The 288,358-nt window shown below is 43.1% G+C and overlaps 3 protein-coding genes and 2 long non-coding RNA genes across 6 annotated transcripts; 1 reads left to right on the top strand and 4 right to left on the bottom strand.

Moving 5' to 3' along the window:
* The first annotated feature begins 57,465 nt into the window (after nt 1-57,465).
* On the top strand, nt 57,466-158,770 carry PDZD8 (PDZ domain containing 8). The gene is made up of 5 exons (XM_017963198.5): nt 57,466-58,542; nt 100,318-100,440; nt 122,218-122,320; nt 152,849-153,011; nt 154,118-158,770. Exons 1-5 carry the CDS (start codon nt 57,674-57,676, stop codon nt 156,319-156,321), a joined length of 3,462 nt encoding a protein of 1,153 aa, XP_017818687.1. The 5' UTR covers nt 57,466-57,673; the 3' UTR covers nt 156,322-158,770.
* LOC128929343 (uncharacterized) lies at nt 86,816-92,670 on the bottom strand. Its single transcript, XR_008475696.2, has 3 exons — nt 92,538-92,670; nt 89,971-90,076; nt 86,816-86,939 (listed from the first exon to the last, which is right to left on the bottom strand). It is a non-coding gene; the product is annotated as an uncharacterized LOC128929343 (long non-coding RNA).
* A 1,068-nt stretch (nt 158,771-159,838) lies between the features above and the next one.
* SLC18A2 (solute carrier family 18 member A2) lies at nt 159,839-199,746 on the bottom strand. Its single transcript, XM_002807467.7, has 16 exons — nt 199,698-199,746; nt 199,134-199,269; nt 196,401-196,752; nt 187,096-187,154; nt 186,440-186,523; nt 186,073-186,165; nt 185,205-185,294; nt 185,048-185,091; nt 184,915-184,975; nt 182,704-182,799; nt 171,933-172,011; nt 171,710-171,761; nt 171,012-171,075; nt 168,956-169,075; nt 168,685-168,818; nt 159,839-162,042 (listed from the first exon to the last, which is right to left on the bottom strand). Exons 2-16 carry the CDS (start codon nt 199,252-199,254, stop codon nt 161,938-161,940), a joined length of 1,554 nt encoding a protein of 517 aa, XP_002807513.5. The 5' UTR covers nt 199,255-199,269; nt 199,698-199,746; the 3' UTR covers nt 159,839-161,937.
* Nucleotides 199,747-232,214: 32,468 nt separating this feature from the next.
* Nucleotides 232,215-247,601, bottom strand: KCNK18 (potassium two pore domain channel subfamily K member 18). 2 transcript variants are annotated; one of them, XM_002807466.6, is made up of 3 exons: nt 247,293-247,601; nt 243,734-243,862; nt 232,215-235,484 (listed from the first exon to the last, which is right to left on the bottom strand). In XM_002807466.6, the coding sequence occupies exons 1-3, from the start codon at nt 247,564-247,566 to the stop codon at nt 234,685-234,687; spliced, it is 1,203 nt and encodes a 400-aa protein (XP_002807512.5). In that variant the 5' UTR covers nt 247,567-247,601; the 3' UTR covers nt 232,215-234,684. The 2 variants fall into 2 exon arrangements, with proteins under 2 accessions (XP_002807512.5, XP_035125122.2); XM_035269231.3 differs by lacking the exon at nt 243,734-243,862.
* A 19,941-nt stretch (nt 247,602-267,542) lies between these two features.
* On the bottom strand, nt 267,543-277,428 carry LOC128929342 (uncharacterized). Its single transcript, XR_008475695.2, has 2 exons — nt 277,271-277,428; nt 267,543-271,699 (listed from the first exon to the last, which is right to left on the bottom strand). It is a non-coding gene; the product is annotated as an uncharacterized LOC128929342 (long non-coding RNA).
* Nucleotides 277,429-288,358: the final 10,930 nt, after the last annotated feature.

Below are 288,358 nucleotides of genomic sequence, written 5' to 3'. Positions count from 1 at the left end.
TGAGATATTGCTGATACCAGCATCTTCCTTGAAGCCATAAACACCTTTGGGATTAGGTAAGACCTTAAAATTGTTTCAATCATAAATAGCAACCTGTGGGTTAATTAGTTCACCAAGGTTCTGGAGGAGATTCCTGATTTCAAACAATAGAAATCATCTCTGGCCAACTAAAGAGAAAAAGAAAACACCGAGTTGCTTACAAAATTTAACAAGAAGCAGACAAAAGAGGCAAGACGGTCGAAATTAACAGTGAGAACAGTCACATTCACAACACAAGAAAAGCGTGATTGAGGCAACACTACTGGCATGGCTCCCCATCCCGGTCACTGCATTGGCACGTCAGCTGCCGCCCTGAATAGCCTCTACCTGAGAGCTCACCTTTTTGGGTCACGCTCAGGATTCAAAGCCCCAGGAGAAAGTGTCAGGTGCCTGAGCATAGGTTAGGTGCTTCCCCCTGGTGGCCAAGAGCAGAGAGACCGCCTCTGTCCCAATCTACTCCCACTTCCTTGAGCAGCTGGGGGGGCCCATTTCCCACCCTAACCCACTCTGTGAAAGAATGCATCCTCGTACCAAGTGGTTTCACGTGCTAGGTCCCTTAAAAGAATCGAAGGTTCCCTGCACTCAGTTAATTTACTATGGAATGTTCCTTCTAGAAAAGACTTGAAACCTACTAGTTCAACACTCCTGATCCAGAAGCACAGAGGGGCTGGTTAGTGTTGGCGACGAGGCTGCACCCAGGCTTCCCAGCTTCCCCTCCAGTGGTCTCCCTTCCCCGAGTCACTGTCCTCCCGCCTGCGACTGGCCTACGACAGCACAGGACCCAGAGGTGGAGGACGTGGCATTGCCATGGTGACCAGAAGTCACAGCTTTTCCAAGACTGGATGAATTTCTTGAGCTTTCACATTTTTCTAAGAAGGGATAAGTAGTAGCTCTATGTGATTTAGTCCTTATACCTTGGTAAACAGAGCTTTCCAATGAATATATTTACAGTTCAGCAAAGCAAGCCTTTGCCAGGTTGTTTTCCTGGATGTTCTTTCTGAGAATGTGATTGCCACAGTGATAGGTTCCTGGGGGGGCAGTTCTGTTTGAACATCACAGCCAGGGTCTCTGGGCAGTGGAGCAGCAGGGGGACACAGCGTCTGGGATGAGAGGAAGAAGAGGAAACAGGAGGGAAGTTGGGCAGACAGGGATTGAGCTGGAACTTCTAGTGACTTCATTATTTGTCAGCAGGCTGGCACAGCAGCACTGGATCTTGGCTGGACAGGGCAATTAACAGCTCCCCAAGCTCCTAATGAGTCGTTTTCTTGAGGTTTCAGCTGCCGGCAGAGTTTCCCAAGGGAATTTATTCCTGGAAGCTCATTCCTGAGAAGTGGCCTCCCGTGGGTGCACCTTGTCCAGGGCTACTGGATTTGACCAGTTGGTCAGAAACTGGGAATTCTGGGTCAGAGTCACAGCTTGTAATTTGCAAGGGAGACTGAGAGCACTTAACCATAACTCAGGCACACAGGATGGTGCCTGCCAAGGATATTTCACTTGCTAGGGCAGCTGAGAGGTCTTGCTTCCTTAAAACCCTGTTCTGAGACTCTCCGCAAAGGGCCTGCCAGGCTTTGTATCTGGTTCAACCAAGGGTGGACACAGCCCCAGTGGCAGTGGTTTATAGTTGGCCAGGAGCCAAACTTTGTCCTAGATCAGGGCTGAAACCGGCCAGACTTTCTCCTGGAGAACTCTAACTTGAGACTTGCATAAAATCTATTACCAGGTAGTAAGTAGCAAGAGCGGTGGAAACCAAAGCTGAGGAGCCGAGTTTCCAGAGGAGAGGACGAGCTGGTTGTGGCGTGGCTGCTTGCAGGAATGAGGGGCACCTCATAATGTGCCCTGTAGCTGGAAATCATCTGAATTTGTCTCCAATCCTGGAGATCCAAAATACCCCTGTCACATCCAGACACGTTCACACATAGCCAAGGAGACAGTGGGACACTAACCTGACTGACTCAAGCCTAAAGGACACCACTTTTGCCTCACACTGAGGAGATATGGGAGCTCCCGTGTAATTTGACTTAATGTCTTCCATTACTCACTTTGGTTTGTCTATAAAACGTGAACAGGGATAAAATCTAAGGGCAGTTGGGCATGGTGGCTTGCACCTGCAATCCCAGCACTTTGGGAGGCCAAAGTAGGAGGATCACTTGAGGTTAGGAGTTCAAAACCAGCCTGGCCAACATGGTGAAACCCCATCTCTACTAAAAATTAAAAAAAAAATTAGCTGAGTATAGTGGCAGGTACCTGTAGTCCCAACTACTCGGGAGACTGAGGCAGGAGAATCGCTTGAACCCGGGAGGCAGAGGTTGCAGTGACCCAAGATCACACCACTATACTCCAGCCTGAGTGACGAAGTGAGACTCCATCTCCAAAAATAAAATGTAATCTAAAAGCAATTGATTCTTCATCAAGGAGAAGTATTATGGGTAGAATATCATCCTCTAGATCTCAAAACTCTAGAAGGCTAGCCATTTAAGAACCTTCCTGCCAGATGCAGTGGCTCACACCTATAATTGCAACATTTGGGAGGACAAGGCAGGAGGAGGCTTGAGTCCAGGAATTCAAGAGCAGCTTGGGCAACATAGAAAGACCCCTCTGCCTCTAAATATATATATATATATAATGTATATTATATATATATTATATATATATATATAATGTATATTATATATATATTATATATATAATGTATATTATATATATATTAAATATATATAATGTATATTATATATATATTATATATATATAATGTATATTATATATATATTATATATATATTATATATATATATATATATGCCAGTATTAGCCAGGCATGGTGGTGCACCCCTGTAGTCCCAGCTATTCCAGAGGCTGAGGCAGGAGGATTGCTCAACCCCAGGAGTCTGAGGTTGCAGTGATCCATGATTGTGCCACTACACTCCAGCTAGGGGGGCAGAGCAAGATCCTATGTCAAAAAATTTTAAATTGAAGAAGAAGGACCTTCCTTCTGCTTGAGACAATGGGAGATGGTGGGAGGCCTTTGATTCTATGGAAAGCACAGACTTGGGTACATTATAGCGGCCCCCAGAGTGTGGTCTGTCAAGCATGGACTGGCCCTTGAGCCCCTCCAGCCCTCCAGCCACACCCAGCAGTATCATACTGCTGTTTCCTGCTCCCTACAAACAGTTCCTACTCCCCTAGATGCCCTTTCAGGCCCCAACTGGTTGCATATATAGAAACTGGCTCTGAATGATTAGAAGGCTCTGGGATGCCTCATGGGTACAAGAGTTGAATTGTCATAGCCCAGTGAGGGCAGAGATAGGACAGCTCATGCATTTTGGAGCTGTCACTCTAGAGAAGTGGTTCTCAACTGGGGGTGATTTTGTCCTGCAGGGGACATTCAGCAATGTCTGGAAATGTGACTGGGAGTGGGATAATACGGGCATCTGCTGGGTGGAGGCCAGGGGTGCTGCTAAACATTCTGCAGTACACCGGACAGTGCCCTCCACCCCAGCAAAGAATTAGCCAGCCCAAATGTCAGTAGTGCCAAGGTTAGGAAACCCTTCCCTAGAGAGCTGCTATCACCACGATTTAGTTCCAGTGATGCCCAGCCTCTGAAACTCTCCATTCCAGATTTTAATTTACTGGGAGAGAAAACTTGGTTGGCCCACCCTGAGTACTCATCCACCCCTGGATCTATCAGCTATGGCCAGGAAAACAGAGTTACCTAATACAAACTTGGCCACTGGGGACCCTTCTCTCACGTTGTGGATGCCCGCAGAAAAAGAAAAAATGACTTTCTGTGGGCCATGTATCCCAAGAACAATGAGGCCAGGGACCAGGTAGAGCCATAACCTTCAGGAAGCCTTTCCTGCTCCATCTGCTCTTCGGGCTATCATTTTTTCCTTGCACATGTTTGGTTTCACTGCATTGTGATTTGTTTGTTCATCTGTCCGTCTCTCCCAGGAAACTTGGAGTTCTCTATGGAGTGAAACTGGGTCTTACTCATCCCTGAAAGCCCAGTGTCAATGTTCTGGTTACATAACACAGTATTGCTACATACCATGCTGCCCAGCAAACCATCCCAAAGCTTAGTCACTTCAAGTAACAATCTTTTCACCTCTTGATTTTGTGAATCCAGAATTTCAGCAGGACTCGGCTTCGTGATTCTTCTGTTCTACACAGCCTCCGCGGGGGTGACTCAGTGGTATTCATCTGGCAGCTGGGCTTGGCTGAGAGGTCCAACATACCTGGAGCCTTAGTGAGCAGCTGGAAGGCCAAGCCCAGCCGGGCCCCTGTCTCTAGACTCACAGCCTCTCCACCTGATCTTTTCAACATGCAGTCATGTTTCGAATGTGGTAGATCAGGGCCCCAAAAGCAAATGTTTAATGAAGACCTAGGCTAAATTGCAAAGCATTCTTAAGACCTTACACTGGAAGTCCCAGAACTTTGTTTCAGTTGCATCCCATTGGCCAGAGAAAGTCACTAAAAACAACCCAACTTTAAGAGGAAGGGGGCTGGGCACACAGCGGCTCATGCTTGTAATCCCAGCACTTTGGGAGGCTGAGGCAGGAGGATCACTTGAGCCCAGGAGTTGGAGACCAGCCCAGGCAACATGGCAAAACCCTATCTCTACAAAAACAAAAACAAAAGTTAGCCAGGCATGGTGGCATGAGCCTGTAGTCTCAGCTCCACAAAAGGCTAAGGCAGGAGGGTTTGCTTGAGCCCAGGAGGTCAAGGTTGCAATGAGTTGGATCCCACCACTGCACTCCAGCCTTGGCAGCAGAGCGAGACCCCATCTCAATAAAGATGAATAAACAAAAAGGAAGGGAATTAGACTCCACTTCTGAATGAGAGAGGTGGCATGCACCAACAGGAAGGGAAGAAATTGGTGGCAGTCATTCTTCGAGATTGTCGCGCACAGCCTACTACAGTAATTGTTCAATAAGCATTGAATAGATAAATTAATATGAAGACAGATTAGCCCTACTGAGTTCACCCAGCTGATGCAATGGTTAAATGAAAATAAAGCACATGAAGAATGCTTTCGAAACTATCCAACGCTAGTTTGGATATAAAGAGGTAAGGAGCTGCTACTACGGGGAGATTGAATATGCTTCCTCTAGTTTACAGACGACGGTTTGCAGGGTTCTCTCCACTACTCTCCACTCCCACACGCAGATTCATGACAGGCATCGCTCGTCAGCTCTTTTGCACTGATGATGGTTATGGCCTCGGAGTCCTTCTCAGCACAACACTCCAGTCACCCACTACTAATTGATCAAAGTCCACAAGGATACCTATTTGTTATCCTTATTCCTGCCTAAATTCCTGTTGCTAAATCATCCTCCAAAAGCCCAACCTTTTAGTTTCTTTAAACGTGCATACAACTGCTTCATTTAAATAAGAAAGAGAGAGAGAAAATATAAAGCTGAAACCTTGAGCAAGATGAAATGGCAGACACCATCACCCCTCAAAATTGGATTTATAATGGAAACAGAAACGGATTATGGTGGTGAGCTCTGCTATTATGATTAGTTTAAAAGAAAATAACTGCATGCAAGAATGGTCATATGACATCTCATAAAGGAGAGGATCTGTCTACCTTGACATATTTTCCTCCGTGAAAACTCCAGCTCATAGTGAGGCAAGCCGAAACTCACATATCTGGATGAATGGAGGTCACCTGGGCTGACCACCATCCGCCGCCACAATCACCACTCACCCACAGATGCCCCTGACACCCACCCTGCTTGCCATTCCACTTGTTAGGAATTTAGAAGGTACATTCTAGCCACTCAGCTAAAGTGTTCAAGGAAAGACAGAGAAAAAGAGCACGTATAAAACCCCATTTGGTTCTAAACGGGCTCTTTGCCATCTGATCACTGGGGACGCAAGGCCAACAGCAAATCATACTTGTGACAGGTTGAGTGGCCCTGAACAGTACTTCTCTTTCTTTCTGAGCCCCAGGGTCCTGTTCCTGCCCTCAAGCAAGGAAACAGCAGGCTGAAAACCAGGAGTAGTTGGATAGGCCCACTCTACGGCTAAAGGCCCCGAGATTGGGAGTGAGCAGACTTGGTTCTATTGTTGGCAGGTCACCTCACATCTGTGAGCCCATTTACTCATCTGTGTGATGGGAACAGTAATAAAGACAGCATTGAGGGAGCTGCGAAGATCAAAGGTAGTGACGGATGAGAAACTGGGAGCCCTCTCTTCATGGCTCTGCCAGAAGCTGCTGGCAAAATATCAAACAGAACAGCTGAATAATCAGCTTTCCCAGTGTCAGCTTCCCAGCTTTCTCAAATGCAGAGAATCCCAGGTTGTGTAGCTGCCTGTCCCTGCGAGGCAGGGATCAGGCCCTGGTGATTGGGACCACACTTCATGGAGCCTGTTCCATATCATCACAACCCAAGTAAAAGAGTAACAGCTAACCTTGCCAATACCGCACTACAAACCAGCAACTACACCAAGTGGCTTACAGACAACCCTATGAAGTAGGTAGAAAGCATTCTGGTTTTTGTGTTACAGACAAGGAAACTGAGGCACAGAGAGGTTAAGTAACTTACCCAAGGTTTCCCAGCCAGCCAGTGGCAGATTTGGGACTAAAACCCACAGAACCGAGTTCCAGAGTCTTTCGCCATTAGGCTACATTGCCTCTCCAGAAGATGAGGATGGCTGCAAAGAAGTAGGGTCAAGCAGTTCAGTCACAAAGAGTCTCTCTCCCTCCACTTCTTACATTATGAGAGGAGGATCTTCAGCTTTATACTGCAGGGAGATAAATGAACTTGAGTTGCAGGTAAAAACACATGCAAATCTCACATTTGATGTCAAATATTGTGTTTAGTGAAAAAGCCCATACACTAAATACACTAAAAGATACATTATGATGTTATTTACACGCCGAAAAAAAACTTTTTGAGACAGGGTCTTGCTCTGTCATCTAGGCTGGAGTGCTGTGGCACTCACAGCTCACTGCAGCCTCAACTTCCCAGGCTGAAGTGATCCTCCCACCCAAGCCTCCCAAGTAGCTGGAACTACAGGCATGTATTACCACAGGCAGCAAATTTTTTTGTTTTTGTAGAGACAGGGTCTCACTATATTGCTCAGGCTAGTCCTAGCAATATATTGCTAACCCCTGGGCTTAAGCAATCCTCCTGCCTCAGCCTCCCGAAGTGCGAGGATTACAGGCATAAGTCATCTTTCCCAGCCCACAGTTTTAAAACAGATAAAAGATGATGTATTATCTAGAGATTCATACACAAACAGTAACAGCAACAAGACAGTCCTGTGAATGACGAACATCACCTTCATTCTTCACCTCAGAAGCAGGGGAGGGATGCACAAAAGTTTTCTGATATATATGTATTTTTAAAAATCAAGTTGGGGCCAGGCGTGGTGGCTCATGCCTGTAATCCCAGCACTTTGGGAGGCTGAGGCGGGCAGATCATGAAGTTAGGAGTTCAAGACCAGCCTGGCCAACATGGTAAAATCCCATCTCTACTAAAAATACAAAAATGAGCTAGGCATGGGGGCATGTGCCTGTAATGCCAGTTACTCAGAGGCTGAGGCAGGAGAATTGCTTGAACTGGGATCCAAAAGGTGGACGCTGCAGTGAGCCAAGATCACACCACTGCACTCCAGCCTGGGCTACAGAGCAAGACTCTGTCTCCGGAAAAAAAAAAAAAAAAAAAATCAAGCTGGGTGGTAGGAACATGGATGTGCCATAAATCACTCTTTATATTTTTCTCTATGCCTGAAATATTTATTGTTTGAAAAATAATTTTCCAGTGCTAACAACTCAACGTTGACATCTGGTTCACTTTTTGACCCTTAGTTTATATTAGCTTCCACCTCTTTTAATAAGTCAATTATCAGACGGCCTTGAGAATCCACTAATAATAACAAAAGCTAATCTTTGCTGAGAGCTTAGTATGTGTTGGACACTGATAAATGCATCACATACATTGACTCCCCCATATTCACAGTAACTATATAAGGCGAGGACTATTACTACCTCCATTTAACAGATGAGGAAACTAAGGTAAGAGATATGGTGCATTGCTGTTGTTGAGACAGTCTCACTCTAGCACCCAGACTGGAGAGCAGTGGCATGATCTCAGCTCACTGCAACCTCTGCCTCCCCAGTTCAAACAATTCTCATGCCTCAGCCTCACCAGTAGCTGGGATTACCGGTGCCTGCCACTGTGCCCAGCTAATTTTATATTTTTAGTAGAGAAAGGGTTTCATCATGTTGGACAGGTTAGTCTCGAACTCCTGACCTCAGATGATCCACTCACCTCAGCCTCCCAAAGTGCTGGGATTACAGGTGTGAGCCACAAGATATGGTAACACTCTGTGGTTCCTTAGCTAATATGTGGCAGAGCTAGGATTTGAATTCACATTTGTTTAACCTCAAGGCCTGAATTCAAGCAAAATTCAGGTGCTAGGGAAGGGGAGAGGCAAGCAGGAGGGATGACCTGGTCCCCATGCTCAAGAGTCTTCTAGTCCACAGTAAATGCCATGGTTTCTTCACTCTCTGGCTGCTGGGAGTGCCACTAGGACCTGTCCTTGGCTGCAGTGAGACGACAAACCCAAGGACACAATCTTCCTGAAGCAGCTGCATCCAGTGCCTGTTGACTGTTGATACAGGTGTATTAAGACCCAGCCCTCGCTCAGCTCTGAGGCCATCCCAGCCCCAGGTCACTTGGAAGGTGGCTGAGACCTTTGTTGAGACCGCATTGCAGCTCAGCTTCTCCTCTGCCCCCTCCCGCATCAGTCACTCCCCCACGATGTGGGCCCCAAGCGTCCTCCTCAAGAAACTTCTTGAACACAGATCTTCTTCTCAGAACCTGCTTCCTAGGGAATGTCCTGAAACAGTCTAGTGGGGAAGAAAGGTTTTCACAGAGGACACAAAGACAACCCCATACCACACTGCAAATATCCCTGGGGGAGCCATCGAGAGGGCCCAAAGAGTTAACAAAGGCATCCTGGAGGACGTGAGGATTAAGCTGAAACTTGAAAGATAGGGGAAATTAGAATATTTGCCATAAAAAGGAATGAAGTATTGATAGAGCTACGACATGGTGAACTTTGAAACCATTACACTAACCAAAAGAAGCCAGACACAAAAGACTCCATGTATGGTTCTGTGCATATGAAATGTCCAGAACATGGAAATCTGTAGAGACCGACAGTAGGTTAGTACTTGCCTGGACACCAGCATGGGGCTGGGGGACCTGGGAGGTGATAGCTAAAGGGTATAGTGTTAATTTTTGAGAAGATGAGAATATTCTAAAATTGACTATGGTGAAGAATGAACATATCTGTAAATATACGAAAAACCATTGAATCGTACATTTTAAATAGATGAATTATATGGCATGTAAATTATGTCTCAATAAAGCTTTTTTTTTCCAAGACAGAGTTTTACTCTTGTCACCCAGGCTGGAGTGCAATGGCGTGATCTTGGCTCACCACAACCTCCACCTCCTAGGTTCAAGCGATTCTCCTGCCTCAGCCTCCTGAGTAGCTGGGATTACAGACATGCGTCACCACACCCAGCTAATTTTGTGTTTTTAGTAGAGATGGGATTTTTTCATGCGGGTCAGGCTGGTCTTGAACTCCCAACCTCAGGTAATCCACCCACCTCGCCCTCCCAAAGTGCTGGGATTACAGGCATAAGCCACTGCACCTGGCTATTTTTATAAGGGGAGAATTGGATAGGTTCACAGGCAAGAATGTGGAGAGAATTGCAGCTGAGTGAAAACGTGAGTATGAGATTCTTGTGAGTGTGAACCTGTGGTGGTGGGTAGGCTGCTGTTGGGAAGCAGAAAAGAACAAAGGTGGCTGGGAGGCTGCAGCCAAGGATGGGAGGCCTGAAGTCGAAGCAGGTAGGAAGCTTGTCCCCGAGGACCTGAGAGCAATGAGATGAAAACGGGGCCTTGGGCTGTTAGGTCTGTGCAGAAAAACAAAGACAGCTATAGTGGGGCAGCTGAGAGACCAGCTGGGGTCCTGAAACATAAAAGGACTTTTAACACCACAGCGTGCATGTGTGCATGTGTGTGTGTGTGTGTGTGTGTTTTCAACCAGGATCTATAATAGTTAAAACACATGCACACGTCTGCACACTGTAGTGTTAAATGTCCTTTTACGTCTTTCTCAACACATTGGGCTTATTCCTACATCTCTCCCACAAGACCATCCGTTTCACAAACTTAACACTCAGCCACATCTGTTTACACCATAATGAGGTTCCTATCAAGTCCTCCTTGCCAGGTCCTAAGAGTCTCCCTTGAGACAGCAGTAAATTTAGAAGGGTGCCCAACCTCCCTGTGAATCTCATCATCACCTCAAGGGTGCCTTCTCACCTCCTAAACAAAAGCCATCATGTGGGTAGGAACTTTATTTGGTTAAAGATAAAAATCACCTTTCTACTCCCCAGACTTCACCCATCTGCCATATGAGACCAGCAGAATCGCTCTCACCCACTGTTGAGGGTGAGCTGAGACTCTACCCACCTCTGTCATCGTGAATGACATCAGCCCAGTGAGACTGCTTGGGCCATGCCCCCAACTCAACTTACTTTGGAAACACAGAACTTTAGAGCTGGATGGCCCTGGAAGGTCCCCCAGCTCTGACCTGCCATTTGAAAACAAGAGGCTAGGGCTTCTGCCTATCACTAACTGGGGGAAGTGGCTTCTCTTCCCTTTGAGTCCCGCAACTTAAAGCACTAAGCAGTCTGAGGAAATCTTCCAGGGTCAGTCTGGAAACTTCCAGTGCCTAAGGGTGACTAGAACAGAAGGCACTTAGCTGCCAGTCACCAGGGTACACATTGGATGTGCAGACTCTCTCGCTAGGAGTCAGTCTATAAGAAAAAGGCCTCTGACAATGTGTGAACACTGAGTGGAGATTAGAGGCCTGGAAAGCTGCCTTGAACTAAAATCAGCTCCCAGGGGCAGAGGTGGAGGAATGGGGCTGACGGAAATATTGTAAGTCCAGGGGCTGGGGTTTGGGCAGGCTCTACAAGGAAAGACAGGAGGGTCCCAGGAATTGTGAGTTACCCACTGGGCTTCTGAGCTGTGCTTGGTGGGTGCAGAGTGGCAGGGGCAGTTGTTCAGCCTGACTTCCCTATCTGAAATGGCTGCCACGGTCATCTGGTCTCTTCCCAAGACTCAGTCAGGAAGCAGGGTCCTTGGTCTCACCTTACCTCTTTTCCAACGCAGACATTTGGACACTGTCCAGTGAGGCCATGGGAAGAACATTTGAGACCGTCAGGAAACCCCAATGTTTAGTCTCTGCTCCACTCCGCTTCCTGTATCCCCAACATTGTGTGATGTTAGACAAGTCACCAAGACCACGTGGGTGAGGATGAAGGGAAACAGGATAACTGCAGTTAGGAGCATGAGTTCTGGAATCACAGAGGCCTGGGTTTGAAGCCCAGTCTCACATTCACTGGCTCCTTGGACTTAACCTCCTTGAACCTCAATTTCTCATCTAGTAGCACCTCACGGGCTTGCTATGGGGCTAAAGGAGGAATGGGTGCATTAATGCAACAAGAGCATTAGAAAATCCAGGGTCTCCAAAACCCTAACACCCAATGCCACTGTGTCCAATCCATTAGCCTGTCCTTCCTTCCCTTCCTTTTCCTTCCTTCCCCATTTAGTAGCTGCTTTATCACACATTCCCACAGTGTCATGAATCACATAGTTCTACAAGGCTCCCCCCTCCAATTTTCCCCATCTCAGAGGACCACTTAGGCTCTCTGCTCTTTAATACCTTTGATACACTTAAAGTTGTGCCATACAAGGGAAGGGAATTAATCAGGCAACAGAGATGATTTAAGCTTGTGTCTGCAAAGCTGTTTCTTCCCTCACTCTCGTGAGATTGGGTCCAGAGCAACTCAATCAAGCAATTTAGAGGAGGAATCCAAGAACAGTAGCCTGTCAGAGAGGGAGCAGGAGGAGCCCAGCTGTTTAATTAAAATATGCAGTCACTGTACATTTGGGGTTTGGTCAATGTACAGCGCCTACTTCATCATAAACCCAACTGCTGGTGGCTCCGCCTGGCCTGAGAAGATCACTTATCAAGCATAGATCAGTACTGACATCCAGTGGTCACAGAGAATTATCTGCCTGAAGCTCTTCATTTTTCTCTTCCCAAAAATGAATGGGCATTCACACAGAGAAAGGAGGGATGGCAAAAAAAAAAAAAAAAAAAATGACAGCTACCAATGCTGTTAACTTTGGAAAACTGTGCGACTTGCAGCCAGATACCAAGAAATGCAAGTCAAGGCCTTGCCAGTTTGCAAGAGATGTGTAGTTATTTGAATGCTGACCCAAGGGCCATCCTCATAAGGGAGTAAGACCATACAAAATAAAACACACCAGGCATGGTGGCTCACACCTGTAATCCCAGTGCTTTGGGAAGCCAAGTCAGGGAAATCACTTAAGACCAGGAACTCAAGACCAGGCTGGGCAACATAGTGAGACCTCATCTCTACAAAAAATTAAAATTAAAAAATTAGCTGTGCATGGTGATGTGCACCTGTAGTCCTAGCTACTCAGGAGGCTGAGGCAGGAAGATCCCTTGAGCCCAGGAGTTCCAGGCTGCAGTGAGCAGTGATCATGGCACTGCACTCCAGCCTGGATGACAGTATGAGATCATGTCTCTAAAAATATAAAAAATAAAAATAAATTTCAAAAAAGGAATAAAACACAAGTGGCCCTATGGCCTTCTAGAAAACTTAGTGGGTTTTGGGTTAGAAACCTTGATTCAAGACCTGTGGTTGCTTCTGTGTCACCTGCAGCAAGTCCCTCAAGCTCTCTGCACTGTAGCTTCTTCCTCTTTGAAGTGAGGCTAATACGAGCTGCTCTGCAAGCCTCATAGGGTTGCGATGATGCCAAATGGGAATGCGTATACAAGAGAGTTTTGTAAACTGTAGAGCGCTGCACAGCTGGGGCTGCCAGGGTGCAGGTGTTGATGGATAGCATAGGGCAAAGTAGAACTGGTGAGGAGGTACTTAGAGGTAATGTGCCCAGTTGGAGGCATGGCAGATGACACATTATACTTCTGGTTTCCAATTTATCTCAAGTCTCAGAGACTCTGCCTTGGACTGTTAGGATGACATCATCAGAGAAGGCATTCCTCATTTTTCTCTGGACTCAAACTTCTGACAGAAACATTGGTAAGTAACTTCAAAGGTCACTTTACTTCAAAAATTACATATCAAGCAGGTTTTTAAAAATAGAATCCTCAGGCATGATGGTGTGTGCCTGTAATCCCAGCTACTTGGGAGGCTGAAGCAGGAGAATTGCTTGCACGTGGGAGGCGGGTATTACAATGAGCCAATATAGTGCCACTGCACTCCAGCCTGGGCGACAGAGCAAGACTCTGTCGCAAACAAACAAAAAGAATAGAATCCTGTCCCAGAGGAAAAATGTGGGTCATCATTCATTATATGTTAAAAGAAGCTATTGTTAATATCAGACTAGTAGACTACGTACTTTTTACTCCCTTATATTTTTTTCTTGTGTTTCTATTTGTATTTGGTCTAGCATCTGGTATAGGAAAACTAGTTTTGCAAAGTGGTTCTAAATAAAATTATGGGATGACCAGAGGTAGAGAAATGTTGTGTGCACACAGAGGAAATGTAGAGGGATGATTTTGAAGGCTCAGAAACCACACTTCTGACTCTTTCCATTTGTGCCAACAGATTTTATAAACTACTGGAGGTCGGGAGGAGTTTTAAGAAGTTTAGTCTTCCTAGTTGAGCTTAATTTAAAGGAAACAAAAAAGCAATTCTCTCAGGTTTTTTTTTTTTTTTTTTTTTTTTTTGAGACGGAGTTTCGCTCTCGTTACCCAGGCTGGAGTGCAATGGCGCAATCTCGGCTCACCGCTACCTCCGCCTCCTGGGTTCAGGCAATTCTCCTGCCTCGGCCTCCCGAGTAGCTGGGATTACAGGCGCGTGCCACAACGCCCAGCTAATTTTCTGTATTTTTAGTAGAGACGGGGTTTCACCATGTTGACCAGGATGGTCTCGATCACTCGACCTCGCGATCCACCGGCCTCGGCTTCCCAAAGTGCTGGGATTACAGGCTTGAGCCACCGCGCCCGGCCTCTCGTGTTTTTTAAGGGATCAGACCGCTTTGAACACAAAGAAATATGCTGCTTTTTCCAGATTTCTGTATCACTGTGTCTGTCAAGAAAAAAAAATACACTCTAGCTAGTTTAAACAAAAGAGGTTTATCACAAATAGTTCATAGAATTATAGGAAGGGCTGGAAAAAAAGTACCATTTCCAGTCATAGAACCGAGCAGCAGAATCAGGCTGCAAGCGAGTAGCTGGCTCTTTAACCACCCAGAAAGCAGAACCACATCACAGCTGCTCTAATGCAAACTAGAAAATGGTGCTCTGCAACCTCCCCACAAAGTCAGTAATCAGGCACGGAGACCTCTGCTAACACAATCCCAATAAAGCCCAATCCCTCCAAGCTGCGCTTGTCAGCTTACACCTTCCAAATCTCACCTAAGGATGCCTGACTGCCTAAACCTAAATCACACTCAGAACCCTAGCTGCAAGGGAGCCTGGGAAATGTAGTTTTTCAATTTCTAATTTTTGAGATCTGGAAGGGACAGCAGCAGATGGGTAGAATGGATGGTGAGCATAGATCCTCCATGATCACTATAGTGGCTTGTTTTTAATTTGAGAGTTACTGTAATTTAAATTATTTTATTTGATTGATTGATTGATTTTGAGACAGGATCTTGTTCTGTCACCCAGGCTGGAATGATCCACTGGATCGTTCAAGCAGCCTCAACTTCCAGGGCTCAAGGGATCATCTCACCTCAGCCTCCCAAGTAGCTGGTACTGCAGAAACATGCCACCACGCCCAGCAATTTTTTTTATTTTTTGTAGAGGTGGGGTCTCACCATGTTGCCCAGGCCGGACTCAAACTCCTGGGCTCAAGCAATCCTCTCACCTTGGCCTCCCAATGTGCTGGGATTGCAGGTGTAAACTACTGCACCTGGCCCCTTAATCTTTTCTAAATTATAAAAATAATACATGCCAACTGTAAAAGATAAAATAGAAAATGAAGTGAAACACGAATGTTTTACTACCTCAATTCCATTCTCCAATGAGAATCACTATTAACAATATGGAGTGTAGCCTCTCCGTGATTTTTGTACATTGTTTGCCAGGGAAGGGAGGTGGTTGGACTACATGTTGTTCTGTAATTTGTTTTGTCACTTGAATACATATCCTGGACATCTCTCCATGGGAGGACATGTGACTAGCTCATTTTTTTTAAAAAAAAAAAAAAAAGCTGCTAAGTGTCCTATCAGAGAGATGCCCTACCTGATGGACATTGAGGTCGTCTCTAATTATTCCCTATTATGCATAACGAAAAAGGAACAGCTGTTCAGGCATTTGGAAAGGTCAGATTTCTAGAAGTGAAAAATCTGCACCACATTTTGAAGCAGTATCTTTCTAATTAGCACGCAGTCAGGATAATCCATTTAGCCAGCTTTTTAAGACCAAAAAAAAAAAAAAGTAGCCTAAGCCCTAAAGATGTTCATGCAGCAGACACTGATGGAGCCTCAGTTGTCAGCATGAGAGTTTCAAAAACTGGCCCCCCCCACCCCAATTTCTTTCCCCAAGGGGCCTGCCCTTTGCAAAATAACAGTGTCTTGTTCTGCTAGTCCACAGCTAGTTAGCATCTGGGCCAAGGAGGTGAAGCAAAAAGGGCCAGGAGAGCAGGAGAGAGGACAGGGCTTTGACCTGGGAGTCTGGGGGTGTCAGACAGCTAGGGTTAAGAATCCCACTCTGCCACATGGGGGAGGCAGCAGGAAGACTGTGTCACACATCACCTGTATGTCCCCAGATGAGGGGAGCTGTTTGACAAAGTGTGCACCAGGTGTTGCAGATCACCCCGAAGTGCGTTTCATTTGCAGCTAGTGTGTGTTTGTATGTCTTTTTGTTTGTTTGGAGACAGTCTCACTCTTTCACCCCGGCTGGAGTGCAGTGGCATGATCTCCGCTCACTGCAACCTCCACCTCCTGAGTTCAAACAGTTCATGTCTCAGCCTCCCGAGTAGCTGGGATTACAGGGGTGAGCCACCATGCCGGGCCCTACATTAGCTTTTAAACTTGCTTTATTGTCTAAACCAGTTTAAGCTGGGATTTTCTGTTATTTGCATCATAAAGAGGCCTGGCACAGAGATAGATACCTTTCTGCATATCATCCACAGAGGCTTTCCTCTTCGATAGCCTCTAAAAACAACCCGTGTGCAACTGCTGCCCCTGGTTGCTGCCTCAGAAACTACTTCCTGCTGGCCCCTCAGTGAGAGTTCTTTGAATGCATGTCCTAGAAATCGAACTCAAACTGGAGGACAGGAGGAATCAAAACAAGGGCCTTCAACACTTCAGGATTCTACGTTCTCTCCTAGGGCTCTGGCTTCATTCTCCCAAACTGGCTTTCTGTGCAAAACTAGAACACAGCTACCCTCAGGTTCACATATGCAGTGACTGCCCAGGAAGAAAAGTATACTTCCCCTAACTCAAAGTATAAGAACCCCAAGAACGACTCTGATTGGTCCTGTGTGGGCCACCAAATACATTGTTGGGCCAATCACTGCAGCCAGAGGAGCAAGATACCACCATAGCCCTCGAACCAATTCACTGAAGGCTATATAAAGGACAGCAGAGCAGAAGCAGCAATGAGGAAGCTCTGGGAACAGAAGCGGTTGGGGAAAGCCATATGTTATACTTATTTAGTTGTAAAACTCTTCCTGTGAGTCTAATGTAACTTCGATTCAGACACTTTGAAGTTCCCCCACTCTCTCATGACATCTTCTCCCATAGAAGCAATAGTCTTTCTTAAGATCCAGGTGTGGGGTTTTAAGGACAAAGAGCTCCTGGCATGTCAAATGCTTGATATGGTTTGGCTTCTGCGAGTTGGGACACTTTGGTCACAAGTAACAGAAATGCATCTCAAACTAGCTCAAACCAAAAAGGAGAGAGCTGCAGCTGAGCCATAGGAACAATCAAACCAGGGACTCAAAAGCCGACTTCCTCTGCCTGTGGATTTTACACTCTCTCACTGCAGCTCAGTTTTCTCTGCATGATTGAGAGTGAGCCAGTTCACATCTTCTGTCTCACATCCTAATGCCTCCTATCTCCAAATGCTTCCAATCTGGAAAATTCCCTGGGACAAACTCTGATTGGTCCAGCTTGGGTCAGGTGCCCACCACTGAACCACTCAAGTGCATGGGTGTGGCACAGGGGTGGGGTCACATAGCTCAGACTCAGTCCTGCTCTTATGTATCTCTGAGCCTCCTCCTGAGAAGAGGCAGTTGGGAGGTAGGCATTCACCCCATCAGTATCACTGCTGTTTGGTTCCTGATAATTTTCATAGCCATGTTGCCTCTTCAATTACTTCCGTAGCACTAAGAGGTTCCTGCTCTTCATAAATTAAAACAATACAAACTCCTGCAACCTCTCAGAATTATTAAGTGGTGAAACAGAAGTGGGCAGATTGACTTCTCAAGTGCCTCCAATTCCTACCCATCCAGAGTTTCTGGATGGCGATTTCTCTACAAATCCCAATGTTCTTCCCAAACCTGGGCATTCCTTTGCTCTCTCCTCATGCAACCAGAAAGGTAGGTGTCCAGAGGGCATAATGGGTCTGGAGAATAAATGTGGCTGGAGAGGATGAATTTGGTTGCATTGTGACCAGAAGGAGGAAACGATTGGACTACAAATGCAGCTGTGAAAGCCAAACATGCAAAAGGTTCCAAGTCCCGCCCCTCGCTCAGAGGAATGGAGACAGTGAAAATTAAGGAAGTACTTGATGCTTCCCATCAACAGGGGTCAATACTTTTAGCAGTGACTGCTGGGTCTTAAAATGAAGATAAATAAATGAAATCAAGTGTTTCTAATGATGGTCTCAAGGCTCAGGGAGACCTTTAAAATAACTAAAGAAAATTGAAACACAGTCTGGCACCTCTGTAGCAGGATTTGAGACTTGATATGGATCCAGTGTTTGCTACCCCTAAGATTTGCCTGTATTCCCCTAAGGGATACCAAAATGCCGGTATCAGGCCTTTCTTTCTTTGGTGTATGGCACTGAGCTGGGTTTAAAAGTATATAGCAGTAACCTGTAATCCCAGCACTTTGGGAGGCCAAGGTGGGTGAGATCACCTGAGGTCAGGAGATGACCAGCCTGGTCAACATGGTGAAACCCCATCTCTACTAAAAATACAAAAATATTAACTGGGTGTGGTAGTGCATGCCTGTAATCCCAGTTACTTGCGAGGCTGAGACACGGAAATCTCAGCCAAGAGGCGGTTCAACCGAGGTGAGATCGTGCCACTGTACTACAGCCTGGCAACAGAGCAAGACTCCATCTCAAAAAAAAAAAAAAGTATATAGCAGTAGGTGGATGACAGTTACCTGATATTTATAGGAACAACGGAGCAAGATGTGCGGATTATACCAGGGAAGGCCTCCCAAGAGCCAGGGAGGAGGCAATATGACCTAGGACTTGAGGGAGGAGTGGGTAATTAGACACATAAATGGCTGAGGTGGAGAGAAGGGTGTTGACAGAAAGCAAAAGAGAAGTTGAGGTCAAGAGCAAGTTCACGACAGCCCTGAATGTCATCCGTGAGCTTAGACGACACCTGTAAGAATTGAGCAACCACAGATCACTTTCCAGGGAGGCACTTGTGACCTGCAAGAGGAGGGGCTGTGAACTACTCAGGCGCCAGGGCACAGCCAGGTCTGCACCTGTTTGCCTTCGCTAGGGCCGCTGCTTTTCCCATCAGACCCCAGCCTGCTCTCTGGCCAACTCTCTTAAGAGCAGAAAGCTGCCTGGCAGAGGTGAGCAATAAGACCCAGGAAGGGTACAAGGTGGAGAGCCCAGCTAGGGAGATGGCAGGTAGCAGTTTCAAGCCATAAACCCAAGTTAGAGCTGCTGGTGCCAGGCCAAGATTAGAAAGGTGGGGCCCCTTTTGGCTAAGAAGGCACTGAGCCTTTCTCATGAGGCCAGTGGGGTAGGGGACAGGACCAGGTTTATTACACCTGGAGCAGAGGCCAGTGGGGTAGAGGACAAGAGCAGGTTTATTACACCTGGACCAGTGCAGCTGCCCATAGGGGAAGAGAGGCTGGTGTCCTCAGAGCTGTGTGCCGTCGGGCAACCCAGAGAACCACTTGGCTGCTAACTTTGCTCCTGGGAGCCATGGAGGTCCCAGGGGAACCAGCACAAAATTTACAGGAGTTGGTTGTAATGGCTGCGCCCTGGCACACACTCTATTTCTCCACCCGCTGCCTTGAGTATAAGGCAATGCTCCTGATTAGTTTCTGGTTGCCAGTCATTGTTCCTGACTTGTAATCAATCTCAAGGTGTGCCAGGATGCTTTCTATTTACTTGGAATTGCTTGCCTAGGCCTGCTGAGTTGGCAATCCTATTAGCAGGATTTTTTTCATTGTGTTTGTGAAATGAAATAAAATAAAAAGGCCCTGTCTCCAGGGGCTTCTTTCTGCCCCATTTTTCTGAAAACCATCAGGCTCTGGGAAGATTGCAAGGCCTTTTTGTGGGGCAAAGGGTGCCTCTCAGTCTTTGGTGCTAAGAAGGGTTGGGAGAAGGCATGCTGGCTTCTCCAGCCAGAGGCAGGCAGAGAAAAGCCCTTCGTTCCTTTGATGGAGACAGCAGCCAAGTGAGAATGGAGGAAGAGATCCCCGAGTGGCCAAAGCAGAAAAACAGTCATGCAACCAAAACCATGACCACAAGGCTAGGTGACGGGACAAGGGATTCAAGGCAGGGAGATGGGTTTCAATCCCGGTTCTGTCCCTGCCATCTGGTGGCCTTGAGCAAGTGATTCAAGCTTTCTGTGAGTCAGTCTCACTTTTCCTCCTTTGCAAAGTAGAGAGAACGTTTCCTGCCTCATGAGGTGGCCATGAGGAGGAAATGAAATCTCAGATGTATAATTCCTTGGCACAATGACTGGTGCAAAGGCAACACCAGGCAAATATTTTGGTGGTTCCTTTTTGGACATTACATTCTATAGTGCTAGATCGTAGAGCCTGACTTCTGATGGTGGAGGGAAGATAACGGTCTTTTTTTTTTTTTTTTTTTTGAGACAGAGATTCACTCTGTCACCCAGGCTGGAGTGCAATGATAAAATCTCACCTCACTGCAACCTCTGCCTCCTGGGTTCAAGCAATTCTCCTGCCTCAGCCTCCCAAGTAGCTGGGACTACAGGTGTATGTACCCTGGCTAATTTTTGTATTTTTAGTACAGACGGGGTTTCACCATGTCGGCCAGGCTGGTCTCGAACTCCTGACCTCAAATGATCCATTTGCCTTGGCCTTCCAAAGTGCTCAGATTACAAGGGTGAACCACCGTGCCTGGTCTTTTCTGGGTTTGGGAAAGACTTCAGGGACCTGAAGCACACTCAATACATGAGAAGAGAGGCTGTAAACTTTCCTGAAACCACTCCAAGGACGTGATTTGCTACAGGAGTACAGAAAAGCTCGTACATTACTAACAGGGAGAATTCCAGGGCACTCTTCTGGGTCACGGACCTCATCATTCTCCACACTGAGCTCCATGCAGTGTCTTTGCGTTAGAATCAATGTGAAGCCCATTCTTAGCTGGCAGTGTTGGTGGCTGACTTCTCTATCACCCACAGGACAGGCTTTGTGCACAAATAACAACTCCTTACTTCATGCCATAGAGAGAGGGAAGAGTGAGCTCCCCGGTGAGAGGTCAGGAGAAATTTAAAGCAAATGTCATAGAACAGAAATAAGTAAAGAATAAAATTCCTCTTGCGAACTCACACTTGGATGGAAATCTTATAGCCATCCCCCAGTGAGATATTAAACACTAAGTCAAATGCTTGTGTTGAAAAGGGTCTGTGACAAAAAGCAGGGTAAGAAGTTGTGCCTACTGTCTGATCTGTGTTGCTAAAATGCACCTAAAAACACTTAAGACAGAAATATACCTTCTTGTCTCTAGGAAATTGATGATAAAGGGTTTTTTGTTTGTTGTTTTACTTCTCCCTACTCTTCTGTACTTTATTTATTTTTCAGTGAACATGTAGCTTTACATAAGCTGAGTATCCCTTAATCAAATTCTTGAGACCAGAGTGTTTCAGATTCTAGCCTTCGTCATGAGAATGTTTGCATATACACAATGAGATGTTTTAGGGATGGGACACAAGTCTAAACATGAAATTTGTTTATGTTTTATATACACCTTATGCGTAGCCTGAAGGTATATTTATACAATATTTTTTAAAATTTTGTGCATGAAACAAAGTTTTGACTGCATTTTGACTGTGAGACATCCCATGAGGTCAGGTGTAGAAGTTTCCCCTTGTGGTGTCATGTGGGCACTCAAAATGTTGCATATTTTGGGGTTAGGGAGGCTCAACCCGTGATAATAACAATAATAGTAGGGAGGAGAAAGAAGAGGAGAAAAAGAACTTCTAAAGTCCTCTCAGGCCACTGTTCCCATTTAAAATCATGCTTTTCCTCGGTAGATACCAAGAAGTCAGTGGAGACGGGGGAGGAGGAACAGCAGTGACAAATCCACAGGCATCAGACCAGAAGCGACAATTGTAGGACCAAGGCCACTTTGTAGGCCCTCAGGTGCTGACAGTGTAGGAATTACACACCTTCCTGTTACCTTTCTTAGTGTCTCACATGCTAGAGAAAGAAGAGATAAATGAAGCCGGTGGTTTTCCAAAGGTGATCTTATACAGAAGTTTAGTCCATGAAACAGATGAAAAAGAAGCCAGACAGCTTATTGGGAGGGAGGGAGGGAAGGAAGGAGGAAGGGATGCTATAGTCCCAACCATTCCCCTTCACCCCCTAGTCCAGAAGGTCCTTCTTTTGATCCCTGTGCCAAGAAAGAAAACACTTGAAAACCTTTTAGTGGTCAACAGGCCTGTCATGTGGAGAGCAGAGAAGCTATTTCTAAGTAATTGGGACATGTATTTTTGCTCAAAATCCATTTCCATTCAAACAGCTTCATCCAGCTCTGTTTTAGAAACAAGCATTAAGGATGCTTTTATCAAACAAATACATCCTCTGGGAAGTGTGTAAGGTTTGATTTGTGAATACATTTAAGTCTTTGACTTATCTAGTTGCTACGTGGACCTTACAATATATAAGATGGAATAAAATTGTTATTATTGGCAGTTGATTCAGGCTCACAATAATTTAGTTGTTCCTGGTGTGTTCTGTGCTGGGCTTCCAAGGGAGGAGAAAAATACTCTTGTGGGCTTGTTTCTACCTAACTGTCTCCTGGAAAAACAGATTGCTGTCAATTTTACTTTCATGTTTTTGTACAAACGGGGATTTGTGTATTATTAGAACTCATTTGCAACTATGATCTAAAATATTAAAGGCGTGTGTCTTTCTGCATTTTGATGGCTTAACTTGTCTCAGCACCATTCTGAAGTCTAGATAGTGAGAATGAGAAGCTCTCAGCAGTCTTCAAACACATTCACTAGGTCTCCATCTGTTTGGCCACTGGGGGGCTGTTTCCTTTCTTTGGTCTTTAGAGAGGCAGCGGCAGCAACCCTAAAAATAGTGGCATAAGTGAATGTGCCTGTGGGCTGAGGGTTGGGGGCTCAAAGAGCCACTATGAGTGCATTTATGAATTGTCATGTGTTATGGGGGCCCAGCTGAGAGGGACCACATGAGGCACAAGAAAGGGTCCTCACAGATGTCAGCCTCTCTTTGGTCCCCCAGGCAGCCAAAACCTCCTCCAGGGATCTGCACTGAGGATAGCAGCAGAGACTAAGCATGTCAAGTAAGACTCCGCAGGGAGATTGCCTGCTTTCGCAGTCACTTCCTGGGTGACGTTGGGCACCTTTTTTCCACCTCCTTGAGCTCGTGTACTCATCTGTAAAATGGAAATAATCGGCAGGGCACCAGGGCTTATGCCTGTAATCCCATCACTTTGGGAGGCTGAGACAGGCAGATTACCTGAGATCAGGAGTTCAATACCAGGCTGGCCAATGTGGTGAAACCCCAGCTCTACTAAAAATACAAAAATTAGCTGGGCATGCTGGCACACGCCTGTAATCCCAGCAACTCTGGAGGCAGAAGAATCGCTTGAGCCCAGGAGGCGGAGGTTGCAGTGAACTGAGATGGCGCCACTGCACCCCAACCTGGGAAAAGAGGGAGAATCTGTCTGAAAAAATAAAATTTGAAAAAATCAGAGGGGCTTGTTAGGAAGACTTTTTATATAACCACAATGGCATCATGATTATGCAAGAACATGCCTATCACTTCTAGAAATATTTACTGAGTATGTAGAGATGAAATAACATGAGACCTAGGATTGGCTTTAAAGTAATTCAGCAAAAATAAAGTCAGGAATGATTCCATTTACATTAAGGTCAGGAAGAGGCAGAACTAGTCTACGGCAATAAAAACAAAATAAGAGCATTGATTGCCTTTGGAAAAGGACATCAGAGAACTTTCTGGAGTACTGGAGTACTCTACAACTTGATTTGAGTGCTGATAGCATAGACATAAACATTTGTCAAAACTCATTGACCTGCAAATGGTTCAGAAAAATAATAATAGCATGTTGACAAAGATTCTTTCCTTAGCCAAACTTTTTCTGGCTTCTGATCTCCTCCTAGGCCCATCTGTGTGCTTCCTACAAGGTTCAGTTTCAGCAAAGAACCCTACTAAGTCAGTCTATCAAGAAACCCCTATCCTTGAAATCTGACCAACCTCCAGCATTCCCCAGGTGATGTCCAATCAGATTGGTCTATCTTTAGAAAGAATAGTGTTAGATTAGTTTAGCTAGAATCTCCCTTACCCTTGATGTTTCCTCTTAGTAACTTTCCATCCATTGATCCCCACGGAGCTTCTTGGCTACAAAGTCCCATCTGCCCATGTTGTATTCGGAATCAAGTCCAAACTCTCTCCTGCACTGCAAGATCCTGTTACAGTGGCCCATATACCTATTGCAACGATCCTGAATAAAGTGTTCCTTAGTATGTTTTGACAAGTACCATTGAATAATTGTTTCTTTTCCTTTTCCTTTCTTTTTTTTTTAGACAAGGTCTCACTCTGTCATCCAGGCTAGAGTGAAGTGGCACAATCATAGCTTACTGCAGCCTCCATCACCCAAGCTCAAGTGATCCTTCCACTTCAGCCTCCTAAGTAGCTGGGACTACAGGTGCACAGCACCACACCTGGCTAATTTTTCTTTTTCAGTAGAGACAAGGTCTCACTATGTTGCCTAGGCTGGTCTTGAACTCCTGTGCTCAAGCGATCCTCCCACCTTAGCCTCCCAAAGTATTGGGATAACGGGCACAAGCCACCGCACCTGTCAGAATAATTGTTTCTTTAACAGTGTATTCAGAAAAATATTAACAATTGTGTATGTGGGTAAAGTTTGATAAGTAATGATAAAAACAAGTGTGATAAAATGTTAACACTTGGGAAGTCTTAGTGAAGGGTATATGGAAATTCTTTGTATTATTTTTATAACTTTCTGTAAGTATGAAATTATTTCAAAATAATGGAAGTTTTAAAACTCATCAAACAATACACTTTAAACTGGTTGACGAATTTGACTGTGTATAAATTATACATCAAAGTAAAAGTTAAAAATGAGACTAGAAAGCAAAGGTAGCAAAATCTTGATAAATGCTGAATCTGGGTAACAAATGTGTGGAAGTTCATTTTACCATCCTTCCTACTTTTGTGTGTGCTTGGCTATTTTCTAATGCAAGAGAATTTTTTAAAAATTAAAACAGTTGAAAATATCTGCTAAGCTCCTGGCCCAGTCCCCAGTGCAGTATGGCATCCCCTTCTGCAGATAGCTCATGGCTTCCACCCTGCACCTTCTCTCTGGGACAGTCAGGGGATTACACATATGTCAAGCTGTTCGTGATGGTATTATCTGTGACCATGCTTGACAAAAAAATGCACCCCAAGCTGTTTTTCCCTGACCTTGAGCTAAAAGACTTAAAACAAAAAATAGCCAGCCAACATTGAAGATAAGTGTCCTTTTTGAACTCCCACTTAGGTGAATGACTTTGTGCAGGCATCTCTTAAAACAGCTGCAACCACAGCAAGGCCATGAGGAAAAGTCACAGAGGACAAAGACAGAGACATTTAAATACCATGTAAGCCAAGCAGGCACCACTCTGGATCTAATTTCACTTTGGCAACGTAAATATTTGCTTGGCTGAGACAGGAGAAAAAGGTAAGGGCTGATGACCTTTGAGGTGAATCAAACACATCTCTTAAGAAGCTATCAATTTTTAGGAGGACAATGATGGCCACTTGTTCCCAAGGGCTGAGCAGGAGCACTAATCCAGGAGGGTGAAGATCTGGGTTCTTTTCCCACCCACATTACTGGCGATCCACATGACCTTGGGTAAGTCACCTCCTTCTCCTTAGGCCTCTTTTCTCCACTGATAAATGAGGGTTTGAACCTGCAAGGATGTTCCAGTGTTGTGATTCTTTAAAACAAACATTAATTGGGAAAGACTCCAGGGCAAGGAAGGAGCAGGAACTGTGCCACACACAGTCACCCAAGAGACAACGCCTGGCGAGTTTCCAGAGTCTAGGCAGGAGATAAACAAGGAAAGACATGTGATGTGGCCAAATCCCCAAATTTTCTTGAGAAATGAAAAATCTAGGTGTTTATATCAACCTCATGGTTTTCAAATGATACTAATTAATTCAAATTTTTAAAATAAATGCTTGTGAGTCTAATAAAAATAGTCTGAACAGAATTAGGTCCCCAGGCTGCCGGATCGTGTTTTTTGTGTGAGGTCACATCATCTCCTAAATGGGAGTAAATGAGGATCTCTGATCTTTTCAACATTGATCTTTCAACTTCGAAGCTGAAGACAACATTTAATGATAAATGCCTAAACCATGTAGCTCTTAGAGAAAGGTTTTTCGAACTTTTTTTAAACTGTAACTCACAGCAAACAGTCTATTTTACATTGCTGGTAGTCACACACACATGCACATACATGTACAAAATCAGAAGAAAAGATTCACAAAATATATGCCTACTACATGTAATATACTGTGATATTTTCTATTCTATTTTCCTTCATGTTAATGCAGGTAGCAACCCATCAAACTGACTTCATGGGTCATATTTGCAAAACATTACTTTAGAGTTTATATTTACTGAATTCTTATTTAATACCCTCTCTCACCTTATGAGATAGGAATTATTATCATCCCCATTTTACAGAACAGAAAAATGAATCTCAAGCTTCATACTCCAGATCCAGCTTTTTTTCTCATATTCTTTTAATCAAGAAAGGCATGGATGAGAAGAATTAAAAGACCTCAGAGGGCCAGGTCAGAAAGGAAGAGTTCCAGAGGCAAACCAATCAAGGAGGACCTTGGGGAGAATTTTTAAAAATCAAACAAGGGAATTACGGCTGTGTGCTGTGGAGCATGCAACTTACAAACTCCTCTTTGTCTTCCCTTTGAAATCTGCAGCATAATCTACATGGCTCATCATGCTGATGGGTGAGTGGCTGCTTCAAGGAGGAGCCAGATTTGCTCTCCAAGTGGCCCAAGCAGACTGAGAGAGAACACGGGTTATGCCGGAGGCTGGGAGGGTGCTACTCTTTAGATGACATTCACGAACTTGAAACCAGCTCCAGACTTGTAGGAATCGGGGGCTGGTGGTAGCTGGGTGAGGAGAGCATGGGTAGGCTTTGAAGCCAGAGCCATTTGACTGCCAAGTGTGGCCTGGGAATCCTTACCCCTGGTTTCTATTAATGAACAGACGAAAGTTTCATGTCTTCAGCACAGACAATAATCATCAGAGAAGAGAAGAAGAGGCAGAATCCCAGCCCCTGATGTCAGTGAAAGACTGACATAGGGGAGATTTGATTTGTTAAGAGTGCTTCTAATTGGACCCGTCAGCTGAATCTAATGGTATCCTTTCTAACCAATCTTGTTGCAACCATTTGGGATGGGGCAGGTGCCTAGCAACCCTTGGCACCTTCTAGCACAGCACAGCACAGCACAGCCCGACCCAGCCCAGTCCAGCACAGCACAACACAGCACAGACACTGACTGCACAAGGACTCCAGGGCAGGAACTTGTAACATATCTAGGCTGTATTCTAGCATGGCTGAGTCTATTCCCCTCTCCTAGTCTCTTTTCTGTCTTCTACCTCCAGATGCCTAAAGAGAACAAATGGAGATAAATATCTGTTTACAAAGCCGAGCAGCAATGATTTCAAGTATCTGCTTTGGGTAACTTTCTGCATTCTCCAAAGTTGATCCTTCCAGTGTGGTATGAACACAGTTGTTGGGCAATGTTTAAAGTCAATGAGTCTTAGATTACCATCGCAAAAGTCAATTAACAAGGCAATTTCTTCCCTTGATTTGTATTTGTATATTATTAATGAACTACAAGACCTCCTAGTGAGGTAAATTAGCCTAGGTAACTGGGGAGCAGAGTACAAACAAGTTTTTTTTCTTTAATGGCCCCAAACATTTATCTCATACAGAGAAAACGATCTACAAGCCCAGGGAGGGCTCCCTGTTCCTGCAGCCAAGGAAGCACACCGGAGCAGCGCTGATAAATATTGATGTCTGTTTATCGAAATGCCACAGGCCGTCCTGGCTAGCTGCCACCTCCTCCCACCCTTGTGCTGTCCTAACTGGCAGAACTCATTATGTAAGGAGGAGATACAGAAACCTCAACTGCCATTGCTGAAGGACTTTTAGACTTTGCTTCCTGAGTACAAAAAATAAAAATAAAAAATTGGGGAACCAGTTGTCCTGACCTACAAGGGTTGGTGCCTACCAAAGAACCTACGTCCTCTCTTTAATGAGGGGGCAGAAATATATACTCTTATGTACAAAGAGAATGGTAATTGAAAAGATCTCTGACTCACTGAAATAACTAGCTTAGGGATGTATGAATCCTCCCCGAAAATGCCACCTTGTTACAAAATCAATGCCATTAAGAAATAAATTGTGCTACACATAAGTTCCAGAGGATTAACACAGAGACATTGATAACCACCCATTTGATATGTCATGATTGAGCTATGTGCAAAGCCATGTGAAGAATACCATTAATTTAATCCCATTTATCTGTTTCTAAGCAATACCGTTCAGCCCCGAAATGCTAGTGGACTGACAGCAGAGTAAAAATTAATAATGAATGTGTTCGTGCCTTTAAGAAATATTGATTGAATGCTGATCATGCAGATGCCAGATGGTAGGCATGGAACAGAAACTGAAAAAGACACAGTCCCGCAAGGAACCCAGCAGCTAGTTGGGGAGACAGACAGGTAGGTAAAGAATTATACAGCAGGCTGTGATAGAGAGGTGCACCCTGGCTCCTGAGACACACAGGAAGGAGCAGTTCATTAGAAACGGCCAAGAAGGTGTCCTGGGGAGAAGCCAGGTGATCTCCGTTCTTGTCCTCCGTTTTACCCCACGTTGACTCCTGCTCCTGGGATGATAAACTTATTCTTCCAGGTGGCCTTCTCAGAAGGACTGGCAGACCTCAGCTGGGTGGATTTCAGATAAGCAGATCTTGATGGGCAACTTTCAGCTGGGCTGGCAGATAGGTAGAACTCCATGGGCAGCTCTTAGGCAGATCTCAATGCGCAGAGCTTGTATGTGCAGGCCTCAGTGAGCAGACCTCAATGGGCAGAGCTCAGATGAGAAGATCCCAGGTGGATGTCTCCTTATGCCCAAAGAATCCCATCTTCTCCCTTTAGAGACTAGGTAAAAGAAAACTAAAGATAGTTCCAAATTAATTTTCTTTCTGATAAAGTGTCCTGTTTTCTGTTTGGGTAGGCTTTTTTGAGAGCTCCTTGATACACTGTAATTGAGGCTGAAACAGAGAGAGCCACTCCGCAGGACCACGGATTTCAGGATCCTCTTAAAATGCTCTGGGGAGAACCACACGGGGGCAGAGACCTGGCAGAAAGCCTCAAGCAGCCTCTTCTACCTACAGATGGCAAAAAAGCAGAGAACAACTGCCTGATGGCTCATTCCTCCGTGATTCTGTGGATCTGCATGTGTGTGTGCGTGTGTGTGTGCGTGTGTGTTTGTAGATTTACATTTTATGGGTTTCTACCTGGATGGCATAATGAATATCTATACTCAAAGTTCCCTTTGTCTGGAAGATGCCCCACTTCCCAACCTCTACCTCTCCACTTCACCCACTTAAATACCTACTCACCCTTCAGATCGCAAGGAAATAGCCTTCCTCAGGGAAGCCTTCCCTACCCCCTCAGGCTGGTTACCCGAGTTGCTCATACTCGCTGTTGTCATGTCAAGGCGCTGTTCCTCCACGGCCTTTGTTACAGCTTGCAAACAGGCATTCATTTGCATCATTTTCTTTTCTCTCTGCCTGCCTCTTTTTCGGCTATAAGCAACATATGGGAAATACAAGTCTGACTTTTTAACCTCTGTAATCCTAACTTTAGCTTAATACCCAGAACTTGGGTATGCACTCGACAAACTCTCACTGATTTTTTGAATGAACATAAAGAAATGAGACTCTCCCCAGAACCTATTTCTCCTGTTGTGCCCACATGCCTGCCTGGTTTGGCTTTCTGTTTGGTTTCAGGCTTTGCTTTGTTGATCAAAAGCGTTATGGTCAAATATTAAGTCTTTCAACTTAAAAATATCTCACGTGCCACTTGGTCTAAAGGAGCCATGCAAAGGCAATATGAAAATATAATGAACCATAATTTTTATTAGGGTCTGCATCCAAAACAGGCCAAATATTATGCCAATCGTAGTACACATGTGTTGTTTCAGGGAGGAGACTATAATAGGTAAAAGTCAATAATGTTTTTGTTCCGGTAGATTAACTTCATGCTTAGAACAGGAAGAGTGTCTAAATGGATGGCTTTTCTGCATTTTCCTTCTCCGTAATACGATGCGGTTACCCTAGAGAGAAGAGTTGGCAGAGACAGAAAGTCAGAAGGCTACGGACATTTTCTAAAGCAGCAGGAAGGTTTGAAAAGCAGGTTAGACTCCTTCTGACCTGTCAAGTTGGTGAGTGAATGGAACTTAGCTGGTTGGTTGTCTGTCCTTCACAATTATCCTTGGCCTTTAAGTAGGAATTTCCAAGGGTATCTGACAGCAACAGATACCCCTGGACAAAGGCCGCCAGACACAAAAGCTCATCCCTTAGCAAGAGTTGATTGGACCGAGGTTGAGTGAGTTTCTCTCCCTGGAATTTGGACCACAGAGTCATGTATCTTTCTCTTAGGCACTTGAAATGGGATGTAAAGACAGGTCAGGTTCAAGGTGCCTGGACTGGCCCCATGTGTGAAGAAGCAGAGAAGCCAGACTGCAGGCAGAGAGAGAGAAATGTCAAACGAGGCGCGGTCGTGTCCACGAACAAGAGAGCCACCCCATTCCCAACTGTGTAGGTTCTGAGCTTCGTCCATTATGAGGCCAGCCTGAATGTCCTGTCCATGAAATTCATAATATTCCCTTGAGTTCTCCTAGAACATGCCCTTCCTCCCCCATTTTGGTTGTCAAAGTTAGTTTAAGTGTGTTTCTGTTCCTAGTAAATTAGCTAACTGTGGCTTTCGTAACAAACCGCCACAGACTGGGGGCTTAGAACAACAGGAACTTATTCTCTCACAGTTCGGGAGGCTGGAAGCCTGAAATCAAGGCGTTGGCAGGCCATGCTCCACCTAAGCCTCTGTGGGTAGATTAGTCTTTGCTTCCTCCAGCTGCTGGTGGCTCCAGACATTCCTTGGCTAGTGGCTGCATAATTCCAGTCCTGCCTCCATCTTCATTTGACTATCTCCTCTTGCCCCTGTGTCTCCCCCTCTCCTCTCTCTTGTCACTTGTCAGTGGATTTAGGGTACACCTATTTAATCCAGGATGATCTAGGTCCTTAACTATATCTGCAAAGACCCTTTTCCCAAATAAGGTCACATTTATAGGGACCAGAAGTTAGGAGTTGGACGTATCTTCTCAGAGGCCACTATTCAATTCACTATACCACACAGCCCACTGAGCCCTAAAATGAGTTTACCAAATATTCCTGAGTAGCCTTGCAAAGTGTGAGTGACCAGCGGATGCACAGCCCACAACACAAACTGTTTATAGATTCTAACGGATGATATGTGAATGTGGCAGTTGGAAGTTTTTATATGGGAAAAGTGTTTTGTGGCATTTGGTTTTGAATATTCTGGGATGAAGTCAAGCCTTGGTCTATTACATCTGAAGTCACATCTTCTCCAGTCTCTTTTGGATTGATGAGAATAATTATAGTGTAATGGCCACTGTGATGTACTGCTAGGTGCCAGCTGATGTACTTGGCTCTTTTTTCTGAGTCAGTCTCGCGCTGTCCCCCAGGCTGCAGTGTAGTGGCAGGATCTTGGCTCACTGCAACCTCTGCCTCCAGGATTCAAGCAATTATCCTGCGTCAGCCACCTGAGTAGCTGTGACTACAGACATGTGCCACCACACCCAGCTAATTTTTGTATGTTTAGTGGAGACAGGGTGTCACCATGTTGGCCAGGCTGGTCTCAAACTCCTGACCTCAGGTGATTTGCCCACTTTGGCCTCCCAAAGTGCTGGAATTATAAGCATGAGCCATCATTCCTGGCCTGTATTTGGCTTTTTCCTTTTTTTTTCTGGAGACAGAGTCTCCCTCTGTTGCCCAGGCTGGAGTGCAATAGTGTGATCTTGGGTCACTGCAACCTCTGCTCCCTGGATTCCAACGATTCTCCTGCCTCTTCCTCCTGAGTAGCTGAGATTACAGGTGCCTGCCACCACACCCAGCTATTTTTTTGTATTTTTAGTAGAGACAGGGTTTCACCATGTTGGCCAGGCTGGTGTCGAACTCCTGACCTCAGATGATCCACCTGCCTCAGCCTCCGAAAGTGCTGGAATTACAGATGTGAGCCACTGGGCCCAGCCTGTACTTGGCTCTTTATATGGCATCTCACTTCAAATCTACCCCGTGATCTTCCGATGGTGGAATTATTATCCCCAGTTATCACACCCAAGTAGGTCAGTGCTATAAGCCACCAGGATGGCCTTTTTTAGATCTGGCACTTTGTGGGCTATGGATATGAAAAGAAGATCTAATGTGGGCAGTACCTGCCAAGTGCCAGTCGTTACATTTCGTGCACCATGTTTGTTATCTCATGTGATCTTTACAGCCCCTCCTTGAGGGAGACGGTGCAGAAATTAAAGGAAGGCTGATCCCACTAACCAAGGCTTCTCGTAGACATGACCTGCTGAAGTCAGTGAGACATTCCAGCTCCGGGGGGCCAGGGGATCAGCCCCTGTAGGTCTGCTCTCAATGCAAAGAAACATGACACAGGTAGACAACAGAATGGCAGTTGGAAACTTAAGGTGACAAAGTACCCCTTGAATTGGAATGCTCTTCTTACTTGAGTAGCTGCCAATTTCACCTCCCAAGTTGTGAGTCTGGAAGGGAACTGAAGTAAAGCAGCCCCCAAGGGCGAGCCCTAGAGAGAAAGCTTAAAGTTTCCCTAGGCAAGCTTTTCATCTTAGTAACTTTCCACCCCAACCCCAAGAGAAGATTTCCTTTCAAAAGCTTCACGCTGTTCTCATAATTTCCTTCTTCCTTCTAATTGCCAATAGTACTGTTTCCCCTCCTCCTTTATCCCTAAAAGTTGAGGACATGGAGTTCAGATGAAGATCACAACCTTCCTTCCCCCTCCATTCCTCCTCATGTAGCTCCATCCACACAATCATCCAAGTCAGCCACCTGGATGTCTTTCTTAGCTCCCTTCTGCCCTCTGCCTGAGAGCCATCGGGCATCTAGTCCTGCCTACCCATCTGCCTCTCAGTGACTTCCTCTCTCCCTAACCCTGATTGGCCTGGATTAGTTCCCCAGCATCTCTCTCCTGGACTTGGTCAGGTATCCCTGCCTCCAACGGTTCTTTATTTTCATTTTTGTTTTTTTGAGACAGTGTCTTGCTCTGTCGCCCAGGCTGGAGTGCAATGGTGCAATCTCTGCTTGCTGCAACCTCTACCTCCCGGTTGCTGCAATCTTGTGCCTCGGCCTCCTGAGTAGCTAGGATTCCAAGCACATGCTACCACACCTGGCTAATATTTGTATTTTTGGTAGAGACAAGGTTTCACCATGTTGGCCAGGCTGATCTTGAATGCCTGCCTCAACCTTCCAAAGTGCTGGAATTACAGGTATAAGCCACGGCACCCAGTCCTCCATCAGTTCTTAATTTGATCTTGTTCCTTTGCTTTCGTTTGCATTATTTTCTTTTATCTCCTCCGGGGTCAGAGACCTGGTGGGAAGCTTCAAGCAGCCTCTTCTACCTGAAATAGCAAAAAAAAAAAAAACCTCCATTCTGGCAATGCATTAGCCTACAGCAGCGGTTTTCAAAATGTGCCCAGAGGAACCCCAGCTTAATGGTTCCTATTAGAAATTTCTTTTCATTTCCTTTTTTTTGTTTGTTTTAGATGGAGTCTCACTCTGTCGCCCAGGCTAGAGTGCATGGCGTGAACTTTGTTCAACTAAAACCTCCACTCCTGGGTTCAGGAGATTCTCTTGCCTCAGCCTCCTGAGTAGCTGGGATTACAGGCATGCCACCACACCCAGCTAATTTTTGTAATTTTAGTAGAGAAGGGGTTTTACCATGTTGGCCAGGTTGGTCTCATACTCCTGACCTCAAGTGATCTGCCCTCCTCGGCCTCTCAAAGTGCTGGGATTACAGAGCCACCACGTCTGGTCCCTGTTGGAATTTTGATGGGTTGATGGGCCCAGAAAAGAAATTCTGCCTGAGTTTCGAACAAAGTGAGGACACAGGATTTAGACAAATGGAAATAAAAATATCATCTTTATTACTGAAAATGCTACATTAGAGGATGTGGCTTAGCTTTGGCCAAATAGCATGGCAACACTTCCCTGAATTAAACCACAGAAGCCCTACACAGCACAAATGTTCCTCCTTCTTGAAAGTGACTGTGCTTAGAAATGCAGGTTCCCTGGTGTGGGTAGAGAAATGTGAATTAACATGCAAACCCGGAAACCCAGGGCTTAAGCTTTTGTAAAAGTTGTCAGGCAGCATTTCTCAAAGCGTGTGCCTTGGAACACTAACCTGGAGGAGAGTTGATCTTGGAAGAAAATGCATTTACAGAAAACCACACACTATGTTCTCCCTCAAGAATCATAATGCACATAAGCAAACTAGAGTCTCCCTGGCCTGCAATGAGGAAATCAGACTGACTTTGCTTATTGAATCTTGGCCCACTGTTTCCCAAAATTATCTCACTAAAAGTACTGTGGGGAGTGGGGAGTCTTTGTATGTTTCTATGGGAAATAAACTATAGCAGAGTAAGGCTGCTGGCCTCCCTGTCCCCATGGCAAGAGAAAGAAGAATGACTTACGTGATTGTGGAGTGGAGTAGGGGGCTCAGGCCCTTCCTCCCCTTCTCTTCGACTAGGGTTTTCCTAAGCAGATCTTCTTTGGTTTTCATTTTTTTGCTGTTTCTTACAGGCTGTAGCTCTAAATTCTCTTCTGAAATTTTTCTGTTTTGACCCTGCATCGATTATGACAGTAGAATGAGCAGTTAGGGATGCTTAATACAAACAGTATAGGACTAAAATAAGACCAGTGTGGTGACTCACACCTGTAATCTCAGCACTTTGGGAGGCCAAGGCGGGTGGATCAACTGAGGTCAGAATTTGAGACCAGCCTGACCAACATGGTGAAACCCCTTCTTTACTAAAAGCACAAAAATTAGCCCAGCATGGTGGCAGGCACCTATAATCCCAGCTACTCAGAAGGCTAAGGCAGGGGAATCGCTTGAACCTGTGAAGCAAAGGTTGCAATAAGCCAAGATTGCACCACTTCACTCCATCCTGAGCAACAGAGAGAGACTCTGTCTCAAAAAAAAAAAAAAAACGTTTGTGACTAAAGTAGAGGGAAAGAGAATTCTTGATTTGGCAAACAAAATGCTTTACGTATGACCTCTGGACTCTGAAACAAGGATGCGGGGGTAGGGGAGGGATGGAGGCCTTCTGCAGTGGCTTTGTGGTTAGAGGTGATATGAAGGATCCTTTGCAAAAAAGAGACTTGTGAAACAGTTTCAAGTAGATGATTCCTAACCTTCATATTACATTGGGAATATGTGTCAGTTTTGTTCATTAGAATCAGTGAATTGCATATTAAATGTTGTAGTGAGAAATCATCCTTGGTCACAAAGACGATTTTGCTCCTCTTAAGAAAGGGATCCACCCCCACCCCCACCCCACTCCCATAAACTTTTGAGGCAGTTGAAGAACATGGAAGAAAAAAGGTCTGCCCAGCTAGGCAATTTTGTGGAAAGAACAAAACACTCCTCAGCCTAGGGATGCTCTTAATTACTCTCATGCTGATGGATGACTATAAAAAGCCATGTGGTCTAAAAATGGTCAGGATCAATGTTCATAGGCCAGCCCTTGGTCTGTCTTCAGTTCAAAAATATTTTGTTCTGAGCCAAGAAGTGAGACAATAAGGGTAAAAACATCTGAAACACACGAGCATCTTCCACTTATTGATCTAAAAGTATCAGAGAACGTAAAGAGTCCAAGTGTGGTTGGAGAAAAGTGGCTTTTGTGCAAATGAGAACAAAATTTGCTGGGGGTTGAATGAGAGTCTAGGTCAATTTCTATAGAGTTCCAGGAAAAGAGGAATTTTGACAGTCATGGGTTTATTTAATCAATGCTTTCAAGCATTTGAGAAACTTCAGGTCCTGAAATAAATTTATTTTAAATAGGTATGTACAAAGCCCAACAAACTGTTAACAAACCAATACTTATCAACAAATCCAATCATGATCAAAGATCCTCCTCAGTTTGTAAAAGAAAAACATGCCTGCAGATGTGCTGTACAGGGTTAACGGTTGTAAAATTGGAGTGTGCTCTCCTTTTTCTTGTCTTGTTTTGTTTGGTTCTGTTTTGTGAAGAGTTTTGCTCTGTCACTCAGGCTAAAGTGCCATGGTACATCTCAGCTCACTGTAACCTCTGCCTCCCGGGTTAAAGAAGCAATCCTCCTGCCTCAGCCTCCCCAGGGTGTGCCTTTCTATCCACAGGAGTTCATATATACCAAATATATCTAAATCAATCTCTCAACACACTTTGAATTCCTGGGCCAGGAGTTATAAAGACAGGTAAGATTATAGTCCCTGCCCTCTAGGAGCACAATCTAGTTGGAGAGACGGGCATATTAGAAAATTTAAGGACCCTGTGGAGTGACAGAGGCAAGGGTAGGAATATGTACTGGGAACAGTGAGGTCCAAAGGAAGGACAGTCAAAATGCCTGGGGAGAGGACAGAATATCTTCAAAAATAAAGAGGGGGACACTGGGTGCGGTGGCTCACTCCTGTAATCCTAGCACTTTGGGAGGCTGAGGCTGGTGGACCACCTGAGTCAGGAGTTCAAGACCAATTTGACCAATATGGTGAAACCCCATCTCTACTAAAAAAATACAAAAATTAGTCAGATGTGATGGCACTTGCCAGTAACTCAGGAGGCTGAGACAGGAGAATTGCTTGAACCCGGGAGGTGAAGGTTGCAGTAAACCAAGACCGCACCACTGCACTCCAGCCTGGGCAACAGAGACATACTGTCACACACAATAAAGCATGATACTGCTAGAAGTATGGGTGTAGATGTCAACAGAATAGAATTGAAAGTTCAGAAACAAATCCTCACATATATGGCCAATCAATCTTTGCAATGATACCAAGACAATTCAATTAAAAAAAAGAGTTTTTTCAACAAATGGTTCTGGGACAACTGAATACCCACATGCAAAAAATAAAGTTGAACCCCTCTCTCACACCGTACACAAAAATTCAAAGTGTTTCATAGATCTAAATGTATGAGCTAAAACTATAAAATTCTGAGAAAAAAAACAGGAGTAAATCTTTGTCACCTTGGGTTAGGCAATGGTTTGTTAGTTATGACACCAAAAGCACAAGCAACACAAGAAAAAAAAAAAACAGATAAATTTGACTTTAAATTAAAAACACTGGCCAGATGCAGTGGTTCACACCTGTAATCCCAGTCTTTGGGAGGCCAAGGTGGGCAGATCACTTGAGCCCAGGAGTTTAAGGTCAGCCTAGGCAACATGGTGAAACCTCATCTCTACAAAAATACAAAACATTAGCCAGGTGGCACACACCTGTAGTCCCAGCTAGTTGGGAGGCTGAGGTGGGAGGATCACTTGAACCTGTGAGGTCAAGGCTGCAGGGAGCTATGATCATCCCCCTGCACTCCAGCCTGGGCAATAGAGTGAGACCCTATCTCATAAAAAAAAAAAAATTATGCTTCAGAGAACACCATCAACGTAAGAAATGACAATATACAAAATTGGAGAAAATATTTACAAAGCATATATCTGAGAAAGAAATTGCACCCAGAATTTATAAAGAACCCATGCAACTTAGTAATAAGAAGATAAATAGCCCAATTTAAAACTGGGCAAAAGATTCGAATACACCTTTCTCCAAAGAAGAGCATCATTAGACTTTAAGGAAATACACATCAAAACCATAATAGGATACTACCTCATATCCATTCGGATGGTTAAAATGAAGACAAGTGATGGCAAACAAGCGGAGAAATTGGAATCCTCATACTCTTCTGGTGGGAACGTAAAGTGATACAGCTACTTTGAAAAACAGTCTAGCAGTTTCTCAAAAGGTTAAACATAGAACTACCATATGATCCAGGGACTGCACTCCTTGGTACATATGCAAGAGAAATGAAAACCTACGTCCACACAAAAACTTGTACACAAATGTTCATACCAGTGTTATTCATTATAGACAAAAAAGTGGAAACAACTTAAACATTTAACAGATGAAAACATAAACAAATTTAATATCCATGTGTTGGAATATCATTTGACCATAAGAAAAATCAAGTACTGATAACTGTTACAACCAGATGAACCTTGAAACATTATGCAAAGTGCAAGAAGCCAGTAACAAAAGGCCATATATTGTTTGAATCCTTTTACATGAAATATACATATTAAGTAAATCCATAGCGACAGAAAGTGATTTGTGGTTGCTGGGTTGGGAAGAAATAGGGTGTGATTGCTGATGGATATGGGTTTCTCTTTAGGGTGTCAAAAATGTTCTAAAGTTAGATTGTGGTAATAGTGACACAACTCTGAATATATTAAAAACTAATGAACTGTATACTAATGAACTGTATACTTTAAATGGGTGCATTTTATGGTATGTGAAAAACATCTTAATAAAGCTATTTAAAATCTCATTAATGTTGTTCTCAATAAACTTTTTTTTTTTTTTTTTTTTTTTTGTAGACAGAATCTTGCTTTGTTGCCCAGGCTGGAGTGCAGTGGTGTGATCTCAGCTCACTGCAACCTCCACCTCCTGGGTTCAAGCAATTCTCATGCCTCAGCCTCCCTAGCAGCTGGGACTACAGACACACATCATCACGCTCATCTAATTTTTTTTTTTTTTTTGTATTGTAGTAGAGGCAGGGTTTCACCATGTTGCCCAGGCTGGTCTCAAATTCCTGAGCTCAGGCAATTCGCCCACCTTGGCCTCTCAAAGTACTAGGATTACAGGTGTGAGCCACCCTGTCCATCCCTAAATTCTCATTAATCATAAAGATACTGACAAATCGTAGAGATTCTGTCAATATTTTTGTAGCACTACAACATGTTTTCCCATCTTATGACTCAAGGCCCTGGAGGCACTTTTTTTTTTTTTTTTAACATACAAGAACCTTGCAAAGATCATTGGTCTTCAAAAAATGAAGTAAGTCAACATTTTGCAATTAGAGGGAAGAGGCAGTCCAAGGTTCAGTGGTCAGGTTTTTACTCAACAGGAAAGATAGGTTTGCAAATGTTGCTATACATTTTGTAATTGAAAATTTAACACATGCTCATTAAATGTTTACACGGTGTTAAAAAGACTTATTTGTCTTTTGGGGGAACCTGAAGAGTGCACAGAAGAAAGATGGTCATCTAGGGGTCCCACTGAATTTTTCTTTGCTAATGTTGATTATCCTTTTCTTTTTAGTTGTTTCATTCTGATATGTTTATTATTAAGTTGTTTGTCAAAGTACTCTCTTGAAACTCTATTAGTCAGATAATTAAGAATTAAGACACTTAAGCCAAGTATGGTAGCTCACACTTATCCCAGCATTTTGGGAGGCCAAGGTGGGCAGATCATGAGGTTGGGAGGTCAAGACCAGCCTAACCAACATGGCGAAAACTTGTCTCTATTAAAAATACAAAATTAGCCTGGCATGGTGGCTCATGCCTGTAATCCCAGCTACTCAGGAGGCTGAGGCAGGAGAATCACTTGAACCTGGGAGGCAGAGGTTGCAGTGAGCCGAGATCATGCCATTGCACTTCAGTCTGGGCAAGAAGAGCAAACCTCCATCTCAAAAAAAAGAAAAAAAAGAATTAAGACACTTGATTGCTACATATTTTCTTAGCAAATGTGACTACCATTCCTTAGCAAAAGTGTACAGAGTGCAGGCTCAGAATCAGATGCCCAGCTGCTGAACCCCATTCTTCTGCTGTGTGGTGGGCAGAAAGGGCCAGTGTAGGCAAGAAGTGTCTCAGTTCAAAACCACCTTCCAAGGCCCCCTTCATCCCCGGGCTTCTTTGGGGACTAAGCAGAAGTGCTTGTTTGCCAATGCAAATACCCCAAATGACCTATCAATCAGTCAGTCAGTCCAGGGAATTCCTTTCCATATTGCCCTTAGACCTGGGAAAGAGAAGGGTGGCCTCATAATTTCACACACACACTGATATGGTTTGGCTCTGTGTCCGCACCCAAATTGCAGGTCAAAATTATAATCCCTACATGTTGGAGGAGGGGCCTGGTGGATGTCTTTGGATCACGGGGGCAGACTTCCCTCTTGCTGTTCTCAAGATAGTAAATGAATTCTCATGAGATCTTGTTTTAAAAGTGTGTAGTGCTTCCCCCTTCCTTCTTTCTCTCTCCTGCTATGCCATGGTAACAGATGCTTGTTTCCTCTTCACCTTCCGCCATGATTATAAGTTCCTGAGGCCTCCCTGTACAGCCTACAGAACTGTGAGTCAATTAGACCTCTTTGTTTCATAAATTAACCAGTCTCAGGTAGTTTCTTATAGAATCCTGAGAACAGACTAATACACACACATACACACTTCTTAAAGAACATGTGTGTCCCTTTGTCACATGGAACCTGGTGCTCAGCCCTGGCATATCAGTACCCCTAACCCTAAACATCTGCTCCTGGCACCAATGCTGCTCAGGCCCTAAGGAACACTTTTCCATGTTTCTCACCTTTTATCCTTAAAACAAAGGTTACCTGTCTTGAAGGTCATAAAGGTTTATGGGTTTCTGCTGCTGACATCAGAAATGAACACAGCTTCAGAGGGGAGAGAACATTTAAATGGTAGGAACCATTATAAGAAGAGGAAAATTAACTTGTCAATTCCTTCCTCCCAGAAAGCACGAATAAAATAGATTTTTGTTTAGCAGAGTATCATTCCCTGTAATGCTGAGCTTTTCTTTTCCTTTTATTTCTTTCATTCATGGTTCCTAAAGTCTTCATGAATTAGCGCAATCACCAAAATATGCACATGGGTAGCTGAGAGACATACTGTAATAGTAAACCATTCATGTTACTCTTAAATATATTTGTAATTTTAGGCATTAAATGAGTGGCATGTAATACTGATTATTTGCATTAGCAACTAAGTTAAAAGGGTGAATGCTAGAATACTGAATAGTTTATTTTTGTAAAAGTACTTATTATGATTTAACACCACCTTTAAAATTTTAAACAAAAACTGTAGCTTTATTGAAATAATTTTAATTATAATTTCTATATTCATTAATTGTAATTTCTACTTTGCTTTTTAATGTTAATATTTTTAATGCTTTGACAAATTTTTGAAAATATTCAATTTTAACTTTTACATTTACTTTCATTTTACATTTGGATGCAAATACATTCAAACTTGATACTTTTTGAATATAATTACATTTTAATCCTTTAGATCATATCAATGGAATGTAAATTATTTGTATACTTCGATTACAATTGTACTATGTACTAAGTACTCTGCTAGGTAATGAACAAAAAAGACAGTGCCTCATCATTATGCGGGCTCCCCACATAGTGGGAAGACAGCAAACCATCATGAAAATCCTAAAAAGGTGGAACGATCCAAGATGACTGATCGCTAACATCTCGGGATTGCAGCTCCCAGTGAAAGCACAGAGAACGAGAGGACGCCACACTTTCAGACAAACTTTGGTCGCTCATGGAGCAGAAGATTCCCAGTGGAGGAGCCACACGGATCGCCAGTGCGACTCTTGTGTCCAGCGCAGCAGTTTTGCCGGCACCTTGGCGCAGCAACTCTTGGTGCAGAGTAAACAGGACTGGCTCCCCTTCTGACCGAGGTTTGGAGCTCCGGGAAGGCAGAGTCACCTACTACGGACTCAACAAGGAAGCCAGACTGGAGATTCCTGGAAAGAAAAGCACCATCAGTCTTAACGCCGCTGTTTTGGCCAGCACAGAGGGTTGCTCATATTTCAGCCCTGGGAATTAACAACTTGAACGTCCACTCAGAGACCTAATTTGAAAGTTGGTAATTACAAAGACGACAGGTGGATAAATTTACAATAATGGGAAGAAACCAGCGTAAAAAGGCTGAGAATACTCAAAATCAGAATGCCTCTCCCTCTACAGAGGATCACAGTTCCTCATCAACAAGGGAACAAGACTTGATGGAGAACGAGCGCATCCCATTAACAGAATCAGGCTTCAGAAGATGGATAATAAGAAACTTCTGTGAGTTAAAAGAACATGTTGTAGCCCAAAGTAAAGAAACTAAGAACTTTGAAAAAAGGTTTGACAAAATCCTAATGAGAATAGATAACTTAGAGAGGAATATAAGTGAATTAATGGAACTGAAGAATACAATACTGGAACTCCAAGAAGTATGCACAGGTTTAAACACTCAAATAATTCAAGAAGAAGAAAGGATATCAGAGGTCAAAGTCCAACTTAATGAAATAAAATGAGAAGACAAGATTAGAGAAAAAGGATAAAAAGGAATGAGCAAAGTCTCCAAGAAATGTGGGACTATGTGAAAAGACCAAATTTACGTTTGATAGGTGTACCTGAATGCAACAGAGAGAATTAATCCAAGCTAGAAAATATTCTTCAGGATATTATTCAGGAAAATTTCCCTAAACTAGCAAAGCAGGACAATATTCAACCCCAGGTAATACAGAGAACACCACAAAGATATTTCTCAAGAAAAGCAACCCCAAGGCACATAATTGTTAGATTCACCAGGGTTGAAATGAAGGAGAAAATACTAAGGGCAGCCAGAGAGAAAGGTCAGATTATCCACAAAGGGAAGCCTATCAGACTTTCAGCAGATCTCTCAGGAGAAACTCTATAAGCCAGAAGAGAGTGGGGGCCAATATTCAACATCCTTAAAGAACAGAACTTTCAGCCCAGAATTTCATATCCAGCCAAACTAAGCTTCACAACTGAAGGAAAAATAAAATCTTTTATAAACAAGCAAGTACTCAGAGATTTTATTACCACCAGGCCTTTTTTACAAGAGCTTCTGAAAGAAGCATTACACATAGAAAGAAACAACCAGTATTAGCCTTTCTGAAAATATACCAAAACGTAAAGAGCACCAACATAAAGAAGAATTTACACCAACGAATGGATAAAACAGCCAGTTAATATCAAATGGCAGTAATCCTAAATTTAAATTGACTAAATCCCCCAATCAAAAGATACAGCCAAAACCCAACAGTATGCTACGTCTAGACCCACTTCACATGCAAGGATACACAAAGACTCAAAACAAAGGGACGGTGAAAGATTTACCAACCAAATGGAGAGCAAAAATAAACAAATAAATAAAAAGCAGGCGTTGCAATTCTCGTATCTAATAAAATAGATTTTAAAGCAACAAAGATATAGTGGTAAAAGGATCAATGCAACAACAAGAGCTAACAATACTAACACCCAGATACCTAGAGACTTAGACTCAATGAGACAGAAAACTAATAAGGATATCAAGGACTCAAACTCAGATCCGGAACAAGTAAACTTAATAAATATTTATAGAGCTCTCCACTTCAAATACACAAAATACATTCTTGTCAATACCACATCACACCTACTTAGAGGTTTAAATGAAATATTCATTGGCCATTATTAATATCCATTTTTTTTTTAGAATAAAGCAACATTTCTGTTCTCTCTTCGTCTTCTTCTTCCTCTTTTTTCCTCTCCTTCACTTTTTTTTTTTTCTTTCCTTCTCTCAAAAAAAGAAAAAAAAAGAAATCAACTTGTAGACCTCTAGATCCAGGTCGGCAATGTCTCTCTCATTGCCTGATTTCCTTCCTTCCCTTCTCTCCCTCCCTCCCTGCCTCCCTCCCTCCCTTCCTCCTTTCCTCCCTTCCTCCCTTCCTCCAAAAAAAAAAAAAGGAAATCCTAAAAAGTACAACTATGGTAAACACCGTGAAGGAGAGATAGAGAATGCTAGGAAGGTGTGTATGTTTTAGGGGAAACTGGCCAAGTCTCAGAGTGTCAGGAAAGACTTCCCTGGAAACCTGTCATTGGATCCAGGTGATAATTAAGGTTAACCATGCACAGGTGTGGGAGAATAGCGAAGCTGAAGAGAGGGAGCCTATGGGTGGGAACATGAAGATTCTGAAAGGAGGTCAGTGAGGCTGGATGTGTTTTTGGAGGAAAGGATCCAACCATTCTGGACCAGGGGTCAACAAATTATGACCCATGGGCTGAATTCAGCTATAATGGTAGAGCTGAGTAGTTGCAGCAGAGGCATTATGACCTATAATGCCTAAAATATTTACTCTCTACCTTTTATAGAAAAAGTTTGCAGTCAGGGATGGTATTTCACACCTGCAATTCCAGCACTTTGGGAGGCCAAGGTGGGGAGATCACTTGAGCTCAGGAGTTCGAGACCAGCCTGGGCAACAAAGACAGACCTCATCGCTACTAAAAAATTAAAAATAAAAAAATTAGCTGGGCTTGGTGGCACGAGCCTATAGTCCCAGCTGCTAAGGAGGCTGAGATGGGAGGATCACTTGAGCCACTGCACTCCAAACCTCAGTAACAGAGTGCGACCCTGTCTCAAAAAAAAAAAAAAAAAAAATCAAAAAGAAAAAAGAAATAAAATATTAAAAAATAAAAAGTTTGCAGACCCCCAATCCAGACAGTGGAGGTCACACCTTGTAGGCCCATTGATAATTGTGACCTTTATCTTAACAGCTCTGGGAAACCATCAGAGTGTTTTAAGACTGAAGGGGACAAGGAATAACAGGATCTGATCTCATGAGGAACATTTAGGAGTCAAATATATACTTACATTGTCAGGATGTGCCAGGCCAGGACTTCCAAGGATCCCCATAAGGGAACTGTGGCATTTATCTCCTCATAAATCGATTCTAAGTGTTTCTTGTCTGTGGCACATGGCCCCCGTCATTTTCTTCCTACCCAAGCCCCCATAATGGTCAAAATCCTTTGGAAGCAAATATAAAGCACAATATAAACTGGCTATGTACCAGGATGAAAATGTGTTGGTTCACATAGCTGGGAAGGGCAGTAGGTGAATCAGAGAAGCCAAGTAAGAGCCACAGAAAAGAGTCTATAGCCCTTGGCCCAGGAACTCACTGTATGGGGAACCATCTCTCCATTTGTCTCTCATCTTTGCTTTATCCTGCTTAGCTTACTGCACAAACAGACATGCTCCACTGAGAGCCCCCTGGTTCATATTCTCCCAGTTTAGGCACCCCAGCAGAAAGAGAGTGTCTCCTTCCCCCAGTCTGTAAATTCATCTTGGGGATAGATTGTGAGTGGCCTTGCTCAGGTCACATGCCCACCCTCTGTAGAACAATCATTGTTGTCAGAGGGATTAGGTGCTATAAATTGGCCAGACCTGGGTCATTTGCCTATCCTTAAGGCCAAGGTGTGGGCCTGGAATTGAGAACTTCAGAACAGCCTAGAAAGGGAGAGGGGAGTTTTCAAAAGAAAGGAATGTTGGCCCAGCATGGTGGCTCACGCCTCTAATCTCAGCACTTAGGGAGGTCGAGGCAGGCAGATCTCTTGAAGTCAGGAGTTTGAGAGCAGCCTGGCCAACATGGTGAAACCCCATCTCTACCAAAAAATACAAATATTGGTGGTGGGCACCTATAGTACCAGCTACTTGGGAGACTGAGGCAAGAGAATTGCTTGAACCCAGGAGGTGGAAGCTGGAGTGGGCCAAGATCATGCCACGCCAACCTGGGTGACAGAGTGAGACTCTGTCTCAAAAAAAAAAAAAAAAGAAGAAAGGAATGTTAGGCAGACAAAATAATCTAAGCAACACATGGCTGCAGTATCTGCCAGGCCAGTATCCACAAGCTTTACAGGAGAAGCCAACTCCAGTGTCCTGGCCACAGCTGACCAGACCAGGAATCAGTCTCGAGAAGAGCTTACAACACACATGTGCTGGACACGAGTGTGGCTAATCTGCTCTGAGGTGATGCCACTCAAAAGCCCAGCAGGGGGCCCTCCCTTGAGTGGAAGCAAGTTAACCAATCAAAACTTCTCACTTGTAAATACAAATGATAAGTCAGCAAAAGTGGGGCTTGATATTGCCAGCAGTACTCAGAAATTCATCAAGATTTCCATGTAGCTCACTCTCCATCCTGTCCCTGTACAAACGAGAACCCACCCAGTAAACCTCTTTGGCTGAAGAAAAGCCAGGCCTGTCTTTTCCTCCTAAAGAATTTGCCTGTATTTATCAGTACAATCTGATGCACTGGGAATTTCTTCCTCTGCCATTTACAGGGAAAATGTTTTCATGCTGAATTTCATACAGTAGGAAATGGGCTGCTCTTACGGTAAGGAATGATATGGTCACCACAGGGATTTCCTCACTGGGAGGGCATTCAAGTACTTCTATAGGTGGCAGGCGAGATTTAACCACAGACTTTTGGGGCAGGAGGCTGAAGTGAAAGCTAAGCACAATAAACATGGTAACCAACTGTGGCAGGGCTGGAGTCCTGGCTCCAAGTCCCTGCTGGGGGACCCTGAGCGAGTCACCTCTCTCTGTCCTCTGGAAGTGAAGTTTTAAAATCATTCATTCATTCATTCTACAAAGATGTTGTGGTGCAGAGTGAATGTAGCAGAAAGCAGGAGATACAATTGCAGACAGAGGTAACAGGGACCGAGACATTCGGAGCCTCGGACTTTCCTGTAAAGAGTTTGGTTTTTACGTCACATGAGATAGGAAACTGTTAGTTTCTTTCAGCTGCTATAACTAATGACCATAAACTTAGTGGCTTAAAACAAACAAGTTTATTATCTCCCAGTTCTGGAGGTCTAAATTCAGACCTCTAGCAGATCTAACTGGACTGAATTCAAAGTGTTGGCAGAGCTGCCCCCCTTTCTGTAAGTTCGAGGGGATAATCCATTTTCTTGCCTTTCTATCCCTTAAGCTGCCTGTGTTCCTTACTCTTAGTTCCTGTCTATCGTCAAAGCTAGCAGTGGCAGGTTCAATCATTCTCCCATCACATCAGTCTGACTTTCCCTTTTGTCTCCCTCTTCTACATTTAAGGAATTTTCTGATTATATTGGGTCCAACTAGATAATCAAAATCTCTTTATCTGAAGACCAGGTGATTAGCGACCTTAATTCCTCCTGCACCAGTAACTCCCCTTTTCCATATACCATAATACAGTCACAGGTTTTGGGGGTTAGGATGTGGACACCTTTGGGGGACCATTATTCTGTCCCCCACAGAAACCACTGGTAGGTTTTGAACAGATGAGTGGCATGATCCAACTTGTGCTTTAACACGGTCACTGCTGTTTCTATGTTGAAACAGATATTAGGGTAGCAAAGGCCAAAGAGGCCTTTAAGCAGAGAGGCCAATTATGAGACCACTCCAGTAATCAGGCCAAAGATGGTGCTTGAACCATGATAGTGAATGCGGTAAGAAGTGGTGAAACTCTGAATGTATTTTGAGGGTAGAACCAATAGGATGTGTTGAAAGTGTGAATGCAGATAAGAGAGAAAGGAGTCAAGGATAGCACAAGGCTTTTGTCCTGAGCAACTGGAATGACAGAGGTAGCACTGACAAAGATGGCAGGAAATGCCCAAGGAACTCTCATGGGATGAGTATTAGCTCAGTCTTGTACATAGTAAGTCATTTCACACCAAGGTGGAGATGGCTGGTGGTCTGTTGGATACATGGGTTTCCTAGAGGAGTTCAGACTGAATAAATGCATTTGGAAGCATACACATATGAATAGTATTTAAAGACAGGAGACTGGATGCGATCACCTAAGGACTGAATTAAAGTAGAGAAGAGGTGAATATGCTCTTGGGCCCCACCAGTTACACTGACCTCCACACGGCAGATTTAGATCCACTGGCAGTCTCAAGGACTTGCCATCTCCAAGCCTGTTGCTCCCGCTGCATGTTATTTTCTTCTACAGTTACCTTCCCTAGCTTTGCCAGACGAGTACAGCCAACAGTGATGCCTCCTCTCCCAGCCTGATAGGACATTCTGGTGTTGATGTTGGCTCTCCCTCTACCCAAGCCTCTTCCCTCAAACAAGTGGTCTCAGGGCTTCGGGAGAAGGTGCCTCTTTCTCGCCAAAGTGGAGAGTAAGTCGTGTAAATTCAATTCACTTAATAAATACCAGTTCAGTACTTACTCTGGGCCAGGCCCTGTGCTGAGGTGCTAGGAAACTGTGGTTTACAAGACACACACTGTACAAGTGATGACAGTGAAGTGTGATAAATACTGTCAGGGGTTGATTTGGCTGCTAGTAACAGAGACCTGTAATAGTAGTTTGACAGCTTAAGGGGCATTTTTTTTTATGTAAAAAAAGTTCCAAGGTTGGGATTTCAAAGTTGAGTGCAGCTTCAGTGTCATCAGTGTTCCGAGCTTATTCTGTCTTTCTGCTTAACCATCTTCAGTGTGTGGCATCTATCCTCAAAGTTACCACATGATTATAAAGTGGCCACTGAAGGTCCAGCCATCACGTCTGAATTCCAGGCACAGGGAAGGGAGAGGGAAGTACAAAAGAGAAATGGAGATAATAAATCAAATTTTTCATTGAGCTCCCTCCCTGAAACTTTTGCTTATATCTCATTGGCCACTCTTATCTGCAAGGCTGGTTGGGAAATGTCATTTTAAAAATCTGAACAATTTGCTGTTCTCAAATTCTTCTTTGAAATGGGTGAATGGATATGGAAGAAGCAAGTAGCAGTCTCTGCCAAGATTCTCCCCATTCTCTGGGTTAGTGTCCATGTGCAGGTAATAGGCCTGCAGTCTGCTCCTCCCACATTGACTGTCTTTGGTAAAGGAACCCTCATCTTCCTACTCAGTTGCAACATCTCAGTTACCTTTGAATTCTTCTTCTCCATCCACTTTATTCCCAGTCAAATTCTACTGATTCTTGCTCTAAAATATCTCTTATATCCAACCTACTACCACTGCCTTAGGCTGGGCTCTGTGAAAATAAGTAATTTGAAATCTGAGCTGTTGGAACTTTCAATTATTTTGAGCCTTAAAGGAATGCGTTTAATGAGTCATGTGACAGGCAGCTAGCTGTCAGGTAGGCAGCTGTAACCTTCATTTCTCTAATTATAGATTAGCCTTCTTCCCTACCTATGTTGTTTCATAAAATGTTGCAAATGATTAAAGAGTTCCAGGGAAGACCACTTCCCTCTTCTCTGTTGATTATCATTATAGATTAACTTCCTTCTTCCCTCTCAAAGATTTCATGACTATCACATGTCATAAGATGGAATGTTAAATATACTCTTTTAATTGGAGAGGAAATGAAAACAAGCCATATAGAAAATTTAAAAAATGGTAAGTAATCAAATTATTGCAATTCATAAACCAACCTTATGTACAAAAATGTTGTAATCCTACTAATTTATTTGTTTTCTACCTGTATAAGCAAGACTTTAATTTGTAACTTTGGAGCACTGAGCCCATTCCTTTGGAGTCTGTGTTACCTGAATGGCTATTCTCAGCTTCATGCTTGAATAAACTCTTTAAAACTGGATTCAGATCCTTCCTGTTATTTCAGGTTGATAGCCCTGATTAACTCTTACTTGGGGTTCTTGCAAAGATTCCACATGAGTCTCATTCCCCATCAGTCTACTACCAGTTATATCATAAAACAAATATTACTTTTCTATCCACTCACCCATCCATCCACCCATACATACAGTTTTTTTTTTAATTTCTTTTTTTTTTTCTTTTACAGACATGAGAGCTGTATACATATATACATTTATCCACCTATCCTATGAGTATACTCCCTAGAAGGTACTGAGGCTGGAGTATGGAGATGAGAAACCCATGGACTTTGCTCTCAAGGAGCTTACAAATAGACTTGTCATTCATAGAAACCATCAGGGAACCTCAGAACATGGTAAAGACAGTTATTTCCTAAGTGCATTCAGGGTGCACTGAGCACAGTGGAGAAGCTCATTATCCACACTTAGAGGAAGTCAGCATGGAAGGGGGCCTGGGCAATCAGGGAAAGTTTCCTGGTGGAGGTGACACTCAAATTCAGTTTTGAAAAAGGCCAAGTAAGTGTTGTTTGGGCAATAGGCGGGGGGATGGGTGGCAAAATGGTGTTCTGGTAGGAAGAAATAGCATTCATTCATGTAGCCACAAATACCTATGAAGTACCCACTATGGGCTAGGTAAGAATGGCAAGAATAAGGTAGATAAGACAGATCATTGTGTGTTGGAGGGACTGCAAATGAGTCCTTATGGCCAATAAGCAAGACCAGGATTAGGGTGAGGAGAGTGAGGCACTCACCTTGGGCACAAAACTTAAGAGGGCTCCAAAAAACTCAGTCATCAAGATAAAAAGTATTTAATGCAACGTCTTAAATACTTAAATAAAAATAAGAAATCTATGATAAATAAAAATAAATCCATGATAAAGACAGAATCTGATAGTGCCATGCCAGGAAATATTGGAGCCTGAGACAAAAGGAAAACTGTGCGCTCCTTTATGCATTTTAATGGTTTATTTTTTCACAACATTAAAGTAGTTGACAATATATTGAAAATTTTAAAGTTGATATATTCACATTATTTTAAAGTTAAATATTTTATTTGTACCAAAACCCGAGTTTATTATAATTTCACTTTCCTAGATTTAGTGGAAGCAAATTCATCAATAACAGCTTTAAAATCTGCTTCTGGAGTAGTGAGAAAGAAAGCAGAAGGGAAAGCAGAGACCAGATTGCAAAGGGTCTATTTTACCATGCTAATGAGTTTGCACTACATCCTCAAGAATATGGCCCTAAAATGAGAAGCTCTGGGGTTACGCAGAGCTATTCGAATCTCTGCTCCTCCACTTACTACCTTAGTGATCTTTGGCAGGCTTTTTGTCCACATAAGGACATGTTTCCTCATCCATAAAATAGAGATGATAATACTCACCCAAAAGGGCAATTATGAAAATATAAAGGCTTCTAATGTGCTTAGCACAGTATTTCCCATTCACTGTGCTCTTGTGTGATAGTCATGATTGTTGGAGGACTTACACTTCCTGATCTCAAAACCTACTCCAAAGCTATAGTGTAATTAAGACTGTGTAGTACTGGCAGAGGCTGGACATACAGGTCAATGGAACAGAATTTAGAGTACAGGAAAAAGCCTTCACACTTACAGTCCATTGATTTTTAGACAAAGCTGCCAAGATATTTAAATGGGGAAAAATAGTCTTCAACAAGTGTGCAAGACAACTTGACACCTACATGCAAAAGATAGAATTGGAGCTTACCTCATACCAGACACAAAAATTAACTTAAAATAGGTCAAAGATGGCAATGTAAGAGCTAAAATGATAAAGTTCTTGGAAAAAAACACCCACATGAATCCTCATGACCTTAAGTTAGACAACAGTTTCTTAGATACAACACCAAAAGTGCAGGCAAAAAATAATAATAATGAATTGGTCATCAAAATAAAAAATCCACATGTTTTATTGGTCCTCACAATTAAAAACCTCTGCTTCAAAGGACACCATTGAGGAAGTACAAAACACACAGAAAGGGACAAAATTTTACACATCATATATCTAATAAGGGATTTGTATTTAAAACATATAAAGAACTCTTATGACTCTATAATGAAGAAGATAAATAACCCAATTAAAAAATAGGCAAAGTAGGTACAGTTGGTATGCACCTGTAGTCCCAGCTACTCAAGAGGCTGAGATGGGAGAATTGTTTGAGCCCAGGAGGCAGAGGCTGCAGTAAGTCAAGATCATGCCACTGCATTCCAGCCTGGGCAACAGAGCAAGACCCTGCCTCAAAAAAATATATAGGCAACGGATTTAAATAAACATTTATCCAAAGAAATGCAAACAGCCAATAAACACGTGAAAAGATGCTCAACATCATTAGCCATCAGGGAAATGCAAATATTGACCATAATGGGATACCACTTCATGCCTACTAGGCTGGCTATTATAAAAAAAGACAGATACCAACAAGTGTTGGTAAGGATGTGGACAAATCAAAACCCACATAAACTCATGGTAGGAAGGTAAAATGGTACAGCCACTTTGGAAAATAGTTTAATAGTTCAACAGTAATTCTTAAAACTGCCAGCATTTAATCCCTAGGTACATATCCAAGAGAAATGAACATATGTCCACACAAAAATTTGTAAGCAAATGTTCATAGCAACATTATTCATAATAGCCAAAAAGTGAGACATGTCCACCAACTAATGAATAAACAAATTGTGTAATATTCATACAATTTAATATTATTCAGTCATAAAAATCAATGAAGTACAAATACATGCTACAACATAGATGAATCTTGAAAACATTATGCTAAGTGAAAGAACAGTCACAAAATATCATATATTGTATGATTCCATTTATGTGGAATATGAGAATAGGCAATAGAACATAGATTTAGCTGCTTAGGGCTGAAGGGGTTTAGAGGGAGGAAAAAGGCATGACTCTAATGAATATGAGGTTTATTTCTGAGGTGGGGAAAATGTTCTAAAACTGATTGTAGCAATGGACGCACAACCCTGTAAATGTACTAAAAACCACTGAACTGTACTTTACATGGGTATATATATGAATTATGTATCAATTAAGCTGTTATTTAAAAAGCAGAAAGATAGGAGTGAGGGTCTTGATCTCTTTAATCCCAGGAGGTCTCTTGGCTCTTATACATATGAGGGTATGGACCAGCATGGCCTACTTTCTTTCCCCAAAAGGATAAGAACCAACTTGCCTATTATTTTCACTCCTAAAGGTACCACCCAGGCAGGGTGGCCAACTTGTCCTAGTTTCCCAGGACTTTTCTAATTTTAGCATTGAAAGTCTTGCTCCCAGAAACCCTCTCATTCTGGGGCAAACTGGAACGTTGGTCACTCTATACCCAGAGGTTTCTTCACAGATTTTCTCCAAGGCAACTTCACATCCCTAGCTCTAAACACAGAAGTGGCAGGCAACTTTAGAGTGACAGTTTCTCTTGCTAACAACCAAAAAGGGGAGAATGTGTTTAAAGTTTGACCTGAAAGGATACTCTTCATGGCATCAAGGGGTAGAAGGATTTCTAGAAACAAGGAATAGCTCATATTGTCAGACATTCCTCAGAAATCTGATAAGAACAAAAAGTCTGTTGGTTATGGCCACACAGAAGTCATTGGCCTTTGGCAAGATGGGGAGGTGTTCAGCCGGAAGTCAGATTACAGCGGGTTCAGGAATAAATGGAAGGGAAGTAAGCAATCAGACTGAATTGGCTACTCTTTTTAAACAGCTTGACTTTGTGGGCAAGAGAGAGAAAAGGTAGAAGTTGAAAGGCTTAAGTGAAAATGGTCTTTGGATTTGTTTTTTATTTTTTTCATTTTTTAAGATGGAGAGTGAATCTGGTTTATATGCTGAGGGAGAGGAGATTGACTCTGGAGGGAACTGGAATCCACAGCACAAGTAGGGGGACTACCAGGATTACCCTTGGACAAAGAAGTTTTTGCTTTGTTTTTTGGTTATTTTTTTGCCACAGAATAGAAGCATGAAAACATGGGCGTGTCATGCAGGTGAGTTTGGACCAGGAAAGCAAGCAGAAGAAAGGCCAGTCTAAGGGCCTCTTTTTTTCCCCTGAAGTGGGAGGAGGGTCCTCCTCTGAGCATGATGAAAGAGCTGAGCCTGGTCAAGGTTTGATGGCATTACTATGGAAAATGGAAGATGCTGGTACTGGAGAAAAAATGGATAAAGGTGGTAGGGGAGAAAAATGTTTGGGTTGCCTTAAGGACCTTAATAAAATTGAAGACCACAAATTTATAGTTGTAGAGGAGAGGAGGTTGATAGTTGCATTGATCTAGGGTTGAGATTTTGCAGGTAGAGATGAAAGGAAAAGTGTTAATGTCATGCTCTAGCTTAAAGACCTTTGAGACTTGAGAAAAACTGAAAACTAGAATAATAACTTGACCTGACATTTAATCCCTCCATAATTTGGTTTGTGTCTACTTTATTGTGCTGTCTCACTTCTCTCCTTGCTGCACCAAGCTATTCATACTACCTGCTTTCAGTAATTCTGGTCTCAATTTCCCTAAACTGTTGGGTTTCCAACTTCTAAATTTGTCTCCTTCTAATTAGAATGCCCTTCTAATCATTAAAGGCCAGTGCAAATTCCATTTGTCTCAAAAGCCTCCCACCTTCCCCAGCAAGAATTAATCTCTCATCCCCTATTCAGCTAGCATTGCCCATCATATCTTTTCAATCCTTTCCCACTCCTTGAAGAAGGTGCCCCACCCACCAGCAGCCCAGAAGAGGCAAGCTCCTTGAGCATAAATTATTGGCATAGCACAGCTAATTGGAGATTTCTCTCTAAGCATCTGAGATTGAGCTATCAGGCTACATTAGTCATCAAAGACATAGGACCCTCTAGATCTGGATAGAGAGCTGGTGCCTTCCAAAGCTCCTGCGTGCTGAGGGTAATGGGAGAGTAGAAACCAACAGCCTTCTAGAGTAAAATGGCACAGACTTGGAGGGAGATGCAGAGATAAGATACTGGGTCGGGGTGAGGGCAGATGAAATGAGAGTGAGAGACAGCTTTCTCACTCGGATTTCTATGAACATCTTGCAGCTGAGTTCCTAGAGATATTCCAGCATCCTTAACATGAATCCAATTTTAATTACGTTAGCCGGAGGTAGTTGCTGTTCCTTACAATAAATTGTCACTGCCCTGAACCAGAAGGCTCTGCTCCCATAGTACTTTGCATGTGCCTCTACTAGAGCATTATCTCCTGTCATCAGAGTTATGCAGACGTCTGTCTGCTTCCACCTGGGCCTGGCACGCCTGTTCATTCAGTATCCCTGGAGCCTGGTGCTTGTTGGATGCTCAAAAAATAGTTGTTCAATTTGAGTTCTCCCAGTGCACAAAACGGTTTGATGATGTATCATTTGTTAGGGAAACCTTATAAACTCTATGTTTCACTCCATATTTTGCAATATTTGGATTATTTTACATCTTTCGAAAAATCAAATTTGCTTTCCTGCTACTCACAAACTTTCTCATTATTTTTTGTGGTCATCAAGAATGACTTATAGTTAAGCAGGGGTCCATGCATCCCTCTAGTTGGTGAGGGATGCAGCCCATCTTCCAGTATTCAACTGACTTTAACCTTGAAATGGATACTTCCCATGAAGCTGTTGGGGCAGCTTAATTTCAATGACGTCATTTAAAACACATTAAAAAGTCAGCAGGCAGGCTAAGCACAACTGCTTCCTTTAAATCCCTATTCAGAATCATTGATCTTCAGAGCTGGGGCCAGAGGTTCTCAGGCTTTGAGTTTCTATGAACCACCAGCATTAATACAAGAAAAAAAGGGAGGGATTGCTGGATTTATCCTCTTTCAATAAATAGCATTAAAACATTAAATAAGTTTTTATCAATATAGTACCATTTCATAAAATAAAGGGCATGTTAACACCAATATTATCAAGAGCATTATCTCCCAATTTAAGTATCAGATGCAGTCAAGTGTGGCTTAACAACAGAAAAAAGTAGTCAATCTTCAGGCAGTTTCATCATTGTGCAAACATCATAGAGTATCCTTACACAAACTTCGATGGGCAACCCAACTACCCACCTAGGCCATGTGGAATGCAATGACTCTGTAAAACAAACAGAAGATTTGAGATTCTCACAGGTATTCTGAGTAGAGAAGTGAGAGGAGGAGAGAAAAGAAAGGAGTCTGCAAGATGAAGAGACTGAGGACTCATTCCCATGAAGACCACAAACTTTTCTTGTTGGGGAGGGAGGTGGGTGAAGAATATTTTGTAACTTGGGATGGATCAATATATAGTTTGTGGGCTTTATATCTCAGGAATGTGAATAACTTCTCTTTCATACCACCCTACCTCCAGCCTCTGTAACATTTACAATGTGCAATAGTCCATGAATGTTATGAATAGGTTTACGGTGGAATTCATAAAAGGGTCTACATTTCTCATGAAACCATGTAGAACCCAGAGAGCCGCCCAGAAGCGGAGGCCAGGAGCCAGAGGTGACCAAAGAAAAGCTGCCAAGAGCTCCGAAAACTCTAAGCCGTGGTTTGAGCATGGTTCCTTAGCAGACACCTGTCTGTATGTCTTGGTAGTAATGGAAACCATTTTGGTTTCACACCTGGGCATGAATAATTAAGGCATGATAGGCCTGGTTCCAAAGTTCTGTACCTGTCCCAGCTGGGTCAGGGCTGCTTTTGTGGTACAATCACCTACAGTTAAGAGAATCCTTGGCTTGGAGGTTTTCTTTTCTCTTTTCTTTTTTTTCTTTTTGAGACAGGGTCTTGCTCTGTCGCCCAGGCTGAAGTGCAATGGCACAATCTTGGCTCACTGCAACCTCCACCTCCTAGGTTCAAGTGATTCTCCTGCCTCACCCACCAGAGTAGGTGGGCATACAGGCGCGCGCCATCACACCCAGCTAATTTTTGAATTTTTAGTAAAGACCGGGTTTCACCATGTTGGCCAGGCTGGTCTCTAACTCCTGACCTTATGTTATCGGCCTGCTTCCGCCTCCCATAAGTGCTGGGATTACAGGCGTGAACCACCACGACCCGCCGGCTTGGAGGTTTTCAAGGGGTAGAGAGGAGCCCTACTTAGGTACAGCCAGAATTGGCCTTGAGGTATAGGATATCTGACTCCTGCAGGACTGGAATGCCAAGTGCTTGGAGGGATAAGCTTTTATGATGTAACCTCTAGGTATCCAGAGGGCATGAGGAGTATCGCTGTTGCTGGGCAACGTGGCTTAACTCCGTGGCTTTGGTTAAGGTGCTATTCTATGCAGAATTCCTTGACGCCTTCCCTAATCCGCCTCCCCAGTTCTCCCTTCAACACCAGGAAACCCATCAGCCTCCTTACAACTGAAGCAGTTTCTGTGTTACGGTAGTGAGTAGTGATCAAAAGCTTAGGGTTTAGTGTTAGATAAACCAGGCTCCACTCTGCGACCCCACGCAACCTCCCCACGCAACAATAGTGGCTCTCTGCACCAGTATTGGCATCTGTCAAATGAGTGGGGGCTAACAGTGAATAACTGCCTCACAGATGGACTACAGGCTTAACCAGAGACTGACGGCAAGTCGCATATTCATCTTCCAATCACTTAGCAAACTCGTTTCACTCTGCGTCTCTTCTCCCGGCTGTCCTTTCAACTTCCTCCACCCTGAAATTTTGAAGATCCACCTCGGTGGGAAAGTCAGTCCGCGTGGCGCGCCCTTTCCCTGCGTCCCTCCTTCCCAGGGCCCACCCTCCGCGGACGCAGAGCGTCTGCCGGGGGGACGGCCGGTCTGCGATGGCGGCCTCTGAGGCAGTCGGTCCCCTCTCGCCGTGGGATCGAGAAGCGTGTGAAAGGCCCGCTTGGATCCTCTGCGGCGCTGCCCGCAGGGAAAGCGCCGCTGCCAGCCGGACTGTCAGGGGCGCGAGGGGGAGAAGCACACCGCAAGATAAGCGAGCCGCCGCGGAGGTAACCGCGGGGACGGCGGGCAGGGACGGGGGATGGGACCAGCCGAGGGTAACGGGAGGACTGCTATCCGGAACGCTTCAGGCCCGCTCCGCCGGACCTCCCCATCCTCCAGCCCGCGTCCCCTGCCGTCCTCCCAGATCCGGACCGTAGCTCCAGAAGTGACGGCCACGTGGGCGACGCCGCGCGCCGCGGGGGCTGGAATGCTGGCGTAGTGGGGGGAGCGAGGTTAGAAGGGCAGCAAAGAGGTGAAGGAGGACCCGCGTCCGCGCGCCCGGGCTCCGACTGCTGGGCGACGCCGCCGGGAGCGAGCACGCCTCCGACGTCACGCGCCGCTCGTCCAATGAGCGGAGGCCTGAGGGAGGCGCAGTCCGGGTCCCGCCGCCGCCCCCGCCGCCACACCGGCCCTTCAGGAGCGTCTGAAGAGGCGCGGGCCGCTGCGGGCTCCGGCGCCGCACCGCGCCGGCCCGAGCCTCTGGACGAGGCTCACGGAGCCGTTCGCCCGGACCCCGCCGCCTGATGTCCTCAAGATGGAGGCAGCGGGGGCGGCGGCGTGAAGAAAGCGGCGCTGTGGGCGCGGGAGCGCGAGCCCGGGCGGAGGCGGTGGCGGGATGGGGCTGCTGCTCATGATCCTGGCGTCGGCCGTGCTGGGTTCCTTTCTCACGCTCCTCGCCCAGTTCCTCCTGCTGTACCGTAGACAGCCCGAGCCGCCGCCGGACGAGGTCGCCCGCGCGGACGAGGGCTTCCGCTATATCAAGCCGGTGCCGGGCCTGCCCCTGAAGGAGTACCTTTATGGCGGCGGCCGGGATGAGGAGCCCTCCGGGGCGGCCCCTGAGGGCGGCGCGACCACCGCGGCCCCCGAAGCCCCCGCCCCGCCGACGCGGGAGACTTGCTACTTCCTCAACGCCACCATCCTATTCCTGTTCCGGGAGTTGCGGGACACCGCGCTGACCCGCCGCTGGGTCACCAAAAAGATCAAGGTGGAGTTCGAGGAGCTGCTGCAGACCAAGACGGCCGGGCGCCTGCTGGAGGGGCTGAGCCTGCGGGACGTGTTCCTGGGCGAGACGGTGCCCTTCATCAAGACTATCCGGCTCGTCCGGCCCGTGGTGCCCTCGGCCACCGCGGAGCCCGACGGCTCCGAGGGGGAGGCGCTGCCCGCCGCGTGCCCCGAGGAGCTGGCGTTCGAGGCGGAGGTGGAGTACAACGGGGGCTTTCACCTGGCCATCGACGTGGACCTGGTCTTCGGCAAGTCCGCCTACCTGTTCGTCAAGCTGTCCCGCGTGGTGGGGAGGCTGCGCTTGGTCTTCACGCGCGTGCCCTTCACCCACTGGTTCTTCTCCTTCGTGGAAGACCCGCTGATCGACTTCGAGGTGCGCTCCCAGTTTGAAGGGCGGCCCATGCCGCAGCTCACCTCCATCATCGTCAACCAGCTGAAGAAGATCATCAAGCGCAAGCACACCCTGCCCAGTTACAAGATCAGGTGAGCGGGAGGTCGGAGAGGGGGCCTGGCTGCCGGGAACCGGGCCTGGCGGGAAGCTGCCGGCTGCGTGGGTTGGGAAGAGCAAAGGCTCGTTTCTGTCCCAGCTCCTGCTTCTGGGATCCTCCCACCCTGGACAGGGCCCTAGATCCCGGCGAGTGGTGAACACTTGCTTTGCTTTCGAACGGCTTTGATAGGAGCTGGAAACCTTTTCCCGTGTTCATGGGGGCTCAAGACGCTGTCAACGCGGGCACAAGTGTTTCCTTTTTATAAGCAGCATGAAGTGAAGCCTGCCCTAATCCCCAGGAGTCGCTTCTGGGACTGTTGAGAAACTCTCCCTCTATGTGGTTGCTGCATTGAGGGCAGCCGCGTCACTGGCTTTGCAGCATCACCTTGGCCGCGTAGAGAAATTGTTCCTGGACACAGTACATGCATCAAGGGTGTGCTCGTAGCTCAGGTCTGTGATAGTTTGCATTGCAAGCCACTTTTGCTTTGATGGTTTGGCATCTTTAAAGGCAGAGTCGGTAGCTCTTGCAAAGGAATCCTTTTTTTTTTTTTTTTGAGACATTGTCTGGCTCTGTCGCCCAGGCTGGAGTGCAGTGGCCCGATTTCGGCTCACTACAACCTCCGCCTCTCGGGTTCAGCGATTCTCCTGCCTCAGCCTCCCAAGTAGCTGGGATTACAGGCGCATAGCACCATGCCCGGCTGATTTTTTGTATTTTTTAATAGAGACGGGGTTTCACCATGTTGACCGGGTTGGTTTTGAACTCCTGACCTCCAGTGATCCACCCACCTCGGTCTCCCAAAATGTTAGGATTAGAGGCGTGAGCTGCCACACCAGGCACAGGAATACTTTCCACAGCAGATTGGAAAGGAGTTGGGGACCTGTACATAGTGTACTTTATATTTTGTATTAATGTCACTTGCCCATTTTCGGTAGGTTCTGAAACACAGATCCAGACTCTGCCCATAAAGCATTTACTCTCTGTGACTGTGAGTTCCTCTCAAGGTACCTGAAGTCACTGTACAGATTGTATTTTAATGCTAGGTAGTGATTTTAATTTTTTAAATCCCTCCAGCATCTGATGGCTTAAAATTTTGTAGTATACAGTTTTGAGTAGTATGTGAATTTTGTTTAATACTGAAGGAGTGGAAGGGGAAAGTCTTAGGGCTAGAGGCAGAGTGGAAGGTGCTGTTTCTTTTGTAAAAAGCTGAATTTTTAATTTCTCTTTCCTTTAGTTTTGTATCCACTAAGACGTTTGAACCTTTTAAATTTTGCCCTTGATTATAAAATTATGTCAGTCTTGAATTTTACTTACCTAATTTTACTTTCCTTTTAGTGGAAGTTGCCTATTTCTGGATCACAAATTTTCTACCAGTCTCAATTTTCAGGAGCAAGATAATCCAGAAATATTTTGAGTTTGGAATGGATTATTGACTCGTATATGTGGCAGATGTACCTTACCAATTATGTTTTGTTTAGGCTAATAGCACAGAGAGATAGCTTAAAACTTGGGTGGCAGGAGAAATTTACTTTATAGTGGAAATATTTTCATAGATTTGCAGAAGGTTGTGAGCTGGTTATGTGTTTGATTTCTGGTTCTGTGAAGTAGAACATACTTTATGAAACCTACGTTTTATTTAAGACAGAATTTCCTTCTGTCATCAAGCTAGATTGCAGTGGCACGATCTCCACTCACTGCAACCTCCACCTCCTGGGTTCAAGCGATTTTTCTGCCTCAGCCTCCCAAGTAGCTGGGACCACAGGCGTGCACCACTACACCCAGCTAAATTTTGTATTCTTGGTAGAGACAGGTTTTCACCATGTTGGCCAGGATGGTGTCAATTTCTTGACCTAGTGATCTGCCGGCCTCCCAAAGTGCTGGGATTACAGGTGTGAGCCACTGCACTGGGTAGAAACCTACTTTTAACCTCTGGAATATCAGTGCCTAAATTGTAAATGGGTTCTAGTGTTTAAGCAGCAAGGTGTGTGTTTGTTTATAGCAATGTGTTGCCAGAGATTTTGGTATTCTATCACAACTTCAATTATGATGTTTCCTGGTAGCTTTCAGTTAATGCAATTTGACTAGATTGTTATTTTGAAATTTGTAGAATAGCCAGTGACCATGAGGCTACATATCATTTTGAGATTTTTTTAAAATATGGACTTGGAATTTAGGTAAATCTAAAGTAAGTTATGAATGAGACTTACAGAGGCATTGAAAGTTTATTACTTTAAAAATCTATGATCTGTATCATTGAATAACAACCATTTAAAAGTATGGCAAAATTGCTTTTCACTTATGTCTGAAGGGATTTTTTAAAAGCACAGCATGAGTTTGGTTATGATATTTTCAACTTCTAAACTTGAAGCATTAAATGATAATTTCCAGGAGTATACACATCTGTGCTATTTATATTAGATGGCATCTCAATGCTCAATCAGTAAGCTGCACAGAGCATATCACTCAATCTGTAAATGTTTATTGTACACTTGTTATATGCTTATTGTTGTAGGTGCTGGGATTTCAGTACTGAACAATACTTGAACTCAACCCTCAAGAATCTTAGAGTTTAGTGAAAATTGAATTAGCTATACTTAGTAATTTTGTGTGTGTGCGTTTTGTTTGTTTTTTGAGATAGGATTTTGTTTGTTGCCCAGAACTGGAGTGCAGTGGCGCAGGATCACGGCTCACTGCATCTTTGTCCTTCTGGGCTCAAGCAATCCTCCCATCTCAGCCTTCCAAATAGTTAAGACCACAGGTGTGTACCACCACACCTGGCTAATTAAAAAAAAAAAAATTTTTTTTTGTCTTGCTTTGTTGCCCAGGCTGGTGTGGAACTCCTGGGTTCATTCAAGTGATTCTCCTGCCTCAGCCTCCCAAAGTGCTGGGATTGCAGGTGTGAGCCACCTTGCCCAGCCATTTATAAGATTTAAACTTAGTAGAGAAAAATAATAATTAAGTATGACAGTGAAAAGAGCCTCAGTAAGTGTTGACTTCTTGTCTGTGTTCTTTCCAGTATTTTAAACTGGTGATGGGCTGAGTGCAGTGATTCATGCCTGTAATCCCAGCACTTTGTGAGACCAAGACAGACGGATCACTTGAGGTCAGGAGTTCAAGACCAAGGTCAGGAGTTTGAGACCAGCCTGGCCAACATGGTGAAACCCCGTCTCTAGTAAAAGTATAAAAATTAGCTGGGTGCGGTCGTGGTGGGCATCTGTAATCCCAGCTACTCTGGAGGCTGAGGCAGGAGAATGGCTTGAACTTGGGAGGCAAAGGTTGCGGTGAGCGGAGATCGCACCACTGCACTCCAGCCTGGGGGACAGTGAGATTCCCTTTCTATAATAAATAAATAAACTGCTGGTGACATAGGACTGATTCAAGTTTCAGATAAGAGAATGAATTACAATACATCTAAGATATATCATACTTCTCACAGGGAAAATTAAACTAGCTAGTAGTGTTCATCTGTTTTTATAGATGAGGAAATGGAGCTCAGAGTAGTTAAATAACTGACTGAAAGTCACACAGCTTTCAAGTGGTGAAACCCAGCTCTGATGAGGCCAGACCACCTTTAAAAAAGCATACATATGTGTGCACACACATACATAAACTATATTGTTCTTAAGTGATTATTTTTTAAAGCATGTCATTAATATAACAAATATGTGGAATATCTTTCCAAACTAACCTAGAACTCTTGAGAAGAGTATGACCATAAAGCTGATTTTTTTCTTAAATTGGTCATTTTAGAGGATTCTTTGAAAGGTAAATCATGTGGCTAAATCTTTGGGTGTTCCCCCACATACCATTTCTTTTTTAATCGAGCAGATTGTGTTTCCAAATAGAAAGTCTTGCTATTCTATTCTATTCCTTTTTTTTTGAGATGGAGTCTCACTCTGTCGCCCAGGCTGGAGTACAGTAGTGCAGTCTTGGCTCACTGCAACCTTCACCTCCTGAGTTCAAGCAATTCTCCTGTCTCATCCTCCTGAGTAGGAGGTGCTACCACACCCAGCTGATTTTTGTATTTTTAGTAGAGACAGGTTTCACCATGTTGGCCAGGCTGGTCTCGAAATCCTGACCTCAGGTAGTCTGAGCTTGGCCTCCCAAAGTGCTGGGATTATAAGCGTGAGCCACTGTGCCCGGCCTAGTTTATTCTTTTTTAGCTATCTAATCTTCTTAGTAGAGCTAAAGCAGTAAAGAGAATGTATGGAGTCTTAGGATCCTTTGGCACTTGTAAATCATTACATAACAGAAATATCTTTCCAGTTAACTTTGTTGTTACTTCTTTCTCCCTTTATTTATTTTGCCTTTTTCATGTTGCTGAAGTGAAGTGGCCTCTCTGGACTGCCAGTTCCTGATGTTTCACCTAGAGATGATAAGTTGCTCAAGTGGTTACTAAGGACCCAGCAGATTGACACTTCATTTTACCCAAATTAACAAACTTAGAATGTTTGTAAAACATTTTATTTTACAAAATGAATTATAATATGTAGACAATATGTTTACAGATTTATTCAAATAAGGAATTTCATCTAAATGTTAATTGTTTTGATTTTTTTATTTAAATACTTTAGTATATTACAGTAGTATTTTTAAAAAATGAACCTCAGAATTTATCTTCAAAAGAGAAGGATTACCACTAATGTTATTTTACTACATGGATAATTCATCTTCAACATGAAGTCTGAGTAATAGTCTCTGGGTGGGGAGCTGTGTTTAGGGTTTAGGAATCAGATATTTGAGATTCTTACTGATGCTTCTGTTCCTGCAGTATTATTGCATACAAATGAGTAGATTCGGTTTACAGGTGCTTTTTATTTGGCCTGTGCTGTTTTTTGTTTTTTAATTGCCAACCTTAAAAAAATGGATTGGCTTTCTGGTTTCTGTTAGGAAAAGCTGGAATATCTTACAGTGCCAGTTCTGCATTGCTCAGAGCAACAACAGGATGGAGGGGTGGACTGTAGTAGCAGCTTTGGGGTTGAAACTTGGTGTGCAAGCTCCTAGGTGGAGTTTGGCCCCCCCATTTGATGGTACTTGCCTGGCCTGGAGTCATGAATTTGAGACCCTTACTGGAGGAGTATTACTGTTGCTAATTAGTGAAAATGGGAAGACTTAATAGCTGGAGTGGAGAGGGAGGGTGATCCATTTTTATCTTTCTTTTAAATTACATTTTTGAAGGGACTGTCATTGGGCAATTTTATTTATTTTTTATTTTTAAAATTTTTTTAGAGACAGAGTTTCATCATGTTGGACAGGCTGTTCTTGAACTCCTGACCTATGGTGAGCTACCACACCCGGTGGCAATTTTATTTTGTAAAAGACATTGTTGGTCAGGTGCAGTGGCTCACTCCTGTAATCCCAGAACTTTGGGAGGCCAAGGCAGGAGGATCACTTGAGATTAGGAGTTTGAGACTAGACTGGCCAACATGGTGAAACCCCCATCTCTACTAAAAATACAAAAATTAGCTGGGCATTGTGGCACATGCCTGTAATCCCAGCTACTCAGGAGGTGAGGCATGACAATAGCTTGAACCGGAGAGGAAGAGATCACTGCAAGCTGAGATCATGCCACTGCACTCCAGCCTGGGCGACAGAGCAAGACTCTTTCCAAAAATATAAATGAATGAATGAATGAGGACATTGTCAGGCCAGGCATGGTGGCTCATGCCTCTAATCCCAGCACTTTGGAAGGCTGAGGTGGGCAGATCATTTGAGGTCACGAGTTCGAGACCAGCCTGGCGAGCATGGTGAAACCTCACCTCTACTAAAAACGGTATGTGCCTACAGTCCCAGCTACTGGGGAGGCTAAGACATGAGAATTGCTTGAACCCAGGAGTTGGAGGTTGCAGTCAGCCAAGATCTATTCCAGTTTGGGCAACAGAGTGAGACTCTGTTTGAAAAAAAGAAGGCATTGTCAATCTAATACTGAATTTTAAAAAGTCATTCTGCTAGAAAAAATAAAATGCCTCGAAATGCAATCCATTTTTCTGCCATATAGTTAGAGTAAGTAGATAGTCACTGCTTTTTGTTAGAGTTTGGTGGATAGTTTGCTTTAGTGGGATGGATTATTAATAATTAACTATATAAGCATTTACTTCTCTGATCTCCAAAAATGGGGACATCTTATTGACATTATATTTGAATTTAATGAATTGAGTAATTCATATCTCAAAATATTTTGAAGTAAATTCACTGAAAATTGACAGTCATTTGTAAAGTCAAGTGTAATACGTTGTATTTATTTTTTCCTACTTTTTTTCTTTCTATTACAGTTTGGAAAATACTTTAAAATAGCTACTAAAATTCCTTGATGGTTTTAATAATGATAGTTTAACTTACTAATGTTAATAGGGAATGTAACTAACCTTTAATTCTTGGGGAGAATAGACAATGGCATTGTGCATTACTCTAGCTATCCTGGAATAATCTTGTAATAACTAATTTTTAACCTTTATAGTTATTTCTTGTACTGTTATTCATATCTCTATATCTCTTTTCATATCTCTGTATAAGTTGAATTGCAAGATCATATTCTTAGAGATGAATAATTGTATTATTTTAAAAATAGTTATTTATTTTCAGTAAGTGCTTACGGCATACTACCTAGTGTTGTGGTGGGTATAGTAAAAGTGATAAAAACAGTTATAAACTAGTTCATGCTCTTATAGGGTTAGTCTTTCTAGGGAAAACAAAGAACACATAAAGCTCATTTTAGTGGCATTGGATATATTTAAGCCCTTCAGTTTTGTGAGAACCTGGAACAGGAGAGATCAGTATCTCTACTCTGCGAAGGCTAACACCTGATTACTGTTGTACTATATATAATACATTGTGACCTTAGCTTTTTTTTTTTTGAGACAGAGTCTTACTCTGTTGCCCAGACTGGGGTGTAATGGCATGATCTCAGCTCACTGCAACCTCTGCCTCCCAGGTTTAAGCAGTTCTCCTGCCTCAGCCTCCCACAGGCATGTGCCACAATGCCTGGTTAATTTTTGTATTTTTAGTAGAGACAGGGTTTTGCCATTGTTGTCCAGGCTGATCTTGAACTTCTGACCTCAGGTGATCTGCCTGCCTCAGCCTCCCAAAGTGCTGGGATTACAGGCATGAGCCACCACATTAGTTTCTTACTTAGTACACCTAAGTGTACTCCAGTTTAGTGCTGATTTTACTTCTTGCACGTTGGATTTACTTGAGCTGCTTTGAACTATTTTAATTTCAGCTTTTAAAACACTTTAGATGGAAAATAATGTATTGATAAATTACATCTTTGCTCTAGAAATTTGATTTACTTATTTTGGGGAGAATGGTCGTTATGAGGAGGCTGTGGATTTTTTTCTTTTTTCTTTTTTGAGACAGAGTCTTACTCTGTTGCCCTGGCTGGAGTGCAGTGGTGCAGTCTCAGCTCACTGCAACCTCCACTTCCTGGATTTAAGCAGTTCTCCTGACTCAGCCTCCCAAGTAGCTAAGATTACAGGCCTATGCCACCACATCTGGCTAATTTTCGTAGTTTTAGTACAGATAGGGTTTCACCATGTTGGCCAAGCTAGTCTCCAGCTCTTGGTTTCAAGTGATCTGCCCGCTTCTGCCTCCCAAAATGCTGGGATTATAGGTGTGAGGTATTGTGCTCTGCCGGGAGGCTGCAAATGCTAATCAGTAATGTACAGGTCTGTTGGTTATCCTAAAAAGCCACAGTTTGTTCCTGGAAATAGCCAAAGCAGATCATTCATTATAAAGTAGATTGGGTTGAAGGAGCATGCCTGATCAAACACTAAACGTTGACTTATTAAGTAATACTTATAACAACTTATCACATGAGCAGGTAATAAAACACTGTTTGCTAAGTATTAGGCACTGTGTGGGCGTTTCCATGTAGTTGCAATCTCACTTAATAGTTAAAACTCCTATGTGGGAGATGTTGGTATCTCAGTTGTATAGATGTGGAAATATGAGATTTACAGAGGATTAGTGACATAAAGTCCTCAATTTAGAAGGTCCTGGACTTCCAGAGCTCATGCTATATTATTTATTCAGAGATAACTGTTATTCTAAACCAGGGGTCTGCAAACTAGCAGTGTTAGGCCCTATGTTAAGAATGATTTTTGCATTCTTAAACTTTATATTTGAAGTTGTTAAATGAAGTATTAGTGCTGGTGGTGGCGGTGGTGGTGACAGCCCATGTGTACCCACAAATACTATCTGCTGTTTATAGAAAAGATTAACTGATCCCTGCTCTAAACTTTAAAAAATGCTAAAAATACACTCTGCCCCCTGACAAACTATTATAATGTTTACCAAAAAAAAGAAGATATACACACACACACACACACACACACACATATACACATTAAAAGTACCTTTAAATCTTTGAGGGTTCTATATTTTGGAAACCTGTGGAAGATTTCTGCAGAAAACAGATTTTCTGCATAAAAAATTTTATTTAATTTCATAGTTCCCTTGAAGCTTTTGTAAGGTCCTTAGACTCCAGGTTGAAAAATAAACACAGACAGAAGTATACAACTTTGTTACCATAAATAGAACTAAAACTAACGTGCTAAAATAAACAATTATTTTGCTTATCTTCTTAGACTATATAAGGATTCATATGGCTCAGGCATTTTTAAAAAAGCTTGTTGGCGGGTAATCCCTTTATCCTATGAAATGTATCATGCCTTTTTAATTTTTCTACTTTTTTCCTCTTGGTAAGATTCCGTATAGTGGGCTGAGGGACTCTAGATCAATAGTTAAATAAGAATATATGAAATTTCAAGTTACAGTTCTTATCACTAAATCCTTGTTTAAAAGTTAAATATTCAACATTTCTTCTCATCATATTCTCTATTTTCTCAGAACAGTGTCACCAGGAAACAAGTCATTAAATGACTTTATTCTTACCTCAGAGTCATAGGACACACTGCCACTTTTGGCGTGGCATCAGAGCACATCACACTTAATTGGAAAGTTATAAAGCCAACTACCTGCTCATTAGCAGGTGTTTTACAGAGTAGTTTCTAAGTCTCTCTTGCCAGATTGCTAAGATTGCCATAAAACTATACACTTCCTATATTTGTACTGGGGGAAAATGTGGTAAATAATGTTAATTATTTACCTCTAGATGAGTAGTACTAATTTTACTAGATATATATCAGATATCTTCTATGTGACACATTACATTCTTTTCCCTTTCAAATGTGTGACAAGCTCACTTTAAAAATGCAAGCAGTTAGAAAATATGTAATATCAAAGTGAAAATCTTCTGCAATACTTTTTCTTAAAACTATTGTTAAATTTGGGGACTATTCTTCCATCTTTTTCTAAATTACTATAATTTGTTATTAATTTATAACACCAGGATCATAACACTTGTTAGCATCTTTTTTTAAGCTGATATCTTGAGTTTTCTAAGTATACCTACTTCATTTGTTCTAATAGGTGCTTATAATTACATTGACCATTAGTACCATAAGTTAATCAATTCCTTGTTGATTTTTCAGTTTCTCACTAATGGAAGTAATGGCACATAAACATCTCCTAACCTGTATCTCTGTGTAGATGGTAGATTTTGTTGTTGTTCTTTTGATTTTGGAGGGGGTTTGGGTTTTTTTTTGGCCTATGTTTATACAGTATTAAGGAGCAGAAAGAAGTTAAAAATCTACTCCTCTCCGTTTTGATTTTATCTCCTGATATACTCATGTTAAGTTTGATGTCTGAACCTAACTATATGCTCAAACATAAATATACAAGCTTCTTATATATACTGAGGAGGTGCCTCTTTCTCTTCCTCTTCTTACCTTCTTCCTTCTCCCTCCCTCCTACCCCCACTTTCACTCCCTCCTTCCCTCTGTCCTTAGTAAAATGAGAGTATAATATGAATGTGACCCTACAAATTATTTTGTGAAATGTAACATGGACATCCCTTCAGATAATATGTATAAATCCAACTCATTCACTGCTTTACTCTTCAGCCATTCTCTGGCTCTGACCTTTTATCTTTCATCACTATGTCTCACTTAATTTGTTCGTGCCTCCTTGCTGTTCTCATAGTCCAGGCATGCTCCCACCACAGGGTCTTTGCTATTCCTTCTTCTGGAGTGTTTTTCCTACAAATAGCCAAAGAGCTCATTCCAATGTTTTTCAGGTCACTTTTAAATGTCACCTTTCAACATACTATGTAAAAAAAAAAAAAAAGTGGGTTAGCCCTTTAAATGCTGGAATTTGTTTTTGCTCAAACTTCTTACTGAAGGTGTGTGTGTGTGTGTGTGTGTGTGTGTGTACAAAAACTGTCCCACTCCTAAATGTACAATGATGAATTTTCACAGAGTAAACTCAGATATGTATCTGACTACTGTGATTTTTAATTCAGTCTCTCTAAAGGATACCTGTATTTTCTGGGTTTCTTAAACAGATTTTATGGAACATATTTTAACTTTTTTTAATGGTTAAAGGTTGTCATTAAAACACAGGCTGATGACATGTAATCCAATACTATTGTGAAATCAGTATTGAAGGAGTGCCTTTTTCACACACACAGACACACACACACCCATAAATTATGCTGATTGAGGTCTCCAACAGTTAACCATGTTGAATTCAAGGTATGTCCAGTCACCATACTGGCACAGTATCCTTCTCTCATTCTCACACACAAACAAAATACTAAACACAGATGTGTTTGCAATCTTCTGTGACACTCCAGAAGACTTGGTTTTTAATTTCACATTCTTAGAAAGGTCAATATTGATAAACTGTAGATTATACTTTTCTTTGATTGATATAGAATAACAATCAAACTTGTTTTTACTAGTCTGGTGCGTAATTGCCAATTTTCATGAAATCAGCAGAATGCTTTAGAACACATTTCTCTTTATTCTCTATTCAGCACATTGAGTATTTATGCCTGTAAATTCTTCATGTATTTTAGGGAGAATGGAATTGATGATATGGTGGGTGGGGTAGTGAATGTCTGGACTTTGATTTGCATAACTCTGATAGAAGAGCTAGAAAATCTTTCACTTCCCAGCATTATTAGTTCTTGTTGGTAAGTACTTAAAAACAAAAATTCTTGAATAGCATAGTAAAAATGTCCTAATTAGGTTTATTCTTTTGTATTATGTACCTGTTATGTATGCTTGGGTCATTGGTAAGGTACCAATTAAACAGGTATTTGCAACCTAACTATGGTTAGAAATGGTGTTTCTCCTAGGATGAACTTTATATCCTATCTTTATAATCTACAATTATAAGTGACTATTGTTTTTTGCTGTAAAATCTTAAGTAGCAGTGATAGATATAATTTCTATTTAGTAGCTGGCTACAAGAATCTCTATTTTGAAAAATGACTATGTTCTGTTCTCAGATACAACTATTTCATGGAGACATCAATTAACTCCTGAATAGAGCAGCTGGTGTTTATGTTGTATGCTAATTTTTTGTCCTTTTTACACAATAGTCTTTCATACATACTGGATTATACTAACACTCATTACTAAGGATGATTGTAGTTGCTGACTACTCAGTCTTACTACCTTAGTCATTTGGTCATGCAAATAAGTAATTCAAAACTTTTTGTTCTCTGAAACCTGCTGTGGCTAAAATAAGAGCCATTCTGTTATAGCAAATTTCATTTGTATGATAATTATTTTTATAGTGCACTGAAAATCTTACTTTGTTCTCACCATTACGAAGTATAATATTTTCTGTAAAATTTAGGACTGATGATATCTGATGTATTTCAGTATTTGGAAATCTTATTAGTTCTTAATGTTTAACTCTTTGGATTTTAATCAGGACCAGAGTGGCAAACTGTTGCTATGGGAATAATTTAACTAAATATTTGTAGTAAAATATGTGTCCTATTGTTTACTAATGCTGGAGTGGTAGGTAAACTTCAGATATTTTGAGATTAGTGAAATATAAAGAGAAAATTCTTGACAGTCTTAGTCTGTAAAATAAAGTCAATTGAATACAGTATATCTAAATTATAGCCCATTTTTAGGTTAATTGCTTACTTAAAGTAACTGAGTAAATTACCTACTTAAAATATTTCAGTAAGTTGCTTACTCCAAAAAGTACTAAAAAAACTTTTTAGTACTACAGGGTTAGGATTTGGACTCAATAATTCTGAGAATCATGCCACTCAACAAGCATTTATTGAACCAGACTCTTAGTAAAAATTGTAGAGTCTAGAGGATATCTATGCTGTTACCGTTTCTCTTGAAAGTAACTTGGCCTGCTGCTCTGAAACAGTGGGATTAGAAGATGAGGAATTTCTATTTTATTTGTGGAATTAATACTGATTTGTTGGTTTAGTATATCTTTGGACAAGTCATGGAACTTGTTATTTTTGTGACTGAATGAAATGAAAAATCTAACGTTTTAAAAGTTTTTAGAGAAAAGAATTATGTAAATGTAAGATGGCATTATTTATTATTCACTTTGCTGTTATTTCTGGAGGCTGCATCTTATCCTGGCATTGGTCTAATATAAGGAGTTCTCTAAAATAAGGATGTACAAATTGTTTATCCTGTAAATATTTTCCTTTAGTAAATTCTAACTTTAGTTAGGTACTTATAAACTAACAGATGCAGAGATACAGATAATATTAAAATCATTTATATACTTTAGAAGATGTTTTGCTTTATTTGGATAGAGAAAAATTAGGAGAAAGCTGCAGTTATAATCTTAAAATATAATCACCCCTTAGTATCCATGGGGGATGGGTCCCAGGACCCTCTCAACCCCACCAGGATACCAAAATCCACAGATGCTCAACTCTCTGATATAAAATGGCATAGTATTTGCATATAACCTAAGCATCTCTAGATTACTTATAATGCCTAATACAGTGTAAATGGTGTATAAATAGGTGTTACACTGTATTGTTTAGGGAATAAGGAGAAGAACAAAAGATCTGTACATCAAGTTCAGTACAGTCACAACAGTCTTTATCTCCTTCAGTGAGTGTTTTATCTCCTTCAGTCCACAGCGTTCAGAAGAGATTCAGTTTGTTTAGTAAATGTTTAACATCATCTTTGTCCAGAGTGCACAGGACTTCAGAAGAGATTCAATTTATTCAGTAAACTTTTAACACCATCTTTTTCCGAGAGCAACACACTACAGAGAGAGTTAGTGCTAACAGGATGTAAATTAAAACAGTCCTTTCAAGGTATTTTTTTATAATCTGGTAGTGAGAAAGTATACTTAAAGTTAAGGTAATGGGTTACAATATATAATTTAAAAAAAAATTGCCACGGCTCAGAGTTGTTATAGTCTGACTCAGTGGTTTTTCACAGTGTGATTTGGATCTTCCAGACCTTTGAGGGGCAGGGAGTTGGCATCTAGAGATGCTTAGGTTATATGCAAATACTATGCCATTTTATATCAGGGAGTTGACCAAATCAAATCAAAATTATTTTCATAATTATACAAAAATGTTATCTGCCTTTCTCACCCTTGTTCTCTCACAAATACATGGTGAAGTTTTACAGAAGTTAAATATCTGATGACATCATCACCCCACAGCTAATGGAATGTGAGCTTTGTATATTCTTATGTTTCAAATTTTTATCATTTGTAATTTTTGATATGGAAAATGTTAATATACATAATCCACATGAACAGCAGCTCTTTGGGATCCTCAATAATTTAAAAAAGTTTATAGGGGTCCTGAGAACAAAATGTATGAGAACTGCCAGTCTGACCTGAAGTTTATTTATTTTTACCATATGTAAAGGAGCCACCTCTGTTGCCTCACTTTCTTAGTCAGCTTTAAAAATGTTTAATACGTACATTATTTTCAGTTGCTATCTAGTATTGCTTGTACACTTCGTTGTTGTAAGACACATATGGTTGAGTGGATTTGTTAAGTTTTGACTGCACTATTTACTTGAGTGGATTTGTTACAGTTTTGACTGCACCATTTAGTATGTGATCACAGACAAGCTGGTTTAGCCTCCTCATCTTTAGTTTCCTCTTTTGTAAAATAAGGTTTGTAATACTGTACATTATTATGAGTTGTGAGAATCAAGGACATATATCAGAGTTGCATAATTTAGAGAATTGCTAGAAATATACAAAGTGGTCATTTTTATATTCTCTTATTTAAAGTTATGTGTTGGGGGTAGCTCGTAGAGAAGAACAGGAAAGAATAGGAGTTTGGGTTTGCCCATTTTTTTTTTAGCAGTGAGAAAGCTGGGAATTTTGATTTAATTGATTATAGGCCATCTTAAGGGACCCTTACATTGTGAATTGTGATGAACATAAGAAGATATGAGATTTGCCAGACATAGTCATGAGAATTACTTTGGTTTCCTGAGCAACTCGTCTCATTTGATACCTTATCTCTCTGGTGCATAGGCTATCAGTTAACATTGACTCATCTTTTAGTCACCAGCTCTTTAAGTTCTATTATGAGGGACCTGTACCCTTGATTATCACTCTTTTGTTCAGCATATCTATAAAACCACTTGAGAAAATTGTGAGGCATTTTGGACCTTGATCATTCTATGCAGAATTAGGAGCTTGGATAAATGTGAGTATTTTGTATTAGGTAGAAGGGTATATGGATGAGCAGGAGAACTATTTTTTTTGCAACAGTATTTGTTATCTTTATTATTAATTTTATAACTATTCAGGAATACTTTTTTCTCTGTAGGAATACAGAAATTAAAATAATTTCCCCAAGGATAATATAGTACACTTCAAGGAATTCTGTAAATAGAACAATTTTCTGTGGGTTTCCTGAAGTCAGTTTTCTAATATAAGCTTAGTTATAAAACTTAATGATGCAGAAATACGAAAGTGATAACTAAGGTACAGAGACATACTGACTTTTTGTTTGTTTGTTGTTTTTGTTTTTGAGACAGAGTCTCACTCTGTCACCCAGACTGGAATATAGTGGTGCCACCTCGGCTTACTGCAACCTCTGCCTCCTGGGCTCAATCATTTCTCTCACCTCAGCCTCTTGAGTAGCTGGGACTATAGGCATGCACCACAAGGCCAGGCTAATTTTTTGTATTTTTAGTTGAGATGGGGTTTCACCATATTGGCCAGGCTGGTCTCTAACTCCTGACCTCAAGTGGTGCCCACCTTGGCCTCCCAAAGTGGAGTCTACCATAAGCATGAGTCACCATACCCAGCCTGTTGTTGTTTTTGAAATAGAGTCTCACTCTGTCATCCAGCCTGTGGAGTACAGTGGCACACTTATGGCTCACTGCACCATCAACTGCCTGGGCTCAAGTGATCCTCCCACCCCAGCCTCCCAGGAGCTGAGATTACAGCCATGCTCCATCATGCTCAGCTAATTTTTGTGTTTTTTGTAGACACAGGGTTTTGCCATGTTGCCCAAGCTGGTCTGGAACTTCTGGGTTCAATCCATTCACCTACCTCAGCCTCCCAAAATGCTGGGATTACAGGCATCAGTCACCACTCCCAGCCCTGACTATTGTTAATTCATTCTCTTGGACTTACAAATGATATCATCACAAAGGACACAATTTTTAAAAAATCAACTAGTATGGGACTAAAATCATGGCTATGTGGAATCTGAAGCCCAAGGAAGACAGACAGCCATGAACTGGGACCATCATACATTGGTGAATGCTGAGTCCTGAAATAGTTCCTTATGGAAGGGAAGAAGTTTGCTGCCTGACATGTCTATAGGAGACCATCCTTATTATAGATAAATAGAAGGATTGATAGGGAATATTTCTAGAGCACCTCACTGGGCCAAATACCTTATGAGAAATATCTAGTCTTTACATAACTCTGTAAAATAGGTGCCATTATTATTATCATTATACTTTCATAGGTGAAGAAACTGGGGCTCTCAATGTTCCAAGTAGCTTGCCCGAGGTCTCAAAGCTCCTAAGTATTAGAGCCAAAATTCAAGACCAAGTATTGATTCAATGCTAGTTTAAACTCCCTTGTCAAAAAGAAGCTGAGAAGTGAGAAATAAAAATAGAAAACCCCGCAGAAGAAAATCAGAGGGAAGAGAAAGATAAGGGATGGTAGGTATTAAAAGTAGCTCTGGAATGCAGCAGTGAGGATTAAGGGTCAGCAGTCAGTTAAAAACAAAAAAAAACTATATTATAGTCCATGAAATAAGAGAGGGGAATGAGGGGGAAAGAAAGGGGACCATAGGTTGGCACAAAAGTAATTGTGGTTTTGCCATTACTTTTATATGGCAAAACCTGCAATTACATTTGCAACACCCTAATAAATTTAGTGAACTACTGCTTTGGGCTAGTACAATACTATACTTTTATATACATATTATCCATTGAATTCTCACAGTATAATAGTGATATTTCACTTATAAATGAATAAATACAGATTCAAAAAGCTTAAATGACTTACTCAAATTGAAACTCAGGTCTCATGCTTTTATATCATATCCAGTGTACGGTTTCAGAAACAGGGAATTTTTTTATTTTGACTTTTTATTATGAAAAATTTCATAGTTCTAAGGTAAAAAGAATTGGTGATGAGATTGAACACTCATGATCTATCATTCATGATCTGTCATTCATCTTTAACAGTTGTCAACTCATGCCCCATCTCTAACTCCCCTTCCTCCTTAATCCCATAGATTATTTTGAAGCAAATCCCATGTATTTTATCCATAAATACTAAGTATGTATAGCTCATATTTTTATCAGTTATAAAATAAATTTTAATAGTAATCCAAGTAGTGTTCACATTTTCTGATCATATAGGAGTTTTTTTTTTTTGTTTTTCGAGATGAAGCCTCGCTCTGTTGCACAGGCTGGAGTGCTGTGACGTCATCTGGGCTTACTACAACCTCCCCCTCCCGGGTTGAAGTGATTCTCCTGCTTCAGCCTCCCTAGTAGCTGGGATTGAGGGACTGTGTTAAGGAAAAAAACTTCTCTTCCTGAATCCACGAGGGTCGTGGTTTCAAAGGCAGGAGTTTCCCAGTGCCACAGCTCCATCCACGGCCCCGTCCGGGAATGTAAAGTTCTTTGTCTGGGTTTCCTTCCCATGGGCTAGGAAGAGGAATCCAGGTAGGCTTCTTTGTCCAAAAAGCCAGTGGAAAGCTCTGGGAGGAGGGGGCTCTGTTGCACACCAAGCAGCCAATCCGGTAACAGCGTCAAAGATCAATCACTCCAGTGGAAAATTGAAAGAACCCCTCTCATTGGACAAGAACATGAACGAGGAGGGAATAACTCCAGGGTTAAAACTCTGCTGATCCTTACATATAGGGATTCCTTCTTTGAATCCCCTCCAACTGCCACGTGGGAACTGCCTCTCCTTCTTTCTCTCTCTCTGCCTAATAAATTGCTCTCTGCAAAACTCTTTGGGTCCACAATATTTATTTAGATGGTAAGCTCACTGTGCCTCCAGGGCCCCTCTCCCCATTCTTTGGGGTAAGAGAGGCCAAGGACCTCAGATCCAGGAACTGGGAGTGTGTTCAGGATGTGCCCCCACCCCCCACTCTGTCCCTTGGTTACAGGATTACAGGCATCTGCTACCATGCCTGGCTAATTTTTTTATTTTTAGTAGAGATGGGGTTTCACCATGTTGGCCAGGCTGGTCTTGAACTCCTGACCTCAAGTGATCCGCCTCCTTCCGCTTTCCAAAGTGTTAGAATTATAGGCATGAGCCACTGTGTGGACCAGATGCAGTGGCTTGTACCTATAATCCTAACACTTTGGAATCACAGACTTTTGGTTTGCTTTATATAGCACTGATCATGCTCTGTTCAACAGTGTATCCTGATTTTCTCTTTTTTTTTTTTTTTTTGAGACAGGGTCTCACTGTCACCCAGGCTGGAGTGCAGTGGTGCGACTCAGCTCACTGCAAGCTCTATCTCCTGGGTTCAAGTGATTCTGGTGCCTCAGCCTCCCAAGTAGCTGGGACTACAGGTGTATGTGGGACTATAGGTGTATGCCACCACACCTGTCTAATTTTTGTGTTTTTTGGCAGAGACGGGTTTCACTGTGTTGGCCAGGCTGGTCTTGAACTCCTGATCTCAAGTAATTCACCTGCCTTGGCTTTCCAAAGTGCTGGGATTACAAGTGTAACTCACCATGCCTGGCCCTGATTTTCTACATAGCAATTTAATATAAGCATTATCTTATATTGTATTTCAACTTTGTAAATGAATTTAGACTTGAATGCATTCTTTTATTGTCTTTAAACATTTTACTGTTTTATTGCGTTTACTAGGGAAAAAAGTTTGTCTCTGTGAAAAGTTTTAAGTTTAATAACATGCTATATTTTTAAATACATTAGTTTTGTTTGAAAGTTAAAAGATTCTATATCAGGAAAGTGGGGACAGGGAGTACTCCAAAACTTTAGATGAGACAAAATGAACTCATTTTTCAAATAGTAATCTCATTAATTACCCACTTGTGACTTATGAACTATCTGGATTATTTTTAATTTTTCCTTTCCCATTTGTTTTCCCTTGATTACTTCCCTCTCTCCCATCCCAGATTAGGATATCTACCTTAATGATAGATTAATGGTAAAGTACGTATTATTCTTTTATCACATCAGCCTGACTTAGCTTTTGTAAATGCAGTTAAGAATAACAATAACATGACATCTGCAAACTATAGTAAACATTGTTAGTCTGGAACATTTAAATATAACTTTATTCCTAAAGGAGCATGGGCCTCGATGTGAGTGTACCTGTGTTTTTTTACTGATTTCTCGTCAGCAAAATGAAAGGATTCAAAATTTTGGATATCTATGGAATTACCTTTATTATTTCTGTGGAATAAATTAGTATTTGTGTGTGTCTTTAGTTATTTTCAGATTTTAATGATAATCTTCGAATTGAGTTTTTCCTTTTTAAATTTTTCTTATTCTTTTTTTAAGTCACAAATGTCTCAACATCTTTTTTTAAACTTATTAAATGATGTTAAGAAAATTATGTTAAATATTAGGCATTTTTAGATTTAACACAATTGTCTCTAAAAACAGAATCTGCAGGAAACTCTCAGTTGACAGAAGAAAAAAGGATTGAAGATGGAATAAACCAGTTGATAGTTTACAAATTAAACTGAGATCTGGATCTATTTATTATAATGGCTTAAAGATGAATGAGATTCAGACACTATCTTTTCTAAGACTTAAGGCCTATATGGTCTTAGAAAAATTGGCATATAATAACATTTAAAAAAATAGATCATGATTGTAATAGAGCAGACTAACAACACCTTAATGGTATTTCTTCTAGAAACTTCTGAAGATTTTCAGAAAAATTTAAGTATTGTGTAATTAAAAGTTACGCCATTTTGAGCTATATTTCGTAACATTAAGTAGCTTCTCTATTTCAGTGGGTATATACTAAATGCCAGTTTATGTGCCAGCATTTTGTTTAATACCAGTAATTTAAGCTGAACAGTAATACTGTTGAGTGTTTGCTGGCATGGTACTAAGTGCTTTTCATTATTCAATGCAATTCTTGTAACAGCACTGTGAGGTAGGTGTGATTGTTATCCTTTTGCCTCTGGGAAAACTGAGGCTCAGATTTTGGTCAAGGTCAGAAGTTTGCTCAAGATTATATTGCTGGGAAGTGGCATAATAGGATTCCAGACCATACTGTCTAGCTCCAGAGTCTGCTGTTGACTTGCTGTTACATTAGATTGCCTATAAATGTAAGCTTTCTTTTCTCAGGCAACTCACAATTTAGTTGGGAGGAGGGGATCTTGCAGGAGACCTAGAAAGATGGAGACAGATAAGTAAATAGTATGGTTAGTAGCAAAACAGAGCCTATATAAAGTGCTTTTAGAACACAGGTGAGGAAACAATTACCTGATGGTAGAGGAGAAGGACAGGCTACAGAGAGGAGGCGCCTGAAGTAGAACTTCAAGTGCGAAAAGGAGCTTACCACATAGGGCTAGGCTAGGTATGGGATCAGAGAGGTTAGCAGGTACAGTTTCTCAGGAGAAACAATATGGAAGTACTAGCCTTGGTAAACATAGAGAACCCTTGTGTATGAATCGTCCTTTTAATGTCATATCAATTGAAGTGTCTAAGTAAAACAGAATATTGTAAATTTAGATTCATAGTTTACCAATACAGAAAATGAAGAGTATTTTGAACCATTGTACTTTGTTTTCTTCCTGGCTTATACTTAGTTTTGCATTAGTGTGCCATAGTTTGCATGATAATGTATGCCATAAGAGTTGTGAGTAATTGAGGTTTCGCAAATTATATTTTTAATGCAGCAGGGGGAACTCATTATTTGAAGGAGTACTGCCTCTGAAGATAATAAATGAAGAAACATTTTGAAAATGATCACTCACTGAGTTATCTAGTTTATATAGTTGGTGTAGAAGAATTTGGAGAACATTTATTTTTGCTAGTTCTTAATGTGATAGAGGCAAAACTGCCTGACTGAAAGGCATAAACCACGTGGGACTCCCAATTGCCTGTTTATAGCTGCTTGTTCGTTCTACTCTTTCCCTTAGAAATGATGTAGTATTATGTGTATTCCTGAGCTTGAAATATGACTGCAGTATCTGGATATCTAACTTTGGTCTCTCTAAAGTAAGCCTATTTGTTAATCAGATGAGATGGTATTTGAGGTAACTGTTAAAGAATAGTTTAGCTTTAGACATAGGGAGATGGAATAGCAGTGTATTGTGGGTAGGAGAAATCACAAAGGAACAGAATCAGGGCATTCTAGGATCTTCAGGGATTCAGTGAGGAAGCCAGTTTGAAATAATAATACTTGCACTTAGAGAAGAGAGGAAAACCAGAATTTGTGTGCTTATAACAAGCCACGAACTTGACTAGGTGTGTCACGTGTGAACTCTAAATCTTTGTAATAGTCCTGTGAGGTAGCTTTTTATTTACAGCAACAAAAAGAGAGGGTTTGTTCTTGGTTTAAGAAAGTACTCTTTTTAAGGAAAGGAAACAATTTCAGAAGTCCCAACGTTCTCAGCAGTCAATGAAAAACCTAAACCAATGAGGAACATAGAACAACAGAAGAGAAATTTTAACAGTAAATGGATGGAGGGGAATGGGGATAGAACTGATTGGTTGTGAGAAGGGAAGGAGTAAAAGGTAACCCAGGTTTCCAAGTGTCTTTGAAATTGGTGGTGCCAGTAAGAGAAAGCAGGAGAGGAGGGTGCAAGTTTGAAGAAAGAGTGTTTAATTCATTTTTAGGTACCAATGTATGAACTGTCAAAAGCAGTGACAGCAAATGATGTTGCTCAGGGAAGTTAGAGAAAGGAAACAGAAAGACAGAAACTGTGTTGTTTTAGTATACAGAACAATTTTTCTAATTCTTCACTCTGGAAAATTTCACTTAAGAGTCAAGAAAATAGTTTAGTAAATGCCCTCCCCCCCACCCCCTCCCTCATCATCCTGCTTTGTCTGTAGCCAGTCATTAACTTAGGACCACTTTTGTTCATCTATAGCTTGTCACACACCCCTCCCCCAATTATTTTGACACAAAATTTATATGTAACATCAATATGTCTTTTAAAAAAGTATAATCCCACTATCACATCTTTTAAAAGTAGTAATTCTTTAACATCTAGCTTAGGATCATTTTTTTATATCCCCAAATAAGAAAATATCAAGGTGTAGATTCTCAGAAATGACTATAGTGTTCCTTATAATAAACGAGCATGGATTTTTATTAGAACAGAGAGTCATTGATCTTTTAATCACATGGATTTGTTTACCCATTCCTTCTGAAATATTGTGACCAATATGGGTCTTTCTTAGAGGACTGGATGAGAAAGTTTGAGAACCATCAAACTGCACTGGGAAAGTCATTACCAGTATTATTGATTTCCACTCCCTCTAGGACTCCAAGTCAGTATTAATAGAATTACTGAGCAGTTTTATTTCTTTATATTTTACTCAACATGATACCAGACAAAATAGTTTTGGAAGACAAGAGGTACTGTTTTAGATATCTAAAGTAAACTTAATAGAGAACCCATTATTAACACTAGAATTTACTTTCTGTAAACCATTAAAAGTGAGATACCGTGATTTTATAGAAATTATACAGCATGTATAATATAGATATCTATTAGGAAATGTCTTTTAGTAAAAGTAGCATTGTATTAGGACTTGTTACAACCCCACTCCTATGGCTCCATCCAGAAGCAATTTGGTGCACTAGAAGACAGCGTCAACCCCCTATGATTCATCTCTGTCCCAACCAGTCAGCAGCAAGCGCCTGTTACCTGGCCACCCCACCCCTTTCCCCAAACTGTCTTTGAAAAACTCCTCACCTAGGAGCTTTGAATGAAGTGATTTGAGTACAAACTTTATCTCCTCTGTGGTATGGCCAGCCTTGTGTCTATTAAACTCTTTCTCTACTACAGTACCATGGTCAGTCTTTATGCTGTGGACAGGAAGACCCCCTCGGGTGGTTATAGTACCTTGTAGTTTAAGAGATGCTGGCATATGAATTAATTTTACTTCACTCTTTCATAGGTAGCAAAAAGCATGTATTATTCCCCTCCTCCTCTTTTGAACAAGGAATTGAAGTTTAAGGACATGAAAGACCTTGCCAATATCATCTGCTTTATAAGTGATAAAGTTGGGATAACAGTCTATATTTATATGTGATTTTAAGTTTTGTGTTCTTTTGACTTCTTTTTGTGTTCTTTTTATCTCCTTCACAAATCCTCATCTAACCTTTGCCTTAATATTTCTGGAAATAGCAGGCTTGCTACTACATATTGAGATAGCCGTATTCTTTTTTCACTAGCTCTAATTATTACAAAGTTTTCTTATTGATCTGAAAACTCTAGCAGATTTATCACTTTGGCAAGAACATGAAAGCTCAATTGCAGTTAAGGGTAGGTCTAGACCTCTGCAATATTTTTACATTGGGTTTATAGTAAAACCTTTCTCTCTAAAGATTGCAGTGTTTGCAAACAGTTTTACTGCTGCCATGTGATGGAGATGTCACCAGCTGGTATTCAGCCTGCTTATAGAGCAAACTTAAAGAGACCTCTTAAAGTAAAACATATTTTAGATGTTACAAAAGGTTCTTTCAGATCTACACAGGAGAAGAAGGCTTGGCTTCTCTTGTAAGTATAAATTTAAATATGTATTTTAAGTTTACTTCGTAAAGTAATGCACATTTAAAAATTAAACATGCCAAGTGTGGTGGCTCACTCCTAGAATCCCAGCACTTGGGGGACCAAAACAAGAGGAATGCTTGGACCCAGGAATTCAAGTATAGGAAGACACCACCTCTACAAAAAAATAACTGGGTGTGGTGGCCTGCATCTGTAGTGCCAGCTACTTGGGAGACTGAGGCAGAAGGATTGCTTGAGTCCAGGAGGTCAAGACTGTAGTGAGCCATGATCACACCACTGCATTCCAGCCTGGGCAACAGAGTAAGACCCTGTCTCAAAAAAAGAAAAAAAGCATATTTTTTCATTAACCTTTTATTAAAATGTAACTCACCACCTGAAAAGTGTACTAATCAGAAAATTTAACTCCATGAATTTCTACAAAGTGAACAAACTCATGAAATCAGCGTTCAAAACAAGCAACAGAGTATTACCAGCAACCAAGAAGCTCCTTGTATTACTACCTTCCCCTCCTCTGCCTAAAAGTAACTACATCCTGACTTCTAACACTGTTTGTGTTTTTTTGTTTGCCTGATTTTGAACTTTGTGTAAATTGAATCATACTGTACACACTCATTTTTGTTGTCTTTAGCTCAACAGTAGTTTGTGAGATTAATCCATGTTGTTGCATATAGATATAATTTGTTCATTGTATTTGCTGTGGAGTATTCCACTGTGTGAATGCACTTTAGCCTGTCCATTTTGTTGATAGACAGGGTTGTTATGAATATCCTTATATATGTCTTTTGGTGAACATTTGTGCACATTTCTCTTGGGTATATAAAGGAGTAGGATTGCTGAGTTATAGGCTTTGTAGATATTACTACAATTTTCAAAGTAGCTTTTTTTTGTTTTTTGTTTTTTAAAGAAGAGAAAGAGAAAGGGGGAGAGAGAACAGGAATCTTGCTCTATTGCTCAGGCTAGAATGCAATCTAAAAATAGGTATTAAAAACCTCTTTTATGCCGATAATTGTACTTATTAGAGGAGACAGGAAGGAATAAGGGAAGAAACTAACAAACAGCCAATCAATATTTCATTTAAGTCTGTGGAATGCTATGCAAATGCTGAAGAATGATTTACTTCCAATTATGTGGTCACTTTCAAAATAGGTGTAATGTGATACTGAGAAAAATGTATGTTCTGTGGACCTGGGGTGAAGAATTCTATAGATACTCACTGAATTTACTTGTTGCAGATCTGAGATCAAATCATAAATGTCCCTGTTAATTTTCTATCTCGTTGATCCGTCAAATATTAACAATACTGGTGTCAAAGTCTCCTGCTATTATTGTGCGGGAGTCCAAGTCTCTTTATAAGTCATTGAGAACTTGTCTTATGTATCTGGGTGTTCCTATATTGGGTGCATATAGATTTATGATCATTGGCTCCTATTGTTGCATTGATCCTTTTACCATTATGTAATGTCCTTCTTTGTTTCTTTGAGTCTTTGTTACTATTAAAGTTTATTTAGTCAGAGACGAAAGTTACAACTCCTGTCATCCCCACCCCCCCTCTTCATTTGATAGGTAAGTCTTCCACCAAAGCTTTGAGTCTTTGTGTGTCCTTGCTTATGAAATGGATCTGGATACAGCGTACCAATGGGTTTTGACTTTTTATTCAATTTTCCTTTGTATGTCTTTGATTGGGGCATTTAATCTGTTTAAATTTAGGATTAATATTGATATTTGTGAGTTTAATATTGTCGTTTAATGCTAGCTGGCTATTTTGCCCATTAGTTGATATAGATTCTTTATTATGGAGATACTCTTTACCTTTTGGTAAGTTTTTGGGATGACTGATACTGGTTGTTCTGTTCTGTGTATAGCGCTTCTTTCAGAAGGTCTTGTAAAGCAGGCCTGATGGTGATGAAATCTCTGAGTGCTTGCTTGTTTGTGAAAATTTTGTTTTTCCTTCATTTATAAAGCTCAGTTTGGCTGGATATGAGATTCTGGGTTGAAAATTCTTTTCTTTGAGGATATTGAATATTGACCCCCACTGTCTTCTAGTTTGTAGGGTTTCTGCTGAGAGATCTGCTGTGAGTCTGATAGGCTTCCCTTTATGGGTAACCTGACCCTTCTCTCTAGATGCCCTTAGAATTTTCTCCCTTATTTCAATCCTGGTGAATCTAACGATTATGTGTCTTGGAGTTGCTCTACTTGAGGAATATCTTTGTGGTGTTCTCTGTATTACCTGGAGTTGAATATTGTCCTGCCTTACTAGGTTAGGAAAGTTTTCCTGAATAATATCCAGAAGAATATTTTCCAGCTTGGAATCATTCTCTTCATAACATTCAGGTACACCTATCAAACGTAAATTAGGTCTTTTCACATAGTCCCATATTTCTTGGAGACTTTGCTCATTCATTTTTACTCTTTCTTCTCTAATCTTGTCTTCCTGTTTCATTTCATTAAGTTGGTCTTCAACCTCTGATATCCTTTCTCCTGCTTGATCAATTCGACCGGTAAAACCTGTGCATACTTCGTGGAGTTCTTGCATTGTATTCTTCAGTTCCATTAATTCACTTATATTCCTCTCTAAATTGTCTATTCTCGTTAGGATTTCGTCAAACCTTTTTTCAAAGTTCTTAGTTTCTTTGCATTGGGTTAGAACATGTTCTTTTAACTCACAGAAGTTTCTTACCATCCACCTTCTGAAGCCTGCCTCTGTTAATGGAACTCATTCTCCATCAGGCCTTGTTCCACTGCTGATGAGGGACTGTGATCCCTTGTAGAGGGAGAGGCATTCTGATTTGGGGTATTCTCAGCCTTCTTAGGCTGGTTTCTTCCCATCACTGTAAATTTATCCATCTGTCGTCTTTGTAATTACCGACTTTCAAATTAGGTTTCTGAGTGGATGTCCAACTTGTTGATTCCCAGTGCTGGAATCTGAGCAACCCACTGCGCCAGCTAAAACAGTGGCGTTAAGATTGATGGTGCTTTTCTGCCTGGGAATCTCCGTGGTCTGGCTTCCTTCTTGAGTCCATCCTTCAATCAGCTTAATAGTTGATTCTGCCTTTCCAGAGCTCCAAACATTGACCAAAAGGGGACCCAGTCCTGTTTACTCTGCACCAAGAACCGCCACGTGGGCGACCTGTGGGGCTCCTCTGCTGGGAATGTCCTGGTCCATGAGCAACAAAAATTCATCTCAAAGTGTGGCGTCTTCTCGTTCTCTGTGCTTTCACTGGGAGCTACAATCCCACGCTGCTAGTGATCAGCCAGCTTGGATCTCTCTCTCAAAGTAGTTTAATAGGGTTGTTGCCTAGGCACGTCGCGAACTCCTAAGCACAAGCAGTTCACCTGCCTCAGCCTCCCAAAGTGTTGGGATTACAGGCATAAACCACCACACCTGGCCATCCTTATTTTTATATAATTGATAACATGTTCTGTTCATAGTTATGTCTTTCTTGGTCTGTGTTTTTACATTATTATGTCTAATATAAATATTTTTTATTACAGAACTGCCTAATATGCAGATTATGTTTCCTTCTCTATGTATATTCCAGTTTTGTGACCTTTGTGCCATTTGAAGCAATATTTTTTCCTCTTAACAACAAATTGCCTTACCCAGATTTTCAGAGTATTCCTTTCCCTTCTCATTCCTTCTGCCTATCCTATTTATTTTCTCTTATTTCTTGGAGATTTCCTTCCTGGAGCTCTCATCACTGGCCCCAAACTGGAGTTTTCTCTTTGGCTTGCCACACACCGGTCATCTGGGTTTAGGAATCATCGCTTTCTTGACTTAGAGCCACTGTTTTTGGATCACTTTCTTCAATCTTGCTTTATGCCCTTATTTTGTGGGCATGTATCTTCATGTAACTTTTTAATAAAAGGATGTAATCTTCAGCAAGCTTTTTGTTCTCCCTGAACTCTGTGAAATGAGGAAATGATTTGTGATTCTTGCCTTACCACATTATTGGGAGGATCAAGTATAGTAATGTATATAAAACCATTAACCTCCTTTGTCAGGTTCCTTCAGATTTGGTTTAGAACATGTATTCCAGCAGAAAACAGTGTGGTAATCAAGTCAGTTAAGGGACTGTAGATTAGGCTCTGGAGTTACATTTGAGTTCTGTCGTGGACTGAATTGCGCTCCCCTCGAAAATTAATAAAATATGTCACTCAATCTGTATTTGGGATAGAGCCTTTAACAAGGTAATCAGGGTTAATTAAATGAGATCATAAAGATAAGCAGTAATTCGATAAAACTGGTTTTCTTATAAGAAGAGGAAAGGAGAACAGGATTATGCATGTGGAGAAAAGGCTATGAGAGGGCACAGTGAGAAGACAGCCATCTTCAAGCCAAGGTGAAAGGCCTCACCAAAACCCAACCCTGCCTGTACCCTGATCTTGGACTTCCAGCCTCCAAAGCCACTCAGAGTGTGATCTGTTATGGAAGCCTTCACAGATTAACACAAGTTCCAGTTTTGGCTCTAGCATTTACTAGGTGTGAGATCTCTTAAGACTGTTTCCTTATATACAATGTGCTGATGGCTAGTTTGGGGGTTGTAAAGATTAAGTGAGCATATAAAGTGCTTTATATAGTCAGCAACAGGTTTGATAGCCATTCAGGAAATATTTGTTTTTCATAAGCATTAAAAGGGATATAATTTGTTTTAATGGAGCTGTGTCAGTTTATGATTTTATTATTTTATCAGATAATTCTGTTAGAAGCAAATTTTCAGTGCCACAAAGGAAATAGCACTCAAACATAAATTTTCTCAGAAAGGCAATTTTTACTTCTATAGAAGGTGCATCTCACAGACGGAGCAATGGCGAGAGCACACCTGAACAGGGCAGGAGAAGGAAGGAGTTCTTATCCCTGACGCAGGTCACCCCTACTACTGTGTTGTTCCCTTATTAACTAGGGTTAGACCACACAGTCTAAGCTGATTCTGATTGGCTATTTTAAAGAGAGTAGGGTTATGAGCTTTTAGTCACCTGTTCGATAACCATCTTTCCCTCTGTCTTTTCGGGGGGAAAGACATGGTTATGGAACAGGTGACTAAAGATGACTCAGGTCAGAGCAGGTGACCAGAGCTGACTTAGGATGGAGCAGGTGACCAGGAATATAAATATGAACTACTGATCAGAGCTGGTAGGAAGGTCGTTTACTGAAACTAGAGGCAAGGAAAGGAAGAGAACAAGGAAGTTAAATTTTAAAATGGGGAACAAAGAACACAGAAACTGAACATACTGGCATGCTGATTATTGGAAGACAAGTTTGGAACTCACTGCATTCAACTGCTCCATCTTGAATTTCTACCATTCTCTTCAGACTTTCTTAACATGTCTTGGCTTAGTTGTTCTGCTTGATTCTCTAAAAGAAGAAGCTTCTCTGAATAAGGTGGAGGAGAGTTAAGGGAGGTTTTAGCAAGTGGTGCATCTGTGAGTTTTTGCACCAGCCCACAGATGCATGGTATGACAGGACACCTGACAAGAACAAGTACACTTACTACAGCTGGGAGAGAAGTAAGAATTGAGTGTGTGATTCCTTACCATTTACTGAACCATTTTTTTCTAGCCACCCTGTGAAGGAGTCATTTACTTCTGAGTTTTTGGCTAACTCATTAGACAGAGCAGTTAGACCTTGTGATAGCTTTTGTTATACTTCCATCAGGGTGGTATTGTTTGGGATGATGGTACAACATGGAGTTTTAATCATGACGCAAACTGCTCCTCTTTCTGCTAATATTATGTCTAAGGCTGTTCTGTTTTCCTAAGTCATCTGGCTAGTAGCCCCTAATTGCTCAGCTATTCCTTTAACAGCATCTCTAGGATAGTTAATAAACCGCTATTGGTTGTAATAAATGTAATTTATCCCATCTACATTGGTTAAGCGATTCTTTAAAGTCTGATTCATTCTTTCTACTCTCACTGATGATGAAGGTTGATGCCAGGGAGTATGGTATTCTCATCTAATGTCTAATGTTTGGGATAGCTTTTTAGTGATGTGTGCTGTGAAATGAGTACCATTGTTTGAGTTAGTATTCTCTATTAGTCCAAATCTGGGTACTATATTTTCAGTTAGGGCCTTGACTACATTATTAGCTGCTGCATTTGGAAAGGGGATAGCTTCAGCCCAGTGAGTGAGGTGATGTACTATCACTAATAAATATTTTAGATGACCCATTGGAGGCATTTTTATGTAATCAACTTGTATACTTTGGAACGGTCTTAAGCCTGGATTCCTTCCCCTGCAGGGTAATCTTTTAGAGCTTGTTTATTAGTTTTCTTACTAAGCAACTATCTGTAACCTCTTTGGCCAGGATATAAATTTCTATACACTCAAAAACTCTGAGAATTGCATCACACATGGCCTGGGAACAGGCGACTAAAGGTTCTTTGATGTAGTTGGGACATCAAAGAACCTCTGGGTCCTTTGATATAGTTGGTACAAGATTTTCCTCATAAGGGGTTTGGATAACATTTCTCTCTGGTCTGGCAATATCCATTTTCCTTCTGAATTCTCTTTAGCAACTATCTTTATTAGTTTTTCTTGTTCAGTGGAACAGAAAATGGGGATTACGATAGGAGGAAGAAGGTAGGGAGTTAAGTGGAAAATAGGCATTTGAGAGGAGACGACAGCCTGGTTGGGTCTGATCTGCTTGATTTTCAGAAGAAAGGCTTTTCTGGTGTCCAGGAACATGGATAATAGCTGTTTGTTCCGGCAACTGAAGGTTATTCAATACTTGGGTGATTAGCTCCTTATGAATAAGGTCTTGACCTTTATTATTAATGAGACCTCGTTCAGTCCAAATTTTTCCAAATGTATGAGCCACTCCAAAGGTATATTAGAATCAGTATAGATGGTTCCTTCCTGGTTGTGCAAGTACATTAAAGCTTGGCTGAGTGCAAACGGCTCACAAGTTTGAGCAAACCAACTGTTAGGCAATTTTCCTGACTCTATTTTTACAGTTTCTCCATCAATTACTGAATACCCATTGTGTCTTTTCCCCTCAACCACTGGGGAGGAATCATCTATAAATAAGTGTTGTCCCATCCTAAAGGGAGTTTCTCCTAGGTCTGGTCTAACTTTTGTATGGTAATCAGTTAAATTTAAACATCTGTGCTCTCTCCTTAGATTTGTATTCTCTGTTAGGAAACCTGTTGGGTTGAGCGAATTATCAGTAGTTAGTGTTAAATCATCTTTGTCTAACAGAATGACCTCATTCGTTAAGATTCTTGAGTCAGTAAGCCATCTCTCTGCTTTCTGGTTTAGGATGGCTCTAACTTGGTGAGGCGTGCTTACTGTCAATTTTCCTCCAGAGGTTAACTTTCTGCTTTCCTTGACTAATATTACCGTAGCGGCAATGGATTGGATGCATTGAGGCCATCCACAATGACTGGATCTAAGACCTTTGATAGGAAGGCCATGGGCTGCCGGCAGCCATGTTTTTGAGTAAGCACCCTGAAAGCTACAACACTGTCCACATTAGCAAAAAGTTGGAATGGCTTTTCTAGGATGGGTAAGGTTTGAGCCTTTCTTTCAGCTCTTCAACTGGATAGACTTCCTCAGAAGTCCACAGGAGATGGTCAGGCTTCTCCTGGGCAAGTTTTTGATATAGAAGTTTACTGTGTAGTGCATATGAGTCAGTCAATTAGTGGCAGTATTCAACTAACCCCCCAAATTTCCTGAGTTCTTGTTTAGTTTGAGGCAAGGGTAGGGACATGATTTCCTCAACTGGTTCAGGCAGTATTCTTTACTTGCCTGCACTTATTGAGTGGCCTAAATACTTAACTCTGGGCTCTACATACTAAAGCTTTCCTATTGAAACTTGTAGCTCCTGTAACTGTAGGGGTTAAGAATATGTGTAGAGAAGTCAGTTACCTTCTCTATATTTTCAACAGATATAAGAATATCATCCACTTGTTGAAGCAAGCATATTTGTTTTCGGATGACAATTTTTTCTTATACTTGTTCTAAAATTGGGCTGAAAAGGTTAGGGGAGTCTATATACCCTTGGGGTAAGACTGTCCATAGATGCTATTGTTTCCACCCTGAATGGGGATCCTCCCACTCAAAAGCAAATATGTCTCAGCTGTCTTCAGCCGGGGATCATGCCCAAAAAGGATCCTCTAAATCTATTACAGTAAACCATTGATGATTATATGGAATCTTGCTGAGAATGGTATAAGGATTGGGGACAACAGCATGGGTAGTCTGGACTATTTGGTTGATAACTCTAGGGTCCTGTACCTGTCAGTGTGACCCACCTGGTTTCTTGACTGGCAGTACTGGGATGTTGTAAGGGGACATACAGGGGTCGAGAAGCCCATCTTTGATAAGGCCTTCAGTTATAGGTTTCAACCCTATCCTCCCCTCTACAGGAATGGAGTATTGCTTTTACCTTACTACTTCTCCAGGTGTTTTTAGCTTGATGTGGATTGGAGGGATTCGGAGTTTCCCTCAGTTTCCCTCTTTGGACCAGACATTAGGAATCATATATTTTTCATCTGCAATGGTAAGTAGGTTGAATAAGGTGAAGAATCCTCTTGGGTTGACTCGTAGGCTTATTTCTAACTTTAACTTAAATCTCTCCCTGATAAATTAGTCCCTGCTTCAGGGATTAACAAAAACTGACTATGAGCTGATCAGTCCTAGTGTCTAACTTCTGTGTTCTCTAAAATTTTTGCTTTAAACCCTTCTCCTTTTATCCTAGAGACTAAAAGGTCTTTTGAAGAACAGGCAGTATAAGGGAGTGAGAAGCAAATGGAGGAAAGGGCTGCTCCAGAATTGATTAAAAAGGTGATAAACTCATGTTTAGGTCCCACCTCTAAATTATCAAGGGCTCCTGGTAGTACTCAAGATAAAAGAGCCCTGGGCCCCATTATTCTTCCTTAAAAGTCATGACTGGAAGGGCTTCTTTCTCCTTAAATCAGGATATTCTCTCTTGAAGTAACCTGTTCTTCCACATTTGTAGCACCTGTCTTGCCCTTCCTTCCTCTCAGTTCTGGGATTCTTTGAACTTGCTCCCCCATACTCTTTAGGGGGCCTGGTAATTGAGGGCCTTGGTCCTCCAGATGGAGGCTGGGGTTGTTTAAAGGAGGGTTTGGGCCCTTTATGGTTTCTGGCTCCCTGGAAGCTCTATTTAGAAGTACATTGTTTTGGAGCCATTTGTTGGAAGGTGGATAACACAAATTTTGTCTTATGTTTTTGCTTTTCTTCATCTCTCCTCACATATACTTTTTGAGCTTCACTGAAAAGTTTATGTAGGGGACAGTCTTCCCAATTTTCTATCTTTTGTAATTTTTTTTAAACGTCTGGCCAACTTTTAGTGACAAATTGGAGTTTTAACATTCCTTGCCCTAGGGGATCGTCCATATTAAGGCCTGCATATTGTCTCATTTGCTCTTTCAGTCTGTCAAGGAATCTCAAAGGCCATTCATCCTTTTCCTGTTGTATATCAAATGCATTAGGAAGATTTTGGGTTTGGGGTACTGATTCCTGAATTCCTTTTATTATCTCCCTTAGGTCCTGAATGTTTCCCTGGTGATCTGCATTGTTACTATCCCACCAGGGGTCTCGGATGGGCAATTTCTGGTCTGCAAAAGGAACATTATGACTGGGAGGATGCTCACATTTCCAAACTACCATAGAAGCCCTATAAATCCTGCTCCTTTCTTCCCCTGAAAAGAGGATGCCCAAGATGGACATTAACTTGACCCAAGTGTATAACTGAGGTCCTAAAAATTGATGAATTTGATCTGCCACTCCATAAGGGTCATCTAGTAGTGGCTTAATTAAGCTCCTTTTTGAAACTCTGGACTTCTGAACTGGTCATGGGAGCATTTGAAAAGCCAATATAGCTCCCCCTCCTTGAGGCACCTCCTTTAAGGGGAAAAAAGTCGGAACTGACTCCCTAAGTGCAGAGGGAAATGAGAAATTCTGAATATGTTTTTTACATTATTCTACCTTCCACTGGAGTCCTTTTAGAGAGGGGTATTTGGGCTGGGAGGGAACAGGCTCATGGGATAGTAATTCCCAAGAGTCAGGGTTATAAGGAGGAGGGATAACATGGGCTGGTGAAGGATCTGGAATCGGATATGGGCTGGCAGCAGCTGCCTGGGGAGAGGGATTGGGGACACTGAGTGGGCGGAGATGGTCTAGGGGATCCCATGAACTAGAGTCTTCAGTCATAGGCACTGGCTTCTCTGACTTTTCATTTTGAGGTGCCAGATTGGGTTCTTCCCTAGTTGTTTTTAAGGGAAAAAGAAGGATAGGTCCCTGCCTCCAACAAAGAGCGTAGTCCACTTTTTCTTGAGAAACTGGACTTTTATCATTAACATATTGAAATAGATGCTGACACATTACATCCTCATTCAACCCAAACTTTGGCCATAAGATTCAGGGTTTGAGGATAGGTCCCTGAGTCCAAATAAGAGAGCAATATTTTATCATTTGTTACTTTTTCTATGTTTAGTTGTTTCATTATCCTTCCATACTCAGGATGAGACTTAGGGGGCTATCAAGGGGAATATCCTTGTTAGCATCTTTATCCTTCTTGCCCCTATCTTGCTTGGGATATTTTCCATATTGGGTAGTGGTTAAACTCAATCTCTCATATCAGAAATGTCTTGCCTATCTTTTAGTCCCACCTGCTGGAGGCTCCTTGCATCCTTCTTGTACTTTGTCCACTCTGGCTGCTCCCCCAGAGAAGTTCTAGGTCCCTCTTGGCATCAGCATGCTGGTATAAACTCCACAGCAGGATCTGCCTTAAGCTGCACGAGGTGACCATGGAACCACAGATAGGACCCACTAGTGCTTAGTACCATTCACACAAGCAGCACCTCAAGCATTAGTGCTTGTGATCATTCACACCCACATTCAACCTCCAGAATATCCTGACCAACATTCAACCTCCAGAATATCTGGATCACCAAGGAAATACTTTATCGCCTTTATGACATTTCTTACCTTGGTCTGTGCACAGAGTTACTTGGTTGCCATAGTATGCAAGGATCCTTTCCCCCAGTTCGCCGGCCCGTTTCTTTCCGCATTGCTGAGAGTCTGGGTTTATTCATCACACCAGATGCAAATAATCTCTCATCCTGAGGCCATCACAACGAGGCAATGGGACACGTCTCCCCACAAGAGGCAACCAGAGGCCTGTTCCTCAGAGGAGAATGGACTCCCTGTACGGGCCACGAAATTGTTAGAAGCAAATTTTTGCTGCCACAAAGGAAATAGCACTCGAACATAAATTTTCTCACAAGGCAATTTTCACTTCTATAGAAGGGTGCATCTTGCAAATGGAGCAATGGTGAGAGCACACCTGAACAGGGGAGGAGAAGGAAGGACTTATCCCTGACATAGGTCACCCCTACTGCTGTGTCATTCCCCTGCTGGCTAGGGTTGGACCACACAGTCTAAGCTAATTCCTGCTGGCTATTTTAAAGAGAGCAGGGGTACAAGCCAGAGTGGTGGGGAAAGATGGTTACAGAACAGGTGACTAAAGGTGACTCAGGTCAGAGCAGGTGACCAGGGGTGACTCAGGATGGAACAAGTGACCAGGGATATAGATACGAACTACTGATTAGAGCTGGCGGGAAGGTTGTTTACTGAAATTAGAGGCAAGGAAAGGAAGAGAACAAGGAAGTTAAACTTTAAAATGGAGAACAAAGAACATAGAAACTGAACATACTGGCATGCTGATTCTTTGAAGAGAAGTTTGGAACTCACTGTATTAAGCAATTCTAACCAAAAATGTATACATTAAAGCAGTGACAAAAATTATTTCTGGGTAGCTGGGTGATTGGTTTTCATTTTAACAGCTATATTGGAATATAATTCTTATGTCATACAGTTGACCTGTTTAAAGCTTACAATTTAATTTGCTTTTAATATATTCACATATATGTGCAACCATCACCACAGTCAGTTTCAGAACATTTTTATTGCCTGAAAAAGAAAACCCATAACCTTAGCTATCACCCTCCTAATCCCTTACCTACCCCCACTCCTAAGTAATCCCTCATTTACTTTTCTGTCTTCATAAATTGTTCTGGATTTTTATATGAATTGAATCATATAATATCTGATCCTTGTGGCTTCAGGAGCTACTGGCTGCCTGTTTTATTTCTTAGAATATTTTTTCTACTCCCTTGTCTCTCCTCTCCTCTGGTTCTCCCTTATGGGTTTCACTAATTCTTATTCCAGTTCATATCTACTGTTAGGAGTTCCTCTGTAATTTTTTTATTTCATTTATTGTATTTTCTTACTACAGAATTTACATTTGTTTTGTCCACAAGGAGTCAACCTCTGTAAAATATTTGAAGAGACTTATTCTCAGCCAAATATGAGTGACATGACCTATGACACAGCCCTGAGGAGGTCCTAAGAACATGTGCCCAAGGTGATTATGGGTGCAGCTTAGTAGCTTGGTCTTAAACATTTCAGGGAGATATGAGACTTAAATCAAATCCTTTTTTTTTTTTTTTTGAGACAGAGTTTTGCTCTCGTTGCCCAGGCTGGAGTGCCCATGTTGTGATCTTGGCTCACCAGAACCTCCACCTCTCAAGTTCAAATGATTCTTCTGCCTCAGCCTCCCAAGCAGCTGGGATTACAGACATGTGCCAGCACACTCAGCTAATTTTGTATTTTTAGTTGATATAGGGCTTCTCTGTGTTGTTCGGGCTGGTGTCAAACTTCTGACCTCAGGTGATCAGCCTGCCTTGGCCTCCCAAAGTGCTGGGATTACAGGTATGAGCCACCACGCCTGGCCCGAATCAGATGCATTTAAGAAGTACATTGGTTTGGTCCAGAAAGGCAGGACAACTTGAGAGGGGCATCTTTCACCTTACAGGTAGATTTTTAAATTATCTGGTTGATGGTTGAGTTCATCTAAAACTTGGGATCAATAGAAAGGAATGTCTGGGTTAAGATCAAGAATTGTGGAGACCAAAGTTCTTATTTACAGAAGAAGCCTTTAGGTAGTAGGCTTCAAAGAAAATAGGTTGTAAAACGTTTTTTTTTATCAGACTTAAAATCTATGTGATGTTAATGCTGGAGGTGTATAATGAGGCCTGTCCCTGGTCTGTGTTGATGTTAATGAAGTGGCTCCGTTGTCTGAGGTATATACCCTGGTTCTTGGTCTTGGTTGAGAAAGAATTCAGGATAATTGAGGACACAGACACACACCAGGGGTGGGTTTAGGAGAGGAAAGTTTAATAGAAAAGGAAGAGAGAGAAAAACCTTCCTCATGCTGCAAAAGCGGGTCATCCAAAAGGGGGTCTCTGATTTATGGTGGAACACAGTTGGTTTTGTACAGAGGCTTGAGGGGGTGGCGATTGAGTTACATAGGGCTCAGGGGATTGGGTTGACCAGGTGTGCCATTTACAAAGCCCCCTAAAAGACTGGCCCTCCCACCCTCATCTTTTATTATACAAACGAGGCCTTCACCTGGCAGCAGCCCTGATTCCTATATGTGGTTTTACCTGGAGGCTGCCATGATACCCTAAACATGATGACTAGGAAAAGAGGGCAGGAGATAAGGAAAAGAAGAGAGGAGACACCATACTGAATGTAACTGGCTTCCAGGTACAGCTGCTGGCATTTACTTATAAAAGCTCCTACTTTGAATGTTACACCTGACTTCTTAGGCTCTTTTCTGTTAGAGAGGAAATGGTTGGGAGTGGGGGGTGGCGCTGCTTTTTATTAAAGGAAAATTCCACCAAGAACTTTCACACTTTCTAGCTGCCTAAAAATTACTTTTTAATAAATCCTGTATTATTAATGCTGGAGGGGTATAATCAGGCATGTCTGGCATGTGCCCTCCCCATTTCTCATCATGGCTTGAACCATTCTTTCAGATTAAATTTTAAGAGTGCCTTGGCAGGGGAGGTCATCCATTCAGATGGTTAGGGGGCTTTAGAATTTTATTTTTGGTTTATAGTTTCTTTTTCTATATATATGTATATAATTCCTGTCTCTTTATTGATACACTCTATTTGATGTAACATTGTCGTAATGCCTCCCTATAGTTCTTTAATCATGTCTGTTCAAATATGTTTAACATCGACACAGACTTTAAGTCTGATAAGAAACGTTTTACAATGTATTCTCTCTGAAACCTATTACCTGAAGGCTTCCTCTATCAATAAGAACTTTGGGCTCCACAAATTTTGCAGTCTTTTTCGGTTAAATTAACATCTGATCCCTCTCACAGGCAGTGTGTGTTGTTTTTTTGTTTTGTTTCATTTTGTTTTGTTTTTCTGTATGGGTAATGCTTTTCTGTTTCTTTGTACATCTCTGACTTTTTCTTGGAAATCAGACACGGGAGATAATATATTGTAGCAACCTTGGATAGTGGTCTCCCTTATCCAGAGCTTGATATTTGCTTGTCTGTTTTTAGGTTGATTGCCTGGATTATTTTAGTACAGTATACTCCCCCTCCCCCAGTGTTAACTGTCTTAATATTGTATCTATTGTTTTTAACAGTACCCTGGGGCATAATTTGTTCTACAAACTATTCCAATCCAATTGTGCCTCCTTCAGGAATAGTTTCTTAGGTCAGTGTTTGATATTTGTTCTCACCCTAGGTGGGCTCCTCCCAACTGTCTTATTTCCTGTTTCTCTACTAGGTGCCCAGCAGACTACAGCCTAGGCTATGTCTTCCTTAAATCCATGAAGGAAGACATGTCCCTTTCACCACAACCTCCATTGTTCTTGATAGTGCCTTTCAGCTTCTTCACAGACTATTGTAATGAAATTAATTCGTTTAAGAAGAGAGTTGGAGAATCTGTTTTCTGGCCTGCCTCTCCCTCTCCCTCTCCTTCTTTTCCCCTCATCAAAATATCTGAACCTGGTCTTCTGGAGCTAGGGGTGAAGACTAAGGCAGGCTTCTTTCTGGGTGATATCACAACTCTAGGAGCTGAGTGCTAGATTGGAGATGGAGTAGCCTGAGGTCCTTTTTTTTTTTTTTTTTTTTTTTTTAACCTTTCCCATTATGGAACCACCTCCTCATGAACCAGGGCAAAGATAGGATTTTCTCAGTGTTCTGTGCCCAAGGTAGACCTTCCATTCCATGAGTAGGGGCTGGGTCAGTGAAGGAAGCCCCCTCCTCTTGATTGAACTTGCCTGGAAGTAACAGGTGACAGGAGGCTGGAGGAGAAACCTTCATGTCTTCCTTCTCCCAGGGCGAAAGCCCACCAACTGAGAGCTATAGGATGAGGGAGCCCTGTGTTCCTGGCAATAGAAGTCTGGTGTGAAGTCTCTGCCACCCTGAGCTTGCTGGAGAAACAGAGGATTCAAACACCACAGACTTGTTTTTCTTATCAAATTTTTGTAGATTTTCTTAAGTAGATTTTTTAAATTTGCTGTTTACTTTAAGACTATTTCGAGAGGCTGTAAATGTGTTGGTTTAAAATAATTTTTACCAGTTTCACTGAGGAGCAGGTCAGCAGGGCTCCTCATACTGTCTTCCTTAAAGTCGATCTTCCTAGTTTGGATTCTTATGTTTTCCACAGGAGGAAATACGGGTAGTTTGTTAAGGTTATTTTAGTGGGGAAGCCTGAGTGAGAAAACTGACTTTTTTTTTTTATTTAGTCCAAATCTTACTCTGTCGTCAGGCTGGAGCGCAGTGGTGCGATCTCGGCTCACTGCAACCTCCACCTCCCAGGTTCAAGTGATTCTCCTGCCTCAGCCTCCCTCCCGAGTAGCTGGGACTGCAGGCTTGCGCCACCACACCCAGCTAAGTTTTGTATTTTAAATAGAGACAGGGTTTCACCATGTTGGGCCAGGATGGTCTGGATGGATCTCTTGACCTCGTGATCCGTCCACCTCGGCCTCCCAAAGTGCTGGGATTACAGGCGTGGGCCACTGTGCCTGGCCGAAAAATGACATTTCTGAGTTAATAGGTTAATAGGAAATAAAGGCTAATGGATTTTGAAAATCATATTGGGATAGGAAGATAAAAGAAAGTGATAGAGGTAGCCCACTTTATTGCTTGGATTCTTCGTGGGTTTGGGATAATTAAAGGCTTGGACTTAAAAGTTCTGAAAACCAAATGTTCTTAGAGAAAGTTAATGTGTGGATTCTATTTATTGGCTTGCCAAATATGTTTATGCTTTATCCCACCATTTAGTATATTCATTTAAAATGGAATACATTGTTCTGATTTTAAATTGTTTTTGTGCATAGACACTCTTAGCAAAACTCCCTGGGCATTAATAAACCCAAATTAGACTCTACTCCATATAACATTTAACTCATACTCCTGTGAGACATTTGTTTTTATTGAATTTTGATTTCATATTTGATAAGAAAATTTGATTCTTAGAGCAGGTATGATTTAGCTAATTTGGATTATTAAACTCAAATTTTCTAGTGTATGTCATGATTATAATTTTTTACAAAGTAACAGTTATATGTTTTCAGGAGTCATAAGGGCTGTATGTTAAAAGCACTCAGCTACAACATTATATTGATATAAATTTAGTTACTAGTTTTTTTTTCCTCTAAGCATTTGGTGCCAGTCTGTCTGAATCAAATTACTTCAGATGCAAATTAGCATTTTAGTTGGGAGAAACTGAGGGAGCTTTCTGTTTTCCATACTAATTCAGAAACAAGATAAAAGCATTGAGCATTGTCTGTGTTCCTACTTAAATTTTCCTTAAAGTTTTTCCTTTAATCTTATTTACTGGGAAAACATAAAACAGCATTTAACCTCCTCTATTAGTATCTTTCAGTATAAACTACAGGAAGCTATTGATGTTTTCTAAGTGTTTATTTCAGTTTTAGTGTTAACCATTTGTAAATCAGCTCAACACATACTCAGATCCTGATAGTGTGTGAAGTATCCTGTCAGGTATGTGATGGATGCAGAGAATTGTGAGAGTAGGTTATATTTGACATTTTTAAGGCATAAATGTACAGCAGTTTAGAGGACTGCATGATAGAAAAGAGTGAAAGCAGCATGTATGCCCGAATATGAAAGAGGGGAGGATTTGGACAGACTTTGAGGAATCTGGGAAAACCCCCAGTGAGTACAAAAGGCCTGAAGGCAGGAATATTCATAGTGTCTTCTGGGTATATAAAGTGACTCTCTATATTGGAAGGTTTATATTAAGGGAATATATGATTAGATTGTGGGCTGGGCGTGGTGGCTCAGACCTGTAATCCCATAACTTTGAGAGGCTGAGGTGGGCAGATCACTTGAGGTCAGGAGTTCGAAACCAGTCTGGCCAACATGGCAAAACCCCATCTCTACTAAAAATACAAAAATCATCCAGGTGTGGTGGTGCATGCCTGTAGTCCCAGCTACTTGGGAGCCTGAGGCAAGAGAATCGCTTGAACCAGGGAGGTGGAGGTTGCAGTGAGCCAAGATTGTGCCACTGCACTGCAGCCTGGGAGACAGAGCAAGACTGTCTCAAAAAAAAAAAAAACAAGAAAGAAAGAAAGATCAATTGTGGTGGACCTTGAATGTGAAACCAAGAAACTTGACCATCTTTACGTGTGTCTGTGTATGGTCAGTATGAAGCCATTAAAACTTGCTGAGCAAGCAGATATCATGGCTAGTGACAATGTATAGGGTGAATTGAAAATCACAGGGCTTTAAGCCCAATTTTCTTTCATTTTCTTTTTCTTTAGCTTTAATGGAGGAGTATGAGTTGTGTTTTAAATTAAAAGTTTTTTAAAACCTACAGTTTATAACTCAGCACAAACTTGTCCATAAAAATAATGATATTAGTGATGAGCACATGAATGCCTAAATAATTCATAGGTAACTGAAGTGTTATGTAGTTAGGCTTTGGAATCAGACTAGCTTAAATTCTGGTTTTGCCATTCACTTTGTAAAATTGAACAAACTTGTTAACCTTTCTAAGCTTCGTTCTTTTCATCTGGACAGAGGAGCCAATAATATTGCCCCTTCAATGTTGTGAGCATTAAATAAGATAATACATGTAAATCTTAGCATATTGCCTGGAAAATAGTAAACATCTCTATTGAATACCTCTGCTGTGTTAATCAGTGTTGATGTTGATATTACAATCTTCTTTATCATGTACCCTATCTCTTATAGTCGGCTCTCTGTGTTCATGGGTTCCACATCCATGGATTCTGCATCCATGGATTCAAACAACTGTGAATTGAAAATATTTATTAAAAATTACGTCTGCAGTGAACATGTACAGACTTTTTTTCCTTGTCATTATTCTCTGAACAATATAGTCTAACAGCTGTTTACATAGCATTTACATTGTATTAGGTATTATAAGTAATCTAGAGATGATTCAAAGCATATGGGAGAATGCGCATAATGCAAATACTGTGCCACATCCTTGGGAAGTCCTGGAACCAATCCCCTATGGATACCAAGGGGACTGTGCATTATTTCCATGGAACATGCATTCTGAATTTTGATCTTGTACTGTAGGAACACTCCTCCCGTCTGGTTCACAAAGAATCTCTCTCCTACCCCACCTAAACTTCATGCCCTACTTGCTGCCTCTCTCCATTTTTCTTTTCTTTGTTCTGTCTTGCTTTATCAATGGGGTCATACTAAAAAAAAACCAAGACTTACGGGCACCATTTGCTGGTAGTTATAGGGGAGTGTGTTAAGCTTTGGTTTTGTAGAGCACATATAATATGAGGTGTTTATCTTGTTTTGTGTTTTCGTACAGGTCGCTTTTGTTATTATGCTTTAAACTGTGGTGTTTATTATTTGAACATTTAGACTTGTCTTTACTTTTGTCAGGTTTAAGCCGTTTTTTCCATACCAAACCTTGCAAGGATTTGAAGAAGATGAAGAGCATATCCATATACAACAATGGGCACTTACTGAAGGCCGTCTTAAAGTTACATTGTTAGAATGTAGCAGGTATGTTCTTTGTTTTATCATTACTAAGTTATGGAAGTGCAGTGAAAATGTTCCTAAGCAGTATTTGTGTTGTGTGTTAATTTAAATTGTATTCTTTATCTGTAAATTCTTAATTGTAAATTTAATATCATAAAAGTAGTCCTTTCTAACTTAAATATAAATCATATTTTAGGAAGTTCTTTAATGGAAGGGGGCATTTATTCTGTAATCATTACGACACTCTTTAGGTGCATAATACTCTGTTGGATTATTTTTAATTTATTCTCCCTATTGGAGAGCTGCTCCTATGTTAAAGAGAAAATTACTCAATGATACTTGTTAAAGCACAGTAAGGTAGTCTTTATTCAAGACTGTCATGATAAGTGCAGCAGCCACTGCAGCAAGGTCTTGAAGTCAGGGAAAGATTGGGCTTAACTCTGAGTACAGATGGGCAGGTGGGAATTTATAGCTAAGAAGCAACGGGATCAATGGATGGGAACTTACTAAGAAGAAACATCAAGAATAAGGGGATTTTGACCAAAAACAGGATTCTTGCTGAAAACAGTCCTGGGTGATCAGATATCAAGTGGGATGGTAAAGGACAATCAGATGTCAAGGATAGGGGTTTCTTGCTAAACTGACTTAGCAGAGTGCTTTGCTAAAACTGGAATTTATAGGAAGTACACAGATGGGCATAGCATAAGATTCAGAAACCTCAATAAAGTTTGGCCCAGCAAAGAATCTTTGTCACCTAGCAAAACAGTTTTGAGAATTGTTTGTGATAATTGGAAATACCAAGGAAAGTTGCAACCACTGTGGCTTTTTAGCATTTTAGAACTGGAAGAGATCTCAGAAATAATCTTGCCTAGTCTCCTTGTTTTACCTTACCAGCACCAAAGTTTAAGCTATATTCATATCTTGCTTGAACTACTTACTATACTAGCCTTCATATCTCCTTGTCCTCTGGTCCCCAGTGTAACAATCAGAATCTTTTCAAAATGCAAATCGAATTGTCAGTCTCCTACTTAAAACTCTAACAGCTTCCTCATTACTCTTGGGATGTGGACCCAAATCCTCACCATGACCTGCAGGTTCCTCTTAGCTCTCCAGCTTCAGTCTCACCATCCTCTGCCCAGCCCCTCCTCATTCGTAGTGCTTCAGCTGCATAGGCCTTCCCAAGGGAAGGTGTTGGCAATCTTTTTCTCTAAAGAGCCAGATAGTAAATTTTAGGCTGCAATTCACACAGTGACTGTTGCAAATATACAACTCTGCCTTGCAGTACAAAAGCAGTCACAGAATGAGGTGTGGCTGTGTGCCAGTAAAATTTTGTATATGAATTTCATAATTTTCATGTGTCATGAAATATTCTTTTGATACTTTTCAATCATTTAAAAACATAAAAACCATTTGTAGCCCACAAGTTATACAAAACAGGCAGTGGACTGAACTTAGACCAGGAGCTGTAGTTTGCCATCTCCTACTTAAATATTTTAAAGCACCAAGCCCATTGTGTTGACTAGCTAGCTGCTGCTGTCTTGGCCTCATTCTCTGCTCCATGATACCAGCCTTTCTTGGTTTGGCTCAAAAGTTACCTTCTTAATGTCTCTCCTGATCATTCCAAGTATAAGTACTATCCTTAGGCTCAGTTTTTAAGACACTTGTTTGTACCACTTAACTTGGTACATGTGACTTTTTTTAAAATTTCTAACCTATAATACAATTAAGTAATTGAGTATAGAGGTTATATTTTATATCGAATACATTTGTGTTCTTGCTAATAGAATATTTCACAGCACATAAAAATTATGAAATTCATATACAAAATTTTAAAGGCAGTATTGTAAAAATTGTTTTTCACATTTTGTTTTTGTCAAGTATTTATTTAAAAGCAGTCATTCTGAACAATTGCATGTTTTTTTGAATTGATGAAAGCTGATTTTTTTTTTTTTTTAACCGCAGGTGAATTCAGTAGTTGTTTGTAGCATTGCTACTGGGTGAAATTATTTCACATTTGTGTTGCAATCATATTGTTAAGATGATTATTTTAAAATGTATGGTCTATCTTCTATTTATTACTTCATATAAACTTCATTCAAACTAAAGAGGGCATATTGCTGTAAACTAAGCAATTTTATTCCAATAAAATAAAGATAGAAGATATTTGAGGTATTTTGCAAAGAAAACATGTACCCATGTGTAGTTAAGTGAAAGATATATTAGATCAAAAACATGGAATAGAGATCAATTTTCTGGCAGCTAAGGCAGCAAAGGAAATCTGATGGATTAGTTAGCTCTTTCATTTCTTAAACAATTAATTTGTTTTAAAAACTTAAATATGTATACATTGTGGAATGGCTAAAATCAAGCTAATTAACATATGCATCACTTCACATACACTTAGGTCGTATTTTCTGATAAATTGTACATATTATTTAGGAGAAAAATTTTGGCACCAAATTCTAAGAGGGATTTTTCACAGATCTTTATGTAAAAGACATTGAATAATGTAGTGGATACTTTTTTGGGAGCTGATTTTATCAACCAGTTACAATTTTAAAAAACAAATAAGATTATAGTCAGTGAAGGCAAGGGCTATAAAGTTTTGTTGTGTGAGAGTACTATACTCCAGAGCAGTACATTTAGGCTCACTTGTACTTATAAGTGGAAGGAGATTCTAATTAAGGTCATTAGAGTTTAGGATTCATTTGTAATTCTCCCTGACCAAGATTAAGGGAATGCGGGCAGGGTCAAGTACTGTGTTCTTACATTAGTTAGATTCATTTTTCCTCTTTGGTGTGATTATGATGTTCATTTAAAATCGAGTTGGGTTTATTTGTTTCAGTTTGCTTTCAGTTTTAGTCTCCCTCACTCGACTTTTCTTTATCTTTATTGGTTTTTACTTTTAAATATGCTTCCCCAAATCCAGAACTTTATAAAAAGATATACAGATGGTATATAGGTTATTAAACCATCAGTGGTATTATTTTGCCTTAAACTGTTGTCTGTCTTTTAAAGAAATTAAAAGAAGAACAAACTTTGGTAGTGGTGGGTTGTTTTTACGTTTACTGTGTATTTACAGTTTCTCTTGCCCTTTATTTCTTCTTCTTTTTTTTTTTTTTTTTTTTTTTTTTGAGACAGAGTTTTGCTCCAGGCTGGAGTGCAATGGCGTGGTCTCGGCTCACTGCAATCTCCGCCTCCTGGGTTCAGGCAATTCTCCTGCCTCAGCCTCCTGAGTAGCTGGGATTACAGGCACGCGCCACCGTGCCCAGCTAATTTTTTGTATTTTTAGTAGAGACAGGTTTCACCATGTTGACCAGGATCGTCTCGATCTCTTGACCTCATGATCCACCCACCTTGGCCTCCCAAAGTGCTGGGATTACAGGCATGAGCCACCGTGCCCGGCCGTATTTCTTCTTTTATATCAAAATTGTCTTCTGGTATTCCTTCCCTTTACCCTGCAGAACTTACTGTAGCACATCTTGTTATGCAGGTCTGCTGGCAACAAATTATGTCATTTTTTGCTTATCTGGAAATTTTTTTTCATCTATTCCTTCAGCACTTTGGCTATGTTCTGATATTCTGATGAGAAGTCAGCGACTTACCATATTCCTCCTCCATATATAACATGTTGTTTTTCTCTGGCTGCTTTCCAACCTTTTACTTTATCTTTGGCTTTCAGCACTTTTATTATGTCTAGGGGAGATTTATTTGTGTTTTTTCCTGCTTCCATTTCAGTTAGCTTCTTGGATATGTGAATTAATGTTTACTACTGAATTTGGGAGTCTGGGCCATTATTTTGTTTTATCAATTATTTTGGCCTTTTTTTACACCTCTCTTATTCTAAATTACTATTATGTTGGGCTCTTTCAATTTCCTTATAGGTCCTGAGGTTTGGTTTGTTTGCTTGCTTGTGTGTTTCTTTAAATTGTTTTTCTCTGTATACTTTGGATTGAGTAATTTCACATGATCTGTTTTCAAGTTCACTGAGTTTTCTGCTATCTCCAGTTTTTGTTGAGCTCTTCTAGTGAATTTTTTATCTCAATTATTATACTTTTTGGCTCTAGAATTTCTGTTTTGTGTAGTTCTCATTTCTGTGTTGATATTTCCTATCTGGTTACTCATTATGTTTTCCTTTAATTCTTTGAACATATGTTCTGTCAGTTTTTTGAACAATATATGTGTATATATATAATTGCTGCATGGAAGTCTCAATCTGCTAAATCTAACATCTGAGCATATTAGGAGTTTTGTTTTGTTTTGAGACACGGACTTGCTGTGTCGCCCAGGTTGGAGTGCAGTTACATGATCATGCCTCACCATAGCCTTGACCTCCTGGGATCAAGCAATCCTCCTGCCTCAGCCTCATGGGAAGCTGGGACTACAGGCATGTGCCACCAACACCTGTCTAATTTTTTGTATTTTTAGTAGAGAGACAGGGTTTCTTCCTGTTGCCTAGGCCTGGGCTCAAGCAGTCCACCCACCTCAACCTCCCAAAGTGCCAGGATTACAGGCATAAACTACTGTGCCCAACCTATGGCTGTAATTTTTTGATAATTGAAATATTAATCTCTAAGCAGGCGTCTGTCGTCTATGTTTGGAAGGTTTTCATTGTCTTTAAATGTTATTTTAAAATTCTTTTTATCCAGTTTTTATAATTACAATCTGTGGAAGAATTTGAGTGACCACTTCACTACTGTTAGTTAAAGTACTGGCCACCTCATTTTGTTGTACATGTTGATGAATTTTGCTTTTGTTTTCCTCATTCCTTTTTGTCCTTTTTTGGGGGAGGGGTTTAGGGAAACTCCAAAACTATTCCACCACTCTTGACATCCTTCTAGAACCAGGAATACATAGTTTTATTTTGATCTTTTAAGGCAAAGGAAATCATGTAATTATGTGTTAAATTATTTTTTAGGGCTGTCACCTGGTCTTATTTCACATATTAGGCAAAGCATTTTCAAGGTAGAAGTTTGACAGAAGGGAGAAATAAGGAATTAAACCTTTAAATAGCATTATGTTCATATTTTAAAGTGAAATAAATGTTTAGTTCTGTAGGGAAGGAAGGCTGTTAATATTATGAAACTTTGAAATTTATTTACAGGAAGAGCTTTTTTAGGAGTTATAACTTCAAAATATTTCCAATTTGCATTTGTTTATGAATCCCGTTTATTTTAGCATTGAGTTTGATTAAATTTATTTGGTTATTTTGGCTTGAGTATAACTTAAAATCCTTGTGAAACAAACGAGACTAAATAATAACATTTGCGTTTTTCCTGAGTAGTTGGTATGTGGGTGCTTCTTATATTATCTGCATTTATTTTAATGTTTTGACATTTTTTAAGGAAAAATATCTAGCTAAATCTAAAGATATTTGGGGATAACTCTACAAATAATTTTATTATTAGTTGTATTTATTTATTATCTACAATATATAGGCACTTTAGTGCATTTATTATTTCCAGTTCTCAGAGCATCTTTACAAGATTAGGATTATTATATCTATTTTATAGATGAAGAACTGAGATCCATGAGTTACTTGCTCAGTACCACTGGAATTTGAATCTAGTTTTGTCTAACTCCAGAGTCCCTCAGCCTTTCTATTATCTTATTTTTGTATTTTTAGTAGAGATGGGGTTTCACCATGTTGACCAGGCCTGTCTTTAACTCCTGACCTCAAGTGATCCATCCACCTTGGCTTCCCAAAGCGCTGGGATTGCAGGCATGAGCCACCACGCCTGGCCCATATCCTTTTTTTAAAAAACTTGCAGAACCTGAGAACGGTGATTCACACCTGTAATCCCAGCACTTTGGGATGCCAAGGCAGGCATATCACCTAAGGTCAGGAGTTCGAGACCAGCCTGACCAACATGGAGAAACTCCCCTGTCTCTACTAAAAATACAAAAATTAGCTGGACGTGGTGGCGCATGCCTGTCATCCCAGCTACTCCAGAGGCTGAGGCAGGAGAATAGCTTGAACCTGGGAGACGGAGGTTTTGGTGAGTCAGGATCGCACCATTGCACCCCAGCCTGGGCAACAAGAGTGAAACTCCGTCTCAAAACAAACCTTACATAATAAAAATTATTTTGGTTCTGAAAACTTTTATATTAAAAGTGTAGGTTTTGGAAAATTTTAACATTTTTTAGGGCAGGGCATTATTTTTAAAATAAATTACCCTTTCAGGAAGATCAAGGGATACAGAAATGTGTATAATAATGAAGTCTTTTTTTGTTGGAGGCTGAAGTTCTGTTTTTTTTTTTTTCTTGGAGGGAGTGATAAGAGGAAATTAGCTCAAACATGAGACGTTTAAATTTATATAAAGGAAAAATTGCACTCAAAATGAATGCTTTTGAAAAACAGAAGAAATTACTTGGAATTGTTGCTGAATATTCTTCCTTGAGGTCTTTAAAGCTATCTGTGTAAATTTAGATGTAACTCTGCCAGATGATTCAAGTTCCTGTAAAGATCTTGAGACTGTTTGCATTAATTGCTTAACAGTCTCTATGCAGTTAAATAAAAGTTGAATGATGTTTTCCATTAGTTTTTATAAATTTCTCACTGATATAAAGAATCTTCCCTATAATTAGGTTGCTTTTGACTAGATGCAGACTTTTCAAACGATTCCAAATTTGAAATTTTACTCTCCTATGTTTATGTAGGTTCTCTTTTCTTCCTCATCTCCTTTTCTTTAAAGTTGTCTGGAAAATAGCCTTGTTTCTTTTGTAATTTGTATACCTCTAGTACTGTTTCATACTACAAAACATAGCTGTTTTAATTCTTCTGATATCTGAATTGTAAAAGAAAGTAAGAAAACTAGGAACACTGTTGACATAACACTGGTGCTGTTTTTAAAAATGCCATACTCCAAAATGTTTTAAATGCCATATTGATTTGTACATACTCATTTTCTGACCTCATACTGTGGTCAGAAAATAAGAATTTAAAAGAATATTGTTTCTTTGGATTTTTTTTCTCTTTTTGCTATTATGCCGTAACTGTTAATCAGAGCTTTTAATGTATTTTATTTGCAGATAACATTTATGATTTTAACCAAAGGACAACTGCCTTTATCTTCTTTTTCTGTCAAAATTTTTCAACTCAATTGTCTCAACTGAGGTAGTCCAGATTTTTTGTTTATTAGCTATGTAATGTCTGTCATGTTACCCAACCTCACTGTGTTCAGTTTTCTAATGTGTAAATTAGGGGTAATATGATTACTTATTTCCTACAGTAATCAAGAAATTAAATGAGATAATAAATGTAAAGCTATTAGAATTGTCCCTACAGTAATGTTAGCTGCTTCAACTATTACTGCTACTACCACCACCACTGCTGTTTCCATCACACTATCATTGCTCGTTCTAACATCAGTAGTGAATGCATTTTGTCTAAGTACTATGATGAATACAAAAAATGTGGAGCTCAATGTCTGCCCTCTAGAAACTTAACATGTAGTTAGGGCTAACAGACAAAAACAAATGCATAAATAAGTCAACTAACTATATGAAGCTAATTTGAATTGAGGCTTAGGTGATAGGTAGTATAGAAACTTAGTATAAGGAAAAAGTATTTTTGAATTGAGACTACCATGGAAAACTTCATGGGTAAGAGACATGGATAAGAGCCATAAGTTAAGAGAATTAGAATTGTATTTTCCAGGACCCATCTGAATGAAGTGTAGATCTCTCAGGGCCAAATTTGCTGGCAAAAGAAGTTACAATAGTGATCCTTTAATCAGAGAAAAGTTATTGAAGTTGATGTTAAGAAAAATCTGCTTATTCATGGAGTAGATTATATATATAAAGGTTAAAGCCCCAGAGACAAATTTAAGAGGTGTTATGGTTTAAAAAGGTGAGGAGGTAAATGCCTCATAGATATGTGTTAATAGGAACAGGAAGGAAGGGACACCTGGGATAACTAGGACAGGGTTTAGTGAGTAAATGAATATATGGTTGAGTTAATAGGCAGGGGAGGTGCAAAGGAACTCCTAAGGATTTGAGTGTAGGAGAGTTATATATCCATTGACATTGATTTGGTTTGCAAGTACTGATTATTTTCTGCATGCTGTAGATAGGAAGAACAAGACACAGTTGCCTTCCAGGACTAGAGGGGGAAATAGAGGTACTTGTTTCAAAGGCAGATGAATTTGATTTTACGTATCTTAAGTAGTAAGGCATGGTTAGATGCCCGTGGGAGTGTTCTGCAAACTTTTGGGGTTTTAGATGTAGCAGGGGGAAATGAGGACTGTAGATTAGATTTGGAAGTCGGTCAGAGCCCGGAAAATTGAGTTCTGCCCTGATGGGGGCAGTGGGGAATATAGTGAGGAGAAGAGCATGTATAAAATGTTAGCCACGCCTGATTCTTTTAACAACAGGTGAAGTGGTATTTGACCCCCTTCAGGTGCAGGGTTTTCCTTTCCAATTAAGTTTAATCACGAGATTTGGCCGGGCACAGCGGCTCACACCTGTAATCCCAGCACTTTGGGAGGCCAAGGCAGGTGGATTGCCTGAGCTCAGGAGTTTGTGACCAGCCTGGGCAACATGGTGAAACCCTGTCTCTACTAAAATATAAAAAATTAGCCAGGCATGGCAGTGTGTGCCTGTAATCCCAGCTACTTGGGAGGCTGCTGGGAGGCACAGGTTGCAGTGAGCAGAGATTGCACCACTGCAGTCCAGCCTGGGCAACAGAGCAAGACTCCCCCTGAAAAAAAAAAAAAAAAAAAAAAACAGATTTTTGTATTTTTTCCCTCCCTCCGTTCCTCTCTTCCTTCCTCCTTCCCTTCTTCCTTGAGACAGGATCTCATTCTGTCACCCAGGCTGTAGTGTAGTGTCTCAATCTTGCTTCACTGCAACCTCTGCCTTCCAGGCTCAAGCAGTCCTCCCACCCCAGCCTCCCAAGTAGCTAGGACTACAGGCATGCACCACCATGCCCAACTACATTTTGTATTTTTTGTAGAGACGGAGTTTTGCCATGTTGCCCAGGCTCCTCTTGAATTCCTGGGCCCAATGTATTATACCACCTACCTTGGCCTCCCAAAGTGCTGGGATTACAGGGATGAGCCACCACACCTGGCTGTTTGTACTTTTCTTTGTAGAAATGACTTTTTTATAGTGGGAACATTGGGAATTAACTTTCCTTTTTTCAGTGATTTGATCTTTAATCCGTTTATGCTCAGTGTTCCATTATTGGAATGCTAAGCTTCTGGGAGTTGTTTGTGTCCTACTGCTCAAGGTCATTTCCAAGGTCTGATTTTTCACAAAAATAATTTGCCACCTCCAGCATAAATGGGTTAATCATGTAAACAATATTAACATGTTTCTAGGTAGTATATTTGTGTTTAATGGAAGGTATATTTAAAATATACTATTTTATACTAAAATAAAATTAAAATAAATTTTAAATATACCTTTGCCTTTAACAGAATACTTTGAACTTGTTAAGAAATTTCACAGAGGTAATACCTCTTTCAGGAGATAGATGGAAATTTAGTGGAGATAAAATGCAATTTGTTTTGCTTTTTTGTTTAGTAGTTCTCACTTCCTTTTGGAAGTAGTGATAGTAGAAATTTATTTTTTTTCTCATTTCTTGCTTATTTAACACATGCTGTTTATATTTATGCAAAATATTTATTAGCCAGTGATTGTTACCACTTGCATCTGGTCAGTATATAATTTGAATGGAAAGCCTGTTTTTAAGATTGAACTGTAAGAAATGTGAAATGAAAATTGCCCTTTTGTTTAAATGTAGAGATTATAGTTCATCTTAAGCTAAAGCAAATGTCTTCTATATTCACCTAACTGGCTGGTACTCATTTTCCAGTGGGAACTCCTTTCTGATATTTCTTCAGAAATTTCCATGTTTTTCAAATATCAAAAGGAGATATCAGTCAAGGCCTGGTGCCATGGCCCACGCTTATAATCCCAACAGTTTGGAAGGCTGAGAAGGGAAGACTGTATTTAATTATAGATCTAATTGGCTTTTATTCATGATTCATGAATTAAGACAGCTTCTGTTCTGCAACTAGAATGACAACTCCCACTGGGCAATGGCAGTGCAGTGGGTTTGGTAAGGTGGAAACAAGGAAATAGAACAATAGGGAAAAAAAAAACGATTGGTTAAGTTACTTTTTGGTAAAGAGAGTTTGAGGCAACATAGTGAGACCTTCTCTCTACAAAAAAAAAAAAGAAAAAAAATAGAATAAAATTAGCTGGGCATAGTAGCTCATGCCTGTAGTCCCAGCTATTCCAGAGGCTGAGGTGAGAGGACTGCTTAAGCCTGGAAAGTTAAGGCAGTAGTGAGTCATGATCACAATGCTGCACTCTAGCCTGGGCAACAGAGCAAGACCCTATTTCCAAAAACAAAGAGATCTTAATCAAGAAATCAGGAAAATGTGGGGGAGGGGTAAATATTATAATTCTTCTGAGAATTAAAGCTTGATAGTTAACATAGTCATTGCTGGTGGAAGGAATCCATTGATGTCAGGTTAAAAGCAGGCACAAGAAACACTGACATAGGGAATTAGGTCCCAGACATCAAATCTGGAACTTGCAGGAGAGAAACAGTCACATTCTGCACAGTTAGTCTGGAATATAACTTTGGTTATGGGAGTCATTCTTATAAACAAAATAAATAAGTTTGTGTACATATTATACTTTATATAAATCCTAAGAAATAATCCTTTTTTTTTCTCAAAGAAATAAGGTTTGGAGCAAAACAAATCCTTAAATTGGCAGATTTAACAGATGCTTCTGTGTAGTGAAGCTAACCTTTGTAGGAGACACTAATGTCGTTTTATTAAAGTGGTAATAATGTGCTGGTGTTTTCCAGTATTTGAATATCTACTAAAGGCTACAATTCTTTATATATACTTCAACAGAAGAAATGTGAAGAGGAGATATGAATGCTGTATAATTCTGTGACATAGAATCAAAAATTCATCTAAAATCAGAATTAGTAAAAGCCATATCCATTTCAAAGGTAAAAATGTCTGACCTGCCCGGACCCTCGTTGCTTGGACCCCAAGGACCGATCGAATTAAACGAGACGAAGTAAGAGTTCAGGCTTTATTAGGAAATCTCTGGGCAGACTAGACTCGTGCACGGGGGAGAGTCAGCAGTCTCGCGCCGGTTTTCTTTGTCTTGCGGTTTTTATAGGGGTAGTGGAGCTGAGAGAGTGGGAGAGCCGAGGTGGCGGGTAGCGGTTGGTCAGTTTAAACTGCCGGGCGGGAAGTTGGGGGAGAGCTGATGGGGCGGGTGGTGATTGGTTGGGTGGTCGCTGGGCGGGAGGTAGCTGGAGTTGCGCCAGTCGGGGTCTCAGAGAGCTGAGCCGGGAAGCCGGGCGGGGCAAGATGGGAACTTCCCATGTAAGCGGAGAGGGACTTTCCACATGGGGAAGTAAAATACCTTCCATGTGGCTGGGCTCTGGGTGGGGGTTGGGGGGGTGGGTAAGAGAGGCCCAAGGGTCCTCCACCAGACATTAACCACATTCAGAATAATTGGACAAAATATTTTTATCATGGAAAAATGTAAACTTATGTGAAGCAACATGTACCCTAACACCTGTCAAAAGACAATTATGACATTCAATTATAGCTCAAATTGGCTTTTATTCATGATTCATGAATCAGGACAGCCTCTGTTCTACAAATAGAATGAAAACTCCCACTGGGCAATGGCAGAACAGTAGGTTTGGTAAGGTGGAAACAAGAAAACAGAACAATAGGAGAAAAACCTGATTGGTTAACATAAGTTACTTCTTGGTAAATGTTAACACACAGGAGACTGACTTATGCTAACTCAGGTAGACTGGACTCATCTGTTTTCAGGAAAAACTAGTCTGTTTGCATCTATTTGGTTATATGGCATTTAACATTAATGACTCTATTTTGGTTTGGTCTATTTTGTTAGGGCCTAATGCAGGAGCTTAGTCCAAAACAATGGCTTCCCATAATTTTTGTTTGACATTCCCCTAACATAATTTTTGTTTGACACACTCTCACCTGGGTAAGATCCTTTAGTACCCCCAGGTGAGAGTGTGACCAAAACTTAGGGCATTAGTGCTACTTTCAGTTTCTGTCATTCTGCATTTCCAGTCTCCACATGCCATTCATACATTACAGTGTTCTCATGGTCATTCATTTATTTGAGTTTTTGGTGTTTCAGCCAAGAAAGACCATTTGACAGATGGCTGCATATAAACATTCAAAGCATTTGAGAGAATACAGTGCATAGGGAGACTACTACTGTCAGAAGGATAGTATAAAGAGTTTAGAGCATGTTCCCTAAACAAGGTCCCCATGAACCAAACCAGTCAAATCAGATAGATCAATGAATGAGCTGTATTAGAAGTCTACCCATTTTAACCAAGTAGACTTTTGTTAATTTTTTTGTACCTGAGTCTCTATAATACCAGATGTATTTATTCCTGTGTAACAAGAAGTGTCTGCAATTGCACAGATTCCTTCCTGTTCAGCTAGTAGGTAGAAATTCTATTATCCAGCTTCCTATGACTGTGCTCATTTAAAACAAGGAGTGAGAACAAGTGGTTCTAGAAGTCCAGCTCTATACAAGGGAGCAGTAGTTCAATTTGAACAAACAGTTATATTACAGATGTTGTTAAAGTTAACCACTAGGTATACTAAAGGATCTCTTAGGTCATGTAAAGATTTGAGTTTGACATGACAGATCCAGCACTTCATCAAGTTACCGACAGAAGCTGTTGATTGTGAAATTTTGATTACAGCATTATCCTGCCAAGCAAAAATGGTAGGCTTAAGCAAGGCATTAAGAGAGGTAAGAGTCTCATTATCACGAGGAGGCTTGTTCCAAAGTCTTGGGAAAAGCTGTCCACAGCACAAAGCTGTCAACTTCTTGTCCTGGTTCCCTTTTTTTAATGTCTCTAGTTATGGTATAGGGTTATTTGCTAAACTGTGTGTGGCCCACACATTAGGCATGTAACTTGTCTCTTGAACAATATTGATTTGTCCAGCTTGTCTCTTGAACAATATTGATTTGTTGTTTAATCCTTATAGGGATTAAAGAACAGAGCAGTTATTATTCTTAGTTATAGAGTTGTATGGAGCCAGATATTGGAGGTGTATTAGTCTCTTCTCATGCTGCTATAAAGAAATGCCCAAGACTGGGTAATATATAAAGAAAAGAGGTTTAATTGACTCACAGTTCTGCATGGCTGGGGAGACCTCAGGAAACTTACCATCATGGCGGAAGGGGAAGAAGAAGCAGGCAGCTTCTTCACAAAGCAACAGGGAGATTCAGTGTGAGCAGGGAAAATGCCAGATACTTATAAAACCATCACATCTCATGAGACTCACTATCATAAGAATAGCATGGGGGAAACTGCCCCCATGATCCAATTACCTCCACCTGGTCCCACCCTTGACACATAGGGATTATGGGGATTACAGTTCCAGGTGAGATTTGGGTGGGGAAACAGAGCCAAACCATATGAGGAAACCAGAAGAATCCAGGATCCAGTTCAGTCTATAGGAAGATAATAAAAACTTACAAACAACGAACTGGGCTACAATCTAACAGATATACTGTGGCTTTTTTTCATAGTTTTGGCTGGGCGTAGTGGCTGACACCTGTAATCTCAACACTTTGGGAGGCTGAGGCAGGCAGATCGTTTGAGGCCAGGAGTTTGAGACCAGCTGGCCAATGTGGCGAAACCCCGTCTTACTAAAAATACAAAAATTAGCTAGACATGGTGGCACATGCCTGTTAATCTCAGCTACATGGGAGGCTGACGCACAAGAATTACTTGAACCCAGGAGGTGGAAGTTGCAGGGAGCTGAGATTGCACCACTGCACTCCAACCTGGGTGACAGAGCTAGACTCTGTCTCAAAAAAAAAAAAAAAGAAAAAAGAAAAGTTTGTTTTTCTGGAACTTTTGATAGGTAATCTCAAATAAGACTTTTAAAAGACTCTCAAGGCTTTGAAGCCAAACCAAGTACTCACCATTAAACATCACCTATTGTACCTAATTGTGGTGAATTCCTTTCTCCTTGAGGTCCTGAAAATATCCTGAGTTTCTTGGGCCTGTCAGGAAGTGGCATTCTGTAACCCTCTATAAGACCACAAGCTGGGCTATTGTATTTTAGGTACCAGGCCAGTTTTTCCATGGTGGCAGTAGGGGAGAGGGCTGACAGAGGTGTTAATGGCTCCATAAAGTCAACTTTAAATCCCTGAAGTTGTTTGGTCATATCTGAAAATAGAGATTCCAGTCAAAGCCTTGTTAATATGACCATTGTTTCTATGACCATTGTTTCCAACTGTGTCCTTTTACAAGGAGAACAGATTCTTAAGACGCTTAATGTAAATGATTATATTGCCATAAAAGTAAGGATACTCACTAATAGTTTCCAAAATCTGGAGAGATCAGATGGGACAAAAAAGTAAAGGTTTCAAATTTTACTCACAAAAGCAAACTTGACCAAGCTACTATAAGCTATAGATTAAAAGAAAAAAAAAAAAAGTTTCATTAAATCAGGAAAACAAAACACTGAAGTATCAGAAATATTTCAAATAAAAAGTCATAAAAAATTATTCTTATCAGTTTATATAGTTCCATGTAATTTATTCTTGTTCTGGCAGATCTTCGTTAGCAGTTTCATGAAGCCATCAGTTTCTTCACTAGAGTTTTATAAATTCTTATTCAGGCCAATGGTATGATCTTAAAGTTATCGGAAACTTGTATTCCAGAATACTTGTAATGAATCTTGAAGAATAAGCAATTTTGGACTGTAACTTACTCCACATATTTTTAGGGAAGAATCAAAACCATTGTCTGTGGATGACCAAGACTTAGAGTGGCCGTGGTTAAAAGTCTGATGAGAATTTATTATAATCAGCAGTTGACAAAGAAATTTAGTTATTGCTGTGGCATTATGACATTTAACATAATAACCAAAAATTATGACTGGTAACTATTAGATTTCTAGGAATCTCATACAAATTTTGGAATACTCATATCAGTAGCATACCCATTTATATAATATAAAGAATGTTTAGTATAACTTATTATTTGACACTGCTTCCATATAATTTAACATCACATAAGCCTAATTACTTATGTTTCACAAAGTGAGAAACACAGCCTTTGGGCTTTCCAGGGGCCCAACTAGAAAATTCCAAAGTTAAATTAAGGTCGAAGAGACTTAATTTAGAATTTGATTTGGTAAGTTTGTAAAAAATATCAAAAGGTTTTAAACCTTGATTAAATATGATCTTATCTATTTAATCAAAAAAAGATTTTAAAGGCAAGTACAGGTTATACAGTTAACAAAAACTTAACTCTTTTAATATTGGGAAGACTCACTTGAGTAATTAAAGACCTAATAAAAGATAACATCAAGCACTAATGATTATCTTGGTGAAACCCAAAATCTTTGTTTACTAGGCCAATTGTTTAAAAGGCAAAGAAAAATCTTTCACTATTTCCTATTAAGAGCAGATCAGTCCTCAAAGAACATTTTATAACTTTTCTTACCAAAAACACATATTACTTGTTTCTTGCAGATTCCACAGCTTTCAAAATTTTTCATTTGAGAATTTCCACATAGTTTCTTTCCCCCCTTTAAACTGTTAGTCTTTTAGTTACCTGTTCTATTCCCCTAAACAGTTATTAACCTGGCAACCCTAAATGTGCACTTCCAAGGGATGATTCTTAGGTAAAACGATGTAGAAAATTTTTATCTCAAAGGCATGGAGAAAGAATGCAGATTTTTACAAGAATGATATTAGAGCATATTACCTATTATCAGAGGTCCGTTTTGTCAGATGAACTATGTTTTAGATCTGAATATCTCCAAATCACATCTGGATGAACAAAGCATATATCTGCCAAAACTGGATTTGTTGCATTTTCCTCCAATTTGGTCTTGAGATTTCTCTCTGGAGAGTGGCACTGAACTCTAGCCCTACCCTGTCAGGCTTGTCAAAATAGCCACTCTCTAGGAGAGCCTAGACTGGTTCAGATGTGTCAGGTAGGTGAGATGTAGAGGGCGAATCATAGTAATTCACTACAGGATTGTATAAGGAAGTACACAGATGAGCCTAGGAGAAAATTAAGAAGCTTGTTCTTAGGGACTTCCTTAGAAATTTTTTTGGGCAACCCTTTTTCCAGTATCTTGGTTGTTTGCACAAGTAAGTGGCAACAGTTCATTGGAAACTGCTGCATAGGGTTTCCTTATTGCAGAAGCACCTTAAGGGCAGGCTCAAAGATCATTGTAGTTTGTTGTTTGCCATGAAATCCTGTTAATTGGAAGGCCATAATTTGGAAGTCATTTGTTTCTTCTTTTGCTCTAAGGTCGTCTTCAAATGTTCTGCTGTGATTACTAGTTTAATTTAGTCCTGTAGCCTCTCATCCTGTCTTTTGTCTATTTTTTTTCTTTTTGGAGACGCCCACACTGGGGTATCTTGGCTCACTGCAGCCTCCGCCTCCCACATTCAAGCAGTTCTGTCTCAGCCTCGTAAGTGGCTGAGATGACAGGCGTGTGCCACCACATCCAATCAATTTTTATATTTTTAGTAGACACAGGGTTTCACCATGTTGGCCAGCCCGATCTCAGACTCCTGGGCTCAAGTGATCCGCCTTCCTCAGGCTCCCAAAGTGCTGGGATTATAGCAAAGAACCACCACTCTTGACCTGTCCTTTTTCTATTTTATGAGCCTGCATCAAGTTGGGGCAAGCTGGAATGTCTTACCAAAAGGGCTTTCAAGTGAATTTTCAAATCAGTAGCAGCTTCATATTTCTTTAGCATGCAGGTCTGGGTGTTAGACCACATACTTCCGATTGAGGAAACACTTAAGGAATGGCTTTCAGGGAGTCATTTGCAATTTTGGGGGCTTAGCCTTGCCCATAAGTAGACCCAGGTAGGGCTTGTTGGGTCACTAATACCATTCTCAGGAGAGTACCATTCTGCCTCTTATATTCATTTTTATACTTCCCCAGATTCCCTTCAACAAAGTGCATTCATTGGTAAAGGTCAGTAATACCAGGTCATAGGTTCCAATTAAGACCATGAATTCTTCAGAAAAATGTTGACGTTCTTTTCTGTATTTAGGAAATTCTCTGTGCTTTTGTCTAAGAAATGTAAGTTACTGGGTGATCATTTTGGAATTTTCAGGTGTTTTTATTTCGTAAAAAAAATAAAAGCTGTTTAACTGCTTTTTCAGAGAAGAAAGGTAGTTCAGAGTTAGTAGACTGAATATCCAGTCAAAGTAGGATAGAGAAGAGCAGCAGTAGTCAGGTCAGTCTTATTGTCCTTGGTATATGAGGGTTATCTTGCATTTTTAGCTTTTCCTTAGCTTTTTGCAATGAATTTTTTATAACAGCTATTTTTGAATCCTGTTGTTTCTTTAAGGCTTCTGAATGCCAATTAAAAAGAGAATCCCATTCTGCCTAATTGGGAGGCTTTGGATTCAAGTGCACTTGTTAGATGAATGATCTTGTTCTAGAACAGTCTTCATATGACCATTATAATTCTAAATTATCTTTAATAAGATTTTGCCACTTGTTAAAGTATATGCAGCTTTCGGGCTTAATATTCATACATGTGAAAGTCAGGCATAGGTAGGAGGCTGAGTACTCAGCTCTTCAGAAATAAATGTTTTTACATTGAGTCTTGGGTCTCCCAAAGCCAAGATAAACACCTAAGAAGGAGATGCCACGAGTTTGAGTCCTGTAATGCTTCTACACTGTACCTCATTGCATGGACATTTTCTTGTAGCTGTTGGGCAACTTAATGTTAACTGTCCCATTTCCTGACCAGCTTATCTTCTCATGGTAGTCTTATTTTTTAGTGGTGGGTAGCGCTTAAGTGCCTCACCCATGTCCACCAGACAGGTTATGGCTTTGGCTCTGACATTCCACTGACCAACGTAGCCAATTATTTTCTAGTTTCTCTCTGACCCAGACACCTGAGGCCTCTCTTACCTGAGTGCACAAGAAAAATGAAGAATATAGAACCTACAGAACTGCAGATTCTGAAAACTAGAGTTTATGCCCCCTGCTGTAATATCCACTTAGTTTAACCACTGTCAGTAACCTTTAAAACTGAAGCTCTTGCCAGTGGCTCCTCAGCCACTGCAAATCCAAAAGTCAAGTGCCCTCTCACAGCACAGATTAACCCAGAACCACAGAGATCAGGGAACTCAATGCAAAGGAAAGCAAAGCTTCAGACTTCAGAGGAACTTAACCATTTTCAGGGTTTCCTGAGGAAGATAGAGGACTCAAAAGGGGGCTCAGCAGCACCTTCTCTGTGTTCCTCAAGAGGTCTCTGGGTCATGGATCATCAGAAATCTCCTTTATGTCCCTTCATATGGCCTCCAGAACTGTCAAAAGACAAAACTATAACAAATTTAGTTCTAAATCTGATTGGCTTTTATTTGCAATTCTGAATCAGGGCAGCCTCCAATCTACAAAATAGAATAAAAGCTCTTATTGGGTAATGACAGAACCGTGGGTTTTATAAGGTGGAAACAAAGAAACAGAACAATAGGGGAGAAATTAGGTAATATAAGGTTACTTCAGATTACTTTTTTGTAAAAGTTAAAGTAGAGGGTACTCTCTTGTTATGATGACTCCTGCTTTGGGGGAAAACTGGTCTGTTTGGGGATTTATCTCCTTATTTAGTCGGTTCTTATTATGATGTAGTGCAAGGAGCTCAGTACAAACAATAGCCTTCTATAATTTTTATTCAGTGCACCCAACCTGGAGAGGTTTTTGGAAATAATCATTACAATTGGACCAATCAATAATAATGCAAAACAAAAACATTTTCTGGGATATTTGTCACAAAACAAAGATCAAGACTTTGAATAGGTCAAAAATGCTTTGTATGCTTTAAATTTTTATTGTTAAGAATGTTATTAACAAATATGTATGGTTATTTTTCACAATGATTTTTTGAATTTATTTGGTTTTAAGGTGCTCTTTTAATGTTTTCTGTTCTTAAATATCTGTATCAAATAAAGAGCAGTTTTACATTTTATCGAAATTTATAATCTTGTCACAATATATTGATTTATAACCACAATAAACAAAGCATTTATTATTACATCTTTTTTAAAACAATTCTTTGAAACTTTGAATAGAACTGTATCACAGAAAAATTATTATTTATTGTTACGATCACTCTTTTTTTCTTTAAATGGTTTTATTGAGATATAATTGATACATCATACAATTCATTCATTTAAAGTATACAAATCACTGTTTTTTAATATGTTTACAGGGTTTTATAACCACTGTCAGAGTTTAATTTTGAGTATTTTCATCCCCCTCAAAGAAGCCCCATATCTATTGCCAGTAATCCCCATTTTCCTCTAGTACTCCTCCCATAACCCTAAATAACTGTCTGTTTAAATTTGCCTATTCAAGATATTTTATGTGAATAGAATCTACAATATGCAGTCTTTTTTCACTGGCTTATTCACTTAGAACTTTTTTCAAGGTTCATTCATAGTGTATGTAGCATGTATTAGTAATTCCTTTCATTTAATTGCCAAATAATATTTCATCATATGGATATGACACTTATCCCACTCATCATTTGATGGACATTTGGCTTGTTTCCACTTTTTGGCTATTATGTATGAATAATGCAGCTGTGAACATTTGTGTGCATGTTGTCTGAATGTTGTCTGAATGTATGCTTTCATTTCTCTTGCTTACCTACCAAGGAGTGGAATTACTGAGCTATGTGTTAAATTCTCTGTTAACTTTTTAGGTAACTGCCAAATTGTTTTCTAACGTGGCTGTACCATTTTACATTCCCATCAGCAATATATGAGGATTCTAGTTTCTGTATATCCTCGCCAATACTTGTTATTGTCTCTTTTATTATAGCCAATCTAGTGGGTATAAAATCATTTTGATTTGTGCTGCTTCAGTGGCTAATGATGTTGAGTAACTTTTCATGTGCTTGTTGACCATTTGTGTATCTTTGGAGATGTGCCTATTCAGATTCCTTGCCCATTTTTAAATTGCAGTGTTTGTCTTTTTATTGTTGAGCTGTAAGAATTCATATTTTTTTCTGAATACTACTAGGCCCTTATCAAATGCTTGATTTGCAAACGTTTCCTCCCATTCTGTGAGTTGTCATTTCATTTACTTTAAAAAAAATTTTTAATTTTGATTAAGTCCAATTTATCTATTTTTCTTTTGGTACTTATGCTTTTGGCGTTATATTTAAGAAACCATTGCCTAGTCCAAGGTCAAAAAGATTTGCTTTTATGTTTTCTTTAAGGTTTTTATAGTTTTAGCTTTTATATTCAGGTCGGTGACCCATTTTGAGTTAATTTTTGTTAAGTTTTTTATTAATCTTTCTAAAGATATTTTTAAAGTGTTGTGAAAAATACAGAATAACTTACAGGGGAGAATTTCTGAGAATTTTGCTTTCTCATTCCTGAATTCTGAAGATTAATACCTGCCAGGAATTTGGGGACACTACCTTGTGCAGTTTTCTCTGCATGGTAGTAAAGGCCCTTAGGTAGTTTACTCTTTGAACAGATGGTGGCAGCAGAGCTTTAATGAATGTAAATTCTCATTTTTTTCCTAAACCTAGTATTTTATAAATAAGAATCCTCTGTGTATTTGGACTGCCTTGTTTTTGGTAATAGGTTGTTAAGCACTAAGTTTAAAGTTCCTTTTAAGATTCTTTAAGAATTGTCTAGAACTTAGAATTTTAGAGGTTTGTTTTTGTTTGCTTTGGTTTGATTTTTCACCTTGAGTTTATTCAGACTTCTGTTTGTGACTCTAGTTTGTGGAGTATGGACATGATTTGCTGGAGGTCTTTAACCTGTAGACACAGTTTTTTTCAAATTGCTCTCATGTGTTTTACCCACTTTTTCATTATTCACTACCACCTCATGATCTTCATAGAGAGATAAAATAATAGAGTAACAGCTAACATGTTTGTTAGTGTTAAAGATATTCTCAAGCTTACTGCTGAAACAAGTTGGCAGATTTACACTCTGATTTTGAGGATAGATAATATAGAAGTCGGACACGTGAGTTTTTTCTTCAATAATAAAAATTATTTTATATAATCTTGTGATTGGACCTCCTATGTCTTTTTTAGATCTAAATGTTAAACAGTAAAATTATGTGATGCCAATATTCCTTGACAATTGCTTTCAAGACAGTAATAGAAATAACAAACATTTATTGAGCACTTAGTATTTACTAGGCACTGTGCTAAATGCCTTGTGTGCATTGTCCTTTACTTACAACAGTTCTCAGAGGTAAGTACTATTTTTGCCCAGAGTTTCTAGAAGAGGGAGGCTTAGAAAAGTTAAATCATTTTCCTGAGGTCATATTCATAGATGAAGTGTGTGTGTGTGTGTGTGTGTGTGTGTGTGTGTTTATAAAAAATTGTATCACACTTTTGTGTGTGTTTTACAGTTGGTGATATATTAGATGCATTATTCTGCATCTTGTTTGTTTTTTTAATTCAATAGTCTGTTTTGAAGATGTGTAGCTGCTGCCGCTACATACAAGTATTTGGTCAATTTCTTTACTTAATGAGTAGATAATACTTTGTATTTGTTTAACTTAGCTGCTGAAAAACAGCATATCCTGGAATCTCACCACATTTTAGCTTTACTTCATGTTTCCACTAGAGGGTGTATAAATATTTGACTTAATTTTTTTTCTCTCTTACTAAAGCTAAAATAGTAATGGAGTAATGTATCGTTTCTTGTTATAATGATCTGAAAGAAAAATTTTAATGAATATAACAAGTATAATATTCTCCCTTGTTTTGTTTTATTCTGCAGGTTACTCATTTTTGGATCCTATGACAGAGAGGCAAATGTTCATTGCACACTTGAATTAAGCAGTAGTGTTTGGGAAGAAAAACAAAGGAGTTCTATTAAGACGGTAAAATGGATTTGCAGTGATTTATATCTGTATAAAGGTCTATTTTATAAGTGTGCTTTTATTACTATTTCTGTATTCTTTGAGTTATTTTTGGTCATGTGCAAATAGTTATGAACAGTTCTTATTTATTTGTCTTGTTACAATACAACCTCAGTGATAAAGTAAATCACATGAAACTATAGTTAGTATTCATATTACCTTCATAAGAAACCTAGTCCGACTAGTTTTCCTTTTAGAACTTTAAGATTGCTGCAGTTATGAAATTAGAAGGAAATAATTTTAACTAAACACTTTTGAAGATGTGAATTCAGAGTATTCATTATTCATTCATTGGACAGATATTTTTGTGCTGGGTACTGTTTTAGACGCGAGAGAAACTGTTCAAGACAAAAAAAAAAACCCTATTCTGTGATACTAACATGGGGGTAGAGTTGTGATGTGGGGATTAATTAGAAAAGGGAGGAAGTGATCTACAATGGTAAACAAAAAAAGTGAACAAAGCTATTCCCAAAGACTGACAAGTGCTATGAAGGGATATGACAGAGGAATTAGAAGTTATAATAAAGGACATTCTTTAAATCTGGTGATAATAGGACTCTAAAGAGATGACACTGGAGCAGGCTTACCAGAGAGAATGGAGGACACCCAGTTAAATCTGAATTTCAGATAAACAATAATTATTTTAGTAGAAGCATGTTCCCAGTGCTACAGGGTAACAGTCAAAATCCTGCCAAATCTTTTTTTTTTAGAGCAGAGAAAGAGAAGACGAAGTGATGGTAGTGGTTAACTCCATAGAGAGTTAGAGTAGAGAAAGGATGGCTAAAGGGTATTTCTCTTTATTGGTATTATCTTTTTTTTTGAAAGAAAGAAAGAGAAAGGGGGAGAGAGAACAGGAGTCTTGTTCTATTGCCCAGGCTGGAATGCAATCTAAAAACAGGTATTAAAAACCTCTTTTATGCTGCCGATAATTGTGCTTAACAGCAGAGACAGGAAGGAATATGGGAAGAAAATAACAAACAGCCAACCAATATTTCATTTAAGTCTATGAAATGCTATACGAATGCTGAAGAGTGATTTACTTCCAATTATGTGGTCACTTTCAAAATAGGTGTAATGTGATACTGAGAAAAATGTATGTTCTGTAGACCTGGGGTGAAGAATTTTATAAATATTCGCTGAGTTTACTTGTTCCAGGTCTGAGTTCAAATCATAGATGTTCCCGTTAATTTTCTATCTTGTTGATCCGTCGAATATTAACAATGTGGTGTCAAAGTCTCCCGTTATTATTGTGCGGGAGTCCAAGTCTCTTTATAAGTCATTAAGAACTTGTCTTATGTATCTGGGTGTTTCTATATTGGGTGCTTATAGATTTATGATCATTGACTCCTGTTGTTGCATTGATCCTTTTACCATTATGTAATGTCCTTCTTTGTTTCTTTTAGTCTTTGTTACTATTAAAGTCTATTTTGTCAGAGACGAAAGTTACAACTCCTGTTTTGTTTTGTTTTTTCCTTTTCAGTCAAATGGAGAGAAAAAAAATCCTGCTAAATCTTTATTGGACTACTATGTAGTATTTTTATGGATATTCCTTTGACTTTTAAATTGTTTCTAATTTACTTATGTATTGTTGTGAACATCCTTATATAAACATTGGGCAGTATGAAATTATTTTGAGAGAAATAGGATAATTTGTATCAGAGTGGAGAGGTAGGGACAAGTAAAACTGGAAAGGGAGGGTGGTCGGCCCATAGAGTTTGGATTTATGAAAGCAGTGGGCAGCTGTTGAAGATTTTGAGTGTGGTAATGACATGGTCAAAATAGAGGTTTCATGGAAAATTTCCCCTTTTTTTGGTGGCTGATCTTGCCCCAACTTTCTTTATGTTAGTATCTCAAACAATTTGAAGCAGTTCCTCAGAAGAATGAAATAACTGGCATTAGAATTTATTTTGAAATGCATAACTTCATGAAGAAGCATTATTGTTTTTGTCCAGCTAAATTTTTGGCTTTACTCTGAATTGGTCATAACTTGCCATTGCTATTGGCATTTTCAATATCCTTTATTATATTTGCAAAGATATGAGATTAGATTGTTCTAACATTTTATAGCAAAGGTTGGTAAGCCATTAATCTTTTCATTATTTTACTTCTTAGCATATGTCATAAGTAGTTTTGAGGAAAGAATTCTAGGTTATTAATTAGAGCTGATTTGAAAATGTCAGCAATAGTGTCTACAGGCATTAAATTACCTATGTCTGAATTTAATATTCCTAGGGAGGAGAATTATCATGTTCTTTCAGACAACATAAAACATCAGGGAGTAGATTTTGATAATTTGTAATATATTACAAATATGAGTAGAAAATAGAACATTGTTAAAAAACAATTTTGCTAAATTATTTGATGAGTTTAGGATGCTCTCTTTGTATAAATACAATCTCTAGGTTTAAATCAGTCTTTATGTTGAAATTCCTTCATTGAAGTTAGTCACTAATTATAATGAATATGCAGAATAAAAGAAACTTAATTCCTGCCATACTTTAAATGTGCCTTGTGTTTTTAAAGGAGTATAACACTGTAATTGAAGAACGTAGCTTCCTCCTTCATCTTCCTTAGCATGGGTTTTTTGCTGTCATGGTTGCAAGATGTCTAAGACACCCTTAGGATTTTACCTTTCAAGAAAAGGGGTGTAGTCTAAAGCTGGCCAAAAGCACATGTCAGCCATGTTCTTTTTAAAACTTTCCTGGAAGTTCCTCCCAGGGATTTCTACTAATATCTCATTGTCCAGAAGTGAGTCATATGGCTTCCTCAGCAGCAAGGAAGTACAGTATGAGAAGCCATTTTAATTTTTCTGTCTTTGTAGAAGTAGAATGCAAGGGAGAGACAGGAGTTATGACTGACTTTTATGTAGCCAGTCCACAATAAGACAACTCAAATCTATTTGATGACCTTTTCATTTTTTTATTTTTTTAGAGACAGGGTCTTGCACTGTCACCCAGGTTAGAGTGCAGCAATACAGTAATGGCTCACGGCAGCCTCCAACTCCTGGGATCAAGTTATCCTCCCACCTCAACTTCCACCTCTGGTGTAGCTAGGACTGCAAGTGTATGTCATTACACTCATCTTTTTTTTTTTTTTTTGGTAGAGACAGGGTGTCGCTGTGTTGCCCAAGCTGGTCTTGAGCTCCTGTCCTCAAGCAGTCCTCCCACCCCAGCCTCCCAAAGTTCTGTGTATAAAGGGACTAGCCATCACACCTGGCCATGACTTTATTTTTTTAATTGCGTTTTAGGTTTTGGGGTACATGTGAAGAACATGCAAGATTGTTGCATAGGTACACACATGGCAGTGTAATTTGCTGCCTTCCTCCCCATCACCTATATCTGGCATTTCTCCCCATGCTATCTCTCCCCAGCTCCCCACCCCCCGTTGTCCCTCCCCTATTTCCCCCCTACAGACCCCAGTGTGTGATGCTCCCCTCCCTATGTCCATGTGTTCCCATTGTTAAACACCTACCTATGAGTGAGAACATGCGGTGTTTGATTTTCTGTTCTTGTGTCAGTTTGCTGAGAATGATGGTTTCCAGGTTCATCCATGTCCCTGCAAAGGACATGAGCTCATCGTTTTTGATGGCTGCATAGTATTCCATAGTGTATATGTGCCACATTTTCCCTGTCCAATCTATTATTGATGGGCATTTGGGTTGGTTCCAGGTCTTTGCTATTGTAAACAGTGCCGCAGTGAACATTTGTGTACATGTGTCCTTATAGTAGAACGATTTATAATTCTTTGGATATATACCCAGTAATGGGATTGCTGGGTCAAATGGAATTTCTGTTTCTAGGTCCTTGAGGAATCGCCACACTGTCTTCCACAATGATTGAACCTGGCCATGACTTTTTAAGGGAATTTTTTATAAATTGGGATATAAGGGAGAAGTTGCAAAGAGTAATTTAACAAATAGCCTACATAAAGCCTATTTTAGAAATACACTATTAGAAATCCAAGAAAAGTTTGGAGCAAACACAGAGCAGTGCCCTGCTTATTAACTCATACATACAATAAAAGAGCTCATAGAATAAATGAGGTGCCTTATGATTGTTTGTTCTTTGAAAATAATAAAGATTTATCATGAGAATTCTACTTGTAAAGATACAAGTAGATATTAGACTTAAACAAAAATTAGAGGTGGCAGAGTAAATACTAAAAATGTCTTTACCATACCAGAAAAAGACAATTCAATTTTTGATTTATTTCAGTCTATTGCAGTATTCAGGTTTGGTGATCATACTTTGCTTAACTTTCACTAAGAAAGAAATTTAAGGATTTTTCAGATTTTAAAAAGTTTCAGGCCATGATATTTTAGTAGTAAACTATAAAAGCTATCTATAAATATCTGTAGAATGTATAGTGCTTACAAATAAAATTCACGATAAATTAATCTGACATATATTAAGACACACATGAATCATTATTGTGTGCCTTCTTAGCCACACAGACCATATAAATGTCACGTTAGCACACATTATTTGAAAGAGAGAGATCCTAAGTTTTACCCTCCCAGAATTTGAGTTTCCTTGCCACTGACCACCCACTTGCTTTACCCCTGGTTCCAGACAGAAAATAGATTATTGTTTTTGTTTTTGTTTTTGAGACAGTCTAGCTCTGTCGCTCAGGCTGGAGTGCAGTAGTGCAGTCTCAGCTCACCGTAACCTCCACCTCCTGGGTTCAAGCAATTCTCCTGCCTCAGCTTCCCAAGTAGCTGGGACTACAGGCATGCATCACTAGACCCGGCTAATTTTTGTATTTTTAGTAGAGACAGGGTTTCACCATGTTGGCCAGGCTGGTCTCAAACTCCTTGTCTCAGGTGACCCACCCTCAACCTCCCAAAGTGCTGGAATTACAGGCATGAGCCACTGCACCCAGCCTCAAACCAAATAGATTATTAATAAAGGTTTTGTTCTTTCCCTCTCTCTTCCTGTTTTAGCCAGTCTGCCTGTGCCCTCTGTATCTACTTTTAATCATTTGTCCACACTGACTCCCTTGATTCTTCTCATAGATTTTCTGTTCCAACTCTATTCCTTCAACTTTGTTTGAGGCTGTTGGGTAGAAGAGTAGGCACCATGAAAATGGGCTCTGGAACCTCTGAATCTGGGAATTCTGAGGTAAAGGAAAAGGCAGTAGGGGCTACTACAAACACCCACCTATTCTTTAATTCTGAATAAAAGGATGTAAGGAATTCTGGTTTTAGAAACAAGCTTTTATGTACATTTTCTGATACTAACCTGACTCTCCATCTTCCTTCAACCTACCACACTCTGCCTTCAGATACTTGATAGCAATTGCCTTTCATGAGAGACCAAGTATTTCCTTCTGCAAGTAGAGACACAAGGTTGAAAACCCAAACAATATTGGTATATAAATGTGTCACTACCAGAAAGGAAGGATGAATATGAATTTTTTCCTGTTTTGAAATGGAGGGGAAATTCTAAAATAAGCTTTTGGGTCTCTTAATTTAGAGCAGATGGGCAGAAGAGAGAACAATCATTTGTCAGTATAAATAAAAGAGTAGAAGTACTTCATACCTTTTGTACCCCAGTATGCAGGTTCCAGAGGGAACTGTGGTTAAAGGCATTAGGAGATGACATTCTACTTCAGATCTACCTGAAAAGCAAGGAATAATGAATCCCTGAAAAGCACTCAGCTAACGAGGAGAATCCATAAGTGACATACTGGAGCTCTTAATCAGAACAGTATATTCTTTTAGAGTGTTATGTGGTATTAACTGGCAGCTATTATAAGAAGGGCTTTAGATAAGGTTATTCTTATCTAAAATTGTAAAGTCTGAAGAATTCATCTCCTAGATTTTGGACGTTTTCTTTCTGTTTGACTTGAGTGGTATTTTTTCTTCTCTAGAAAAGAAACCTATTGTTTTCTCATCAAAGCCTAATTTTTCTCAAGAATCCAATTTGAAAAGGTAAATAATTGCTATCAGGCTCCCATCAATTTTTAAACACACCCATACAATTAAAGAGATGAGGAGATGATACCTATTTTCTAAGAACCACTGCCAGGATAAGAAACAAGATATGCAAGCAAAATATCTAACATATGTAGCACTTTAGAATCTATGAAATACTTTTCCCATGTACAAAGAGCCAAAGTCTTCTGACTATAGGATCTATACCTGTTTGATTAAATCTCACTACCTCTAACAAAAACTAGACTATGAATGGTATTGTAATAATTAGTAGTGATAATTGAATCATTTTAGAACAGAGTTCAGGAGAGATCTGAAATTATGGGGAGATGGGATTTGAATGCAAGGGGCTTCAAAATACCATCACCCATATTCACTTGCCTAAGATTAAGCCTGATTCAGAGACAGTCTGGCTTATTATAGAGCCCAGTGAGTCTTCATTCACTTCCAGAGTAATTATTAGGGCAATTGTATACAGCAAAGACTTAGTATAAGGGAAAAGTAATCAGTTGGGAGAAAAAACAGCATTTAGGGAAATCATTCCTATCTAATATGAAGATGGTAAATGAGCATATAGAAGAAATGAAAACAGTAAATGCATTTTCAGCTTTCCAGAAGCTTTTGAGGAAGATCTATACCAAAGTTTCCTGGAACATCTAATTCCTGGGAGAATATTTTGTTACAAGTAGATCTGGCTTAAATATGTGGGAAAAAGGGTAAGGATGACCAGGTATAGTATCTTGAGTGATTGAGTCCAAGACTTTGATAAATTTTCATAAAGGATTTAAAACAGCACTAACAGAAATATAATATGTGGCACTTACGTAATTTTAGATTTTTCTAGTGGACACTGTAAAAAACAAAAAAGCAGGCGAAATTAATTTTAGTAATGTTTTATTTGACCCATATATATCCCAAACCTGGTCATTTTGACGTAATCAACATAAAAATCAATGAGATATTTTACATCCTTATAAGAAGTCTTTGAAATCTGATATATATTTTATAGTTACAGCATAGGTTGAATTTCAGCTACATTCCAAATGCTCAGAAGCTGCATGTGACTAGTGGGTTCCATATTGGACAGCACAGATCTCGAAGAAGGAATGTACAGTATAATCTTCAGATTTACACATAGCACTAAGCTAAGAAGTGCCAAGTTAAGAGATAGAATATGAAGGAAGAGCTCTCAGGACAAGTACATAAGAAGGAAATCCAAACTATACTTATACGAGATATAGGATTCTTAAAGAAATAGATAATATGTCACTGTGCTTCCAAAACAAGAAATTTGACTTTTCATGAGAAATGTCACAAAATGAAATCTTTTTATATACTTATTTTAAAACTATGAAATTCTCTGGGAATAAATTATTTGTTCATTTATGGTTGCTCTAATACAAGGAATTTAAAACAGAACTGGATAGGGTGAGGACAAATAATTAAAATTAACACGGAAATGAGATAGCCATATAAAGATAAATGGATGAGAAAAAAATTAGTGTTCTTCAGCTGAAAAGACAAAGATGGGTGAGTGACTAATGGAAGCATATAAATACAAAAAGTAAACAGTAGGATAATCAGCAAATTTACTGGAACTAAATCTATGGTGTAATGAAGATAAATATCATGTTTGTGATGATAATCATATGATTTATGCTAAAAGAATACCTAAAAGGTCTTCCATAATCCAGCATGCTAGACACTTGCTAGTAGACTTCACAGAGACACAAATATATTATATTGTTTTTATACTGTGTATCCTGCACCTAGTAAAATTTCTGACATGTTGCAGTTTAGTAAATGTCCTGGGAGGAAAAGGGGAGAATAAGTGAACTTTTGAGATACAAATCTGATTCTATCAGTTGCCTGCCTCAGTGGTTTCTGATTGCATATTATAGGATGACAAATTCCAGCCCTCGCAGGCCTGGTCCCTATGTATTTCTCCAATCCTCCTTTCTCCCCTGCCATTCTCCAGTTTAGCCATGCTGGCTGTCTTTCACTCCACCATACTTGCCATACTCTCTGTCCACTACACAACCATGGTACATGTGTCCCCTTCCCCCAACTCATTTCTCCCCATACAAACCTGTAGTTAACTCATTCATCAGATCTCTGCTTGTGTGTGACCTTAGCTTGTTTGCCCTCAGATACATTTTTCTGCCCGTCACTGCTATATGCTGAGAGGGCTGACCTTAGCAGACTGTATTTCAGCTGGATTTGACCAATGTAACGCACCGATGGGAATGGGAGTGAACTGGGAAAGCCAGGGTTTTCTTCTTCCCTTCTGCATTGGACAGTGTGTCTGACAGCCATTCTTTCTCCTTCGTGGCTGCATGCTTCTGACAGGACAGGCCCACCATACTTCCAGCTTCTACTTGATAGTCTAGCCCCTGGCCTCTACTAATACCACCTCTTCTTCCTCACCCTTCTTCCTTCCAGCCAAAGATTGATAGTAACTTCTTACCGTTACTAATATCTGAGTTTACTCAGTGTCTCCTGTTTGGTACTCAGCTATTCTGTCACCAAGTAGCCATCCTCTGTTTTGAAGGCCTTCCTTATTAAATACTCAGTTTTCTGTTCTCTTAGAACCTATTAATAAAATACTAATTGTCTGACCTACCCTCTGCGGGAAGACTGGGCTCATTGGGAAAGAAACCGGACCGCAGGCTAGAGGAAATTCCTTAAGTTCAGGCTTTATTGAGAGGAAAGAGCCTCCGGGCGGGCCAGCCGGCACGAAAAGGAAAAATGGCCGCGCCGCTCAGAGGGGCAGGGTTGTTTTATAGGGGGCTGAAGGGCTGGGGGGTGGGGAAGCCAAAAGCCAAGGTGGTGGGCAACTGTTGGTCAGTTTGAACTGCTGGGCGGGAAGCTGGGCGGTGGGAGGGCTAGGGCCGGTATGTAAAGTGAGAGATAAGGGAGCCTCTTTGTGGGGGAGGAAAAGAGAGAGAGAGAGAGCTTTCGCGGTAGGGGCAGAGTTTTCCAAACACTAATAATCATTTCCTCTGGGAAACCTTTCCTAACCATCATGAAACTCCTTGGTAATGCTTATTACAATTGGGATTTCAAATTTATATTTCTATGATAATGTCATCAGTATTGTCTCCAGCAATATCTTCCATATCAGCAGGTACTATGATGTTTTGCTCATAGCACTTGGCACTCAGTTGGTTAGGAAAGGTTTTTGTATGACTTTGTTAGGAAATGTTTTTGGTATGACTAAGGCTGGCTGCCTGAGCAAGAGCCTTTATTCAACCACAACCCTTTTTCTTCCAGACCTTCAGAGTTTTAATATGACTTTTAGTCACATTTCTATTTCCTTTCCATCTTCAAGGCTATTCCTTGTATGTTTTAACCAAATAAAAATGTTTAGGGTAAGGAAGTCCACAAAATGAGAGCTTTACTGCTCAATATTAATTTTGCGAAAAGCCTGATTTTTAGAGTGAGGATTTTGGTTTACAGATGTGGCACGTAAATTATTTCTGACATTATTGAAAACATCAAAAATATTTCTTACTCTATGTGTATAGTTTAGTGTAGCCTAAATAAAATGATGAGATATAATCTAAAATTTTATTTGCCTTACTTCCCTTTCAGTTTTGGAGAGTTTTAGAAGTCTTGCTGAATGAAATTCAATGCATCTACAAAGTCTACCTCTATCATGTATTGTTGAATGGACATACAAAGAATATAAAAGAGCTTCTTAAAGAACTGTGAAATCAGATACTCAAGAATATCTGAGACAGACAAACTTATAAATACGTTAAGCCAGATGTCTTGCGGATAGCATTTTGGGGCTCCTGTTTAACCATTTGCCATTTACAGTCTTAATCTTATCAAAAGGAAGAGAAAGATTAAAGCAAATAAAGCCTTTTTCAAAATGTCAGTTTTTATGAAAACTCAGGTTTAGTTCAATTTGATAATACTTGTGAATACAGTAGGGACTCAGTGAAATTTTAGCCATCTATAATGTTCTATAGTTTGGCTTCTTTAAATAAACTAAATGCCTTCAAGCTTTAATAGTAAATCCTATGTAACATTTCTACTCTTAAAGTTCATCTTGATTAAAAATGAGGGATGTAGTTCTCTGTCTTAGGTTTTCTAAGTATGTTTACTATGATTTTAAGATGCTGGGAAAAGAATGGGAAGTTATGTCAAAATATACAAACATAAACTCTCCAATCAAATTAATGGAAAGCACTGTGAGTATGAGAACACGAAACTGAATATGAGGTGTAAGGCATTGTATTACCTTTCCCTTCAAGGAAATAAGTAGGAAGGAAATAAGATCATCGGTGCTGTGAGTATCGGTAGTACTGTGAGGTTCCAATGAGGGAGAAGTAACATTATTTGGGAAAACTAGAAAATATATTAAGGAGGTGACATTTGAACCAAACCTCATATTATATATATAGGATTTTGAGATGGCAAAGAGGCCATTTCAAAATGAGGATATAGCAAAATTCCCAGCTAAGAGTAAGACTATTTGAGTATCGTTGGGATAGAGTCAGTTGTTCAAGTTGGCTAAAGAATATGGCAGCATAGGAAGTTATGCAAAACAAGAATAAAAAGGTTGGACTGTTGTGAACTGAACGCGAGCCTGGGAATCTCGTCCAGCCAGAGGGTCCCAAACCTGGAAGAGAGCGTGCGCCAGAAAAAAAGGAGATAGAAAAGAGCGAGGTCTGGTGGGCTACATGTGCTATGCTCATGCAGCAATTTTATTTTTGCAATTTGATCCATTATATACTTTTCTGAAGTTAATGTTGTTTACGCCAGATCAACATACTTAAGTTACAGTAAGCAAGTTACGCCCAGTAAATTAATCCCATTAAGTAGGTTACGCCCAGTAAGTAGGTTGTGCCCAGTAAGTAGGTTACGCCCAATAGATCAAGGTTAAGTTACAGTCACGCCCAGTAAGCTATGGTAAGTAAGTTACAGTTACGCCCTGTAAGCTATGGTAAGTAAGTTACAGTTACGCCCTGTAAGCTATGGTAAGTAAGTTACGGTCATGCCCTGTAAGCTATGGTAAGTAAGTTACAGTTACACCCAGTAGGTTACGGTAAGTAAATTACCAAGTGTAAATACTTAAGATAATATTTTACAATGAAGGTAACAAGGGTCCAAAATGAACACAATGAGAAAATAAACCATAAGGAGCCGAAAGTAGACAAAATGCCTCCCAAGTCCTCATATCCATAAAGTAATGTCTGTTGATTGTTTTGAATAACATATAGTTCCTCTCTCATTGGACCACATTATAAAGTACTTTAAATACCACTTTAAGAAGTTTGGCTGTTACTCTCCAAGACTGTTGGGCCTCTGGAGGCTTTCAGAATGAAAATGCTATCAGAATCTTTCTTCAGGCAAACTTAGAGCTGGATTTGAGTCTCAGCTAGGCCACTTTTTCCAGCATGACCTTACTCAGAGTCCCTAAGCCCATTTCATCCACAAGTACTTTGTTCTATAAAATGGGACTGATTTTTCATATGGTTTTATGAAGGTTAAATGAGATTCTATATATTTAAATGTCTAGCACAGTATTTAGCACATAGTAGTCAATAATATGTCTATTGAACCTGGCAGCCATGGATAAAATCAAGGATGATTTGATGGCATAAAGACCTGAAAAGTAGAGGTCAGGGGTAATGAAAGTCTGAACCAGAAAGGTGGCAGTGGAAATGGAAAATAGAGTCTGTGTGGCTTGGATACCACTGGGAATGAAGGAGGTTTTGGAGTGAGCAAAGAAGCTGAGAAAGATGAGCTATAAAGAGGGAGAAGGAAAGGAGAAAGAGGATCTCATTCTGTACAAGCTGTTTGAGGTATAGTGACTATCAAAAGTCAGTGTAGAGATGGAATGTTTTTCATGTGGTGCTTTGATCTATGGTTTTTTGAAAAAAAATTTTTTTACTGCTATAATTTCACCTTTTGGTATCTTAACTAGTAAGTTGAATGCTTTATTTGAGGTTTATGCTGTTTTTAAGATCTCTTTTTTTCATATAGGATAAAGAACAGCAAAGTAGTTTCACAGTATTGTAGTAAGAATCTAAATATTTTGAAAGAGCAAGTTAAAGGAGATAGCATTCATAAAACTTAAACATTATTTTCGGGTTCTGTTTCTCAGAATCCTGCAGTTTACTCTAATTTAACTAAAATTAATTCACATAGTCTATACAGTCTCACTAGCTAAAACATCCTTTTCAAGGCACTGTAGCACCTTCCTATAAAAATCCACTTAGCCAAATAGCTGATTTTCTGAACCATACACAGATGCAAAACTAAGAGATAAACACTTTCCTAAAGTATTAGAGAGATGTAATGAGAGATCTTAGAGTAGTATTCAGCTCCCTGTCCACATATATTCAGTCCAGTGATAATTAGCAATTACAAGTTTCCACAATTTTCTGTGCCAGTCTTAGTTTTAAGATTTTACATGCATTAATCATTTAATCCTTATTGAACAATACCATGATAATAGGCACTATTATTATCTCTGTTTTACATATGAGAAAATTAAGATGCAAAGATAGAAGTAATTTATCCATATCACCCAGGTAGCTGGCAGTAAAGACAGTCTGCAAACCCAAGCAGTATGACTCCACTGCTGATGTTCTTAACTAGTACTATATCATTTCCACAAATAGTGTCCTTTATACCTGGGTTCAAATCTAGCTTTTTCCACTCTAGCTTTATGGCTATGAGCAAGGTATTTCATAATCTCTACAGTAGAGGTAGTAGTCACTGTGTTACAGGGTATAAGAGTTAAATGTATGAAAAACACTTAGCATAATACCTGGCACATATTATTATTATTGAATTTGACCTAATTGACCTATTTTGCTCCTGTGGTTTTCGGTGCATATATTTTGTGTGTCCTTACAAATCCCCTACTCCCAGTTCGTTTTGTTTTATTTATGTTTTCTTGTACAAGTCTATAAGACCCTTTTAAGTCCTTCCTGCAGCAAGGTGAGGAGAGCAGGGAGAGTATCCTTCTCAATCACAAGATAGTGTTATTGTTGTTGTTTTTTAAGATAGTGTTCTCAAATAATGACTTGAGAATATCAGCAAGTTTATTAAGGGCTGTTATAAGGAGGATGGAGATCAATAGCTGCTGCCCATCTCAACAGATTAAAACATGGACAAACATTTAAATTTCAGGAATGTGTAAGATAAGAAATTAAGAACTTTTTAGGAATAAAGAATCTTAACGTCATAGCATAGACATTAGTGCTTCTAGATAGTTGTAGTTAATAACAAAGTTTTCAAACATTTAGGAAGTAGTTCATGATAACTTCACTGTTTGAGGTGTCTAGCTTTCACCTGTTTGCATTTTCGCAATAAATGTGAAGTTCTATAATATACTAATTGAAGGTACTTTAAAATGAATAAGCTAAAGTAAAACTAGGTTAAAATTTTTGTTTATGCCCTCAAACAGGTAAGTGGAAAGGAGTGGCAACAGCAATACTTAATTCATATGTCCTATTAAACCCGTCTTGGTAGTATTTTCATAAGTTATTATGTATTTCTCAAAAATATTGAACAGGTGTAGAGTTTAAAGCTGGTTTGGGAGCAGCTGTGTTTCCCATTTGTAAGCATGTTGGTTTACACTGATACTGGATTGTACTAGAGAAATAGGTGGTAATATTTGAAAGTTGTTTATGTGTAAACAGTATGCCTTATGTTGGACAAGAAGGATTAATCACTGTAAGTAAGAGTACTTCTGGATAACTGGTTATTTTTTTAAGGTTATCTAGTAATTGTTAGAGTATGGGCAGATGGCTTTTTTCCTAAATGAATGATGTGTGAACTATCTTTTGTAAGTTGATCAATAATGAGAATGTTTTCAGAAGTTTAAGTAGGAAGCCAATAAGCAAAAGGAAGTATCATGAAGCAGATTTTTAATTTTCAAGATTACATACTCATTTGTGAAATTTGCAGAAATGTGCATATTTTACCAAAATCAACCTGTGTAAGATAAAAATTATATATATATATAAAAATTATGGGCAGTTTTTCCTTATTTTAAAAAAATTAAAAAGCTATAAAGAAAACTACAGAAGTCAACCATAATTCCACTGCTTGGAGAGACCACTGTTAACGTTTTAGGCAAACTTGTTAAACATACACAAACACCCATTATTCACATACAGAATATGCTTGTGTGTTCTTAAAATATAAGTAGCCAATAGGCAATAGTTTACTACTGATATAAGTAATTTCTTGGTCAAAGGTTATGCAAAGATAAAAGGCTATTGGTTCATATTTCAGAATTACATTCCAGCTGAAATGAATAGTCTGTAGATTAGACGATAGTATTATCCCAATGTTAACTTTCTGATTCTGATAATCATACTGTGGTTATGTGAGAAAATGTCTTTGTTAGGAAATACATGCTTAAGTATTTAGAGGTTAAGGACATCATATGTCGAATTTATTTTCAAATGGTTCAGAAAAATAAGTGGCAAAATGTTAACAATTGGAAAATCTGGGTTTAGGATAAATGGGAATTCTTTACTAGAATTCTTTACTAGTTTTGCAATCTTTCTATAAGGTTGAAATTATTTCAAGATTAAAAAGTTATTTTTTAATAAAGAAACCTTATTTATTAAAAAAAAAAACTATCTGTACCTAAGGCTCTTACACTTTCTTAGTAAGATGTAAATCACCTGCAGAAGTAGAATGATACAATATGAGGCTGAAGGCTGACCTGGTGATTCATTTTTAAAATAAGAGCTGTTTCTGTTTGACAAAGGAATTAAAAAGGGCAAGAAGGTTACTCTGTTGTTCACCTAACAACCTAGGCCTCTGCATAGTTTTCTGAACTTTTTATTTCACTGGAATGGTTGTATAAAATTTAAATTTATTTCTAAGCAAAACATCAATTATATTTTAAAAGAGAGAGAAAATAAGAAATCTGAGTATATTGCAAGATAATTATTAAGATGTAATTATTTTCCTAACAGCCTTTTGAACCTAAGCAGAGGACCATTTTTATTCCTTAGATCTCTTAGATTGGTTGTATTTATATAATGGAGTTTACTTTTTCATATTATACTTTTGGATCTTTGTTTTCTTAGATGAAGTAACCAATGGATGCAGTTCTAATTTACCATCCAGTTGCTTTAGAAACCAGGTTATCAAACGGCCAAGCTGGCATTCCATTTTGAAGACTGGGGGGAGTCATTTGTATTTTCATCCAGAAGGAAGTCTTCCTAAGGGAGATAACAGAAGTACCTGTACCTAGATTGCGCCAGATGTTTATACCCATAGTTTCATTTAATGTTGACAACAACCCAGTATGGTAGATATCGGGTGTCACTGTTTTATGATTAAGGCTCACAGGGCTAAATCACTTGCCTAAGGTGACAAAACTAGTAAATGTTAGAGCCAGAACACAAACCCAACTCTTAGAACAAAGCCATGGAAGATGACATTGAAGTTTTTCTTCAAAAACCAATTTTAAATCTGCCTTAGTTCTCAGGAGAGGCTGACTTCAGCACCTTCTTATCTATCAATTAAATGTTAATTTCTGAAAATTTAGGCATTATTCAAGTTGAGCATTCCAAATCCAGATATCTGAAACACTCTGAAATCTGAAACTTTTTGTCACTGACATGACACTCAAAGGAAATGCTTATTTTCAGATTTTAGATTTCCAGATTTGGGATCTTTAACACGTGAGATAATTTAGGATTCATTCCTTATACTATTCAAATGTACCCCCCTCCTTTTTTTTGAGACAGTCTTGCTCTGTTGCCCAGGCTGGAGTGCAGTGGTGCAATTTCAGCTCAATGCAACCTCTGCCTCCCAGGTTCAAGCAATTCTCATGTCTCAGCCTCCTAAGTAGCTAGGATTAGAGGCACATACCACCATGCCTGGCTAATTATAGTATTTTTAGTCGAGATGGGGTTTCACCATGTTAGCCAGGCTGATCTCAAACTCCTGACCTCAGGTGATCCGTCCACCTTAGCCTCCCAAAATGCTGGGATTACAGGCGTGAGCCACCGCACCTGGCCAAGAATATTTGTAAAATATATAATTGACGTCATATATCTCAGGGTTCTGCATCTTTGTATTCTGTTAGCAGCAGATTGAAAATACAGTATTTGTGGGATATAGAATCTGCAGACTTGGATGTTTTGTATCTATGAGTTCCACAGGGCCGATTCTAGCACTTGAGCATCAGCAGATTTTGATGTCCACGGGGTCCTGGAATCAGTTCTTTACAGATACTGCATTAGTCTATTTTCACACTGCTGATAAAGATGTACCTGACACTGGGAACAAAAAGAGATTTAATTGGACTTAAAAGTTCCACGTGGCTGGGGAGTCCTCAAAATTATGGCGAGAGGTGAAAGGCACTTCTTACATGGTGGTAGCAAGAGAAAAATGAGGAATAAGCAAAAGCAGAAACCCCTGTTAAACCCATCAGATATCCATAGACAATTCACTGTTATGAGAATGGCATTGGAAAGACTGGCCCCTGTGATTCAATTACCTCCCCCTGGGTCCCTCCTACAACACATGGAAATTCTTGGAGATACAATTCAAGATGAGAATTGGGTGGAGACAGTGCCAAACCGTATCATTTGCTCCCTCCAAATCCCATGTCCTCACATTTCAAAACCAGTCAAGCCTTCCCAACAGTCCCCCAAAAGTCTTAACTCATTTCAGCGTTAACTCAAAAGTCCACAGTCCAAAGTTTCATCTGAGACAAGGCAAGTCCCTTCCACCTGTGAGCCTGTAAAATCAAAAACAAGCTAGTTACTTCCTAGATTGGGGGAACAGGTATTGGGTAAATACAGGCATTTCAAATAAGAGAAATTGGCTAAAACAAAGGAATTACAGGGCTCATGCAAGTCTGAAATCTAGCAGGACAGTCAAATTTTAAAGCTCCAAAATGATCTCCTTTGACTCCAGGTCTCACATTCAGGTCACACTGCTGCAAGAGGTGAGTTCCCATGGTCATAGGCAGCTCCATCCCTGTGGCTTTGCAGGGTACAGCCTCCCTCCTGGCTGCTTTCACGGGCTATCATTGAGCATCTGAGGCAAGACGGTGCACAAGATGTTGGTGGATCTACCATTTTGGGGTTTAGAGGATGGCGGCCCTCTTCTCACAGCTCTGCTAGGCAGTGCCCTGGTAGGGGCTCTGACCCCAATTTCCTTTCCACAATGCCCTAGCAGAGATTCTCCATGAGGGCCCCGCTCCTGCAGCAAACTTTTGCCTGGGCATCTAGGCATTTCCATACTTCTTCTGAAATGTAGGCAGAGGTTCCCAAACCTCAGTTCTTGACGTCGGTGCACTCACAGGCTCAACAAGGATTGGGGCTTCCACCCTCTGAAGCCACAGCCCAGTCTGTACATTGGCCCCTTTTAGCCACAACTGGAGGAGCTGGGGCACAGGGCACCAAGGCCACACACAGCACGGGGACCCTGGGCCCAGCCCACAAAACCACTTTTTTCCTCCTGGGCCTCCAGGTCTTCGATGGGAGGGGCTGCCTTGAAGGTCTCAATATGGCCTGGAGACATTTTCTCCGTGGTCTTAAGGATTAACATTAGGCTCTTTTGCTACTTAGGAAAATTTCTGAAGCTGGCTTGAATTTCTCCCCGGAAAATGGGTTTTCTTTTCTGTCACATAGTCAGGCTGCAATTTTTTTAAACGTTTATGCTCTGCTTCCCTTATAAAACTGAATGCCCTTAACGGCACATAAGCCACCTCTTGAATGCTTAGAAATTTCTTCCACCAGATACCCTAAATCATCTCTCTCAAGTTCAAAGTTTCACAAATCTCTAGGGCAGGGGTAAAATGCTGCCAGTCTTTTTGCTAAAATATAACAAGAGTCACCTTTACTCCAATTCGCAAAAATTTCTCATCTTAGACCACCTCAGCCTGGACCTTATTGTCCATGTTGCTATCAGCATTTTGGGCAAAGCCATTCAGCAAATTCCTAGGAAGTTCCAAACTTTCCCACATTTTCCTGTCTTCTTCTGAGGCCTCCAAACTGTTCAACCTCTGTTTGTTACCCAGTCACAAAGTCACTTCCACATTTTTGGGTTTCTTTTCAGCAATGCCCTACCCTACTGGTACCGATTTACTGTATTAGTCCTTTTCATGCTTCTGATAAAGACATACCTGAGACTGGGCATTTTAGAAAAAAAGAGGTTTCATGGAACTAACAGTTCCATATGGCTGGGGAGGCCTCAGAATCATGGTAGAAGGCGAAAGGCACTTCTTACATGGTGGCAGCGAGAGAAAACGAGGAAGAAGCAAAAGCAGAAACTCCTAATAAAACCATCAGATCTCATGAGATTTAATTTACTGTCACGAGAATTGCATGGGAAAGACTGGCCCCCATGATTCAGTTACCTTCCCCTTAGTTGAGAGATTCTTTTTCATTTATCTAGCTTATGAGTTTAAGAACTTTTCTGATTTTATACCTTTATGAATTGTTTAAACTTAATGACAGGTCTTTTGGAAAGTTCTGTGGGAATTGATAGTAATTTTTATGCCAAGAGATAAAAACAAGACATTTGCCATATGTCTGTTTCAAAGAGTTATACTTTCTTTGAAAAAGATGTTGTGGGCTGGGTGTGGTGGTTTGTGCCTGTAATCCCAGCACTTTGGGAGGCCAACGCAGGCAGATCACCTGAGGTCAGGAGCTCAAGACCAGCCTGACCAACATGGAGAAACCCCATCTCTACTAAAAATACAAAATTAGCTGGGCGAGGTGGCGATTGACTATAATCCCAGCTACTCGGGAGGCTGAGGCAGAAGAATCGCTTGAACCCGAGAGGCGGAGGTTGTGGTGAGCCTAGATCCTGCTATTGCCCTCCAGCCTGGGCAACAAGAACAAAACTCCATCTCAAAAAAAAAAAAAAAAAAAAGAAGGTGTGATTATGTGCATCCAAATTGTGAATCCTCTTTGCTAGTAAGACAGTTTTAAAGATGACAATGTGGTATCTCCCTTTTTTTTCTATTAAAGTGATGGAACTAAATGGAAAATGATCAAGAATATAGTGGGTTCCTTGGAGCAAGGGATATAATTTCCAAGTAGTTGAGGATCCCATTAAGTATTTCAGTTTATATCTTTTGTGCTGTTAAAACTGCCTGGGTCAGAAGTAATAGATTGATACCAGCAGTACCCTTCAGAAGCTCAGTGTTTTATTTCTTTTCATGTGTTGTGGTTTTCTGTTGTTGTTGTTCTAGAACATAGAAATTGTTTTATGAACTTTTTAGAACTATGATTTACTGAAATATGCTTTATAAACAGAAATTAAGGAATAGTATTCTAGTTCTTACTTAGTCACTTCTAAATTGAACTAAACGTTACTTGTGTTACCTTACACTCAAGAATGTTTGTGGGGGTTGTGGGAGAAGGGAGAGAAAAGGGAATTAGAGGAAAAAGGGAAGGAGGAGAGAAGGAAAATGAACAAGAACATATGTGTCTCTTTGCAAGTATTTAAATATTAGTGGAGTTAGATGGGATCATCAGTTATGGTTATGATTTTTAAAAGGATGTATGATAAAATAGGAAATTTAGCCATAGATCTTCAGCAGCCTTCTTGCTGCCTCTAATTGGGATTTACAGTAAGCTATTAGTTCCCCGCCTAGTAGTAATTTGTATCCTTTAACCATAAACAAATTGATCTGACATCTGGTATTTATTGAAATAACCAGTGTTACTCAGAGAATGTAACCAAAGTTACATTTCTTTTTTTTTTTTTTTTTTTTTTTTTTGAGACGGAGTTTCGCTCTCGTTACCCAGGCTGGAGTGCAATGGCGCGATCTCGGCTCACCGCAATCTCCGCCTCCTGGGTTCAGGCAATTCTCCTGCCTCAGCCTCCTGAGTAGCTGGGATTACAGGCACGCGCCACCGTGCCCAGCTAATTTTTTGTATTTTTAGTAGAGATGGGGTTTCACCATGTTGACCAGGATGGTCTCGATCTGTTGACCTCGTGATCCACCCGCCTCGGCCTCCCAAAGTGCTGGGATTACAGGCTTGAGCCACCGCGCCCGGCCTCCAAAGTTATATTTCTAATATATTTTCTGCCAACTATGTTCTACACAAAGTTCACCTTGCAAACAGCTCAGTAACTTATTTAATATAAAAAGTTGTTTTAGTTTTAGAAATTTTGACCTCTCAATTGTAACTCAAAATTTGAAAATAATTCTTTTATACTTTAATTATAATGGCCCAAGTTCCTGACATTCACAATTCAGTTGCAAGTCCCAAAAGCAAGCCAAACAAAAGTGATTTGTTCACTGATCCCTCAAAAAATTTGGCTGGGTGCAGTGCTCACACCTGTAATCCCAGCACTTTGGGAGGCTGAGGCAAGCGGATTACTTGAGACCAGTTCAAGACCAGTCTGGCCAACATGGCAAAACCCTGTCTCTACTAAAAATACAAAAATTAGCCAAGTATAGTGGTGCACGCCTGTAATCCCAGTTACTCTGATGGCATGAGAATTGTTTGAACCTGGGAGGTGGCAATTGCAGTGAGCCAAGATCATGCAACTGTACTCCAGCCTAGATGACAAAGCAAGACTGTCCCCAAAAAAAAAAAAAATGATGATTTTTAGTGATGTCCATTTGTACTGCTGTAACAAAAATAACATAAACTGAGTGGCTCATAAACAACAGAAATGTATTCCTCACACTTCTGGAGGCTGGGAAGTCCAAGATCAGGGCACCAGTAGACTCACTGTCTGCTGAAGGCTTACTTCTTGATTCATAGCTGGCTGTTTTTTCAGTATGTCCTCACATGGCAGAAGGGACAAGGATGTTCTCGGACTTCTTTTATAAGTGTATTAATAAAAGAGGGCTCCACCCTGATGACCTAATCATCTCCCAAAGGCCCCATCTCCAAACACCATCATGTTTGGGGGTTGAGATTTCAACATATAAATTGGTAGAAAGTTGGGGAGGGGGAAACATATATTTAGTTAACAGCAATCACCTTTGGAAGATCTGTAGCATGTAGAGTTGTGGTTCCTTTGACCAAAGGAGCTTTTTTATATTCTCATGAGCAGAAGGACTAAATTTTATAAACTTAAAGAGGCTTTCTGATGGAAATGTTTAAATGCTACATTACAGAATGGCTTTTAAGACCATTTTAAAATTTGAATAATCCCAGAATATTAACAGTATTTATTGGTATTAACAAATATTTCTACTTTCAGACGTATGTTTTCCAAAAGTTCGATTTATATAAGCAAATTTTTTTACAGTCTATATAATTTTAGTCTAATTCTATCCCTGCTTATTTAGGATGTTTATCCAGCCAGAGGGCCATGAAACAAAAATAGTGCACTTCTCTGGAATAATAGGAATTAGGAAGCCAGAGCAAACCCTAAGTGGTGGCAGTTTGAAAATGAGGCAAAAGCAGGCCAGGTTTTTTTAACCTGTGAGAAAACAAGTGAAGTTAGAGAACTGGCCTGGTACTGAAAAGAGACCTGGAGGAGGAGAATGTAGAGGTGTTGATTTGACAGAAACATGTTGGGGTTTCCCATATAATCTGTGCTAACATGCAGGTTCCCTGGGCAGACTTTAAAACCCATGTAATAGATGAAAGAGATGGTTCTGTTATTTTTAAAACACAGGCAACAAGATCACTGTGCACAAGTGCAATACTAATTGAATAAAACAGGAATCCTGCACTAAGAAATGTCTTCCCCAAGGTTCCCCTCTTCTACAGCCAGATGCCCTTTGTCTGCCGTCTTTTATCACCATGCTTCTCAAAAAAGAGACCTCCTTCAGGAAGCTTTCCGATTGTTCAGGCCATTGCTGCCCTGAAGTATCACAAGGGTTCTCATCTCAACTACAGATTTCCCTGAGAAAAGCAAAAACTTTATGACTATATTTTTAGGGCCTTGGCCTCGATTTAGAGATTTGGTTTACAGTAATTGAGCTGTCCGAATATGGATAATATAAAAGTGGCTCATGAAAGAAGCACCATTTATTCATTTATAAAAACATGTATCACTTATGAAACTTTCTGGTAAATGGCATATACTGTCATGAATCAAATTTTGAAGTAATTTGAAGCAGAGTTTTAAATTTGATTTTTTAGTGTTTTTTTTTTTAAAGGGAAAACTCCTCCTTAAATGCTGATATTAATTAAATTGAGATTTTTTTAAAAATAAAAAGCTTGAATAGATCAGTGTGAATTAAATATTTGCATTGGTCTATCTTGGAGGATGTTTTATGTGCTGAAGAAAAGAATGTATATTCTGCCGTGGTTGGGTAGAATTTTCTGGAAATATCTGTTAAGTCCATTTATTCTAGAGTTTAAAGTTAATTGTTTCTTTGTTGACCTTCTGTCTTGACGAACTGTCCAGTGCTGTCAGTGGAGTTTTGAAGTCCCCCACTATTATTGTATTGCTATCTATCTCATTTCTTAGGTCTACTAGTAATCCTTTATAAATTTGAGGTCTCCAATGTTGTATGCATATATACTTAGGATTGTGATATTTTCCTGTTGGATTAATCCTTTTATCATTATATTATGTCCCTTTGTCTTTTTTTTTGCTGTTGCTTTATGGTTTGTTTTGTCTGATATAAGAATAGCTACTCCTGCTCACTTTTGGTTTCCATTTGCGTGGAATATCTTTCTTCACCCCTTTACTTTAAGTTATGTGAGTCCTTATGTGATAGATGGGTGTCTTGAGGACAGCAGATACTCGGTGGAATTTTATTCATTGTGCCATTCTTTTATCTTTTAAGTGGAGCATTCAGGCCATTTACATCCAACATTAGCATTGAGATGTGAGGTACTGGTCTATCATGTTAGTTGTTACCTTAATACTTTTTTGTTTTTTGTTTTTTTGTTCCCTGTTTTGTTATTGTTTTATAGACTCTGTAAGAGTTATGCTTTAAAGATGTTCTGTCTTGGTGTATTTCAAGGTTGTCTTTAGAGATTTAGAACTTGTAGCATGTCTTGTAGTGCTGGCTTAGTAGTAGCAAATTCTCTCAGCATTTGTTTGTCTGAAAGAGACTTTTATCTCTCCATCATTTATTAAACTTAGTTTTGCTGGATACAAAATTCTTGGCTGACAATTATTTTGTTTCAGGGGGCTAAAGATGGGACCCAGTCCCTTCTGGTTTATAAGGTTTCTGCTGTAAATCTGATTGATTTTTCCTTTATAGGTTATCTGATGTTTTCTTCTCACAGCTCTTAAGATCCTTTCCCTCCTCTTGCCTTTAGATAACCTGACTATGTTTTGCAAAGAATTTCACAGGTGTTCTTTGAACTTCTTGTATTTTGATGCCTAGATCTCTAGCAAGGCCAGAGAAGTTTTCCTCAATTATCCCCTCAAATAAGTTTTTCAAACTTGCAGATTTCTCTTCTTCATCAGGAACACCAGTTATTTGTAGGTTTGGCCATTCAACGTAGTCCCAAATTTCTTAGAAGCTCTGTTTATTTTGTTTTATCCTTTTTTTTTTTTTGTCTTTGTCTGATTGGATTAATTCAGAAGCCTTGTCTTCCAGCTCTAAAGTTCTTTTTTTTTTTTTTTGAGAAGGAGTTTTGGTCCTTTCTGGGAGGCGAGGTGTTCTGGTTTCGGGTGTTTTCCTCCTTTTTGTGCTGGTTTCTTCCCATCTTTGTGGATTTATCCACCTGTCGTCTGTGTATTGCTGACTTTTCAATTGGGTCGCTGAGTGGACGCCCAGATTGTTGATGATGAAGTATTTCTGTTACTTGGTTTTCCTTCTACCAGTCTAGCCCCTCCACTGTACAACTGCTGAGGTCCACTCTGGGCCCTGCTAGCCTGGGGTGCACCTATAGCAGCTGCGGAACAGTGAGGGATGCTACCAGTTTCTTTTTCTGCTATCTTTGTCCCAGAATGATGCCTGCCAAATGTCAGTCTTCTGGGTATAGAGGGGTCAGGGAGCTGCTTGAGGAGACAGTCTGTACTTTATAGGAGCTCAAGTGCTGAGCTGTGAGCTCTGTTGTTCATTCAGGGCTGTTAGGCTGCTACGTTTAATTCTGCAGCAGAACTCATAACAAAAACCCTTTTTTTCTCAGATGCTCTGTCTTGGGGGGGTTGGGGCTTTCTTTATGAGTGTCCGTTGCGCTGTCCTGCCCAGCTAGGAAGCAGTCTAGTCACTATTTGCCTGCCGAGGCTCCGCCCTGCTGGTGTCAGGTCTGCCCTGTTGCTGCAGGCTCTGCTGCTGCGGTCTCCGCCCTGCTGCCACGGGCTACGCCTTGTGGCAGAGTCTCTCTGTTGTGGCGGGTTGCCTCGGCAACGGCAGGCTGCATCAGCAATGGGAGTGTACCTCAGTAGGGGTGGATTGCCTCGGTAATGGCAGACTCCCCTTCCCCACCGAGCTGCACCATCCTGGGTTCAGCTGTGCCTGCAGTGAAATTCTCCACCCGGAGCGTTTGGAATCGCCGTTTTGTTTGTCCCACTGCGCTGGCCCAAACACCATTTCCCTGGAATCTCCTGGCCTGGCTCACTGTCCAAGTCCCGTTCAATCAGATGGATATGCCAATCTGCCCTCTCAAGTCTCAGATTGCTGGTTCAACAGGGCACCCGGACCAGTGCACTTTGTGTGGAGTGCTGTGGAGCGCCACTGCGCTGGTGCTCCGTGTCTCTTTTATACCCGGGAATTTCCCCGTTCTGTGGGCAACAAAGATCTGTCTGAAAATGCGGCCCGGACTTACCCTCCGCGTGTTCACCAAGAGCTTCAATCCTGGGTTGTTCTCACCGCGCCATCTTGAGTCCCTATTTCAGGTCTTTTCACATAGTCCCATATTTCTTGGAGACTTTGTTCGTTCCTTTTTACCCTTTTTTCTTTAATCTTGCCTTCTCGTTTTATTTCATTGAGTTGATCGTCGACCTCTGATATCCTTTCTTCTGCTTGTTCAGTTTGGCTGTTGAAACTTGTGTATGCTTCACGAAGTTCTTGTGTTGTGTTTTTCAGCTCCGTCCATTCACTTATATTCCTCTCTAACTTGTTTATTTTCATTAGTATTTCGTCAAATCTTTTTTCAAGGTTCTTAGTTTCTTTGCATTGGGTTAGAACATATTCTTTTAGCTCACTTAAGTTTCTTACTGCCCACCTTCTGAAGCCTGTTTCTGTCAATTCATCACACTCATTCTTCATCCAGCCTTGTTTCCTTGCTGGTGAGGAGTTGTGATCCCTTGCAGAAGGAGAGGTGCTCTGATTTCGGGTGTTTTCATCCTTTTTGTGCCAGTTTCTTCCTATCTTTGTGTATTTATTTATCTGTCGTCTTTGTAGTTGTTGACTTTCAGATTGGGCCTCTGGACGTCCAGTTTGTTGATATGAAGTTATTTCTTTCTGTTTCTTACTTTTCCTTCTACCAGTCAGGCCCCTCTGCTGTAGGACTGCTGATGTCCACTCCAGGCCCTGCTTGCCTCGGGATCACCTGCAGCAACTGCAGAACAGTAAGGGTTGCTGCCAGTTTCTTCTGCTATCTTTGTCCCTGAAGGATACCCACCTGATTGAAGGATCCCCCAGTCATACTCTATGATGAAGCTACTTCATCATTAGATTCGATTACTGAAGAGACTATTCTTGGTGCCATGAAGGATGTGGTCAAACACAGAACTTCTATTTTCATTGCACACAGATTGTCAACAGTGTTGATGCAGATGAAATCATTGTCTTGGACCAGGGTAAGGTAGCCGAATGTGGTACCCACCATGGTTTGCTTGCAAACCCTCATAGTATCTATTCAGAAATGTGGCATACACAGAGCAGCCATCTGCAGAACCATGATAACACCAAATGGGAAGCAAAGAAAGAAAATATATCCAAAGAGGAGGAAAGAAAGAAACTACAAGAAGAAATTGTCAATAGTGTAAAAGGCTGTGGAAACTGTTCGTGCTAAGTCACATAAGACATTTTCTTTGTTTTATTTTGGACTACATATTTGCATTGAAGTAGAATTGTTTTATTAAAAAAAATCATACATTCCCAAAAAAAAAAAAAAAAAAGCTCTCCTTTATGATGTGACTCTGGATATATGGGGGTCAGGTAGCTGCTTGCAGAGATAGTCTGTCCTTTATAGGAGCTCAAGTGCTGAGCTGTGAGCTCCGTTGTTCATTCAGAGTTGCTAGGCAGGTACGTTTAAGTCTGCTGCAGCAGAACTCATAAACCCCCCTTCTCCCCCCGCCACCCTTGGTGCTCTGTCCCAGGGAGTTAGGGCTTTTTTTATTAGTTTCTGTTCTGTTGCTGCCTTTTTTCAGGGCTGCCCTGCCAAGCAAGGCGGCAGCCTCGGCACTGTCTGCCTGCAAAGGCTTTGCTGAGCTGCTGTGGGCTCCATCCAGCTGCCATATGAACTTCCCTGCTGTCCTGTTTATACAGGTGTAGTTAGAACTGCCTTGGTGGCCCACCTCTGTAATCATGGACTCTCTCTGTAATGGTGGGCTGCCTCAGCAATGGCAGGCTGCCTCAGCAATGGCCGACTACCTCCATAGTGGTGGAGTGCCTCGGTAATGGTGGATGCCCCTCCCCCACAGAGCTGGACCGTCCCATGTTTAGCTGTGCTTGCTGTGAAACTCTCAATCCAGAGTGTTTCAGATTGCTGTTTTTTTGTGGGGGTGGGACCAGCCGAGCCTGATCACCTGGCTCCCTGCGTCAGAGCCTTCTTTTTTTTTTTTTTTTTTTTGTCTCCCAGGTGTGTTACAGTCGCCTGTTAAAAAGGCGCCAGGATCTGTGTGATTTCCCATGTGGCAACCCACTGCACCCGCTGAAACAGCGGTGCTGAGATTCATGGCACTTTTTTGACTGGGAATCTTCTGGCCTGGCTCCCTGTTTCAGTCCCCTTTTCTATCAGTTGATTGAGTGACTCTATCTTCCCCAAGCTCCAATCACCAGCTAAAATGGTGCCCGGACCCGTGTATTTTGTACGGAGAACCGCCGTGCCAGAGCGCCAGCCAAAACAGCCGCGCCAGTGACCCATGGGGCTCTTCCGCTTGGGAATCTCCTGGTCTGTGGGCAATAAAAATCCGTCTGGAAATGCAGCGTTCACTCGCCCTCTGCGCTTTCGCTGGGAGCTGCAATCCTGAGCTGCTGCTAATCAGCCAACTTGAATCCATCTCACCTTTGCATTTTCTTAACTGTCTTTTGAAAGAACAAAAGTCTTTAATTTTATGAAATCCATTTTATAACTTTTTTAATATATAGATTTGTACTGTTTGTGTCCTATTTAAGACATCTTTGCCCAACTCAATGTCATAAAGATTTTCTTCTATAAATTTAATAGTTTTAGTCCTTAAGTTTAGGTCCATTTTCCTTTTCTCATACATTTTTACGTACCGTGTGAGTTTAAGTTCATTTTCCTAATCAGACATCTACTTGTCTCAGAATACCTTTTTCCTATTACTTAATCTAGAACCTGTGTCAAAAATAAATTGATCATATAAGTGTTTGTCTATTTGTGGACTATCTTGTTCCATTAATCCATCTGTCTGTCATTAGACCAATACCATGCTGTCTTGATTTATCTAACATATAGCAAGCCTTGAAGTCAGGTAGTGTAAGACCTTCAACCTTGTTATATTTAAGGAGTGTTTTGGCTGTTCTTGGTCTTTTTCTTCTCCAAACACCTGCAAGGATTTCAGCCGGGATTGTATTGAGTCTGTAGATAAATTTGGGGAGAATTGTCATCTTAACAATAATGATCTTCTTATGCATGAACCATGGTGTTTTCTCCATATATTTGTCTCCTTTAAGTTCCCTTAAAATTCTCATGATAATGCAGTATAATTTGCAGTAGATAGGTCTTACACAGCTTTCATTAAACTTAATCTAAAATATTTTTAATACTATTTTAATAGATTTGGGGTTTTTAAATTTTTTTAATTATTTATAATTCTGTATAATTTATAATCCTAGTTGTAGTAATTTTCTGATATATGGACACTCATTGGACTTTTGAATACTTAATTTTTGTATTCTGATATATGGACACTCATTGGACTTTTGAAACCTTATAGTTTGTGACTTAATTTCACTTAACAGCTATAGTCATTTTGTAGATTTCTTGGAATTTTCTATGTATAGGATCATAATATCTACAAATAAAGAGAGTGGTTTTTTTTTCTCTTTCAATCTTTACACTTTCCCTTTTTTTTATTACTGATTTTAACTTCCAGTACAGTGTTGAAGTGGTAAGAGCAGAAATCCTTGCTTTGTTACTGATCTGAGTTACAAACAAAATCTTTTATCTTTGAATTTTGTGTTATTTGTAGATTTTTGTAGATGTCTAATCAGGTTTAGGAAGTTCTCTTATACTTTTAGTTTGCTGGGGGCTTTTATCATTAATGAATGTTGGGTTTTGTTCATTTTTTTGCACCTATGGAAATATGGCTTTCTCCATTGTTTTGTTAATACGGTAAATTACATTGGTTGATTCCTAACTGGTAAACCAACCTTGAATTCCTCAAATCATTTTTACTTGGTTATGATTATTATATTTTTAATACATTGCTGGGTTGAATTTCCTAAAATTTTGTTAAATTTTGTATCTATTTTTGAACATTAGAGAGTTATAGATTAGTCTGTACTTCTATTTTCTTGTTTTATGTTTGCCTTGTTTTATTTTTTCTTTAAGAATTCACTGATGAAGCAATCTAGCTCCCAGCAGGGAGGAGGGTTTTGTGTATTGGGAAGGAAGGCTTATAATTATGAATTTAATGAATATAATTGACAAAGGGGTATTCAAAGTCTCAGTCTTTTTGGGTTTTGTTAGTGGTGGTGGTTTTGTTTATTTCTTTGTTTCTGAGGCAAGGTCTAGCTCTGTTGCCCAGGCTGGAGTACAGTGGTGCAATCATGGCTTACTCTAACCTCCACCTTGAGAGAATATGTTCTTAAGAGTTTTGTTAAAAGCCTTAATTGTGTACAGCACTTTACATTGTAAGATGATTAATTGCTGTATCATAAGGCAGGAATTGAACACGTTTTGGGAGATTTAAACACATATTACCTGTTTTGGAGGGGCTTTGTGTTTTGTAAACCTTTAGGTATTTCAGAACTTGACCACATATCCCATTTCTTGAGCATAGTATGATTAAGATTTTCCTTAAAATAACAATTTTATAAAACCTGTTAACACCCAAATTAAAGAACAACTTCCAGTGAAGGTTCTTTTACCAGCCAATATCATTAGGTAGGAAAATTGAATTTCTGTCCAAGTTGGATTATATATTAAAGCAGTGCAGCCAGTGATACATTTGGATATTAGGGTATTTGGCAGAGTCCCTCATGAGATATCCTTGAAGAATGGGACTTAAGAAATGTGGACTTGAGAATGATACAATTAGACTGATTTGTAATTGAGCGCAATAAACACTAACTGAATTCTTGTCATCAGCATGTATGTAGTACTCTGCCTTTTTTTTAAAAAAAAATCGTGGTTTGAATGAGGACAAATAGCATGATGGTGGTGGTGTTAATTCACAGATGATTTTAATCTGGTATCCACATTCCTGAAAATTGGATGGCAGGTTTATTTAGAAAACAAAATCATCTTGATGGGTTAGAACAGGACACCTCATTAATAATGTAACTTTTTTAAAAAATCAAGATGGGGTCTCACTCTGTTGCCCAGGTTGATCTTGAACTTCTGGTTCTCCCACCTCAGCCCTCCTGAGTAGCTGGGATTACAGGCATCCACCACCATGCCGAGCACATGGTAACTCTTAATAAAGTATAAATGTGAACTCTTTTTTTTTGCCTCTTCCCAAAAAAGAAACTTTAAGAACACACCAGCTGGGTGTGGTGGCTCACTTCTGTAATCCTAGCACTTTGGGAAGCTGAGGTACGCAGATCGCTTGAGCCCAGGAGTTTGAGAGCAGCCTGGACAAAAATGATGAAACCCATCTCTACACCAAAAATATACAAAAATGTGCTGGGCATGGTGGTGCATGCCTGTAATCCAGCTGCTTGGGAGGTTGAGGTGAGAGAATCACTTGAGCCTGGGAGGTGGAGGTTGCAGTGAGCCAAGATTATGCCACTGCATTCCAGCCTGGGTGACAGAATTAGATCCTGTCTCAAAAAAAAGGATACACCATATAAAATGCAGTTTGCAAAGCACATATAATGACATAGATCATTTGCATTACATTTGAAAAAAGCAAGATTCAGAATTATATTCACAATTATAATTGTATTCACTATGTGTCAGTTTTATTGAGACAAGTCTCAATTTTGTGTTAAATATATATCAGAAAATATATAATACTAAGAATAGTTCTAGGTTGTATAATTAGGAATGGTTTTCTTTTGATTTTGCCTTTCTGTTTATTTCCCAATTTTCTACAGTGAGCATGGAGCAAGGAGTAATAATAAAACACATTGAAGATGAAGTGTGTAATTTTTTTGATGATTTAAATGTGTAGTCTAAGGATAGTTAATTTGTATTGTTACAATAAAGATTTTCTCATTCCTTTATATGTCTTTAATAATAGTCACCATGATACAAAAGACAGCATCAATCATGGTGCTCCTTGTACATAAGAGTCTGTTACTGTTTTCTTCCTCTATTACTAGGAATCCATTGAATCTGTTTTCTTTTTATTTCCCTTCATCAAAGGTTGAATTAATAAAAGGGAATTTACAAAGTGTTGGACTTACACTTCGTCTTGTCCAGTCAACTGATGGGTATGCTGGGCATGTTATCATTGAAACTGTGGCACCAAACTCACCTGCTGCAATTGCAGATCTTCAGCGGGGAGATCGACTTATCGCCATTGGAGGTAATTACGCTAATATGCATTATACTTTACCTTTACAGATAAACTACAAAGCAGGTGTCAGGTCTTTCCTCCCTTCCCTTTTCCTTATTTCTATAATATGCACATGTTACTTTTATAATGGAAAGAAAGTAATAAACTTTATTATAAATAAAAATTTGAAGGAGACCTTCAAAATACATTTAAAATGTATGTGACATTTTAGTTCTAATGCATAAATCTTTAAAATACTTTATGTTTAGACCACTTTTATATAACCACTCTAATCCTTCCCTCCCCACCTTCTACTACTCTTGTTTTTTCTTGAATGTGAAAGTAAGGGCAAATAAACAGTTAGATTACCTTTCTGTACAACTACCACCGTTGCTACTCTGAACCTAAAATTGGTAGTATTAGCACTACTGCTGCCATCACTTAGGACTAGATAATAAGCAGATGAAGAACTAACATGAGGGGCAGATAAAATACACATTTATTGTTTTTTGGTTTTGTTTTTCTAAAAACACCTCGGAACATAACAGAAAAGCTTGTGCATGTCTCTTTTCCTGTTGTTGTTTTTTCCCTGTACATAAATATATGCCCTTCCAAATTTTTGTTTAGGAAACAAAACTTTCTAAACTATGCATTTTTATAATAGTCTTTATTTCTTTTAGCATGTTATAAATTTTGCCCATGTCAACAGATATTTTTCAAAACATTTTGCTGTAGCTTTGATTCATTTATATGAATCTATATTTTTTAAATATTTGGAATTGGTGATGGTTGAAATAAGATTGGTAAAATGTTATATTTGAAGCTTAAAATAGAATTCATTTTACTGTTTCCTCAACCTTTGAATATGTTTGAAATATTCCAAAAGAAAATTCCAGACTTGAATGACGGAAGAGGTACAATGGCTATCTCCACAAAACACTTGATTATTGGGGAATAGATGAGACAAGGGAAGATTTTTGAGTCATAGAAAATGAATTTAGATTGAGTTGAAGTTTTTGTCTACTGTAGATCATTAGATGGACTCATTTTTCATTTATGCATATTTATGCATATGCATTTTTCATTATACATATTTTGCAATAATTTACATTTTCCCTTTTAAAATCTTAAACTAGGTGTGAAAATCACATCAACACTGCAAGTGTTGAAGCTTATCAAGCAGGCTGGTGACCGAGTCCTGGTGTACTATGAAAGGCCTGTTGGCCAGAGTAATCAAGGTGCAGTGCTACAAGATAACTTTGGCCAGTTGGAAGAAAACTTTTTGTCAAGCTCATGCCAACCAGGTTATGAAGAGGAAGCTGCCGGGTTGACAGTAGATGCTGAAAGTAGAGAGCTGGATTCTGAATTTGAAGACTTGGCAAGTGATGTCAGAGCACAAAATGAGTTCAAAGATGAGGCACAATCATTAAGTCATAGTCCCAAACGTACTCCAACAACACTTTCTATTAAACCCCTTGGAGCTATATCACCAGTTTTAAACCGTAAATTAGCTATAGGAAGTCACCCACTACCACCAAAAATTCAACCCAAAGATGGAAATAAACCTCCACCCCTAAAAACTTCTGAGATTACAGACCCAGCACAAGTGTCAAAACCCACCCAAGGATCCACTTTCAAACCACCTGTGCCACCACGACCACAAGTGAAAATTCCTTTGCCTTCCGCTGATGCTCCAAATCAGGCAGAACCAGATGTTCTTGTTGAAAAGCCAGAGAAGGTGCTGCCTCCTCCTCCTGTAGATAAATCTGCTGAAAAGCAAGCAAAAAATGTGGATCCCATAGATGATACATCTGCATCTAAGCAGTTTTTAACAAAGCAAGAAGTGGCCAAAGATGTCACTTCAGAAACTTCCTGCCCTACTAAGGATGGTTCAGACGACCATCAAACATGGGAATCATCAGAAATTCTTTATCGTAATAAGCAGGGAAAATGGACAAGAACCAGAGCATCCTGTTTGTTTGACATAGAAGCCTGCCACAGGTACTTAAACATTGCATTGTGGTGCAGGGATCCTTTTAAGTTGGGAGGTCTCATCTGTTTGGGACATGTTAGTTTAAAACTTGAAGATGTGGCTTTAGGATGCCTAGCTACATCAAACATGGAATACCTTTCCAAATTCAGACTGGAAGCCCCTTCACCTAAGGCTATAGTCACTAGAACCGCACTGCGCAATCTGAGTATGCAAAAGGGATTCAATGACAAATTTTGCTATGGTGACATAACTATTCACTTCAAATATTTGAAAGAAGGAGAATCAGACCACCATGTAGTTACTAACATAGAGAAAGAAAAAGAACCCCATTTGGTTGAAGAAATTTCTGCTCTCCCTAAAGAGGAACAATTTGTTGGACAGATGGGTTTAACAGAAAACAAACACAGTTTCCAGGATACTCAGTTCCAGAACCCAACGTGGTGTGACTACTGTAAGAAAAAAGTTTGGACTAAAGCAGCTTCCCAGTGTATGTTTTGTGCTTATGTTTGCCATAAAAAATGTCAAGAAAAGTGTCTAGCTGAGACTTCTGTTTGTGGAGCAACTGATAGGCGAATAGACAGGACCCTGAAAAACCTCAGGCTGGAAGGCCAGGAAACCCTCTTAGGCCTGCCTCCTCGTGTTGATGCCGAAGCTAGCAAGTCAGTCAATAAGACAACAGGTTTGACAAGGCATATTATCAATACTAGTTCTCGTTTATTAAATTTGCGCCAAGTCTCTAAAACTCGCCTTTCTGAACCAGGAACTGATCTCGTGGAACCTTCACCGAAACACACACCCAATACATCAGACAACGAAGGCAGTGACACAGAGGTCTGTGGTCCAAATAGTCCTTCTAAACGGGGAAACAACACAGGAATAAAGTTAGTGAGAAAAGAAGGTGGTCTGGATGACAGTGTGTTCATTGCAGTTAAGGAAATTGGTCGTGATCTGTACAGAGGCTTGCCTACGGAGGAAAGGATCCAGAAACTAGAGTTCATGTTGGATAAGCTACAGAATGAAATTGATCAGGAGTTGGAACACAATAATTCCCTTGTTAGAGAAGAAAAAGAGACAACTGATACAAGGAAAAAATCACTTCTTTCTGCTGCCTTAACTAAATCAGGTGAAAGGCTACAAGCTCTAACCCTTCTTATGATCCACTACAGAGCAGGCATTGAAGATATAGAAACTTTAGAAAGTCTGTCTTTAGACCAGCACTCCAAAAAAATAAGCAAGTACACAGATGATACAGAAGAAGACCTTGATAATGAAATAAGCCAACTAATAGACTCTCAGCCATTCAGCAGCATATCAGATGACTTATTTGGCCCATCCGAGTCTGTGTAACAGACAGGTCTATTTAAACTTTCAAATGAATGGGGTAAAGTTGCATCTAAAGTACCACAGATACAACCATGTTTAAATCCTCTTATGCACTTTGGCCTGCTTCTCCAGTTACTTGCTTGTGTAAGAACAAAAAGGAAAAGGTTTTTTTCCAGTAAAAACATGACCAGCTCACTAAATGGTTGTTTTGGATTGCATTTATAGCTATGCTTTTTGGGTTTATACTGGGAATTTATTTTTACTAATTTATTTTTAACTTTTCTAATTATGTAATTATGTAAGCTAACTTTTCATGTTTATGTATGTATGGAGTCCCCTTCTGTTATTTTCCTCTTGGTTTTTGAATCAGTGTTAAATAGCATACCTACTGTCTAGATTCTTGAAATGTTTTCATTTCCAAATTTGTTATAACAAATTTGCTGCATGCCCAAATTGACAATAGCAATCATTGAGGGAAAGGTTTTGAAGCTTTCTTTTGTGTTATGAAGTTTATCATCTCTACTTGCTCGACATTTTTGTTATTTTGAGGGTTTGGGGCTACTTTTTGTTTTTGCCAAATGTATCATGAAAGCAGATGCTGCAGCTTTAGTCTGTTGTGTTGATAAAAAAAAGAATTTTTTTTTACATATATTGCTTGCTTTCGATACTTCTATGAAATTTTTTTTAAAGCTTTTGTGCAGCTGAAGTATGGTAAAAATGTGATTAATTTGAAGAGCCTACATTGAAAGACAATGTAATAGGAAATAAATGTAGAATGCAGTTAGTCAAGAATTTTGTAGAGAGGATAATAAGACTTACTGAAAAACACGTAGCATTTTCAAATATAATCTTTTAAAATATTGATGCTTTCCTTTTAAATAGAAATTTTAAATTTATAATTAAAAGTTTAAACATTTATGATTATTTTTCATCAGTTCTCCCATAGGAAATAAAGCATGTGAAAGGGTAAAGTTTTGGAGGACTCTTTTTGAAATTACTTTGTTGATAACTGGTTTTGTTTTAGAAACATTTTCATGTAGGAGTATTCCGTGAAGGAGAGGAATCATGCAAAATGTATTTATTGCTTTATCTGGCATCTTACAGGCATAAAGGAATGGTAGTCATTTTGAATTCTTCTGTAGTTCAGACTATCTTCATTAAGAAAGACAAAAATAGACAGTATACATACATAGGAATTGGGACCAGTTCTCTGAAAATGAAGATCTACTCACACTGGATCCGTTTTACGGATCCTAGTAACTCTGACTGAGGGAAAACAAGTAAGCTTGACTGCTCTTGGGGTACCTTAATAGTTTCAGTCTGTTGTATACCTATAAAATAAACAAGTATATGTTTTTCCCTTGTGTCAGTAACTGCTATGATGATTGCTATATAGTGAAACTGACATGAATTTAAAACTAGATGGAGCAGCTTTTATTGCTAGCAGGGAAAAGCATGGTATAATATTACGGATTGTGGCCCAGGTATGGAGTCCAGGACTCCATAAGAGTTTAAGTTCAAGCCCTTCCATTAATGAACTGTGCAAGCATAGGCAGTTATAAAAGGGCTCAATCCCACAGTTTACCCACCTCTAAAATGGGAATATTAATACTTTACCTATTTCACAGGATTGTTGTGAGGAAAACAGCATAACTGCAAAATGGCTTTGGACAGTAAAAAGCTATACAACTAAAAGGCATTATTTATATGAGTGAGAAAGACATTTTTGAGGGGAGAAAAGTTATTCCACTTTAAAAATCAATAGCCAAGTCTCATACCTTTTGTTACTTTATTAAGTAAAAATTTCAGGTATTAAATACCTTTCTTAGCCACGTTTATAACAAAAACATATCCCAGTATACTTTATTATTTAAGTGTGATCTCTTACTTTAAAAGAACACTGCTATAGAAGACTTTACATGCCAAATTCCCTGAAAGCTAAAATATTGTTCCATAACTTACACTTGAAGCAATCTGCTCAGTGTGTAACCACATTTCATTTTATAAAAATAACTTACCATTGATAATCTGGAAGGTGGAGTACTTGTAAGTAGCTGGTGTTTATTGATTAAATCATGGAAGTTTCAATGATAGTCAAGCATGTTGCTGAAACTGATGCATTTGAAAGAGCTGTTGAAATAATGCAAAACTGGTTTCATAAGAATCTACTCATGTTTTAAAAGTATGTAACTCTGCAGACCACATTTATAGAAAGCTCAGTAATGCTGCTAATGACATTTGTAAACTATACCTATAATGTAGTGCAATATTTTTATATTTCATTGGGAGAGGCAGTAGAGACATCATAGTTGTACTTTAGTGCAAGCAGGGGAACACTGAATAGCCTAGAGTATAGTAAGGTAAAAAGCTTCAATGAAAAAAAGCTGTATATTACATTACTGATGTAATCTTGCTGCCATGCTATGTATCAATAGCTAAAAAATAATAATAAAGATAAGACTACCACAGAAAACAAGAATATCCTCATTTGATGACATCTAAAAAAAGGTGATTGGTGCATCTCTATGGAATTATCTTCTGGTATAATTTGGCCATGCAGAAAAGCATAACAGTCCACTTTTGCTGAACAAAATTGCTATTTTGCAGACTACCCCAAAACATTTTAAACTATTGTTTCTTTATGGATTAAGTTTATGGATTTTCTTTGGCTATGAATTAGTAATTATTAGACATTAAAATGGGTTTTCTACATTGGTATTAGCTGAAGGAATGGCTTAGACAAACTGACCGACATTATACCATTATTAGCATCATAGTAGGCTATATTTCTTCATATGAAGCCTCATATTCAACATCAGAACTTCTTGAAATATGTGGCTATTTTGTGATGCTGTGAGGAGAAAATACAGTCTAAAAATTTTGAAGGGGTACTACCGCATTCTAAATGTATAGCTGAATTTTTTGAAAGCAATTTGGAAATATTTGGCTCTTCCTAATAGATAATAAAATCTTAAGTCCCCTAAAAGTGAATAAATTTTAAATACATACTTTAAAAAATATTGTCTTAATTTCTAAATTGAGGTAACAGCTTTTCTTACGGGGCGGGAGGGGAGGGGAGAGAAGAGGTTCCCCCTAATTCCTTTTGGGCCATAGATCCCCTTTTAAGATCTGATTAAATATGTGGACTTTCACCCCAGGAAGATACCCATGTGTGTACACCATTCAAAATGTATCTGATTTCAAGGGTTTTATGAAACTCCCCAGGGATTATGTCAAATGGCTGGATATTACAGCTATTTTCATCAGATATGGTTATTTATTGACAACCATCAGGACAATGTTTATAGATGCAAGGATAACTTGTTTTTTTCCCCATACTGAATGCGGCTGGTTACAGATCTCAATTTAAAATAAATTGTGGAAAGTCAAAAAAAGTACAGTCAAGCTAACCTGAAGTTGCTTTTACCTGATACCTACAAGCACAGTAGAATAGTATTTAATTAGATATCCACAGTCAAAATACCTTTATCTTTTATTCCAACAACATTTGGTTTATAAAGGAATACAAATAGGCACAGTACATGGTTCAGAAGATTTATTAAGTAAACTTGCTAAAACATGGACAGATGCACTTAACAGTCAAACAGCTGAATATTCATTGCTACCTCATTAAGGTTTTTATATCTGTATTACCAGGTACAAACATAAAAACCACCTCTGTTCAAAAAATAAATGTTCAGAGAGCTGTAGTTTGTTTTGGTACGTACATTTTAAAAAAAACACCTCTTTTTAGTCTTGCTAACCAAGAGTATTAGTCATATAAAAGAACTTGTAATTGTTTTCCCCAAGTACAACATATCTTCTGTTCCCAAAACAGTTCTGAAGGTTTTATTTATATTTTATCTTATCTCAAGGGATCGATAGCAGGCATACCTTTGTCAGGCGTTCTTGAAGAAAGACAAAGAGCCTTAAAGGTAAAAAGAAAATAGTAATAAAGTATACAGTATTGGGGTCAGGGAGAACCAAAAACCCTCAAAGAGAACCAATTTGTAGCACGTTCGTTTTTAAGGCTCTAGCCCTGTAGAAGTAAAAAACTAGCCTGCCTTTTTAGCCATATGAGAGTTCCTCCAGAGCCTCTTCCAAAGTAGCAGACTTGCCCAAGTTGCCCAATGCCAAATAAGTGAGTTGGAAGCTTGCTTGCTTCAAACACAATGAAACAAAGGAAATGTTAGCTACTTTACTAGAGAATAAGAAAGCCACAAGATTGAGGAGTCTGTTCTAAAGTTCTTTGCTCCTTGATGTCCAAGTTAACACAAACACAATCTTAACAAAACTAATTTTTGTTTATGATTACAGAACTGCAGGATTAGCAAGTATTATTAGAGACATTTCACACTATACCCAGTCATATCTCATACAAAACAACATAAATTGACTATGTTCACTAACAGTATTTGCCGTTATACTGAAAAGGCACATCAATGTTGTCATGCTTAGAAAAACTACACTGCACACTAGATAATATAGTTAACACATTTTTAGATGTTTCATTTTTCTTTTCTGCCTGACCATACTATTTTTACTTCTTTTCTAATACATGATTAAAGACATAATTTCGTTCCTAATCTTCATTTAAAATTTGTCTTCACATTGATGCGAATAACTTTCACAAGTCTAAAAAATGTTTCAGACAATCTAAATTAAATAGATCCCTAGAAAACACTTGGATGATCTACAAAGAGATCAAAGATATAGTCAGATATTCAAGTCAGAGCAGCTGTTACTAGCCTCGTTTCTTTTTCTAAAACTTGAAGTAGATGGTGACGAACCTTATCATGTTTAAACAACCTTGACAGTATAAAGTACATATACCCTCAATTTTCTTTCATCTAGTCAAGTATGCATCTTTCCCAGCTTTTGGTTCATAACAATACGTTTGGTTGCTTTTCTCTGCTTTCAGAACATTTACTCTTTTTCACTTATTGGCTTTAATGTTTGCTGCCAACCACATAACATGTAGACATATAATTTATAACTCTCTCTTTCTAGGTAGGTGATTACATAGAAAACTAACGCCAGCTAAGATTTATGGATCCAAAAGATAACTGACCCAAGTTCTTGTCCTCTACACCTGAGATAACTAGCTCTTTAACTCATAAATGTATTGATAGTATCTGCAAGTTAAATAACACTCGTTCAGTGTTACTATATAACATGCTGTCTTACTTGTCTGTTTTTCAGACTTCATTCTAGTTTCTCTTTGTTGGAAGAGTCTCAGAGATAATATGTGCTTTAATTTTAAACACTCATTTCCAATATTCAGAAAAAAAAAGACTTTTTGCCCAAGTGTTTGTTAATGTAAGTTAAAAAAAATTATATTTGGTTTGGATTCAAATATTTATAGATTTACACAATACCTATTTCATCAAAATATATTGTATGGTATTTAATAAAATCAAATACATAAAATAAAGTTTCGACACTATTTATACAAACCCCTAGAAAAGCTTCTTTTTCTTTATAAGGCTGTTGGCAATCGATCATAACCATGGAAAAGAAATAATAACCTTTGGTTTTACTCTTTCACCAGAAATGGATGGTTTGACTAAGTTCTGGATGAGTCGTGTCACTGGAAACACTGTTTTATGCAATTAAATACTTTGATGACTTTTGAGGGTCTCAGTCACTTTCAGAATCTTCATCATCACCTATCGGATATGACTGGATATTATTCTGAGTGTACATTTTTGTTTTAATAGGGCAGTTGTGATCCATGAGAATAGCCTAAAAGAGAACAAAGTGCAAATATATCAACTTGTTTCATAAAGATAAGATGGTTTTAACCTACTGTTTTTAAGGATTATTAATTTGAAAGCTATGTACTATTACTTACTATTTGGAGCAATCACCAGGTGCCTGGCCTAAAAGACTTGTAGTTCTACACTCTAAAAGTTCCAGGCAATTGGAAACAGCAGAAGTGGTCTCTGCAGTATTTTCATTATACCTGTCAGGGGCCATAAGTCAACTCTGCGAACTTATACTCTATGAAGTAAGGGACAGGCAGGTTAGGTTTGTTATACTTAGAATCTTGGAATTGAGGTATGGCGATCCTGGAGGTCACCCAGTCCAACTTCTGTTTACAGATACCATTGTGATAACACACCTTGAAAGGATGTGCTCACTCCTTAATGAGAGAAGCTCTCATATGTGAGAAATGTACCTAAGTCTAGACTACAACCCATTTCCATTGTTTGCATTCATGAATCTGGTTCTGATACCTTTTTTCTTTTTTGAAACAAGTTTTGCTTTGTCACCTAGGCTGGAGTGCACGAACCTCTGCCTTCTGGGTTCAAGCAATCCTCCCACCTCAGCCTCCCAAGTAGCTTGGGGTGGTGTGTACCACCACGCCCAGCTAATTTTTTTGTATCTCTAATAGAGACATAGTTTCACCATGTTGGCCAGGCTGGTCTCAAACTCCTGACTTCATGTGATCTGCCCTCCTTGGCTTCCCAAAGTGCTGGGACTACAGACTTGAGCCACTGCACCCAGACAGTTCTGATATCTTCACAGACTACCTTTACAATCTTTTGTTGTTGTTTTTTTGAGACAGTCTCACTCATGCCATAGTGCAATCTCAGCTCACTGCTGCTTTCCGGGCTCAAGCCATCTTCCCACCTCAGCCTCCCCTTCCCACCTCAGTCCCAAGGAGCTGGGACTACAGGCATGTGCCATCAAGCCTGGCTACATTTGTTTGTTTGATTTAGAGATAAAATCTCACTATATTGCCCAGGCTGCCCGAACTCCTAGGCTCAGGTGGTCTTTCTGCCTCAGCCTCCCAAAGTGGTGGGATTATAGGTACAAGTGACCATGCCTGGCCCCCAATCTTTTAAGATATTGTCATGGCCCATAGATTTTTTCTTAGGCAAAGCATGCTAGAGCTTTTATTTTTTCACACATGTGATTTCCAGACTACCTCTCCTCAAATCCTGGCTGTCCTCTAGCTTAAATACATAATTTTTTTTAAAAATCTTCTGATGAGCATGAAACTCTCGTGTCCTCCTTTATTGTTACTGAAAATGTAAAAACTTTGACAAAACATGCTGCTCTGCTTTCATATCAGATTCTCAAATAAGTATTTCCTTATATTTCATAACACAGCTGACATTATGCCAAGACCATGCTAAGCATTTTAGAGGCAGCTTTCTTTTTCTGGATGGCTCTGGCAGTTGTTTCATAAAGCCCTTCCAGCAACAGCTGTTTTTTGTTTTCTGAATAACCCTTTTTGGGAAGTGAGAAAACAGGCGCAGAGCAGTTAAGGAATTTGACCAAGGGATGTACAGCTAGAATGGAGCAGACAGGAGCCACTTGCAGCACTCCACAGTAGTTGGATGAGCACAGAGGACGGCAAGGGTGTTATGTGCAACTAAAAGGAGTTATCAGGTATGTCTTGAGTTTTTCTCCATGTGAACTACTCCCCTAACATTTTTTTTGCAGTTTGCAAATCTAAATAGATTAAAATGTGTGTGATGTTGGCCTATTGCAGCCCATCTTGTCTGTTAGCTTACTCCCAGCTCCCTTGTACCCAGATTTGATAAGACACCACTCAGTGCTTAACCCATTTATCATTTCCCAAGACATTCTCCAGTGATCTGTGTAACATGTGAAGGTAAGGACTTCCTGGCCCTCTAAGTTAGGCTTCCAGCTCAACCTGTCAGCTTCTAACTTAACTGTTTCTTTTTATGCTGCTTGCCAAGTAACTCAATAAAGAGCTCAATTTTTAAAATAAAATAATGGCGGCACTAGACTTTGTACATCAGGTCCATTCTCCCCTCGTGACACAAAGGTTTAACCCCCGCTAATAACTAGATGTCTCATCTCCCCAGATTAATGATTCTCGAGGAAATGTAGGGATGGAGAGATGGAGCCGGTTAAGAAATGAAAGTCCAGGACCCTGTCCTCACATGACAGTGATGTCAACAAACTTTGAGAAACACTGCCCTAGTTACATGGCATTATCTAAGACTATAGCACTGTCATCTGGCTGACAGCAACTGACGGGACACCTATTAGGTGTTGCACATCAGTGCCCTTAAGGTCCTATTGCAGCATCTTAGTTACCTCCCTGCATGGGCAAGGACAGGGACTCCAGGGTCCCAGGTGGAGTGCTCACTTCTGGTTCAGTGCCCAGGGAAAGCCATCCTGTAGAGGCAGGATTTGAGGTAAACCCTGAACGATGGGAAAGAGTTGGACAGCAAGGGAGGTGGCAATGAGTAAAACATGAGTTATTTATCATGCAGGACACTAAGTAAGCCAGCCTGGCCACCACAGAGATCTGCTGAGGAGGCACAGTGAGATACCAGTTGGGATGCCCAACCAGAACACAGGGCATGGGGCCTTGATCCTTGCATGGCCCCCAGGCAGCCAGGTCACCTCAAAGAATGGTCATCACTATCTTATTTCTAATTGCCTTCCATCTCTTGGCTCATCCACATTAGACCTGAATTGTATGAACATGGCATCTTAAGAACCCCGGAACCTAGGACTGGGCACATGATATGAACGCAAAAACTGCACTGCAGAAAAAGCAGTTCAGTCAGATTGATTATTTGGCGTTATGCAGACTTAACTGATCAGCATTTGTCAATTCACCCAAACCATATTTGTTAACATCCTGTTTCAGGTAAAATGTTCCTCCTTGAAATGTTCTGTAGCCTTTAAAACCTTGCTCACTGGCTTCCAAACCTCTTGAAAGATTTATTGTGCAATAATTGTACTTTAAAAAAAGTTATACATGATTAAATAAGCCAGATGGCATGAAGACAGTGGCATGAACAGCATCAAGAGGGTCAGTCAGGTGCATGGGGAGCAAGTCGGACAGCCGCAGTGCAGGCAGGTAAATTAAACCTGCTCTCCACACACTGCTGGGGGGAGGAAGATGTATTCAACTCTCAACCGAAGAGAAAAATCAATGGGAAGGGATTGGCATTTGAATTCAGGGCAAAGCCCACTTATTAAGAGGTGAGCCCCAGCCCCTCCAAATGCCCCTTTCATGAGTCAATATCTCCTAAGTGGCAAAAAAACAAGCAAACAAAAAAACATGGTGGACCAAATGAAAAGTAAAGTAATACAAATACGAAGCTGGGGTAGTGAACCCATAAAAGCACTAAAAGGTAAGAGCTCAAGTCTTCAAGATTTTGGTAGGTACCAGGCCTTCTGACTAGGAAAGTTTTATTCTCTTCAACATAACTAGAAAAACAATGATGGTTTTGCATCCACTATTTAAATACCTGCAAAGGGACAAATTTCTATAAACAGCTTATCATATGCAGAATGTATTCTATCTCAGCAGCCTCCGCCCCCGCCCCCATCTTTGCCCCACCCATGGCATCCAGAAAACAGAGCTGTTGCTGGAAGGGCTTTATGGAACAACTATCAGAGCCATCCAGAAAAAGAAAGCTGCAATCCTCAAACCACCTAATTTCTTGTCTGGGCAACAACTAGAAACTTCAAGAGTAAAATTAACAAGTGTGCCCTGTCTTTAAAAATAATTTTTCAACCTGGGGAAAAAAAATTTACAACACAGCTATTCTCAACGGGAAATTCTGAGAGTGAAGCACTACCATGTCTTATAACAATTTTCCTCAAATGGTAATGTTGATATTTCCTATATAAGCACAGGGAGCTGAGTAACAGGTTTTTTCCTCCACCTATACTGATAAAGCTGATTATAAAAAATGGAAATTCAATAAACCAAATGGAAGATAACTCACATGCTCACAAACTAGTTCATGATTCTATGACTTGTGATACATGAAAACAGCATTAGATCCTACAATATAAAACAGCTTAAGTCCAAACACCTTGTTATCATGATGCTGTCTGATGGAAGAATTATTTGCTAAGAGTCATATGCCTTCTGGCTCTCACATCCCCAAGCATTTGGCAACTGCTCATCCTGAACGCCAGCACTTGTCTGCTCTGGGGTTTCTCAAGTGCACGGTCATCGATTCTTCCTCCTCCCTTGCACACTGCAGTACTGCCTGCATGCCCCCTTATCATTAGGTGCTGTCAGCCACCACCGCTGGCTTCCTGCTCTGCTTGCACGATGAGTAGGCAGCAGCTGCTGGTCGCCACTCTCAAATGTCACCATTAGGCCACTCAAATGGCATCCGACATGATGCCTTCAATTATGGGCACCATTGATGGGCACTGAGATGCATACTTTCTCAAGTGTTTAATGATTTATCTTGCAGGTGCTTATTAAGGGTGGTAACACCTCGCAGTGAAAGTGGCTTTCTGGAAACCTGTAATTCTTACTGTTTTGCCTTTCAAGATCACCTCTTTCACTTCCTTCAGCATTTAAATAAAAAAGGAACTAAAGTGTTGTTTAAATTGGGAAAAGGGAGGGGTACTGAGGCCTGCCTTCTGCAGAACATAGTGGTAGTTGTCTGGGCAAACACATTCCCTGCTCATCCTCTGACCTCATTCATTTCCCAAAGGCCGCAGATAAGCCATCAGGCTGCTGTTTGCAAACAGACACCACAACGGCCACTAATGTTTGCCGGCTTGGCAAGGGGATCCCATTCGGCAGTTCTGGGGTCTGTATAGCAAAAGGAAACTCACATCACAGAGCGGAAAAAAGAGAGAGAATTCAGGTATTGCTGGACTGACAGGGGAAGATAGACAAGTAGGAAAGAGTGGGGTGATATTGGAAGTAGGAACACACTTTTTGAGCCATAGGGTCAATCACTCTTTGGGATTCTTTCATTTAATCCTCACAACAGCCCTGGGAGGTAGATGTTATCATTTTTCCATGCAATAGAGGAGGAAACGAAGACTCATAAGCCTCTACATGGCGGGGCTGGTTTGGCTCCCATGCCCATGCTAGCCCTTAACTATCTCCCAGGAGTCTTCAGTCTCCTGGGCTACAGGAGCATTTGTAGCTGATTTTATACATGCACACAGACGCGCACACACATAATACACATATATACATTTTTTGGTCAAACATGTTGAGCATAACCTTCATTCAGCCTTAAACTGTTATTGTGGCAACACAATGGCAGTTTTCAGTTGTGCTGATAATTTTCTGACTCCATTCGGGCAAGGTATTGTGCTAGGGTCAGCCAAGCAAAGACATATCTGGAATTTACACACCCAAGCTGGAAAGCAGGTGTCTCCTAAGAGAAGGCTGAGAAAGGGCTGTGGTTTTCAGAGCTAGGGAAGCATCTAAGCAAGCAGGAGGAAGGACAAGGGGATGGCGTCTGTCTGAGTTACCTCCACAGCACCTTCCACACCTTTTCCATGAGTCAGATGGGCCATGCATTACTCAAAAGTATCTAGGTTAAATCCTATTGAAAATAAAGAGCACAAGGCCAGGGCCCAGTGCTTAATAGATTTCAAAATATGTGGAATTAATTAATGAATGTAAAAAACACCTGAGACAAACATCGGCTGCATATAGTCTTATTTTAAGGTTTGCCTTTAAATCTCCTTTTGGGGAAAAGCATCAAAGGGCAGTTCAGGAAATACCAAAGCATTAAGATACATTTCGTTTCACTGTCAGAAAGACCTTCTGATGTACTTCCAAGAGAACATTACAAACAAACCTCGCTTCTATTCACAAATGCAAAAATGCCATGTCTTCTTGTTCATCTCATTCATCCTTAATCCAAGACACTCTCCTTTCACCTGGACAAATAACTATCAGCATTTGCTATTTTAAAAACTGGCAACACCAGAAAAGAAAGGTGATCAGAAACACTGAGCTTCTCCTTGCTGGGTAAGGTAAATACCTTAGAAAGGTTAAAAGGAGTCATGCATTTCAAAATTCAAATTTTGAATCAATTAATTTGAACTTATTCAAAAGAGGGACACTTTATATGCTATATCTTGCCTGTGGCTATAAGTTTGGTCATAAAGTTATGAATTAAATAGTTCTGTGTGTTCACGTATACTCCAAAGTACACATACAATGATTTTTCCATAAAAATCCTAAAATCATCTCCAAAATTCTACATACAGTAAGGACAAGATGGCAACCATTACTGGATGCTGTAAGGGTTAGGAGAAAAGCAGCACCACAAATGGCTAACCTTGGGTGTGAGTACAGGAGGCAGAAACATTGTGTCCAAGATTTTCAAAACCATAGAAAATCAAATTGAATGACTACAGGTTTATACTTGGTTGACAAAAGAGCAACACCAATGCTAATCTATGTACAAAGATAATTTCATTCTCCCAGTTTATAAACATAAGCTTGAAAGAAATAACTCTCATGGTAATAAAAAATATATAAAAGAAGTAACTGCTCTATGTGTACAAACCAAAAAGAACTCTCACCATTTATGTTTGGAGGCTTTAGAACAAAACCGTGAGGAAGCTAACAGAAAGCCATGCTAAAATGATCAAGAACATTTTTCTTACCATTTTTTCTTCTTTGGCAGGTGGACTTCGAAGAAAAAAGCAGAGAGGAGCAAAAAGAATATCAATTATTCCAATAATTGTCATGAGCCATGGAAATCCAATTGCCTTTGCAATAGCACCACCAGCAGAAGGGCCTTTCAGGAAATAGAGAATTAGATAAAGCTTTTTCCAAATGTCTTATAGACTGAAACATGCAAAGATTTAAATAATTTTAGTAGACATTATCTGTTGTTCATTGAGGTAAAAGGTTATGAAAAGCCAATGTCCTTACCTATAGCGTACCCCATACAAAATGCCACATCTGCAATAGCGTACACACTCCCATAGACAGACACGTGCCGCAGGTCTACGAGGTAGCCCATGATGGGCATCATTGATGAATCCACCATTCCTGAGGACAGTCAGGAAACACAGTGTATAGAAACGGATGTAAACCCAAAATGGGCTGAATATCAGGGACTGTGTCCTAAACTCACGACCCTGCCAGCTCTTCTCCTTCTGTCATCACCACCTGCAATTCTTGGGGTGATAACAATCTTTGAGTAGAAAGAACGAAGGAAGCCTTTTCTGACCCCCAGAGGAGGTCAGCTTCCCCTCATATACAGAGGTTCCCTCACAGCATCAGTCTCAATTGTCATTCATTTCTCCATTCTTTGCTAAATGCCCAATTCTCTGTTGGTTTTGTTCGCCCGTGTCCCCGGCACCTTGTACATATTAGGAAGCAGCAAGCATCATTTCAATGAAAGAAATTTCCCTCATCTGCCTGCCATTAACACACATGGAGGGGAGGGTGCCAAACATCTGAGTCCCTGCCGGTGTGTTCACAGACAGTGGCTCATGGCAGCCAATCATGAGCATCCCCATTTTATAGATGAGGAAACCAATATTCAGAGAGGCAAGGCTTGACCGCACTCACTGAGCCAGGAAATCTGAGTCAGGAGCTCTGAACACACACCCTCTTTACGCTACCTGCTCCCCACTATTCAAGAGACAAGATTCTAATCCTGGTTGTAATTGTTGCTGGAGTGTGTGTATGTATATGTGTGTGTGTGTATGTGTATATATCTGTATGCATGTGTTTGCATATGTGTGTGTCTGTGTCTGTGTGTCTATGTATATTTGTGTATGTGTATGTATATGTATGTGTGTAGGTATGTGTATGTGTGTGTGTACATGTGTAGGTGTACGTGTGTGTATGTGTATTTATGTGGGGGTGTATGAGTGTGTGTGTGTGTGTGTGTGTGTGTGTGTGTGTGTGTGGCATGTGTGTGTGTGTTTTAGCTAACTCAGTTTCAGTTTCCTGAGCAGGGTCAGATGATCTCTCAGACTCTTGGAGTCCTGGGGCCTTCTGGTCCCCCCTAGTATTCTCCACCTTGGAAACGCCCATAGTCTAAAGTGTGTGACCCAGGTGTGGCCGACAGGAGGCGGGTCAGGCATGCGAGTGTGCTAAGTGGTGAGGGACAAGTGAACCAGACAACAGCAAATCAGGAAAGCACCGAGAGGACTCAGGCCGGGGGGGCCAGACATTCAGTCACCTGCAACTCTGCCAGGCCTGTAGAATAGCAAGGGAGCTGCCAGGGGACTGGGCACCCTCCCCAAAAAGATGTCCAGACAGTGAGGACAAGGGGAGGCAAGGCAGAGGACAGGCAAAGGCCACCTGAGGAGGACTTGGAGTACAGCACTGGGTTCTACCCCCAGCCTCGGCGGTCTTCTACCATCTGTCCTCAACAAAAGCTGTGCTGTGTCACTGTACCACTCAAAGATGACGTTCCTGCCTCTACAAGGGGTGGATTGAGCTCTTACTTTTATCACAATCAATTGGTATATTATAAATAAGAGACAAAGGTATCCCATTCACTCAAAATAGTGACAAGGTTTTTCCTAACATATCATCATTCTTAGCATTATAAAAACCCATCTCCTTGCCTATGAAAATTCCTGCAGCATTGGTGGTCATCAACGCCTCAGTCTGCTTTGTCTGTACTAAAACCTCTTAAATATATATATGTGAAGCCTTTGCCCCCAGCCTCATGAGAAGACGTGCTCACAGGGAGGAGTCCACACAAATGTGCCCTGAGCAAGGGATTCCCTTGTTTGCCCGGCCCAGCCATGGAATATCAGTTTGCTTCTGTAAGTATCTGGTTTTCAGGAAGTAAACGACTAGTGTACAGAAGTGGATGACAGGCTGTATTTAGTTAAGCTGCCTGCAAGCCTCCTTCCAAGATTCTAGAAAATTAGGTTGAAGAACTACAGTCTACCAGAGGAAGAAAAAACCTTCCTAGTGGAAAAGGGGTTTTAAATATAACCACAAGGTTTGTGTGACTTACCAATTGCAAAACCAACTCCAAAGTTCGGAGCTATGAGTCCATAAATGTTTTTTGCAAATGGAATCTGTAAGAGAAAATAACATTACGCTGAAATAACAAGAGACTCAACTTTAAATCATCTCAAAGTCTTGAACTTGTGTTTTCTCTGGTTACACTATGCCTGTTCCCTTCCAAAGAAAACAGGAGGAAGAAGGGTGGGGTTTGTGAAGAACCAGACCCCCCAAATCTTTAAAAGTCGAAGCTTGAAACGAGTTTTATGACCACCATGAAAAACTCATCACCAGCTTATGTGAAAGATCAGCCTAGTCCACACTCAAGTTTTGATAATAACAAGTAGGCTTCATGAGGGATGGATATTGGTCATTGGTAGAAGATATTTTATTCTAGAAAAACATCTTACTATTGTTTCAGGTTGGTTGTACTGAAGTGTTTAAGACACCATCAAGCTCAAGATGATGGAGGGGAAAGTTAAACATAAACTGCCTAATAAAACATTTTAAAGAATTTCTGACATAAAATGAAATACACCCCTTGGAAAGTCTTGTCCAGACATTTATAAGATGATAAAAAATTAGAACAAAATGAAAGCTGTAATAAAATATCAACCAAGTCGAATGTTGATTCTTGGTGATTCCTGCCCCAAGCCAAAGTTTTATTCCCAGATTGCTTTCACTTGTCGAAAGCCATCTTCTACTCACACATAAAATGCTGACTCCAACAATTATCATTCCTAGAAGGGCACAAAGCCACCTGCAAAAGAAAAATCACCATCAAGAAATGATCATTAGCTTTTTTCCCAGTCCAAGCTTTCAATGGAAACCAAAACAATTACTTGTAACAGCGAAGGCAGAAACAACTTAGAATTTTCTGAAAGAACTATATTATTGTAACAGAATGAGTGTTTTTTAAATACAATCTTACCTCCCCATTTTGTGTGCAAGTATCCCAAAAATATTGGTTCCAATGAGATAAGAGATACTAGCTGGCAAGAAAGCAACGCCTGTAAATGTATGAAAAGGAGACCTTATCAGTGCTGAGATCAGTCACATGTTAGAAAAACTAATAACTGTAGACACTGCAATGTTGATTAGAGCAGATTAAATGAAGCCCCGGGGCCCACACCCGAGCAGCTAATATCCGGCGCCTGCTGGATCTGGTCTGAACCCATGTGGCTTATCGTCCACACAAAGCTGCTGAGACACTCCAGAAATGAAAGTCCTTTCTGTATCAACAGCTTCATCTGCCCTCCATCTCTGGCTGGTGGTGGGCTTCACACGTGGGCCAATATGAACAGCTCCTGCCTGAGAGCTCGGCACCTGCAACCTTACGTGTGAATTCATCCCATAGAAGTAAGACACAGTCATTGAAAGAATTAGGGAACCATGAGATAAGCAAAAAGAAAAAAGTTAAAATTACCCCAAACTCTATCATGACTCCGATAATCACCAGTTATTTTCCCCTGTAAGTTTATTTACATATATAAATATATTTGTGTTTTGATTATCAAAAAAACAAAGGGATTATGCCCTACCTACTGTTCAACAGCCTGCTTGTTTCAGTTAGCTTTATGGACGTCTTTCTATGTCGGAAACATGAATGTCTACCTGGTCATTTTTTGTGGCCAAGTCAGATATGACTGGCATTTTCACATCCAAGTTGTTTTTTGTCTTTTCGTTTTCTTTTTGAGACAGAGTCTTGCTCTGTTGCCCAGGGTGGAATGCAGTGGCACAATCTCAGTTCACTGCAACCTCCACCTCCCGGGTTCAAGTGATTCTCCTGCCTCAGCCTCCCAAGTAGAGTAGCTGAGACAACAGGCATGCACCACCACGCCAAACTAATTTTTATATTTTTAGTGGAGACTGAGTTTCAACATGTTGGCCAGGCTGGTCTCGGACTTCTGACCTCAAGTGATCCACCCCCTTCAGAGTGTTGGGATTACAAGCGTGTGCTACCACACCCAGCCTCCTATCCAAGTTTTCATGCTCTACCATAGAGGGTATCTGCATCTCCTAGGTTCTGATGCACCCAGGGTGATTTCCTGCTGGTGGTGGCAGTAGTGGCCTTGAACATGTCCTCTGCATTGAACAGAAAGGCCTAGCCATATCAGACCCAGCTTGGCTGCCAGGAAATCGTGCACATCAGCTCTATCTGGTCCTCATCCATTATTAGAACTATAGGAAAATCTCTTTATGAGAGACTGCTTTTCAAACTTCTAATGATTTTAGCATTTTTTTCTTGAAATCAGATATATCAGACTTGATTCCAAGCCTTGCCTACACATGGTAAAAGTTACTTTGTTCTCAGAGGGCTGACACGCAGGTAGGTATCCGATGACAGAGTGCCTGCTACACTCAAAATGCACAGGGCCTGGAGGTCCTCCTCATCTCAGCAGCTGGCCACATACTCACAAGCAAGTGTGATCTTGTCTCTTTAGGATAAAGCATGAATGTGTCCCATCAAACCCAGAAAAAGGCTGAGTCTTTCGACATAGCAGGGACTTCAAAATAAATGGCTCCATGAGCTAAATCCAAAACCAGATCATTCTAGACATGGGGGTTCTGGGAAACACTAATAAACAGCAATCTCATTTCATTTTCCAGGGAATTATTTCTGTCACACTTAGCAATATGTGGTGGGCAAATAATTGTTCAATGTAATCTGATTGAGCAAACATTTGCTGACAGCCATGTGCCCAGCACAGCACTGGCCTGCAGCAAAGACAATGACAACGTGGTTCTGGTCCTGACGCAAGTGTTTTGAAGGAAAGAAGCAGACAACGTTTAAACTGTGACCTGGCCAAGTGAGGAACGTAACAAACACACAGGTGCCATGCTCTGGGGACCTGGAACTGCAGCTGGCCACGCTCTGCAGAGCAGATGGTATTTAAACCTGGCCTCACAAGCTATGTCATAGGACTTGCCACCAGCCTAGAGACTGTTAGTCTGGATAATAAGATATCATGACAACCTTTGTCTCAGGATAAAATCCCCGAGGGCCAGGTAGGTATAAATGAATAAAACAAGTAAATTGCAAGAAAAAAATAGCAGTGCAGATACCATGATAAAGAGCCAGTGACATTCAGCCTCAGTGTCAGAAAAAAATGAAAAATGGAGTAAAGAGAGGTCTGTGGCGACCCAGAGGGCCCAGACTCTATCTCAGAAGGCAGACGCCACTCTCTGCGGCCATTCACTGCCCTGGGGGACTGAAGTTCTAGTATTGGAAGATCTTGTTTGTTTTTTAAGGTGGAGTCTCACTCTGTTGCCCAGGCTGAAGGGCAATGGCACAATCTTGGCTTATTGTGACCTCCGCCTCTTGGGCTCAAGTGATTCACCTGCCTCAGCCTCCCAAAGTGCTGGGATTACGGGCATGAGCCAGGTACCCAGCCTTGGCAAGAATTATTTCTGGGGCTTTGCCCGACTCAATGAGAAAAGTGTTGGCTGGGACTGGCCTGCAACAGTGCCATGGACCATGGCAGGAACCCTCCCTTTTGCAGGGCAACACTCTCCTTCTTGGGAGTACCTAAGCCCTCTTCGCCTATCCCTGCTCACACCAGAAAATTCACCAAAGGGAGAGATTCTACCATCCCTTGTGCTTTTGATACAGCTTGGCTTCAGCCACAGCCTTGGCCAGCCAGTGAGGGAGAGGCTGTGGCCGTCACGAAGCCTGTGGGGAGCTGAACTGGCCATTCGCCCCAGAAGTGATGGTGGAAATGAGTCCTTGGGTTACCTCCAAGCTCCAGATGACCCTGCCCTGAAGGCCAAGGTCTCAGCTTAGAACCAGAATAGAGGCAATGGTCTGCCCTGTCCTATGGAAGGCTTAAAAGGAGGCTGAGTCCTGGCACCCCAGAGCTACAGAAAGCTGGCAGTCCCTCTTGCCTTCTGGTGCAGGCCCGTGTCCTTCCCTCAGTCCCACTTTGCATCCCCACAGCTTATTAAAAACAAAGGGGCTGAAGAACCAGAAGATAAGAGTGTGGCTCGATCCTTGTCTGGGGCCTGTTTCCCAGGGTTTCAGCTTCCCTTTGGGGGTTTGTAGGCTTCACCCCAAACTGTAAGTCTCTAAGTCTCAAAGTGTCTGGAGAAGCCATCTGACCTAGAACTCAGGTATAGAGAAAACACCATGAAATTATTCTTTCTCCACCTACCCAAGCCCAGGGCTTCCCCTCAAGTGGCAGATGGGGAATTCGGGGGGCAGGCTGGCAAGGGAACCATGTGAAAGATGGTTGGGCTGCCATATTTAGCTCCCCTAAAAAATGTGTCCAAAATCAATGTCTTTAGCAAGAGCAATCCTGTGTCACCCATGCAGCTAATAAGATCGTTTTGCTCTGACTTCAAATATCAGAGTCTTTCTCCAGAAACAGTGAGGGGAACCATAAAAGCAGAACGGCCTCCCTTTCACCCTGGACTGGAATGAGCTCACAGAAGATTCCTAAACACCAGAGGCTAGGCCGCAGGGGCAGCTCCCCGCCCTCAGCACTGGGTCACTCACAGTACCCCATTCCCAGGCTCAGGGAGCCATGGGCTAAAAGCTACAGAGACCTAGGGAAGGTGGGATATTTCCCCTTTTGCTGGTGCTGACGCAGGAGGCAGATAGAGAAATCCGATTCTCTTGAAGACAGACATGTCTATCTCTGGGGCAAATGAAAGGAGGAACCTCCGTGGTAGAAATGTGCAGCAAGCTGGTTGAGTGAACGTCTGGCGCAGGTGATAAGCCCCACACAGCAATCTGATGAGATCCAGGCAGCCTGTGCTCTGCTGTCTGCCCCTGATGGCCCAGGGCTTCTGGCTGACTTTAAAGATTTTATAAAGAAACCCTCCAGGCTTTGTCTGAAGAGATTGAGCACAAAACATCTTAAGTGTCCTGCACGTGGCCGGGACACATTCAAAGAGGATGAGAATTCAGTTAGGTGGCCAGGAGACCCCGCAAACCTGTAATCACAACACTTTGGGAGGCTGAGGCAGGAGGACAGCTTGAGCCCAGAAGGTCAAGGCTACAGTGAGCTATGATTGCACCAGTGCACTCCAGCCTGGGTGATAGGATGAGACCCTGTCTCTAAATAAACAAGAGCTCAAGAGTGCATGCACAGTCAACACAGCAGCTCAACTCCGCAGTGCACACTTCAACTGGACAGCAGGCACCTCCTGAAAACACCTAGAGACCCATGTTACCTCAAGGACCAGAGTGAAGAAAAGCTGGGAAACAGCCTCTCTAGAGTCAGCACAGGTATGAGCAATAAGGCCGGAGGGTGTGTTCTCATCTGCTGTTCGCTAACTTAGTGTCAGATATAAATCCACCCCTCCTGCAGAGCAGTATGCCTTCTTTAGGAGCTCTGGAAGTCTTTGTGCTTCCTCTTTCATCTTGACTGCTAGGATGTTCAGAGCTACTTCTGCGTAAGAAACATTCCTGTTTAGTTCCAAGAATCCTTCCCTCCTTCGCTATCTCTTCTTAATTCATATGTGGTTTTGTCTTAGGACACAACTCACATGGTTTAAAATTCACCCTCTGACAGTGCACGGTTCAGTGGTGTTTAGTACATTCAGAGTTGTGCAACCATCATTACTATCTGATTACAGAACATTGTCACCATCCCACAAAGAAACCTCACACCCCATTAGCAGTTTCTCTCCATCCTCACTCCCTCTCCACCCACCATTTGGAACTTTATTAGGTATTGTTTGATGAGGGAGCACAGCAACTCAATGCAGAACCCAAAGACACTGGTACTCAAGCCAGGCCAAGTGCAGGGAGGCAGGTGGAACAGGGAAAGTCTAAGCCAGGGGGCAGCTTCTGGCAAGACACTCCCTTCCCCAGGGCTGCATGCCCGTGAGAGAATAAGGTCACCTAAGAAGGGTTGGGAACACAAAAAATGCTGGCTTGTTTCAGAACTGAGAGTCTCCATCTGAAGCTATCCACATGTACCTTAAAAGAACTATAAAAAGAACATAAATATCTAGGAAGGACCATTGATAAACTCTTAAAGAAAAAGGCATGTCAGGGGAGATAGCCTTCCAGATATGCAACCACATTCTAAAGCTACAGTAACTAAACAGGAATGGCAAGTGCATCAATGGGATGAAAGAGAGAATCCAGAGAGCCAAGAACTTGTGGTCTGTGAGAAAATGATGAGGATGGGAAGAATCAGATCCACTACTGCAGAAATGATCTTAGGACAACTGGCTGGCCATACAGAGAATGAAATCACTAGGTTCCCATACATGCCTTGGGATAAAACAAATTCCATATAGGTCCAGATTTTAATGTAAAAACAAATCAGAAATGTATTAAGGGAAAACATGGGTGATTTAAAAAATAGTCTTGGCATGAGGCCTTTCTGAGCTTGACTTGATATGACAATGACATTAAAGGGAAGCCTGCTAAACCTGACTAGTGGCATTTTAAATATTTGAGTGGCTTCAAGAAAAATCCATAAAGTCAAAAGACATAGAACAATGTGAAGGCAATATCTGTAAAACATGTGGTAATAGATTATTATCTAAATACACAAAGAACACATAAAATCAATAAGAAAGGACAAATAACTTCATAGAAAAATGGGCAAAGTATATTCATAAGAAATTCACAGTAAAAGAAATACACATGGCTAATACACATATGAAAACATGGTCAATTTCACTCAAAGAATTTGTGGCTGGGCGTGGTGGCTCACACCTGTAATCTCAACAATTTGAGAGGCCAAAGCAGGTGGATCACTTGAGGTCAGAAGTTCGAGACCAGCCTGGCCAACATGGCAAAACCCCATCTCTACTAAAAATAAAAAAGTTTGCTGGATGTGGTGGCACACACCTATAGTCCTAGCTACTGGGGAGGCTGAGGCCACGAGAATTGCTTGAACCCAGGAAGCAGAGGTTGCAGTGAGCGAGATAGCATCACTGTACTCCAGCCTAGGTGACAAAGTGAGACTCTGTCTCAAAAAAAAAAAAAAAATGTAAAAATAAATTAAAATGAGACCCCTCTTTCTGTCTCAGTCAAGAGAGAAAGACTGAAAGACTGCTATTACCCATCTTAGTGCAAGAACTTCCAAATAGTCAAATGCCTGTTTTTTGTTTGTTTTGAGATGAAATTTCACTCTTGTTGCCCAGGCTGGAGTGCAGTGGTACAATCTCAGCTCACTACAACCTCCACCTCCTGGGTTCAATTGATTCTCCTGCCTCCCCTTCCAAGTAGCTTGGATTACAGGTGCCCCGCCTCCCAACGCCCAGCTAATTTTTTTTGTATTTTTAGTAAAGATGGAGTTTCACCATGTTGGTCAGCCAGGTCTCAAAATTCTGACTCAGGTGATCCACCTGTGTCAGCCTCCCAAAGCGCTGGGATTACAGGCGTGAGACACCACACCTGGCTTGTCTAACTTTTAAGAATGCACCCTATAGATATATTTCCAAACATGAATAGGAATGCATGTTAGGCATACTCTACAGTATGGTTTCTTTTTTCTTTCTGAGACAGGGTCTCACTCTGTCACCCAGGCTGGAGTGCAGTGGCATGACCATGGCTCACTGCAGCCTCAACCTTCTGGGCTCAGGCAACACTCCCACCTCAACCTCCTGAGTAGCTGGGTCTTCAGGTGTGCACCACTACTTCTGGCTAATTTTTTTATTGCTGCTGTTGTTGCATTTTTTTGTTGTTGTTTCTCAGTTTTTTTTTTTTTTCTTGTGGAGAGAGCGGCTCACCATGTTGCCCAGGCTGGTCTTAAACTCCTGGTCTCAAGAAATCCACCTGCCTTGGCCTCCCAAAGTTCTGGGATTACAGTCATAAGCCACTGCGCCCACCCTGCCATATGGTTTTTAATGGCAACTGGAAATGTTAGGTAATCAGATGTCATGACATTTTTAAGCTCAGTTCCATCTTAAAACCAGCAAAGCACATTTCTTGCCAGTCACAACCCATAGATATGAGATGTTTAGAGTCAAGGAAATAGCCTAAAGATATGTACAAGGACACTCTCCTACAACAGCAGAAAGTCCAATGTCCCAATACCCACAACATCTCCTTTCAAGATAACTGCAATTATGCTTTGATGTCCTCACACAATAACACGGCAAGGAGAGTTTTCTTTAAATCAGTGCTGTTATTAACCTTCATGCTGTCTGCTCACCTGCACATAGACACAGCTTAGCTTCATCTTTACATACCCAACACCCCTATATAAGAAAAACTTAAAGACGGGGCATTCCTCCGTGTGTTTTCTGAGGACACTCTGCTCTAACAGAGTCATTTCTAATAAACTTGCTTCTTCTACTGTATTCTGTGACATGCCTTGAATTCCTCCCTGAATGATTTCTGGAAACTTTCTCTTGGGGTCTGGATCGAGACCCCTTTTCTGGCAACAGAATGAGCCCAAATGCCCAATAATAGGGACTGACTGAGGATTTCAATAGTTGTATGTTGTTCTATTTTAAACAATAAAACAATGCTACCATTAAAAATAATAACGGGCTTCCAGTTAAACAGGGCAGATTGAATCTATAGGTTTTTCTTCACTCCCACCTCAACATCCATTTAAATGCTAGTAAAGGAATAAAAGAAAATTCTAAACACACAGCCCACCTTCCTCCTGTCCCCATACCTTCCTAAGGACAGAAGGGGAAAGAAGAAGGGACAGTACAAGGAAGAAGCAAGCAGAGGACACTACAGAGAATGTTGGAACCTTCCACCTGCACATGGTGAGGTCAGCAATGGGCAAGAGCCATTCTGCTTCACAGCCAAGAAGGAACTGAAGGTTCAGGTGCTGTGAAAGTGGGGCTGAGAGCAGAGGCTGTCAAAACAAAGCAGGCTGAGAGGCTGTATTAAGAGCAGTGGGACTCCCAGTACTCCAGCCTTCACTCTGGCAGGAGACAGTTTCTCTAGAGAACTTAACTAGAATGGTTCAGGGACCCCAGGCAGCATGGCAACCAGGGGCAACACAAGAGGCTGAAACTGGACCTGAAAGTCTTCCTAGGAAACTGGTGGAGGGTATTATTCCAATAACAACCACCTCACCAAAAAAAAAAACCCAAAACACTCAGGGTATACACAAAAGGCTCTTTAAATTTAAGATACGACGGCACCAATTTTAAAAACTCATTAGGCAATTTAAAAGATGAAGAAGAATACATCAGTGGAAAAGCAGAAAAAGAAATTAGAAGAATAAAAGTAGGGAGTCTAACATTCAGCCAACTGGAGTAAAAGAGCAGAGAAAACAGGAGGATTTCATTGAAGTCATAATACAAAGAGTCTCCCTGGAATTGAAATGTGGGGTTTCCAAGTGAAAGGGCTGATTAAGCAAGTTTTCAGCCCAGTGGAGGAAAACGGACCCCACTGCGAATCATCACCGTGACTTTTATAAAACCTAGAGAAGTAAAGGTCCCTCAGGATCTTACTTTGGGGTGGAATGAAGTAACACTGGCCTCCCCCACAGCAACCCTGGATGCTAGAAGACAACTGAACAGTGGCCTCAACAATCCCAAGGAAAATGATTTCCAATCAAGAATTATACACCCAGGCAAAGTCAACCAAGTGTAGGATGAGGGTAAAATATTTGCAAATATGCAGGACCTCAGACACCCTCACCTGTCATGCACACACTCTCAGGAAGCTGTGGGAGGCTGTGCTCTATCATAATGAGGAAGTCGGTCAAGGGCAAGGAATACGGGCAACAGAAGAGAGGCACAGAAGATGCTGGGATAAGGGGGAAACAAAGTCCAGACCAAAGACCTCGGACGGAAGTCCACAAATGAGCAAATACACAGAAAGGTCGGGTCTGCCAACACTTGCCTGCACCTGGAGGGCTTTTCATCTTTTCCGGAAACTTTGGCAGTTATATTTGTAAACACTATATAAAGCGTTAAGAAAACGAAAAGACAAGGCAATGACTAACTCCAGGAAAATTAAATTTGCAAAAAGAAAGGAAATAAATCACAGTACCCTACACAGCTCAGTCAGCTGCGAACCATATTCACACAGTCACAATAATGTCAGTGCTGAATGCCAGTCTAATAAAAAGCTATAATGCAATTATTTGGGGAAGACAGAAGGTGAGAAAATGTGTGAGCTGGTTGTTTGATATTTTCATGTGGCATTTCACAACGGCATTAAATAATCCCCATCTACTGTATTAGGAAGCTGGTGGACAATGTCAGAAATTGGAAAACTTTTAAGATGAGGGTGTAATTAGCCAGGTGTGGTGGCACATGTCTGTAATCCCAGCTACTCAGGAGGCTGAGGCAAGAGAATCAGTTGAACCCAGGAGGTGGAGGCTGCAGTGAGCCAAGATCATGCCACTGCACTCTAGCCTGAGTGACAGAGTGAGACTTTGTTTCCAAAAAAAAAAATGCAGAGGGAATACACATATTATTTAGAGACACAAGGGTATTATCAGAAGAAAGAACCAGAAGAGTTGAAGATGATAGAATCTGAAGGGCTTTGGATATCAGGAGGCATGGGAAAAAGACAGCTGATTTTCCTTATAATTCTTCTATCTTTGATTTACAATTATGTACATGTGTAACTTTGATAAAAAATAAAACTTAATTAATTTTAAAAAGTAAATCTATATGTTCTGACATGGAAACACGGCCACAAAATTGCATGAAGGAAAAACAAGAGGTCACACAGTGATTGAAATGGCAAAATTCCACTTGGTTGGATTTTTAGGCATTTTATATATACAACAGTGTGGTAAATACAGAACCATCTAGAAAAAGACAGAACTGGGGTCCAAAGTGGCTCCCGCCAGAGGTCATGGCACTCGCGAAGGCGAGGTCATCAGTTCAAGGCTAACCTGAGCAACCTCATAAGCTCAAACTGATTGGCAAAAAAAAGAAAAAGACAGAACTGTTAACAATGAATATCACAGGGGATGGGGTGGCTGGGGGAAGATGAGCATGAAATTTAAAAATTTGTACTTCCTAAATCAGCATACTTTCGTTTTTTATAAGCATGGAATCAACCCAAATGCCCATCGATGATAGACTGGATTGGGATAATGTGGCACATATACACCATGGAATATTATGCAGCAATCAGAAATGATGAATTTGTGTCGTTTGTAGGGACATGGATGAATCTGGAGAACATCATTCTCAGCAAACTGACACAAGAACAGAAAATGAAACACCGCATATTCTCACTCATAGGCGGGTGATGAAAAATGGGAACACATGGACACAGAGAGGGGAGTACTAAATACTGGGGTCCATAGGGGGGAAAAGGGGAGGGCCAGTGGGAGGGGGAGGTGGGGAGGGATTGCCTGGGGAGAAATGCCAAATATGGGTGAAGGGGAGAAAGCAAACAAAGCACACTGCCATGTGTGTACCTATGCAACTGTATTGCATGTTCTGCACATGTACCCCAAAACCTAAAATGCAATAAAAAAAAAAAGAATTCATGCTTTTAGCAATTACTTTGTTGTTAGTCTCTTTCATGACAATTTTATGGCTATCCAATTAGTCCAGTTCAGAAATAGGGGAAGATGCTCACTGTACTTTTCCTCTCATTTCTGCCCAGATCTGATGTCTGAGTTCTGCACCCCTCAAAGATGATGGATAAACCAGAGAACAGACCCCAAGGCTGCCCTAAGCAATGGCCCCATTAAGAGTTAAACAGAAGCAATCGCTTGATCATCCCCATAAGGGTAACTCAGCAGGAATACCCTGGGGACAAACACCCTTGAATCAGAAGAGCCCATCCTGGTCCTTACCCAGCTGCCACTTTCGGGAACACATGGTCTCCATCATCCAGATGGGCAGGGCTGGCTCCAGCATGGCGATGCCCATGTTTGCAAAGCAGATGGAGCCTGTAAGGGAGGAAAGGGCTTAGTGGCTTCTGCCTCCTCTGTCATTTCTGGGCACAGTTAGACTCCATGCACCTGCAGCTCAGATAACCGGAACTTCTACTTCCATTAAGTAAAGGATAAATAGCATAACAAGGGGACAGCAAAGGCTGTTTATCATCATCATCATCATCATCACTGTCGTCATCGTCTTCCTTATTTTAAACAACTAGAATCCCAGAGACAAAGTTTGGACTGGAGGCAGCCCTAGAGATCCTTTGGTTTAACCCAATTATGGTTTTATCAATGAAGACGGGAAGCCCAATTTATGAATGAAGTAGCTTGCTTGGGGCCACGCAACAGCCAGGCCACTTCCGGACCATACACAGTCTCAGGGCAACTTTAGGATCTCACATCTGTGTGTTACTGTGCAATAAACACGGGCATTTCTAATAATACCCTGAAATGCCAGAAAATTCAAGCAGGATCATGGTACATTCAGTACAGGCATGCCGTGGGGGGATGTTTTAAAAATCAGTTGTGCATATCGGGCATCTATGCAAATATCCACTCTGTTAACCAGAACCCTTTGTAAATATAGAACTATCTGGAAAAAGACCCATGGGACTGTTCTCTATCATTCTGGGAACTTCCTGTGTTGTGCCTCTTGGGACCTCTAATTTACTACAACAAATTAAAAGAATATTGTACAACGGTGATGAAAGTGCACACATAAGGAAGAAAGATCTGTTCATTCTACGTGACATTTAAAGGCAGAGCATGTTGATGGCAGGACTCCCCTCACCCACTTGGCTCCCAACTCCCTTCTGCAGTCAAGGCTGCCTGGAAGTGTGGATGACAGTCTGGCAGTGCTGGGTAGCATCTTTGTGTCTCCTGTGAGCAGAGACTAGAAAGCGAGTTTCCAGGGAAGCCCAAGACAGGACAGGCCCAGGCTGCACAGCCCTGTCCAGACATGCCCAAGGCTCAGGGAGTCACATTTCTAGAGCTTCCATCCCTCATAATACCTCCTTGTCCCCACCTCAAATGCCAGGGTTCCAGAGGCATCTCAGCTCTGGGATGCCCCCTACATCTTGCAGAATTCCCACTGCATGAGAAGTCACCATGCCAGCTCCATATCTCTTTGGCCAACAAGCATGATAGACAGGGTCTTGGCCAGGCTTAGGTACCTGCTAACCTAACCAAATCCAGCAGCAGAAGGGTTAAACAAAACCAGCCTGGGGGTTGACAAAGGCTGAATCTAACTACTGGTGCCCAGTTATCCCAGGCACCCTCCAGCCTACCTGTGTTAGGGAGCTCTGCTTAGACACATCTAACCCTAACTGGATCCAGTGCTACAGTGCAGGCTGCCCCAGAGACCAGCACATCAGCACACTGCCAGACTTCTCCTGGCCTGAACCCAAGGGCCTGTTTACCTCAGTACTCAGGCCTAGCAGCACCTACACGAGGCTGGTGCCTGGTTAGGCAGCCAAGGACCTGGCAGGGCAGGCAACCTTCTGCCACTGGGACAGTCTTGGGGCATCTTGGACATCCAGTCCCTTGGATAGATGCAGACCATTATCCTTCCCAAGAGTCATAAAACCCCAGCGCTTTCTTTTAACCCCTCTAGGCCAAGAACCCAAAAGCATGCCTTTTAGCCAAGGGGTGTTTGAGTGGCCTCCCTGCTGCTCAGCAGGGATGCTCTCTGTAAGAAGGGAGCCCCTGTGGGGCTCTGCTGTCACTTTCTATTCATACATGCCAAGGTGAGTCAGACTGCCCCACGTGAGACCCTTGCCATGAGGCCGAGGACTCCTTCCGGAAAAGTTCAAGGCCAAATAATCATGGCCTTTGATGCAAACACAGTGAGCAAGCTTGGCTCCAAACAAACCTCTGCAGCCTGGAATCCCTGGGACCCAGGCAGCTCTGCAGAGCCCAGCATGTGCCATCTCGATTTTCCCCAACTGAGAAACAAAAGGGGCCTTGGCTGAGTGTCAGAAAGCAAGAGTGGAAGAAAACCATTTCCTTTGACTTGTAGCCTCTTGGCTGCTAGAAAATTCAATCAGCCCTGGCCATCCACCCCTGCCTCCAGCCTGCAGCCATCACCTTGAATTCGCCTGATGGAAAAGACCTCCAGAGCCCTACCTGCAGCAATGAGGATGTACGGGTCCTTCAGCAGCGTGGTTAGGGGTGTCCCCTTCTGACTCTGTCAAGGAAAACACGGGTCAGAAGCATCCCCATGCACCCTCCCCTGGGGCTCTCATTCCTGGCTGCTTACCTCTGGCTGCACCCGGGACGGCTGGAGCACAAAGAGCTGAATAGCTAAAAAATAAAAGTTAAAAAAGCAAGCTCTTCTTCAGAAAGCAGGTGTGGCCCAAGCACGTATTGGCACCGATGCCAGGGTCACAGCAAGGTGCCCACATGGACTCACTCACCTCCATCCAAGAGCACCAAGGCAGCCAGCACCAGGAATGGAGCTGTCTTCCCCACAAACTCGTAGAGCACACTCCCGAAGGGGGGGCCCACTGCAGGGAGAGAAAGAGGGGGCGTCACCCCTGGGACACATGCCCTTTCCCCATACTAGAACCATCAATTTGACTCTTGTGTTTCTCTCTCTACTTTGTTCCAGTAAAGATTTGGGGTGGTTGCCCTATTGTTCTACTCAGTTAAGAGTTCAGTTGCCTTGGCAACTTCCTCCAAGTGGCTTTTCACCTAAGAAATGGGCAGGAGTCTACAAAGGTCACCCTGAAAGCAAAAGCCCAAGAGAAACGAGATCCAGACCCGGGGCTGTGTGGCTTCTGCTGCACAGGAAAATGTGTAAACGGGGACTTCGCTCCTTGTACACCAGCACGGGCAAGGCTGCAGGCTCCCGGAAGCAGGCCGGGAATTCGAGAGAGGAAGGGAAAGGGTCTGAATCCCTCTCAGGGTAGATGTTTGTCCCCTGGTCTGGGAAGTCAGCCAGGGCAGGTGGGGGAGGCAGACACAGAAGGCAAGACTCCCCCATCACAGCTCAATGAATGTTCCCAAGGAAAGGGTCAGGCAGACCATCCTGTTCAACATTTGGTTTTCCACCTGGGCCCAGGGAGGTTTGGAGCAGAGGCAGGGGAGATCCTGATCCCTTCCACCCCCAGCTCAGAGCTCTTCCAACCATTTTTCAGTCTCCATGAAAGCAGGAAAGGAGAAAATAAAAAAGGGATTTCTCAATCAGTGCAAACTTCGCCAGGGTCACTGGGTGAGGATTGCCACTGTCCAGCACCAGGCAGTTCTCTCCTGCCAGCTCACCTACACAAAGGCCTTACCCACCTAAGACCCCCATGGCCAGGCCTCCCAAGGCGATTCCCATGGCGTTGCCTCTCTCTTCATCATCTGTGTAGACACTGGCAAGCATGCCCATCCCTGCACAAGGAAAGAAATAGTCAACAGGCCAGCTTCAGGGAACAGCAAAAGAATAATGCATGACTCGCCTTCCCTCTCCAGCCAGCCTTGTGATCATCCCAAACCTGTCAGGTTAACTAAAATGTAAGTCCAAGCAGAACTTACAAGGAAAGCAGGCACCTTCTCCAGGAATCCCCAGCACCCCAACCACCACCAATACCTGGATTCCCTGAATGAGTCCAGCTCACTCTGCAAGGGGCCCCTTGACGAACACACTCAGGCATTCCACACCTACCGGCCACAGAGGAGCAGGATGAGCCGATCCCCTGCAGCGACCTGGCGATCAGCAGGAGGGCATAGCTACTGGAGAAGGCAAACACTGCAGAGAGAGGTCCAAGACCGCACATCAGCGCTGCTGGGAAGCAACCATCCCAAACAGAGACATTTCGGAAGCCCTCCCTCAACCTGAGAGAGAATTTCCGGGTCAGCCACCTTGTGCTTTTGTTCTGTGAAAACCTCTATCAATTCCTGTCTGCAATTGTTGGCAATACACAAACCTCCCAGGTTGGAGTCTTTTTTTGTGAGACAGAGTCTTTCTCTGTCGCCTAGGCTGGAGTGCAGTGGTGTGATCTCGGCTCACTGCAACCTCTGTCTTTGGGTTCAAGTGATTCTCATGCCTCCACCACCCCAGAAGCTGGGACTACAGGTGCCTGCCACCACACCTGACTAATTTTTGTATTTTTAGTAGAGATGGGGTTTCACCATGTTGGTGGGCTAATCTCAAACTCCCAACCTCAAGTGATCTGCCCACTTTGACCTCCCAAGTTGCTAGGATTACAGGCGTGAGCCATCATGCCTGGCCCCCAGGTTGTATTCTTAATTCCTGGCTCATGGGTATCCACGCCCACCCTGATGAGACCCACATTGAGAAGGCAGGCATCAGATACTTACTAATTGTTGAGACAAACATGATGCAGAATCCTGCAAATATAGGAATTGGATAGCCAATTCTGCAAAACACAACATGAGACAAATCTGGTGACTGCATGCTATTTTTTTAAGGCTTTATATCGATTTTCTCCTGGCTACCCTTTGGGATCAGGCAGATAAGCATTTGGAGGACTTTTCTGAGAATTCATATACTCGGTGCTTCCTATGTGACCTTTTTGTGTTTGACTGTCTTGGAACGTGAATACATTTAAGGACTGCCACTGTGAACAGAAATTTCTCTGGAATAAATGTTAGCACAATATTGACAAGTAACCCAGAACACATCTAAAATACACAGCCCCTGTTTCCAACCTTTTTTAAAAATGATTCCTTTAATTATAGTCTTTGCTAAAGCTCTCCCAAAGGAGCCACAATGATTCGGGTAAAAGACCATCAGGTGATTCAACTGGCAGACTGCACTATGTCTAAGAGCATTAGGAAGCAAGCTGTTAAGATCTGCCTTCCTGCTGACCCCATGAGGCCAACCTAGAAAGACAAAGTCTCATTTTCTGTGCAAACTCAAAACCCAAATTGCTCCACGAGACCACTGCTCACCTAGGGCTCTGGTGCCAGGTCACCAGGGCTGGGGAAAAGACCCTGGCATTCCCCTATGCCATATCTGGCTGGACACTTGGCCCTGCCACTTAATCCAGGGAGGTCTCCTCTCAGCCCTATGGAGAGACCACCACCCACCACAGGACTGGAGTAGGGGAAGAGATGTGGATGTTGAACTGTTAACCAGAGTGCCTACAGCATAGAAGGTGCCTAAGAAATGTTACCTCCCCCTTCATTCTCTTCCTTATTCTCCATTTCTGCTAGATCAAGCAGACAGCTGGGTCCCGGCTCTGCGGGTGGGGCGTGAGGATACAGGCAGCTTCCCAGCCCCTCTTCCTTAAGAGGGAGCCAACACTGGCTGAGCTCTTGCCCAGTTGCAGGTTTGCTCTAACCCAGAAGAGCCTGAAACATCTTTAAGTCTCTTCTTTCTCTAGCTCTGGACCCTCAGGAACCCAGAGAGGAATCAAATGAATCTGGGAAGGCAGAAGGGCCAAGCTCCAGGAACAACCTGGAAGGGCTCTTCTCTTCCAGGATTCAATCAAAAAATTGCAATCAGCCAGGCATAATGGCTCATGCCTGTAATCCTCTAGCACTTTGGGAGGCCGAGGCAGGCAGATCACCTGAGCTCAGGAGTTCAAGACATGGCAAAACCCTGTCTCTACTGAAAAGAAACAACTACCAAAAAAATGAGCTGGGTGGGCTAGTATACACCTATAATCCCAACTCTACCTGGGAAGCTGAGGCACAAGAATTACTTGAACCTGGGAGGTGGAAGTAGCAGTGAGCTGAGATTGAGCCACTGCACTCTAGCTTGGGTGACAGTCTCAAAAAAAAAATTCATAACCGTAGCATTTTCATTTAAAGTTTACACTCAGTTCTCCAAGCATTTACACCCACCAGCTCATGATTTGATAAGGACTCTATTTGACCTCCCTATGCTATAGATGAGGAAACTGGGGCATGATATCTATCATTACTTGTCAAATGTCATCAGACTAATTTCACTTGGGCCATTCCCTCCAGCCTAGGACTTTTTCTTGTAAACTTTACCACCTCCTCCCGTACCCAAACAGTATATGAAGCTTTAAATAGAATCTTCCCCAAAGTTCTCTTGACCATAGTCACATATATTTTTTAGCTGCTTCATCTGTATCCAGAAACCAAATATCAAAAATACAAAGAGTAATTCACAAGCATGACAGATTACCAGGCACTCAGTCCCCTCCCACAAACCATGCACAGCTTCTCCTTACTGTGAACTGAAGTGAGCTTGTAATTCACAAAGTGGGGCTCCAAGCAAATAGGTAAATCAAGGAAGATACCAGGATTCTGACCTGCAGTTCAGATGGCCATCAGGTGGTAGCTTCTCCTGTCTCAGTGTGCCCAGAGATCTGTGCCCATTATTCATGTGGACAAGAGAAACCCCACATCAGGGGCTCACACGGCACTGCAGGATACTGAATCAGGAAATGTCCAGGAGGCTCAGACAGAACTCCCAGGCAGTTTCTTTTCAGCAACGACAGTTTGTCCCATGAAAGAACGGGCATGTGGCAATCTTCCTGGCTGTCCTGGAATAAACACAGGCCTCTCTCTCTCTTCAATATGTGTTTGGAAAATGTAGTAGTTGAAGTGCCAATACACGTCAAAACTGTTGGAATTATGGGCTTCACACTTCTGTCACTAGTTCTTGATTTTGGCTATTTATCAGGCTCTAAAATGGAAACTTTCGGGTTGCAGGGACATCCCTGAAGCCAAATAAGACATCCGTGGCCCCTTCCCAGACTGCAGGCAGAAGCACCGGGTGGTTTCAGGACAAAACTCAATAAAATGTGACAACTCATTTGTGGCCCCAGACCATCAGCCAGACTGTGCCCACTGTGCAGTCCAGCCAGTAATCCAGGTAACCCATCAGGGCACAGCTGGGGTGGGCTGGAAGCCACTGAGGTCCCTTCCTACCTGAAGACTCAGATATTCCCATGACTGTAAGCAGGGAACCAGCATGCTGGGTGGCCTGAGGTTCCAAGGGAGGGTAGCTGGTTATATCCATTTTTCAGATGGTCAACACCAAGGCTCTGGGAGGTGAATTACTTGCCCCTATTCCAAGGCTACAGGCATACCTTGAGTGTGTCAACATGTACTAGGCCCTCCTGATGTGCACCTGAGTGGGGACACTGCTCACAGGAGCATGTGGGATGGAAGGTGTGCAGTTTCATTGAAAACCCAGAGGGTTGTTTTCACCATCTGAGGTGCTGTGATTTCTTTAGAGGCACTGCAGCTACTGGTTTTCATTTTAATTTTCTTTGGAATTTTAACAAAGCATGTATGGAGTAAAGGAATAGCAAAGCTAGAAGGAAACAAAGGCTAGCCAGTCCAAATCTTCACCTTAGATGAGAAAGCTAAGGTTCAGAGACGGAGTGGCTTAGCCCATGGCTGCAGAGCAAGCCAATGGCTTCGGATACAACCAGGCTCATGTTGCCACCTTCTAGGCACCGGATACACCTGTGCCTGAACTTTCAACAGAAGCCAAACCACTGCAGGGGCTGCCTGGTGGTAAGCGCTGGGCATCATTCTTCCCCAGATCTCAGCCTCAAGGTAAAGAAGACACCCTGGGAAGCTCCTGGGTCTCCACCCTCAAACTCTTCTGGTCCCTTAAGAGCCTGCCATAGAAGGAGAGTCATCCAGTGCCCCTAGTCATCGAGTGGTAGGCAGAAGGACCATACCCTTTCTCCTTCCCCACGGTATCTCCTAAACAGACAGAAAATCAACCGACATTAGTCACAATCTGTGTCTGAGTTGAACCCCTTGTCTCAATTCAGTGCCATCTCAAAGCACTGCTAAGCAGAGCTAGATCCGATTCTGCAAACCTTCAGCCAAATGTCCCATTATCATCCCTATGAGTCATCTTGGCCCAAGGTCATCCTCTACAGAGCATCACGAAGCAGTTAATCCAATTTGAGTAAGACTAAAAGTCATATATTGAATGCCTAGAAAAACACGTAAAACAATAAAAGTTATGTTAATTATAGATAGTTAGATAGTCAGTGGAGAAACCACATCTGTCCCTAAATGGTCAATGAGGACAATACTTCTCTAGCGTTAATAATTAGCTTATTCTTGCCATAGAGACTAATGCAAGCTCTATTCTCAGGATTGCTAAGACCACAGTTGCCTCTACCATGGTAAATGACAAAAAGGACACAGATTACAGAGCCCTGAAGGGTGAAACTATCACCAGATGAGAGGAGAAGCAACGGCTCCCCTGCGGTGATCCCTACACGCTCCTAAAAGGCGTGAAGTGAATGTCAGCAAATGGAATGATGTTTTAAATTTGCCCGGATACAGCAGGAAGTTTGTCAATCATTTAGTAAATAAAACAAAATTCTTATATCTCGCTTGTCAAAATTCTTAGGTCCTGCTTGTCTATTTCAGCTATCAGGGAGTTCGGGGGGCACGGACTTCTCCTTTTCCCGGATGTGGGCCCTGTTCTCTGACACACAGCTCAATGGAGCCTTTGCTTCCCCTAGGAATGCTCTAATTCCACGGCCAGTTTCTTCTGATTTCAGAAGTGACGACTCGCTAAACCCTCCATCCCATCCTAACCACATCCAGGATGGGAGATCCTTCTCAGAACAGCTGGTTACTCTGTCCATGGAGAAGCTGAAAAGGTCACTGCTTATTCCCACAAAGCCCACTTCAGACCCACTGGCTGAAACTAGCAAAAAAAAAAAAAATAAGATAAAATAAAACCACAGTAGACTTCATAGAGATTTCAGGCGTTGTGGTGTCCTCTGTGTCATTCAGATGTTAGCTAAGATTTCCAAGGAAAAAGAACTGCTTTCAAATATACGAAGTAACTATGGAAATAAATTAAGCCACTGACGCTGGCTTGATAAAAAGCAGATCACCGAGACAATGACAAGCTAAGGAGGAAGCCAAGGGAAACGGTCCCCAGCAATGAAGTTAACTCTTTCCCAAGCCAGTCTTGTGGAGTATCTTTTGGTTCTGAAGATGCAACTATTATTTAAACCTTATGCAAAGCAAGACCACAATGCCACATCTTTGCCCAGTTGAGGGAAGAGAGAAATGTAAAGGTGTTGTCCCCTTGTTCGTTTTCCGGGAACATTCCTCTTATGTACATATTTATCTAAAATTTGCTTCTTAGATCAAATGATGATGAGGCATCGCTAGTATAATTTCTGCTCCCACCTGCACACAACTGCAATCATGAAATGAATAGTTCAGCCGGAATTATAAAATAAGAGGCAAGAGGTTCCCATGTGGAAACTGGAAATCAGGTCAACCCATCATCTTCAGGCTTTGTTGGAAAGTGTGCTATTGGACAGGTGATCACTACACACACCCAAATCAAAGATCTTTTGCCACCTATCTGGTCATACATTTTCAGTAGAAATATAGTATCTGAATAATAAATAAAACATGAAAAACATGTATCCTATTAGCAGCTAAATGAACCCCAAAATTGTTACTTTGCATTTTCAGGGTTTGCTGTGAAAACTTATGGAATATTTTTAAAAAAAACAGGGCTGGGCATGGTGGCTCATGCCTGTAATCCCAACACTTTGGGAGGCTGAGGAAGGAGGATCACTTGAGGTCAGGAGTTCGAGATTAGCCTGGCCAAATGGTGAAACCTCATCTCTCCTAAAATACAAAAAAAAAAAAAAAAAATTAGCCAGACATAGTTTGCCTGTAGTCTTAGCTACTTGGGAGGCTATGGCAGGAGAATTGCTTGAACCTGGGAGGCGGAGATTGCAGTAAGCAGAGATTGTACCGCTGCACTCCAACCTGGGCAACAAAGTGAGACCCTGTCTCAATACACAGCCTACACAGACAGGTGGCCTACCTTTTGTGTCTTCTACCCACAAAAGCCACTCACATGGCACCATCATGACCATGAATACAGGAGTTCAGGTATGGTGTGGTGCGCTGTAGAATGTCTCGATTCAGCATGGGTCCCACTTCAGTTAAAACAAGCAGCTTTGGAAAAGAATGGCTCTGGCTACAGGCAGCTTTCCCCACACATCTTTACGGATGCATGAAGCTGGACCAGTCCACATCAGGGACTGGAAAAAGACTGAGTATTTCTGGGACCAGGGAGGGTCCATGTCCACAGGAATCAAACTGATCTAAACTCTCTGCTCATTGATTAAAAACAGCAATAGCAACTCACTGGGTCTATAGCAGTTCTGCCTGGTACAACCAGGAAGAGCCCAAGTCAGCACAAGGAAGACAGATTTTGAGCCGCATTCTTTATTTCTAGTAGCTAAAAGTATAGGCTGTATAATTAATTGTAAACAGGTGGGAAGAACAGGAAGCGGGGAAGAACAGAATTTGAAACAGGACAGTCGGGACATGTGGGTACAGTCCTGCCACTGTTGTGATAAATGCTTTCTCCTCCTGAACTGCAAACTCCTTTGCCTATAAAACGCGAGGACTGGTCCAAAAGCTTTCGAGAAAAGTCTCTGCAAGCTCTTATGCTCCATATTTTATTTTTAACTATTCTTTAATCAGAATCATATTAACCAATTTTAAAAAGACTTTAAACACATTTGTTTACAACACTGAAGATGTGAGTCATACATCTCACTCATGGAGGATGTGATTGGCACAATTTACATCAAAAGACTGCAATGGCTCACAAGTTAACCCTTTCAAGACTATTAAAGGCAAATGGAATGCATTTGTCCCTTCTCTGCTTTCATCTGAACTGTGGTGGGAAGCAGAATCTTGGAGTGCCCAGAAGAGCTGCCCAGTCCCCAAATTCATATCTACCGGTGTTGGAAATTATGAGACAAATCACAAATCAGGACCACAATATGAAAATCTTTGCTCGCTGGACACGGTGGCTCACTCCTGTAATCCCAGAACTTTGGGAGGCCAAGGTGGGCAAATCACCTGAGGTCAGGAGTTCAACACCAGCCCGGCCAACATGGTGAAACCTCGTCTCTACCAAAAAATAAAAAAATTAGCTAGGCATAGAGGTGCATGCCTGTAATCCCAGCTACTCAGGAGGCTGAGACATAAGAATTGCTTGCACCTGGGAGGTGGAGGTTGCAGTGAGCCAAGATTTGCACTCTAGCCTGGGTGACAGAGCAAGACTCTGTCTCAAAAAAAAAAAAAAGAAAAAAAATTGTTTGCCTTTCCATATTATCAACCAGCATTGGAAAATAATTTTTAAATTTGCTAGGTAGCTGGGCAAAACAGTTGGGGATTACAATTTTGTTCTAGATAATTTCCAGAGTAGATTACTCACCGTGAGAATAGACTAAATTTCACAAGTCACAAACTGGAAGATAATTATTTGAAGTCCCAAACATGAGCCTGGTGTGGCTACAACCTCAAAGCCTTTGGAGTATTTAAGAGGGGAAAGGGCTCACTGGTTTTAAACAAGCTTCTTCCCATGACATCAGCAAAGCATTAACAGTAAGAATGGGATTTTTTTAAAAAAGATTTTCGGGCCGGGCACGGTGGCTCAAGCCTGTAATCCCAGCACTTTGGGAGGCCGAAGCGGGTGGATCACGAGGTCAAGAGATCGAGACCATCCTGGTCAACATGGTGAAACCCTGTCTCTACTAAAAATACAAAAATTAGCAGGGCACGGTGGCGCGTGCCTGTAATCCCAGCTTCTCAGGAAGCTGAGGCAGGAGAATTGCCTGAACCCAGGAGGTGGAGGTTGCTGTGAGCCGAGATCGCGCCATTGCACTCCAGCCTGGGTAAGGAGCGAAACTCCGTCTCAAAAAAAAAAAATAAAGCTTTTCATTTGCCATTTGCGTTTGGAAGATTGGAGCACTCACATCATTTTAGCTGAATTTCTAAGTATTACACTGCACTGCTAGTAACGTTCCACCCAGCAATTGGCAAGGCATTATTACGATAACGTCCTCAATTTTCACATACAGTATTTGAGCTGTTTGCTTTCTCAGAATACAAAATCCTGAGCTATTTTCTGTAATTATCCCAGATGCATTTTAAGAAGCATTCTCAGTATTGAAAAAGAGAAAGAAAACAATCCCGCAACGACCAAGGTTTGTTTGGTTTTTCTCTTGACAGCAGAGGAGCCACTGAATGTCACCTTCTCAATGGCTCCATCCTCAGCCTTTTGCTGGGGTCAGTCATTTGCTTAGCCTATTTTAGGTAGCAACCTTAGAATATTGCTCTGCACAGACTAGAGGGCTGGGCATGGCTTGAGATGGTTAAAATCCATTCAATGGCATTCTTGCATCCAGAAAATCAAACTGCAGATGTGAGAATGTGCTCCTGACCCACTCAAGCTCCATGTGTCCAAGGGCAGCTTGTGCTGGGGGAAGGCCAGATCTGCCGTCCCCTCCCTGAGCCCCAGCTGCTGCCACCTTGAAGTGCTTCATAAATATTTGAATGTGGGGCCCACATTTTCGTTTTTCACTGAGCCCCACAAATTATGTAGCCAGTCTTGCTCCCCACTCCCCATGCCAAAGGCGGGAAAAATGCAAAGATCTCCCTGCTCCCTGCCCACTTACCCCGCTTGAAACTGTGCTTGACTCACTCATTCTCTTTGGCTCTAGAATCTCTGATGGCTTCCTGCTGCCCCCCAACAGAACCCCAATCCCTTCTCAGCCCAGCATCTGGGGCCTCCAATAGCCTAGCCCAGCCCTGGTCTCCCCCTGCCTCCTTAGTTCACCCCTTTCCCTGCCACTACCTCTTTTCCATCTCTAGCCCAGTCTTGTTCCTGCTTCCGGGCCTGGTCTGCAGGTAGGACTGTGGGCTCGCCCCTTCCCACCATTTCTGGTGTTTAACAATATGTACGCCTCACACGTATAATTTCAACCTAGGTAGCTACACTGTGCACTTGGCAGCCCACCACCAACTCACTACCAGCTCCCACTCCTTGCACCGACACCTTGGGGGCCTGGCTCCTCCTCTCAGCTACAAGGCTCTTCTCCTGAGCTTTGAGCACCCACGGACCAGGCAGAACTGGGCCACCTCAGCTATAGAAGAACAAATACTTCAACAGTGGAGAAGGAAACAGTTATTCCAAACAATGTAGGTTCAGAAAAATCTAGAACAGCCTGATTTATCTAAAGCTAGTTTGGGCAGCTTGGATTATCCAGACAATAGCCTCAGTTCTCTTTCTTTCACGTACGTGGACAAGACCATGTAACCAGCAGAAGGGAAGGACACAGCCTGTGATCTTGGCATCAGCTCAGAGCTTCCGACCTTTTCTCACACTCCCTACCTGGCATCACGAGAGTCTTTAGCATGCCAGCTCTAAAAGAAGACACCTTGGCTCTCTATAAGGAAGTGCATGCCCTGAGATAGAAGACAAGAGGAGGCCACATGGCACATAAAATGAAATGACGGCCATGGCGGCTGCAGAGGTCCTGCTGCCCAGGGCGATTCTGACAAATGCACTTATGAAACCTGGCATTTAGACAGGCCAAAGTCCTCCCACTTGGTGGGAGAGGTCCTCTTTATTCCGTCTTCCTTAATATTTTGTTACTTGTTGAGCAACAGAAGGGAGAATAGAAAGGTGGAACAAATAGGAACTCATGGTTATCTGGAACAGAGACATAGGGGAAAGAGACTGGGTTTTCTCCAGCTCACCCACCATGGATTGTCCAGACTCTCACCCATGAATAAGAAGCAGAATTCCAGGGAGAACGTAAGCTAGGACTGATAGAAATATCAAACTCTTTGACTAAAGTAATCTGCCCTACCTGTTGGTCAGCAGTCCTATGAAAGGGTTGGTAAGGAGCTGGACAGTGGCTTTCGAGGCAAACAACAGACCAACTTGCACGTTTTCATTCAGGAGGTCTTTGTCTTCGCTGGGACAGTCGGAAGGGACAGCAGACCTGTTGGCCACCATGTGCTGTGTAGTGGTCTGATGCAGCTGCCCCTCCTGCAGGTCTCTGGTAGCGTTCCTGGTGACCATGGTAGAGTTGTCATAATAGGAGAAGATGCTCTCGAAGCTGTCGGAGTTGGAGGCTGTGAGCACTGGCCTGGCCGTCTGGATCTCTGTAGCATTCTTCTCATGCTTAATGCTGTACAGATAACTTGGGATGATAGGGACTGGGGATAAGAGCAGAATGGCAAGGTGGTGATCACACTGAAACCCTCTCTAAGAAAAAAGTCAGCAAAAAACTGTGGTTGTGTCAGCTAGGTGTGGTGGCTCACACCTATAATCCCAGCACTTTGGGAGGCTGAGGCAGGCAGGTGGCCTGAGGTCAGGAATTCGAGACCAGCCTGGCCAACATGGCTCATGTTTGGGACTTCAAAAAATTATCTTCCATTTTGTGACTTGTGAAATGTAGTGTATTCTCACGGTGAGTAATCTACTTTGGAAATTTTCTAGAGCAAAATTGTAATCCCCAACTGTTTTGCCCAGCTACCTAGCAAATTTAAAAATTATTTTCCAATGCTGGCTGATAATATGGAAAGGCAAACAATTTTTTTTTCTTGTTTTTTTTTGAGACAGAGTCTTGCTCTGTCACCCAGGCTAGAGTGCAAATCTTGGCTCACTGCATAGTTTCTACTAAAAATACAAACAAAAATTAGCTGGGTGTGGTGGCGCACACCTGTAATCCCAGCTACTCAGGAGGCTGAGGCAGGATGATCACTTGAACCTGGAAGGTGGAGGTTGCAGTGAGCCAAGACTGGGCCACTGCACTCCAGCCTGGGCAACAGAGTGAGACTCTGCCTCAAAAAACAACAACAAAACCATGGTTCAAATGCCAGAAGAGATCCAGAGAGGTGGCAGGTCTACCCCAGGAACAGGAGCCCCGTACCAGAGGCCTATGACACTGGAGCAAGTTCACTTTGCTTAGCTCACTAGAAAGAACCAAGCCTCCAACAGCCCCAAGAACTGTCTACTCTCAAAGGCAGCGGCTGTGCTGAACTGATTGGTCCCAGAGATTCTGTCTGTTGTGGGTTTCTTCCACATTGTTCCTTCAAGGAATATTTCAGAAAAGCAAAATTCAGTCTGACGTCAAGACAGTGCTAACCTGGAGTCAACCGGTACTTCTAAGAAAGAGAGGCTCAAAAGATCTTCAAAATGGAATGAATCAAGGAAACAGAAAACTGCATTTCATGATTTGTCTTTGAAAAAAATTAACCTGCAGGAAGGAATAACTTGGAAATTCTACAGCAGGCCCATTTCATCCTTCCATTATGTTGAGTGGGACTCTGCAATTTTTCTTACAACTTGGAAGATTTAAGAATTCCTAAGATTTTCATAAGGAAAAAGCAAAACTGTGAAACAGGCCAGGCATGGTGGCTCACGCCTGTGATCCCAGCACTTTGGGAGGTCAAGGCGGCTAGATCACCTGAGATCAGGAGTTCAAGACCAGCCTGGCCAATGTGGCAAAATGCCATCTCTACTAAAAATACAAAAATTAGCTAGCTTTGATGGCACAGTTCTGTAACCCAGCTGCTCTGGAGGCTAAGGCAGGAGAATCACTTGAACCCAGCAGGCGGAGATTGCAGTGAGCTGAGATTGCACCACTGCACTCCAGCCTGAGCAATAGAGTGAGACTCCATTTCAAAAAACTAACAAAAAAGCAACAAGAAAAAATACAAGTTAAATTGTGAAACATAATTGAAGTTGTGAACACATGTGTCCAATGGAGCATTCCAGCCGAGGCAGAGCTAATGCTCTTGGTACTGAAAAGGGATGAGCTCCACAGCTCTGGCAACTCCTTGAGATGAAACCTATCAGATGCTCTGAAAACTGCAGTGAGAAACCCTGCAAACAGAGAGAAAGGACACAGCTTCCACCACTTACAGTCTAAATGAATCATGATTTTTTAAAATTCATTAAAACCTGGACTTTTTTTTTTTTAAGGAAAGGCATGCCAAATATTTATCTTTAATGGGCCTAATTAAGAGACCTGGATTTCAATTATTTAATTTTTCAAAATTCCATTATAGGAAAAAGAATAAAATCAACATTGTTCAAACTGTTCTTGCAATGGGTGCTGAAATATTTCCATCTCGAATCATTCACTCATACAATATATCTTAATATCTTTAGACTTGCTCTTTTAGATACTACACGAAATTATTAACCTGCCTTTTCGAGCAGCAAGCATATTGATTATTCTAACAGGTAATTTTGAACTCGAGGAATTTCTCTTCTGGAACAGAAATCTTTTTCATTGCAGTGAAAGCAGGCAAGAGGAAGCGGGAAGTTATCAGGGGGAAACATAAGTTCTGGTTCTTATCGGATGTCACAATTTTTGACCGACCGTCAGGAAAGCGAAGCCACGAATGCGGCTCCTCCTAGCCCCAGGGCGGCAGTCTGGAGGCGATGTCTTTTTTTTTTTTTTTTTTTTTTTTTTGCAAAAAGCGAGTTCTTTAACTTTCCCACGCCTTGGTGGAGCTCCAGGACACGCTGGGGTAAATGGAGCACCGGGGAAGGGGCGCTGGGGCAGGGGTGCCCGGTCCGCACGTACCCACAACGGTGAGCAGCATGTTGTCCAGCAGCAGCGCCAGGAACACGATGAACAGGATGAGCTTCCGTGAGCGGCGGCTCTCCTGCAGCCAGCGGACCAGCGCCAGCTCGCTCAGGGCCATGGCTCCGGGGCTCGGCTGCAGGCGTGGCGCTTGGTGAGGACCCCAGGCCGCTAGGGACCCCCATTCTCCCACCCCCCAGGCCGCGGAAGGACAGGTCAGGGAGCCGAGTGCACCGGCAACCGGGGACACCCCCAGGAGTCCCAGCCTCGGCTCACCTGCCCCGAGCGCGTCCCCACGAGCGCCTGCACTCACTGGAAAGAGCGCCCTCGAGCGCCGTCGGGGACCCACCTGGGAACCCCAGGACGCTGCCCTGATCCCTGCCACCCCCAGCTGTGCCACCTCCCCGACTGCGTGCTCAGCCAGTGCATCTTGCGCCCTGCGCCCCAGTTGCCCTGGGGTCCCCGCAGCCCTGCGCACGGCGCTCTGGGGACCTCCCTGCCTCCCTTGGCCCTGCTCCTTTCTGTCACCGCACCCTGTGAGCAGGGAGCCGGGGGCCGCGTTACCTCGGTGTCGCCTTCGTTGCCTGTCCAGGTCCTCCACACCGACGCCACTGCCCGCACCGCAGTGGGCTCCGTCAGTCCAGGCAGCTCCCAGTCACAGTCTCCGCCCCAGCGCCCCGCCCCGCAGCTCAGTTTACCCCATCCGACTCTGACGTCATACCTGGAGGGAGCGGGGGTGGGGGGTTGGGGCGCCCCAGCCTCCTCCCGCCTGCATCGTCGCTGCACAGGAGGGGCCGCTGCCTCCCTGTCCCTACCTCACCTTGGCCACGGCCGCTCATCTTCCCTGGCCCCTGACCATGGCTGAGCGCCTTGGGGACCCGAGCCTGGCAGGGGCGCAGAGGGAAAGATGTCAGGGACCCAGGATGAAGGGTGAAGGTCCAGGGACCAAGGTGAGGAGGCAGGGACAAGGGTTTTCTTCTGGCTCCAGGTAGTGGCCTGAGCTGCTTTGAATAAATCAGGTGGCTCTTTGAGCCTCAGTGTCCCTGAAATGGGCCGTGAGAATGGGAGTGAGGGCCGTGGGGTGAGTGCGCCAGGGGTGACAGGTGCTGGGAGCCAGGGACAGGTTTCTCTTTCCTGAGGAAGCCTCCCTTTGCACCCACTATCTCCTCCTCATCCGGCCTCTGCAGCCTGATGTGGGAGTGCCACTAGGAGGAGCCTCTGATCCTTGGGCACCCTCAAGCTGGTGACATGGAAACAGGGGGAATGGGGACATCTTTCAGTGTCACCCTTCAGTGGGAATTGGGGAGGTGAGGGGTCCAGGTCTCAGAAAGGGGGAGCAGTGGGTTTGGGCCTCTGGGGCCAACTGAGCAGGGGGCCCTGGAGGCTAGGTGAGTGTTCCTGGCCTCAGGGAAAGGGCTAGGGGGCGGGCAGCTGGCCTAGGCCCTGTGCCCTGCACTCTCTCCCCTCCATGCTGTGCCTGCCTGTCAGGGTGAGAGGTGGTTCCTAGAGCCAGGGGTCTGTTTGTGGCTGGTGCAGAGCTGTCATCCTCACTGCTAAGGGCTAAGAGCCTGCCTTTGATTTCCAAGTCACTTTTGTAAGAAAAGGAGAAAGAAACAGATGCCCTCTGACATCGCTGGAGCTCTGGGGGCCTCCGGAGGACCATGGGAACAGGAGCTGTTTTCTTGGAAAGCCACTTAGAATAAACGTTACCCTGTCACAGTCTCTCAGCCGAAGAGTGGCCTTGTTTTATTAATGTTAGCTTGTTGTCAGCAGGATGCCACTGAGAACAGCAGTGTGATGTGTGGCTGTCCCCGCTCTCTCCACCTTCCTACTTCCTAGCAGAGATTCCCTGTGCTTCCCATTGCCACACCATGTGTGAGAAGAGATGGTTGAATAGGTAAGTAGGTCAGGAACACGGGTCTCCAGGATGTCGTGGGCTGTGTGCAACTTAAATATTAAACAGGGAGAAGAGAAGGAAAACCACTTAGGAGGAGAAAGCGAATGGCAGAGAGTCGTTTAAGATGGCAGGAGGGTATCACACTCATGGAGTGCCCCAGAGTGCTCGCTCTGGAGTTTCAAAACCCAGGGATGCAGACTCTACCCCAGGGACCATGGGGACAGAGAGGCATCATGGTAAAGGGTGCCTGCCAGGATTCCCAGGTCCCAGTCTGCCACTTCCTTGACTGGTGGCCTTGGGCTGGTTATGTATCCTCTTTGTGGCTTAGTTCTGCCATCTCCAGAATGGGAACACTAACTGGACCTACGGCAGGGTGGTTGTGAGAATTCCATGGGAATGCATAGGCAGCTCAGTGCCTGCCACAAAGTGAGAGCTCCATAAGCACCGGCCCCTCATTCATGCAGTGAATGTGTGTTGAGTTCTTACTATGTGTCAGGCACTGTGGTTAATGCTGGAGAGACAGTAAAAGCCCAGACAAAATCCCTGCCCATGGGCTGCTGACATTCTGACCTGATAGCAGCATCATAGTGGTGAACACTGGAAGGCACACCAAATGCCAGCCCAGCCAGCGGGAGGTAGGTGGCTCCAGGGACAATGCCAGCCCTGCGTTCCCACCTCCCAATCGCTGCCACCATGCCTAGCACACCATGGCCTATAACAGGGTCTTCAGACTTTTTGTTGAAATCCCCTTAAAAATGTTTAGCAGTATGTTTGCCTTGCACGTTTTCAAGTTGGCATCTAAAATGAGTTTTTTAATCATACAAATAGGGTATATAGTATTTACTGACCTTTATATACATAAGCATATCTCTCTTTTAAATATACCCAAAGGAATTTAAATATAAGAATGCAAAACCACCATGTTATAATACAAATATAAACAAGTATTCCTTTAACAGTCAAGATATTTACACTGTGTCCTTTACAACTTTAAAGTATATTTTCATTCCATTTCCAGCAGAATTTTTTCCTACCATAATGCTTTTATCCTTTAAATTCTGTATTTGTCACCTTATCTATTATGTGAACTACAACAAATATGTGAATATGCATTCACTTCTTAAAATTTTCTACACATGGTCATAAAGATGGCCACAGTAGACACTGGGGACTATGGAAGGGGAGAGGGAGGTAGTGGGGAAAAGGGTTGAGACAGTGACTCTTGGGTACTGTGCTCACTACCAGCATGACAGGACCAGTCATACTCCAAATGTCAGCATCACTCAATATACCCATGTAACAACCCTGCACTTACCCCTGAATCCAAAACAAAAGTTGAAACTATTAAAAAAAAAAAAAGTTCAGGCACAGTGATTCGTGCCTATAATCCCAGTACTTTGGGAGGCTGAGGTGAGAGGATCTCTTGAGGCCAGGAGTTCAAGACCAGCCTGGGCCAGATAGTGAGACCCTCTACAAAGAAAATTAAAAATTAGTCAGGCCTGGTGGTACACACGTGTGGTCCCAGTTACTTGGAAGGCTGGGGTGGGAGGATCACTTGAGCCCAGTAAGTCGAGGCTGACATGAGCCATGATCACACCACTGCACTCTAGCCTGGGCAACAGAGCAAGACTCTGCCTCAAAAATGAATAAATAAATATTTTCTTATGGCCATAAGGCTCTAAAATTCTCTTTAGGATTATGTGATTATAACAATGATTAATGGTATTTAGAAGCCGTGCACCGCATTGCACACATCTCCACTGGCAGATTGTAGGAGGTCTTGGGTTTTGGGAAGAGGAGGAGAGCAAGTTCTATAGCACAATTCCAGGTGGGTACATGACAAGCACATGGGTACCACCACATTTTTGGAGGCTTCTTTCCCATTCAAGGGTATGAATCAAGTACATCAGAAGTGGATCCCCTTCTGTGGCAGGGGCCCAGGGGCGGGGATCTAGGATGAAGTGGAAAAGTAGAAATAAGTGAAAAGAAACCAAGAAACAGGCACCGCAGTCTGCTCAGAACCTGGCAGAGGATCAACTCACCTCTCTGTACATAAGGTACCCCACCATTGCCTCCCAGGCCAAAAGGATGTGTTGTCTATAAGAGACACTCTTTAAATATAAAGACATAGACTGGTTGAAAGTAAACAGATGGAAAAAATGCAATGCATGTAAACTGTAAGCATAAGAAGGCTGAAGTAAGTGCATTAATTTCAGATAAAACAGATTTCAAAAACAAAATTTGAAACAGAGATCTAAAAAGGAGCTTTCATTATAATAAAAGGAGTCAATCAACAGGAAGCCATAAAGTCATGATGTGTCTGCACCCAATCATAAGGCCCAAAATCTATGAAGCAAAAATGGACAGAATTAAAGGGAGAAATAGACATTTCCAAACTCAAAGTGGGGAAACTGAGCACCTTTTCTCAACAACTGATAGAACACCTGAACAAAAAAAATCGTCAGACACAGAAGATCAAAACAATAGCAACAGCCACCTTGGCATAACTGGTATTTATTTAAACTGAACAGTTGCGGACTTCACATTCTTTTTAAGACTACATGGAAAGCCTTCACCAAGATCTGTCTCATTCAGGTGGAGGCTTGTTTTTCCCTTGATGTCAACTCAATCGGTTACTCAGCATACAGGTAAATAATGAGACTATGGCCGGGCACGGTGGCTCAAGCCTGTAATCCCAGCACTTTGGAAGGCTGAGGCGGGTGGATCACGAGGTCAAGAGATCAAGACCATCCTGGTCAACATGGTGAAACACCGTCTCTTCTAAAAATACAAAAAATTAGCTGAGCGTGGTGGCACGTGCCTGTAATCCTAGCTACTCAGGAGGCAGGGGCGGGAGAATTGCTTGAACCCAGGAGGCGGAGGTTGCGGTGAGCCGAGATTGCGCCATTGCACTCCAGCCTGGGTAACAAGAGCAAAACTCCGTCTTAAAAAATAATAATAATAATGAGACTATGAATAGAAAAAGAATGCATTTCATTCTCATGCCTTTCTGAGGTCTTCTGTGTAAGTAACTGCAAAAGAACATTTTCTGTATAAAATTTAACCAAACTGACTGTTCCGACTTTAAGAGGGAATGGCAAGGCAAATGTCAATTGACTTGAAGGATGCCAGTGACATTAGGCCATAGATGCTCTAACTTAATAATGCAATCACTGAATTAGCCGGCTTCATGTGGCATTATCTGTAAATGCGGGTCTCCAGGTTTGGCTATTTTAATAGAATTACTAACCTGTCTGAGGACAATTTGCTGTCATTGAAGGCTGCGGAGGAGCCAGCCAGCTATGAAGGGCAGGGTTTCATTTGCTTCATGCCTTGATCCCCCCCTCACTCCACTCCATGTCTGCTCTCAGTATCCCTAGGCCTCATACAGTCTACCTTCCTCCCCAGCCAAACAGAGCTGCAAAAAACCAACATGTTCACACCACTTCCTTGTCTGAAACTCTTCAGCGGCCTCTCACTTGGGATAATGTCCAAAGTTTTTCATGTGACCCCATGGGACATGCCTAAGTCCAGCCCTGCCCACTCTTTCCATCTTAATTTGCCACATTTGTCCTTGCTGTCGATCTCAAACCAGATTCCCTTATGATTCTCTGGGCTCTTGCATGACTTCAGGTATCTTTGTGTGTCTCCGGGGCCCCGGATTTCCAGTCTGAGAAGCCCTGGGCTGGGAGCTCCTCATCTCCTCTTATACCACATGGTATGGCCTTCCCTCTTGCCCTCCCTTTCCCCAACCAGCTACACTGGGCTCTTTTCAGTAAGTGCTCTCTCTCTCAGGGCCTTTCCACTCTCTGTTCCTTCTGCCTGGGGAGCTCTTCTGCCTCCTCATCTGATTGTCTTGTTTTCATTCCTAACCTCTCATCTGCTCATACACCCTGTGTTTCCTCCTACCCCAGGGCCTGCGTTCAGGCTATTCCTACTGCCCAAAATGTCCTTCTCTCTTCTACCTTCATCTCTTAATACTCCCTTAGCCTTTATGTCCTAGGTCAAAACACAGGTAGGTTGAAAGTAAATGGATGGGAAGTTACTTCTCCCCAGGAAAGCCTTCCCTGGTGCCTGAGCCTATGTCCCCTGTGCTATATTGATAAATCCCTAAACCTTCCAGTCCTGGCATTTCTCACTATAATCGTAATTTTACTAATGTGACTGTCCTTAATGTTGGGCTTCTGGGTCCCTCCCCCTGGGAGCTCAGTGAGGTCAGAGTCTTATTCACCCTTGTGTCCCCAGAACCTGGCACAGAGTAAGAGTTCAGTAAATGCTGTGGCTGATCCAAATTCCCTGATCACTTATGCAGCAAGTTGACCATCCAGGCAATTCACCAATGCCATCAGGCGCCCACCACCCAGGAGGCTCGGCCCTTGTGGATCCAGTTATCTGCTGTTGCCCAGTCCAGCTTCCCTGCCTTTGCATAAGCGGCTTCCTTCACCAGGAACACCTTCTCCCTTTCTTCTACCTGCCCAAGCCCTCACCTCTTCCTACCTGGTTTGGCTTGGAAAACCTTTTACCCAACATCAATTATTGAGTGACCACAAAACCCACCTAATTTATGATGCAATAAGGGGGTGCTGCCTCTGCTCATTCAAGCTCCAATAATAGAATCATTTACATCCCCTCTTTCCACAGCATTCCCTGTGGCCATCCCCCCAGGCCCAACCTCTGCTCATTCCTGATGCTGAGTCTTTGCTTAGGCAGATCATCTTCCTAGAATGCCGTTCCTGTCCCTGTCAGGAGAGCCCATCCAGAAGCAAAATGCCCAGATGTCATCCCATGGTCCCAGCTGTGCCATCAAAGGTGAAGGCCCATGGCGTGGCACAGGCATCCTCCGATTCTCCATTGCATGGCTCCTGTTTCCTCTTCATCCCCACTCCTGTGCCTGATGCCACCTCCAACCCCAGCAGCCTTCTCTCTGTGTCGCCCAGCATTATGTCATGTGCTGTTTCCAGTCTGTTACTCTGCACATCTCCATGAACCACTGCTTTCTTTCAAGAAACCCCTCCCCAGTTCAGGAGCCTAAGGTGGCTCCCTGATATCTCACACCTACGCTCTCCTGCCTGGCTTCCAAGAGCGTCCGCAGTCCACCCCACCCCACCCCACCCCTAACTCCTACCACTGCTTGAATCACACTGGCCTCTCAATGCCCCAGAAACAGTCATCAGTCATGCCATTTGCCTCATCCTTCCAACATTCCCAATCCTATTCTTAGCCCAGAGCACAACTCAAGTCCTCTCTGCTGCAGATGTTGAGACTTACATGGTCATCACAGCTTCCCCAGGCTTCAACCTGTAAGCACAGAAAGCCTTGGAAAAGTATTTATTTACCAGCTTCTGCCGTGGCTGTGTTCCAGTAAGTTCATCTGGGCTTTCTTTTTTTTCTTTTCTTTTTTTTTTTGTCAGGGAATAGCTCTGCTGCCCAGACTGAAATGCAGTGGCACGATCACAACTCACTGCAGTCTTGACCTACTGGGCTCAACTAATTTCATCTGGGATTTGTATTTGTTTGTTTGTGCTTTTTAAAATGTGGCTGAGAGAAAGTTTAAAATTACCTATTTCTGTGAGATGGCACCTGGTGGCACCTACATGCTGCAAGGGGTCTTTGAGGCTATTAAGTCTAGTGGCTGCCTTTGACACACAGGAAGGTAGACCCCGAGAGGGATGGTGCCTTGCCCAAGGTCATACACATATAAGGGCAGGGTGGTGAGGACTGGAACTCTGCTTCTTCAACCTTGGTGGTTTGGGAGCAGATGATGCCTGACACTGTGGGGGCCAACAGGTGGGCACCCACAGGTGGTTCTTCATAGTGGAGGACATTGGAAGGGACTACAGAATCGGGACGCAGCCCTGTGGAGGCTCCCGCAGCCTCTGCTCGGAGCTGTCCTTGCCCACTTGCCATGCTGACTGCACACCCAGACATCCTCAGGGCAGGAGATTTTAGTGGATAATCAATAGTCCGATAGGGCAAGCTGCAAAGCCCCAAACCTAATTATGTTGTTCAGAAACTTGTCTGTAACTAAAAGGTGTCTGAGAAATCACTGTGACCATTGCTGAGTGGGGAGAGAAATCCAGTCATTATGTCCAATTGGATTTATATTGACTGTTGGCTTGTTGTAGATGTTGTCTCCCTGCAAAAGTGTTCTTCGGATACCACAGGTACACAAACACACACACACACACACACACACACACACACAAACACAGACACAGAGGTTTTTTTCCCTTTCTAGGAGACTTTTGGGAAGGTTCTGGTTTGCCCTTTACTCCTAGGTGGCCAAAAATGTGATTGACAGGGTGATTTCCTGGGTCTCACTTTTGAAGTTCTAGATGTCACAGCCCTAACTCCCCTGGGCAGAGCAGCAGAACATGCATCTCTTTCAAAGGCAGTGTGGAGGGACTGAATGCCTCCTCCAACTCCAGGCATTTGACAACCCCCAGCCCAAATGGGAGAAAACATTTCAGGGTGAGAAACTTTTCAACAATTAGTTAAGACATTTGAATACTATATTAGTCCATTTTCATGCTGCTGATAAAGATATGTTCAAGATATGCAATTTACAAAAGAAAGACGTTTAATTGGACTCACAGTTCCACATGGTTGGGGAAGCCTCACAATCATGGTGGAAGGCAAGGAGGAGCAAGTCACGTCTTACATGGATGGCAGAAGGCAAAGAGAATGCAAGCTTGTGCAGGAAAATCCCATTTTTAAAACCATCAGATCTCGTGAGACTTACTCACTATCATAAGAACAGCATGGGAAAGACCTGCCCTATTATTTAATTATCTCCCCCAGGACCGTGTCACAACACGAGGGAATTATGGGAGCTACAAGATGCTATTTAGATGGGGAGACAGAGCCAAACCATATCAAATACCAAGTCTTTTTTTTTTTTGAAACGGAGTCTCACTCTGTTAGGCTAGAGTGTGATGGCACAGTCTTGGCTCACTACAACCTCTGCCTCCCAGGGTCAAGTGACTCTCTTGCCTCAGCTTCCTGAGTAGCCTTCCAAATTGCAATAGGGAAAAACCTAGAAACCTCCAGAATGCCTGCCCATAGGGACCTGCAAAGTTAAGTAATGTCCACCTGCACAGTGGAACACCACATGACCACTGGAGAAAATGAAGTAACTCAGTGTTTATCATGGGAAAATATGGGAGACATATTCTTCAGTGAAACCAAAGCTCACAGAACAGCATGTCTGGGGTGATACAATTTAAGTAAACAAATAAATTTCTTCAAAAGGCTGTCACACATGTGTCCAGGCCAAATGCAGATGGACCAGTTCTGAATGGAAGCTATTCAACCCGCCGTGATGTTGACAGGAACTAGTTCCAGAGAAAAAATAGTGGGGAGTGGGGAAAGTTTATGAGGCTGAAGATTTTTCACTTCCCACTTGGAAATACATGTCTGTCCAGATTTTTTTGAAGTTTTATTCACCACAAGTTCTGTGATGGTTAATTTTATGTGTTGACTTGACTGGATGGCAAGAGGCCTGGATGGCTGTTGGAGCACTGTTTCTGGGTGTCTATGAGGTGTGTCCAGGGGAGATTAGCATGTGAGTCAGTGGACTGAGGGAGGAAGACCTGTCTTCAATGTGGGGGCCACCATCCAATCAGTGGGGGCCTGGCTGGGACAAAGCAGACAGAGGGGATGGGCTTGGTGGCTCAAGCCTTGTAATCCCAGCACTTTGGGAGGTCAAGGTGAGCAGATCACAAGATCAGGAGATAGAGGCCATTCTGGCTAACATGGTGAAACCCTGTCTCTTCTGAAAATAAAAAAAAATTAGCTGGACATGGTGGCACACGCCTGTAGTCCCAGCTACTGGGGAGGCTGAGCCAGGAGGTGGAGGTTTCAGTGAGCCAAGATCACAACACTGCACTCCAGGCTGGGTGACAGAGCCAGACTCCATCTCAAAGAAAAAAAAGAATAAAATAAAATAGAATAGGTCGGCAAGGTGGTGCACGCCTGCAGTCCCAGCTAATCAGGAAGCTAAGTTGAGAGGATTGCTTGAGCCTGGGAAGTTGAGGCTACAGTGAGTTCTGATCATGCCACTGTACTCCAGTCTGGGCAAGAGTGAGACCCCATCTCAAAAAAAAAAAAGGCAGGTGAAGGAGGGGCATTCACTCTCTCTGCTTCCTTTCTCCCTTTTGGAGCAGGGTGCTTTTCTCCTTTTGCCTTTGGAGTTCAGACTCCAGGTTCTTTGGCTTTGGAATTCTGGGACCTGCACCAGTGGCGTTCTGTGGTGGTGGGGAGTGGTATTGAGCCTGACTAGTGACTATACTGTCTTAGACCTGTCCTGACCTATCATGGCCTCTTTGATCATGTAAACCAATTCCCCCTACTAAATCCCCTTCTGTATACCCTACTGGAGAACCCTGTCTAATAAAAACTTCTATTGCTATTTTCTCCTATTGTCCCTATTACATATGTCTTCCATGAAGAGGGCACAGTGTAAAGAAGAATCATTTGTGAGCCCCAATTTGGCCCCTACCTAGGTCAACTCTGCTGGAAGCACCCAAGCCCCTGGGTGCCACCTTCCTTCCCCATGGACAGACGACCCTTCTGCCCCGTTGGATTATCTTTTCATTGCTCTTCTTTACATTTTTACCACTGTGTTTCCCCAGAAATGTAGCTGAGGTTTTCCTATTTTCTCTCTCTTTGTAAATGGAATAACACTCTAGGAAGGCTTTATATATCTGGTTTCTTTTTCATGATATTGTTTGTGAAACTCATTCATATACTGTGTAACTGAAGTTCATTCATGTTTACTGCTGTATAGTATTCTGTCACTGTGACCATGTCACTGTCTACTTATTCATTCTGTGGATGGACACTGGGCATCCCCCATTTGGGACTGTCATTAGCAATGCTGCTGTGGAGATTCATGTCCTGTTCTTGGTGCATTTATTTGGGAATTTCTTCAGGGCCACACCTGGGAAGGGAACAGCCAGATCTTGAGATAGGCACAGCTTTACCCTCCCCAGACAATGCCAAAATGTTCTCCAAACTAGTTGCATGAATACATATTGCTAATTTTAAAAGTGTTTTTAAGATCTTCATGTAGGTGGAAAGAAAGGGAAGAACTGAAGGAGGGAGGAAGGGAGAAAGGGAGGGAGGGAAAAAGGGAGAGAGGGAGGAAGGAAACAAGGGAGAGAGGGAGGGAGGGAGAGAGGGAGGGAGAAGAAGGAAAGGAGAGAGGAAGGGAGGGAAGGGGAGATGGAGGGAGGAAGAGAGGGAGGAAGGAGAAGGAAGGAGGGAAGGAGCGAGGGAGGAGGGAGGGAAAGGAGAAAAGGAGGGAAGAAGGAAAGAAGGGAAGGGAAGAGGAGAGGGCGGGGGGAAGGGAGGGGGGAAAGAGGGGGGAAAAGGAGTGGGGGAAGGGAGTGGGGGAAGGGAGTGGGGGGAAAGGAGTGGGGGAAGGAAGTGGGGGAAGGGAGGAAAAAAGGAGGGAGGAAAGGGAAGGAAGGAGGGAAGGGAAGGAGGGAGACAGGGAGGGAGAGAGATAGGAAAGGAAGGAGAGGTGGGGATAGAGGAAGGGAATAAGGAAAGAAAGGAGGAAAGGGGAGAGGGAGGGAGAGAACAAGAGAAGGAGGGAGGGAAGGGGGGAAGGAAGGGAAGGAGGGAGGGGGGAAGGAGGAGAAGAAGGAGCAGGGAAGGATAGGGGAAGGACCCTTCTTCAAGTAACATCACCCTTCTTCAAGTAACAGAACATCTCTGTACAATGTTCTGATTATTCGAGTACCCCCAGTTGTATGTTAAAATCCTAACCCCCAGCATGATGGTATTAGGAGGTGGGGCCTTGAAGAGATAGTTAGGTCATGAGGGTGGAGCCCTAATGAATGGAATTCATGCCCTTATAAAAGGAAGCCCAGAGAGCTCTCTGGCCCTCTTTCCATCATGTTAGGATAGAGTGAAGAGCCAACCATTTCCTCTCCAGAAGAGGACCCTCACAGAGCCTGACCCACCCCCGACAGCACTAATCTTGGACTTCCTGCCTCCAGACATGTGAGCAGTGTCTGCTGTTTCTCAGGCACGCAGGCTGTGGGGCTTTGTTACAGCAGCCTGAATGGACTGAAGACAGCTATGCATCCCAGCACCTGGTACGCTGACCTTTGTTTTTGTCTTGATCTCCCCCAACTTAAGAACTTGAACCCAAGCCCGTTTGCCTTTCCCCAGAAGGCTCTGCGCTGCCTCTCCCAGGTGAGAGGGAGAGCCCCGCCTGGCTCTCTCCAAATGTAAATCCTCAACGGACAAGATGGGGTGTCACTCAAGGTTGGTCCTTCCACAGACCTAACCACAAGGCTTTGCGCACACACACACACACACACACACACACACGGAGCTGTGCACAATTACAGCTCATTGAGTTTACTTTCGATAATGTTATCCTTTTCGAAAACCACTCCGATAATTTTAAAAATATTTATTGCATAACTGCTTTACTACAAAGCTATGTAGCTTGCAAATAAGTTTTGCTTTCATTCATTCAAAGGAGTCCAGCATGTGACTGCACAAGCTTTTATCTAGTTGCTCTTCCAGTGGACAACTGCATGGTTTGTGTTTGGTAAATAATGCCATTGTCCATGTTAAATAATGCCACAGGGAACAATCTCTATAATCACCTTTTCACACCTATGGTGGCACAGCTGGATGAAGAGTGGGAAATTTTCCATTGTGGATAGAGCCCATTTCAAAAACCTATTTCCCCATATTTCATGAGCATTCTCTTCTAGAGAGCAGCACAGCCCAGTGCCTGGGAGAGTTTGGGGAAATGCTGTCTGGAATCCCTTCCTCCTTTCATTGGCTGTAAAAGCAGGGTCACCTCCCCTCATCCCCTGAGCTTCAGTGTTTCCTCCACTAAAGAGAGGAGAACTCTCACTCCTCCTGCCTCAAATGGCACAACGAATGGAGAAGCACTGGGAGCCTCACAGCTGTAGGGGTGGTTCCTGCCTCGGATTCATCCTGGCCAGAGTCTTGGTCAGCATAGCCTTGAAGGTTCTAGAAGAACACTGGATAAGTAGAAACTGGAGAGTAGAATTCTCCTCCATCCACCTCTTGTCTCTCCTCTCCCACCCAGTCATGTCTCCAATCCCATAACCTGCCAGGGGTGTGCAAAGAAACCCCTAGGGAGGCTGTCCAGGGTGTCTCACAGGCTCAGCTCCTGGCCCTGAACACCCCCATTTCCTTAGGAAATAACTCTTGTTCCGTTTTTAAAGTCAGTCTTAGCTGGGTGTAGTGGCCCATGCCTGTGGTTCCAGATATTCAGAAGGCTGAGGCAGGAGGATTGCTTGAACCCAGGAGTTCATAGCCATCCTGAGCAACATAAGACGACTCCATCTCCTTAAAAAAAGGTAGGGGGAGGGTTTATCTTTGTGTGTTTATTTTTTTGTTTTGTTTTTTGTTTTTGAGACAGTCTTGCTCAGTTGCCCAGGCTGGAGTGCAGGGGCATGATCTCAGCTCACCACAACCTCTGCCTCCTGGGTTTAAGCACTTCTGCCTCAGCTTCCTGAGTAGCTGGGATTATAGGCGTGCGCCACCACGCCCAGTTAAGGTTTGCATTTTTAGTAGAGATGGGGTTTCACTATGTTGGCCAGGCTGGTCTCGAACTCCTGACCTCGTGATCAGCCCACCTTGGCCTCCCAAAGTGCTGGAATTACAGGGGTGAGCCACCGCACCCAGCTGGTCCCACCTCTCAATACCATTAAAATGGCAACTAAATTTAAACGTGACTTTGGACATTTGAACCATAACACTCCTCAAAGTGGCTGGTGGCCAAGTGGCTGCTCTTTCTAGGCACACGATGGGATAGGGAGCTTGGCAAAGACTATCTGTGAGCACACATTAGGCTGGCCCTTTTGAGCCCTCTTTCTGACTAGGTCTCGCCCTGGGGCCCTGTCTTCAGCCTCCCTAGTTCAGTTGTAGCAAGAATTCTACCAAGTCAGTTTATTGAGGGTCTCTCTCCACTCTTGTTATCTGATCTCCCTGACTTCAGCAAGATCCTGAAGTCCCAGCTGTGTTCACTATATTCCGAGTTGAGCTTGATCTCACTCCCCTATTGTAACCGTCTTGACACCTATCAGAATAACCCAGAATAAAGTCTTCCTTGCTGTTTGAACAAGGGTCAGAATAACCAACATTCGATAACGCACTGTATTCTTCACTAAGAAAGCCTTGCTATCAAGAAAACTGCCTGCAGCACCGAGCAGTGTGCTTGGGGATGTAACTGACATGTTCAGGAGAAAGCCCTTATCCTGCTGAGGACGGGAAACAGTTGCACTCTCATTAATCTGGCCCCCAGGGCACACTTTCCTTTTCGATAGTTTGAAACCTACAATGGGGAGAGAGGGCTGACGGAGTGAGCAGAGGAAGAGATGCTTTTTCACAGGAGCATGCCATCTGGGATGGAGGAGGCCCTCTCCAACACACCCTCAAAATCTGGCCAGAGTGCAGCTGCTGGGTGCCGACCAACCTAGGCCTCGGATCCTCGCACTCATGGAAGGATCCTGCTGGTTCCCAGGCAGCAGGTGTGGATGTCAACAGGTGGGGAAGGAGCATTTACAGTCCCTCTAACTTCTAGGAAGTCTGAGTCTCTGTCAGCAAATCTTAGCTTAGGGCCTACTGTGTGCTGGCCTCGATGCCTGTCGCTCTGGGCACCGATAGTGCAGGCCATGGCCCTGGCCATATGGGGTTGACACTCTAGCCATGCAAAAATGATGGGCAAGGGTCAATGGCATGTGCAGTTAAGCCAGCAAGAACAGTTTTATTTATTTTTTTTTTTGAGACGGAGCCTCACTCTGTCACCCAGGCTAGAGGGCAGTGGCATGATCTCGGCTCATTGCAGCCTCTGCCTCCTGGGTTCAAGCACTTCTCCTGCCTCAGACTCCCAAGTAGCTGGGATTACAGGCGGGGCCAGGGAATATGGAAGACCAACAGGTGAGTCACCTAACATCCCTTCACTAAGCATCACTCTTGGAGAACACACAACCCAGCGAGGACAGGACTCCAAGTCACCACAGGGTGGGTGCATCAAGGGCAGCTGGGGTGGGAGCATCACGGAAAAGGGCACCGTCCTAACGAGAACCAGCTCTGTCTGGAGAATCCCGCCCAGGTGGGCTGAAGGTATTGAGAGGCAGAGACCCAGATAGCCAACAGAGTGGATCTGTCCTGGGGACCAACAGCCTGAGGGCCTGTGGGGCTTGCAGCTCTCCAGGACTGAAGGCTCCGAGCAGAGACTCATCCACGCATTTATTTGCTCCTTGACAGGTGATTAATACACAGGTGTTCTACATATACACGTAACTCAAGACTATACCAAGTAGGCAGCTGTAACCCACCTACAACTAATTACAAACTACAAAGTATCCTCCACAAAGGAGCCATGGGGGAAGGGTAAACTTTATGTTTCTCAACACCGTACCCAAGGCTGCTGGCCCCGGAGGAGCTCCAGGAGGAAGGGATGACGGTGAGGCCTTGAGGCCCAGGTAGGAACTGGAGTGTGAGAAGGTAGATGCTGTTGGAAACAAAGCCCTTTATCATCTCTGTGAGAAACATGGCAGGATTTGCTCTCTCATTGCGTTATTTCAAACTAAGGCAGATGTCAATCATCTCAGGTAGGTTCACATCCTAAGTGCAACTGCCCCGGTCCTGTATTTCAGCCCCTGTGTTGTGGCCTGACAGCCCGGAGAACCTGCAGTCCCCTGAGCTGGCAACATCACAGAACATTCCACCTGGAAAAATTTTAGGGAATGCTTGGCCAGTGGTGTTCAGTTCTATCCCACACTTTCTTTAATGTTGGATTTCTTTCTTCAAACAAAATGTTACAGGGAACTGAATACAAAGCAGACCAAAGCAAAGCTACTCAGACCAAATCAGGAATAGGAGACTCCGATCTGCACATGGGTTTCAGAAAATGCCACATGAAAATGCCGGGGCTACGTCCGCTGGCTTGTCCACTGGAGAAACTGAGTCACAGAGGGACAGTCCTGACCATAAGCTGTGAGAGAACAAAGACCTGGTTGGTCTTATAGCACACTGAATCCCCAGCACCCACCTCAGCCGGTCCTGGCACATTATAGATGCTCAATAAATATTTGTTGGACAGATACATATTTGTTGGATCAACATATATATTTTTAGGTAAATATTTGTTGGAAGAGACACACAGGCAATGCTGACAGCCTTTGCACAGTCATCTCTGTTTTTCTACAAATGCAATCACTTTTTGAAGAGACAGGGTTCGTAATTGCCTATGTTTTGAATACACTGCATTCGAAAGGTTTTAACTCCCTGATCTAATGACAAGGACAAAAGTAGAGTAGAGGACCAGCAAGGATGAAAAGAAGCCACAATTTGCATTCAAGATGGAGGTGCCCTTTGTTGTCCCACGCCCAAATCAACTTCAAAGTTTTCTGCTGCACAGAGATGCACATCAGTCACCATGGCAACAACTGATCTGCCCAGGCCACTCGACCCTGGCCAGTCCTCTGCCAGCCACAGCGTGTGCCTGGCTTTCAGGGAGCCAGGTGGGGCAGAGGACACAGGGGCCGCTGCTCAGCCTGGCCTGCCTTCATACAGCATGTCTTGTTGGCTCTCTGAGGGGAGAGGGTTCTGGGTCAACACCTCGACTGGCTGCACCATTATCCAGCAAACCTGCCTTAGTAGCCACCAGGTACCTGTGCAGCGGGTCCCTCCTTAGACATACACTCTGGTTCCTGGCACCAGCTGTCCCTGAACAAAGGCTTGTGAATGAGTCAATGAATGAAATTATAACCAGAGTCTCCTGGGAGCTTCTAAAATAAGCAAATGCCTAGCTCCACCACCTGAAACTGGCTGCATCAGCATCTCTGGGAGGTACACGCAAGACTGAGGTGGAGTGCCACAGGTGCACACGTGCCCTCGAGTTAGAGCAGGAGAAGAAAACTGAATGGAGACAGTCCAGGTGGGGCCGCTGGAGCTGCCACTCACTGAGATGGCTGGAGGGGAGCTCGGTTTGGGATGTGTCGAGTTAGAGGTGCCCAGGAGGCAATTGGGAGTCCAGAGTTCTGGGGAGGACTCAGGGAGGGAGGCAGCCTTTTTATCCACCAGAGTAATGAGACCATGGTGAGGGTGTGGAGATGGGTATATTAGTGCATTTTCATGCTGCTGATAAAGACATAACTTTATCAACATGGGTAATTTTATAAAGAAAAAGAGGTTTAATGGACTCACCGGTCTGTGTGGCTGAGGAAGCCTCACAGTCACAGCAGAAGGCAAAAGAGAACGAGAACCAAGTGCAAGAGGTTTCTCCTTATAAAACCATCTGATCTCGTAAGACTTATTCACTACCACGAGAACAGTATGGGGGAACTGCCCCCATGATTCAATTATCTCCCACTCAGTCCCTCCCACAGCACGTGGGAATTATGGGACCTACAATTCAAGATGAGATTTGGGTGGGGACACAGCCAAACCATATCAACGGGCAAGAGACCGAGTGTCCAAGGGATAAGCCCTGGAGCACACAGGCCAATAAGGAGGGGCAGACGAGGGAGATGAGAGTGAGTACAAGGCAAATGTGCTGCCTGGGAAGCCAGGAGAACGTGATAAGTGCAGGCTGGGGAGGAAAGATGGTCATGCTCAGGGCATCAAGACAGGAGCTACAGAAGAAAGTCTCCCACCCAACATGTGCTGGCTGCTGGCTGTTGGCTGCTGTGGGTGCCCCACCAGGGTAGAGGCTTCCCAGACTGCCTATGTCCAAAGACTGGGGCCTCAGTGGGGGCCACACTGAAAGTGTCTTGAGAACCACTCCTAAATATACCAGGTTCTTATCTTGAAATTTACCTCCTCTTCCCCCATCATAGGCAATGAGTGAGTGCTGGAGAAAGTTAAACCATGCCATTATCTGCCTCCTAAAGAGTAATGAGGGCCAGGTGCAGTGGCTCACACCTGTAATATCAGTACTTTGGGAGGCTGAGGCAAGGAGCTCACTTGAGCCCAGGAGTTCAGGACCAGCCTGTGCAACTTAGCGAGACTTCCATCTCCACAAAACTTAGCGGTGCATGGTGAAACAGGCCTGTATTCCCAGCTGCTAGTGAGGCTGAGGTGGGAGGATCCCTCGAGCCCAGGAGTTTGAGATGAGCCTTGGCAACATAATGGGAGCCCATCTGTACAAAAAATTTTAAAAATTAGCTAGGTGGAGAGGACTCAAGATGGCGCTGTGAGAACAACCCAGGATTGGAGCTCGTGTTGTGTCCGCGGAAAGGGACATGGATGAATCTGGAGAACATCATCCTCAGCAAACTGACACAAGAACAGAAAATGAAACACTGCATATTCTCACTCATAGGTGGGTGATGAAAAATGAGAACACATGGACACAGAAAGGGGAGTACTAAACACTGGGGTCTATTGGGGGGAAAAGGGGAGGGCCAGTGGGAGGGGGAGGTGGGGAGGGATAGCCTGGGGAGAAATGCCAAATGTGGGTGAAGGGGAGAAGAAAAGCAAAGCACACTGCCATGTGTGTACCTACGCAACTGTCTTGCATGCTCTGCTCATGTACCCCAAAACCTAAAATCCAATAAAAATTAAAAAAAAAAAAAATTAGCTAGGCATACATGTAGTCCCAGGCAGGAGGGACTGGAGAGGCCGAGGCAGGAGGATGGCTTGAGTCCAGGAGGTCAAGGCTGCAATAAGCCATGATCACACCACTGCACTCCAGCCTGGTGACAGGGTGAGACCCAGTTTCAAAGGAAAACACCAAAAACATAGTACTGGGAACAGCTTGGGTTTTTTTAAGAGCGCACACAGCTGGGCACACTGGCACAGGATTTACACATATTATCTACTTTGGGCCTCACAGCCACCCTTTGAGGCAGGTACTATCTACTTCTGTGACTAAAAACAGGTCAAGAAACCTGCCCAGCACTGAGGCTGGCCAGGCAACCTGTCTCCACAGGCAAAGGTGTTGACCACCAGGACATATCCCACTTCCTGGCCAGCACGACATCGAGGGATGCTCTGGGGAAGCTTCTGGGCTGGGCACTGATTTCCTTTCCCTTGACCCGTTCACTAAGTACCTGCGCTCTGGACACCTGGACTGGGGGAGCTGTACCCATGGTGGAAACCAGAGTATAGGGTTTTGCTGTGTCCCTGCCAGGCCCACTTTCTAGCCCTTGTTTGTGACTCCCTGCTAATGAGGCAGAAGAATAGGGAATGACAGTAACCAAGGGTTAAGGCAGAAGCAAGAGAACAGCAGGTGCAGCCAGTTCTGGGCAAGATTAGGCAGCCTCCAGGCCACGTGCTCACTCCTGTGATAACAAGACATGTCTCCACTTCAGCCTCTGATTGGTCGAGGGCCAATCCTTCATAGGTTGTAACCAATTGGAAGCCTCTAAGGGACACCTAGGGGTGTTATCAAATTCTTGTAGCTTCATAAAAACCCTAAAAATCATTGTAATCAGGGCTCTTGAGCCGCTTGCTGGAGCCTGCTCTGAGCTTTGACTGCTTCGTTCTCTTGTCGCTTTGTTTGCACATTTTGTTCAATGTTTTGTTCAACACACCAAGAACCTGGACAACTCACAGTCAAGACTTTCCATCCATTAACACTGAAGTTAATTTTACAAGGTGGGGATAGGCTGATGTGGCAGGAGGGGGGGCCTCGTGCCCGATGGAAATGTGGCCGGACCTCCATCTGGGGAGGATGTTGGAAAAGGCTATAGGCAGCTGGCTTAAGGGACTGTCCCCAGGACAGCATTTATTCCTGTTTAACGCCTCTTAGCCAGGAGTGGATCAGGTTTGGTGGTGGCTGCCTATGCAATGTGAGGGGCTTTCTTTTTTTTTTTTTTTTTTTGAGACAGAGTCTTGCTCTGTCACCCAGGATGGAGTGCAGTACCGTACTGGCTCACTGCAACCTCCACCTCCCAGGTTCAAGCAATTCTCCTGCCTCAACCTCCCAAATAGCTGGGACTACAGGCACATGCCACCACACCCAGCTAATTGTATTTTAAGTAGAGATGGGGTTTCACCATGTTAGCCAGGATGGTCTCAATATCCTGACCTCATGATCCAACTGTCTCAGCCTCCCAAAGTGCTGGGATTACAGGCGTGAGCCACGGTGCCCAGTGTAAGGGGCTCTCCTTAAGAAAAAAAAAAAAAAATACAGAATCGCCCATTCAAAATTAGGTATGAACATGAATATTGACTTACAATGAGAAATAACAAATTACAAATTTCATAATGCCAACAAAGACAGAATCATGCAAGCGCATTGCCAGGGCTTCTCCGAGCCATGAAGTTGCAAGTAAGCAAGGGACTCTGAGCTTAAGTGTCCTCAGCTTCCAGGACATCGGAAATCATCTCTGCCCTGAACAGCTCCCTTGCTGGGTAGTCAATGGATGTCTCTTCCCTGGGCAGTCAGATCACCCCCCTCTTCCCAACTATGAAAGCAGCAGCTACTCTTTTGGTGACACAGCAGGACCACAGGGGCTGTCTAAAGCCCCACCTTTGGGAGTTAGCCTGGCCCACCTACACTGGGGAAGGGAGTGTCCGGGAGGTTTCCAGCAGTTCTGAGCAGGGCTCCAGCACAAGCCTTCAGGGACAAAGCCTCTGACCCAGGCACCAACATTGACTTTCTCCAAAGGCTGGTGACAGGGATTCATTTGTGCACCTATATTTACTGAGTGCCTGCCACATGCCAGCACAGTGCCAGAGTGAGGAGCAGATCACTGAACCACACGGGCACAGCTGAGAAGGTTTAAATGTGTGACCCGGGCACAGAGCCTGCAAGCATTAGTTGCTCATTAAATGTTGGCTTCCTTCCCGTCCTCCCACTTGCCAGGCACCCTCGGAGGACAGGCCACCCTACTTACCACCCATGAAAGTAGCTGCTGCTCTTTTAGTGACAAGGTGGGACCTGGGGCTGCCTTGGCCCATCCCCTTCCCCTTCCTGGAGAGACCCAGAAGCAGGCTCTACTTGTGTGAGGTTACCCAGCAGGGTAGGGGTGCGGCCAGTCTCCTGTGTCCGAGCTCCTCCTCCCCCATTGGCCCTCCCAGGAAGCACTAGGCCCTTCCAATCCTCTTCCTGTCTGGGCTGGTCTGGCCCCAGCACTCCGGTGAAGTCAGGGGTTCTCAAGCCCAGTTGAGAATCACTGCAGTGTTGGAGACAGGAAGCAAAGCCCCAGCCCCAGCATCCCCGCCATTCTTGGGCCTGGCTCCCGAGCGCTCAAGGCAGGGGGCCTCGGGTGGGACGCGACATCGGGACTCGAGGAGCTCCCAAGTGTTGCTTGCGAGCTGCACCCCTACTGCCCAAGGCACCACGCTCCGCAGGGAGGCTGGGGGGTCGGGAAGGAGGCGGACAGGGTGAAGCTAGCGGGGATGCTGTGATGAGTTTGAAAGGACTTGGGATGGGGGGACAACGGTGGGAAGCGCCCCTCCCCGGGACTAAGGCGAGAACGAGTCCGAGGGCTCCCGTCTCAGGGGTCCACGGTGGTAGACTGGAGTCGGAGCCTTCCCCTCCCCGGGGACCACGGCTGGAGAGGTCTGCTCCCGGGAGGCACCTTCCTCGCGGCGTTGGTAGCTAAGGCGGGGAGCGTGGGACGCGCCACCTGCTGGCCCAGAGCTCGAGGCCCGCGCGGTCTGGTGGCGCCACCTGGTGGCCACTTCGGGAAGCGCAGCCTGGCCGTACGACCCCACCTGAGCCGAGGAGCTGCGGGAGCTGAGGTGGCAGGGGGGTGTGCGGAAGGGTTCCTCCATCAGCTCCAGTTCCCCGCGACCTCCGAGTCACGACCCCGTCCTGGGGCGCCTGGACTAGCTGCCCCTCTTCTGACAGCGCCCATTCTCGCAGCCCCCGAGGTCCCCGGGAATTGGGCCTCTGCTCAGGGGCCCCCTCTTCTCGTCCACCGCACCTCTTTGGGTGTGTCATCTTGAACAAAATCGCTTACTCCGATCTTCGGTTTCTTCACATTTTAAAGGTGGCAGGGTCGGGGAGCAGCGGGATCTAACAATACGGAGTGCAGGGCTGGTGGCCAACTGGACGGGACGACCCCCACAGCGGCTGGGTGAGTCCCACCGCAGGCTTTGGTCCAGATACCGGGAGGCTGGAGAGGAGCTGTGTAAGCGGGGCGGGGTGCTTCTGCACCCATGAGTGGGAGATGCAGCAAGTGACTGTCAAAATCCTCTCCCCTCCCGAGTCTGCGAGCTTCCGGATCAATTTGCATGACCCCCAATTCCTGGAGGTGGACTTTAGCCAACCTGAGACCCCGCAGGCCCTCCCATGGAGCCGGGTGCTGCTGGGGGCAGTTGACGGTGATCCCCCAAGTGAGTCCGAGCCAGGAAAGAAGCAGCCTCCTGGGATCACTAAGAGAAACTCTGAGTTTGGAGAAGAGGAAATGCTCCCTCTTACTAGGACAGGGTCAGTTCCAGTCTGCGGGAGGCCTGCTTGAGCATCCCTGCCCAGGACCTCAGCCCTCATGCTTCCCCCAGGCTGCTATCCTCACAGACTGTCCCCATGGGAATGCTATGAGTAAGTAGAGCAGTTACAGCAGCGATTTTTTTTTTTTTTGAGATGGAGTTTCGCTCTTGTTACCCAGGCTGGAGTGCAATGGCGCGATCTCGGCTCACGGCAACCTCCGCCTCCTGGGTTCAGGCAATTCTCCTGCCTCAGCCTCCCGAGTAGCTGGGATTACAGGCATGCGCCACCATGCCCAGCTAATTTTTTTTGTATTTTTAGTAGAGACGGGGTTTCACCATGTTGACCAGGATGGTCTCGATCTCTTGATCTCGTGATCCACCCGCCTCGGCCTCCCAAAGTGCTGGGATTACAGGCGTGAGCCACCGCGCCCGGCCGATTTTCAAACTTAAGCAAACATTGCGAAGCAAGCATTAGAATCGCCCGAAGGGCTTGTTGCACCCCAGTGTTCTGATTCAGCAGGTCTTGGGTGGAGACAGTCTGCACTTCAGCGAGTTACCGGGGGATGCAGCTGCTGCTTGTCCTGAGAGCCACTGACTTAGAGTCAGACGAGAGGGGCGTGAATCCCGTTTCCGTCACTTACTGGCAGCCAGACTGGGGGCTTGTTCATTGGCCTCCATTTCCTCACCCAGAAGATGAGGACAGTTGGACCTAACTCTCAGGGCTGCAGGGAGCATTGGATGAGAGGCACACGCAGGACTCAGCCCAGGAACTGGTGCGTAGTAGGTGTGCAGCAAACGCTGGCTGTTCTCCTTGGTATTTGTGTGCACCTAAGTCCCACCCAGGGTCCTCCCATATGTGGCAGATGCTGCAAAGTGGCAAGGCAAGGATTAAACGGGAGAAAGAGGAAATAAGGATGAAAAAAGCCACAATCATTTTATTTGGGCAGCTCAGAGTCTGGAGAGGAGACAAAAAGTGAGAACCTCGTGATCCTGTAACAGAGGAAGGGGGTCACAGGGGACGGGATGGGAGCATGGAGCACGCAAGGGTGACTGCTTTCAGGAGTCAGGGGACAACACCTAGAGGAGGTGACATGTGAGCCGAGCCTGGAAGGTAAGATTTCATCCATCCCAGAAGGGAAAAAGGCACCTCAGGCTGGGAGAGCCACTGCCCTGGTTCTCAGTTTGGACCATGTGTCAGATCACCTGGGAGACCTTTTAAAACCCTAGTTTCCAAGTGGCACCCCAGACCAAGAATGTCTAAATCGTGGAGAGTGCTTTGGAATAAAAGTTTGTGTCTCCCAAAAGTTTATATGTTAAAACCCTATCCCCAATGTGATGATATTAGAAGGTGGGGCTTTTTGGAGGTGATAGGTTTAGATGACATCATGAAGTTGGAGCTTTCATAATAGGATTAATGCCCTTATAAAAAGAGAAAGAGGCAGCTGGACATGGTGGCTCATGCCTATAATCCTGGCACTTTGGGAGGCTGAGGTGGGCAGATCATGAGATCACGACCATCCTGGCTAACACTCTGAAACCCTGTCTCTACTAAAAATACCACATGCCTGTAGCCCCAGCTACTTGGGAAGCTGAGGCAGGAGAATCACTTGAACCCAGGAGGCGGAGGTTGCAGTAAGCCAAGATTGTGCCACTGCACTCCAGCCTCTCTCTCTTTCTGTCAATCTCTCTCTCTCTCTCTGTGCATGTACCAGGAAGAGGACCCTCACCAAGAACCCAACCATTCTTGCTTTCTGATCTCGGACTTCCAGTCCCCATAACCATGAGAAATAAATTTTAGTTGTTGAAGTCACCCAGTCTATGGTAATTTGTTATAGCAGCCTGCACTCACTAAGATGGTGGGGAGGGGAGCGCCAAAAATGTCTAACACTGCCCAGGTGTCAGTGTGCCGGCAAGGTTGAGAACCACTGAACAAAGGCTTAAAGGAACTAACTCACATGTCTGTCCAGGAGCACAGGAGTAAACAGCTCAAGTGGGAGCAAGAAACAAGGGGCAGGGGGACACACTGGACCATTTCCTCAGAACCATGGAAGAATTCCGACTAGCAAATAAAATAAGCAAATGATCATGGCCTTTAATTTGCATAATGTGCATCCCTGATGACCACCATGTTTGCATTTGAACAGGACTTGCTATTGCCTCAAGAAGGGAGTGGCTGAGAGGTTCAGTACCACCGGGAATGAATTTACCTGTTTCTGAGGATGCTGCTGATTCATGTTTGGATACTCTGATCCCAGAAAATATCCAGCATTCAGTGAATGTTGTTGAACTGAAGGAACAACCCTTCAGTGCGATCATGGCCTCCTACTTGAGTGGCTAGTGTTGATTGCATTTGGTTTCAAGGTTTTCCTGTAACTTAATTGGGCTAATGTGGTCTGAGGAATGTCAAGAAACTCCACAAAAACTTTAGTGCCTATGACTACTCCCTGAAATCCCACTATTGGTGCTTTGTGTCTTTCATTGGTTCTTCAATTCCATTGCCAGAAGTAGGTCTTCAAGGGTTGGAGGGGCAGAAAGCCTGACAGTTGTAGGGAAGAGGGTAAAGATCCAGGAAGCCCTCTCTGAGAGATAGCCTTGGCATTGGCCAAGACCTAAGATGAATCAAGACTTAAAAGACAGGTGCTTATTTTAGTTTCAAGGGGGCACCTCTTGACATTTTTTCTTGGTTTTTGCAATTTCTATGCTACAGCCTGTACCAATATGCACCATTTCCCCAGGGACTGATTAATTTTGCTAATTGTAGAACACAGATTTATTTTTGCAAATTTTTTTCAAGCAAGTTCTAGTCAGAAAACATTTCTAGACTGGGTGCAGTGGCTCATACCTATAATCCCAGCACTTTGGGAGACCAAGGCAGGTGGATCACCTGAGGTCAGAAGTTTGAGACCAGCCTGGCCAACATGGCAAAACCCTGTCTTTACTAAAAATACAAAAATTAGCCAGGCGTGGTGGTAGGTGCCCGTAATGCCAGCTACTTGGGAGGCTGAGGAAAGGAGAATCACTTGAACCTGGGAAGTGGAGACGCAGTGAGAGATCGCACCATTGCACTCCAGCCTGGGTGACAGATAAAGACTCTGTCTTGAAAGCAAACAAATAAAATTTCTAATAACCAAAAAGGGAAATAGTAAAAGATTTGTGCTGGGGGGATCAAAGATGGCTGATTAGGAGCAGCTCTGGATTGCAGCTCCCAGTGAGAATGCGGAGGGTGAGTGGATGCTGCATTTCCAGATGGATTTTTATTGCCCACAGACCAGGAGATTCCTGGGCAGAGGAGCCCCATGGATCACTAGCACAGCAGGTGTCCACACAAAATACACAGGTCCAGGCCTGCACAGTGGGTCGCCGCTTGGGAAATCACACAGATCCAGGCACCTTTTCAACAGGTGACTGGAACACCTAGGAGACAGAGTCACCCATTCAACTGAAAAAAAAGGGGACTGAAACAGGGAGCCAGGCCAGGAGATTCTCGGGCAAAAAAGCACCACAAGACCCCAGTACGACTGTTTGAGCCAATGCAGTGGATCTCTGCACAAAATCTCCACCAATCCAGGCACCTTTTCAACTGGCAACTGGAATGCCTGGGAGACAGAGTCACCCATTCAACTGAAAAAAAGGGGACTGAAACAGGGAGCTAGGCCAGGAGATTCCCCAGCAAGAAAAAGTGCCACAAGTCTCCAGTGGCTGTTTCAGCCAGTGCAGTGGGTCTGCGTACCAGAAATCACACAAATCTGGGCGCCATTTCAACGGGTGACTGGGACGCCTGGAAGACAGAGTTGCCCATTCAACTGAAAAAAAGGGGGTCTGAGGCAGGGAGCTAGGTGATCAGGCTTGGCCTGTCCCACCCCCACAAAAAACAGCAATCTGAAATGATCTGGATTGAGAGTTTCACAGCAAGCACAGCTGAACCTGAGATGGTCCAGCTCTGTGGGGGAGCTGTGTCCACCATTACCGAGGCAGTCCACCAGTACCGAGGTAGTCCACTATTGCTGAGGTACTCTGCCATTACCGAGGCAGCCTGCCATTGCCAAGGCAGATTGCCGTTATAGAGAGAGTCTGCCATTACAGAGGTGGGCCACCATTGCCAAGGTACTTCTAATTATACCCCTACAAACAGGACTGTAGGGACGTTCACACGGCAGCTGGGCAGAGCCCACAGCAGCTCAGCAAAGCCTCTGCTGGCAGACTGTGACTAGACTGCCTCCTCGCTGGGCAGGACAGTCCTGAAAAAGGGCAGTAGAATGACAGAAACTTGTAAATAAAGCCCTACCTTCCCAGGACAGAGCACCTGGGGTGTGGGGAGGGGGGGAAAGGCATTTATGAGTTCTGCTGCAGCAGACTTAAACGTACCTGCCCAGCAACTCTGAATGGAACAATGGAGCTCACAGCTCAGCACTTGAGCTCCTATAAGGGACAGACTATCTCCGCAAACAGCTCCCTGACCCCCATATATCCAAAGAGTCACCTCATAAAGGAGAGTTCAGACTGACATCTGGCAGGTATCCTTCTGGGACAAAGATAGCAGAAGAAGAAACTGGCAGTAACCCTTACTGTTCTGCAGCTGCTGCAGGTGATCCCCAGGCAAGCAGGGCCAGGAGTAGACCTCCAGCAGTTTACAGCAGACAGGCCTGACTATTAGAAGGAAAACTAAGAAAGAAATAACTTAATCATCAACAAACTGGACATCCACTCAGAGACCCAATCTGAAAGTCAACAACTACAAAGACCACAGGTAAATAAATCTACAAAGATGGGAAGAAACCAGTGCAAAAAGGATGAAAACACCTAAAACCAGAATGCTTCTCCTCCTCCAAGGGATCATAACTCCTCACCAGCAAAAGAACAAGGCAGGATAGAGAATGAGTCTGATGAATTGACAGAAACAGGCTTCAGAAGGTGGGTAATAAAAAAATTCTCTAAGCTAAAAGAACATGTTCTAAACCAATGCAAAGAAACTAAGAACCTTGAAAAGAGTTTGGCAAAATGCTAACAAGAATAAACAGCTTAGAGAGGAATATAAATGAATTGAAGGAGCTGAAAAACATAACACAAGAACTTCGCGAAGCATGCACAAGTTTCAATAGCCGAATCGACCAAGCAGAAGCAAGGATATCAGAGGTCAAAGATCAACTCAACGAAATAAAATGAGAAGGCAAGATTAGAGAAAAAAGGTAAAAAGAAGTGAACAAAGTCTCCAAGAAATATGGGACTATGTGAAGAGACCTAATCTACGTTTGATAGGTGTACCTGAATGTGACAGAGAGAATTAATACAAGCTGGAAAATACTCTTCAGGATATTATCCAGGAAAATTTCCCCAACCTAGCAAGGCAGGCAATATTCAAGTCCAGGAAATACAGAGAACACCACAAAGATATTCCTCAAGAAGAGCAATCCCAAGGCACATAATCATCAGATTCACCAGGGTTGAAATGAAGGAGAAAATGCTAAGGGCAGCCAGAGAGAAAGGCTGGGTTACTCACAAAGGGAAGCCCATCAGACTCACCGTGGATCTCTCAGCAGAAACCCTGCAAGCCAGAAGAGAGTGGGGGCCAATATTCAACATCCTTAAAGAAAAGAAATTTCAACCCAGAATTTCATATCCAGCCAAACTAAGCTTTATAAGCGAAGGAGAAATCCTTTACAAACAAGCAATTACTCAGAGATTTCGTCAACACCAGGCCTGCTTTACAAGAGCTCCTGAAAGAAGCACTAAACATAGAAAGGAACAACCAGTACCAGCTATTCAAAAAACATACCAAATGGTAAAGAGCATCGACACAATGAAGAAACTGCATCAACTAATGGGCAAAACAGCCAGCGAACATCAAAATGACAGGATCAAATTCACACATAACAATATTAACCCTAAATGTAAATGGGATAAAGGCCCCAATCAAAAGACACAGACTAGCAAATTGGATAAAAAGCCAAAACTCATCGGTGTGCTGTATCCAGGAAACCCATTTCACATGCAAGGATACACAAAGGCTCAAAATAAAGGGATGGAGGAAGATTTACCAAGCAAATGGAGAGAAAAAGAAAAAAGCAGGAGTTGCAATCCTAGTCTCTGAAAAAATAGACTTTAAACCAAAAAAGATCAAAAGAAACAAAGAAGGACATTACATAATGGTAAAAGGATCAATGCAACAAGAAGAGCTAATGATCCTAAATATATATGCACCCAATACAGGAGCACGCAGATACATAAAGCAAGTTCTTAATGATTTACAAAGAGATATGACTCCCACACAATAATAGTGGGAGACTTTAACACTCCACTGTCAATATTAGACAGATCAACCAGACAGAAAATTAACAAGGATATCCAGGACTTGAACTCAGACCTGGACCAAGCAAACCTGATAGACATTTACAGAACTCTCCACCCCAAATCCACAGAATATATATTCTTTTCAGCACCACATCACACCTACTCTAAAACTGACCACATAATTGGAAGTAAATCACTCCTCAGCAAATGCAAAAGAATGGAAATCATAGCAAACAGTCTCTCAGGCCACAGTGTAATCAAGTTAGAACTCAGAATTCAGAAACTAACTCAGAACTGCATTGCTTCTTGGAAACTGAGCAACTGGCTCTTGAATGTTGACTGGATAAATAATGAAATGAAGGCATAAATAAAGATGTTCTTCAAAACCAAGAATGAAGACACAACATACTAGAATCTCTGGGACACATTTAAAGCAGTGTCTAGAGGAAAATATATAGCAATAAATGCCCACATGAGAAGCAAGGAAATATCTAAAATCGACACCCTATCATCAAAATTGAAAGAGCTAGAGGAGCAAGATCAAGAAAACTCAAGAGCTAGCAGAAGACAAGAAATAACTAAGATCGGAGCGGAACTGAAGGAGATAGAGACAAAAAAAAAAAAACCTTCAAAAAATCAATACCAGGAGTTGGTTTTTTGAAAAGATCAACAAAATAGACAGACCACTAGCCAGATTAATAAAAAAGAAAAGAGAGAATAGTCAAATGGATGCAATAAAAAAACAATAAAGGGGATATCACCACAGATTCCACAGAAATACAAACCATCATCAGAGATTATTACAAACAACTCTATGCACATAAACTAGTAAACCTGGAAGAAATGGATAAATTCCTGGACACCTGCATCCTCCCAAGCCTAAACCAGGAAGAAGTCAAAACCCTGAATACACCAATAACAAGGGCTGAAGTTGAGACAGCAATTAATAGCCTACCACCAAAAAAAACATGGGTCCAGATCGGATCACAGATGAATTCTACCAGACATACAAAGAGGAGCTGGTACCATTCCTTCTGAAACTATTCCAAACAATCCAAAAAGAGGGAATCCTTCCCAAATCATTTTATGAGACCAACATCATCCTGATACCAAAACCCAGCAGAGACTCAACAAGAAAAGAAAATTTCAGACCAATATCGGTGTTGAACATAGATGCAAAAATCTTAAATAAAATACTGGCAAACTCATTGCAACAGCACATCAAAAAGCTTATCCACCATGATCAAGTAGGATTCATCCCGGGGATGCAAGGCTGGTTCAACATACGCAAGTCTATAAATGTAATTCACCACATAAGCAGATCCAAAGACAAAAAACACATGATTATCTCAATAGATGCAGTTAAGGCCTTTGACAAAATTTAACAGCCCTTTATGCTAAAAACCCTCAATAAACTAGGTATTGATGGACTGTATCTCAAAATAGTAAAAGCTATTTATGACAAACCCACAGCCAATATTATACTGAATGGGCAAAAACTGGAAGCATTCCCTTTGAAATCTGGCACCAGACAAGGATGCCCTCTCTCACCACTCCTATTCAATATAGTATTGGAAGGTTCTAGCCAGAGCAATCGGGCAAGAAAAAGAAATAAAAGGTATTCAATTAGGAAAAGAGGAAGTCAAATTGTCTCTATTTGCAGATGACATGATTGTATATTTAGAAGACACCATTGTCTCAGCCCAAAATCTCCTGAAACTGATAAGCAACTTCAGCAAATTCTCAGGATACAAAAATCACAAGCATTCCCGTACACCAATAACAGACTTAAAGAGAGCCAAATCAAGAATGAACTTCCATTCACAATTGCTACAAAGAGAATAAAATACCTAGGAATACAACTAACAAAGAATGTAAAGGACCTCTTCAAGGAGAACTACAAACCACTGTTCAATGAAATAAGAGAGGACACAAACAGATGGAGAAACATTCCATGCTCATGGTTAGGAAGAATCAATATTGTGAGAATGGCCATACTGCTCAAAGTAATTTACAGATTCAATGCTATCCCCATCAAGCTACCAATGACCTTCTTCACAGAATTGGAAAAAACCACCTTAAACTTCATATGGAACCAAAAGAGAGCCCACATAGCCAAGTCAATTCTAAGCAAGAAGAACACAGCAGGAGTCATCACACTACCAGATTTCAAACTATACTACAAGGCTACAGTAATCAAAACAGCATGGTACTGGTACCAAAACAGAGATATAGACCAATGGAACAGAACAGAGGCCTTGGAGGCAATGCCACACATCTACAACCATCTGATCCTTGACAAACCTCACAAAAACAAGCAATGAGAAAAGGAGTCCCTGTTTAATAAATGGTGTTGGGAAAACTGGCTAGCCATGTGTAGAAAGCAGAAACTGGACCCCTTCCTGACACCTTACACTAGAATTAACTCCAGATGGATTAAAGACTTAAACATAAGACCTAACACCATAAAAACCCTAGAAGAAAACCTAGGCAAAACCATTCAGGACAAAGGCATAGGCAAGCACTTCATGACTAAAGCACCAAAAGCATTGGCAACAAAAGCCAAAATAGACAAATAGGACCTAATAAAACTCCAGAGCTTCTGCACAGCAAAAGAAACAGTCATTAGAGTGAATTGGCAACCAACAGAATGGGAAAAAATTTTTGCAATCTACCCATCTGACAAAGGGCTGATATCCAGAATCTATAAAGAATGAAAACAGATTTACAAGTAAAAAAACCAACAAGCCCATTCAAAAGTGGGTGAAGGATATGAACAGACATATTACAAAAGAAGACATTCATGAGGCCAACAAACATATGAAAAAATGCTCAACATCACTGGTCATTAGAGAAAGGCAAATCAAAACCACATTGAGATACCATCTCACGCCAGTTAGAATGGTGATCATTAAAAAATCTGGAGACAACAGATGCTGGAGAGGATGTAGAGAAACAGGAATACTTCTACACTGTTGGTGGGAGTGTAAATTAGTTCAACCATTGTGGAAGACAGTGTGGCACTTCCTCAAGGAAAAATTTCATTTGACCCAGCAATCCCATTACTAGGTATATATTCACAGGATTATAAATTATTCTATTATAAGGACACATGCACATGAATGTTCATTGCAGCACTGTTTACAATAACAAAGACTTGGAACAAACCCAAATGCCCATCAATGATAGACTGACAGAGAAAATGTGGCACATATACACCATGGAATACTATGCAGCCATCAAAAACGATGAGTTTGTGTCCTTTGTAGGGACATGGATGAACCTGGAAACCATCATTCTCAGCAAACTGACACAAGAACAGAAAATCAAACACTGCATATTCTCACTCATAGGTAGGAGTTGAACAATGAGAACACGTGGACACAGGGAGGGGAGCATCACACACTCAGGGGTCTTTGGGGGGGAATGGGGGAGGGACAGCAGCGGGTGGGGAGTTGGGGAGGGATAACATGGGGAGAAATGCCAGATACAGGTGATGGGGAGGAAGGCAGCAAACCACACTGCCATGTGTGTACCTATACAACAATCTTATATGTTCTTTACATGTACCCCAAAACCTAAAATGCAATTAAAAAATCATTAAAAAAAAGATTTGTGCTATTCCATGCGTGTGCCAACCAGGTCACATACTGACTTGTTTACATCCTCTCCCAGGCTGGGGTCCCCAGGAGTGACCCTGAAACAGGATTTGAGTGAGTGGTTCTTTTGGAGGTGATCTCAGGAAGCCCAAGTAGAGCAGTGAAGAAGTGAGACAGGGAGATGAAGGGGGTCAATACAGGGTGTACAGATAAGCAACTGGGGCTCAAGTCCTCTGGGGAATTTAGGGAGACAGTATCAGTATTAAACATCCCAAGGAGTTATTCCATGGGAAGGGGAAGGGAGCTGGGCACCATATATCTACCAGCTCCCATCAGTCATTGATTGAGGGATGCTCCCAAAAGGATTAACTCCTTGGCACTTTTAGCTAGCCCTGCACATTCCCATGCTTTCATGGCCAGAGAAAATTCTCAAGCAAAGGGAGTTGTAGTGCCAAGACATATGGATAGGGCACCTGTAGCATCTGCTACACAGACCAGCCCATTCACATGCTAACCCATCCATGAACAGCCTAGGAGTATGTCTACCTAACAAGTGCCAGCGTTCCCATGTACTAATGCTTTCATTTAGGCATCGATGTTTTCAGAGGCCAACTCATTCCAGAGGCACCATTAACACACCAATTAGAAACAGAATCTGGTCACTGGAAATATCTCAGACCCCTGTGAACACAGGTGTCAATTCCACTCTGTGACGTCAGTATATTTTAAGTGATTTTCCCTGGTAGTAGGTTTCAATTCCCTGCTTCTTATTTTTAGTGTATCTATGTTAGGTTTTGTGATTGCTTTGTGATTACTGTGAGGTTTACAAAAAACATAGTTAACAAGTTATTTGAATAGATGACAACTTTGGTCACAAAGAAAAGAAAAAAACTAAAAAACCCTATACTTTAACTCCATTCCCCTATATTCTGACTTTTTATTGTCTTAATTTACATTTTTATATTGCCTATCTCTTAACAAATTGTTCTGGTTATTATTATTGATAATTTGTCTTTTAGTCTTCATACTAGAGAAATGAGTGGTTTACACACCACAATTACAGTAAAAGAGTATTCTGAATGTGTCTGTGTACTTACTTTTACCAGTGAGTTTTGTACTATCAGATGATGTCTTTGTTGCACAATAATTTTCTTTTCTTCTTCCAGATTAAACAACTCCCTTTAGCAATTCTGTAAGACAGTACTGGTGATGATGAATTCCCTCAGCTCATGTTTGAATGATAGCTTTGCTGGGTACAGTATTCTCAGTTGACAGGTCTTTTTACCTTCAGCACTTTGAATATGTCATCCTACCCTCTCCAGGTCTATATGCTTTCTGCTGAGAAGTCTGTTGCCAGATGAATCAGAGCTTCTTTACCTGTTGTTTGCTTATTTTCTCTTGCTGCTTTTAGCATCTTCTCTTTGTCCTTGACCTTTGTGAATCTGATTATTCTGTGCTTTGGGGCCATTTTATTTGGGTTAAATCTGTTTGGTGATTTTTGACTTTCCTGTACCTGGCATATTTATATCTTTCTCTAGGCTTGGAAAGGTTACTGCTATTATTTCTTTGAATAAGCCTTCTGCCGCCTTGTTCTTTCTCAGTTCCCTCTTGAAAACCATTACTCCTAGATTTGCTCTTCTGAGGTTATTTTCTAGATTTTGTAGGCATTCTTTATTCCTTTTCATTGTTTTCTTTTTTCTCCTTCAAATGTATATTTTCAAATAGCTTGTCTTCGATTTCATTAATTCTTTCCTCTGCTTGATCTGTTCTGTTGTTGAGACCTTGTGATGTGTTTTTTAGTTCAGCTAATGTCCTTTTCAGTTCCAAGACTTCTGTTTGATATTTTAAAATTATTTTAATCTCTTTGTTAAATTTCTCTGATAGGTTTCTGAATTGGTTTTCTGTGTTACCTAGGCATTTGTTGTGTTTTCTTAAGACTGCTATTTTGAATTCCTGATCTGAGAGCTCACAGATTACCATCTTGTTTGGGCCAATCACTCACTGGCTCTTTGCTTTGCCCATTTGAAGAAGTCATGGTTCCTGGTGTAGCAGTTTCTTATGGACGTACATGTATGTCTTCACTTTGAACGGTTATTTATTCCAGTCTTTGCTGCCTGGGTTAGTTTGGTCTCTTTAGGATATGTATGTTTAGATGTTCTGTGCATTTTGCCTATTGGTTCCTTTAGCCCTAGATCACTGCCTCCTTTTCAGCACTAAATAGTACCCTAAGCCCATGTTTGTCATGACTCTTGCGAAAGTTCAAAGCTCTGCCTTGTCACAGATAAAGGGCACCAATGGGGATTCTCCAGCTGTGTTTTGAGGGTCTGGCTAGGGCTTCTTGCCCAGAGGGGCTCTGGTGAGTGCCTCTTATAATGTGGTGCTGCTGAACTACCTCTCTTATTTAGAGTCTTGTTTGTCTGAGATGAAGAGCAGCCCCAGAGTTTCACTCACTGGGCTGCCAGACCCACCTCCAATGTCGACAGGACTCCAGAAGCTTTCAGGGGTCCCTTGCCCTACAAGTATTCATGATTCTTTCTGTGGATTGAGGCAGGAAAGCTTTCCTGAATAGGTACTCAAGATGGTGAGGAAGCCGGCTGGCTGCCTTGATCTTCCTTTTTTCTAGTGTTGAAATCATGAGTCCAGGGAACATTTCCACATGCTGACTTACAGTTCAGGGAAGGGGTGTCACAGAGAAGTCCATTTTACCTACCTTCCACTCACTGTTTTTCACTTTTCTGTGGCCCCAGGGTTTGTCAAACCCTCAGTTTTGAGTTCTGTGATATCAGTGGTTATTATCTTGGCACTAGATAGTTGTTTTTGGTTTTCTATAAGGGACAGTGAAGCCCAATTGCTTCTACTTCGCCATTTTGGTGCCATCCAGCATCTATGTATTTGACAGGGGCTGGGATTGGACTGATCTTATATGCACTCAGGTAGTCATTCAAGAAAAGAGGTTGTTCACACTAGTTCTTTTTCAGGTAAAAAAGAACAGTTCAGGAAAATTTTAATTTAACTAAAAGTACAACTTCCAAGAATAAAGGTGTTTTTTCTCATATTTTAAGAAAAGCAGTGACATCCATAAGGTTGCTTCATCTACATGAGGTGATGCTTTTTAAAAAAAGAGGACAGATAAATTCACTGGACTTTGGAGAATGGTAATAGTTTTTTTTTTTCCCTAATGTCCTGATACAAAGGGCACTGGCCAAATTTCTGCAGGCCCTCAAGACTGAACTCAGCTTTCATAAGGGATTTGTCTCCAAGACTCAAGGTCTCAGGTGACAGGCTGCAGTGCCACTGATTTAATCACATGACCCTGAAAGACAACATAAGAAAACCAGCTCAGCCAGTGTCCGTCACTTGAGAGATAATGAAACCTTCACTTTTTAACCAGGCAGTAAAACTTCCCTTTTACAAAGAATAGCATAACATTTTTGTAGATGTCAATCAGCCTGTTTTGCACCAACTTGAAAGCAATGAACACAATCTCCATTCCAACGATGATATAAATGGAGAAGAACAGGAAGAAATTAGGGTGTTCTAAAACAGTATCCCCAAACCCAATGGTGGTCAGCGTGACAAAGCAGAAATAGAAGGCATTCTCAAAATCCAACTCTGTCTCCCAGAAGGGAAGGATGGCAGCTGCACAGGAAATGTAGGCAAAAACAATCAGGACAACAATGGGGAGGGGGATGTCCAACTTCTCCACTTGCTGTCCGACTTCATCCAGGTTGCTGATGATGGAGTACGAGAGTCTCCCTAGCACCAATTCGGGACATGAGCTACTCCTCTCCATGGTCTGTGGGGGCAGTTGCAGTGTGTTCTGTTTCTCTTGTGCACGAAGTCTCTCAAAGAGCTCCATGCTGCAGCTTGGGCGTGAAGGACATGTGCCAGGTTTGGGGCCTGGAAGCTCTTCAGCATTGATGATGATCTGAGGGATGGCTTCATCTGCGGGCTTGAGGTCTGTTTTTTTCTTGAAGAGAGACTGGGGGCACCACTTGGAGAGAGGGCTCGTAAAGAAAGGGGATTTTTGGAGCCGATTGTAAGATGTGGATAAGATGGTTGCCAGGATGTCGCCTGTGTCTGTGAGAACGAGGAACATCAGGGGGATACCAAAGAGAGCGTAGAGCATGCACAAGTACTTGCCAAGCCTGGTGACGGGGTAGATGTAGCCATACCCTGAAAGAGAAGATGGAGCTTAGAGTCTTCATCTGGCCCCTTCCCTTTTCCCCCCCACAAAAGCTTTAAAGAGACCTTCTGCCATTTCTCCTCCCTGGCATGACATTTTACACGGTGTTTTTGAAAATATTCATCTCAAAGCATTCAGCCACTGGTCTGGCATTAGGCCTGCTTTGGTGGGAGGGAAGGGCGTGAAGCCAGGCTTCCCTTTAGAATAAGGAACAACTGATATCCAGGTCTTTGACTTGAAATGTCCTTGGCAGGGCACCAGCACACGTTTGGGGTGAACACATTCCCTTTTTTTCTGCTCTGGCCATTTCTGAGCATCCCCCAAAGGATGGACTCAGCTGACCTGGAAGGACAGGATGAGTACAAGTGAGAGAGAATGAATGGTTTCTAATTATATCCGTTGCCACCTTTATCCTCCATGAAGGTGCTGGCTTTTAAGAAGCCACTCACCCTTGTCCTCCATAAGAGGGCTGGGCTAGTTGTTTCTGTGTAAGAGACATTTACTGCGTTCCCATGGTGTGCTCAGCAGTGTGCATAGTATTAGGAAAAACAGAAAGAAGGAAGATGAGTAAAATACAATTGCTCTCGGACCCATTTGTGGCTTAGCAGATTAGACAAACATGTTCCTAAATGAGAGTAAAACAATTAGCCTTCTAGCATCTAGGTTCTGACTGACCTTGGTTTGAATCCCAGCTCTGCCATTTGCGATAACATTACTTGACTGCTCATATTTTTGGGATTTTTATCTGTAAGATGGAGGTGACAATGCCATCTTACAGATAAAAATCTCTGCATATTGACTAGCTGGGAGGATTAGATGAGGCCCGTGCTTGACACACAGTGTGCAATTGATAAATGGTGGTGTCCTCAAGATCTCAGCTTCCCAGTGAGCACTTCCTGTAGGCTGGGTATCAGTCAGCCTTCATAGAGAGATATTGTTATCATCATTCACAGGTGGGGAAACAACAGCTTGGCCATGAGCATACATGTGATATATAGTAGAGTTGGGAGTCAAATCCATAGGACTCTCAGATCCTCAACCAGTGCTGTCATCCTCAGGAGCATCCAGGGGGCAGGACCCTTCAACCAGAGAGAACCCGGAAGCCAAGCAGAGGAAGGGGTGGGTCGAGGTCTCCATCCCCTTAGGGAGCCCTTCCCCTCCCCTTGTACCTACAGAGGGGCAGGAGCAGAGAGACATTAAACCCCAGAGCACAGGTGGCTGAATCTTCTGGAGTGGGCAAGCATCAATGACTTCAACAAGCAGAGGACAAAGCTTTTGCATTTCATGTCTGTGTTTAATTTCTAATGTCATAAAGGATGATTAATACAGAAAACCCCAGCCCAATTATGTAAGTTAATCTGAAGGCAACTCCTCGACTGGCTAAGCCCCAACTTCCTCCAGGAGTGTAGCTCCCTGTGGCAAACTCTGGCCTCAGGCTCTGCCTTCTAGGAGTAGGGGGGCATTCAGGTTGCCCACCCTCACCAGGATCCCAAGTGTAGGGGAGAGAACTGCAGTTCTCAAAGAGTCTCCTCAGTTGACATCCAACCCAGAGCACGCCACACCAATCTGGCTGGTTCCGCCAGGTAAGGCAGTGTTGGTTAACTCTTTATGTGCATCATTCGTTCATTCAGTATTTATTGAGTACTTACTGCATGCACTGGGGGCATAGTGCTAAGAAAAGTAGATACGGAATATGACCTATCTGAGTCTCTGGTTTGGTAAGAGAGGCAGATATTAATTTTTAAAACTACACTAGTAAGTATATAGTTACAAATGGAGATGAATAATGAAGTGAAAGAGCAGACCATTCCATGAATGATTAGAACAAAGGCACTCATCCTAGGCCAGGTATGGTGGCTCACATCTGTAATTCCATCATTCTGGGGAGCTGAGGTGGGCGGATCACTTGAGGTCAGGAGTTCAAGAGCAGCCTGGCCAACATGGCAAAACCCCATCTCTACTAAAAATACAAAAACTGGCCAGATATCATGGTGCATACCTGTAATCCCAGCTACTTGGGAGGCTGAGGCATGAGAATCACTTGAACCCAAGAGGCAGAGGTTGCAGTGAGCTGAGATCATGCTACCATACTCCAGCCTGGGCAACAGAGCAAGATCCTGTCTCAAAAAAAAAAAAAAAAAAAAGGTCCCCATCCTGGATTAAGGCAGGAAAGATTTTCTGGTGAGGTGATTTTTGAGCTGATGTTGGGAGGGGGCCAAGAACTAGTCAGGTGAAGAGAGAGGAAGCAGCCTGTGCAAAGACCCTGTGGCAGGTTCAACAAAGGGCTATCCGCAGAGTGACAGTGGGTACTTGTGTACTGTGTGTACTGCATATATACCAAGGGGGTGATTGGGAGCTGACTGGGTGCAGAAACCAGCCTCAGTGCACTACCAAGCTCGGAGCTCAGGGCTCGGGGCACAGGGCTGTGTCTGCCTAGCAAGGGATGTGGTTTTCTAAGTTTTCACCAAGGTGGCACCCTGAGTGTAGCTGTCACCCAGGTTTAAGGAACCAAGAGAGGGCCAATATGGCTAGTGTACAGGAAGGTAGGGGAAGGGAATAAGGTGAGGCCGGGAGGTGGGCAGCATCTAAGGGCTTCCATGGCAGATGGGGGAGTACCTTGGTCAGTATGGAAGGCTGAAAAATGACAGCCCCCAAATGAAGACAGCCAAGTCCTAACTCCTGGAATCTATCAACGCTACCTTATCTGGAAAGTGGGTCTTTGAGGATCCACTTTGAGGATCTTGAGATGAGGAAGTTATCCTGGATTGTGTGTGTGGCCCTAGGTACCACTGTAAGTGTCCTGATAAGGGAGATGCTGAGCAAGATATTTTACACAGAGAGAAGGGGAGGCAATATAACCTCAGAGGCAGAGACTGGAGTGATGTGGCTGTAAGCCAGGGGATGCTGGCAGCCACCAGAAGCTGCCAAGGAAGAGGCAAGGAAGGATCCTTCCCTAGAGCCTCAGGGGGGGCATGGCTCTGCCAATCCCTCGATCTTTGAAATCAGTAAAATTGATTTCAAACTTCTGGGCTCCAGATCTTGACAGAATAAATTTCTATTGCTTCAAGCCACCAAGTTTGTGGGAATTTATTACAGCAGCCACAGGAAACTAATAAAACCATGTTTGCATCTTTTTATTTTTAAGATGGAGTCTTGCTCTGTTGCCCAGGCTGGAGTGAAGTGGCATGACTTTAGCTTATTGCAACCTCCACCTCCCAGGTTCAAGCAATTCTCCTGCCCTAGCCTCCTGAGTAGCTGGGACTACAGGCGCCCACCATCATGCCTGGCTAATTTTTGCATTTTTAGTAGAGACAAGGTTTCACCATGTTGGCCAGTCTGTTCTCGAGCTCCTGACCTCAAGTGATTTGCCCACTTCAGCCCCCAAAGTGCTGGGATTACAGGAGTGAGCCACCATGCCCAATCAGGTTTGCATCTTGAAAAGATTATCCTGACAGCATCACAGATAGTAAATTGGAGGGTTTCAGATGGACACAGGAAGATGAATGGGGAGGCTGTGTTTCCCGCCCAGCTGAGAGATGAAGGGGGCTTTGGCTAAGACGGGAGCTGAAAGGAGAGACCTGTAGAGACTGGTTAGACAATTTTGGCAGAAATCTTAGCAGGGCAGGGGGATTGTTTGGATTGGGATGTTTGAAAGGAGCTGGAATTTGAGCACAGAGCAGGCACTGTAAATCCATCTGAATCCACTGCTGGATTGGCGAAGGTAGTTGTACAGGCTTATAAACAAAGGCTCTTTGGCTGCCTCTGGGTGAGATACTTTTGCAATCCAAAATATGTGTTATGTCACATTCCTGAAAATGTTTCAAGGAAGCAAGGTCTCAGCACACAACCCCTACAAAGGGAATGTATTAACTATCCTAGTTACTGAACACTGAAATGCATAATGGAACTCATATTACTTCTAATAATGCATTCATATATTTTGATACAATCAGTTCACTGCACTTAGCCTGTGAGTACTTAATAGCCCATGCACTTTCCTTTGTAATCCAAGAGGACTGACCCAGTTGGGAATGACCGGGGATTGACCGGCCTCATATCTGTCAGGTCTCCCATTCTTAGCATCAAGGCCAGGTGCATTTCAGATGACCCAGAGATGCAGGGCAGGAAGCAGTGTTGCCAGAGGGACTTTCAAACACCATTATTGATTATGGACAGTGCAGAACATTCCCCAGCATCCTCTTCCGGTTGTAATTACTGGGTGGCATGATGTCCTAATTGACTCGTACAATGGACAGTTGCATTGCCTTCTTAGAATTTAAGCCAAGCTAAAGCATTTCCCATTAGATCAGTGACTCCCATTAGGATCACCTGGAGGGCCCTGAAAAATACTGATGCCTGGGCCTGGTCCCTAGAGACTCTGATTGCTTGGTCTGGAGCAGGGTCCACACAGGGGCTTGCAAAAGCTCCGAAAGTGACTCTGACATGCAGCCAGGGCACGCTTCTCAAACATTAGCACACAACAGAATCACAGGGAGAACTTTCTAAACTACAGATTGCTGGGTCCCGCAGCCATAGTTTCTGGCTCAGTAGGTCTAGAATGACACCTGAGAATTAATTTGCATTTCTAGCCAGTTCCCCAGTGATGTCGATGTTACTCGGGACCACACTTTGATAACCATTGCAATAGATCATTTGTTCTCAACAGGGGGCAAATTTGCCTCCCAAGAGACATTTGGCAATGTCCAGAAACTTTTGTGGCTGCCGTAATGGGTGGGGGCAGTGGGGAAAGTACTACTGCATCCTGGTGGGTGGAAGCCAGAGATGCTGCTCAACAGCCTGCATTGCACAGGAGCCTCCAATGCAGAGAATTATCCCCTGCAAGATGCCGACAGGGCTGAGGTTGAGAAATCCTGCCTCAGATACATCTAAGTTTTTTTGGTTTTGTATTTGTTGGTTTGTTTTTGAGACAGGCTCTGCCATCCAGGCTGACCCTGTCACCCAGGCTGGAGTGTAGTGGTACAATCACGGCTCACTGCAGCCTCGACCTCCAGGGCTCAAGTGATGCTCCCATGTCAGCCTCCTGAGTAGCTGGAACTACAGGCACATGTCACCATGCCCACCTAATGAGGTCTCGTTATATTTTCAGGTTGGTCTCCTTATAGGCATAAGCCAAGGTGCCTGGACCAATCTAAATTCTTAAGGAAGTAGGGTGTGGTGACTCACGCCTGTAATCCCAGCACTTTGGGAGGCTGAGGTGGGTGGATCACCTGAGGTCAGGAGTTGAAGACGAGCCTGGCTGACCTGGTAAAAACCCGTCTCTCCAAAAAATACAAAAATTAGCCAGGTGTGATGGTGCATGCCTGTAATCCCAGCTATTTGGGAGGCTGACACAGAAGAACCACTTGAACCCGGGAGGCAGATGTTGCAGTGAGCCGAGATCGTGCCACTGCACTCCAGCCTGGGCGACAGAGTGAGACTTCATCTCCAAAAACAAAAAACAAAAACAACAACAAAAAAAACCCAAAATACAAAAATTAGCTGGGCATGATGGTAGGTGCCTGTAATCTCAGCTACTCAGGAGGCTGAGGTGGGAGAATCTCTTGAACCTGGGAGGCGGAGGTTGCAGTGAGCCGAGATGGCACCATTGCATTCCACCCTGCGCAACAGAGTGAGACTCTGTCTCAAAAAGAAAAAAAGGGCCGGGTGCGGTGGCTCATGCCTGTAATCCCAGCACTTTGGGAGGCCGAGGCGGGTGGATCACGAGGTCAAGAGATCGAGATCATCCTGGTCAACAAGGTGAAACCCCGTCTCTACTAAAAATACAAAAATTAGCTGGGCATGGTGGTGCGCACTGGTAGTCCCAGCTACTCAGGAGGCTGAGGCAGGAGAATTGCCGGAACCCAGCAGGTGGAGGTTGCGGTGAGCCAGGACAGCGCCGTTGCACTCCAGTCTGGGTAACAAGAGCGAAACACCGTCTCAAAAAAAAAAAAAAAAGAAAAAAGAAAAAAATTATTGAGGAATACAAAAAGACAAAGTAAACCCCATAACTCCCAGCCCTTTGCACATCTCCAAGTCTTTCTTGCAGTTGCTGTTCTCCTGGAACTGTTGTTTCCTTAAAACATCCCCTGAGCTATGGGTTCCCCTGGAAAGGTCAGCTTTAAGTTTGACCTCAGCCCTGCCTGTGACTTGCTCACAGTGATTCCCTCTTAGAGTCTGAGCCCACTTGTCTGTAGAATGGGATAGTCACAGCACCTACCTTGTGGGGTTGTGGTGAGAATTGCACAAGAGAAGCACCCGGACCCCATGCCTGGCACGGGCTGAACGGTGTAGCTGCTGTCCTTATGCTTTCTGTCCCTTACCCATCCCTGCCTGCATGAGCATTCAGGTGAACCAGGCCAGGCACAGTGGCTCATGCCTCTAATCCAGCATTTTCAGAGGCCGAGGCAGGCAAATCACCTGAGGTCAGGAGTTTGAGGCCAGCCTGGCCAACATGGTGAAACTCCACCTCTAGTAAAAATATAAAAATTAGCCGGGCATGGTGGTACACGTCCATAATCCCAGCTGCTCAGGAGGCTGAGACACAAGCATCTCTTGAACCAGGGAAGCGGAGGTTGCAGTGAGCCTATATTACGCCACTGTACTCCAGCTTGGGTGACAGAGCAAGACTCCATCTCAAATTAAATAATTAAATAAAAGCATTCAGGCAAATGGGTGAAACCAAGTGGGGACTGTGAGAGCTTTCTGGGGGCTGTGTGGCCATTTCTGAAGCTGGGTGCAGCAGATACCGGTTGCCCGCCCAGCAGCCATTTCCTCCTTTCTTCCCTGCAAAGCCACTGTGCCCCAAGCTGATTTAGGAGCAGATCCAATTGGTCTTAGTCACCCTAGTGCTCCAATCCCCCTGCCTGGGACCAGCTTGGAGGAGGCAGGGAGGCTCCCGGGAAGACATCATCGCTGATGAACCATGGAGAGAGACGCAGCCTCTTCTATAGAAGACACAGTTATGCTCAGAAGGGGTGTGGACCTTGGTTGCCTCTTGTGGCCCAGTGGGCAGAAGGATGGAGAAAACCTGATGCCTAGTGCCACAACTGCATATGGCACTGGGCATGAGCTGCATGTCAGCCTAGAGCTGTCCTCCCACTGGACTTCTTACTCGCAAGGTGACATTCTCCTTGCGGTTTAAGCAAGTCGGGTTTTCTGTTAGTCGCTTCTGAGGGCATCCTGGCTGCCACCGACATGTATAGTCGTCAGCTGACCCTAAGAGGCAGGTCTAGGAGGGCTTATGAATCCCAGTGCAAGGCTCAGAGGGGTGACATCTTTTGCTGGAGATCACACAGCTCTAACCCAGGCTGGCCCTGAACTTTAGCGTGAGGCCCCCAGCCTCTCTCTGTGACCTCTGTGGGCCAGGCCCTCCTAGGGATGGGTACTTCTCTCTTGAAAGAGGAGAGGAGCCACAGTCCCTTTTGCCAGCCAAAAGGGGCAGGGGCTGAGTGATAGGCCACAGTCCTGGTGAGGGCTCTGACCCAAGAGCTTCGGCCCTGTGGCTGAGGGCACCTCCACCATTTCCATCTCCTGTGACTCCCGTTCCGGCACGAGAGGTTCTTGCCAGGCCTGGTTTGGCCCCTCCAACCCGGCCCCGCTGCTGCCCCACCAGAAAGAAAGCTGGGGATGGGCCAACTAGTTCGGAGTGAGCCCTTAATTGCCAATGGGGCCTTAGTTACTGCTGGCCCAGTGGCATCACACCCCCAGCCCAGGAGGCCTAATTCCCACAGCATCCCCCACTAGTCTCCTGACCATCTCTCCCCTCCAGCCACATGCTCATGTCCTCAAAGGGGCCACAAAACCAGAGTTTTACCCATAAGCACAGGGAGGCGTCTCCCCAGATTCTATGTGCCAAGTGCACAGTAAGTTGTACATGGAGAGAGGCAGCGGGGTGCTGGGTCTAGACCCAAGTGGCTGGGTTCAGATTCACATGCACTGTATGACTTTTCCAAACTGACGGATCTATTAGAGTGTGGGAACAGTAACAGCACCCACCTCATGGTGAGGCTTAGATGAGCTAATCAGCATAAAGGACTTAAAACAGGGCCTGATGCATCGTCAGTGCAAAAGTGTCAGCCAGTGCAGCTGCTGCTGTTTGTAGGCGTGCAATATAGATTTGAGGAAAGGAGGGAGGGAAGGAGAGGAGGGCCATCTCCACACCCCAATTCCAGTGTCCTTTGCCACCCAGAAGCCCACCCTTCCCGGGGCCACTGTGGGGGAACTGTGGTTTTGCACTTACCCACAGTGCTGAACACGGTGCAGCAGAAAAAGAGTGAGCTTAGGAAGGACCAGTCTGTGGTCCTGTTAAACCACTGAGGCTTCACCTTCTGCAGATGCCCCTGAAGGTCCTGTTTCCTGTCTTCCACCACTGGAGAAAGACATGACCAAGAGTGTGGGGGAAAGGTTCTGCTCAAGACAAGCCCCACCCAGGTGAAAGGGATCGTCTTCCCCAAAGACCAGCAGCCCCCTCGTCCTGTGGTTAGTATCAACACCAAAGCTTGGTGATCGGAGTCCTCCTTTAAAATATTTCTTTTTTTTTTTTTTTTTTGAGATAGAGTCTCGCTCTGTCACTGAGACAAGTATGGTGGCGCAATCTCAGCTCACTGCAACCTCCGCCTCCCAGGTTCAAGCAATTTTCAGCCTCAGCCTCCCAAGTAACTGGGATTACAGGTGCCTGCCACCATGCCCAGCTAATTTTTATATTTTTAGTAGAGATGGGGTTTCACCATCTTGGCCAGGCTGGTCTTGAACTCCTGACCTCATGATCCACTCGCCACTGCCTCCCAGAGTGCTGGAATTTCAGGCATAAGCCACCGCGCCCAGCCCTTTTAAAATATTTCTGCATCCTGGGTCCTGCCTGTGGTCCCCATGGAGATGAGGAGGCCACAGGGCCCTGGGAGAAGAGCACTAAGAGAAAGGCCCCTGGGGGCCCCATCAGAGCTTAGTCCTGGCTTTGCTGTGCAGCCTTCGCTTTTTAACTTTCTGAACCTCCATTTCTTTCATCTCTCAGAGGAAGACAACTTCTGCCCTGCCTCTCACACAGGGTTTTCAAGCACTAAATGCAAAAGGCTTTCAGGAAAAGCAAGCTGTTACCCAGAGGCAAATCATACCCACTCCTGGAGGTCATTGCACTTGATGGAGTTTGCCTGGCGCTGTGACTCACACCTGTAGTTCCAGCACTTCGGGAGGCTGATGAGGGTGGATCCTTTGCGGTCAGGAGTTTGAGACCAGCCTGGTCAACATTGTGAGGCCCCCGTCTCTACTAAAAATACAAAAATTAGCCAGGCGTGGTGGCACACGCCTGTGGTCCCAGCTACTTGGGAGGCTGAGGCAGGAGGATCACTCAAACCTGGGGAGTGGAGGTTGCAGTAAGCTGAGATCATGCCACTGCACTCCAGCCTGGGCAACAGAGTGAGTATCCGTCTAAAAATAAAAATTAAAAAAGCTTGATGGACTTTGATAACCATATTATCATACTGTGGGCTGTGGGTACGAGCTGCCAGTGAGTGTCTCCTCCAGGGCTGGGAAACTTGACTTCCTAAACATTGTTTCCCAGGCCCAACAGAGCAGGGTCGGGAACCCTGGTTTCCTGGGGAGATTCCCAAATGGCTCAGTTGGCCTGGGCAGCCAGTGGGCTTTGGGACCCCCGAGGCCCCTGCTAGTCTGCAGTTTGGCCAGCAGAGAACGGCACTGAGCCTGGCATCCAGCAGGACGTTGCTACTCATTTTAATTGGCAGCAGCCTGGGAGCCTACACACCTGAATTCCAGACCCAGCTCTGACCCTGACAAGTTCTGTGACTGTGGACAAGAGGCTGCTTTCTGAGCCTCAGTTTCCCCATCAGAGACAGCATGAGATAGTGGTGAAAGGTCAGGCTCTGGAATCCAAACACATGGGGTTAAATCCCTGGCTCCATTTGTCTGGTTTGCAAACTTGAACAAATTGCTCAACCTCCCAAGGCCTCAATTTCTTAATCTGTGAAAAAGAGACCACTTCTACCCAACACACAGGGTTCTTGTGAGGATTAGGGGAGATCCTGTGTGAAGTGTTTGCCACAGGGTCTACACATGACTAACCCTATGGAACATTTTAATCCCCAGTGAAAATCCATACAAAATGGAGTGGGACCAGCTCTGTGTTCCCATACCCTGCTGTGCACTGGAATCACCTGAGAAACTTTATTTGTATTTATTTAGAGACATGTCTGGCTCTGTCATTCAGGCTGGAGTGCAGTGGCACAATCACAGCTTACCGTAGCCTCAAACTCCTAGGCTCAAGTGATCCTCCTGCCTCAGCCTCCCAAGTGTATGGGATTACAAGTGTATGCCACCTCATCTGGCTAAATTTTAAAATCTTTTGTAGAGACAGGGTCTCACCTTGTTGCCCAGGCCTAGTCTCAAACTCCTGGCATCAAATGATTCTTCCACCTTGGCCTCGCAAACTGTGAGGACTATGGGCGTGAGCCACCATGCTTGGCCTTATCCTGCAAACTTTAAAAATAAGATTCTCAACCCAGCCCTGGAGATTCTGATTAAGTGCGTTTGGAGAAGAGCCTGGGAATGTGTACTTTAGGCAGCCTCCCTGTGATTCTGATGTGTTGCTGGATTGGAGAGACTTGAACTTGCTGATAGTCTAGACCCTACCATGGCCAAGTGTCCATTTGGCAGCAGTTTTCCAGATCCACAGAGCAGACTGGCATCAGTCTGGCAAAGATGCAGGGAGTGGGACCCTCCACAGACAGGAGACTGCCTCCCTGGACCAGCCTCTTGTCTCTGGGAGCTGCAACTGTTCCCAAAGCAAGCTGGGCACTGTGGGAGGAGCCCCCATACGGGAGTGGAGGGGAGGAGCTCCCTGCACCCTGCTTTTCTGACTTTTAGAGTCTGGTTTCCCTTTGTCTTTTATTTATCTACTCTCCCTTGTTTTATCTTGCTCTGTTGACTACAATAACAAGCTTCCTTTGTGGAACAGAGCAGGGTAGAAACAAGTAACTAAATGTGAATAAAACGCAATGAGGACACTATCAAGTGCCTTCTGTCTTCCAAGATCCTGAGTGTTCCTTGTCTCCTGTGCTTCTCACAGGGTCCCTGTGACTGGCAGGCCTGAGATTGGGGGTCCTTTTCTCTCCTGCAGACTGAGACCCAGAGAGAACAAAGCTTTGCCTCCGTGGATCACAGAGCAAGCTGAGAGAGCAGTTGGGACAAGAGCCAGGACCTGCCCCCACTTCCCCCAGGTCTTCTCACAGCATCTCCCAACTCTCCTGAGCCAGACAGGAGAAAAGGCATTTGGAAGAGGAAGTGGGGGTATGGGGGTCCAGTGCTTCTGCTGGGATTCAAACCCAATTTGGGTTGTTCCCTAAATTCTCATCCCTGCAAACTGCATCCTGGGTCAGGCAGACATAGTTCTGAGAACCAACCTGGCCCGGCAACTCCAGCCCTGGATTTGCTTACCCGTGCACCCCACCCCAGCCATCCCTGGGAATCCATCCTCCCCTGAGCCTGCTGGTCTGGATGGGGGTGGGAGCAGAGGCACAAGAAGGGGAGCTGGTCTTCCCGAGCACCTCCTGGGTGCTCAGGGCTCTTCCTGCATTCTTCACAGCAACCCCAAGAGGCAGCTAGTCTCCCTACACTTCAGAGAAGAAAACGGAGGCTAAGAAAGAGGTTACTTGCCTAAAGTGCCCAGACATGAGGAGGATACAAGCAGGCAGCTCCTGGACCCAGGCTCCTGGAAGGCAGCCCTCTGCTCTCGGGGGACTGCTGCCACCACAAAGAAAAGGCCCACCCTGTCCAGGTGAGGCACCTACCTGTTTCACTGCAGTTCAAGATTCTGCAGAGCTCTTCCAAGAACTCCTCAAACTCTCCATCATCTGCTGCCAGCAGGACCTGGCCGTCCTCAATGGCAGAGAAGAGCACAGCACCCACCAGGGCGTAGGTCACCAGAAAGCAGAGGAAGCAGAGGCCAGGGAAGAGCTTTCCCAGGGCCTCTGGGCAGCATCTCCTGGCCTGGGGGTGCCTGGAAGCCTCCATCCTCCCTGGAGCATGCAGGGCAGGAGGAGCTGGTGGAAGAGGCAGGAGCATCTAAGCCCCGCCAGGAAGACGGGGTAGGAGTGCCCGGAGAACAGCCAGGCTCCAGCACTAAGTGGATGGTGCGCGTGCTTCCCCAAGGACTCGGGAAGCTGCTGGCAACTCATCATGTTCAGTTCATCTGAACTACTCAGATGGCGCCCTCCCTAGCACCCCAGATTGCTATTGATCCGCTGGGCCAGCCCTGGAGCTGCCTGGCAGGGGCTTTGGGAGTATAGTGTGGTGGTTGCTTTGTGCTCCGTTTGATCTTTTCTAACCCCAAACTGCAGTTTTGAATTGTAGATCCCAAAGCTGATCTTAAGTGTTTCCTCAAGTGATAGTCCTTCCTGAGAGCTGTCTGCGACACCACTTGGCTTAGGGGACCTGGTCTCCTGAACAGGTGGTAATAATAGTAACTAATAATGTAATAGTAACCATGGTAACTAATGCGGCCAGAGCTCAACCGTTTCCAAAGGACCTTTATCCTGTGTGAATCTAATTATTCATCCCAATTCTTCACTCCCGTGCTGCACACCCACCCTTGCCGTGGCCTCATGGTGGGCAGAGTGTACTTTCTTGAACTTGGCATTAGGGTGGGCCATCTCACTCGCTCCAGCCAGCTGGGTGTTAGCAGATGTGATGCAAGCAGGGGCTGGGCCTGTGCTTGTACCTTTGGCCTTGCTCAGCTGTGCCTGTGTCTGCCATGAGAAAAAGTGCCCAGCTTTCAGTTTTTAGCTGGGAATAGGCCAGTGTGCAACTTTCTTTGTTCGTCCTGAATCCAGGTTCATTTAACACCAGCTACCTCCCCCATGCTACCTAAGTTTGACCCCAAAAAGATTAAAGTCCAAAGTGCCCTGGAAATTATGTTGGTACCACATCTGTGCTGGCCCTGAAGATCAACCTCCGTGTCTGTCTCCAAAACACATAGGTAACGACATTGCCAGGGCAACCGGTGACTTGAAGGATCTGAGGATTACAGTGAAACTGACCATTCAGAACAGACAGGCGCAGATTGAGGTAGTACCTTCTGCCTCTGCCCTGATCATCAAAGCCCGCAAGGAAACTCCGGGAGACAAAAAGAAACAGAAAAACATTAAACACAATGGAAATATCACCTGATGAGAATGTCAGCATTGCCTGACAGATGCAGCACCGATCTTTAGTTAGAGAACTCTCTGGAACAATTAAAGAGACCCTGGGGATGGCCCCATCTGTGGGCTACAATGTTGATGGCCATCGCCCTCATAACATCAGCAGTGCTGCAGTGGAATGCCCAGCTTGTTAAGAAGCACAAAGGAAAATATTTCAATAAAGGATCACTTGACAAGCAGTGGGGTAAGAAGTGCCCCAGATGGCGGCTGTGGAGATGCATGCAGGTTCAGATCCCTCTTCCAGAAAGGACTTGCTGTGCAGCTTTGATGAGCGTGGTTCATGACATGCAGCTTTGATGAGCGTGGTTCATGACAGTTCCTTTGGTTCTTTGAGGGGTTGCCACTGCTGTCAAGCCCTCTTCTTGGGGAAGCCTGGGCTCAGCGACTAAGCAAGGTGGGGACCCAGGAGCCTATTCATTTCCGCCCAATACAGGATTCCTCCAACCTGCAGTCTTTGTTCCAGAGAGACCTTGTCAGGTCTGCGTTATGAGCCAGAGGCTTTCCCTGTCCCATCTGCCTCCTTCGTTTTCCTTTTACAAGTCTTATTTCCCAATAAAGCTTTTGCAATAGTGACTCTGTCTTGGTGTCTGCTTCTCTGAGGATCCAACAATAGTTGGCACCAGAAGTGGTCTGAAAAAGCCTGCTCAAAAAGCTAAGATGGGGGCCAGGCACAGTGGCTCACACCTGTAATCCCAGCACTTTGGGAGGCCAAGGGGAGTGGATTGCTTGAGGCCAGGAGTTTGAGACCAGCCTGACAAACATAGCGAAAACCCATCTCTGCTAAAAATTAGCCAGGCATGGTGGCGCACACCTGTAATCCCAGCTATGTTGGGAGGCTGAGGCACAAGAATTGCTTTAACCTGGGAGGCAGAGGTTAAATGAGCTGAGATCACGCCACTGCACTCCAGCCTGAGCAACAGATTGAGACTCTGTCTAAAAAAAAACAAGAAAGCTAAGATGGAGTTTGAGGACTTGGTCCCTCCATACCCAGGTGGTAAGGAGACGGTGTACAGGCAGCTTTTAGTGCAAAGTGGCTGCCCAACTGCTAAACTTTTCACCAGCAGTGAGCTGGGCTGGCATGTTGACTAGTGCAGTGACTCAGGCATTCGAAATATATTGGAGGAATGATAAACACAGACCAATGAGTTTGGATGGCTATTATAAAGTTGCATTGACCACCCCCCCCACTCCGCCCGCAGGCAAGCTTAGAAGAAGGAGGTTAGTAAAACAAACAGCCCTGTTACTTCCTCCAGTCTCAGGGCTGCAATTGACACTCATCATCTCCTTCCTTCACTATCCATTCTACCTTTCCCTTGCCCTGTGCTACCTCTTCTACTGGTCTCTGTGGCTTACCCAGTGGTGTGACCCTAATCCTCATCCCTTGGAGTGGGGTTGGAGTCTGAGCCCTTGGTAACCATATCCTTCCTTTTCAGGTTGGGGCTGCTTGTGCTTGTCCACTCACAGACATAGTTGTGTAAGAAGTACCAAGAGGTACCCACCTGAGTCACCTGAGCTCCACCCATGTTATTCTCTGTCCTCATTGTGTGAAAGCAGCCCAGCCTCCTTCTGCTCACCAAGTCAATTGCCCCTATATTCATCCATTCTCATGTTGCTGCAAGGATACTACCCAAGACTGGGTCATTTATAAAGGAAAGAGGTTTAATTGACTCACAATTCAGCATGGCAGGGGAGGCCTTGGGAAACTCACGATCATGGCGGAAGGGGAAGCAAACACGTCCTTCTTCACAGGGTGGCAGGAATGAGCATGAATGAGGAGAATGAATGATAGTGATTTCTTACCATCTGATCGTGTAAGAAATCACTATCATTAGAACAAGATGAGGGAAACCACCCCCATTATTCAATTATCTCCACCTGGTCCCTCCAATGACATAGGGGGATTATGGGAATTACAATTCAAAATGAGATTTGGGTGGGAACAAAACCAAAACATAGTCCCTAACAAGATGGCCACCCATTGTCTTATCTACTGGTTCCTGGACACAAGGATCCCAAAGTGCCTAGGGAGCAGTCATAAGGTGTATTTGGTGGGTCCCTTCCTGGGTTTCCAGGTGAGCATGTCCCCTTTGGGGACCAATAATTCTAATGCTGCAGACCCTAGGGTTCTGGGGAGGGAAAATAGTGAAGAAGACATGTAGTTGTATAATTTTCCATTTGAAATAGAAGCAGCAAATGCTTCATTGCATATATACTGCCCTGAAGAAAGAGAAGGCAAGATCTTCAAGCCTTCAGCAAACCCATACCTTGCACATCCCACTCCCATCCTCCATCTATATGCAGCTTCTTAGATGAGTCAAGTGTAAAAATTATTTGCCTAGCCCTGGATGCCCAAGGTTTTCTGCTTTCTTATTCTCAAAAGTTTGTTTGTTTGTTTGTTTTTGACTGAGTTTCATTCTTGTCACCCAAGCTGGAGAACAATGGTGCGATCTCGGCTCACTGCAACCTCCACCTCCTGAGTCCAAACAACTCTTCTGCCTCAGCCTCCAGAGTAGCTGGGATTACAGGTATGCATCACCACACCCAGCTAATTTTTGTATTAGTAGAGACGGGGTTTCACCATATTGGCCAGGTTGGTCTCAAATGCCTGAGCTCAGGTGATCCACCCGCCTTGGCCTCCCAAAGCGCTGGTATTACAGGCATGAGCCATCACACCTGGCCCTTCTTCTCAAAAGGTTTATAATTTTATGTTTTACATTTCAGTCAGTGATCCATTCTGAGTTAATTTCTGGTAAGGTGTGAGATCAAGTTTCATTTTTTTACCTACGGATGTTCAGTTACTCCGGCTTCATTTGTTGAGAAGGTTATCTTCACTCCATTGAATTGGTTTCTCACTTTTATGAAAAATCTGTTGAACATATTTGTGTGGGTCTATTTCTGGGTTTTCTCTTCTGTTCCATTGACCTCTGCATCAATAGCACATAGCCCTTCACCAGTAACACAGTTTCTAATTCCTATAGCTATGTAGTAGGCCTTAATACCAGATAGAGTGATTTCTCCTGCCTTATTCTCTTTTCAAGATTCTTTCTAGCCATTTTAAGGCTTTTCCATATAAATTTAAAAATAGTCTTATCTATGTATACATAAAACCTTGCTGAGATTTTGACAGGGATTACATTAAATCTATAGATCAATGTGGGCAGACCCAACATCTTTACCATGTTGATTCTTTCAAGCCATAAATACGGTGTATCTTTCCTGTCCGTTACTTTTGAACAACAGCTTAGTGTGCTCCATGATTCTTTATTCAAGGCAAGAATTAATTTTTAGGGCCAGGTACAGTGGCTCATGGCTGTAATTCCAGCACTTTGGGAGGCCAAGTCAGGCAGATTGCTTGAGGCCAGTAGCTAGAGACCAGCCTGACCAACATGGTGAAACCCCGTCTTCACTAAGAATACAAAGACATTAGCTACTAAAAGTACAACAATTGGCACCACATGCCTGTAATCCCAGCTACTGAGAAAGCTAAGGCATGAAAATTATTTGAACCTGGGAGATAGAGGTTTCACTGAGCCGATATCGTGCCACTGCCCTCCAGCCTGGGTAACAGAGTGAGACTTTGTCTAAAAAAAATTAGTGTTTAAATATAAGAATGAGCAAGTCAAGTTATTTGTTACTTTTTAGGTAAAACATTCTAAGTGTTATTTAATGCATGCGAGGTCAGTGTTAATGGATGAAAGTGTTAGCTGGTGACAGTCTGAAAATGTATTTTTACTCCTCATTTTAAGTCTTTTAAAAAAATATACTTCGAATATCTAGAATAGTGTACGGAATGACTTAACAGACCCCTGTGTACTCATCCTCCTTGATGGCGGGTATCACAATGCCATGCATCATCTGGAAAGCAACAGGGAGCTGGGAGAGCGGGACGCTGGGATGAGCCACAAGCTGAAGGTAAGTGAACTTCAGCACATTAGCCAGATTATCTAATCGTGTGTAACTCAATGTGTCTATTTCCCGGTTTCAGTTTTTATTGAAACATTCCAGTCTTGTCTCAAGTATACAAGAGTCATTTGGCCACATTTGGGCCAACGTGATGATGGTGGCAAGAATGGGTGAGAACCCACAGGAGAAGGGAAATCTTGTGGATAAAGTGAGGACTGTGAGGTCCAGCCATCCCTCGCAAGCACATGGTTCACCTCCAGAATGACCTGAATTCCTTTTGTTTTTAGGAGGGAGGAAGTTTTTAACAGTCCCATAGATAAGCCAGCCCCTTTTCCTAGGGAGGAAGAGAGATAGGCTAAGTGGAGGCCTCCTTCTGAAGCCTACATCCCTGTAATGAGGCGGCAGGTGGCCTCAGTCAAGCAGATGTCAAGCACTTCCAAGGCCTGCTGGGGACCAGATGATGTGAGGGTCCTAAAGGTCCCCCACTGTCCCATGGAAGGAAAGGACATAGATGAATTCCTGTACCTAATATGGGTGCTGGGTGAATTACAAAGTAAGATGCAAACTCTCTGTGCCTTGCAGAGTCAGAAGAAAGATTCCATGAGCTGGCACAGCCCATGCAGGGCTCATTTAGAAAGGAGCTCACAGGTTGGCAAAGAGAAGTAGAGTAACGGTCAGCTGAGAGCAGACCAGTGCTAACAGGTCTCACTAAGGGCAAACTTTCTAGTTCCTGAGGGTGGAAATCATAGCAAGTTTTCCCCCCTAAATGAGCTGCCCTTTTGCAGAGTACACAGGTTGCACGAGGTGCAGATAAGATAAAGTCAAGCTTTAAAGCCACTGACATAGTTTGGCTGTGTCCCCAACTGAAGACTCATCTTAAATCATAATTCCCAAAATCCATATAACCCCCACAATCATGTCAAGGAAGAGACCAGGTGAAGGTAATTGAATCATGGGGCTGGTTCCCCCATGCTATTCTTGTGATTGTTGAGTTCTCACAAGATCTGATGCTTCTATTAGTGTTTGGTAGTTCCTCCTGTGTTCATTCTCCCTCCTGCTGCCTTGCGAACAAGGTCCTTCCTTCCTCTTCACCTTCTGCCATGTTTATAAGTTTCCTGAGGCTTCCCCAGCCATGTGGAACTGTGAGTCAACTAAACCTCTTTCCTTTCTGAATTACCGTCCTGAGCCGTTCTTTATAGCAATATGAAAACAGACGAATACAGCCACCTCCTGTGGCCTGAAACCCAATGGGGTGCCTCACTCCAGGCAGGTACAGTGCACACAGACAGTGGAGAAAGAGGGTAATGTTCTGGCAGCCAAAGATGAATCCATCTAATCCAGGGTTAGGGAAGTGCTATGGTGTGAATGTATGTGTCACCTCAAAATTCATGTATTGGAATCTGAGACCCAAGGTTTAGTATTGGGAAATGGGACATTTGGGAGGTGATTAAATTATGAGGGTGGAGCCCTCATGAATAGGATTAGTGACTTTATAAAAGGCCTGGAGGGAACTAGTCAGGTCTTTTTCACCATTCTGCCTTCTGCCATGGGAGGATGCTGCCACAAGAGGGCACCCATTGGTGGAGAAAGCCCTCACCTGACACCAAACCTGGTGGCACCTTGAGCCTGGACTTTCAGCCTCTAGAACTACTATGAGCAATAAAGTTCTGTTCTTTATCAATTACCCAGTCTGGGGCATTTTGTTATAGCAGCACAGATGACTGTGACAGACAGGGGGAGCCCGGCCTCCCCAGGTGCGGCAGCAGCAACCAGTGTGAGCGCTCCTGCTACAGGCTGCCCTGGAGAGGCATGGCCACCATGTTCTTTTCTCTGTCTCTCTCTCTCTCTCTCTCTCTCTCTGTCTCTCTCTCTCTCTCTCTCTCTCTCTCTCTCTGGCTCAGGCATTCGGAGATGGGCTACTTGGTCATAAAATACCCACCAATCACTTTAGGAGAGAGTGTGGGAATTGAAGAAATGAAGTCTTAATATAAAAAAGTTGGTAGAGAGAGAGCAGGGGACTCCAAAGCTTGTTTATTTGACCCAGCCCACACACTCAGCCCCCAGATGGGCACCTCTGGGTAGGGGGTCCACCTCTGACCCCATTGGCTTTGTTCTAGCAAGAGTCATGTGGCCTGCTATGTAGGAGCTATGGGCAAAGGACAATTCTTTCAGGAAAAGATGGTCTTGTATGGCCAGGCATGGTGGCTCAGGCCTCTAATCCCAGCACTTTGGGAGGCCGAGGTAGGTGGATCACCTGAGGTCAGGAGTTTGAGACCTGCCTGGCCAACATGGTGAAACCCCATCACAACCAAAAGTACAAAAATAAGCCAGGCGAGGCGGCAGGCACCTATAACCCCAGCTACACAGGAGGCTGAGATAGGAGAATCACTTGAACCTGGAAGCAGAAGTTGCAGTGAGCCAAGATCATGCCACTGCACTCCAGCCTGGGTGACAGAGTGAGACTCCATCTCAAAAAAAAAGGTCTTACAGGACCTAACAATAAAGGAGTCATTAATAGGACTTTAAAGCAATCACTGGCTGAAAAATCAGCCTCTGGCTCCTTTTCCCCGCCTAAACAATCGCCCAGGGTGCTGGATGGGGCAAAAGAGAAGTTGCTTTCACAAAGAGGACCAAAATATATATATATATATGATGGTAGGGTAGCCAGGGTTCTTCAGAGAAACAGAACCACAGAACCAATGGGATATATAAAGCCATATAGGAGGAGATTTATTGTGGGGGTTAGCTCACTTGATTATGAGGACTAGCAGTCCCCCAATATGCTATCTGGAGACCCAGAAAAGCCAGTGGTGTAATTCAGTCTGCGTCCAGAGGCTGAAAACCAGTGCAACTTGGTGGTGTAACTCTCAGTCTGAGGCTGATGGCCTGAGAAACCGGGGGACCACTGGTGTAAGTCCCACAGTCCTCAGACCCAAGAACTCAGAGTTCTGATGCTCCAGGGTTCCGATGCAGAGGAAGGGTGCCCCACTCACAAAGAGAGTGAGTTTTCCCTTCTGCCACTTTTTTGTTCTATGCAGGCCCTCAACAGATGATACCTGCCTTCAATGGTGAGAGCAGACCTTCTTTACTCAATCTACTGATTCAATGTTAATGTCTTCCAAAAACACCCACACAGACACTCCCAGAAATAATGTGGTGTCAGCTATCTGGACCTCCTGTGGTCCAGTCAAGTTGACACATATAATAACCATCAAAAGTGGCTTAAAAGAAATAGAAGTTTATTGGTCTCTCACCAATGTCCAGAAGCAACAGTTCCAGTGTGGAGACAGCTCTGTGCCACCCAGCCATTAAGTCCAGGGTCTTCTATTTGTTGCCCTTTTGTGTTCCAGGGCAGTGGTTTTTAAAGTGTGTGTGGTCCCTGGACCAATAGCCTGAACATCATCTTGGAATTGTCAGAAATGGAAGTTCCCAGGCCCCATTCCAGACCTACTGAATTGGAAACACTAGAGGTAGGACTCAGTTATCTGATCAAGTCCTCCAGGTGAGTTAGGGCATTATCTTCATCTGCATGGTTAAGACTGGAATCTCAGGCATACCTCTATTCTAGCTGAAGGTAAAGGGAAAGAAAGGGAGTCTAAGCTAATCCATTTTCTTTTAAGCCAATGAGCTGTAAATGGCAATCACCACTTCTGCTAACATCCAGCTGATGAGCACTTTGTCATAGCCACACCCAGCCACAAAGCCAGCTGCCAACTGTAGCCTCTAGCGGGTTTCCATTGTACAGGAAGAAGGGAAGGATTGATTTTGAGGGCAGAACTGACCATACAACAGGACATCCTAAGACGGCCGCTGAAATCATCATCCTTGCTGATGGAAACACATCTCTGAGCCTTTGGCAAGGGTTTTAATAAAATCTTCTTTTAGAGATGGCTTCTTACAGCCTGCCGTTAGTTATCCTGGTTGGAAGAGGACAGAGTGAGGAGAGCTTAAAGATAAAATACATGTAAAATGCTTTAGAATTTTAAAGCACTGTCTAAATCCAAAGGGTACCACCCTTCTTGTTCTTGTGGTGGTGGCTATTTTTATTATTCTAGAATTTTGAGGTTTGGAGGGTCCCACCCCTTCCTGCCTACAAGTTCCACACCAATTGGGAAATAGACACACACATTGGAGAGGGACCCCACATCAGCTTTACTGCTGATAAAGTTGGATCTGAGGAAGTGATTTGAACTTGAGGCCAAAATCGGGTGTTCAGTGATTTCCCCCAGCCATTGAATGGATTTGCTCATTCACTCAGGGCAAAGATGGCCTCTCCTAGTCTCAAAGTCCATTTCCTCCTCTGTAAAGTGGGAATAACAGTGGCATCTGTGGCACTACTGACTCAAGACGCAACCGCTCTTTTTCCAGCAGAGGCTGGAAGTTTAAATGCTGTATTTCCTACTCTCTTTAGCTGTTAGGGTTCTGGATATAAATTAGATTAGATTCGAGATAACAAATGCAATTAGGTTTGGGATTCAAAGTAGATGTCCTTCCACAAGATTTGGAAAGCAGAAGTGCGGTAAAGACGCTCTTCCCTTCCCTTTGGGACATTTCTCTACTGGCAAGCAGGGTCACAGAGGCAAGGCACTTCTTCAGAGCTGTGCTCCAAGACATGTTCTCCGGCCTCCTGAATGTGCAGAAGAAATTTCAGGGCAGACCTGGAATTTCAGGGCAGGTGGCTTCCTGACTCTGGCTTTCTGATCTCTGGATCTCAGCTGCTGCTGTGTGTCATCGTAAACTCAGTGTTTCCAGTGCCAGCCTCCAAGGTAGCAGCACTCCTAGAAAACCAGGTCTGCAGTGTTCTGGGTGCCATGCCTGCAGGACCAGCTGAGAACCTGCTCCTTTGGGTGTTGCAGTGTTTGAAAGCATGGAGTATCCCATATTAAATTCCTTACTGCTGAAATGTCCAGAATAGATTATTTCCTCTGCTGAACTCTGATGCATTCCATTCTCCATTTACTGTGAAGATTAAATGAGATCATGCATATGGAGCATTAGCATATCTCCTGGCACCCAGTATGTGGTCAATACATGGTAGCGGTGGCTTGTACTGGTCATGGTAATAAATTGTTTATTTGTGACCTAAATTATTAAAGTCATGTTGGGGTCTTCAAGCAACCTGCAAAGCCTCTTTGAACGATATTGTGACAGAACCACACCTACTCAGTTTTTCTTAGGACAATTTTGAAACACAACCAACAAACACATAATGAGTGTTGGCCACCATGCTGGCAAGACTAATGAATAAGCAATCATGTATTTGGACTTCGGATGTGCTAGTCCCTGTGCTAAGCAAGTTAAGACAGGCTTTTGAGATGGGTGTCATCATAGCCATTTTACAGAAAGAGAAACAAGCTCCGAGAGGCTAAGCAATTTGCCCAAAGCTGCACAACTAGGTAGTAGCAGAGCCTGGTCTTGGATGCCAGGTCTTCTTTCCTCTCATTATACCACAGCGCCCTTTGGAGTTTTTGCCCGAGTTGTTCGTTTTGGCTTTTGCATAAAAATCAATTGTCGTTTTTCCGGGCCTTTGTGGCAGGGATTCCAGATTTCCATCTTATGAACGGCCCAGAGGAGCCTGTCCATTGCAGCCTCATCTTCCTCCCAGATGGTGGAGACAGAGATGCTTGAGGAGCACTGTGCTCGAGTCTGGTGATAGACTGTGGTGAGGGGAGGACATTCTCCCCTGGGAAGCCTGAGGGACTGTGAGACCTTGAAGCAGGCCCAGTGCTGGCCCTGGGCCTGGGCTGAGGAGAAACACCACCACAGATGAGGCAGAGTTCCATGGCTTACATAAGATCAAAACATTTTTTTTTTTTTGAGACAGAGTCTCCCTCTGTTGCCAGGCTGGAGTACAGTGGCACGATCTTGGCTCACAGCAACCTCTGCCTCCCAGGTTCAAGCAATTCTCTTGCCTCAGCCTCCCAAGTAGCTGGGACTACAGGCACACGCCACCACGCCTGATGAATTTTTGTATTTTTAGTAGAGACAGGGGTTTCACCATGTTAGCCAGGATGATCTCAATCTCTTGACCTTGTGATCTGCCTGCCTTGGCCTCCCAAAGTGCTAGGATTATAGATGTGAGCCACGGCGCCTAGGCAGATCAAAGAACTTTCTAACTTCTCCCTAATAAACACAGGAAGGGTTCTGGAGCAGGGGTCCCCAACCCCCAGGTCATGGACTGATACCAGTCTGGGGCCTGTTAGGAACAGGGTGCAGGGAGTGAGCAGCAGGTGAGCAAGGGAAGGTTTGTCTCCATTTGCAGGCACTCCGCATTACTGCCTGAGCTGTCAGATCAGTGGTGGCATTAGATTCTCACAGGAGCACAAACCCTATTGTGAACTGTGTATGCGAGGGATCTAGGTAGGGTGCTCCTTATGAAAATCTAATGCCTGATGATCTGTCATTGTCTCCCATCACCCCAAGATGGGACTGTCTAAGCAGGAAAACAAGCTTAGGGCTCCCACTGATTCTACATTATGATAAGTTGTATAATTATTTCATCATTAATGTAACATTAATAAAAATAAAGGGCACAATGAATGTAACACATTTGAATCATCCCAAAACTATCCCCTCTGCGGCCCATGGAAAAATTGTCTTCCACAAAACTGCTCCCTGGTGCCAAAAACGTTGAGGGCCACTGTTGGGGAGGATAAGTCTGAGCCTGGGTCTAGGAAAGAAAACAGTTGATCACACTTTGGGGGGCCGAGGTGGGTGGATCACGAGGTCAGGAGATCGAGACCATCCTGGTCAACATGGTGAAACCCCATCTCTACTAAAAATACAAAAAATTAGCTGGGCATGGTGGCATGTGCCTGTAATCCCAGCTGCTCAGGAGGCTGAGGCAGGAGAATTGCCTGAACCCAGGAGGTGGAGGTTGCAGTTAGCCGAGATTGCGCCATTGCACTCCAGCCTGGGTAACAAGAGCGAAACTCCATCTCAAAAGAAAAAAAAAAAGAAAGAAAGAAAACAGTTGATCAGCTGATTTGATTTGGGGCCTTTGTGTTGCTTTCACTGAGGGATATTAGAAGACTAGAGGTTTCTGAAAAGTCTTGGTTTGGGACCAATCAACTTCTTTGTACAAAATGATCTTCCAGCTCAGTCAGATCAAGGAGGGACTGTACAGCCCGGAGTAAGTAGGATGTTGGGAGAACAGAAAGGAACAGAGTTTCTGGGTAATATCCCCAGCATATGTTCCTGTTGTTTACTGGCCACATGACTTGGGGCAAGTTACTTAAATTAACCTCACTGAGCCTCAATCTCTTCATTGGTAAAATAGAAATGATAACAACCTCCTTAGCAAGGTAGAAAATTAGATCATACATGTAAAGTGTTTAGCCTAGAACACTCACAAAATGTACTAACAATAAAACTGGCAGGATATGGTTTCAGCCAAGGACCCCACTGGACCAGTGGATCTCATCCTTGGCTATTCATCAAGGACACTTTAGGAAGCTTCAAAGGCTGCCAGAGCCAGATGCCCATATAGACCAAAAAATCAGTGACTGTAACGTTAGTCACTGCTGATGACTTAATGAGTCAATCCATCCATCTGGATTGGGAACAAAAGGGTGGTTTTGAAGTCAGTTAGATCTCATTTGAAAGCCTGGTTCTAATGCACAATGAAACAGTAAACATCGGCAAGGTCCCACACCATCTGGCCTTGCCTACCTATCCAGCTTCAACTTACACTGTCTCCTGCAGGTTCCAGAGCGTGCTTTTCATTCCTCCAATGCATCGGCATCCCCTTTCCTTCTTGCCTCCGTGCATTTGCACCTGCTGTTTCCTCTGCCTAGCATGCTCTACCCTTTGCCCTCCACCCACTGTTGCAGGGAGCTCCTTCTCATTCTTCAGATTCCAACTGAATTGTTCTTCTTCAAAGAAGACTTCTCTTAACTCCCTCCTTAAAACTACATCAAATCTCCCTGTGTAGAGACTGCTAGTTTCCTCTCCAGTATCAGGTCTTCCCTGGTAATACAAGTTTTAGCTGGGCACATGGCTTTATGCAAGTAAAAACTACACTTACCATCCACCCTTGCAGCAGGAAGTGGCCGCACGACCAGACTCGGGCAAATGGAAGGCAAGGAAAAAGTAATCTGTGTGGTTTCCAGGTCCTGCATTAGAAGGAAAGGTGTTTGCCCTTCAATTCCTCTTTCCTCTTTCCCACTGGCTAGACTCAGACCTGACGGTGATAGTCAGCTTGTTGAGGATGGCAAAACAATAGAGTGAATGTGGCTCACGTGGAGCAGAGCCAATTAATTGGCCAGCCCTGGGCCACTTACCAGAGTATTACATGAGAAAAGAATAGCATTCTTATTTTTATTTTTTCAATCAATGTTATGGCAGCTGAAAAGTTATCCTCGGTAATATATAACATATTAATATATAATATATTATCGGTAATATATAACATATTTTTTTGCTATGATAGCATCCTATACTTCGTTATGCCCAGCTCATCAAAAAATGTATTACTTGCTTTCTATGTGTTAAGATACTTTACAGTCTTATATCATGTAATTTCTTTTATACATATCTAATTAACGTTCATCTCCTTCATTAAAGCGTAAACTCCTTAAGAGTGGAGACAGTACCTGCTTCATTCACTTTTCTAGCTTTAGCACTTATTACATTTCTGAAATCAAGATGCATTTTATAATCTGCACCTGCCAGGCAGCAGCAAGGGCTTCGTGCTCCCTTCCCATGTGCACAAACTGGGTCACAGTTGTTCACATTTTGTCACTTCATTTGAACTATGTTCACTGTTGATACAACATGCCAGATAATATAAGTGACATGAGGAGAAGCTGCTAATACCCTAAGAATAAAGGAAAGAAATTTCAACTTAAAAGACCCTGGTGTGACCAGTTTATGTGTTGGGTTAACAGTTAGGATTCCAAACTTCAATTTGTCAGAAATTTCTTGCTGTCTTGAAACAGAAGCTGAGGAACTTCCAGTAATATTTGATTGTGATTCAATTGAAGAAAAAAAATGCAAGAATTAAGTTATTCAACATATCAAAGTTTGTAGCATGTGTCTGCAGCATGGCAGAAAACCTAGAAACCACAGTAGGGCATTCTTCAAGACATACTGTGGCACAGATGCTCTTCATGCTTCAGAGAATGAGACTGTGTGGAAAAACATGGGCATCTGTGACTCCGACGCAGAAGCTGATTCATGGTCTTGTGCTCTGATCTCCAGGAGAAAGTTGCAGGAAGCCAGCACTCCTGCTGCAGCAACTTTAAAAAAAGACAAATAGCAAAAATCATATTTTTTAAAAACATAAGAGAGTTGTGGAAACAAGGAGGAGACAAAATTTCCAGAATGGAAAGAGCCCTCATTAGGTAAGCTGGTAGGCACCAGGCGTCTTCTTCCCTTTGGGTATTTGGTCATCCGGGCATGGCTGCAGGATTGGAACATGGCCTCTGCAGGGACTTCGCTTGGGAAAAGGGAAAGCAAGAGAGCTTTCAGTGGCTATTCTGGAGCTAGCACAAAAAATTAGAAACTAAAGGACACCAAACATGAGGCTGACTTTCCCACGTGGAAAACTTGATATATTTTAGGGTGGTGTGACAGGCTGAGAAGCTGGGCTAGATAGAAAGGTGGAGTAAAATCCCACTGTGCTTAGGAGATGAAGTCTTAGTAGAGAGAAGAGTTCCATCTCAAATATATGGAAAGTCACCCCCCGAAGATGTTTGCCATATGTTGAGTTTACATGTGGCAAGAGACTACAGGTTAAGAGATCATCTAAAAAGAAAGCCTTTCATAGCTGAGAAGAGAGACAACTGCCAATCTCTCACCCAAAGTACTAATCAAGGGGATAATTCTTGAGGGACCAGAAAAATTGCAAAGATGATAGGACTCAGTAAAATTGCAACCTCCCCCAGTTCAACCTATAATTGAGGTCATCAGTACTTCACCTTCACCTTATCTCCCAATAAAAGGAAGGAGGGACTTGAATTGATGAAAGATGTCATCTGGCCAGACACGATGGCTCACGCCTGTAATCCCAACACTCTGGGAGGCTGAGGTAGGCAGATCACCTGAAGTCAGGAATTCAAGACCAGCCTGGTCAACATGGTAAAACCTCATGTCTATTAAAAACACACACAAAAAAGTTGTCCAGGCATGATAGCAGACACCTGTAATACTAGCTACTAGTGAGGGTGAGGCATGAGAATCACTTGAACACAGAAGGTAGAGGTTGCAGTAAGCCAAGATCATGCCATGCACTCCAGCCTGGGGAACAGAGCAAGACTCTGTGAAAAAAAAAAAAGCCAGGCACAATGTGGCTCACATCCCAGCACTTTGGGAGGCCAAAGTGAGCAGATCATGAAGTCAGGAGATCGAGACCATCCTGGCTAACATGGTGAAACCCCATCTCTACTAAAAACACAAAAATTAGCTGGGCGTGGTGGCTCATGCCTGTAATCCCAGCTACTCGGGAGACTGAGGCAGGAGAATTGCTTTAACCAGAGAGTCAGAAGTTGCAATGAGCTGAGATCACTGCACTCCAGCTTGGTGACAGAGTGAGACTCTGTCTCAAAAAAAAGAGAAAAAAATCATCTTGTATACTTGGTGTCCAGCACACGATAAAAAATAGACACACACAAATGCAGATAAATGTGACTCTAATCAAATGGCAGAGGGTGGGCATGGGGGCAAAAAGTAGAACCACAGATGAGCCAGATGCTAGAGTTAGCAGACAAGTACTTAAATAGCTATAAGTGAGATGTAAAATACAATGGAGGAAAACATTGACAAAGGGATGAATGAACAGTTTTAACAGATTATCTGTCAAAGAGTCTATAAAAGAGAATCAAGTCCAGGCACAGTGTCTCACACCTATAATCCCAGCACTTTGGAAGGCGAAGGTGAACACATCACCTGAGGTCAGGTGTTCGAAACCAGCCTGGTCAAGATGGTGAAACCCTGTCTCTACTAAAAATACAAAATTTGCTGGATGTGGTGGCATGTGCCTGTCATCCCAGCTATTGGAGAGGGTGAGACAGGAGAATCACTTGAACCTGGGAAGTGGAGGTTGCAGTGAGCTGAGATTGCACCATTTCACTCCAGCCTTGGCAAAAAGAGCAACGCTCCATCTCAAGGGGGGGAAAAAAAAGAATCAAAAGGATATTCTACATTTCAAAATTAAAATATGTAACATTTAAAACTGGCCAGGTGAGTTGGCTCACACCTGTAATCCCAGCACTTTGGGAGGCTAAGGCAGGTGGATCATGAGGTCAGGAGTTCAAGATCAGACTGGCCAACATAGTGAAGCCCCCTCTTTACTAAAAAATACAAAAATTAGCTGGGCATGGTGGCTCATGGCTGTAATCCCAGCTGCTTAGGAGGTTGGGGCAGGAGAATTGCTTGAACCAGGACCCGGGAAGAGGATGTTGCAGTGAACTGAGATCACACCACTACAATCCAGCCTCAGCTACAGAGAAAAGCTCCATCTAAAAATATATATATATATTACATATATATATATACAACTTACTGGATTCAAGAGAATAAGAAGGCAAGCCACAGACTAAGAGAAGTTATGTGCAAAAGATATATGTGACACAGGACTGTTATCCAGAGTATACAAATAGTACTTAAATTTCAACAATAAGAAAAATTCCAATAAATGTATATATCTACTATATATATCTAAATTCCAATAAATATATATATCTACTATGTATTCATAAAAATTAAAAAAAGAAAAAATAATTTAAAAATGAGCAAAAATCTTGAATAAATGCCTCATAAAAAAAATAAACAGCTGGCAAATAGGCATATAAAAAGATGTTCAACATCATATGTCACTGGGGAATTACACATTAAAATGACAATGAAATATTCTATATCTCTATTAGAAGAGCCAAAATGCAAAACATGAGCAACACCAAATCCTGAAGGGATGTGGAACAGGAACTCTCATTCATAAATGGCGAGAAAGCAAAATAATACAGTCATTTCATAAGACAGCTTGACAGTTTCTTACAAAACTGAATATATTCTTAACCTATAATCCGACATTCATGCTTTTTTTTTTTTTTTTAAGATGAAGTCTCTCTCTCTGTGGCCCAGGCTGGAAGCGCAGTGGTGCCATCTCAACTCACTGCAACCTCCACCTCCCAGGTTCAAGCAATTTTCATGCCTCAGCCTCCCAAGTGGCTGGGATTGCAGGCGCTCATCACCACACCCAGCTAATTTTTGTATTTTTAGTAGAGACAGGGTTTCACTATATTGGCCAGGCTGGTCTTGAACTCTTGACCTGAACTGATCTGCCCATCTTGGCCTCCCAAAGTGCTAGGATTACAGACATGAGCCGCTGCACCTGGCAGAGATGGAGTGATGTCTTCTGATGTCTCAGTTCACCAGGAGAGAAGACCTTTCTGAGCAGAGGCTAGGTCCTTTAACCAGATCTGAGATCACATCAGGGAGGCAGCCAGCTGCTCCTGACACTGAGCAAGACTGCACACATGCTCCCCTTCGACCCGGCAGAAGAGGCCCCGTGTACCAGTTAGTTGCGTCTGAAAAGGTAACACGGAGTCTCATTGAAATCTCTGCACAACTTAGATTCATTCTTCCCTGAAATCTGAATTTTTAATAGAAAGGTCCAGCCATTTGGAAGGTGAGCAGAGGTCCAAACACTGCAAAGAACACATCCTTTGCTGGCGATTTCTCCAGCCTGCTGTCCATTTCTGAGAATGTTCTGTGAGGTGAATAATTTATGAATGATTTATGCCGTTATTGATTCATGGTCCTTAAAAGGCTGAGGTTAAAGGAGACTGAAGGTTTCCACTGAGTGGGAGCCCAGCCTCCCTGGAGGCATTTCTTGCAGACAGGACGCTTGGCTGCTCCACACTTGGGTGTGGGGTATCTCTAATTAAAAATATACCACAGTACAAAATCTTTTGTGTCAAGATCATGAAGGTCTTTGATAAATGTAAATATGTCAGAGAAAAGGTAAATTAAGCATTTAAATTATAGCTAAGAAACCTCTTTGGGAATGATGGGGAAGATCACCATTCCCAATCCTTTACTCCTTGCCTGTAAGAGGATGATAGGGCCACACCCTCTGCCATGTGACTGCAGCGGTGCCTGAGAGAGCTGGTGAGGATTGTAAACCCAGAAAATCCGAGCCAGGTCTCAGTTAATTTGGCAAGTTTATTTTGCCAAGGTTGAGGGTGTGCCCATGACACAGTCTCAGGAAGTCCTGACAACATGTGCCCACGGTGGTTGGGGCACAACTTGGTTTTGTACATTTTAGAGAGACATGAGGCATCAATCAATATATGTAAGAAGTACATTGGTTCAGTCTGGAAAGGCGGGACAACTGGAAACAGAGGCAGGAAGACCTGAAGCTGGGAGGAGGCTTCCAGGTCACAGATAAGTGAGAGAAAATGGTTGTATTCTCTTTTTTTTTTTGAGATGGAGTTCGCTCTTGTTACCCAGGCTGGAGTGCAATGGCGCTATCTCGGCTCACCGCAACCTCCGCCTCCTGGGTTCAGGCAATTCTACCTCAGCCTCCTGAGCAGCTGGGATTACAGGCATGCGCGACTATGCCCAGCTATTTTTTTGTATCTTTAGTAGAGACAGGGTTCACCATGTTGACCAGGATGGTCTCGATCTCTTGACCTCACGATCCACCCGCCTCGGCCTTCCAAAGTGCTGGGATTACAGGCTTGCGCCACCGCGCCCGGCCGGTTGTATTCTTTTGAGTTTCTGATTAGCCTTTCCAAAGGAGGCAACCAGATACGCATTTATCTCAGTGAGCAGAGGGATGACTGAATAGAACGGGAGGCAGCATTGCCCTCAGCAGTTTCCAGCATGAGTTTTTCTTTTAGCTTAGTGATTTGGGGGCCCAGGATGTTTTCCTTTCACAGTATTAACATCTCCTCTCCATTAAAATTTGGTTTGGTCTCGTGACTTGTTTTGACCACTGAAATAGCAACTGTGATGCCAGACGAGGCTTTGAATGTGTTCACATGGATGGGTTTAGCCTCTGGGGCTTCTGTTACGCACTATAGAAAAGCATTTTCTGGGAGCTATTGGGTCTAGACACGTGGTGCCCAGAGCCCTGAGGAACCGCATCTGAAGCAAAGCAAATCAGCCAGCCCACAAACCTGCGGCAGACACTGGAGAATCAACAAGGAGGTGTGATAGGGTCTGGATGTTTGTTCCTCTCAAATCTCATGTTAATGCGACTCTCGATCCCTCACGAATGGTTTAGCACCATCCCCTTGATGATGAGGGAGTTCTCGCTGTTAGTTCTGAGATCTGGTTGTTTAAAACTGCATGGGGACTTCTCCCTTGTTCTCTCGCTTCCACTTCCACCATGTGATACACATAATGCCCCTTTGCCTCCTGCCATAATTGGAGGCTTCCCAAGGCCCTCCTCAGAAGCAGATGCCAGCACCATGCCTCCCGTACGTTCTGCGGATCCATGAGCCAATTAAACCTCTTTTCTTTCTAAGTTACCCAGCTTCGGGTATTCTTCATAACAACACAAGAACGGCCTAATACAAGGTGTTAGGAATTGGCAGATCCTGGAGGACACTGTCATCCATCTCCTCTTAATGACCTTTCACTTTATCTAAAGAGCACTTTCAGCCAGGCAAGGTGGCTCATGCCTCTAATCCCAACACTTTGGGAGGCTGATCGCTTGAGCCCTGAAGTTCAAGACTAATCTGGCAAACATGGCGAGACCCCGTCTCAACTAAAAGTACAAAAAAAGAGCTGGGCATGGTGGTGCATGTGCCTGCAGTCCCAGCTACTCAGGAGAGGAGGCTGAGGTGGGAGGAGCACTTGAGTCTGGGGTCAGAGGCTGCAGTGAGCCGAGATTGCACCATTGCACTCCAGCCTGGAGAGAACTTCTATATGACCCAGAAGTTCCACTCATAGATACATACCCACAAGGACTGAGAATAGGAACTCAAATACATGTACATGAATGTTTATAGCAGTATTGTTCACAATAGCCGAAAGGTAGAAACAACCCAAATATCCATCAGTGGACAAACAAAATGTGGAATAGACACATAACAGAATGTTATTCGACTATAAAAAGGAATGAAGTATTGTTACATGTTATGATGTGTATGAACCTCAAAAGTCTTAAGTGAAAGAAAACAGACATAAATAAATGGAAAAATATATATATTTCTATTACATACCCCAAATAGGTAAACCCATACATACAGAAAGCAAACTTTCAGGCATGGTGGATGGAACATGTTTGTAATCCCAGCTACTCAGGGGTTGAGGCAGGAGAATCGCTTGAACCTGGGAGGCGGAGGTTGCAGTGAGCCAAGATCACACCACTGCACTCCAGCCTGGGTGACAGAGCCTCGGAAAAAAAAGAAAAACAATGTATCTTGGGCGTGAAGGGCGGCTGGGTAATGGTAGCCGTTTGTGGTGATGTCTGGAAAGGCTTCAGAGGGCCTTTGTCTGCCGGAGAATGGAGCCTAACGACATCCTGGGTGTGGGTTTTATTCTGGAATGATAAAAATATTTTGGACCTTGATAGAGGTAATGGTTTACATAAAATAGTGAATGTACTAAATGCCACTAAATTAGTCACTTAAAATGGTTACTTTTGTGTTATGTAAACTTTACCTCAATAAAAACAAAAAAGAAAAGAATATGTCCATACAAATGGGGGATTTAATAACCAGAAATGCCACATGGGCTTAGGGTCATTTTCTCTTTCAATGAATCCACTCTGGAGTAGGAGCATACCGCTTTCCGAACCTTGCAAAAAAAAAATTTTTTTTTTTTTTACCGCCTCACTCCATCCCCAAGAAGCTTGCAAATTTTAATGTGAGTTAATTTACAAGTGGATTTGGGGTAATCTGGCTCTAGATCCACTTAGGCTGGGGAAAGGCATTATGGCATTAAGCAGATAAAGCCTCCAATCTAGTTACAGTTCCTTCCAGGGGTGAATAAAGCTTTGGGGACATTATCCAACCGGTTTAACCCAGGTTTATAAGGGCTGAACCTTCAAGCCCTTGAATCCCTTGTCACCATCTGCAAATTTAAATGAGCTGCCGCAAGGGGGCGGTGGTGTCCAGGCGATGACCTCCCATGTTGCGCAAATTCGTGGAAATACTAAGTTTCAGATTCTTGAGTTTCTCTCGTTGAAAGCGGTAGCAAGTATTCCCAGGTCACTTAACACGCCAACAGCCATTTAGAAAATATATACGTATATTAAAGAAAATACTTGATCTGGGAAAAGATCTTTGGAAAACATCATGTTCAACCAGGGTTATTAAACAGAAACTGGGTTGAGAGAAGGCAGTGACTGGGCCAGAGCCACAGAGCCAGGCCTGGAGCCCAGGTCTCGTGTGTCCACATCCCATGCTCTTGGTGCTGCTAAAGAGCACTTTCGGCCAGGCAAGGTGGCTCATGCCTCTAATCCCAATACTTTGGGAGGCTGATCGCTTGGGCCCTGAAGCCTTTCTCCAGCGTTCAGCACAAGCCATGCCTGGGTGTTGACTTTGTTGTTCCACAGCACAGCTCCTGTCCCACTTCACCGCTGCCTCCAAATTCCCACCCCAGCTGTGCCCCATCTCCTAAGCAGAGCTGGCGGTCCGAGGGCAGTGACTGCGGACGAGCGTCCACGCGGGGAGGACGAACTGTCAAAGCCGCCACCATCTGTCGAGACCTAGAAGGACGCACACAGCACCGGCAGGCGGCCAGGAGAGTGGCGGACGCAGTGGGTTATCCAGCATCAGCCTCGGAGGCTCACTGCTTCACTTGGTGACCTGTCCCGGCCTACGGGTCTCCAGGAAGTCACTGCCAGATGCTACCAGGAAGGCTGAAGGGGGCGCCCCGCAAAGGTGGCTGAGGCGCCATTTCAGCGCCCGAGAAGCTGCCAATCTGCGCGGGGCTGAGACAGATCTAGGAAAAGGCAAGCAAAGATGCACGAGGCGGGTTTCCCAGTCGTCTGCGCAAATCATCCAGCCCCCAGGACACGTACGCACGTTGGCAGGGCGGACTCCGGCGAATTCCACCTCTTCAGAATCTGAACAGCCGGCCACCTTGCAGAGGGCACAGCTGGCCCTTCCGCCCCGTCTCTGAAAGGGCGGAACATCTTTCCTCTCGCTGCTTCCTACTGAATGCCCATGATGCCTAGTTGTTGCCAACCTTCCGCAAAATCCACAGGGCTGGATCATTTTCGGAAACTGCCACCAGAGAGAGCTCCAACAACAGAGCTGGATTTTACTCCCTCCCAGCTCAAAAAGGAAGTCGGGGGCGGGGAAAGTGTTGCTCTCTGCTACCAGCAGGTGCAAAGATCAGTTTTAAAAACGCCCAAGATTGTAACTACACTCCTAATCCGTGAAAAGCATATGGTGGAATAATGCTGGATCTGCAGAGTGACAGAATAGCTGTCCTCCACCATGAGTTTCCCTCATTTCAGACTCAAAGCAGAAGCCCTGCCTTTGCATTCAGTCTGTAGTGTTCTCTCCAGAGGACTAAATCCAGCACCCTCCCTCCCCTCCTCCGCCAGGCTTTGCAGCTCAGGAACTGCCCTTCCAACCAAAACAGAGCCCAGACTGTCACCTCGAACTTCGGAGGAGTCCCAGCCCCATTCCTGAGTATCCCTCTTCCCCAAGCTGTCCTGTGAAAAGTGATAAGAGATGTGACTGTGTTCTCCAGGCACTGAAATTAAAGTCAGAACCACTCTGGCTATAGATTCTATCCATGTGCCACTTCCTACTGCAGAACCTCCACTCGGTTTGGGATGGGGATGTGAGTGATGTGGTGTTTTGCTGTCGGGGTGAAGTGGTTCAGTTATCCTAGAAGGACATCCAGCACTCGGGTCCAAAAGCATGACAAAGACCACCTGAGATCACCTGCGGCTTAGAATAGTCTGAATTCATGAGGCTTCCATCCTCATGTGAAGATGTCACTAGCACTTGTTCCTTCTTCTTGGGGTTATTTTGGCTCATCCAACAATTTCCTTGTTTATGTTTGGAAATAGTGGTAAAGAGAGGAGAACCTTTGGGCTTGTGGGCTTTTAGTTTTCATGCAAAACCTAAGGCCCCACCTAGTATGGGAGGCAAAGAGAATTGGCCCTGACTTTCAGGTTTGGGGGTTCAGCACAGATCACTTCATGGGCTCCAAACATTCCTGCACCCGGGAGATGTGCAAGGACAAGCATGAGAAAAACTATGCATCTGACCAGGTGAAGTGGCTCATACCTGTAATTCCACCACTTTGGGAGGCTGAGGCAGGTGGATCACCTGATGTCAGGTGTTCCAAACCAGTCTGGCCAATACGGTGAAACTCCATCTCCACTAAAAACACAAAAACCATTCAGGCATGGTGGATGGAACATGTTTGTAATCCCAGCTACTCAGGGATTGAGGCAGGAGAATCGCTTGAACCTGGGAGGCGGAGGTTGCAGTGAGCCAAGATCACACCACTGCACTCCAGCCTGGGTGACAGAGCCTCAGAAAAAAAAGAAAAACAATGTATCTGGGGCGTGAAGGGCGGCTGGGTAATGGTAGCCGTTTGTGGTGATGTCTGGAGAGGCTTCAGAGGGCAGCCGACCTGAGCTCCTCCTGCCCTTCACCAAGATAGGACTCCAGCCCTGATCTGCACCGGCAGGCACCCTTGAGAGGGACGGCAGGACCAATAGGCCTCCCCTGCTCAGGTATCATTTGCCATTCATGACTCATATATGAGATGGGTGGAAGGCACTCTCTGAGGCATCTGGGTTCAAAACTCCATGAATGAAGAGAGCACTTGCATTCTCTTTCTTCTCATGCATAGTCAAAATCACAGACTCTGTCCAAGATGGTACACACTTAGGGTTTTGGTTCAGGGTTTATCAGGCCCCGTCATCTGTGGTTTTCATCTTCATGTCAGCTAGTGCCTCCTCTGAAATGGCTTAGAGCCTTCATGCCATTGCCTCTGCCTTCCCCAGTGTCCCCATTTCACAGGGCAGCTTGGGGAAGAAGAGCGCTGAGGAACAGTGCTGAGACTCCTCTTATATTTGAGGTGACAGTCTGTCTTGGTTCTGGTTGGAAGGGCAATTCCTGAGGCTGTTAGTTCGAGACCAGCCTGGCCAACATGGTGAAATCCCGTCTCTACAAAAAGGACAAAAAGAAAAGTTAGCCAGGAGTGGTGGTGTATGCCTGTAGTCCCAGCTACTCGGGAGGTTGTGGCAAGGAAATCGCTTGATACCCAGAGGTCGAGGCTGCAGTGAGCTGTGATCATGCCACTGCACTCCAGCGTACATGACACAATGAGATCCTGTCTCAAAAACAAAACAAACAAAAAAAAAACAGGCAAATCTACAGAACTGATAGTCCCAGGATCAAACTAATGATTTGCATGCTACATTCCTGAAGGAGACAATGAAAAAGCCAGGGCACTTCATAATGATCGAGGGGCTATGCCTGAGCTCAGGGAATCTTGAGCTAACCATTGGGACTGGGGATCTCCATTGCTGGGTGCTGCCACTGGAAAGCAATGCTCTGAATAATGGCTAAGTAACTTTGCCTCTAAAGATTTAAGGTGAGTGTCTTTATGTTTGCCATTCAGCACTCAGTCCACTTTCTCCTGATGCCTCAGTTTTCTTAAGAGGAACTCTCTCCATTATATTCAGTATTCATGTTTCCCCGCCTCAGGACATGTGACTCACACTTGGCTATTTAGAGTGTTACTATCCCTTGACCACAGTGGTTGACTGAGGTATGAACACATGACCCAATCAGAAGCATTGAGACTGATCAGAGATAGGCGTTCTCTTTCCCAGCACTTAAACCGCAGAGGATGCAAGCCTAGGGTGTCTGGCAGAAATGTTGTCACCATGAGGAGCCTCAGACACAGAGAGTGGCTGCATGATATAATTGGTCTCTGGATATAGATATGCCTGAAATAGTATGTGCTCCAATGAAAGCCTTTTCTCTCTTGCACCGGTTTAAGATGGCTCAGAGATCCTGTTGAAGGTCGCCTCTCTTCACCACACCCGGAGGTCATCCCGTCACAAGTGCGTTCATTCTACTTCTAGATAGTGGGCTTAGTCTTTGCCTCCATCCCTTGTCAGGTCTCATGGAAGCTGGTTGAGGCCTGGCTCCTCATCCTGTGGTCAGATGAGTCGATCCATGGAATGAGGGCAGGTCACAAAGCCCAGCAGAAAGCAGCCAGACATCTTTCTCGATACCCAAGTTTGTCTCCTTATATGTTTAAGGAAATGCTGGGCTTGTTTTCACAGAACACTCTCTGGTCTGCACCTAAAGCCCATTTCCTCATCTACAAAATGAAGTGAAAAGACCAAGCAATCTCTAAAAATCCACCACACCACCCACATTCTGTTACTCATGTGTGCATTTTTCAAGAAAATAAAGAAAAATGGCCTTATCAAGGATGGGGGCTTTGGCATTTGCAAAAAGCCTGAGGTTAAAGGAAAACATCATTGATGAGGAGATGCTGGCACTCTCCATTGATAGTCATCTGTGACTAGAAATGTCTCGCGTTGGGAGAAAAATGAGGGATCCTGGAGAATAACTGTCAAGGTGGCTTTTTGGGGGGCATTTTCATCTTTGTCCAGCCCCTCAGATCTGCAACCAAACCAGCAAAAGCAAATATGTCTCAGGAAAAACTTCTGCTGTTACCGAGCTTCCTGGAAATTTGCAGTTGCAGAACTGTGAAGCTCAGCCCTGAGTAATTCGTTTTTTAAAATAGCACTGTTAGTTCGTCCACATTGTGTTTTTTGTTCCACCAGAGCCGAGGGTGGTGTTTCTTTTGTTTATGGTATTAGTGTTATATTGTTGGTGATCTCATTGTTCTTGTTTGTGACGTGTTTACCTCAGTAGGGCAGTTGTAGGAGCCAAACCTGCAGAACTAAAGAAAAAGACTCCAATCTGTCCCTCGGGGTGCATATTACTCCTCTCTTGGATTGTTAAATTCTGATTATAGGCTGTTGATCCCCATTAGAACCACTTATAAGCCTAAACACTGTTCTGCAGCATCTTTTACCAATAGGTGTGTTTCATTCTGATCGTTGTGTAAAACATAACAATTGCTCTTTTGGGGGACTAGAACGGTTTAGTGTTCTCTGGCAAAGCTGGATAAGAAATAGGCAAAATATGACTCAAAACTAAGATAGGGCAAACAAAAAGACACTGTGCCTTGATGTCTATTTGTTAGGGATTTCTGAAACCCTTGGACTCTAGAGCTCACCTTTCAGGTCTTAGACCTCAGATAGCACTTCCTTAGGAAAGCTCTCCCAGACTGCCCACCTCCACATTCTTGGGACAGCAGGGACCTCCTCGACCCCTTCCTAGCACAGTGTCACCAATCTCCTCACCAAACCTGCATTGTGAGGATCATTTACAGAACTGGAGGATCGATTAGTTAACTGTCTTTCCACTAGATGGAAAGTTTCGGAGGAATCTTGTCAGGATTACTAATGCCTAGTATTTTGCTTAGCACACAGTAGGCATTTAATAAATGTGTTGTGTAATGCCTGCCTGCTGTTTTATTTGGCAATCCTCAATCATGCTACAGAAGGTAAGAAAAGCAAATGGATACATTCATAAGAAGTATGAGATGTGGAGAGCAAGCAAGTCAGTAGATTACAAGATATAAGCAAAAGTCATGGGATGTGTTAAGTAGAAGAGGAGATGAATAAGATGGAGCTGCAAGACACAGGAGAATTCCCTGAATTCATATGGACAATGAGTAAATCAGTAACCTGTGGGAGATGCTGAAGACAGATATGGTAAGTGGAACACATGGCAGAACGAAGCAGAGTGCTATGGACCAGTAGAGAGACATTAAAAGACCCAGTTGTAAGACACATTTATGCTACATCAGGGCTGACAGCTATTTGATTCCCAAAATCAGCCACTCATCAGTGACACCCATTATGGTCCCAGTTGTGTTCTGCCCAAGAAGCACAGATAAACAGAGCAGTTCATGAGGCTAATGGATGCTCCTGCTGTGGCCAGGAGAACTTGCCCCTGGCTCTCCAATAGCAAAAGCGGGTGTCCTTGCCTCAGGCACTTTCTTTCTGTTGGGTCCCTTCACTCACCCTCAGTTATGGTCCTTGTAACCACATCATTAAGGGGGAAAGTTAATATGTATGGGACGGAGAGGGAAACATGTGAACATTTCATATTACATAGCCCAGGATTCAGGAAGGGGACTTCCCACCTGCTTCTGGGGTCTATGTGTTAACCTACTCCATCTCTTTCCTCTTCCTTCTCACTGTGTGTTTAAAATTTATTCAACAATCTGTGTGATTCAAGTATCTTAACTTGATCTTTCCATTCTATTACCTGCATAATAGTTTGCCTGGTAGCACATTTGGAGGTTAATTCCCTACAGAACATATTGAAGTAGTGCATTGTGAATTAGCTACTATGACTGCTGATTAGGGTGAGAGATAGGGTTAAACTAGTTTCTGAATCTAGCCACTTCCCCCACCATAGAAACCACCTGCATTCAACAATTAACCATTGCCTTAAGTGCTAAAGATACAACGATGACAAAACAGCCATGATTCCTGCACTCATGAAGTTTAGACCAGAAGAAAGACCATCTGGTAATCACACAAATAAGTAACAAACAAACGTAACATTTTAACTAGTGATAAACCCTGTGAAGAGAAGGTACACCGAGGTCCTCTGAGAGCATATGCCAGGGGAATTTGACCCATTCAGAGAGCGTTAGAGTTAATTAAGCTAAGGGAAAAGGCATAAACATCCCAGGCAGAAGGAATTGGCTGTGCAAAGACCATGTGATGGATGATGTCATCAACCATTCATTCAGCAGACAGCACTGACTCCATGCTAGAGGCTGCAATACATGGGAAAAAGAACAGCTCTGCCTCCGGAAAAGCCCAAGAGGACTGTCAGACCTAGAAGAATCCTTAGAGAACCTCAAAAGGTTTCACCTTGCATGGAGGGTAAGGCTAGAGCCAGGGACATCCCTGAGAGTTCGGCTGTTAGTCCTGGGAGGTGTGAGCTTATGAATGGGCACTGGGTGTGGAGGGAGTCTGCATCCCTGGCTATAGTCTCACCCTCCACGAAACATGAAAACTTTTGATGCCCCAACTCAAACCTATCTCACTGAATTCCAGCTTTCGGAGAAATAACCAAGATACTATTCCCTGGCTTATGCTAAACTCTTTATACACATTGTTTTGTTTTTTTTATCTTTATAACAACCACGTGAGATTGCACTAAACTGACACTCAGAGAGAAGGTAAGTTATGCCCCCAAGTCATTCAGCTAATAAGTAAAAAAAAAAAAAAAAAAAGAAAAAGAAAAAGAAAAAGAAAATCAAGATCCAAACTCAGGTCATTCTGGCCCTAGAGCTGAAACTCAGTGAAAACCAAGCTCTAACCAGGAATTCTGGTTAAAATAAAGCTTCAGCCAACTGGATACTCCAGGGTGTTTAGAAATGTGAAGTTTCTGGGTGTGTCTTGGTATTGTGGTTGTGTCGATGCTATTGTAGTTTTGGTATTGTGGTTGTGTCGATGCTATTGTAGTCTTGGTATTGTGGTTGTGTCGATGCCTTTGTAGTTTTGGTATTGTGCTTGTCTCTTGACAATGCATGCTGAAAATGCTTGCAGATTAAATGTGGCAATGCCTAGGTTTCACTTCCAAATAATCTGTTTAACTCGAGAAAGTAGTGTGTGTGTGTTTTGAGGGTTGGGGAGGCAGAGTGTGAGGTCAGTAGGGAAGGAAATAGATTGGCCATGAAATAGATTGGCCTTCATTATTTGGAGGTTGGGGAGGGACACATGAGAATTCATTCTAATATTCTCTTTTCTTTTGCATATGTTGGAAATTTTCCATAATTTTTTTTCCTCAAAACAAGTAAGCTCTGGGTTATGTTTCAAGGGTCCACTCCTTCATCTCCAAATCCTATAGAATTTCACAATTATATTTTACCCCAGAATTGGAAGTTGTATGGGGCTGCTTCAAAAATCGGAGTCATCAAAGATATAATCAAACTTCCTACCGCCGCATTAGCAGGCAAAAAAGTACCCAATACTTTCTCTACCGGTGCTGTGTTGGGCTCTGGGCTGAAACCAAGTCGAGTCTCACAGGCCCTCTGAACAGCCCCACCAGTTAAGATCTATCCCTGACTTCCAACTATGTAATTGGGGGCACGTTAATTAACGCCTCTTAGCCCTCAGTGTCCTCATCAATTATTACGTGGTAATAACCCGCTCAGGGAGTCGCCGGGAGAATTAGCTCAGCGCAGTGCATGGGGCTAGAACTCAGAGCCCAGCAGGTCTGACAACACAAGTTTCCCCGCTTGCCTGTTGGGTTTTTGAAACGCCCTCAGCGGCGTTTACCTCCTAATTCTGGTTTGGAGGAGCCATCTCTCTCCATCGCGTCTGCCAGTGGGGTTTGCTTGACACACAGTCGTGGGCAGATGGCATTAGGGACACACACGTGACAGTCGAGCAGGTTGCGGCGCATTCGCGGTTCCGGTTCACAGGACGCGGCGTGGGGTGGGTGGGGTGCGTGGGGTGGGTGAGGGCGGGATGGGGTGCATAGGAATGGGATGGTGTCGGGGGACAAGAGGGTGTTTGTAGTGGTTGGGAGTCCCGGAGATCTTTTTAAAATTCGGGTGAACAGTTCTCCACCCCTGAACTTCAGCGGGCTTTGGGTTTTTGTTTGTTTGGGGCTTTTCACCTCTTCTGAAGCACAGCGCTTGCCCCCAGAGGCCTGGCGTCGGGCTGGAGTCCGGCAGAGGGAGGGAGGTGACCCGGTATCCGCGCTCGCTGATCAGGGAGAGCCAGGCCTGCTGCTGGGGAACGGCTCTAGCCAGCCGCGCGCCCTGGCTGGTCACTGAAAGCTCGAGAGACCTTCGGACGGTCTCCGGGGCTGAGGTTGGCCGCCGCAGCGCGAGCTGGGGGTGCGGGCGGAGCGGCGCGAGGCGCGTGAAAGAGCTGGGACCGAGCCCCGAGGGCGTGGTGTGCGCTCTGCCTCCTGCAGCCAGGGGGCGCCCATGGGCAGAGCCGGGCGGGGCGGCAGCTACTAAGCGAGGCGTGAGTGGAAAGCGACCAGGCCGGAGAGCGCAGCCCCCGCGCTGTGTCTCCAGGCTCGCTCGGACCAGTGTTGGGGCACCCTCGGCTCAGCCCCGGGGAGGACGAAAGGGCTGAGTGCAGGGCCTAGCACCCAGTGTCGTTGGTGAAATACGTGCTGGCTGACCAGCTCGCGAACAGCTCTAGGGAGCAGCTGCTCGGAAACCCCAAGTCCAAACCCACTCATTGCCCTCTCCGTCCCCGACGGCCTTTTAATTACCGTGTCCTGGGCCGCGACAGCTTTCTTTTGGGGTGGGGCAGCAAGAGAGCCCCTGGGCAGCGAGGACATCGACGCGGTGTCAGGGAGGGGCTGTTCGGAGGTATCCTTGCTCCGTGCTCTTCCCCTTCCGCTGCCTCCCCCACACCCAGCTGTCAAGGCTTCGGCCGCGACTTCTTAACTGGCTCCTCCCTGACCGCTGAGCTGAGCCTCGGGAGAGGAGGACGAGGGGTTCCTTCCGGGACCTTGGTCCAGGCTCCCACCCGCGTGGTGCTGGGGTGGATAAGTCTAATCTGAGCACCACAGGGGCCGGACGCCTGGATTAAGGGGACTCCACAAGAGGATCTCAGAACAAGCGCTGAGTCTCTGAAACAAGCTGCGTGCGTGGAAGTGTGCACCACGGCCAGCGATTCCCGGGAGCCTGTCTCGACTTCTGCCAGTGCCAATGCAGGAGACAGAATTGCGGTTCAGAGGGTGCAGCGTGAACGGAAACCGAAGGGCAGAGCTTGGCTCTCTAATGACACCCTAGTGGTTCACAGCTTGGCCTCGAAGACTCGGTTCAAGTCCCCGCTCTCCCACTTACCAGTTGTGTGATCTTGGGGGAAGTTAACCTCTCAGAACCCGTTTCCTGCTCTTTAAAATGGAGTTTTAGAAACTTAAACAACGACTTCTGTCGGGACTGTGGTGAAGGAGAGGGATTGCGAGTGCGTAGTTCTTAGCACTGTGCCTGACGCAGGTTAAGGCTGGGGAAGTGGCAGCTGTGAGGCCCAGTGTTCTTGTAGCTGGCGTGGCCAGATGCAATCGTAAGCGAAGACGACTGACTTCCCACGGCAGAGGTGTGTGAGGCCGTGTGCACTCTGGTAGTCTGCATCCTGGCAGAAGAGAACCCAGGAGTGTCGGGGCCTCCAACTCTCAGCTGTCAGGGCTGAGGACACTGCGCTGTTTCTGCCCCTCCTGAAACCCGGAGGTCGGGATGCCTCCGTGCAGTACGGCTGGCGCCCACCCTAGAGCTGATTCCTGGGGGTTTTCCTGCAGCGAACGCCGGCAACCATCAAGGGCGACCTCGGCGGAACACATGTGGGCATCCTAAGGACGTTACCTCATCATCACACGATTCCTGGAGGGGGGGGGGAAGGAAACTGGTGCCCAGAGAGGCGAAGTCACGCACTCAAGGTCACACAGCCAAAGGGTGGCCAAACTGGGATCCCAACCCACTCTGGCTCCAGAACAGGCCCCTCTTCCTTCCTACCTCTCTGTCAAGCTTAGTCCCAAAGCCTAGGACAAACCATCTAGTTGGAATGGGAAAGGCCAAGCATGTCCTGGGGTCCAGGACCCTGTGCCCACTGCGGGCAGTCTTCCTCCCGGCACCCATAGAAGCCTGTGCCAGACAAGTGTGTTTGCAAGGGGTGGGCCGGGTTGACAGAGGGGGGCTCTGAGCCCTGCCCTGTCCGCGTCCCTCTGGATCGCGCCTCGGTGCTCAGACTCCCGCCAAGTTTGACCCCATCTCTCAGGCGCCCTTGGACTGAGTGACTAAGGATCTCAGCACCTCTCCAGCCTGGGATTCGAGGAGAGGCTAGCCCTGACACCCACTTCCTTTCTTCTCTGGAACGCCCAGGTGCCAACGAAAGATGCCCTGGAAGCTGGTGTTCCTTAAAGAATGAACAGTCCCAGCTCCAAATGAGTCTCTCTGAACACATTTCTCTTCCTTCCGTTTGCCCGGTCCTGCAGTCGAGGTCTCTCTGGGTCTTCAGCCCTCTCCCCGGTAGATGTCAGCCGGCACGTGGGTGCCAGAGTCAAGAAGGAGTGCGGACCATACTGGGGACTTGGCTCAGGCCGCCAGGAGGCCAGGTCCTCTTTGGGGAAGTGAGAGCTTAAGGAGGAGGGAGAAAGGCTCTGAGTACGGCTTGGGGGCTTTCTTGAGGCCGCCGGGACAGCTTCTTCGTCAGGCATGTAGCCAGGAAAGAAGAAAAAAAAAACCTGTCCCGCGCAGCCCAAGGAGGAGCCCTGCAGCTGGGGAGGGGCAGTTTCGGCGCCGGATGCTAGGGGGCAGTGCTGCGCAGCAAATCGGCCGAGCTCCAGCTGGCAGCCCTGGGCAGCACATTGCTGAATTCCCTCCGTCTCTCAAATCCGCCGCAAAGTTCCTCCCAGAGCGCCCTGACGCCAACAGCCCCCTTGCCCCGTAACATGCGAAAGAGAGCACGGTCCTCTCCGCGCGTTGCTGTTGGTGCGGGCCTCCTGGCAGTCTGCTTGGTCAAGGCAGCTACCACCGGGTTGGTTTTCGACCACTGACTTGGCCCTAGGGAGGCGTAAGGTGGGGTGGCGGAGTGCTCCGTCGGGTTTTTGCAGGCCGGGTTAGCAACCTCAGAACAGAGGTTTGAGGGGACTTTTTCAGCCTGGGCTGGAGCCCCCGAAAATGCAGGCGACGCCTTTGAGGAAAAAAAAAAAAAAAAAAAAGCGCTGGAGGTGGGCCGCCTGCATTTGATCGCTTTCCGGATTTACGTAGAAATCCGTCCGAGGAAACGTCTGATAGAAGACAGAGAAGGCGGAGGCCCACCCCCGCCCAAGTAGGAGCCATCCCAAAAGTACAGGTGCGAAGGGGGGCTGATCCTTCTCTCCAGGATCCAGCGCCAGGCCCACTGCACCCCAGAATCGGTTTTGTTTGGGAAATGCTTTCTATCTTAGAGGAAGCTGTGTCCAGGTTTAAAATCTGCAGAAGCAGTGAGCAGATGGGACCCCGTGACGTGCGCGGGGCTTTTCCCACCCAAGAGGCTACGAACTCCACTCCCTGTCCCGTCCGGGGGAAAAGAGATCGAACACTACGAGCTCCGGGGCCAAACGGGAGCCCAGGAGCTTGGTGAAACAGAAACAGGACATAGTCGCTTTGGATTTGGCCTCCTTTGGCTGGGATTTTTGTTTTTGGGTTACCCCCGCCAATAGTGCTCTGCAATAAATAAATGTGGGTGAATGCTATGGCCGTTTGTTCTTTGAAGAATTCACTAAAATTGCTTTCTGTGAGCGCAGAGGAAGAACATATAAACCACCGTTATGTAATTTGAAACCATCAATAGCCCCTTTTTAAGGTTGTCTTTATTGTGGGAAGTCAAGGTAATGATTTTGCCGCTGTCTAATTTCATCCCAATGTATGGCGTCGCTTGTATAGCCTTTCAAAGGTAAGTGAAAGGCATCAATCTAGGGCCCTTTTTGTGGCCGATTAACAGTTTAAACTGGTTTTCTAACCCTGTCACAACTATTGGGCTGATAAACAGGATTTCTGGGGAGCCATTAGCAAGTCTGTAAATAGATCATTTAAGAAAAAAACACACACCTCAAGCAATTCTGAGTTTCTCTGACAAAAATAAACCAGAAGTCCACAGGGGTGGGTGGTTGTAGATGCATATGTGTGTTTCTCACCTCCAAGAAGAGATAGTTACAAATGACTTCTCAAGAGTTATTTGTGTCCTAGTTATTATTACTACTATTGTCATAATCTTAGGAGAAAGTGAACAAGCTGAATACACAGGGATGGAAATCAATGAGCTTGTGGGTTCTGCATCGACTCTATCTTATTGTAGGAAATGACCCCCTTTAATCATTGGGTAAGGCTGGCGCGGCTGCCGACCTCTAGGACATAGAACAGTCCAAATAGAAATATCCCATTTTATTGCAAGGGTTCCTTGTAAGAAGATACTTCATGTGGACGGTACTGGGACAAATGCCCAAGGAATGACAGACATGAAGGCACACTTGACACCAACATAGGGATACCCATCCGTCACCTTCGATCTCCTCCCCCGCCATGCCACTGAGAAATAGTTTTTAAAAATAGAACAAAATGGCAAACCAGACAATTTGAGACTTAAATAAAAATAGCATTAGGCCCAGTCCCACCGGAAGCTTTTTCTCTTTGACGCTGCCGAGTTTCTCCGATGCAACAGATACCTCTAACTCCCCGTCCCAGGTCTCGCACCCAGGCCAGACAGCCCCGCTCCTGGGATCACCCGAGGGTTACCTTTGGGTGCAGGCGCGGCCTCTTTCTCCGAGGGGAAGGGCAGCTCCCACAGTGCAAAATGAAGGAGAAATGACAAGCAGCGGTGAAACCGTCTGCAGGCCCAGCCTGGCACCCGCCCCGCAAAGTGCTGGAGGAGGAGACGCCCCCCCCCCCCCGCCCCCGGACCTGCAGCTCCACCGGGACGCTCCCCGGGCGCAGCGGGCGGGACAACTTAGGCTGTCGCTTTTGTCTTTCAGGCCCCTCCTGCGCAAGTTCCGGGAGTTTAGGGCACCGGCCCGGAAAGGAAAAGGAGAGAAGGCCTGTCTGGGCTCTGTAGGAGTGCAGCCGCTGCCGAGTCCGCGCCCGGCCTCCTCCCTGGTGATCCCAGGCCCGGCCAGACGCAGAAAGAGGTTGCCCGGCAGGCGGGTACCCCGGTTTCGGGAGGGTTCTCCGCATCCCCAGCCGTCGGCGCAGGAAGTTGAGGCGCTCAACATGCCTTCCCCTCCACTCGACTCCCCGGCCCACGTGCGGGTCCACGCCGGGGACCCGAGAGCATCGCGACTAGGGGGCTGGAGGACGCCTCCCGAAGCGTCAAGGAAAGACAAGAGCGAGGGGGCAGGCGGGGCCCACGCGATTGCATTTCGCGCCCCGCAGCCTACTTGAAGCAGAACTCAGAGCCCGACCCGCACCCTCACTCCGGCCCCGAACCTCGCCCGGCCCTCTGTGCTAAGGGAGGCCCCGGGTGGCGCTATCTCCTCCCCTCCTGCAAACGCCACTGCCAGAAAATCGCATCCACCCACCCGGCCCGGCACGCCACAGACCCGGGGCTGCGTCCGCCTCGGTTCAGCCCCTCCGGGTGCGGATCCCAGGCCGGGCCGGCTGGGGGAGGCGGGAGGAGCCCAGAGTCCCGGCGACTCCCATCTCCTGGAGGGGGCACCGGGACCTGCGTGGGGCTGGCCGGGGCCGGGATTCCGGGCCGGGCGAAGGGACCAGCTCGGCTGCGGGGCGCGAAGCCGCTCTCCCTCTGGACGCGGCTCGGATCCCCCTACCTCTCCCGGTCCGTCGCCGGACTGTACGTCGCCTTCTGCGTTTCCTCTCCCTCCCGGAGTTTCCACCCTCCTGCTGGTCTCATTCTGGGCTCCTTCGCCCACCCTTTCCTCCTCCCCACCTTGTCCCCCGCCCCCACTCTTCTGCAGTTTGTGGCTGAGAGCGCCCCAAACAACACCATCAAGCCAATAAACCCAAAATATAAGCACTGCCCAAACCCGTGTGCTTATCCTGCCGCTTCTAGTAGGCAAATTGATACCGGGTGGATACGGATCGGCTTTCTCAGAGAGGCACGAAAGCTTTCAAAAATTCTGAACAGGAGACAGCTGGCTGTTTTCCTAGCACCTCTGCAGCGCTGAGGATGTCCCCATCCTCCCCAGACTCCCCCAGCACAGGGACGTTAGCCCATTGCACAGATGGGAGACGAAGCAGGGAGGTAACCCCAACTGTTACAACCTTGATTCTTCCGATGGGGTGGATTCCAGTCTTTTGAATGCGATCTCTACCTCTTGTTTTCCCTTCTTATTTAATTTCTTGATGTTTTCTTGGATGGCTTAAGCGACATGAGGAAGAGAGGGCAAAGGCAGCCCCTGTACCTTTCAATAGAGTGAAATAGCCTGAAATTACAGCTACATAACTATCAAAAATGAAACTGTGTTTGTGAAAATCTGTAACCCTAGCTATGTAATTGGAGACATTCATGAAAAAGGATATTGCACAGGTGAAAGTGAATTTACAATTGCTTTCATGTTTTTAATATTTTTCAAAATTGTTGAGAGGACTTTTCCTGAATACAAGGGATGAATGTTTCGACCGGGAAAGTTCAATGTAGCCGTAGTCATTGGAAGGCTACAGTTATCATAAATTGCTTTTAAAGTGTTTATTAAAGTGATTGAAATTTGTTTCTCTTAAAAAAAAATAGTTTCCGAACTTGCAAACTTCCTACCTTACCAAATAGACTTTGCTGAAACTTGAAAATGGTTCTCATGAACTTTCTCTTGGAGAAATCGCGCAGTAAACAGGTTCCTGGAACTCTTTTTAATAAGGATTTGGAGCCCAGTCTTCACAACCATCCATTTTCCTGCCAGATTTTTTGCACTGGGCACTTCCCTGTGTGCCCTGAACCTTACTCTTGTTGAAGCAGAAGTTCTCATGTGGGAAATTTTTCATGCCTGGAGAACTCTGCTTTAGGGCGAATGCTGAAATGATACAGGCTTAGGCATCCCATGCCTACTGAGTGAGTGGTCAGCCCATTAAATGTTTTAGGTATGCTGACAAAGTGAAGAAGATACAGAAACTCCTGACCAGATTCATGAAGGCTGAAGACAAAATTCTAAGCAGTCCTTCATTTTGCACGAAGCACTGCAATATTGAGGAGAAGGTGTTAAGATCGGAATTGCCCAAAACATGCACCTTCGTATTTATTATTAATTATCACCCCTTTTCCATTTCTCGTTGTGTTTGGCCAGCTCTGAATACCTGAAGACTGACCCAGGAACTGTTTGCTTTCGTTTCTTCCCATATTTTTATTAACAACTTGAACTGATCCTGCCTAATCGAAATTCTTATACTTTGATCTTGTTCCTTAGCACCCACATTAAAGAGTTTTTCTGTTTCCACCTAATTTTTACCCCCCACCCCCTTAACATTGTCCCTACCCTAGTTCTCTTTGCTTATTATTCTCCCATTTATTCTCTCAGCCACTTGAGATCTCTGTGATGGTTATTTACATTAGTGACCACATTGCCAAAGCACCTTCAGAAGTCACTGATGCCCTTTATTACCTACTGGAGTTGCATTTAACCAGGGAATCCTCATCAAGCCAGAAAGATAAGGGAGAAAACGGAGATAATCACATACATACAGGTAACTGAGGGCAAAAACATTGTTTTGTGTCATCATTGAGTTTTTTCCAAATGAATGTTTGTAAATTAGAAACATCAGATTAATGACTGCAATAAAACTATGAATTGCCTCTTTCCAGTGGGTATTCAGGCCAGGATCCTCTTTGGCCAGTGGCGTCATGAAACACGTACAGTGGTGATGCATGCCATCGAAAAGTTGTAGGTCCGGCCCCAAATGCTTCTTAGTTCCTGTTACTAACAATCGATCTGGCATTCTTCTTTGTAGGGAAACCTGATCTTAGAGGAAATGGAAAAGTTGGAGAGACTCTGGGCACTGATATGAAATAATTCTCTTGCTGAAATACATGAAGGGAGTCGCAGCAGCCATATTAGTATTTCCATATCCTGTGTCAGCCCCAAGTAGAGAGAACTTGGAATGGGAGGGGAAATGGCAGCCATCAGGAAATGAAATGCTGGCCCAGAGAATTCTAAGCAAGTCAATCACCAGTCCAAGTAAAGAATTTTTTTTTTTTTAAATATCCACTTCCATTTGTTTTACCCAATTCAAAATTTTTTCCCAAGAAAAAAAAATACACTTGTAAAATGTCTCATTAACAGCAAAGATGAATTGGACCTCAACTTTTGAATGCCATGCTGCTTTAATGGAAATTGTAGAAGTTCGTGGAATGAAAGAATACTGCCAGTGTGTATTCGGACTATTTTCCATCTGTGTGGTGGAGTCTAAGCTGTGTGTTCTACAGAAGCCCCAGTTGGCAGAAGGACGATTTTGGCCCTGAATTTTTCATTTATTTTTGTTTCAAAAATAAAAAGAGAGTTGCTATTTCTCCAAAATTTAGAATTTTAAATCACTACCCACTTTTGATCTCTGATTTAAATCTTGTTTTTAGAGACACATTAGACCTTCTCTACATATTGTATTATTTTGCACGGGAGAAAAATCGGAAGGTGCTGACTTTCTGTGTGAAATGAATGGATTATTGGCTTTATTCTTCTTTATTTTATAAAGGTTTTCTCTTCAAGAAATGCAGAACATTACCAATACAACAAATATATATCAGTCTAATCGGCAGTCATAAAATGGGTGGCATGAGGGCGGGATATGACAGCAGGGAGATCTCAGCTGGTAGCAAAGCAGGATGTGGTGATCGTGTTTTTATGAAAAGTCTGTTTTGTCCAGTGGCTGATGAAATTCAAAATGGTCCCCTAAGCCTATCTCTGAAGCCAACAGTTCTGAAACAGTAGAGCTGGCAGCTCTCTTAACCTCTGTCCCTGCCCCCTACTTACCGTTGACACCCCAAACCCGAGCACCTCCAAATGTAAGACTTATACAACCAAATGGAAGCTGCTAGGAGGTTCTCAGCTCCTGGATCAACAGTTTTTGCTTTAAAAAGAAGGTAGCAGTTCAGCCCCTTGTTTGTTTTTGCCTCAGCATTTCCCTACCAGCGGGAGACCATTACCCAGGACAATGTTCTATTCCATTGTCATTATCTCCTACGGAACTAAAACAATGCTCTGTTTGGCCTCCCAGGCAAGGGGGATTTGTTCTGCTCTTCTTTAAGCAGAGTTTCCAACTGAGTTTCTGACCCAGTCACTTGCTATCCAGCAGGGATACCTGGTGACAATTTTTTAAAAATCTGCTATCTTGTGTTTTGTAATTTCATTCTCTGAGAAATAGCCCAGAAACTCGATTCTCAATCAAGAGGAATTACACCATGGCTACAGGAAGAAAGTTTGCTTAAGCTGCATGAGCTCTATCATTTAAATCAGCCAGATAGGCTTTATTTGTAGTTGCTTTACCTTTTTTTTGCTTCATTATTGAATAGTGAACCCTAAAAGGTTTCATAACATTGTGTTGTTGATTATCAAACTCCAAAAGGTTGGGAACCACAAGATCTCAGATGCTTTCCATTAGACCATGGTGTTTCTTTTCTATTTCTTTTTAAATACATAAGTAAATTATAAATATAGAGATGAGATTGAGAGAGAGATAAATGATGCCAAGATTTCTAACATTTATGAGAAATGTTGATGAACAATAACTCGTTGGAGCTATTTTGTCATACTCGAGATCTTCCAGAAAATAGAACAAGCCCACAGAATGGGATTAATCTGCCAAAGCATCTCCCTCTTTACAAACATCTACACAGGCCTCTAGCCCTAAGTACTTTCACCTGGACAATGTTATGAAGCTTAATCCAGTACTAGCAGCAGAAAGACTTGTTTACTTTGTAGCTAAGGAGTGAGTAGGACACTTAAGAGTTTGTTTTGTCCTTGAACTTGAGGCAAACTAATTGTTAGCATCACTCCAGTTGTTGCTATCATTTTATTACTCATATGTGGCTATGAGTAACTTGAGAAGCTGAAACACAACTGCTGCATATAATAAAAAATCAATGTCAAAGACTGGCTACCTGAGGAGACTGAGTCGCATGCTAATGAGGCTAAGATTTTTGTACTGATTTTGTTATGCTCTGAGGTGGTAATCTAATAACGCCCGTCTCCAGCAGCCTGTTAGTATTGAATTGGTGGCTGAATTGGTGCCAACCGATCCTCAGATGGCTAGTAGAGAAACAGTTCAGAGCCCTGGTCATGCTGGAGAGCAGGAGAGCCTTGGTGGAAGATAAGATGGCAACATGCTTAGGAGGTGGGGCTCAGGAGGCAAGACATGCCCGCGTTTGAAGCCTGGCTCCCCCATTTGCTCTCTGGGTGATAAGAGTAAGTTACTAACCACTGTGGGTTTCTGTTGTCTTATCTCTAAGAGTAGAAGAAATAAAAGGAATAATGCTCTATTATTTGTAAGAAAGCACGAATGACGAGGTGCAGATAAAGCATTCCACACTCAATATTAGCAATTGTCATTATTATTTGTGTATACAATGAACAGCACTGCCCATGGAAGTCTCTAACCCTAGAGTCCTTCCTAACCCTGTCTCTGTTACTTGAAAGAATATCCACTCTGTGGGTGTTGTGGTTACATATTTTATACCTAGAGCCCAACTGACTTACTGATGCCTGAGGGAAGCTTCATTTTGTTAATCTGTTTGGGTTAAACATTTATGGATTTACTCCACAAATCGCAGTGAGCTTCACAGTCATGATGATTCTTCTTTATGAAAAACAGTTGAGAAAGCTGGAATATCTTTTTAAGTCCTAGTTTTTTTTTTACCTAGGACTTTCACAGTCCTAGGTAAATTAGGAAGCAGAAATTAACTGGCATATTAATGTGCTCCGTGTAAGTCTAAGAAGTTTAAATAATTAAGGCCAACACATTTTATTTTTCCTTAAGGATACCAGACATGTGACATAACAAACCTGAAATAGGGAGACCTTCTCAAGGAAACTCCAGCTATGGGAGCTGATTGGTGGCTTGTAAGAAGTTCTCATTTCCCTACTGACAGGTTGAGAGGCTCAGAGAAGTCTATGGAACGAAAGAGATACACTCCAGCTTTGAGTGAGATAAATTTTTAAAGGTCATGGCTGTCTTTAATACCCTTTCCTTAAAGCTCCCTAGTCCTAAATGTGTGAATCTGAAATATTCTTAAAGGGTCATGCTTTTGATGGCACTACATTGTTTTTGTG

This window comes from Callithrix jacchus, chromosome 12, assembly GCF_049354715.1.
Source record: "Callithrix jacchus isolate 240 chromosome 12, calJac240_pri, whole genome shotgun sequence".
In the NCBI taxonomy this organism is placed as follows: Eukaryota; Metazoa; Chordata; class Mammalia; order Primates; family Cebidae; genus Callithrix; species Callithrix jacchus.
The sequence above is the reverse complement of the archived record's forward strand: the minus strand, read 5'-3'. Positions and strand labels throughout refer to the sequence as shown.

What these genes read in the sequence shown, in the direction of transcription:
- PDZD8 (XM_017963198.5), top strand. Translation starts at nt 57,674, where the DNA reads ATGGGGCTGCTGCTCATGATCCTGGCGTCGGCCGTGCTGGGTTCCTTT. An exon ending in CTGCCCAGTTACAAGATCAG is followed by an intron (nt 58,543 to 100,317) that starts GTGAGCGGGAGG and finishes TACTTTTGTCAG; the next exon opens with GTTTAAGCCGTTTTTTCCAT. An exon ending in TCGACTTATCGCCATTGGAG is followed by an intron (nt 153,012 to 154,117) that starts GTAATTACGCTA and finishes ATCTTAAACTAG; the next exon opens with GTGTGAAAATCACATCAACA.
- SLC18A2 (XM_002807467.7), bottom strand. Translation starts at nt 199,254, where the DNA reads ATGGCCCTGAGCGAGCTGGCGCTGGTCCGCTGGCTGCAGGAGAGCCGC. An exon ending in ATCCTGCTCCTCTGTGGCCG is followed by an intron (nt 186,166 to 186,439) that starts GTAGGTGTGGAA and finishes TTCCTTGTGCAG; the next exon opens with GGATGGGCATGCTTGCCAGT. An exon ending in CGTCCCGGGTGCAGCCAGAG is followed by an intron (nt 184,976 to 185,047) that starts GTAAGCAGCCAG and finishes TTTCCTTGACAG; the next exon opens with AGTCAGAAGGGGACACCCCT.
- KCNK18 (XM_002807466.6), bottom strand. Translation starts at nt 247,566, where the DNA reads ATGCTCCTGCCTCTTCCACCAGCTCCTCCTGCCCTGCATGCTCCAGGG. An exon ending in CTTGAACTGCAGTGAAACAG is followed by an intron (nt 243,863 to 247,292) that starts GTAGGTGCCTCA and finishes GTCTTTCTCCAG; the next exon opens with TGGTGGAAGACAGGAAACAG. An exon ending in CACCGTGTTCAGCACTGTGG is followed by an intron (nt 235,485 to 243,733) that starts GTAAGTGCAAAA and finishes CTTCTCTTTCAG; the next exon opens with GGTATGGCTACATCTACCCC.